Source organism: Amblyomma mixtum, chromosome 1, assembly GCF_055824585.1.
Source record: "Amblyomma mixtum isolate Tamu chromosome 1, ASM5582458v1, whole genome shotgun sequence".
Lineage (NCBI taxonomy): Eukaryota > Metazoa > Arthropoda > Arachnida > Ixodida > Ixodidae > Amblyomma > Amblyomma mixtum.
In genome coordinates, this window is record NC_143012.1 from 218,170,003 (window position 1) to 218,458,360 (window position 288,358).

Sequence of the window (288,358 nt, forward strand, 5' to 3'; positions counted from 1 at the left end):
GCACCGCTTAACAGATGCACCACTGCACCAGGAGTAGTATGAGGACTACCAGGGATCTGCGAATTTCAACTAGAGAAAGATCGATTTTGCATATATGGGCATCAATCCATTAACACTATCGCATCATACCCTTAAGGCAGAGCTTAAGTGTCCTCTCCAGCTTTAGTGCAATAGCACTGAGGCGCCCACTTACAGATTTCGCCAATCTTTGTCTGAAGCCTGCTTGACATAGAACACCGAGCCTCGAACCGAAACCGAAGTGAAAATCAAAGTGCTCAAGCGCACCTTATTCATGTTTGACCTAACCACACTAAACCGTCATCATTTTTTTTAAACCACTTTTTAATGCATCTGCCTTTTCAGATTCTGATCCTCTAGGAATTTTCAAAGTTGTAAGTTGGAGCGTTATAGTATCCCTGCAGGTGGTGCAATAAAAATTCAATTCAATTCAATTCAATTGGCATAAAAGTTGAGGCTAATGGAGCTGCCATAGATGCTGGTGTCTGTTTCTGTACCTGCACTCGTTGGGGTCAAATCTTCCACAAAGATACCTTCACCTACTGAAATATTAATTGGTTGTGTGAAGAACTTATTGATTCGCTCTTTGTCTGCACTCTTGACTGCCACCATTCCACATGGATAGCTTTACTTGCTAGACCGGTTACGGCAGAAATGTTACATGCTTGCTTGTAATGCGATAGCTTTAAAGGTCCCGTTGTCCAGAAAATTTGGTGTCAGCATTGTGAGCGAAAAATCACGAGCATGACTCTGGCAGGTGGTCCTCAGAGAGTAACCTAAGAGGCAGGTTGGCCAGCTAGGTCACGTGACCTTGCGGTGTCATTACAACGTGCCCACAGGATAGTGAGCAACCTGTCCACTGTGGCAGGTGGCAGCTAAATTAATGACTAGTCACTCGGGAAGAGCAACCTGGGCCGCACAAGGCCCACCGCTGGGAGCACCTGGCATTGCAGGGCAGTGGTGCATTGCTTAACCGCTGCAGCATTGCCCTGCGATGGCAGGTGCTCCCAGCAGTGGGCATTGTGAGGCCCAGGTTGCTCTTCCCGAGCGACCAGTCATCCAGGGATCTATGACTGTAAAGTAGAGAATGACCTCCTTCCGCATATATAGAATTAATCCAGTGGGCTATCACCTCATACCATTAAGATGGAACTTATGTGTCCCCTCAAATTTTTTTTTTATTCACTAGCTGAAATTTGCTCTATTTTTTAAACTGGAAGAAGTGAATAAAAGATACAATACAAGATCCATTCAAGTGTGTGAAGTGTGAAAAGTCGCAGTGACTATTTTTTTTTTTAACAGCTCATCTAGCTCATCATTTTTATGTGTGTGCTGGAGGTCTGAGAATAGGAAGCACACATTATGGACCCCGAGCAGTGCAGGGCATTGGCCCAATATTAGAATATATTGGCAAATGTTTGTCTTTTGTAGGGCCCGTCTTTGCCGATGCATTTCCAATATTGGGCCGATGCTCTGTGCTTCTTGGGACTCATACACCTTGTTATAATGTTGAAGTGTTTTACTCACAGCACCAAGCGCACCAAAGTCAGACCAACTGACTTTACTTTTTTTTATTTGCGAGTAAGCAACCCGCTGCTCATTTTGTAGTTTTCTTCAAGTTCAGCCATAATTTGCTCAGCATCCACATAAGCAGATGGTGGGAAAAGCTCAGTCTGTCGGCTAGCCATGTAACTGAAAGGCAAAAGAAGCATGTTAGTGTCAGCACAGTCCTGGGCATATTTTATTTTATTGACTATAGTGCTTACTTCAATAGGCCATTGACAAAACCTTCAAGGTACATCGCTCTCCTTTTAGTGATGGCCATTTTCTTCAGCAAATCAGGCAGCTTTACTGGAGAAAAAAATATATTTCAAGTATTACAAGAGGTCAAGAACATACATTGGCACCTTGACTGCAAATCTGTTGCACACACGGCACATTTTGTAAGAGTATGAGTAAACTTGGATTGAGGGTCAAACATTGCAGAAAGGCAGCATGGGAATCTGCTTTCTCATATCTTTATAATTTTCAACAATGCTAACAAAATCTTTGGTCATTTCATGAGATGCAACGGGAGCGAATTAAAGAGCCAAGTATATGGCTCTGGTCCCCCTAGTTTTCCGTGATTCCTTGAAAAAACTCGGATTTGAGCACTTTTTTGTGGAATTGTGTGTTAGCAGTCACATTTTCTTTTTTGATAATATTTTGTTTCTAGGCACCTTAGAATTGATAGAATGATGGGAATGCTATTAATTTATCCGCCTGGATTCTCTTAATACATAGAATCTGGTAATGAATGAAGTTCTGGAGCATGGTGCTTGGACATGATTGTTCCCCATCAGCTGCAGCAAGCCAGTGCGTCAAGCGCTTGTATGGGAAGAGTCATGACAATCACGCCTGTCAAAAGCAATATTACCCTAGTTGTACGAAAACAGAGCGAGTTTTTTCCTTAAATCTGCTTCATAAAGCACCTGGCATTGTGCTTGGAACCAAAGTATAAATATAGCCTTTTTTTTTTTTTACTGTTCTTCGAGATATGCACAGCGAGCTCACCCACCAGGCTCGTGAGATGCGAGGCAATGCCAACTTTTCGACGACCTTGGGTCATGTGTGTCATGTGTTTTCTGATACTGTATGTCTGGTAACTCACTTGAAAACTAACTATTAAGCCCATTTGTCCACAGGGACAAAAAACTGAAAACTGCTTCCAGCGTTGCATTCCTCACACATTGTAGTATCTACCCACATAATAAAATTAAATTTCTGGTGGCCCATTTTTTTTCTATTGTTTGAGCAGACAATGGCATGATATATATTAATATCTCAGGAACTAATTAGCCTAGAAATAAACAAATTGCATATTTGAAATAAGCAGAAAAAACTGAAAAAGTCTGTGCAGTTTCATTGCATTTGGTCTGTAAATAAAAAAAATGCTCTAAGACCCATGTCCCCCCTTAAAGAGACATTATAAGGACGAATTTATGTTGGCCTGTATCAATGGGGTACTTTGTTTAATCAGAACGAGACCACTCTAATCAAAAACAGTTTTACCTTCTAGAAAAGACGGAACGAAATACAGCTGTCGCCACCATTGGCTGGTTTTGCAAGTCAAATATGTGCGTCGACAAATTTTTTTGCATGGATCCCAAACGCAATATTTATGGCGCCGTTCACTTTAAAACAGTGGCAATCAGTCCTTTTTGGTAAGGATCCCACGGGTTTGAATCGACTGGCAGAAGATTTTTAACCTTTTGCAATGCCTAGTTGGGGACCCCACTGACAGCGTCTGTTCTGATCTGCTGTCGGGTACCGCCCGACAAGCTTTTTTATGGTTATGCATGATGCGCCATCTCTTAGGCCACACACTGTCCAAATATCACTGTAGGGAACGGGCACATCAACAAACACCAAAAATAACATTCCATAAGTTGTTCTTTTACAGTTGCTGATTTCGCGGTGCTCAAAACTAGCATAGTGGTTTCGGGCCAAACGGCCGCAAAGTGGGTAAAGTTTCAGACCACAAAGGGGAAAGCCAATTTTCTCAATGAGTCTCTTTGGCCATAAAAATGCCCAAAAAGAGATGAATAAATAATTTTTACGCAGAGCAATAATTTCATGAAACTGTGTCTCCAGTGTCCCTGTAAAAGGATGTGACCTTGATGTTTCTGAAGAGGTTCTAGATGTGCATCTAGCTGGAAATCATAACTTTCATGCCCTCATTGGATTGGTCTGCACTTTCTAGAATTACTAGGCCTGTCCGCAGCAGTGGCTAGGTGCTAATCAAAAACAGTTTTACCTTCTAGAAAAGACGGAACGAAATACAGCTGTCGCCACCATTGGCTGGTTTTGCAAGTCAAATATGTGCGTCGACAAATCTTTTTGCATGGATCCCAAACACAATATTTATGGCGCCGTTCACTTTAAAACAGTGGCAATCAGTCCTTTTCGGTAAGGATCCCGCGGGTTTGAATCGACTGGCAGAAGATTTTTAACCTTTTGCAGTGCCTAGTTGGGGACCCCACTGACAGCGTCTGTTCTGATCTGCTGTCGGGTACCGCCCGACAAGCTTTTTTATGGTTATGCATGATGCGCCATCTCTTAGGCCACACACTGTCCAAATATCACTGTAGGGAACGGGCACATCAACAAACACCAAAAATAACATTCCATAAGTTGTTCTTTTACAGTTGCTGATTTCGCGGTGCTCAAAACTAGCATAGTGGTTTCGGGCCAAACGGCCGCAAAGTGGGTAAAGTTTCAGACCGCAAAGGGGAAAGCCAATTTTCTCAATGAGTCTCTTTGGCCATCAAAATGCCCAAAGAGAGATGAATAAATAATTTTTACGCAGAGCAATAATTTCATGAAACTGTGTCTCCAGTGTCCCTGTAAAAGGATGCGACCTTGATGTTTCTGAAGAGGTTCTAGATGTGCATCTAGCTGGAAATCATAACTTTCATGCCCTCATTGGATTGGTCTGCACTTTCTAGAATTACTAGGCCTGTCCGCAGCAGTGGCTAGGTGCAGTGTGTCTTGATGGGCAAATGTACGTATATTCGTCTTATTCTAAACGAAGGCTGTGGATAGCATGCTTCCACTAATAAAATGTGATGTGCACTCTCACCAAAGAGCCGCAAAAGGTGGTATGCTCCATACAGCAATGCTGGAGATGATGGATTCTCTTCTAACAATTCACTTGACAGTATCGTGCAGTCAAACTTGCTGTCAGTCATGTTCTGAGCAGCTTCAGATGTGCTCACAGGTAGTGATGATGAAGGACAGGTACTCACAACAGAACAGGTACTTCTGGTTTGCCTTCTGCCTGTAAATAGGTGATTGTTCATACAAGTACAGTCAATGCTTACACTGAATTCGCAAGATGAATAGAATCGAGAAAAGCTAGCGCAAAAGAAAAACATTTATGCTTTCTTCTAGACTATATAACTGTCCTGTGCTCAGCTGTGAGTGATTTATTCCGAAAATGTGAAATTTTTATTAAAAAACCAAAACGTCACTCGATTTCCAACTCTGCCCTAGGTTTTCAAAGACACAATGTACTTCAAGGCGGATATACGACACCACTTTTAAAAGGTCCTTTCAGAGCCCTTTTAAGTTTTTGCTTGCTTGTACAGTGTTCAGTGCACGTGGCTATTTCATGGTTGGTTTGTGCTTGCATGGCTTCTTTGTTTTCTGGTTTTTTTTTTGCCCATGTGCAATGCTTTGCCACCGTGCAGTCTAAGCCCCAGAGCAAGTGAAGCTAATGAACTGCCACTTTTATTTACAGCGAAAATGCCAGCTGGTTGTGAAATTTTTCACATGGAAATTTGATAATTTTTGTATCTGCAGCACATAGTGTTTGTCAAGACGCCATCTTTGCTGAGTGGCGACCCCTAGTGGCGACCCCAAGTGGCGACCAGCAAAATCATTTTAAAAATTTGGCAGCGGTGAGTTTTCACACAAACTTAAGAAAGAGAGCTGTGCAACCGCATAGATTTTGCAAACTAGGCTTGCAAGCTTGATTAATGTTTAGTTTAGCTTGGAAAAGATTAGCGATCAGTGCAAGCACTAACAGTGCACCAGCTGCAGTGCCTGCCTTTTACTTTTTGACGAGGACCTGGTGGACAGCACTGCAGGTACGACGAATTGGTAAGAATATTCAGGAAAATAATTAATCTTTTTCAAGCTGTAAAACAATGGAGAAACAAAAAAAATGTAGCGACACATCATTCCTGCTCTTTGAACAATAAAACCAACGTTACTCTTTGTGAATGTTCTAAATCATTAATGCAACACATAAAAAAAAGGAAACAGCAAATATGTTTGCAGTACTATCGCAAAGAGCTGCACAGTGTGTCACACTGGTTTGGTTTAGTTTGGTTTATTGGAGTTTAACGTCCCAAAGCGACTCAGGCTCTGAGGGGTGCCGTAGTGAAGGGCTCCGGAAATTTCGACCACCTGGGGTTCTTTAACGTGCACTGACATCGCACAGTACACAGGCCTCTATAGAATTTCGCCTCCATTAAAATTTGGCCGCCGCGGCAGGGATTAAACCTGTATCTTTTGGGTCAGCAGCTGACCGTCGTAACCACTGAGCCATGCCGTGGCCAGTGTGTCACACTGATAAGCATTAGAATACTTAAGAATACTTGTCACAGTGATAAGTGTTCTTTTCAAGAGCTTCGTATTCTTCAAGTATTCTTTCTCAAGTGCTTTGCACTTCCTTACCGACTGCTGCCACGTCCAAAGGCACAAGGTCTCTATTGCTACTGTTCTCTGAAGGCTTTGCAGGAGACTTGAAATGCAGAATGTAGAGGTTACTGAAGCGCAGAGACTTTTCTGGTGGACTTGCTGCAATTTAAATCAAAGCAAATCAAACTAAAAACACGTACATAGATAACACACCCAACTCGTGCAATATATATATGTGTGTGTGTGTGTGTGTGTGTGTAATTTTTGGTGAGCTTTATATATATATATATATATATATATATATATATATATATATATATATATATAAAGCTCACCAAAAATTACACAGTATACATGCTGCAAAACAATGCATGCAACAAAGGCGCTGTTGCTCTCAGTAAAAGCTCAATGCGGCAGCAAATCGGTGATGGTGATAACGGAGAAATTACCAGTCTTATCTAGTTCTGTTATCACACAGTTTATAATTTATTGCAGAGAACTGCACAATGTACTGACAAGTTTTATTCTGCATGTAATTTGATGTGCACATATATTTGCATTGTGAAAGAAGCCTCTTAAGTTGCCCAGAAGTGAACTAAACTCAGTCCGGAGCACTGCTCATTTCTCAACCGGACATCAGTGATGCAGAGCACTCTTATTGCATACAAAAATAAAGCAATATTAGTATCCCAGTTGGAGACCTAGTGAACCCTACTTTTCCACTCCAGAATTGCATACTGCACAACTCACATTAAAAATTGGCTGCGGTCTGACCAATGGCCACCCCGAGTAGAATTGTGGGAGCAACAGCGCAGCAATCGCAGTGGCGGCGGCATCTCAGGGGGCACTTTGACTATCTAAAGTGCGTAGAGGCGAAAGCGTTTTTCGCATAACTTTGACTGCCTGTGTGGCACAGGTGACGCAACCATTGGGTGATGTCACACATAATTAAGTACTAATTACTAAGTAATGTCAATTTACCAATTAATGACTAAATACTAATTAACTGCTAATTAATGATGCTTATGCTTTGCCTTTAGGAGTGGAACGCGACAGTATGTTGTAGCGCTGCCAGACGAAACACCACCACCCAGTCAGCGCGATGCCTTGCCCTTTGAATGCAACACTTTTTGAGGAAAGGAAATGCTAATTCTCTATCATCTCCATGGGAGAAATGCTGATTCTCTGTCATCTCCATAGGAGAAAGTCCGAGTGAAAGAAGAAAGAGAAAGAGGGGCCATAATGAAGAAGATCCGTTTGTAGAGGAAGGGAGGAAGTGGGAGTGAAAGAGAAAGAGCGGTGGAATGAAGAAAATAAAAATAGTATTTGAGCAAAGGAAATTACGCAGCAACTGTCTCACATATCTTGGTCGTCATCTGTTTGTAGAGGAAGGGAGGAAGTGGAAGTGAAAGAAGAAAGAGAAAGAGGGGCTGTAATGAAGAAAATTAAAATTATATTTGAGGAAAGGAAATTACGCAGTAAGTGCCTCACACTTGCTCCTCGTGCATGCAGTTGGGGCTCTCCAGGGCTCCGCGAAATCGCTCTCACCTAGCGTAGTGTTGCTTCCCCAGCAATACACATCAAAAAGCCAATCGCTTACTTTGTTATCTGAGAAGGAATTTTGCCTTTGCCCCATCATCGCTTAAAAGGCAGTTTATAAGTTACATATACATTCAGCCCAACTTGTAATACGAGTCATCCATCTGGGACCCAGGTAACATGACACTAATAATCTGAAAGCTGTGTAGAACCGCTCAACCCATTTCATTCTGGCCAACTACCACTGGACCGCTATAGTAGGATACAACTTAAAAAAAAAACAGCAGTTGGTAACAATGGGCCATGGCTCACCAAAACCTGTATTACTCTCCTAACCAACTGTATTACTCTCCTATCAACTCTTTAATATTTCACGTCAAACAAGCCAGAACCACCACAATTTTTGAGCTTGTAATTTTGTCTTATGATAAGCTTCATTTTTAGGTCACAAGAAAAGCTTTAACAATGGGCTACTTTTTTGTCGCGGAGGAATTCTGCATAGCGGTCGTGAATGTGGGTGGACCTTCACTGCAGACTTAGGCTGTATCTGACTATAGCGTAACTAAAATGAAATCCATTCTTAATCTGCCCTTCCTCGCAATACACAGAAGCTATCTTGCCTCGTACTATTTCACAAAATTTATTAACATAATGACCTGCTGAAATCACAATTCATAAGGCTGGCTCGATTCACACCATGCCTTGAGCCTTGATCATGCACACACATACCTCACCAAAACACAGTTCAATGCTCTCATTCATTCTCACCAAAAACATGCCAAGAGATGAACCGCCTGCCTGCTGCATTAGTCGCCACTAACAGCAGCGACTATTTTCGCAGCTCAGTTTCAGTCTGTCTCAATTTATGCTAACCATATTTTACAGCAGTGTTCATTATTCCTTTCTTGCTTATTCAGTGCTTATTTCACATTTAAACTCATGCTGTATTTCTTTTTATTATGTATGTACATATATTCAATTAATGTGTGTCTCTTTCTGCATGCATTCCAGATGAAAAAAAGTTCCCATAACCAGCTGAACTGTCGAACTGGAAATCATGCCCTTCCAGGTGAAAAGCATTAATTCCTACCTGGGTATTGACATTCGTTTCCAGCTGCATTACTGAACTAGAAATCATGTCCAGCTGTACCAATTTTTGCTTTCAGCTGGAGAATTTCTCTACTTCCAATTAACTCCAGCTGGAAGAGCACTTTTCCAGCTGGAATGCATACCCCTGACAAGCGTCTGCCATGCCTCCACTTTCATCGTACATTCAGCTACTGGATTTGTACTTGCAATTCCTTGTGTATTTTTTTTATCATAAATAAATAAGTGTGTTTTATAAATAGAACAAACTGTGGGACTCAAATGACCAGAATGCTCCTTCTGTGAAGGACAGGAACCCTTGCGACGAGAAGTGAACCGCAGGCGTTTGGTGGGTGAGCATTTTGCTGTGGATGTCGCGTCTGATGCTCTGTTCAGAGGGCTCACTTCACTTTGACTGTTCACTTCATTTACTGCATTGCTGGCCGCCATGCTGAAAACAGGTCACAAATCAGTGCTAAGATTAGATGCACACAGGTTATCTCAGAAGCGGCTCGCAAGAGCACTGGTAAGAAAAACAACATTTTGTACAGAGGCAAGTCCGATTTTTTGTCATCTCAATCTCAATTTCCTCACCGGCAAATCCTGATGGCACGGCAAAAGGATGTCACCAACTTGTGCTGACGTATTTCCACGTTATACAATAACGAGTTAGGCAGGATGTGAGAAAATGTTACTCGTAGTCCATCCATTGCCTCTTTGCACAGAGCAAACCTGTTTAAGATGGAGAATATTTAAGAATGTTAAAGAAAGGCAATCAAAACACTGGTCACAGGAGGATAACAAAAACTTTCACAACGTCTGTTGCTAGGCAAGTTGGCTAAGAAACATGCTGAGAATCGTAGCACTGGCAGACAATGGACGAGAACAAGGGGGACCCACAACTGTACTAACAAATTTATTTTGGAAGGCAGCCAATCCTCACCTTTTATACAGATAGAAAACCAGAGGGAGTGGTACGCATGCGCAAACAAAATCAAAGTTCAAACACGGAAAGAACCAACAGATACACCACCTTTTCATTTTTGTCACCCACAAAAAAAAATGCAACCCAACCAAGCGGAAAAAAAAGGGGGGTTGGGGGAAACGAATGTGGGGGAAAAAACTCCAGAAAACAGACAGTGTAAATAAATCCAAAATGATATTGATGAAGCCAACAACAGACTCAGCTAAGCGAGTGACAATGAAAGAGAGATAAAAAACGAAGCAGCGAAAGCCATGCAAAAAAATTGACAGAGATAAACGCGCTAAAACTACAAAGAAAAAGGAAAACCCTGTGAAATAAGTTCAAGACCCACACGACTAGAAAATGACAAGATTAAAAGCGGTAAAATCGATTGAAACAAAAACCAGAAGAGCTGGTGAGAATGATAACAAGAAGCAAAGGCAGTCATGTATGTGAAATTCAACAAATAAAATAGCCTGGAACGATGCAATGAAGCATGAAAACATAATGGCAAAATAACCTATGAAGAGATAACGGAGACGCGTTGGAAAAATTAAGACAGAGAAGATCGTAAAAAGTGGGTCTCAACAACAAAACATCACAGGCAAAAACCAATATAGGATGCACATTACTTTCTCTGCTCCTCACCGTCTTTTTCGACTTTGCAGGCAGGTCAATGGTTCTGGTGAAAGAATTCCAGAATGCACAACTAAGCATGGTGGTCCCTTCGTAGCATGGTCATCGGGTGTAGTTTATTCCACCTCTTTACCTGGTGGCAGGAAGTATGTTGGCCAGACAGGCCGATGTATAAACGAACGGTTAATGGAGTATAAAGCAAATGCTGACGACAAAAACTCCAGTAATTTGGCTATCCACTGCCAAGACTGTAGTCCCTGCCGACGCCTTTCCCCAAACTTAAGGGAAACAAATTTATTTATTTATCTATTTACTTGTTTATGAATACTGACAACCCTCATTTGAGAGTCGGCCCTCATATGAGGCTGTAATGACCCTCATTTGAGAGGATTACAGGGAGAAAAAAATGAAGAAGAAAAAAATGCATATACACACGAGAATCAACAAGCCTCTTCGAGCATACAATACAAGAGAGCATGAATACGCAACACAATTCACACTGCCGTACAGCCACCTGCCATACAAAAAGAAGTATTTGACAGTCAGTTACGCGCACATCCACAGGAATCCCGTGCATAGACAGAATCACAAAGTGCATTAACGAATGCCGCTACGCCTGCAAATTCAGCAACATGAGCAGGCAGTTTATTCCAGTGCTCAATAGCATCTGGAAAGAATGAGCAGCGAAAGACGTTAGTTCGAGTCAAGTATGGTCGAATCGCTCTGTGGCGATTAAGGCGGGAGCTCAATCTACCTGGAACCTGCAGATATCTTTCTTTATTAATGTTAATTCCACCGTGAATGACTTGGTACAGCATTTTTAATCTCTTTTTACGTCTTCTTTCTAATGTCTCTAGACTGCATGAGTTTAACATCTCCATTACCGAATCTGTTTTCCTATATTTTGAAGAATTAAGTAAATTCTGGCAAAGAACAGAAATCAACTCACCCAAGAAATTACAGAAGCCACCACTATCAACAAGCTAAAAGATGAATGCAGTTGCCCTGTTAGAAAAAGTTTTCATTCCTTTCTGCCTCGATTTGGTTTTTGCCTGTGCTGTTTTGTTCACGCCCACTTTTTACTATCTTGCCCATCTTAATTTTTGCTTTTGCCAACACATCTATGTTATCTTTTCATACGTTTATAACTATCATCATGTTTTCGTGCTTCACTGCTTCGTTTTAGGCTGTTTTGTTTGGTAAATTTCACATACGTGACTACCTTTGCTTCTTGTTAACATTCTCACTGGCTCTTCCAGTCTTTGTCTTAATTGATTTTAGCGCTTTTAATCCTGTCATCTTTTAGCCGTGTCTTTAACTGACTTATTTAACAGGCTTTTTTTTTTTTTTGTAATTTTAATTGGTTTTAGCGCTTTTATCCCAGTCACTTTTTTCTTATGGCTTTCGCTGCGTTGTTTTTTATCTCTCTTTCATTGTCACTCGTTTAGCAGTGTTGCTTCTTGGCTTCATCCACATCATTTTAGATTTGTTCGATTACGCTCTCTGTTTTTTTCAGTTTTTTTTTTCCCTTGCCTCTGTTTCCCACCTCCCTCCCTTTTTTTCGCTTGTTCGGGCTACATTTCCTTTTTTTTTGTGTGCGTGGCAATAATGAAAAGGTGACACATCTGTTGGTTCTTTTGGCATTTTAACTTTGATGCTCTTTGCGCGTACGTATCACTACTTCGGGTTTTCCATCCGTATAGAAAGTGTAGATCAGCTGCCTTCCGAAACAAGCGCAGTTGTGTCCTGCTTGTTCTCGGCCCTTGTCTCAGAAAAACTTTCCGTTTTCAGAAAAATCTCGAGTGAATCATAAACAGCATGTAGCTCTTGGTACTAACAATTAACTCCTTAAAAAAAAAAGAGAGAAAAAAAAAAGCCAGAGTGGTGTTTCAGTATTGAGAATGTGTCAGTACTTTCCCTCTGCACCGGTAATTAGTATACACCATACCACCTGGCTTGATACACAATTAGTGCCAGTTTTTATTTGAAGTTGTTGCTCACCAAAAGACGTTGCAATCATTTTGGCACAAACGCCAAGGTTCTCACTTAAAGAGCTCTTGAAAAGGGTACTAGGCCATTGCATGAATTCCTCCACGTACATCACCATTTCATATTGACAACAGATAACTGCAGTCATTGGTACAGGCACCAAGAAAGCCAAAGCATCATTTCACACACATATGGCTACTGTAAAGCCAGCCAGAGCCTCATAAATTCCTAGCAGTAGTGAAGCACGTAGAAAAATACGTGCCACATCACAGTGAAGGTAGTCGGAAATCTGCTACATATGTAGTGGCAAGCTGACTCTCGCAGGCCTATTTGTGAAACAGCAATTCTAGCAACATATAGGCCAACAGCATCTATGATAATGTCATTCTATATGTGCCAGCATTAGACTGGAAGTGGTTTTACTTCAGTACTTTTAAAATAAAACCAAAAATTTCACCAAAAAGTCAGTCAGTCATGTACAGTTTAATTGCAAACATAACGAGTACAAGTACTTTAAGGTTAAAAGAAAATGCTTCTGCCTTTGTCTGTGCCTATAGGCACCTTTGGACCTATGCATAATAGGACAGCTATGTCATGCTGAGACAGCTCACATGCTGTTGGTGCCAATCATTCCTTGAAACAAAAGATTCCAGTGACATGCAGTACCCAACACAGCACATCTCCAAGTATACAAGGCAAAAGTTACATGCATCAGAGATTGTCAACACAGTAACTCCCAGAAATGCACTCGGCAAACAATTTCTACTACATTTAACTTGCAGATATATGTGCAGAATGTTAGTGACGTGCCTTGCTTCCACTTCAGAGAGATCGACAGATGGCTGCCGCAGAAAGCTGCATCTAGCAGGCTTTGTAGTTTCCGCAGTTAGTTCTGCAGCATAGTTCTTTAAATATGCCTCCAGAATGTCAACTACATCCGGTGAGCATGGCAAACGAATGAGCTGGAATAGCACAAAGGGAGGAAAAGGTTATGAACAGCCAAGTCTGACTCCGTATATGTGAACAACATAAAAAAGGAAGCAGTGTCTCCAACTACACACATATATCTATATCACACAAGCTGTGTCCTTTGGTAAAAATTAACGCTTATGAAAAGCACACACCTCCTTAAAGAAAAAACACTAGCTGTCAGTCTCGCCCATATTTATGTTCCATATATGCTTAATTAATACATTAACCAGTGGCTACACTTCAGTGAGCAATGGCTACAGCAGAGTGGATTTATAGTTGTCCACAGTATTCGCATCTTTATCACAACACTCTGAGGACAGCAAATAAAGCTTCACTCAGCTGTCGTAGTCAGGGCAAGGGACCGAACATGCTTGAAAGTGCCCACGGTGTTTAGTTACTTTAGCATTTATTAAAAAGAGAAATGATATGCACCAGGTTGAGCATAGATCAAAATCAATGGTGTAAATGAAGATTGAGGAGCGAATGAAATGACTGGACTCTGACTGTTATGCAGTATCTTGGTAGTGGCTATCGCGGAGGCTAGAGGGTACATGCATGTCTCAGTGCACCATACTGACTGCACTTTATCAGTTATGATGCAAACAAAAAACTGACAGACAATTATGATAGTCGGTAACGCGACAATTGAGCGCAGCTCTTCACATACACAGATTATGTTAGGAAAGGAGGATATTGGGCAGAAGTTCTCTCTCTGCTCATTATGTAACACTAGATAATATCCGCTTGGGAGCCGGAATCAACTTTAAAAAACTAGACATGCTGTGATGCTTTTTCACAAATACACAGCCTACACTGAGGGCAAGTACTTTTGCTGTGACATGAAACCCAGCCAGTTGGCTAAGTTTGATGGAAGTGCAGTGCTTTTCTTTCCTGTCTTGTTTTGCTCAACATACAACCGTCACATATCACTGAAGTATGATTAGCTCCCAATAATGTTTATCTGAATCTGTGAGAACATGATAAGGTGAGTACAATGCAATGACCACAGAGATGCAAAAAAATTCTCCACATCCACACTTAGGTGATAACAAATAAACTGAATGTGACTGACAAGCTTTTCCTAAACTAATTGACAGCCTTAAAAGTGGGCCTCCCAAAGTAGCCTTATAAGACAGGAGCAAGATGGTATTAAGAAGTATGGTCATTAAACCTTTGCATTAATGCAAGCCAGGTTTTCAGACACTTTATTAACGTGGCTTTCAGAAGCACTCTATTGTTTCTGCTGTGTGTAGTTTTATCTTTGTTGCAACAAGGTGGCAACAACCGCCTTGTACGTGTTACTCAATAATTTTGCACTCTGTTCTAGTCCAGAAACAGTGCTTAGTCAAGACTGATTAGCAGTTGAATGGGGAGCACATTCCTGCTGTAAATGTAATCAGACCAGTAGCTTGTGAACTTCTTCTGATGAACTTGTTAAGAATTTCTATTCTGAAAGTTTTCTTTGAAGAGCTTTGCTGTTCTTTAAACCATCACTTCTTTCTACTTGCTGTGACAGCTGACCTCATATTCAGTTCACACTTACTGTTAGGCTTTCAATTTGTATTAACACGTCTTTTGCAGGGTACCCATGAAAATGTGCCAAAGGTTTATACACTGCTCAGCATAACCAGTGTGTCCACTGTTATTTATTTATTTTCAATACTGCAGGCCCCTTTACGGGGCCCTAGCAGGTGGGCATACACAACAGTTACACTGAGGCAAGAACTACATCACACAACACAAGGAAATTTCAAAATGCGGCAAGAACACATGCAAAGATAAATCTGGTAGAACAGTGGTTCATTTGTCTACCTGCGGACAAACTATGTACAATCAGCTCCAGACAAGGTTACCATATGAAGTGATCAAACACGGCTAACAGTGAACAACATGCACGTAGAAGCGAAAACAAAAAATGAAAGAAAAAACCTTGGCGCTCAAGACAAGATACGTATATGATGGAAATAATAATAATGCTGAATGATAGCGGACAATCGAACCCAGGAAGACAAACTATGACTACGCAAGGGGTGATGCACTGATTAAGACGACAAGAAGGAACGGAAGTGAAACGGATTATCAATACCCAGAGGCCCATGTGCATCACTGAGAGCGTTACTCTGCGGCAATACTGGCCTCGAGCCTTGTAGCGAACGTTGATAAGGTCAGCGCATGAGTAATCGAGGCATCCAGTTTGTTCCATTCTCGGATGGCTACAGGAAAAAATGAATGTTTAAGTGCATCTGTGCGATAGGAATAATCAGTTAGAGTGAGTGCATGTTTGTGTCGTGTCGGTCGAGTCTGGGACGGGCAAATATATTTTGACACATTGATGTTATAATCGTTATGCAACAGTTGGTATAAAAATTTTAAACGCGCGTGCTTTGCTCTCATTGATAGCGTCGGGAGTCCTGAAATAGCTGCAAGGTTCGATGGGGAGTCAGTACGCTTATATTTATTATGGATGAACCGTAGTGCCTTTCTTTGTATTTTTTCTAGTTTCGCTTTGTTAGTGGTTGATTCCGGAAACCAAACAGTGTGGGCGTACTCTAAAATAGGTCTTATGAAAGTTTTGTATGCTAGGAGTTTAGTAGATGCTGGTGCGAGTCGGATACATCTTCTAAAAAAAAAACAGTTTTCGTAATGCTGCCGATGTTACATTAGCGATGTGTACGTCCCAGAGAGCGCCTACTACACTTCACTTTCAAGCATCTTTTTAAAAAGGTGCTGGTCATTGTCGAACCTTCTTTTCCATAGTGATGCTGTAGTAGTCATTCTCCAGTATGGTTTGCAGAACCTTGGGAATCCTAATGGTGTACTTAGTGGCAGTATCCTGCAGCTCATCACTGCTGCATTCTTCATCAGAGAAATCGTCTTGCTCCTGCAGAGTGATAAAACTGATATTAACATCGACAAACCTATTAGTGCTGTGTTTATGTGTTGTTATACTTTCTTGTCCCATTTTCCATGCCATTTTCCTTGTGTTAGTGATGAACCAACGGGTCCAGCAATCTTTTGTATCCACAAGCCTATTTGAATTAGGGAAATAGGCTATGAACTCTTGTCTAAATTAGTACACTGCTGGCTGCACTCATCAAATAATTGAAATATTTTGACATTGAAGCCTTGATGCATTGTGATGACAAAAACTATCAGCTGGAATATAACTAGGGGCTAGACTTCTGAGTTTTTCGGTTTATATTTTTGGAAAATTCAGCGAACTTTTTTTGTTTTTTATTTCTGAATGCGTTTCTTTTTTTTTCGGCGAACATTGTGTTCGACGAATGAAATACTGACTTTTCGGTGACTTAACGTAGCGATTTTGAGTGGTCAGATACAACTTAAAGTCTATTTTGGTGCTCTTAATTAACATGCAAATGGTAGTACTTGAAGCTGTGCTTGTAGAAGAAACTGCTACATCATTGAAAGAGAAAATCAAGTTAAATGAGATAGCCAGCAGGCAAAAACGGAAGTAGAAGTTTACTTCTGAGAACTAGGTTGACATGTTTTTCATAAGTTGTCCCACTGGGTTGAGTGCGAGGGTGGGGCATCACGTGGTCTGCGTGTTGATGGCAGCAGAGCCAACGTTACTAGATAGTAACATTAATCAGAGCCATATATTCCCTTTTATGGCTCTGGATGGCACCATTGGAACTGCTCCTTAGTCGTCGTGGAAACCAGAAGTACTTTTTCGTGACGCCCATGCGCGTTTCGTGTCAGTGTCCTACTTGCAGTTGATTAACCTACTTAACCGACTTATGCTTTAAGCAGGTGAAGATAATGAAGAGACAACTGCTTAGCTGCCTTAGTGCCCTGCCTTCCGTACTTAGTTAATTTTCAACTTCAACTCAGTGGAACTCGCATTCAAGAGCCAGCTAGCCATGCCTTGCATACCAAGAATACTGACCTTTTTCAGTTAAAACCAAATTTCGAAAATTGAATTCAGTGTAACTTTATCAGGTTTTTTTCAGTTTAGACCGATAAGCGCAACCCCTAGAAATAACATAGAAAAAAGTTAACCTGCCTATCGCTGCCAGGTTTTTTTACTCACATCTGCACACACCCTGCCGGGTTTTTTTTGCATGTTAGTTTCCTGGTACATCGTGGGAGGGAACAGCGCGAACAAGATGACAGACGAAGCAAGAGGACACAAAGACGAGCGCTGGAAAGTTTCCTGGAAATTTTTCCTGGAGTTTCCTGGAGTTTCCTGGAAATTTTTTCTAGTAACACACTAAAATTCTCTGTATAGACATGTTTATTCAGGATAATCTTATAGATATTAGTAGTAATGAATCAATTCTTCCAGCACCAATCTGGCCTGTCGGATTTCCTCTTCTTATGCGGATTTTTCGGTGGCAGGGAGACTTCATCGCTGTCATCACTCAACAAGGCACTTAGGTGGGCTCCTTCCTCGTTCTCATTATCATCGGACTTCGAATTCACAACCAATTTTGAATTTCTTCGTCCGTCAAAGTGCGGACGAGTGTGGCACATAGCCTCATGGCTGCTGTGCGCAGACCAAAACGAAGTGACTTGGATGTGTAGGGTGCCTCCATCGAGGCACCCTATGGATGTGGAAACATGCGCGCCATCTGTTGTTTAAAATTTACCCTACAGGATCTATGAATTTACAGAGTCTCTCCATAGATGGCGCTACATGTTTGCATAGTTTTTTTTACACGAGTATTATCGGAAGCGGCAGGGGGTGAGTTAAAAAGCCAAAACGAGTTAATTCGGGAGAGGCAGGGGGTGTGCATATGTGGTAGCCCGAGTTATCTCGGGAGTGGCAGATTAAGGGTTAATAAGCTTTTCTTTTTCTCACATATGGGGTCACGGAGGAGGCATAGCAATTCAGAGTAACTGCTGTTGCTTTGGACAGTGAAGAGAAAAAGAAAAAAACCATGGTATGTGAGCAGAAATATAGCCGGGGTGACCAGACAGACGTGAATGCTATTTCCTGTTTTTTTTTTCTAACTTTCCTTTTTCGTCCCCAAAAGAATGCATGCTGTGTATTTTGCACCTGTTTACTACTAGCTTTTCGTTTCCCTGTGTATGTGTTTAATTACATGTGGTTTTGAGAAGCAGTGCAAATCAAAAGCCCAGAGCCACAGGCAATGATGCAGCAGCACACTAACAAAACCAAATCTTGCTACAATGAAATGGTTTATAATGAACTAATGAATATAATGAAGAAATAGCCATTCCCTTTGGAAGCTGCCATAGATAGGTCATGTATTTGGTATTTCGTTTTTACAATGTAAAACTGGTCTACAATGGGATATAAAAGACCTAATATAGTATAAAGGACCTCCAATAAACCCCTGAGAGTGTCACTTTGTAACGGTGCTCTTCAAGTCTGCAGTGAAGCTAAACCCACATTCAAGACTGCTAAACAGAATTTCTGCGCGACAAAAAGTGGACCATCATTAAAACATTTCTTGCTACCTAAACAAGAAGCTAAAAACACAACAACGAACTTTGATGAATACATGCAATATAACACATCATGTCTGACACACAGCACACACAACTCGACAATCCTGGTGCCACAGAGTTGCAGAGTTGCGAAAGCTTACCGGTTTACTTTTTTTCCAAAGACAATATCCGAATGGATCGGGTTTCCCCATGACGTGGTCTGCTTGACAAATCATGAGTCTTTCATATGGGCTGTATTTATTTTACAAGCGTAATATGTGTTTATCATTTTACGCCTCTTCTTTTTGCAAACAGTGTATTAATTTGTTTATGCTCATTCTGTGCTCGCTTCTTTCTTTGCTTTGCTGCATTCCAATGTACCGTATCCCTGTACCACTCCTGCCTTGGCCTCCAATATATGGCTGGCACTATAGAATAAAATAAATAAGCTCAAAAATTTTGATGCCTCTGGCTTGTTCATTACAGTAAGCATTAAAAAATTATTTTGCTTACTGTTTTGATTGGTCAGCAGAGCAATAAAGGACACTGCAGACCGTGGCCCACCATTACCAACTGCTGTTATTTTTTTTTTCAAGTTGCGTCCTATGTGTCGAATTGAAATCATAAAGTACAACCTGCTTAATTGAGCACTGCACTGCAAAAAACTTTGTCCAGACAATTTGTCAGCTTCAGCACGTGGTCTGACGTTGGTGTGTCCTCATTCACCGAAAACTGGTACGGAGCGCTACGCTTAATTCGATAAAGGCGCGCGCCATGATCACGGCGACAACCTCCTCACTGCACACTGTCTACTGCGAGCACGGTCTGGTTCTCTAGCTGGTTCCATGTGCAATTGAGCTTCCGTTGTCGCAGCATATGGGTTCATATGGTTAAAACTGTGCGAAATTGTGCGAATTGAGTATGTTTGGCATTCGGCTCACGCTCGAATTAGAATTTCTGAAAATTCTAAAATTCCCGAGTATTCCCCCGTGTTACGTGGTATACCATGCTGACATTCATAAATTTGACCGCGGCAAAACCACAATATCTGGGCAAATTATCTGACGATCGAGTTTAAAGTGCCAGCAAAACAATATACAAATGCATCCTCTTTGCTTCCTTCTCCGGCGTTCATCTCGTGGACTGATCGCATTCAGTCGCTGCTTGACCTCATGTGAAATTCCGCAAATGGGCTTTTCCAGATGAAGAAAACAATTAAGATTTACAGCAGCGACCATCCACTTCAAACGATCACAACGAGAAAGAGTTGTTTTTTCTTTGATCCTCCATAATGTGTTACATACTTAATGCCAACACACGTGGCTTTCGACCTGTCGCCTTCATAAATCCAGCGAGAGCTCAGCAATCTAATTTTGGTCAACTATGATATGCGGGAAAGCCCACTTGCAGAACTCAGCATGAGGCTCCCGAAAGGATGAGCCGAGTGTCACAAAAGGGTAGGCGATTGTATAAAAATCTCGCCTATTGCATGACACATTGTAACCCACGCACCTCTTAAATGCACTTAACGGCAGGCGTGACGACCGTAGGAGGGCCCCTGACGCTAGGCCAAAAAAAAATTGCTGCTGGTTTAGCATTGCTAAGCACCAAATATTAGACGCTTTTAGTTGGATGTACGCAGTAAACTTGCGTACGCATCGCTTATCGCTTACTGTGGTACGTACACTGTAAATAGTGTAAACACGACACTTTTAGTTTGCCGTGCCGTAGCATCCCTCAGGGGCACGTGTAAACAGCAGCGCCATCTAGTCAGAAGACGTCGAAGCACATCAAAGCTGGGTTGAACAATTTTCATCTGTATATTACTGATAACTAAGGTGGGTGCATTGAGAGCCTTTTTTGTTTCAAGAAGAAAAACTATGTAAATAGAAGATATAACAACTGACTAAAAGCTAGAAAAGTGTTTTGCCAGGTGCTGTTGCTACAAGGAAAACATACTGCATTTAGTTGGGCATAAGGACTTGAAAATCGACAAACTATCTGAAAAACAGAGGCTAGCTACCACTTATACCTCTATGTGTGGCCGAGGGTGTGCGAAATAAAACCGAACTGCTATTATTTGAACAACCTATCGTATCAAAAAATCCAGCGGCAACATGTATTTATTCTGAAGTGGGCAAGCAGGGTGCCGCCATCTTGTCAACGCATCCCGTAACGTGCCTGTAGCGCACGCACGCTATATGAATTGTAGTGTGCGTACACCCGTAAGACGCTGATATATACGTAGTGTTCTGCGCATGCACATTCGTTGCTCACAGAGCCGCTGCATACACCCAACTAAAAGTACCTATTGAGCTAAAGCAGTTTTTTTTCTGGGGGGGGAGGGGAGGGGGGGTGCTGCAGTAGCTCAGTGGTTATGGTGCTTGGCTGTTGACCTGAAAGACGTAGATCCCGGCTGCGGTGGTCTAATTTTGAGGGAGGCGAAATTTGAGGCCCATGTACTGTGTGATGTCAGTGCCGAAATTTCCAGAGACTTTCACTATGGCGTACCTCATAGCCTGAGTTGCTTTGGGACGTTAAACCCTCATAAACCAAGTCAAACATTTTCTCCGCACATTGTCAACGCGGCATTCGACTCCACAGCTGACTCCACGTAACTTCGCAAACCTCACACGGATGCTGCGGCTGCTGTTATGTGATGAGCCGCCGGAGCCTCGGCAAGCCGCGGGACCGCTTTCTCTTATTTTTCAGTCCGCCCTACCTGCCTATCCCTATGGCACCGTTCTCAGTCTTTCCTTTCCTCCCTGTCCTCCTCAACATTTTTAGCAGCTCAAACAGGTTTGCGATGTCAGTGATCACTAGGTGGCCGAAATTATTCCGGAACTCTCCACTACGGCATCCCTTTCTCGCTTTCTCTCTCCAGCCTTCCCCCTTCCCTAATTACGGCATGGATGAGGTTTCCACCAAAAAGTGAGAAAGTTACCGCGTCATTTCCTCTCCTCAAAACAAAATAATATTAATAATTTCCTCTAGAATTAATCATTAGAAAATTTTTCTTTAAAATTTTTCCAGGAACTCTAATCTCCTCTTCAACAGCACGGTCTGCTTGGCCGGTTCCATAGCAATTGGCGGCGCTCGTTTCCAGCTTTCACTCTCTCAAGTTGGCGGAAGAGGGGGAACGCGTTATTCTTAAAGAGTTCTAGCAATACTCTAGTTTGAGCTAGTTGGTTGTAACGAGATATAAAAGCGCGATGCTACTTGGCTCTAAGACACGAGGACGTCCACACAGAGGCCGGCCTTTTTGTTCGTCTTCGCGTCTTCGCGCCAAGTAGCATTTGTGCTCTTAGTTTTTTTTCCTAGCTCGCACAATTTGCATCGTTTCGGAATCTCACTAGCTTACTTTGTCTAAGCTCAATCTAGAATTTTCATGACAATATACATTGCCGGATAGATGACTGATATGAATATAGGGCCGCAATGATAATGCATCACACACATCTTCCCTCTGTAGCTTCTGCGGAACTGGTGGGGATAGTGCCCGAACTGGAGCTGCGGCACCGCTGCTCGAATCCGGCCATAATTACGCGAACGCGATTTCGCCAGCTCCATTGCCCCCAATACGGCTCCCAGCACGACGTTGACACAGGTCCTCAATTACTTTCGACCATTTGACATCCCACACACCACACCAGAGTTTTTGCACTTCGCGTCTATAGAAATGCAGCTGCAAAGCTTCCTCTCCAGCGACCTCGTACCCATCAGCAACCGAACACCACAGCCCACAGCGGCCATCACGTAATTCTGCAAGCGCCATTACAGGCTTGGAGATGCACCCAACGTCCTTCGTTCCATATGTTCTCTTTCGTACTCTCCGGCGGCTTCATTGAAACCACGGTGTAAGAATATATTTAGGTGTTGACACTGCGCTCGGCGGCGCGACCAGGACTTGTTCGCCGCTCCCTGCGCTTCTCTCGAACACTGACAGATGGCGCTACGCACCCGGGGCCCCTAGTCGCCGAGCTTCGGCAGCCGTAATGCAGATGCCATGGGATCTTTCGGTGCCGCTGCGTGTACGCGTGCTTTGTGAAGTGCGGCAAGACAACGAAGGATTGAAACTGCTGTCGACACCAAATAATTTTGGGCTACTTCGTGTTTTTCTTGCTGAGACTGCATGAATGGGCGGAACAGCAGCGAGGACGCAGCCCTGTGCTGCTTCCGAGCTCGTTATCGAAATGCGTTCATAGCAAATTTTTTTTCGTTCATCCGCACGACTGCTGTGAGCATAGTTAACTACACTGCCTCTTAAATATAAAAGGCCGGACTCAACGCGCCCACATTTGGCCTGAAGAGCCTACGCGTACATTCAAACATTGCTTGAGCAGTGTATTGCGCCAATGCTGCGAGATGACCGCCGTGTTGAGAACATGGTTAACTTCGGCCACCTGGAGTTCTTTAATTTGCACAGAAACCTCAAGGACGTTTCCGCATTTCGCCTGCATCAGAAATACTTACTCCGCAGCCACGAATAGAACCCGCGCTCTTGTGCTGTATTGCAGAACGCCACTGCCGCTATACACGCGAACGCCGGGACCAAAACAAAAATCCAAGTGTGCATTTGCGGCTTTTTAATAGCAAGTGCAGTCCACAATTAGGTACGCGAAACGCAAATAGTTACTGGAAATGCCACTGGCGTTGTTTCTGCCAATCTTATCCCTCAGGTCGGCACCGACGATGCTGAGTGGTTGTCTCTAGCACTAGGCCCGAGAACGTAGGTGTAATGCCGGCTGCGGTGGCCGCCAAACAACGCAAAAGGTGCCCGTGTGCTGTGTGATGTGAAGAATCCCATGTGGTCTAAGTTTGGAGCCCTCCATTGCGGCATCTATTAATGCCCATATGCCCCTTCGGGGCATTAACAGCAAAATTTGCTTTTTTTTTTTGCTCAAATGCGGCCTGAATAGCCATTCTGTTGAACAAACAAATTTATTACTACAAGTAGCCTCTCTGAAAGATGTGATTTCCTGTAGTCACTAGGTTACGCACAAAACACAGTGAATCACAACCTACTGGGCTACTTTCGTGTAATCAAGAGCCAAGACCGTGACTGCAATTGTGATGATCACGGCATTCGTTTATTTGGACGATACACTGAGCGAATCATCCTCTATCATCTAGGATGAGCACAGCTTGGCCTGTTTCTTTTTTTCTTGACACTGCTTTGTCATGACTGCATTGGTGTGCTTACAATACTGCCTCATACGCATGCTGACGTAATAGTGGAGGAGCTGTGCGAGTACTTCTTCCTTGTGATCAGCACATGGGAATGTCATCGTGTATGTATCTATCACTGCGTCTATGGTGTCCCAGTACACCGTGTGGCAGTCTGCATAGTCAGCAAAAAACCGCTCCGTATGAAGGTCAAATATGTTGACGATAGGGTGGGTAAGACCCCCTCTGGTCTTCACATTTGTTAGAGCTGCTTCAGCAAAAGAACTATTTTTTACGCTGAAGGCTGACAAGCAAGCAGCGCAGCTGGTAACTCTTCGCATCTTTCTGCACAAAAAACCGGTGACATAATAAAGTATGCAGTCTGTAATTTGCCCTCCGTCTGATTTGTGTTTCCGAACGATATCTTCACATTCCCAGTCTTCTACTGAAACTAGATCGTCTAGCTTTTCTTTAATTTGATTGATGAATCCAGGGCATGATGCCACTTTTGTCGTCTGTTCTAATGAGGGCCCTGAAATATGACGCATCCAGCAATGGTTCCTCACCCTCGACGACTTTGCAATTGCCATACTTCGGAGGTTTAAGGATACTGTAGATCGACAGCGTCTGGTAAAGCTGCATAAAGGTGGGCATCGAAGGGTGATCATTCTGGCTTCCTGCCAACCGTATTTTGCCAAAGAACCGCTCGATAGGATCTTGGTTCATTTTGTTGGTTAGGACATATTTGAAGTTGTGGCAATCAAGCAGCACCTCACAAAGATCCAAAGTGGACTTCAATGTGACTCGAAGTCCCTCGCAAGTGCTCTTTGTCAAGAACATGTCTTTTATAATGTTGCCACTTTCCAGTTCTCTTTCCCAGCTGTCCAGCCAGTCAATTCCATGCTTGAGAATTGCGAGGTCTCGGCTGTTCCTTGTGATCCCTTCTGCTGGAAATCGCCTGTTCAGTGCATCAAACAAATTGTTTAAAAACAACGTGAATTCTTGAGTTTTCTCGCTGCCTATGAGTTTGCGGATACCTTGTTCCCGATAAAACTGAATACCCGCCGCCATGGAGCGGTTAAAGACTTGGGTGGCTAACTTCACACGCATCTTCTCACAGTTACTCGGGTATATGTGAGAGTGCGTTATTTTCGGGCAGACTTTTAGGCCCCCCGCGTTGGCAACGTCTTCCTTGTAGACTTCAGCATAGTACTCCCACTTGATCCACTGTCCTTCGTTTTTCAAGTATCGCTGCTGCTTAAGTCTATTTCTCACACACTTAAACAAGTGTGGAGTGTCAGAAAACGCAAAAACTTTTCTTTCAGGGTCAACTGGGTGCGTGAACGAGTTGCAGCTCTCCTTGAGGCTTCCATTAACACCTAGAATGTTCCACATGCTCCTGTTTGTTGACGCGCCATCACAGACAAACCCATGAATCTTTGCACCGGCTTCTTCGAGCATCACAATAGCTTGGAGAAGCAACTGAGCGAAAATGGAGCCTTTGGTTGCATTTTTTTGCTGCGAACACCCCTATAGGTTGAGCGTAGCTATCGCCAAAAGGACAGAACATGAAAACGAGGGCGTGATCAGCGAGCTCATCAGCGTTTCCAGCGTCTGTTGCCAGCCCTACATATGTCATCGTGCGAGAATTGACACGTTTACTTTTTCTAACCTGCATTTCATCGAACATGATAATCTCATGTCGCTTGAAGTCGTCCATTTTTTCTATTTTCCTTTTCAGAGCAGAAAAGAACTTGCTGTCAAATCCCGACTTAAATCCCACCATAGAGACATACCGGCGTATTGTTTGGACTGACGGCAATGCGAGCACTTCGTTTTCCATCAGGAACCTGTAGGCTGCTGGTGACCCGATATGAAGGAGCAAGCAAAGCAGGATCCAGCTGTCCGAGTATCGTCGTCCCTTCTTAGAACCAGTCTTGCCAGCAGCCACACATTCCTTTAACACAAGCTGCTGTGCCTCAGTAAGGTTCGCATCACGAGAAATGCGGTCAAGTGTTTCATCACTTAATTATTTAAGCTTGGCTTTGCATTTGCTCAGTTCCGCCTCAAGCTTTTTTTTTTCCTTTTAGAAGTCGCACTTTGGACCTGTAGCAGGAAATTCTTGCCTTCCGCAAAAGGTGAATGCGGGCTTTTTTTGGAAGGGCTGCTTAAAAGACAAATGTGCTTCATTTCTCCTCTCTTCTTCATACGGGAGTAATGTATCCGGAGTGTGTCTTTCAATCTTTCGCAACGGTCGCAACTTGCTTGTTCAGAAAATAACATGCAGTTTCTGTGCCGCCACACGCCACATGCGTCGATATATGCACACTCGGGTTGGATGTTGTGGTACATCTCGCCACCGGGGCCACCAGCGCATACGTGCAGGTTGTGAAACTTGTGAATCACACTCTCCAAGTCGCTTAGGCCGCATGGAACAACATCGCCGCTTATGGCGTTGACAGTTATAGGGTGACCATAAATGAAGGCACGCAGTGACAGCATTCCGCTGGATGAAACTGTAGCATCTAATGACTTCCTCAGGAAAGGTGCCTGGTCGCATTTCTTCGCCAAAGCCACTTCCGTGAAGACTACAGCCTCCACACCAAAGCTATCAACAACTTGTGTTGCCCACGAGGTTCCTGGAAGTTGAATGCTGGATACATAACTCGAGAGACATGAAAATGTGAGCGGTTCCTTTTCATCTTGGCCGCTGACAGACACTCCCTCGTGACTTTCCTCGACTAATCCGAGGCTGCTGCATGCTGCCAATCGTGCTTCAGTCTGGACGTGACACAATCCATCTGGACCACCCTGATGTGGACTCGTGCGGTTGTCCTGACGAAAAATGAGAGAAATTATATCAGTGGAAATGGATTTAAGGTATTGTTATAAAACATATGCTACTATCAAAAGCAGCCAAACCCAAAAAGCTACAGGCAAAAGTTTCGCGGACTGCTTCAAAAGCTAAGGGCTTAATCATGCTGTATGTTAACAACAGCTAAATTATTTAATGTCCTGGGCTGGGCAGTTACTATTAACCTGTATTGCAAGCAACTGTATCTCGTTATCCAGGGGCACCTATAGGTATCTATGGCATGCCGAGAGGACCGATACGGTTAGCAGAAAGTTATGTACAGGGAACACTAAGCACCTAGAATATTAAGTACCCGGAGCAGTGCAGAAGAGAACAAACCTTAACGTCATGAACGCCAAGGAAGACGGAGGTGGCACTTGAGGAGGTGCCTCCAAGTTCCATGGTGGGAGAAGGGCACGTTCCTTGATCACTCCACTCACATGTCTGCAGTTTCTTCTGAGGGCTCGATGATGGATCGGTGCCTTTTTGTTTTTCACAGACCGTCCCAACGGGCAGTGCGACAGCGGCGGGAGCGGGCCGCTTGCTTGACTGATCGCCACACGTGGCCGTAGACTGTCGTTTTCTAGGAGGCTTTCTTGACCTTGTCGGTTTTGTCAGATATTTCGGACACCCGGGAAAAATACTGGGCACAGCATTCGCCGACAGCACCGGGATCTTCTTCGGTACATTTAAAAGTACCTTGCCATTGAACTCGGCATAGTACGATTTTGATATCATATGCTCGGGAAAGTGCTTCGCGCAGACGTGGTCGCTCGGTTGCAATATCCTATCTGCTCTGGGAATTGCCCGGCGCCAAAGTTCTAAGCGAGCAGGCTCCGACGGAGCTTTAAAAAGTGAAACTTGATCCGGACAACTCCGGTAGCCCGAACTGCAGTTGGGTACGAAGCACTTCTTACCCATAATTGCGTCTAGCAGACTTCTGGACCCGGCTGAAGTTGACAGGTATGTCACAGCAACAAACAACAGATCACAGACACAATGCACATAGGCCGCGACGACCGTCCATGGCGTCGGCCCGCGCCACCACGTGCGTTTCCACAACTGTCAATCCGGCTTGTGCCAAACCGCGACACAAAAAGCTAGTTCTAGCAAAATTTGCTCGTCCACGATGGAAGCTGACGACGTGGAAGCTGAGATCGTGGTGTTCACAGCTTGTGATGCACTCTCTCAGCCCAAAACATCGACCAACGCAGCCTAAAAGGGCACCTAAAGCAGGGCACGCCGGAGAAGGGAATATACGGCTCTGGGCACGCCGCTTGCCGCACCGAAAGCGAAGGGCCTCTGCTCCGCAGCGCCCCCGCGCCGCTGCGGTCGGCGCATGTACTAGAGGGCGAACACAATCTGTGCGCGCTCTCCGCCGCGGCGGGCGGCCAGTGTCAACACCTAAATATATTCTTACACCGTGATTGAAACGCAAAAGGTGGTGTGCTGTTTGACGTTTATTTATTAATGAGAAAGCCTTACTAGGCTATGTTGGCGGTTTCGTATCCGCAAATCGAGTCGGCACCGATTGTTGTGAACGATAAAATATATCGTCTAAACAGTGGTTTAATCGAAGCAGGATGATGTGAGGATGCCGGGCAAAAAGTTTGGTTCCGATTGAATCATTAGTTAATTAGAGCCAAAAAAATGACTAGAAGTGGGCGTGGTCGGGTTGGAGCGGCGCAAAATTTAAATAGCTGGAAAAACCGTACCATGTGACGCCACCACGTGACCTTCACGTGTTGTACCACGTGACCAGAAGTGTGGGCGGAGCCAACATACGGCGCCAAATTTGAAAGTTTGAAACGAAGCGTGGTGGGAATTAAACGCACAAATTCTGTCATTCAGATGATTAAATGATCGATGAGGAATTGATATGTGTTTTATTTGTGATCCATAAGTGTCTGATAAGTGATCGATCAGGAATTTTTTAATTAATAACTGATCGATAAGGAATGATACATGGTTGACAACGACAACGAATGGTAATGGTCGATAACTGATCGATTAGCCATCAATAAGTAATAACTGATCGATAAGAATTGATAAGTCGTCAATAAGAAATTGTTAAGTGATCGATAAGAAATTGTTAAGTGATCGATGCATGTTAATGATCAATTGTGTGTGTGATATCAAATATGTGTCTGCCAAAAAAGTTACCAGCGAGTTTGAGGGTGCTGAGGGAGTAACATTCGGACGTGCCGAGGAGGCGTCAATGCTTTCGCATTACTCCAATGCGGGTTGCCGTAGTGCCCTCTCTGTGCTTACCTAGAATGCCGGCATGCGTCACACTCGCCTTACAAGAACGCCAGCATGTGTCGCACTCAGCTTACCTAGAACTTGGGGAAAAACGCGCACTCCTAAGACAAGGACGGAGAAAAACTGTATCGTCGTGTCTGTATCGTCTGTAGCGCTGTATCGTCGTCTTTCTTTGTCCTTGTCTTAGGAGTGCGCTGTGTTTTTCCCCAAGATGAACTACCAACTAGCCCGCTCTTCCACCCTTGCAAGTTACCTAGAACGCCAGCACGCGTTGCACTCGGCTTACCTAGAACCCCAGCAAGTGTTGCACTCTGCATACATAGAACGCCGGCAAGCGTCGCACTCGGCTTACTCAGAAACCAGCACGTGTCGCACTCGGCTTACCTAGAACGCAGAAAAGGAACTCGAAATGTGGGAGTGTCATTGCTTTCGCATTACTGAAATGTGGGTAACTACAGTTAGGTCTGTTCGATTCAGAACTGGTTCTCTGCACTAATTCTGAAAAGTTCCGTTGGTGCCGGCGCGGTGCAATTCCAGTTTCTTGGTGCAGGTGCAGCGCGTCAGCAGCGTCACAAATCACTGGTGCGGAGATTTTCAATCGAGCGCGTGCACGCACAGGCCTTGTCATCTGCTATCCGGTTCTCATCCGTCGTGGTGTGTTGTGTTGCGGTGCGTCGCGTCTGTTTTTCGTGCCTCGTGGAGTCATGGACTACGACATCGCCGAATCCACTTTTATGGAATTTTCTGAGTCGTCAGACAGCGAAGATGAGGAAGCCGACGTGGTGCTTTCTTTTGCAGCAGCACAGTTCGGACAGACCGCGACAGAATCCCCAACTACTACGAAAGCGTAGTAGCTAGGTATTTCAGCTTCGAATTCAAGAGGCTGTTCAGGCTGTCGCGAGAAACGAAAAAACTTCCTTTAGTTGGCCATTGATGTTAACAAACAAAACGTCGGCTGCGCGCGTCGTCTGCTTACGCCTTCAAACACGTGTACCACTATCCTGCACCTCCGTCTCTGACGGTGCCGCGGTTCTTTGCACCGAAGCGGCACCACGACTGCACCAAAATCAATCGCGGATGGTGGTGCAGGGGACGCTGTGAATAGAGCGCTTTGGTGCAGCGCACCGTGAACCGGTTCCGGCGGTGCAGAGAACCACGGCTGAATCGAATGCAGCTGTTATCTCGAATTTTATTGCGACGGCCGGTAGACACGTTTGACCTTTAGAATGACCTCTGACGTCATACCAGGGTGAGAGATGGGCTACCACATCGAGTATAGTCGCGCAGCGGCGGCCGGTAGCCACGCGTGACATTTAGAATGACCTATGACGTCATGCCATGCCTAGTGACGTCATAGCGTGACGTCATACAAGGGTGAGAGATGGGCTACCAACGCGAGTTGTCGCGCAGGGGCGGCCGGTAGCCACACGTAACATTTAGAATGACCTCTGACGTCACGCCATGCCTCACAGCGTGACGTCATACCAGGGTGAGAGGGGCTACCAAGTCGAATCGTCGCGCAGCGGCGGCCGGTAGCCACGCGTGACCTGTAGACGCGGCGCACTGCGTTCCTTCTTTAGACATGGCGCGCCGCGTTCCTTCCGTTAGAGGCGCTGCGCTCGCTTTCGCAACCTACCAGGCTTAACCAAAGCTAAGCCCCCGCTAATTTTTTTTTTATTTATTTCAAGTTCCCTCATGACCCTTGCAGAGGGCATTAGAAAGGGTAGTTGGTTGGTTGGTTTATGGGGTTTAACGTCCAAAACCGATTCAGGCTGAGAGACGCCGTAGTGAAGGGCTCCGGAAATTTCGACCACCTGGGGTGACATCGCACAGTACATGGACCTCTAGAATTTCGCCTCCCTTGAAATCCAACCACCGCTACCACCACGCGACGCTAAGCAAAGCATGCCGCCATCGCGCACGTCCCTCACCAAAAATTGGCGAGGGCTTAGCTTTGGTTAAGCATGGTAGGTTGCGAAAGCGAGCGCAGCGCCTCTAACGGAAGGAACGCGCCGCGCCGCGTCTAAAGGTCACGCGTGGCTACCGGCCGCCGCTGCGCGACGACTCCACTTGGTAGCCTATCTCTCACGTTGGTATGACGTCACGGTATGACGTCACTAGGCATGGTATGACGTCGTAGGTAATTCTAAAGGTCATGCGTGGTCACCGGCCGCCGCTGCGCGACGACTCGATCGACTTGGTAGCCGATCTCTCACCCTTGTATGGCGTCATGCTATGACGTCACTAGGCATGGCATGACGTCATAGGTCATTCTAAATGGCACGCGTGGCTACCAACCGCAGCTGCGCGAAGACTCGACTTGGTAGCCCATCTCTCACCCTGGTATGACGTCAGAGGTCATTCTAAAGGTCAAACGGGGCTACCGGCCGCCGCTACGCGAAAGGCCGTTCATGAGCATAGTATTGCTTTCGCTATAAAAACAATATTCTAGAACCCGACCGCGGCGGCCGCGTTTCGATGGAGGCGAAACGCAAAAGGCGCCTGTGTGCTGTGCGGTGTCCGCGGGCACGTTAGATTCTGGTCTAAATTATTCCGGAGCCCTCCACTACGGCACTTCTTTTTAGAGCGCAGCTCTTTGGCGTCTGTTTCTGCGTTTCGCGGCGTCGCCGTCGCCGTCACAGGTCAAAAGGCATGGGCTTAGTAGTAGTGACGAGTTGTCCAGTAACCAGCAGTGGACACCTAGAGTCGCGAAACCAGTGGAGCGGGAGCTTGGAAAGCAGGGAAGGTGCATAACTGCCCTCTTGGACTTAAAGTGACATTGCCAGAAACGCGGCGCTGAAGGATAGGAAGTGCGCATAACTGGATCCCTGGGTCAGTGGACGCCTGAATCGCGCTTATAGGTACGTTGTGTGATTAGAGAGAGACGTGGGCTGCGTGCGCCAGGGGCGTTAGCGCTGACAACGCGGTGAGCGCGCTCGCGATCAACCATTAACTGCCACCATATGATGGCAGGGTGGGTGGGGACTTTAATGTAGATATAAAGACAAACAGGAATTTCTTACCATATGCGGGAGAACATCGATCCGTTCCTCTCGTTCGTAACGCCTCCCACGGCTGCGATAACCTCGCGAAATACTTGCACAGACCTCGTCTTTGAGAACCAGGCATTGGTGCAGCAAGTCGAGCATATATCCATCTATTTCTCCGACCACAAAGCTTCCATCATGACAATCAAGAACTGTTAGTGGAGTGTTTCTTGGAGAAGGAATATGTGTGAAAAATAACGAGTCTGCATTGTACATACGTGTATTGCCCGAATTCTTTGCCTTAACCTAACGAAAAGCTGATGAGCTGCGCTCACACTTCGCATTAGGAACGTAATCGTCGGCAATTTTTGCAGCGAGAGCTCCACTACGCCAGCCGCTTCGAGAGGCCAGCGTGGCTGCGAGCTTAGCCGTGGAACCACGCTCCGCTAACGCTCCGCCAGCTGTGAGCGCCGCGCGCCCCGCCGACGGCGGAGCAGACGCCGCCCGCCTCGTCAGTTGTGCACATGCGCGGAGTGACGTCAGAGCGTGCGCGCCACGCGCCTCGCCGCTGCGCCCTCGGCGTAGCAGACACCGCCCGCCTGGTCAGTTGTGCGCGTCTCGTTGACCTACACCGGAGCGTCTTCTTTGGTATAAATAAAGTTCAAGCGGTAGTTGTTGCTCCGACGCGCGTCTTTTCTTTCCTTTTTCTCTTTCCTCTGATCTTTTAACTCTCCTCTATCTGCACGCGGCAGCGGTGGTGGCTTGGCTCGAGCCAGTAGCAGGCCCGTGCAATTTCCTCTTCATCCTTCTTTCAGTCACAACAACAACAACAACGTAAACTGTGTGTCTTACTTTCAAGTGAAACCTCTGCGTAGCCAGGGGTATATGTACCTCTCGCTACTCTACCAGGTTCAACCAGAGCTAAACCACGGCCAGTTTTTGTTTCCGTTTCTTCTCACTACCTCCTTTATGCCTTCTCTTACGGCGCGGTTCAGGTGTCCACCCAGATGTGAGACAGATACTGCGCCATTTCCTTTTTGGAGGAAATGAAAACTAGGAAAGGAAATGGCGTAGTATATCTGTCTCACATACCTCGGCGGACACATGAGCCGCGCCGTAAGGGGAGAGGAAGGTGGGAGTGAAGAAGAGAGAAAGGTGCCGTTGTGGAGGCCCCCAGAATAATTTCTACCATCTGGAGATCTTTAACGTGCACCCGTGACGTGCACTGACATCGCGCAGCACACGGGCGCCTTTTGCGTTCCGCCTCCATCGAAACGCGGCCGCCGCGGTCGGGTTCGAACCCGCATACTTCGGCTCGGTAGACGAGCGCCTTAATCACTGAAATAAATCTTGAGGAACGAAAATGGCGCAGTAACTGTGTCACATATCTCGGTGGCCACCCGAACTGTAAGGGAAGGGATAACGGAGGGAGTGAATGACAAGGAAGAAAGGTCTAAAAAAGCGTGGTTAAAATTGGTCTTTTTCAGAAAGAAACCAGCAATTGTCTCTCTTCTCAGTGGACACCCGAACCGTGCCGGAAGGGAAGGTAGGGAAGTGGGAGTGATAGAAGAAATAAAGAGGTAGTGTAGTGGAGGGCTGCGGAATAATTTGGACCACCTAGGGATCTTTAACATTGGTGGTAAAAAATTGGAAGGGTCACTCAAGCTCCACCTTGAGGGCAAGGCGCGTAACGGGTTAATTCAACTTGCTACCATTTTTTATTTATTAATCCTTCCGGAATTTTTCGCTCGCTCATGGCCAACGCCTTTCGACGCAGCGTGAGCCTGTTACTGCTGATGCTACGTATACGGTGAAACGGGCGCGCGAACCACGTAGAAGCGCTGCCAGGTGCCTTGCCGAAATGCGCGGGACTCAACGTCCCAAAGCGACTCCGGCTACGAGAAATCCCGTAGTGAAGGGCACCGGAAATTTCGACCACCTAGGATTCAACATGCACAGAAATCGCACAGGATTTCGCCTCCATTGAAATGCGACCGCCGCGGCCGGGATCGAATCCCGGTCTTAATTTCGGGTCAGCAGCCGAAACTACAACCACTGGAGGCGAAATTCGAGATAGTGCGACGTCAGTGCACGTTAAAGAACCCTAGGGGGTCGAATTTTCCGGAACCCTTCACTACGGCGTCTCGTAGCGATCGCTTTAATTGGGACGTTAAACCCCACAAACCAAACCAAACTATAACCACTTAACCACCGCGGCGGCCAATTTTCATATGCGACAGCACTGTCGGGTGAAGTGCATTTGAGCGTTCGTAGCGCATTCAAGGCAAACATCGGCTGCAGCACTGCGGAGCAAGACTGTGCGTCTGGCCCAACGCCATGCACGACGGAAAGGCTCCGCGCTACACCGCGGCTACAAGGGCACATGTGAGCAACGAATTCGACTTATGCACTCACTTGCTTTGGCGGAATGACGCTGTACGACCGCCGTTGCAAAAACCATGGGCCCTTCAAGGCTCTAGTACTACGACGTGGACAGAATTGATACTCACCATTGAAGTGCGGGGCCGCCCGTAAGTTGTCTCGTTGGACGGAATAAAACCTACGCGCACAGAAACCGTCCGGAGCACGGCACCAAACTCAATCCCGCAAACTACAACACGCATGGAAGCGCCGTTGGCGCTGTCCAACGGTAGCAGACTTCAGCTTGACGGAGAGCGCACCCTCGCATCTGTAGGCAATAGGCTCGTTTGCTTGATGTGTCAAACTTCCCTTCAATTGAAAATGAGAGCTGCACGAACGCACCTGTTTATAATTTTAATTGTTGCTCGGCGCTCCTAAACACCGATTTTGCACTCGGTGTACCACACGAGTGAAACATGGCGAGACTGTCGTAAAAAATTAGTTTCGAAATCATGCACGCGAGAAGCTGTACTACAGTCGTGGAGGAAAGTTTACGGGATGGGGAGCCAGTCATTCGTTCCGGCCATTAGAGCACCTGAGTCTATTCATACTTTATGGCTTTTATTGACCTGCTGTGCCCAACCATACAGATTTTTTTTTTTCCCCGCAAACCTGCGTCCCATAAACTTTTGTCCACTACTGTTCACAGGTGCTTCGATCCATGTTCTCTTTTGAGAGGATTTTTACCGGACTGTTTACAGTGGAATCAAATGCAAAGGTCAAATATCAGTTTGAGATTGCCCAATGTCTAGCCTTGCTCTGCTTCAAGCCTGGTTAATTTGAGAAAAGAAGGAAAAATTGGTACTGCTTACAGCTAGATATACGGGATGTTTTACTTATTAGTACTTTACAAAATAGGCCATGTCAAACTACCTCACTTTCCCCACACAAAATGGAAACATAACTCTGCCATACAAGGCACTGCTTGAAAGGTGTAGAGTTAGGTGCACTGCAGGTTCTGGTATCTAATAAAGCAGCTGTCTAGACAAAAGGTTATTGCCAAATGTTATAAAAGCTATGGAGAATACTGTAATATAGGTATTTATTTGCTCACAAGCTTTCGCTCCAAGTACACTGCTTGAGCAGGAAGGTAACTCGCTGGAGCATGCACAGAAAGTGATCCTAGCTGCTGCAACTGATGTATTTCTATTTCAATATCCTGCATTTGTACATAGTGTGTATCCCCACCCTTCCCCTATCCTTTCTTCTGTTGCTCTCCCTTTCTTTCCCTCTCCCTGTCTTTTTATTCCCGCTAGCGGCAGCTCAGGTGCTTCAGGTTTACATGGCAGATGCCATGGCTAGCAACGCCTTTTCCTTCAATTTCATTTTTATTCATAATAGCCACTAACAACAACAGCTAGACTGAAAGGCACACAGTAATTCTAAAGACTCACACCAGAACTGCTAGGAGGCACTGATCAAGCAACCATACAAAGGGTACTTTACTGAACAGTGAGTGCATCAACAAGCAGCAGTCCCTTTTTTTAGAGGTACTCTTGAAGCAATTGTTACACAGACCACCACATCCAAACTTCAGGTGACCAAATTCATAGCAGATAACAGTGCAAACGGATAACCAGCAAAAAACACCAGTCCCCATTCCATATCCCCAAGCCTTGCCCCTAAGCACAAGTAGAAAATTATTGCAGTGTTGAAAAATATGTACTATCAGTGTCAATTGAAACGCGAACAGCACAACTCGCAGATATTATACTAGGGAGGCAAAATACATGAGCAGCTGATTTTCCCATCGAAGCCGAAAAGACCGCTCTTCTGAAATGTTAATAGCCCACGCCTGTATTTCATCTCCAGCTTCTAATAAGCTTGATTTTTTGTGCTCGCGTTTCAGGTCTTTTGTTCGCATTTCATTTGATACTGATAGTACACACTTTTGTCAAGGCTTTTGCCTCAAGTTTTAGACATTGTTTTAGACATTTAGTTTTAGAAGTTGTTACTTCTGTTCGGTTGGGTTTATGGGGTTTAACGTCCCAAAGCGACTAAGGCTATGAGAGACGCCGTAGTGAAGGGCTCCAGAAATTTCGACCACCTGGGGTTCTTTAACGTGCACTGACATCGCACAGTACACGGGCCTCTAGAATTTCTCCTCCAAAGAAATTCAACCGCCGCGGCCGGGATCGAACCCACGTCTTTCGGGTCAGCAAGTTGTTACTTCTTTCTCACTAATCCAAGACATGCACAGTTTTAAGCATGAAATGCTTTTAGCTCCCATTGTCAGCAGTGTGGTGACGTCACCCTGAGACCTAGAGCAAACATCCCGCCACTGACACCAAAGCATCCCGGCACCATAGGAGATTTAACCAGACTCTAAGTCCTCCTACAGGACCAGCATACAAGCGCCTCCCTTCTGTTCCTCCCTTCTGGTACAGTGTGGTTCGGGTGTCCACCGAGATGACAGAGAATTACTGCTCCATTTCCTTTCCTCAAAAAGTGTTTGGAGACCATTTCCTTTCCTCAAAAAGCCTTGTGGTCAAAGGGCAAGGCATCCTGCCAAACATGTGGTGGTGGCGTTCCTCCCTTCCTGTACCATGCTTTTTGGATGTCCATCGAGATGATAGAGAATTACTGCTTAATTTCCTTTCCTCAAAAAGCGGTGCACTCAAAGGCAAGGCATAGCGTGGAACGGTTTTCTGTGGTCTGCCGCATTCCACGTCATTAATCAGCAGTTAATTAGTATTTAGTCATTAATCAGTATTAGTCACTAATTAGTAATTTGTCATTACTTCGTCATCAATTATGTGTGACATAATCCAGTGGTGACGCCACCAGTGTCACATAGGCAAAGTGGTACAAATAACCAGGAATGAAAACAACGATTACAAAAATGAAAGGCAAACAGAAATGGGATACAGCTGATGAGGCAGGGCGGAAGAGATTCCCCAGACACTCACAGGAAACGATTGCGTCCACATGGACCAGTGCACAGTATATGTGTGGTGTGGTGTGATGTGTTGAACACTAGACCCGTTTCAAGATTTTGGCTAGCAGCATCTACAACCAATGTGTTATGCCTGTAAACATTTCATGCTTACTCTACTCTCGGTTACAGGAGAGGCAGAGATTTTTTATTTACAAAAATGCAACCAACCAAACTCCCAAATGTTAAGAGTGCGGTGCAATTATATTTACAACGCTGACTGCGTGCTACTCATTACCAGTTCTGTTCCTCTCAAGTTCAGCCATTATCTGCTCAGCATCGCCGTAGGCAGTAGGCGGGAACAGCTCTTCATGCCGTCCAGCCAGGTATCTGTAAAGCAAGGAAGGGAGTCAACTGCCGGTACAGTGTCGACCATTATTACCATACTTACTGCAGCAGTCCATTGATAAAGTTTTCAAGATAACCGGCTTTCCTCTTTGTGATAGCCATTTTCTGCAGCAGCATAGGCAGATTTACTGAAAATAAAGGCGTCATACGGTCAACTTGCACCTTTCCCACTAAATTTGTGCTCTGCCCCCCACCCCCCCATATCCCAGTACATTTTACAACATTTCTGAACAGACTTACCTGGAGGCATCAATTTTAAGCAAGAGGAGGCATTAATTCTTAAGCTAGAATATGCCTTTGTTTAGTTCCATAACATGAAAAAGGATACATCAAAACATGCACTTGCAATCTGCCATCATCAAGTTAAGCCCTCTGAGCTAGATTACCTTGCCAAGCAGCACTGAAGCAGATAAAATGGTTGTTTATTAGGCAAACATTTTAATGCAAAGGAGAAGACAAAATGTAACCAATACACAGCACTGCAGCATAGGAAAAATGCCAGAGGCAAACTGAGGAGTAAAAAGTGGAATCAGAAAAAAATATTTGGAAACCAATGGCATAAACACGAAGAAGAAGAAAAAGAAACCGGCGAATTGTGAAACATTTGTGAAAAAGGTAACTGGCGTCAATGTGGAGAACCAGAACATGCGAACTCCACATGATGACAGGCACACTCCGTTGCTGTCAACTTTGGCTTCAAGGTCTAGCTGCCACAAGCAACCACAGCTGCTGCAACAGTGGTCAACTTTTGTCTTTTGCAATGCCACACTACAAACCATATTTCTATTGAATATTTTTGCAGATAGCAAAGTCTGTGTCTGTCACAGCTAGTTTTCCATGGCATCACAAGAATCAACATTTTCTTTGCTCTACCTTAGTCACGCTACTTCTTTGGCTTTTTGCTGGAAATCTGATAACCAACGCAAGAATGGATAACAGTGCTAAGAAGTTTTCTCTAACAATTCTGCTCCTTTCACTGCATCAATCATGGAGTTCCACACTACAATACTAAAGGGCAACCTTGTGTTGCAGTAGTTCAGCCAACCTGGGAACGGCAGGAAGAGCGTGGAGCTTAACAGAACTGCCTCTGAATATCCTTGCTCTTAGTTGTTTCTAATCAATTTCATTGTTTATTCCATAGCACTGCGCAAAGTGCCAGCTTCACATACAAGTAATTCAACTTATCACATAACTTATCATACACAATTGTTAAAAGTTATCTCCACAAGGCACTGTGTATTCACATTGTTTTACTATTACTCATGTCATTAGCCATGCGTACTGCTGCTTTTTTTTTTTTTAAAGCATGAAGCCCTGAAGAAAGTTCTCTTTTCAGCCTTACAGGCAAGAACAAAAATGTTGTGCAAAGGGTCAAGTAAATTAATTGACAAAAATTCCAGGGGTGCATTTCAGTTGAAGTTGCATTTCAGTTGAAGTTGCATTTCAGTTGAAGTTGCATTTCAGTTGCAGCTGCATTTCAGTTGCAGTGCATTTCAGTTGCATTTCAGTGCAGTAATGCAAAAGCATCTCTCTTACTGCTCCCAATTATGCTGCTGTGTGTTCGTTTCTTTATGCCTTTGCAGTTTCTAAGTCATGTTTCCGCTCTAACTTCGGTGCCACCACATCCGAGGACGTGGATCCCATTGCTAGAGTGTCTAGTAAGCACACCAAAGTACTAATTATTTGATTAAATTACTGATGGATGTGTGAAGTAGTTTACTAAGTGAACAAGTTAATTAAATTATCAATTAATTTACTCACTTAACTGATCATTTGTGACTAACTGAATGTAATTATTTAACTGTTTAATTAATTCAGTAATTAACTTATACCAATTCAATATGGGATATTCAAAATTCTGCAAGTGCGCCTTCCCACATAACTATGTTGTTCCAAACAAGATGGCCGACTTTGCTATAAAAGGACTACGTGGGCTACAGGACAGGCGCTAAAGGTGTGGATAGAATGTAAGAAACGTATTTTGGAAGTGAGCGAGACGCTCGGTCGCATTCTCAGAAAAGAAGGGGTGCTGACAACGCACAAACCGACCAGCACTATCGGTCGCCTTCTCCCCCGCCCAAAAAACCGGCAGCCCAGAGAAAAGGCCCAGGGCGTCGTGTACAAAATTCCGTGTTCCGTCTGCCCGGCGTCGTACATAGGGGAAACGAAGAACTTCGCGGAAAGGATGAACCAACACAAAGCGGACGTCCGTCACATGAATCGTCAACGCAGCGCCGTGGCCGAACACTGTGAAGGGTGTGACCACCCAATTGACTTCGACAGCACCATTGTATTGGAAACGGAAGCTAACCCACGCAGGAGGCTTCTACTCGAGTCGTGGCACATACAGCAAACACGAGAGAATGTTAATCGTTCCCTGGGGACTCTCCCCTCATCCTACGTCCATGGGCTGCGGCCATTGACCCGCAGGTCCTCCACACAGGGGCTTAAAAAAGCCAAGCTGCGCTCGCCCGTAGTCACACCGTGAAGAAGGGGCCGAGCCGGTCCCGAAACGTCGTGTTTTTCCTGTATTTTACTTGGTTGGCGTCACTTACCTTCTCCTAACAAAAAAAAAACAGTCTTACTTGCTTTGTTTCAGCTGGAAACGCATGGTCAGCCATCTTGTTTGAGACAACATTGTTATGCGGGAAAGCGCACTTGCGGAATTTTGAATATCCCCTATTAGATTACCAATTTGTGATGTAATTGACTAATGCAACTAATTATTTTGTCAAATTAATAGCCCATTTATTTAATCATTTTGGTGACCTAATTATTCATGCATGCTGACTAATTGGTAGTTAACTAAATCAGTGATTAAATTACTGATTAATATGTGAAGTAACTGGCTAATTCAACTATTAATTACCTTGTCCAATTAATTACTCATTGGGTCAGTCATTCCGGTAACTTAATTATTCATATATACTAATTACAAAACTATATAATTAATCACTCTATTAATTACTCCTACAATGGATGACAGACAGTTCATGCGGTCATGCTCTGATGACATGCTCTGCTGACAGGTCCTGTACACACCACTCATGAGAGAAGAAATGCTTTCACAATAAAAATGCACGTCACACTCACAAACTGGCTCTAAATACCCTAACACAGGAAGTTAAAAAGGCCTTTGGATACAACTTTATTAGGGTTCGCGCGCTTCCACAACTCCCACGGCAGATGAACTACCATAATGGCAGCTCCAGCACCACACCTTCCTGTCGTACTATATCATGAAAGCGCTGATCGCATGCAATTATACTTTACTCCTAAACAAGTTTCATGCACTCAGACAGGTAGGTTACAGTTAAAAAAGAAAGAAAATGCATTCACGGGCATCCGGAAGGGGGGGAAGGAGGCAGTTCCCCCCCCCCCCCCAATTTTGAATATTTTTATGCACTTGCAGAAAACAACCACACAGCTTGATTAGCGCATCTAGGTGATAACTTTTTGCATTTTGCTTATTAAGTTTAACTTTTTGTTCATTAATAAATTCCACATATGTTTTCCAAGCCTAGCACTAATTTGCTGTTTCTAATTTTGCCCTGCAAAAAGTTCTGTGGACGCCGCTGAATGCATCCTTACCAAAAAGCCGCAGGAAGTGATGTGCTCCATACAGCAGTGCCGGAGATGATGGATCTTCCTCTAAGAATTCATTGGGCAGTATTGTGCAATCAAATTTACTGCTGAGCATACTCATGGCTGCCTCGGAGGTAGTTGTGGTTGCAGACACTGATGATGTAACGGAGCATGTACTTGCAGTCCGCCGTCTTGGAGCCCTACCTTTGAACGAGAAAATAAGTAGGGTACCTTCATGAACGGCACATTCTCAGGCTAAAACACATTCGGAAGAAGGAGAGCGAGGCTGGCTTGCATAACTGAAGAGAGAATTCCTATTTTCAGCTTTGGAAGTGCCAGTCACCGCCGATAACAGAAGTTTTCAGCAATGGCTGGACAACACACTGGTCCAACAAAGCTGAAAAGTCATGCAGGACTTGAGCATTATACTGCTAGTATAGCCTCAAATGAACAAAACTTGTTGTAAAGATATTCTTGTATCCAAAAAGCAAAAAATTAAAAAAAAAACTCTAGAGTATAAAAGACCTCTGCCTATCCAATAGCAAACACTTAAAAAATCAGAGCTCTAGCTCATACAGTTTTCCGGCTAGAAAACAATCACTTTAAGGCCCTACAGATGGACATGCCATTTGACAAAACAATCGTGCAAACACTCTGCAGTGTAGGCAATAATGAATCCAGACCAAAAGGTGCTAGAACTGAAAAACAAGACAAACTGTCCATGTAAATACCCTTTTCAATACAGTCACCGAATTCAAAAACCAGGCTCAAATAAGAAACTGACCCAGGCGCTGCCACCGATGCTCTATGCTGGTTCCTCAGGTTGTCACTTATCTGAATTAATGTCACATGATGAGGGAGCATCCTCAAAGTCACTGCTACCTAGGCCGTCGACAAAATCAATTGTGAGCACAGCTAAACCACAAGATTTGCCATGTTTCAGAGCGCGTGCCACGCTGGCGGAGGCGGCCGTTCTCGCCGTCAACTTTTGTGTAAAGTTCTGCTGTTTTCACAAGTGGTTCAAAATCGCCACCACAAAAAAAAAAAAAAGGGGGGGGGGGGGACAAAATGGAGATATAACTCGACTGTGCTTTTCTAGCTTCAAGGTAGATGGCCCAGCATGTTCCAAAACAGTGCGGAAATATTTGAAATTGGCGTTCGCATCCATCGTTAGCCCGCTGCTCAAAGGGCATGGTAGGAAAAGAGTTAATGGCAGTCCGGTCAACAGTTTGTTGTGTTCACAGAGCAGTGTGAAACTCTATCGAGATTTCAGAAGAGAGGGCACTGCGTGCATTCATAGACATAAGGCATTCATGACAGCTATGCAGATTCACTGAAAAATTACAGCAATCAAAAAGAGCCTGGCTGCAAAAATGCAGTAGCAAGCAGACCATCAATGCTACAGTTATACGGCTCGCTAAAAAAAAGCACAGAAGTGGTACTACAATGTGTTTGAAAAACAACGATGATTTCAAAGAAACATGAGATGACCTTAAAAAGGTAACACCTCACTCATTAGCCCTCCAGGTTAAATCGCCAGTCGTTCGGTGCGCTGAGCGGGTTGTGAGCATCAGCACGCGGCCCGTGTATCACTGACGTCATGATCACCAGTCGTGTGGTGCCCACCACAAGCATTGCGCAACAGTGTGTGGCCCGTTCATTGCTGACGCCGTGAGCAGTCCGCACACCAACGTCGTGAGTCAGCAGTGGCGCACGGCCGTAAGTAAACCCAGTCAGCCGAAAACAGAACTGCGTAAATACTGCTTATGAATTTTGTTTAGTTTTTTTTTTTTTCACTGCCATTCTGCAGCACGGCAAATGTAAGACTGGGCCCCTTGGCACTGTAAAGCATGAATCCAAGGAAAAAAAAAATACCATCATTCAGGCATTTCCACTTTCACGCTGCCTTTTTTTTTTGGTGTCTCCCACTCAAAATGCAGGAAAGGAGTGATAAGGCTGGGCCGTTGAGGTTTTGTTTTCATCACTGTCGATAAGGGGGCTCAATGGCCTCTGTGCATATCCACCCTGTCTATTTTCTGGACAGTGAGTTTCAGTGTTTACAACACGCATATACACTGGAAAAGTGTCCATAATTTGAGTCGTCCATATTAACTGGGGTCGTAATAATGGGGCACAACTGCACAAACTTGGCTTTACATCGCAACTGTGGAAACGAGTGCTCTAAGCCACTTTGAATTTTGAAGTGGCTTGGCTCTTGCCCTGGCTTCAATCAGGCATGATGATGATTATCACAGGTAACAACCGTAGCGTACACTACAGAGGCTGCAGGTGCCTCAGGGCATATGCCAGCCATGATGAAACCCTGTGAGGCTCATCAACGCTTGACCCCCCCACCCCGCCGTGTTTGAGGGCTCCAGTGCACTCCGTAGCTCTAATGCATCAAGAGCTTACGGGCACCACAAATTTTGTTCCGGCTGCAGATGAAGTTCTATCACAGCAGCAAAGCCAGCGTACACAATTAAAACTGCGAAAACAAAACTATGCCACAAGAGGCAGCACTGGGCAAACTGCAGTTGAGCAGGCTGTCTCGGGGCTTTTGTTACGAACACCCACTTTCTTTTTCTCATCGCCTATGGCTTGAAAGGCGGAGTTCTGGGTTATAATGGCCGAGAATTGCGTAGGATTGCAGCGCGGTCACCACGAAAACAGCAATGAGCATACACGTGCTGCAGCTTCACCCAATCTCCACTGGCTCCCTTCTCTCTACTGCCTGCCTTCAGGAGATGGAGGGCCATTGAAGGACCTTCTGCGTATGCAGAGCAATTGAGTGCCCATAGAGAGTGACAACTGCAAAAGCCACAAAGTCTTGCAAATTCTAGAGAAGCATTTACACTAGCACAAAGTAAAAAGGGGGGGCTGTAGGATTTTTTTTTCTCGCAATGGAACTGAAATAAACTTGTGCTCAGTTCCCTCCTACCATTCACTTTTCAATGTGTTCGGCAACTCAATTTCATGGCTGGTAAGCTTTTATTTTCATAGGCCCCGTGAAAATCCTGCCGGAGGATCCTAATGTAAATATCAACAATGAGGTTGCCACATTGAGCATATTCAGTTGGCTGGCTTTGCAGGAAACACTACTCGCCAAAAGATACACCACTTGCTCACTTTTGATATGAGGCCCACAGGCAGCCACTCATGGTAAAACATAGAAAAGTCGATATCAGTTTGATCGAAATCCTAGTGCACTTAAAAATTTTTGGCGGTTTCAAAATGTACGACGCTAATTTCGCCAGACAATTCCAGCAGCCAATGCATGGCTGACAAGATAATTCGCTGACTTTATTTAGAGCCTCTGAGGCCTTACGCGGGCTAAAGCTACGTCAATTCATCTCCACTGCTCATCTCAACACAACTGGAATGCTTTCAGCGGTCCTAAAATTTGCCATCCAACTTTTACCAGAGCATTCGAGCTGTGACATGGTTAGGAAAACGCCACACTACACAACTCTGGCTGAAAGCAGACCAGAAGGTATGCCTAGCTGGGAAGCAACGAAGTTAATGAGCTCGAAAGCATAGCACTTTGAGCAGCACGTCAAGCAGGCGGTGACGACCTATAGTGCGAGCTGTGCCGGGAGTGCTAACAAGATTTGCTATTCACTCAGTTAACCAACATATATGCACGAATGTGTTCCGCAGATGCTTGAACCGTCATAAGCACAATTCTGGCGACCTTTTCATACAATTTAAAGGGCTTTTTAATTTGACCAAGGGCAGAGATATTAATTTTGGCGCACATTGGCACAAGTTTGGTCATTTTTATCAGGATGGCGCACCACATCCCCTTTGGTGCAGAATGGCACTGTTAGCACAGGAGTGGAAGAATTGTGTGCTTGGTTTTATTTCCTGAGGGTTACAATATCACCCTTCCAAAAAACTTCTAAAAAAGGCAGGATTTGAGTAACAATGGCGTTAAGCTGTGCTATATGCAGCAGTGCCTTCCTGGATTGATTGCACCAAATGCAAAGCTGGCATGTATACTAAAGAACACAAAAACAGTCCAGTGTCTCTTCGCATAGCAGTTTCAGAAACAAGCTGACTCAGAGAAAACATCCCTGGTTTTCAAACAATGGTGCAAAAATAAAAACATCATTGTGGACACACTCAGTTTCAATAGAATCAAAAGTAAGACATGCTACAACATGCTATTTACTATGTACTACTGACATGCAAACAAAAAACATGCTCTAGGCATTTGTAGAACAACTACAAACCATGCGATGGGCTTGTCACTCTGAAAGGACAGTCTTTCATCAACATAACAGTGCTTCCTTACCCATTATTGCCACAGCCAAAGGCAGATTGTCTGTGTCACTGTCATCCTGCGTAGACTTGGCCGGGGAACTGCTCCATAAGGAATGAGGCTCGCCAGATCGTAGGGCTCTCTTTTCTGGCGGACTCGCTGCATCCAAAGCAAAAAAAAAAGAAACAGTGTGTACAGGATACCAAACTGTGATGAAAATAAATCTACTGCACATTCAATCAGACAGGTTTCAGCAATCTACAGTGTAGAAAAGAGCAAATACATATAATTTCCAATGTGTTGAACTCATTCAAACGCACATGAACAGGCTGCAGTGCATATGCACAACAGCCAGCTTGCGCTACCATATTAACTATACCGAAACATGCTTGCTCTTTGGGACTGTCTATTTTTGTGCTCAGGTCGTGCACATATGTATCACACATTGGTCTTGGGATGGTGCAGTACAATGCAAATTAGCAAACGATGCCACCATGTAAGGCGAGTGCAACGAAACAGGCAAGTAGTGGGAGAAAATGTGAACTAGAAGCAGCCAGCAGGTGATTTTCCCACGAGTCTCTGCACTCACCCTGGAAACGCACCTCACCCATGGCCTAAAGAAGGAGCAATAAAAAAGGCCCCAAATTTGGACACTGAACAATTTCACATACTTGAAATGTTCCACAGCTAGGGAATACAAAACAGCAGTCACTGCTGAAGCATACACTCCAGCCTTAGAGAGCACGTGGTCTTAAATGCTATGTTAAGGACGCAATGACCAAGGATCTTAGTATGTCCACATCCTAGCATCAACATATCTGCCCAGTTCTCAAATGTAACGAACAGGAAAGCATAGCAAATGGGAGCAAATCAGAGGGTCTTTGTGACACCAAAACAGCACCACAAGAGATAATAATTTGAGGGAGACAGAGAACAAGAGAAGGAAAAGCAAGTGGGTTCAACAAGAATAGGATTTCAGCTGGTTATCCTGCACTGGAGGAGAATGCTGAATACAGCAAAGGTAGCACTACTTTCAATGAAAGCTCTTCAACAGCAAATACAGCGACTAAAGTTCACATAAAAGTAATTACTTCTCCAGCACGCCAACTCCAGAAAATTCACAGCACTGGCATTTGATACTGGACACAAGTTTTGTTTTATTCACAGAATCCAACATTATTATGCTACCTAACGACCTAACAAGCCCATCCCAACGGCTGTGAAAAACACCTTGCCAAGGAATGCAACATCACTGACCTGAACGCTTTCGTTGTGGAGAAGAGGTGGAACCCTTGAGGTCGGAGTTGCCCCGCAAGCTTTTACGGGAACGGCACTTCACTGTGGTTGCAACGTCCGGTGCTATGTTCAGAAGGCTCGCCTCATTATGACTGGTTGGCTCGATTGTTTGTCTACTCGCTGCCGGGCTGATAACATTTGAAAATAAGACACAAATTTTCACCAGAAGCACACATACCGACTTAAACTGCAATAAAACAGAAAGCATGAATACTTTTATACTTTTACAGAGAAAAAAAGCCATCGTCCAAAGCCACCACAAAATAATACCATAGCCAGTTCTGTAAAAAAATAAAAGAACTCGCAATAGCATGAAAACGTATACCCATGAGCATATAATAAGAGTATTAGAAAAACACTGCTAAAGCAACGGTCACATGCAATCTTAAATAGAGAATCTTCATTTCTTTTGCTTTATATACACATCACAATTTATCCACCACATTACACATGCTGTCACATCACGGAAGAAGAAAGAAATCTCTGCTATCGTGAAAACTGGAGGTAAGGAAGCTCTGCAACTGAAAGTTACAAAACTAGGGGCGTGCAAATATGGATATAAAAAAAAAAAAATGCCTTCGAATGTCTAATCGAGTATTGGTTCAGAATGAACAACTTTCAGAAGATAAAGAGGTGAACGTTCTCGTCCTTATTATTTTTCAAAATAGTGTAAGGTCTTTGACATCGAAACAAGCAAAACTGGACTGACTCACCATCATACTTTTTAAAAAACACGAAGTGTACAAATGTAATGTGGTAATGCAAAATGAGTGAAATAATGTAATCCATGAATTGACACATGACTGGAGACTACAAATAACATAATGTGTACAGTAAAACTGATTTCAAACTTTTGACTGGAAGACGTGCCGAAATACTATTATCCAGGGGTCTAGTTATAAAACAGTTATAAAGCCCCGTTTCCTATTAAAAAAACAACAACTGAAAATGCCAAAATGCAGGGAAGCCTTGTGAGAAGGCTCCATTGTATAAATAATGAAAAGCCCATCATGAGTGCACAGTTTAGCCGTGCTGGAAGAAAAACGCAGACGTAGGCTAGGGGAACACACACTGGAGTCAGAAATGGTGAGACAGCTTCTAAAAAGGTAAAGAAATGATCAACGACGTGCCAGCTAGTGCCTGAAATCGATGCGCCACTGGATTCGAATGGCTGGTGAATGCGTGACTGACAATCGCCATCGCCGCAAGGTAGCGGCGAAGCTCAGAAAGTGAAACTAGGCTATTTTTTGGTTTAAGACAGGTGTGACCCTACTGTCGTCAAGCCTGCTATTGCACGCATATCAGAGATGAGCGGATTACAATGCACCATGGAAAATGTGGGATTTTACTATTACTAGATTGCTTCCCCACTGGTGACACCTCGAATCGGCCCCCTTGTGGGAGCCTCATGCGAAATTCTGCTATATTTTCCCACATTTCACAGTTGACGAAAACAATGTGGCAGAGCTCATGCTATAACAGTTGGAAAGGTGACAGGACGATGAGTGCTATAGGTGTGGGCGTTAGGTATGCAAAACATTAAAGAAAGATCAAACAAACAAACAAACAAACAAACAAAAAACATGCTTTCGCTTCGTAGTTGGAACTGGGTGGTTGGCCATCGTGTCCTGTCCAGGTGTGCTATGTGGGAAAGCCCACTTGCGGAATCTCGCACGAGATCCAAGCCTAGCGGTGACCGAACGTTGCCTCACGCGACAAACGACGAAGAAAGTGAGGAGGACACCTTTTTACTGTTTTGCTAACATTTTACACTCAATCTGCAGATGATTCACCAAGGCATTACGGTTTCACAACTATCGGATTTATGAAAGTCGGTGTGGTGCTCGATTGCTGGCGAATATTTGAAAATTCTACAATATAAATTTCCCAAATCGAATATGAACCAATAACAAACATTCGAACAATATTCAAAACTTCGACCCCTAAGTAACATAACACAATGGTGTTTTGTTACAAAAACCCCAAAAGCTACAAAAACTCAGCTGAAGTTAATTGAAAATTGCAGTTTCCTTACTTGGAAATCCGGATAGGACGGCAAGATGCTGTCACCAACCTAAACTGGCTTTGCTCCGCATTATACAGTAACTGATTAGACAGGGTGTATGAGAAGATGATGCGCAATCCATCCATTGCTTCCTTGCACAAAGCAAACCTGCCAAAAAATCACCACAATTAACACTATAAAATTGGTGTCAGAGAGCAGTTTGCGCCACTGCAAAATCACAAGTCTGTCGCAATATTCACCAAGACCTAATGTGTTGAGGAAAGGTCTGCTCTGTTCTTATCTGCAGCTCCCAGGCATGGCACTGAACGTCCTGACTTGGCACCCCATATATGTGTGTTTCCACACTCCATTTCTTATATAAGGTGCAACACTGTGAAAGGTACGGAAGTAGTCCGCACGAAAAAGAATAAAGGAAGGCGTATTACTCGGCGCTTGTTTTGTGGCCGAGTTGTCAGAGGCACAAGAAAGCGACAGCATGTCATCAGCAACAACAGTGCATGTAGTCAAGCTCATGACGAATGTACCAAGCAAAAAGTCAGCAGGCAAACCATTTACCGTATATTGCCGCGCATAAGTCGACGTTTTTTTTTTTTAAATGTCCTTCCAAAGTTGAGGGGTCGACTTATAATCGGAGTCAACGTATATGCGGAGTCTTAGTCGGCCTATATGCGGAGTCAAAAGTAATTTCGACCAAGCCGCGGATAACACGCCCCGTGCGCGATATGCACCTTGTTATCGATAGCAACTTTTTATCGACAAACCAGCGGCAGCAGTGGCACATAAGATGATGATCGCGACTGTGTCCTCACAAGCGACGATGAGTCGAGATGTCTTGTGAACAAATAATGTTTCTTTATGACTTGGCCCTCTGGAAATTTTTTTGGGCGAGCTAGGACCACAGGGTGTGGCAGCGTTGACCTAAATTCGGAGTCTAACGTTTTTTTGCCCAAAGGGGGCCGCGAGTTGGGGGGTCGACTTATAATCGAAGTCAACTTATAATTGGCAATATACGGTATTATCCTTCGCTCACCACAAGGAATGCACTACTTTTTGATTGCGGGTGTAAGCAGCGCAAACGACTGCTAGCTTTGACAGCATTGCACTTGATGCATGAAACAGAGTATAGTTGTTGCTCATTAGGTGTTAGTATATATTAGCATACAATTTAAAACCAGCACACTTCCTTGTATTCAATCATTCAATATATAAAAGTGATTCTTATTAGCATTCTTAGTAGTACCATGTGCAGCATACTAAATTTCCTTGAGTACACAAGCAATTCAGCTGGGAGTTCATGCAACCTCTTTATACAGAAGAGTGCTGTAGGAAAACCAGTCAAACAATTTCCTAATGCACGACACACTGCTTTAAGCAAGTGATAACAGCAGTTACCAGAATCAAAAATGCCATCATGATCAACCGGAAAAAAGGCACATCGTCTTTCAGCTACCGAGACACGCTTTCTTTCTCCAGAATGCATCAAGTAAAATCTGCCTTGCATGCCACACAGTTCCTGCTCATACTGCATGTCACTTGTGAATTACCGTATTTTCCTGTGTATAAGACGCACCCTTGTACAAGACGCACCAGCCATAAATGCAGGCTGTCATTGAAAAAGTTGGTATATAAGACGCACCCGTGTATAAGACGCACCCCAATTTACCCAGTTATGCTAGCGAGGCTTAATTAAACACGCTTGCGCGACCATTGCGAAATGCACCGTACCTGTGAGAAGTTGTTAAGTAACGCTAAGTGACTGAAAACGGCAACACTCGCGCCATAGCCGCCCATGTTTTAGCAAAAAAGAAAGAAAACGAAAGAACTCTCCTTAGGTCCATAACAACATTTTATTTTTACTTAAAACCTACGAAGTCTTCATCTTCAGATGCGCTATCAAGAAGTTCGCCCGTTTCTGGAGGCAACGCGGCTGAAACATTCTCTTCGCACTACGGAGTAATGCTGCAAAGGTTGACTAAAAAAGAACGCCGGCTTGTCTTAGCTTTTTTTGACAATGGCGAGAAGCGCGATTGTCGCCATCTTTTGGCATTTCACATTACTTTTGCTTGGGGCCTCCGAAACAACCATATGTTTGTGATCCCGGAAGTCGTCATCCCCGCCGTTTCATGATAAAGTTCACCTAAAAAAGTTGCGCATGGCCGTCCCGGTATTGAAGTATTAACCGTGTTACAACCGCGTTATTGGTAGTGATATTTTTGTTGGCGGAAAAGCTTGAACATGAACGTGAGTAACTTCTGAACTCGCAAAAAAAAAAAAAAAAAATTGGCATATAAGACGCACCCTTGTATAGGACGCAGCAAAATTTTTGAAAAAAAAGCCGCGTCTTATACACCGGAAAATACGGTAGATTTTGTTGCCAAGCCATCAGTCAACAGACCAAAACGTTTCGCTACTGCAATAGCCCAAGAACCAAAACCTTTCACCACTACTGCGATTAAGGTCAAATATCTTGGCCTGACCTTCGACAGTGATCTCTCTTGGAAATCGCACCTTTCTTTTGTTTGCCAAAGGCTTCGTGCTGTATCGTGTGTCCTGTATAACATTAGATATTTTATGCCTTTTTCTGTCCGTAAATGTGTTGTACATGCTCTAGCCTATAGTGTACTTAGGTACGGAATTACTGTTTATGGTCACTGCACGGTTCGCTGGCAACATAGGGTAAATTCGCTTTTGCGTTTGCTTCTAAAGAATATTGCTTACGACCTGTCCATTGGTAATGACATTGATATTTTTAGAAGACTAAAGCTTCCAAGTTTTAACTCTTTATTAACAGAAACTATTGTGCTAAAACACTTCTGGTACAGTCAGTTCACCGTTCCATATGTCCCTGCTCGGGATTTAAGACCAAAATACCGCTACTGCATTCCTCGCTCCTCAACCCGGTACGGTAAGCGCACACGTCATTACTATGTACCTGCCTGTTTCAATAGCTTGCCTCCTACTGTACTCCGCATGAAAACTAAATACACCCTGAAAAAAACTTTGCGGTATGTCTCCGTGTTGCTTCCTGCCCCGTAGTTATTTCAGCTATTTACTGTATTAATTTCAAATCACTGTAATCTTTCTTGATGTTGTAATAGTTATATATTTGTTTCATTCTGTTTGGTGACCATTTTCTTTTTTTGCAAAGTTCATTGCAACGTCTCTATTTTCCTTTGTTTTGCCAATGTTAGCTGTCTGCCAGGCGCTGCCACTCAAGCCCTTTGAGGCTTTGGTAGGCCTGATTTATGTTGTCTGGCAATTGACGTGAATAAAAGTTCTATCTATCTATCTATCTATCTATCTATCTAAGGTAACAAGGAAGGGCGGCTGTGACGTGCCTTGCTTCTATTTCTGACGGGTCAAGGGGCGGCTGGCGCAAACTGCTGCCTTTGGCAGGCCTTGCGGTTGTCCCAGTCAACTTTGCAGCATACTGCTTCAGGAAAGCCTCCAGGATGTCCACCACATCCGGTGTGCAAGGCAGGTGAACCAGCTGGAGCAGCACAAGATGGAAGAAAGAGGTTACAGGCATGACTGTTCAGATAGATTATACTACTATAGTCGGATACAACTCCAGAACTGTTCCCCGACAAAGGACCCTCTTCCAGGCAATGATGCCAGTCGATACTTATGAGCCTGCTAGCACAAGGAGGCAGGGAGCTGCCAATAAAAGGGGATAGTCCCCTCCTTCTGTGGTCAGGGATAATCCCCCCCCCCCTGCATTGTCCACTAGCAGGTTCATGAGAATCAACCGGCGCCATTGACTGGAAGGGGGTCCTTTGTCAGGGAATAGCCACTTCTGCGCTTGAGTTGTATTCGACTATAGCACATATAAACCACCCATGCGCACACAAAGTTGGCAGCAACAACAGCCCAAAACACATTCCAACTATCAAAAGTGAACCCAAAGGCAAGGGTGGTTGGGTGGGCAGGGGGGGGGGGGAGACGGTCCTATTTGTACAATGCATTTCTGGGACCTCTTGCATCGAAAAAATGCGAGTTTCTCATTGCTTTTCCACACCAAATTTCTCGCTTGTCAAGGGTGCCGCCCAGCTGCCCCTCCCCGCCCTTCAAATGTACTACTGCTTTAAGAGTAGTTAGCTGCATTCGATTCAGCCGTGGTTCTCTGCACCACCGGAACCGGTTCACGGTGCGCTGCACCAAAGCGCTCGATTCACAGCGCCCCCTGCACCACCGTCCGCGATTGATTTTGGTGCAGTCGTGGTGCCGCTTCGGTGCAAAGAACCGCGGCACCGTCAGAGACGGAGGTGCAGGATAGTGGTGCACGCGTTTGACGGCGTAGGCAGACGACGCGTGCAGCCGACGAAATGTTTGTTAACATCAATGGACAACTAAAGGAAGTTTTCCCCGTTTCTCGCGACAGCCTGAACAGTCTCTTGAATTCGAAGCTGAAATACCTAGCTACTACGCTTTCGTAGTAGTTGGGGATTCTGTTGCGGTCTGTCCGAACTGTGTTGCTGCTAAAGAAAGCACCACGTCGGCTTCCTCATCTTCGCTGTCTGACGACTCAGAAAATTCCATAAAAGTGGATTCGGCGATGTCGTAGTCCATGACTCCACGAGGCACGAAAAACAGACGCGACGCACCGCAACACAACACACCACAACGGACGAGAACCGTATAGCAGACGACAAGGCCTGTGCGTGCACGCGCTCGATTGAAAATCTCCGCACCAGTGATTTGTGACGCTGCTTAGGCGCTGCACCTGCACCAAGAAACTGGAATTGCACCGCGCCGGCACCAACGGAACTTTTTCAGAATTAGTGCAGAGAACCAGTTCTGAATCGAATAGACCTATTGGTCAGTGTATAGTCGGATACAACTCAAGAAAGAAGCGGCAGACGTCCCTCGAAGGAGGCCCTCCAGTCAATGGCGTCAACCGATTTTCGTGACGCTGTGGTTAATTCGATTAAGCTGTGGTTATTCCCTGTTCAACTGTCACTCCATGCGATTTCGCGCTAGCCAGCACAAGGGGATCGGTCAAGGGGGAGAATCGGTCAACGCCACTGGATGGAGGGGCTCCTTTGAAGGCTATTTGTCGCTTCATTCTTGAGTTGTATCCGACTACAGTGTAGCTTAAATGCTCCATCAATATTTCCCCTTCAGTGTCCTTTTAATGGTGACATCCTTATTCTTCTTGTTTAGATTAGTGTCAGAAGAATCACAGGGCAGTGCTGTTTCATCAACGCCATCCTTGCTCTGATTATCTGCAATAACAACTTACGAGGATGACTTCATTACTACTTCATGTAATGCTTTTTGCAATAATGCTTCTTTGTGCTGTGTTGTTAACGTTCAGGCATTTCAGCCTTGTTCCCAACTTTCTCCTGCTGTAAGAGTTGTGCAGGTTCCTGTCGCAGCATAAATCAATGGCGCGTTCAATGGGGACTCGCCACAACTGATTAATACATATGCTGATCAACTTTTATGTGCCAAGACGACACTGTGGGTTATGAGGGATACCACTGTATTAGTATGGTGGGACTTATTAAAAAAGAATTAGAAACAAAGCATCCTGGCCCATGCCACTTAAGTATAACAGGCTTAGGGACACCACAGTGGAGGACTTCAGATTAATTTCTTACACCTCTGGCTCTGTAATTTGCACAAAAAACTCAATATGCGAGCGCTTTTGCATTTTTCCGCCACCGAAATATACTCACCACGGCCAGGACTGAGTCTGTGACTTTGGGTTTAGCAGGTGTATGCCACAACCACCTATTCATTAAGAGAGTCACTGACTGTTGAGCGAAACACTGCTACGGTTCTACAGATAAAGTACAAAACCATAGCAAAGAGCTGAACATTAAGCGAGTCTTTTGCATTACACCCGTGTGTCATTGTTTTGCATTTTTTGGCATGCCTGAGAAATAGGCAGTGCAACTGGAATCTAATGTAATACAACATCGAGCCCGAAGGATCAAGTAAGATTCAAACCTTCTTGTTAGTAGTGATGTTATAACAGTCATCCTCCAGTTTGGTTCGCAAAATATGGGGGATATTGAAGTTGTAATCAGTGGCAACTTCCTGAGGTTCATCGTCACTGTCCTCTTCATCAGAGAAGTCACCTTGCTTCTGCAGTGTTATAACAGGAAAAGAAAAGTCAACATACAAGAAATTAGCCAGGCTAAAAGACAGTAGTAGGCTTTTGAACACACTCATTCACCTAGCATACTGCTCACTGCAGCGACGAAAACACTGGCAGTTATGCTTGTGCAGTTCTGAACTTAAAATCTGCCAGGTAATGCTACTTACAATGTTGCTGTTTGACATTCCACAGAGCTTTTTTTTATTTTAAGTTCTTAAGAGTCGTAATGAAAAAGTAGAGGCACACGGAAGAAATCTTTTGTTTTATATTAGGCAGCTGAGAGCAGAGGGAGTATTGGGTAAGCTATCCCTTGATAGAGTAAGTTATCCCTTGAAAAGTTGTCCATTTTTTATTTTTTCTGTTTGTATACGATTCCAGTCATTTTCACAAAAATGAAACGAGGCTACATGGACAAAGCATGGACATTTGCAGTAGGCGCACAGAACTTGTCTTAGAAAAACCACGTGTTTTTATGCTCAGTTTATGCCCAGGGCTCAAGTCAACGCAATACAACTAAAGAACATCGTACAGCCTGCTTCTTATCTAGGTGTATTGCTCATTCTGATACACGGTAAGACATAACAAATATGAGAACTTAATCCTTCTCTCGACATTTTCCATAACAACAAATCTGGTCAGACTAGGACTAACCCAAGCTTTTTATTTCAAATGGCAGTGTTTTTTTGTTTGTTTTTTCATTTCCATCTCCAAACCAGGAGAAAAATGAAGGGTTAGGAAGTTGAGCGTCCATGAGGGTGCTGTTTCGGGCTAGTTGGTTGAACATTGTTAAGATGGAACAGCGCAAAAACAGGAACGTACAACGGGACACAGGAACGTACAACACAGCGCCTGTGTTGTACGTTCCTGTGTCTGCGCTGTTCCCTCTTAACAAGTTAAGCGTACGGGGGCAATAATGTGTTCCCTATCATAATGGAAGCCAACTACCTCTGAAGATTCAGACTGCGAACTGTCAGACTCTTCTCCACGGCTACTAGAACCACTTCTGCTCCGTTCTTTTCTGCTGCTACCACGCAGTTTTCTGTCCAGACTTTCTTTCAGAATAGCTGGAACTTTACGTTTCTTCGATCGACCCGTTTGAAGCCTGCAGGAGGGGGAAAGAAAAAGTGAACACTACCAAGAAGCTCTACCTCTCAGCATTTGCTGCAACTTGAATTCAGAAAAGTGCAAAACAAAACATAGCAGTTACTACTCACAGCTTCTGGGCAGCTTCGGCCTCTAGCTTTTTTTTCAGCTTTTTGTTTTCTGGTGTGTTCGGTAAAATCAACTCCTCGGCAACGCAACGGTCCCAGCTGTAATAAATTTAGTAAACATATCGAATTTGTTTGAGGTCATCCTAGTAAATGCACATCCCATAAGCAAGCATACCTGCGTTTCCAGCCACTGAAGTGGATCAGATATTCAGGCATCTTGCGGCCTCGAGTGTCCTTTCCCACCACAAGTTTCAACACCTGGGCGAGAATAGTTTCCACGTTACGTCACGGGCGCCATCTTTGGGTACTGTGGCTGACTTCCACAGTGTACGCGGGAACCGGTTTGCGATGGGCGGGTTAACAAAACGCCGAGGCTTACGCTGCGTTTTACGGACCCAGAGATAGCGGGAGCTATGACGTCAGTGAAAACTATGTATATTGAAGTCCCTTTCCACTTTTTTTTTTTTTTAAGAAAAGCATGTTTTGAGCGACCTCAATGCTAAGCGTGCAAACTCACAAAACAATCCATTTTCCTTTAATCATTGCGGTGCTGCGAAATGGCAGAGTTGCATATGCTTCGAGACTTGCAGCGGTCGATTACGCACTACAATGCCCATGTGACGGCACGCGGTTCAGCGCTTGTTCGATCGCGCATCTTTCTAATTTATTAGCTAGTTCTAGAAAGAAACGCACTTCAAGTTTCAACGAGCCAAAAGTTAGCTTCAACTTGTAGGCAGGCTGGAGAAATCACCCGTGTTAACAGGCGCATGAACCATTCTGACCCCCCCCCCTCCCCCCCCCCCCCCCCCAAAAAAAAAAAAAAATAATCGCTTTTACGAAGTAAAAGTAAGGCACTGCGTCAGCCACCTTCGAATCGTAGAGGACCTTGGCTTTTGAAGAGTCTGGTTCGTAACACAGAACTGTTTCTCCCTCGGAGAACTTGAATTTGACGCCGCTCGCCGACGCCGCAGCTGGATCCTGTGGCTGCAGTTCGTGCGACAAAAGCACGCCATCAAAAAACTAAGACGAGTACAAGTTGTTTACTTCCATTTTGTCAGACTTGCTGTAAAGCGACGGAGAAAAATATACATACCTGCGCCAGCGCATCGACCTCGAGGCCCGCAATGGTTGCGGGTGGTGTGTGTGTCAGGTATGTCGATAGAGCGGCACCTGAGTGGCGCCGAAATTGACACGGTACCTGTAAGTTACGTTACAGGTGTCGAACGCAAGCTATTATGCTCGCTGAATGGCTACAAGGTGAAGCAAGAAGCAGCGAACACCGTAAACAAACGCAAACTCAAACGGAGTACGTCAAAACCGCGTCCGCTTGCGCGACTCGCACTCGCGACATACGCTCGCGCGCGCCGTATCGCGGAAGAACCGAAGCCTAGCGGAAGTTAGATGAACAATTTTTCTTTCTTTTTTTTTTCTATTACAAAAGTCACTGCCTTTACTCCTAAAATCAAGCAATTTTAAAGAATTAGCGTACCATTTTACAATAAAAATTTACAATTACGGTCGCATCACTGTTGCGTGTCGTCTGCTACGGCGCTTTCGGTTGCCATTATGAGAGCACGGACGAAGTAGACGAAGACGCACTGCGCGCGCCGAGATCAACAACGGCTATTATTGGCGGTTATTAGCACATGGCAAGTGTCAACACGACTCCTTGCTCCAAGTTCGAACCTGAACTGAACGCACCTTTCGGTCTCTACTCACGTGTGAAGCGAACTTCATTGCCAGGTCGCACCGGAGAACTGCCTCAGAGTAAGTATAAGTGCGCTGAGAAACTGCTTTCTTTAGTCTGTTTAAACCAATTATTTGATGTACCTAAATGTGCTTGTCTCAATAGATTGCGCGAAGTTATAATAATGTCGTATTTTCGCTATCGCCACCCGGCCTATGTACCGGTGTTGAGAAACCCCACTGCTAACGCGTGCGCGCTAATCGCTTCTACCAGTGCTAAGCTGTGTGATAAAAATAACGTATAAATTTGCGCCGTTGGCACTTTTCATTCGGAAAAGCATGCACAAGAACCCTAGATGCACTGCGGCAAAACTGAAGTGCGCATTGAATGCCTCAGTGTTGATTTCCACGACGCAGTGCATACAATGTCATCGATGCGCGCTTGCAGACGAATCGGTCACGCGAAACGAACAGCGCTCCCGGTCCAAGCAACGCCTCTTTTGTATTAGCATAAATAAATGTTTTACACCACCACCATCCCGAACTTTCGGGGCGAAAGATATGCGGCTGCTGTACCTACTGCATAGCTGTTGCGAAACCGTAATTGTTGGTCCGGCATTCATCGCCGCATACGATGCAGACTTTCGATTGAGTCTCGCCAACTGAAGCAAGTATACCGACCCAAACGTGGTATGAAATAAAAATCATCTCGAAATTCCACCACGAGCGCTGTGCGAAATTTGCCAACGCGTTCAACCTGGAGAAATGTTCATTTTCTCTTACCGGTACGCAACGCTCAGTATATGCATGGTTACAAAAATTTATTGTTTCTGACACAGCACATGCCAAACAAAATTGGTTACGAATCGTTATCAACAACCCGACATCAATTTTTGGAACGTATGCAGTCCAACGCACTCGATGATATCAGCCGTGCCGCGTCGACTGTCGAAAGGCCTTTTCCACAGTGACCGCGCAGCCGACGGACAGCAGGAAGTAGCCAGAAAGGTGCAGTTCACCCTGAACTGCGAAGGCAGTTTTAATGTCAGCATCAGGAGTACATTGGGGATGGATGGAAGGGTGTGGTCGCATATACAGGGTGAACCTTAAAATTTTCCCTGGAAGTTTCCCTAGTTATACGTACGTATACTTTCTTCGGCATATGCAGCGGTGGTGAGTATCACAATTATTACAGCTTGGCTCCTCACTTATAGGTTTGCAGCCCATCGAAAATGCCATCCTCGCCGACGCTGCAGCGCAACAAAAAAAAAAAAGAAAAGGGTCACACAGGGGCAAAAGCGAAACCATGCGCTATAGCCGCGCCCACGTTCGAGCGCACATCACACAGCAGCATGACACAGCGGCGAGTCTGTATAGCTATCAGTCTGTCGATCGGATCTGTCAACGGCCGGAGTGGGGAGCGGCGGGCGTGCGCTTCTTTGCCGCTCTTCGGCCCTGTCACAGCTCTGAGCATTTTCTTCCTCCATGGCTATGAGGCTACTCTACTGACGCTGTGTTTTAAAAGAGCACGTGGCACCCGTGGATAGTGATGATGGTGTGGCTACTCCCTTAATTTGCAGCGAGTGGGCGCAAATTTTGAACCCTAACCGTTATTAAAGTGGAAAGAAGAAAAGAAAAGAATTGAGTCAGCGCACCGTAGACACGTGTAATCGCATACCACCCTGTCATCTATTACGTCCTATGAAACCAGTGCTATATGCGCAGTTCGCCTGGGCGCCAGGTACCATCAGCTGCGCGCGCGCATTGCCGCATCGGGTCCAATCAGCGCGTGCGCACTGCGGGCTCCCAGTATTCCGGTAACGGTAACACGGTACCCAACAAACACAAAACCTCCTCAGAAACTCCAAAAAAGGATGGAATGTCCCAGTCCCAGTACAACGTTTATCAAACGTTTCCAGACCATAGAGGCACGACATAGAAACACAAGCAAAAAGGCAGTGCTCCCACTAAAGGTCTAGAAACGTTTTTTCTGGAGTGTTAAGCAGCAACAAAAGCGAGTTAATGCATTTTCGTCCCAGAAATGTAACTGGGCATAACGTTTTGGGACCAATGATTTTCAACAAGAAATAAAAATCGACTGCTCGCGCTCTCTTTTCTCTCTCCTTCGCGCCACAAGCTGCGGGGAAAGAAGGTTTTGCTCTTGCACTCGTCGTTTTGAGAGATGAAACGGCAGTTTCATTAGAACAGCCGAAGGAAGCGGTTAACCCCGCATCTCTCTCGGTGCATGCGTTTCTCGCACGTGGGCCGTCGGCTCCGTGCTGCAGGCAGGCGGCGGCGGTCTGCATTTTCATCGCGCCGCCGGCAGCGGCGGTCAACATCTTTCCCGTCTTCTAGCGTTTTCCCAGCTTGCGCCCAACTTCAAAATTGTGTGGTGGTCCCTCCAGGCGTCTCCGACTATCGGCACTCCTCGCTGCGCCGCTGTCTAGCAGAAGTGCGGTAATGGCCTCCCGTCGCTCGCCCGGCTTCCTCGCTGGACGGACGCCATTTTGCGCACGCTTATTCGCGCTGCCCCAGACGTTCGAGCACAAGCCCCAGCGCGCGGCAGTTCTTGCTCTCGTCACTGCGCCAACTGGGCTGTCGTGGACTTCGTAGCTACGGATTCACGGAAGTTTTCCCGCGCACCTCGGCGTGCCCACACCATTCCTTTTGGAACTGATGCCGCGGCTGCGCATCGCAAGTCTTTTGCGCAGCTCCACGGCCCTACTGATGCCGCTGTTCGAGGCGGCGTTCGTGGCAGCGGAGTTCGTGGTAATAGGTGACTCCTCGCACGCACCCTGCATTCCTCAGCGCCTCCGACGACTGCAGCACGTTGGTGGTGGCAGCGTGGCCGTCTGCTACGGTCTGAGGCGGGAAGACCTTCCGAGACCCACCACTCTCTTTCTGCGAGTGCCCATGAATTAGCCTGCTCTACCAACTTCGCCACCGCGCAGCCATCCTGCCGCAGCGGTATAGTTTGTGCAGTGTTCGCGTGGTTATATTGACTCTCTCCCACTGGATTAATCGTGCCTTGATCTCGACTCCCACGCTGGACTGTGCCGCATGCGCGGTCTGCCGCACCATGGATGCAGCGCGCCACCGTATGTACCTGAGCACGTTCACCTTCCCGCCTGGCTCCAAGCAGTCTTATCCCCACACTTAGTCACAAAAAAATAAAACTCCCAGGATCGTTACGAGGGTGTAACGTGTAGTTTGAGCGCTCGCTGTGCTGTGAGAAGGCGCAGGACAGAAGCCTGCGTTTAATTTATGGTTTCAGCTGTTGCAGCCTTGTATTTCATCCCTGGGTTTCCGTAGGCAACGTCGTCAAGGTATGTTGGTTTATTTTAATTATTTATTTAATTTATTTATTTAAGCATACTGCAGGCCCTTTTCGCATTTTTTTTTATTTTCGCCTAGTAGAACTAATATTTTTTTTTCTGTTTTGATAAGACGTCGCTGAAGCTTGCTCCGAGTCTCTAAGCGTGAGGGGGGTTTCAACTTGAAGAAAATCCGTGACCTGAAACTGCGTGTCTGCAGCGTACGCCCATCTCGTCTTTTCTTTTGTCACCGAAGTTGCTCTTTACATACGTTTGCTTTTGCATGTGCATATCTGCTTTTGAAGCCCTTAGAATGCTCGTCTATGGTGCATCAACTTTCAGCCTGTATTCTGTTTTACTTGCTTCATATTGCAGATTTCTCAGGGCTGGAGAAAAAAGTGGCCATCATATGCATGGCGCCGTAGTGTTATGTACACTGTGTATTAAATGGTGCATACGTATGCGTCTGCTGTTTGTATTCATTCAGATTTGCGCCGTTGAACGTAAGTTTTTCGGCACGGACTTTCAATTCGGTCTGTATTGTTTTTCTTTGACTGAAACATGAATACATTTTGATTGTGGTGGTGTATGGTGCGGTCGCCGGCATGGACGACAGGATGCAATTCGTGCTAAGAGCACACCTAGTAAACTGAAATTACTTCTGTATGGCGCTGCTATTTGCTCTTATATGAGCCAAATCGGGTGACTTTTTGAGTTCATATTTCCTTTGTGTGCAAAATGCTAGGACATTTCACGTAAACGGATAAGTACAGAACGGCCGAGCCAGCACGCATTCAGACGAGTGGAAAGGTGGATTACACCACCTGTAACGTAAGTATGCACCTGAAATTTGGCACATATGTGCGCTTGGATGCCTGCAGGCTGCACGAAAAATGAGGAATATTTTTATTGAACCAGAGCCGAGAAATCGAGCATTAACCTTTTGGGGCTTTCCATGGGACGCACAACTTTTTGGACATTGCTAGTTGTGGGGACGTTTTTTAGATGTGTTCGGGAAAAATGAGCACCTCCTGGGGAGATTCCAAATGTCCCGATGGGTCATTTTTGGGAGATTTTGAGGAGGTTTTGGGTTTGTTGGGTATGCTAAAGGTGTCTATCGTATGGTGAACTGACCATCACTGGCGCAGTCCTTTCTAGGCACATCGAGGTCAGAGTGCAAAGCCCAACGCTTGAGGTGTGGTAGTGCCCTCTGGGTGTCGAGTGGATAACCCAGCGCAGTGAGCCACGTTCCGCACTTTCCAGTGTTGCTCCACATGCTCGGCAGAGGCCGCCTTGCACCGGGCTTGTGTCGAAACATTGCCGATAGAGCAAAGTCCGGATCGAGTGCTTCCGCGCGTGCCTCATATATGCCGTTATAGTGTTTCTAAGAGGAGAGAACTCCCTGCGTCATTATCATAGGACTTCTCCGGCACTTTGAGAACGGTTGCGCCATCAATATATATGTGAACTGAAGTTTTGAAAATATCTTCATAGTTCTAATTTTTACCGACAGATGCATGCCGTTACCATTCCTAGCACTGAAACTTCATTTCTTTGAAATGAATCGCTGCACACGACGTTTGATTTGCATAACTAAAAGGCAAGAATATGGCACACAGGCATGGTTTTAAACAAACAAACAAAAACCGCAGCACAATTAAGGTGCTACCTCAGTGCAAATTAAACAAGAACGCGTGACTGAGCCAATGGCTCAGACTGAAATTCCATTATTTTTAACCATTAATCTATACTCATTCTGTGAGGGTCATGACATTCTGTATGGGCTTGTTGCAGAAATGGTAAGCAAAATCCTCAATATAGTAATTCAGCGAACCAACTGTATAACTTGATTCCGTATTTATCGTGTGCGCCAACTACTCGCCTAATCGAGAGAGTCGCTCACAATGTAGCGTATTATTGTCTGCGTTCTTTGAGATGAAATTAAATATCGGTACCTGCCTGCACTTTTAATCGCGATTACTGAAACACTGGTGTCGTTCACGCGTACAGTTTTCGGGAAGGCTAGCTGAGAAACCGAAACAAAGGGATGCGCGCGCTGCCGACATAAGGGCAAGTTTGTGCGTCTCTATGAGGATACCGTGTTGTCTGCTCATTAAAATTTAAGTCAAAAGAAAGAGCCGTCGCTGCTCTGACTAAAACGCCGCAAAAATGCGACAGTAAGCTCCAAAACAAACGAGCAACACGCCCAACCACCAAACCGGGCTTTCGGTTGCTCCTTCGTCCGGCATTCGGAACAGCTTGTCGGATCAGCTGCTTGGCTCGTTTCTGCAAGAACTGTACTCGCAGTCGACAGCAGTTTGTTCTTCTAGAAAATGCAGGCAAGTTAAATTACATATCAAAGAACGTAGAATACGCTACCTTGTGACCGATGCTTGCGATCGATTAGTATTTGCGCAAAGAAAAGTTTTTAAACATTTGCACAGAGTCGCCATCTTCTGGGGAAAAAAAAAAATTCCTAGCATAACATCTCGCCTTCCCGGCAGATGGCGATACTTGTCCACGTTGGCCCGAGTCACGGTGGAAGAATCCACCGTGGTCGAAGTGGCCGAAGCGCCGGAGTCTCCCTTCCCCATCCCACTGCGAGAGTCGGGCGAGGCAGGGAGTCGGGTTCGCGAGGTGTCAGCTGGAGCCGTGTCTCGCTTACAGACACGCGACGTCCCTTTCCGTATATGAACTCGCACTTCTTCAGACGTCGAAGCACATACTGCAAAACTCAGCTCTGTACGAGCTAAAATGAAGTAAAACGATTGGGACAGCTTTGCGAAATCGTACTCGCAAGCGGCCTAGACAGACGCGAATTGACTAACAGTTATATGCAGAGCAGAATTTGTAAAACGCGTGCGCTCCCAAGTTTTTGGAACGTGGGTATGTTACATCAAGCATGCAGATCGAAATGGAACAGCGTTGTTTTACGATCGGCATAATAAGTGCAGTTGAGAATAGCACGACACAGGCACAGACTACGCTTGCGACGTATTCCAGTGTTCGCATCGATCTGTCGATCATTCAAACGAGCTACGCGGCGTGCGTATCCACACACCGCGCGCTGTGCCGTATCAACAACGAGACGTGAACTTTGCAGAAGGTGTGCTTTTGCGTGGCGTAACGAACGCGCCGGCAGTTGTGGCACACACACACTAGCTCTTCGTCGATTTTTTTTTTCTTTCCTTCCACCAACAGCAGGCCGAACAGCAACAGCAGACGCGTAGCAGCGCACACATCGCTAAGCACATAATATAAAAAAAATATAACGGGTTTCTTGCCTACTCTCGAAGCGGCGCGCACAAAGCTGTTAAGCCACAACCAAATTACTCGCTAATCTCAGCGGCACTGCGCATGGAATTCGTTCTAAAAAAAATCATACTTCGTGAATGTACGATTTCGGCCGTTTGCCTCTTTTTCTTGGTGCGCTGCAATCCTGGGTTGAGAATGTCTTCCTGTTTTGTCGTAATGGCGGACAATGATCCGTTTTGAGAGTGTATTCGAAAAAGAAAATCAGAGACGTCTTGTAAAGGGTTACGATGCTACATTTGGAGGACGCGTAGACAGGAAAAATAATTCCGCGATGGCTAATTCACGCGCCGTGGCGAAGGTGAGCCAAACTCTGCTGTCTCGATCATATGACATGGACTAGAGGTTATCCACTTCTGCTTTGGCTGGCAACCACTTTAGGCCTAAGGAGCACGTAAACATTTATACCGCCGAGTATCTTGCGTTTTTTCTCGTGTTCCGTGTTCGCGGAGAAGCCATTTCGCATTTGAAGTGCTTTCGCAGTGGTAGAGTTACACCGGGACCTACGGTTGCGCGTCTGCTGTGTCACCTTCGGCCACCGATGTCTGTCCGTGTCTAAGCCTAATACGGCACTGTGTATACGGAAACGTCGGACGGATAGACCGTTGCGCGGTGTTAAATTGTGTACTGTATGCTTCTGTGTGCCATAATCTTCCATTTAATTGTGCTACATTGTCGCGCCGCGGCTCGGAAGCGATCGGTTTGGGCTTGCTCCACTTCTCCTAGTAGCCGGACCAACGATGACGGACGGATGCACGGCGTCAAGCGTCAGTTTGGCTATCTGCTACCGATTTGCGAAGCGTGTCGTCACTGCGTGTTAGTATGGTCACGAATGCTGGCGAGTGACACGCGTCTTTCATTCCTTTCACTATTGACACGCTGCTTCTGTCACTGGCGTGGAAATAAGCCGAGTGGGAATAGTGTTTTATCGTACTTAGCTTGCCCTTTGGCGACTGGTACTACATGCAGGCAGTACTCACGTATTCCTGACTGGGACGCCAATGTTTGCGGCCTCGAACACGTGCGAATCACCTGGAACCGCTGCAGCAAGTTCTTGCTTGCTCCGTACTTATTCAAGGCGGGAATGCTGTTGAACATCGTCTCAATTGGACACTTGACATAAATGGTGCGCTGTGCAACGACGGCTCATCTTTTTCGGTGAGTTTTCCCAACACTCCGGCGGGGCTTATTTGTTTTACGGCCCATTTTTGCGACCAACGTGGTATCAGTTTTGAAAGTCGGAAGGATTTCCTTTAGCAGCACTAAAACTTGAGTTCACAGCGTCACTTTTTATTGATGTTGAACTCTCGACAAGTACCGCGGCTGCTTTATTATTGCCATCGTGCATGATGCATTGCAGGCAGTAGCAGCCGATGCGGCTACACGTTGTAGTGTCTAGAATTGTGTGCCCATGCATAGATTTTAGTGGGGGCACAAGTGTGGATGTTGTACATGTAAGTGAAGGTGGCAGTGGCAGAAAGCATCTGCCAGATGGGTTATTCTTTTATCTTTTCCCAGCTGGCTGTTTGATAGACACCGTGTCATATCTGTGCAGGAGGCCAAAGGCCCGGGGCCAAGCCTGAGCCCCGGCCCAGCGGCATGATGAATGGCGAGGGCCCCAGCGTGCCCATCACCACGCTTGCGGGCATCCAGAGCATCACTGAGCTGCTGCTGGAGCTGCCCCTGCCCTCGGCGCTGCCTGGAGCGGGTCCAGCCCGCTCTCTGCTGCCGGCTGCCCAGGCTGAGGAAGCCAGACGGGTGCTGGCCAGCGATGCCCGCCTCCTGCCTCCCCTGGTGGACGCCCTTGCCCAAGTCAACACTGACCACGTGGAGCTCAAGGATGGCGGGGACGGTGCTCTGCCGCCTCAGGGTTGCTCGCCACTGCTCCAGCTGCTGGTGGCGCGAGGACTGTTCAAGGGGCCCCCTCCCTGGCAGCAGCAGCCTCAGGGCTACAGCCCCGCACAGCTGTGCTCACCCGCAGAGGGCTTGGATGGGAGCCCGGGCTTCTTCCCACCCACCCCTTTCACGCCGCATCCGCCACTGCACGACCACTCAGTGGCTGGCATCCTGGACGGGACTCCGTTCTCGCCCCAAGTGCCCAAGCAACTGCCCAACCAAAACTTTTACCCTAACGGAAACTGTGTGACACCGTGCGACAAGCGGACAGAGTCGCCCCTTGTGCATGTCAGTGTGCAGCCACCGACACAGCAACAGCCGCCGCCACAGCCACAGCAGCCGCCACAGCCGCAGCCGCAGCCACAGCAGTGCCCAGTGCCGCCAGTTGCGTCATGTGCTGTGCCTGCGCCCAGTGGTGGTGGTAGTGGTAGTGGTGGTGGTGGTGTGGGAGTGCAAAATGCTGTGCCGCCATCGCCTGTGTGCCCGACTGTGGAACGTGCAAACAGTGTTCCTGTTGTGAGCCCACCAGCACGGGAGGTGTCTAAAGAGCCACCAAAAGAATGCGTGGTTAACAATGTGGACAGCAGACCCAAAGCCACTCGCAAGTCTGCACAACCTTCCCCAACCAAGCAGAGTGTACAGGAAGCCACAACTCCAAAGACTGCACAGGCATCAAACAAAAACAAGGTTGTGAGAAACTCTGTGCGCGAAAACAGCCGAATACAGTCTTCGTCCGATGACGACGATGGTCCGCACGTAGTGGCACGAAAGCGACCAGCACGCAAGCAGCGGGAGAGTGTTGATGGGAAGACATCAAAAGGAAATGATCGCCGTAATTGTCACCGGCCGTCACCAACAAAAGAAAGGTCAAGTATGGACATGTATGCCAGTTCTCTGAGCGAGCGAGTGAAAAACAGGCGCAGAACCCACCAGAAGGCCAAGTATGCCGAGTCACCAGTGCATTCACATCACAGCGAGAGTGAACATTCAGCATTTGAGCCCGATGAAGAACCAAGCAGAGTGGCTCCTGCACCCCAACTGGTTAAAGAAAGGTCTAAGCCAAAGCCCAAAAAAATGAAAAAAGAGCCTGTTCCCGCACCACTCTCGGCAGAGGAGTTAATGGAGAGCAATACCTACCAGCGCTTCTCGCGCACCGTTGAGGCCATCTTTGACTCGATGGAAGACCTTGACCTTACGCAAGAGTTGGACGACGAGGTTGGGTGCCCTCCGGAAGCGCTAGTGACAGCCTCACTCTTGCGCCAGTTGTGCAGCGAAGCAGCTAAGCTTAAAATCTTGCAAGCCACTAACCAGGTGCCGCCAGAGCGACTGGTTCGACTGTTGTCCATATTGGAGCGCAATGTAGTGGATGGTGCCAAGCTCTGCCCTGTGGACCAAGAAGATCAGGAGGATGAGGAAGGCCGCCTGTATGCCGAGCTGACCATGGAGCGCATCACACGCTCAGCAGATGCTTCTCTGACCGCCCTGTACATAATGACTTCAGCCAACATGCCTAAGCGGGTCTTCTTGGAGGATCTAATTGAGCGTATTGTGATCTTTGCTAAGTTTCAGATTCAAAACACCATCTACCCACTGTTTGACCCAGTCTACAAAGTGGACACTCGGGCGAAGGAAGGCTGCAATGCAAGGCAAAAGCGAGCCCATGCAACCCACAAAGTGAAGGAGCGTTCTGTGCTCCAGCTTTACAATCGGCTTCACGAGTTGGTGGGGCTGCTAGCAGAACTCTTGGGTCTGCAGACATTGACAGACACCCTGATTCTGCAAGTGTCCACCTTGGGCGTAGGGCCGTTCTTTGTTGAAGGCGTCAGCGAGCTGCAGTTGCATGCCTTGCGGCTGGTGACCACCATTTTTGCTCATTATGACAAGCACCGGCAGCTCATTTTGGAGGACATCCTAGCCTCCATTGCACGCCTGCCCACCAGCAAACGGAGCTTGCGCAACTACCGCCTCAACTCTGAAGAGCACATCCAGATGCTGACAGCGTTGGTTCTCCAGCTGATCCACAGCGTTGTCAAGCTTCCCGAAGGCACCCCCTCGCCAAGAGATTCTGCTGAGGGCAAGGACAAGACGCCAGCGGTGGACACAGATGTGCTGATTGTCACATCCTATGATGCAGCCGTGCACACTGCTGCCAATTTCCTGTCGGTGTTTCTGCGCAAATGCGGCACCAAAAATGAGGACATGGACTACAGGCCAGTGTTTGAGAACTTTGTCCAGGACCTGCTAAGCACAGTGAACAAGCCCGAGTGGCCTGCTTCGGAGCTCATCTTGAGCCTGCTGGGGCGGCTGCTTGTGCAGAACTTTAGCAACAAGTCTCTCGACATGTCTCTCCGAGTGGCCTCTCTTGATTACCTGGGCGTAGTGGCTGCTCGACTGCGCAAGGATGCTGTGAGCAGCCAGATCAAAAAGGAGACGGTGAAGGATATTCTCCGCCAGATTGAGGAGGACGAGGAAGACGACCTGCCCTTGACCAGTCTCTCCAAGGGTGCGCGTCCCATGGATGAGACCCAGCTGCTGCAGAGGGCCCTGCTTCACTACCTGGACGCCAACCGTGACAGTGACCCATCGCTGCAGTTCTCCAGGCGCTTCTACGTGGCACAGTGGTACAGAGATGCCATGGCTGAGGCCAAAGCAGACAAGAGCCATGGCGACGAGGAAAGCACCAAGACGCCCGTCAAGTCCAACAGCCGCACCAGCAAGGGCAAGGCAAGCCGTCGCAACTGTGAACCAGAGGATGTGGAGGACGAAGACGAGAAGAAGCCCGCTGCACCAAGCGAGGAGCAGCAAGCCAAGCTTGCAGCTCTGGTAGAGGAGCGGAAGAAGTTTCTCTTGCACTTGGCAAAGCCTCAGGACTCTGGCAGTGGCTTCAAATCTGAGCAAGGCACGTTAGACTATGCCACTGCAGAACTGATTTCACGTTTCTTGGCTTCTCGGCGACCTTTTTCGCAAAGTTTTGATGTCTACCTCACCCAGATTTTGCGGGTGCTGAGTGAGTCTGCAGTGGCGGTACGCACCAAGGCCATGAAGTGTCTGACGCTTGTCGTCGAGGCAGACCCGTCCATCCTGGGCCGGCCAGACATGCGGCAGGGTGTGCATGGGCGTCTCTTGGATCATTCCACGAGCGTCCGCGAAGCAGCTGTAGACTTGGTCGGGAAATTCATCCTAGTGCGGCCAGAGCTGACTCACAAATACTATGACATGCTAACGGAGCGCATATTAGACACGGGTGTCAGTGTTCGGAAGCGAGTTATCAAAATCCTCAAGGATGTGTGCCTTGAGCAGCCAGAGTTTGAGAAGATCCCCGAGATATGTGTCAAGATCATTGGGCGTGTCAACGATGAGGAAGGCATCAAAAAACTGGTTGGTGAGGTGTTCCAGAGCATGTGGTTTACACCCCAGAACAGTGAGGAACGCCTCTTGCAGAAAGTGCGCCACATCACCCACGTTGTGGCTGCATGTCGCGAGATGGGCCTGGACTGGTTCGAGCAGTTGCTGGGTGGCCTCTTGAAAGATCGGGAAGATGGCCAGCGCAGGGGTGTGCTCGAGTCCTGCCGCCAGATTGTGGACTGCCTAGTGGAGCGACTGCTGCGGCTGGAAGAAGGTGCCGCCTCGTCCCAACACCTGGTAGCTTGCCTGGGCACCCTGTACCTGTTCAGCCGCATCCGACCCCAGCTACTGGTGCGCCACGCATACACTATCCAGCCGTACCTGAGTATGCATGTGTCGGGCCCACAGGACTATCAGGTGCTCCAGCATGTCACTCGCTGTCTCGAACTAGTTGTGCCCCTCATGGAGCACCCGAGCGAATCGTTTCTGGCGCAGATTGAAGAAGACCTGGCCAAGCACCTCATACGCAACGCGATGGCTATCCTTTCGGCTAGTGTGAGCTGCCTTAGTGCTGTGGTGAATCGGGTGACGCACAACTATCCCCTGGTGCGTGACATGTTCCACAAGTTTTTCATGCTTCTCTGCTTGGTGCGACGTGAACACCAGGCAGGTCGCTCATACAATCGCCAGAGTATGCAGCGCTGCCTCTACACACTGGGGCTGCTGTGTCGGCACTTTGACTTCGAACACCTGGAGCCTGCCCCAGACGGCACTGCAGAGCCTGCTGAAGATGCTGACCAGCCTCTGAAACAGCGAGTCTTTGCAGCCATGCTGTACTTCACTGAGCATGAAGATGAGGACATTAGACAGAGAGCGCTCACGGGCCTAGGCTTCATGCTTGTCCGCCAATACGACTTGATGCTAGGTCCTGAGGTGAAGGAGCTGTACAAGCACCTACTAAGCAGCCCCCTAGCATCTCCTGCAGCTAGGGTGCAAGTGCTCAAGAATCTGACTGCCTATCTCATGGAAGAGGAGGCCAAGATGATCCGCCGTGATGCAGAATGGAGCAAGCTATCGAAAGGGGAAAACCTGAAGGAGATGGGCGATGTGTCCTCGGGAATGGCCAGCACGGTAGTGCAGGTCTACCTCAAGGACATCCTAGCAGCAGCTGCCCACCCAACACTAGCTGTGCGTCGTGCCGCACTGCAGGTATTGCAGTTGGTGCTGGGTCAGGGCCTTGTGCATCCGGTCCAGATGGTCCCACACCTGGCCTGTCTGGGCACTGACGACGACAAGCTGTTGCGCACCAAGGCGGACCAGTTGCTGCAGGACTTGGAGAAGAAGTACCCGGGCTTTGTCCAGATGAAGGCCCATGCTGGCATGCGCCTCTCGTTTGAGATGCACCGATCCGCCCAGGAGCCGGGCTCTCTCGTACGTGGCTACCGCTCTGAAGAGGCACCCGTCAGCCGCAATGGCTTCCTCTACTCCGTGCTCAGAGCGACCAGGCAGAGCCGGCGTGCCTTCCTGCTGTCTCTGCTCAAGCTCTTCGACGAACAGGCACGGGTGCCCCTCGCGGAGCTGCTCTATGTGGCCGACAACATAGTGTACTTTCCGTATCAAGTGCAAGATGAGCCGCTGTTTGTCATGCATCACATCGACGTCCTGCTGTCAGTGGCGGGTTCCAACCTGTTGCAGAGTTTCCGCGAGGCACTGTTGACCCGTGACGGAGTGACCCGGACAGAGGACGAGGACGAGGAAGATGATGATGACCTGGAAGCCCTGTTAGCGAGGCTGCCACCTGACTTGACTCCCCTCCAGGAGAGCATGCAGGCTGCGCAGGGCTGCATCTTGCTTCTGTTTGTCAAACAGACTCTCAAGGATACGTACGGTTTCACCGACAGCCGCATTCAGCAGTATTCACCCAACGAGGCCGCCAAAACGTACGAGAAGGCCCTCAACCGGCGCTCGGGGGTTCGGTTCAATCCAGAGCCCACGCTGCAGTTCTTGGCAACTGAGGATGAGGATCAACAGCCGACTGGAGAGGAGCTCTGCCGCCGCTACCTCGACTTTAAGCAGCTGATGCTGACCATCGACCCAGATGAAGACGATGATGACCAGGATGCGGGACAGCCCCGGCCCCCAGCAGCTCCCGCGACGGCCACCGCAGCCCCAGCCACAGACGACGGTGCTGCTCCAAACACTGCTGCTCCGAGCACGACAACTGCTCCTGCCGCGCCCCCCACGACAGCGCTGCCGACGGTTGCCGTGGCAACCCCGGTGCCACGGCAGCGGTTGTCAACGCCTGGCCATCGTGGACGGCCCCCGGGCCGGACTTCCAAAGGTGCTGCTGCAGTGAGTGACAAAGCAAAGAAAAAGCCCCGCAAAAAGCGAAAGCGGGTCATCTGCTCCGACGGGTCTAGTGACAATGAGGACAGTGACCCGTCGTTCTGTGGTGATTGACTGTGTGTATACATCTTTTTGTAAAATGGGGCCTTGTACAGCTTTACGGGAAGGGTCGTGGAGTCTATTTTGTAGGGTGCAAACAATGGCAGAGGCGGGAGACTAAACAAAAAGACTGTTGCTCTCGTCATCCTCTCCGGTGCATTGTTTTTTTCTCCGCGGGACCATCACCACATGCCGCGATCTCCTCTCATCTGTGTCCTTGCCTCGGGTGGTGTCTGCAGCAGTCGGTTCTTGCTCTCCTAACTTATTTATTGTAGACAGTCATTTCAAATTTGCTTTCATGTGGAGTCTGGCTGTTGAGACCTCACAGGCCAAGTTGCTTGCACACTGTCACCTCCTGATCTGTACATTGGCCGCTCATCCTTCACTGTCATCTACAAAGGCATCCCTGTACATAAGACTCGTGTGTCTCCCTCGCTTCCCTGATTTGCATACCTCTTCTTTTTGTAGAGCACAAAGAGCTGGTAATATTAATGTTTGCAAACAGAATATCATGTACAGGTTACGCAGGTGATGAAAACATCCATCTTTTCAGCAGTTTTCATTGAGCTCATTCCTTGTTTTACATTCACTTCAGTATTGAAAAGCTGTTCTAACTTTTGCTGCCGCCCCCTCGAACAGGTTTGTTCTATAAAGATGTGTATATTAATGCCTCCACTGTGGATGTCGCCACAGTCATCTGGAGTTTTAGGTGAACTGAAAAGTACAGCCTTCCTTTGCTTTCTGCAGTTAAAATGTTGAAACTTATTTATGATTTCTTTTCTATGTATATGACTTAACGTCTACCATTAAAAAGGCACTATTTGACATACACACTTGTGCAGAGTGTTTTCTGGACAGAGAAATGTGTGGGAACAGAACTAACCGAAAGCTTGCACATTTCATAACATCTAGCTGCTGCTGGGAAATTCGAATGATACCTGGGCATTTAAAAAGAAAAACGGACAGAGAATAGTGCTGCCGAGATGTTTTAAGCTGGAATAGAAATTTTGATCTGAAAGCTGAAATTGTGCTTTTGTGGGTACCTTTGTAAATAACTGCAATTCGTTTTGGCAATGTCATTTTCACATGCTCATAGCCGCAGTTTACAGGAACAGAGAACCTATGGGAAGAAAAACCATGGATGCATACTGCAACCCTACGTGTAGTTTTCCTTGTCCAAGATCAGGCGTCGCTGCTGCTTGCGACAGTATGCACTACATGCCAACGTCTACAATGACTTCTATGGCTTTGGCAGGAGTGCAGTTTGGTTTACTTCAGTTACTTGCCTTTGTCATTTTAGTTCTGCTGTGGTAAACTTACTGCAAATGGAGTTAGTAATGACGAGATCGAGCAGAGCTTCTCTCTTAAATATAGAACTGGCTGTCAGGCTTGTGTTAACACTAGGGCATTGGGTCATGCAGCCAGTGGGGCAGGCTGGGTTAATGTGCTAAAGGTAGGTTGAGTTGTACCTCCTCTGCAAGCTGCACTTAATACTTTCATGAGTAGGGACTGGATTAGTAACAGGCACGGTAAAAGCTCATCACTACTGGCACTGCACTGCGCCTTGGATGGTATGCAATGGCTAGCTAGAACAGAGTTCACATAAATACGCATCACCCTGCGTAGACCAATGCTGACTTGACTTCACCGTGTAGTGTCTGTGAATACAAGCCCACAAAGAGGACAGTGAAAAGGGTGTTTAGCATGCGTTTCACATGGGACAAAGGTCCTGTAAACTTGGCTTCATGTCCAAAGAGTTCACTGTTGAAGAAAAGTGCATCCAGAGGCAATGGCAGCTATGTACTGCACCCACAGCAGCTGCTACATGCAGCAAAATGGAAACACCAATGCGGGACCCAAACAAGTTCACAGGTAGAAATAGAACAATGTATTTGCCAGGAGATGAATCTTGGGAGTATGAAACCACTAAGCTTGACGCCTTGTCCATTTTCAATTTCTTCACGAGCCCCGGACCGAAGGTAAGAACGCATCCACTGGAGCAATGTGCCTCGCATTCTAGGGCAAGCTGTCCTGTGCAGGGCCGTACGTGTGCTTGCCAAGCAACCTACGCCTGAAGTTTTCCTGTCGCCTCTTCTGCTTTGCCTGTTGCTTCTCGGAGCGAGGCATGGTGAATGTGATGCACTGCAATGGTTTGAGCAACGGGAGTTCACTGGATCGTAACCACTGCACTGCACAATGGCTGTGCGATAAAATGCACATCGCAGTGGGGGAGGGAAATGAAATGAGTAAAAAAAAAAGCTCTTCAAAGCTAAGTAATGATCAGTGCAGGATTGGTACCTTATCAATCTGAGAAGCAATGCCATAACCCTGCTAACTGATGACACAGTGCTTGGAATTCATGCAGCAATGGAAACCAAGAGAACTTGTTAAAGGTTTGGTTTGTTGGGGTTTAACGTCCCAAAGCAACTGATGAGGCTATGAGAGACGCCGTAGTGGAGGGCTCCGGAAATTTCGACCACCTGGGGTTCTTTAGCGTGCACTTGTTAAAGGGACAGTCTACTGACTTCTATCGACCGCATTTTTTTGTGGGAATTGAAAGATCAGGGATCAAACACAAACATATGCCTGGCCTTGGCACAACAATGCCTGGCAAGATGGCAGAACGATATAAGTGCAAATGTCGGGTACAAAATGTTGCTTTCCCGTTAGCAGACCCCGACATTACTACTTGCCACCGCTTAGGAGGCGGGCATATCCAATAAGATGTGCCACATAACTGAGATGCATGTTTCATTATCATGGTAGTTGAAAGCAATAAGATGTTTTAAAGAAACTAGTATCAAAATAACACTGGTAACATCTATTTCAGAGAACAGCAACCATTTTTCGCTTCTAGAAGTTCTGTCAATGGCAGTATACTGCTGGTATAGTGGCAGTCTGCATTTTCAGGCTGCTTTAAGAGGCAATGCTAAGCAAGGTTAAGGTGTACAAGAAACAGTAAACAGTTGCAAGAGACTGCGATGTCTACAGTTCCGTTCAGCAAAAACAACCACCCTTTTGCACTCGGTCCTATTTATGAAGTGTATATCCCGGATGCTCCTAGTGACATAGCTTGACTACATGGGCGTGATCGGCTCTGGCCAAACTTCCCATTCTAATTTAAAATTAAAATTTCTTCCAAAACCGCAAGTTCTGCCCTTACTGGCATCACAGGGAACAATCCATGAGAGCATGCTCATATTTTCCTACCGGTCTCCCACAGCAGATTACTCCTTTAAAAGCGTTACCTTCTTTGTGTGTCAAGACAATGGTAACACCGTGTAAATCATTATCTTGACTGCTGAGTGAGAGGATAAGACTGATGTATCAATAATGCTCACTTGCTCATCCAGATAGTTTATGAGGCTTTTAGCTGGGATCCTGATATTGGCTTCCTTCAGATTTAGACGTAGCTTTTGGAAGTCAATGGGCTGAAATAGGCAAGAACGCAACCACAAATGTATATGTCAGAATTTCCAAAGAAGAAAGGTGCCGAAGCCGTGGCTGAGCAGAATGGGCTCACCTCGTACATTAAGATGCTTTCTGATAGCTCGGTATTTCTCTCAAAGAAGTGTCTGAGTTTTTCATTGATATTAGAGTCGCTATCATCACCGGACCTCCCATCTTCATCAGTGCTGCTAAACAATTTGAAAAATGAAAACCAAACGGAAGCACTTGAAACATTTGCTTTCTGCCTTTTAGCACAAAAAACTGGCCACTGCTACAGGAAACATTCAAAATGTTCAGGCTCTCATCTAGAAGCAAGTTCAGCCTGTGGCTAGAATCATCAATGCCACTCCTCATGCGGTTTAACCAGTTCGTATTGTAATGTTGGCCCCCGGCTAAAATTGTCCCACTGTGCCTTTCTAGTGCAGAAAATCACTTCTTTGTTACATACAGCCACTATTGCACATACCAAAAAAAGGTGTTCAAGCATAATGCATCACAAGTGATGTAAACAAACACACACTTTATTATTAATATTCCTACAGACAGGTTCTTGTAACAATTTACATGCTTATATAATGTTTACACTTAGCGTAAGCATGCCCGTAGTGCGCAATTTCAGACTTCTGTGCAGCAGTTACCTTGATGACACATTGTAGTGGTAAGGCTCTTCTCCACTAGCGGGAAACTGCTCAGACTGGCTGCCCCGAGCCAGCCGTTCATTTCTATAGTCTCTACTGTCGGCGGCGTTTGCTCCAGTCCTTTGAAGCGTGGGCCTTAAGGGTGTTTCAGGAACCACTGAAATGGACACCAGAACAGCTCTTCAATCAACCTCAACAACAAAGTACACACTCAACAGACACTAGTGGAGCTGGAAAATAAAGACCCAGCTTGGTTTGGCTTTGGCTGATGCATGTGATGCCACGTTGAGCTATTTCTCAGCTTTAACAAACATTCGCGAACTGCCACAACAAATTACATTTTCTGTTAATTTTTATTAATTTGGCGAACAATGCACGAGAAAAAATTGGAGGAGACACTAAGGCTCTGCCTTGGGGTAAGACGGAATAGCTTAAATGGGTTAATGCCTATATATGTAGAATTGGTAACTTTAAACTTTACATCCATAGGTCCCTGGGAGTCCTCGTACCACTCCTTGTGCAATGGTGCCGCAATTAAGGGACGCACCACTGCCTTGCAATGGCATGCACTGACACCAGTAGGGCTTGTGCCACCCAAGTTGCTCTTCCTGAATAACTCTCGCGAACAATCATTAATTTAACTCCCACCTGCCATGGTGGTCAGTTTGGTCACTATCTGGCGGGCAGGTTGTGATGACACCACAAGGTCACGTGACCCAGGTGGCCCGCCTAGGTTGCTTCTCCGGGCCACTTTTTGAGGGCAGGTTGCGCGAGGTAGAGCAGAATCCTGTCCTAGGCAACACTGACCACCTAACCTTCTCCTGCATGCCTCACTCCCTCACCATTACTAATGGGCTTTGTTGCAAAATAAGGGTAGGGGCACACTGTCTAAAAAGATGAAAAACGTGCAGCTCTGTAGCGCCCGACAAGCTTAGCAATGGCATCGCCACGCTTGGAGCATTGTAGCACGCCTTTGTGATTTGCAAGCATGCCAGCAATGCCAAGTGGATTGGGAAGGATTCAGAGGCAAAGAAGCAGCAGTAGCTTCGGCAAAAGCTGGTTTAGGGCCTCTTCAGTAGTTAGTACAGTACTAATCAAGTGCTGTGCTGAATGTCGGTAAGCTCTGGCACATTTAATAGCAACTGCATTTTCACGCTCCACAGGCAGTCATGCCAAGATCGATTTACTGCTCCGCCTACAGCCACGGTTACAGTGGAGTTGTTTAGAAGAGTAGATAAGCATGCAGCATGCTTAAAAAAAACTCCTCGGCTTTAAAATGCAAGCAAGTTAATACACACGGGGGTGAGTCTCATCGTAGATGTGGTGGAGGACATTGACAGCCTTCTTCCGCGGTAACTTGCGCACACCAAATCGCTGAAGCTGGTCCTGCAGCTCTGGGGTTTGCATGGCACCATAGTTGGGCAAAGGGGTCACTGATGCTGCCGATGTGCGGGCGGGCGTTCCGGGATATCGAGCCAGGGACTCGGGTGTACGATCCATACCAACAGGAGCTACTCCATCATGTCCGAAGTTCACATTCCAGAAAGCACCAGGGAAGATGGAACAAAAGAGAAGTATCAGGACAGGTGAAGTGTTAGGACAGGCAGCAAGCATAGTGCCCTTTTATGGCTTTCAAATGCTGCTCTTGAATCATACACACGGAGCTAGTTCAATGACCTACAGTTTTACTTTCTGCCACCCCACCAAGCTCACCAAGGCTTGCCCTGGTTTGGTTTGGTTTGATTTATGGGGTATAATGTCCCAAAGCTACTAAGGCTATGAGGTACGTCCTAGCGGAGGGCTTTGCATAATTTCGGCCACTTGGGGCTCCTTAACATGCACTGACATCATACAGCACACGGGTCTCCAGCATTTCACTTCCATTGAAATGTACCTGCCAAGGCAAGGATCGAACTCATGTCTTTCCAGTCAGCTGCCAAGCACCATAACCACTGAGCCATCGCAGCGGCTAAGATTTGCCCAGGGGCTACAAGAGTTTGATGTACATGTTAATGTGTATGACACACAAAACAGTGCCCGCACATGCTGATGTACAGCTTGGTGAAGACAACGGAAGCTAACTCCGAATCCGTATTCAAATTCGTATTCCAGAAGGACCAAATCACGTCATCTATGGTACCGGTACATTTCCAACGCATAAATGCTTGCTTTGAAGGAAGAAAACTTAACACTACCGAAAGGCGAAGCTTGCCGAGCATTGTTTGACAGCACCCAATAACGTACAGCACAGCGTAGTTGACGACAACGGAAATTTCCAATCTTAACGTCCGTGACGTCCCTATCAGCTTTTTTGCACTCGTCCAGTGCTGTGAGGAGAAGCCTAAATTCAATCGTCGATTCAGTCATCATCTTATATGCTAGCGAAAAAACAAAATACATTAGAATCCTTGAATATCATGGAATTCTCAAAAAGTGGTGCAGTTGCCCTTAATGCTTTATTGGAAGGTGGTGGAATAGTTTCAAATTTTGCTACTATTTATTTATTGTGTGCACAAGAGTATTTATGCAAGTCTTAATAATCTCAGATATTAAGAAAATTATCATGATTAGCTCGTTTAAATTATGCAGTAACCAAGTTTTTCTCTCTATCAGCTTTCTACATTACTACAATGTGAGGACCAGTAATGACAAATTGCTGGAACTTGATAATTTTTTTCCAATGTTCTCACCGTCCAGACACTACAGGGCTAACTGCGCAGTTAGTCAACACAAAAAAGATCTCTTGAAAAAAATATTGTAGTTATCTGCAAGTTTAAGCCAAAATATCCAAAAAATTTTCAGCGAAAATCTCAAATTATTTGGTAAAGCAAGGGGGAAACTGTGACGTTAACTTACAGCTTTGTCAGGAATGGTAACTCCAAATCTCAAATTATTCGGTAAAGCAAGGGGCAAACTGTGACGTTAACATACAGTTTTGTCAGGAATGGTAACTCCAAATCTCAAATTATTCGGTAAAGCAAGGGGGAAACTGTGACGTTAACATACAGCTTTGTCAGGAATGGTAACTCCAAATCTCAAATTATTCGGTAAAGCAAGGGGGAAACTGTGACGTTAACATACAGCTTTGTCAGGAATGGTAACTCCAAATCTCAAATTATTCGGTAAAGCAAGGGGCAAACTGTGACGTTAACATACAGTTTTGTCAGGAATGGTAACTCCAAATCTCAAATTATTCGGTAAAGCAAGGGGGAAACTGTGACGTTTACATACAGCTTTTTCAGGAATGGTAACTCCAAATCTCAAATTATTCGGTAAAGCAAGGGGCAAACTGTGACGTTAACATACAGCTTTGTCAGGAATGGTAACTCCAAATCTCAAATTATTCGGTAAAGCAAGGGGCAAACTGTGACGTTAACATACAACTTTGTCAGGAATGGTAACTCCAAATCTCAAATTATTTGGTAAAGCAAGGGGGAAACTGTGACGTTAACACACAGCTTTGTCAGGAATGGTAACTACAAATCTCAAATTATTCGGTAAAGCAAGGGGCAAACTGTGACGTTAACATACAGCTTTGTCAGGAATGGTAACTCCAAATCTCAAATTATTTGGTAAAGCAAGGGGGAAACTGTGACGTTAACACACAGCTTTGTCAGGAATGGTAACTACAAATCTCAAATTATTCGGTAAAGCAAGGGGGAAACTGTGACGTTAACGTACAGTTTGTCAGGAATGGTAACTCCAAATCTCAAATTATTCGGTAAAGCAAGGGGCAAACTGTGACGTTAACATACAGCTTTGTCAGGAATGGTAACTCCAAATCTCAAATTATTCGGTAAAGCAAGGGGCAAACTGTGACGTTAACATACAGCTTTGTCAGGAATGGTAACTCCAAATCTCAAATTATTTGGTAAAGTAAGGGGGAAACTGTGACGTTAACACACAGCTTTGTCAGGAATGGTAACTACAAATCTCAAATTATTCGGTAAAGCAAGGGGGAAACTGTGACGTTAACATACAGTTTGTCAGGAATGGTAACTCCAAATCTCAAATTATTCGGTAAAGCAAGGGGCAAACTGTGACGTTAACATACAGCTTTGTCAGGAATGGTAACTCCAAATCTCAAATTATTCGGTAAAGCAAGGGGCAAACTGTGACGTTAACACACAGCTTTGTCAGGAATGGTAACTCCAAATCTCAAATTATTTGGTAAAGCAAGGGGGAAACTGTGACGTTAACACACAGCTTTGTCAGGAATGGTAACTCCAAATCTCAAATTATTTGGTAAAGCAAGGGGGAAACTGTGACGTTAACACACAGCTTTGTCAGGAATGGTGACTCCAAGAGCACCAACATGCTTTCGAACATTCACAGTGCTGTCACTACTTCTACCTGACGAAACATGATAGCAACCCCGTGTTCCAAACCGAACAGCAAAAACACACAGCTCACCCTCCTGTTCCTCGAAGAAGAACGAGTCGAGCATCTCTCGCGGGACTTCATCGGCGTTTGGGCCTCTGACACCCGTGAAGGCCTGGCCCACAGCAGGTGAAAAACGCTGGTCCTGTCTCACAGAAACCGAAGGAGCAGGCTCGGGGGCCGCTTGGCATTGTCCCCCTGCGTCGTCAAAGCCGTCCCAGACGCAGTCCCACACATCGTCCGCATCCTTCGACCTCTCCTCGCTGTCTCGCGAATCATCGTGCAACATGGGCTCATCCTCTCTATCATCACATTTTGCTTCACGCCGTGGAGAGGCCGCTCTCTCGCAGGCTTTGACATCCTCTTCTTCGTCGTCAGAGCTGCTTCCATTGCTGGCAGGAGAGCCATTGGATCCACCAAACAGCTCCTCGGAACTGCTGTTGTCCTCGTCATGTGTTGAGCCTGTACCGCTCTCCAGGTGGTCGTCCGGCTCCCCGCTTTCGCTTTTGCGGAAATCAGGGCGCCGGCTGCTTTCACCTGGGTTGTTGATCCAAGCACACTCTTCTTCAGGCTGAATGGCATGGCTCACGGGATGGGGCGTTCCAGGCCGCTGACGAACGTGTTGCAAGGTTCCCATGTTTCCGTCAGTGCTGATCTCTTCCATCTGTGCCACCCTCGACACTGGCTGAGTGGTGGTGCGCTCTAAATTAGCCTGGGATAAAGGTGGTGCATCTTGGACAAGGCTCTTACTGGCGTGTTCACTCGCATTCCTACAGTGCTCAGCACCTACGGAAAGAAAAAGGCATTGATGAGACCCTATAGAGAAAAAGAAGAGAGACAGAGAAAGGTTGTGTAACAATCAAAGGCTTACAAAAATCACCTACATAGTCCAACTGAGTAGAGCGTGAAACAAACAGGAACATGAGATGAAAATCAACACAGGACAGGAGCTACTCGCAACTGAGAATTTTATTGGGGGGGAAAAAAAATACATACATACACACAGAGAAGAAACCACACAGCCGACTCACTACACTTCTCACACTAATTCTGCTTTGCAGTTCCACATGCTACCCATGATCTCACTTTCTTTTGCACAACACATTTTCTCATGCCCATTCAACACATATTTTTTGTACAAAATACAGTCAGCTGGGAGAGATCCAATTAAGTGAGATGATTTCAGTACAAGTTATTCTTGCTGACAATAACAGCTGCTATCAAAGTCTGCTTATATCTGCAGTTCCTCTGCTAGCATGACTGCTTATGACAAAGGCAGATGTACACAAAGCCAGCATTTTTTGTAGCCTAAAACTTGCCACGTCATCCACTAACTTGCAAATCAGAAGAGCTGCATTTTACAACATGAGATGCTGGCATCAACCGCTACTGTGAAACAAGTCCTGAAGATTGAATCATGGTAGAAAATTCTCATGACCGACTAATTAGCAGAGCAATCAATGACATCTTGACATATGTACTGCCTGGCTGTAAAGGCAGACAACAGTGCGGAACAGCTAAATGTTATCTGATGGTTTGGTTTCTGAGGTTTCATGTCCCAGAGTGACTCAGGCTATGAAGGATGCCTTAGTGGAGGGCTCCAGAAAATTTCGACCACCTGGGGTTCTTTAACGTGCACTGACATTGCACAGCACGAGGCATTTCGCCTCTATCACAATGCGACCGCTGCGGCCGGGATTGAGCCTGTCTTTCTTAGGTCAGCTGGCGAGCATCATAGCCACCAAGCCACCGTGGCAGCTGAAGAGGTTTGAGATTTGATCGACCCTCATAGCCAAAGCGACTCAGGCTATGAGGGCCGCCATAGCGGAGGGTGCTGGATAATTTCGACCACCTGGGGTTCTTTGACGTGCACTGACATTGCACAGTACACGGGCCTCTAGAATTTCGCATCCATTGAAATGCGACCACCCCAGCTGCAAATGAAACCTATTTTCAGGTCAGCAACCGAGCACCTAACCACTGACTCATCAAGGCAGCTCAGGCTCATATTCGATTTTGTGGATGCCCCCTCGAGTCACTTGATTCCGTCTTGCACCTCGCAGAGGCTTCACTGACAGTGGATGTGCAATGCCTGAGCATGTGAGTGCACGGAAAGATAGTAGTCTGAAGAGCTCTGAGGTTGTGTTTTGCAGTGAAGTGACAATACGGGGCAACCATGACCAGCGCTGTGGCAATCAACTTCAAACATTTGTTTCTTTGGTTTATGAGTTTTAAAGGCCCAAAGCGTTTAAGGCTATAAGAGACGCCATTTTTTTCATGACAAAAAAAAAAAGACCAATAAAAATTGCTCAGCAACAATAAAAGGAGCTATTAGTGGAAAAGCATTTTGCATTTCTGCAGTGAGCACGTCAGTACAATATTTTCGTCTCAATACGCAGCACAGTGCACTTTTTTGAACTTTGGCATTTTTTTTCTGAACGTGTTTCAGCTTAATTTTGTTTACATATTTTTTTTCCCCTGTAGCTTATGTTATGGCGAGCCAGTAAAAAGTCTTATATTGTTCATAAATGTAGCGTGGGCTTTTAAAGAAAGCTACAAAATGAAGCATTTTGAGCTAAGAAACGAACTCTAAAAAACATAAAAGCCTTGTGCAGGCAATGTCTTGACATATAATGAGGAAGCAGAATTGATATACATTTTCCACAAAAAATGTGGAGGGCAAGAACAGAATAAACCTTTTATTAAGAATTTTTTACAGAGACCTATTTTTGTACTAGTCTGAAAAATTCAAAGGGCTGTCACAGGACGGGAACATTTTTTCCCCCGTTAGATATTAAGGAAAATTCCTTTTGACGGCTCAATATAAAGCCACAAATTTTTTGCACGAAATCGAAGAGGGTCGTGCGCAAACATTGGTGTGTTCGGCATGCAATGACTCTATCACGTTATCATTTCAAAGGGCAGCGATCTCTGCACGCTTATCCACAACCTTCACACATCCAAACCCTTGAATAACACTAAATTCTCAAAAACCTGTTCAGTTTCAACCTCAACGACACGTCCCTGCACAAAGTGGCTGATCAGTCACTAACAAGGCAGTAAACAAGCAATGCTCTGCTGAAATGGCAGTGACCTTACGTGGAGCATACCCCATTGTAGATGCAAGGCACCGAAAAATCAGCTTCTGGAGGATTCTGCGGACTCGAATTCACCTGAGTAAAGGAAGCTCCCATCTCTACAGCACTGCATTTACATGCGTCTGGTTAGCCTCGTCCTTAATCGCATCTCACGATGCGATTACCCAACTACTCACTCCCACCGAAAGGTGCAGTCTCCTGGCACACAACACGCGAATCAGAATAAGCATCAAATTTCGCCTACTGTGCAAATACACTATTCTACAAAAGCAGTTCAATGTACCCCTCCGCCGCGGTAGCTCATTGGCTATGGCGCTCGGCTGTTGACCCTATACACGTGGGTTCGATCCCGACTGTGGCGGCCGAATTTCGGTGGAGGCGAAATTCTAGAGGCCCGTGTGCTTTGCAATGTCAGTGCATGTTAAAGAACCCCAGGTGGTTGAAATTTCCGGAGCCCTTCACTACGGCGTCCCTCACAGCCTTAGTCCCTTTGGAATGTTAAACCCCAATAAAGCAATAAACCAAACACCTTCAGTGAAATTACTACTGAAACGCTCCACGTTTTTTTTTCGACACTGCATTTTGACTATAAACCAGAAAAACATGTTTCACCTCTGTGCTGATTTTTTTTCTTCCAAAGTGCAGCACGAAGCAAAAATAAAATAATGTTTGGGAAAAGGAACTGTGTCTAAAAAGAAGAACTACAGCAAGCACTATTCAAGTGAGCAACAGCAGGAAGAACCTCACCGTCAGCCTTCAATGAAGGTTGGCTTGACAAGAAATCACAAACTTCTTCCAATGACTCAACATTATCAGCATCATCGTCAACAGGTTCCTCTCGACGAGCAACGTCCTTGTCATCCTCCCAAAATGATGACAGGAGTTCATCCAGACTAGTATCAGCTTCGCCCTCATCAGCGCCACCTTCTTTGCTTTCGTTCCTAAAGTAACGGTCCTTCAGCTCTTCGCACAGCTCTTCCATACCATACCTAGAGGAAAAGAGAAAAAACAGTTAATGAGAGCATCACTGATCGGGCAGTGAGACAAGCCAGTGCATGCATCAGAGCTACTTAAACCGGTGCAGAAAAGATGCAGTTCGCTGAAGATTCACGGCAGAATATTGCTGTCAATATCACAATGTTTCAGTTGACTGACACATTGTGAGTATACAGTAAACCACAACAACCTTCTTTGTAAGACTGTTCCATACAAGACCCACACTAATTCTACATTAATCATTTGTTACTACGTCTGTGGAATTAGCACCATATTACTCTGAACTAATTTCTTCGTAGGTGGAATATGCTGTAGCGACTTTGGTCAGGTTATGCACTTCAAATCATTTTTTAAAATACACTTCTGGGCTTTCCAATGATGCAAAGCTGAGCAGAATACAAAGGAAAGAAAAGTACAGTTGGACCTTGTTACAGCCAAAAAGTGAAAAAATCGTAAAATAATTCCATATAGCCGAAAGTCAAAATAAAAAAAATTAATAAAACATGTAAGAGCAGAGCAATGTAGTGAATGAAGGGTTGCCAACACTGGTAGACCTTATTAAAGAGCACAAAGGGACATCTTCACAAGTTCTGACCCCGTTAAGAAGGTGCTCGCGACGATTCCCGAGCCCACCAAAAACAGCGTGAAATGCGAGTTGGGTTGGCTTCCCCGCACAGCACTGCCAGCATGCAACGCAGCAGGCTAAATGCCAGCTAAGATGGCTTCCCCGCATCACAGCGGTGTTGAGTGGAAAGTGGTACATCGTATCGAAAGCTATTACAGCCTTCACGACTTCTGTAACAGCGTACTTAAGTTGGGTTGCCGTGCTTTGAGATATAGTAACTTCACGGCAAATAGAATCCAAGCTGCTGCTTCTGGGGTGCTGTGGACAGGTGCGAGAGGTGTGAACGTGCGCTCCCCCCCTGGCTGACATCCCTCCATGGTGCTACATCTTTTTAAGTGCTGTTAGTGAGTTCGAGATAAAGGCCCGAATGCTAGTAGCACCACCACCAACCACCTGTGTGATGTGGTGAGGCTCAGGCACCGCTTCGCGATGCAGAACTTGACTAGCTATTTTACGTAGTGAAATCTGCATTTGTATGTAAAGAATATTTTAGCACAGTTTGATATAGGCAATAATTTGCTATATCCATGTTCACAGCATTGAGGTTTGACTGTATGTGCTGAACAAAAATTACCGCTGAATACAAGCAATGAGAATAGTTACAAGATGGGAATACCGTAAAAACCTGCCTATAATAAGGATCCACATATAACACGAGGTGTAATTTGGGGATAGCAAAAACGGAAAAAATGTTTTCATCCACGTATAATGCAAGTAAGCAAAGGCAGTCAACTCAAATGCGCAGACTGGTTCCGGCATACGTGCTGGCGCATATGCTTCTGAAGTGCCCATAGTTGGAGCTTTACTGATGATCGTCATAGTGTCCATCTTTCTGTCTTCCGAAAGGCCCCTGTCAGATTTATCTTTCCATAGAAACACGTCTTCAGTACCGCCGAGCGCGTTCGATATCCCGTATTTCTTGAAATAACAACCGGCGAACTCCTCAGAAATGCTGGCCCAAGTGTGTCCGCGATCCCATTACACAACGTGGCTGGCCAATGTCTGGTGGCAGTAACTGCAGGGTCTCCCTACCTCATACAGATAGTGTAGCAGCGCTTGACGTGGTGTCGATGCTTTCGGCAGCTACGATTACTTTCCGTTTAAAAGCAGCCGAGTGCTGTTTTTGCGGTCCCGACGCCATGCCAGGTGTGATCATTTTGGGCATCGTGCGGTCAGGTCAGCATAGTGAAATGGCGTCGAAATCTAAACTACGGGCCTACACCACCACTAGATAGTGCCTCCTCTCGGCAGAAGCACAATGGTGATGGCATCCGATAATAACGAAACCGGACCCACGGATTTTGCTTGAAAACAGCTCGGATCTGCTTATAATAAGAGGCGGAAATTTGATGTGCTAAAATCTAAAAAAAAAAACCACGTAATATATGCAGGTTTTTACGGTACATGAGCCACGTGAGAATGAGTAACAGTGACAAAAACAATAATATCTACTCAGTGGGCTACTTCTTAAGAGGAAGCTTCTCGAGCTGGATTTTGAGGCATGGTGTGACTTTTGGGAAGATATGTTCATTTTTCAAAGACAAAATAAAGAAAAATCTGACAAACAAGACGGCCTCCAGAGCCACAAGAACACAAGTGAGTGAGTTGTATACACGGCAAGAGCAACGTAGCATTGCAAATGGCATGATTAGGAACATTCTGCTCTTTAAACAAAAATGCTTTTCAGCAAAATGGATGCTGTGAAGTCCTGTTTTCTGAGTGTTTACCAAATATTCCCCACAACATCCTTTTCATACACTTGTCTCAATCCTCGCTTCAGCAACATTTATCTGCTCTTATGCAAGCTGAAACTTTGGGCATGTAAGCTAAGCTATGCTGAACGCATTCACGTGGTCCATTGTCATGTTAACTAATGCTGACCTTAAAACAGAATCGACCATACTGCTATGACAAAAAGTTCTGTGTGAGAGGCTACAACACACACCGGATGTGCACAAACACCCGCACAAGAGTTTGTGTTTGGCTGATTCATCTATTACTTAAAAGATGGCTAGTGCAAACCGAGTGAATAGAGAAAAAAGACTGAATAGGATAGCTGCACCTTGTCCACCCTGATTCGATACTCCACCTCACAGGTAGTTAGCAGCAGTATGCAATCTGCGCTTCTGTTGCTGCTGCACACAACAGCCCCACATACTAGGTCGAATGGGCGGCATGTAAAGCAAATGACATTTTGTTTCCCTTGTATCTCAACAGAATTCATCATGCTGCTTTCCTACTTAGTGATACTTACTCCCCACCAAAATAGCACCGCAGATGAAAGGAATGTTCCAATTGCGACTAGTGAAAAATTTACTTGACCAGCTGCAGTTATCGGAATTCCTGAAGGGTGTCAACGCAGTCGCTCGTTCTCCCACAGTTTTCCGATTCATCATAGCACTGTTCTCAGTAAAAAGAAACTTTGCAATTTAGAGGTCTCGGGACACTTGTCGCTCTATGGAGATGGACCTAACAAACTACTTTAGTGTCATTTGAAATGTCCTTTTATGTACTATCGCGCTCAGTATGAGCTACACCGCACTAGTGCCTGCCCGGACGCTCGCACGATGCAGCTCATACTGCGCTGGTAGTATCTGTACACACAGCCGCCGAAGCCAGCCTACCATACGTAAGCTGTCATCTCTAATACACAAACAGTGCCGAATGGCAGGTTGATGTGGGAATGTACTTTACGAGAGAGTACCCCTATATATAACACCCAAAACGGGACTTTTGAAGTGATGTGATTAATGTCAGTGACAGGGCAGTCAGTGACTGCCACTGCGGGATCAGGCTCTTGAAACGATAAGAAAAGCATAGCAACTGAAAGCATAACAGCAACTGAGAGCACAATAAAAGGGAGGGCTCCTCGTCTAATACCCCTGCCACACGGCAAATTTAATGTCATTCCCATCGAATGACGTTCGTTCAAAATGACATTAGTTTACTGCCACACGAGAAAATATAATGTCATTCGATGGAAACAACATTAGGTACCGAATGAGTTTACAGAACTCATTAGCTAGCGATCTCCGAGCTAATGTGCTCCCTCGACACCAGACTCTTGGTGAGAATATACACTGAAGAACACGATTACAAAAACGTCACAAGCACTGTAATATTTCCGCGTCCGTATGATTGTGCGGTCGTTCATTTATGTACATAAAAATGCCAAATAGAATTGGAAAAAATAAAACTCCCTCTCGCTACCAGCCTTGCATGGTTAACATTCACAACATGGCGACGCCCAGCTCGCCCGCTTCGGACCGAATACTGCGTTGCCGCTGCATTTTTCGACGCGATAGCTTGCTCTAAACGGTTGTACAGTCGAACCCGGATATATCGAACCCGCATATTTCGAATTATTGGCTATATCGAACACACAGATTACCCCCTTGAAAATACTATGTAAAAGTATAGGACAGTTGCGTTGTATATCGAATTCCATTTTCGCCGGACATTGGATATATCGAACGCCGCGCCCCTGGAAGGTGCGCTTTCCCCAAAGACATTCCTGTCCGGTCCTCAGCCGCCTCAGCGGAGAACATTTCCGCAGTCAGCAGGCGCAGGGCCCTTTTTTTTTTTTTGTTTCCCGTTTTTGCGCCCCACCGGCGCGAGCTTTCCCGCTCCTCCTCTCCTCCTGTACCGCCGGCGTGTGCTCCGTCAAGGTCATTGGAGATCAGCGAAGAGAGAGCGCCGCATGGAGACGCGCGGCGACCACGCTTCTTGGGGAAAGAGAGAGAGAGAAAACGGTCGCTCGTGGGCACATCGTGGGTCTGGGGAAAAGAGAGAGCTCAGAAAAAAAAAAAAAAAAAAACGAAGCCCAGAGCGCCGATCTTTCTCCCTGCTCTTTCTTTTCCCTCTGTCGTTCCTTCGCAGCCGGGTTGACTGCCGCTCGCATAGGCTTCGCTCTTATCGCTCCATCTGCGCCTCGCGTGTTTTTTTTTGTGTGTGTGCCTGTGTTTCAACGCGCGACGTGAAGCAGGCCCCAGTAGCCAACTGTTCTGGCAAGGCAGGCCTTGAAGTGGCCGGAGATGAATGTCAGGAAGATTTAGATGACGATGAGTGCTTGGACGACGCGTTTCGCGACTTGTCCAATTTTCTCGGCGCCGTTCCGTCCGAAGTGACTGTTGAGGACTTTAACGCTGACAGCGAAGTTCAAGCGGTAGCTGGCGTTCAAGACGCCGACTCCAGCGACGACGAGGGCAACTGTGTTGTCGAAGAAACGCGTCCGTGCGCAGCCACTTAACTGGCGTCAGCGTTAGCCTGATTCGGCGCTGTTGCGGCGAAATGGAAGGCACTGTGCTCTCGCACCTGGACAGTCTCGAGAAGATCGAGGCCAGTGTTTTGAACTTCGTTTCCCAGGGGAAAAAGCAGCCCAAAATTAGTGATCTTTTTTTCCGCGAAATAAAGCGCTTTCACATTGCGCGCCCATACTATGTGATTCGCGGCTGTTCCAAACGGTAAGCCACAATTTGTTATGATCGGGAGTGCAGTTTTAGCCTATATCTGTATATCGAATTTTCGCTATATCGAACTATTTTCCGATCCCCTTCGAATTCGATATATCCGGGTTCGACTGTATTCGCTTTTATTTTGTGCATTCTCATCCCTCCGTAACAATATAGGTTTGAAATATTAGTCGCTTTTGAGATAAATTTCAGAATTTCTTTATGCTAGGCTTAACTATGTACGGCGTACACTGTCGTTACAGTAACGACCCCGAGCGAAGTATTTCTCCAACTTTGCACTAGAATCTACATTTTCATTTCATCCAATTCATTTACATTTCAAAAAAAAAAACAAAGCCTTCGAATGCATTCATTACTGCCATTAATAAAAGAGAAAAACGTTTCTTCGGCACTCAGTTCAGGAGGTTTGACTTGCTGTCATCTAGATGGCGCCACAGTATGTTATGCTTCTCGCGCGCTACGCGAGTCACTCAAAACCACCGTGCTCCCAACTAGAACTGTTGTGAGGACGGGCGGCAGTGCGAGCAAAGTGCGCCTCTAGCATGCGCAAAGCTTTTGCGGACACAAAGCTAATACTGTCTAATTTCACCATAGAGAGCATTTCACAAAATGACGTCCGCCATTTGCCTGCCGCCGCTGGCTGAGGTTTGGCTTGGCTTGGAATCGTGGTGGATAGCAGTGATCAGCACGTTATTGAAATGAGGATGAAGATTTTAAAATCGGTTTCCATTAGCGAAGTAATACTTTTGGCAACGTATTGAAGCATACATCGAAATTTTTGTATGCTGTACTCTCTTTCCATCGCAATCGCCATCATTTGCAAATGACATTAGTTTTTGCCGTGTAGCAGCGCGCAGAAAAAATGATATTAAGTCGAACAAATGTCATTAGATGAGAATGACATTAAATTTGCCATGTGGCAGGGGTATTAGGTGTGCTAACAGTAAATAAAAACATAAAAAGACATCACCACCTGAAAGCCATGCCCCTAAGCTCAAGATGAAGACGCCTGTCATCACAGTCCAAGTTGAGCGCACCCGAATACACGTAGTGAAGGAAGGCCAGGACGCAGGCCTTGGACCTCGATGTCCAGTCCAGCAGTGGCATTCTGTCTCCCTGACGAGTCACCTCCTGCAGCATGAACAAACATCATCAGGGCACAGCTGCACACCTTTACCGGACTTGCAAACACCTTGCAACTCCTGTTATCACTGATCAAAACAAGTTCCAACGCTTATCACAGGTAAGTTGAAATAACACACAAAAAACAACACCGGTCATGAGCACACAGCTCTAGAAATGAAAAGTAAGTTTGAAAAAAGAAGTGGGGGACACGAACGCTAGAATTACAATGTGAATGAACAGAGATACAAGAGAACATAAGCATTAAAGATTACTCAGGTCTCTGACGGGGCATGGAACAGAACCAGCTGTTTAGTAAATATATCATCATTCTGCTCCTCGAAGGAACTTGGTTGGTTGTACGGGATTTAACGTCCCAAAGCGACTCAGGCTATGAGAGATACTATAGTGAAGGGCTTCGAATAATTTCGACCACCTGGGATTCCTTAGCATGCATTGACATCGCACAGCACATGGGCCTCTAGAATTTCGCCTCCATTGAAATGCGACCGCCGCAGCCGGGATCAGACTAGCATCTTTCGGGTCAGCAGCCGAGCGCCATAACCACTGAGCCATCATGGCGGCCTGAATCATGTCAGTTGCCAATGTGGCCGAGTGCAGCAGTGTAAAAAGATTTCTCTAAACTGACAGTGTTTCACCAAGTTAAACCCACATCCTAACAGAGTAAAGTGCTCTTTAAATGAAGCAAAGAATACTGAACAGCAGCATGAATGTGCAGATCGGTAGCATTGCTGTGTAGGGCTAGATGCAAAACTGAACACTCCTAAAGGCTCTAACCTTTTCAACTGCAGGGCACCGTGTGAGTAAGACCACTCGATGTGCAGGGATCACAAAACCATCTTCTGCGATTATTCTAATGTCAGAAAACCTCCTGCAGCCAACTAGACTGTCCATATCCTGCAGAACTTTTCTTGCAGCGGGTGCCAGAGATGATCCTTCCTTTGTTGCTGCCTCATCATTATCCTGCTCAAATTAAGAAAGAGTTAGCACCACGCAGACACACATATCACGCTTCAATCTGCACTTTGCTCAAAAATGAAAAGCAGGCGGTATGGTCCAGACAGTAGCTATATTCTAATCACGCAAGTCACAGTGAAAGGTCTGCAACTCATTAACACTGTTTCAACAAATCATCCATAATCATTTGTCGACAAGACCAGTTTCTGTCTGATAAGAAGCTGCTGATGATGCACGCCTTGATGTCACCTCTTTATGACCAAAGCTAGCATGTAGCCACAGCCTAGGCTGTTTTGTATCGCCAGACTGCGCTTTCTGTGACTATGAAAGCAACATTACACAATTGCAACACACATCAATGTAGCTTTTGCAAGACTGATTGAGAATAGTTTTGGAAGGCAAGGACAGAATTTCAGACCCTGTAATATAATAACTAAAACACGAGCTCACTTGAGTGAGAAACCCTTGGCCAATGTCATTAAGCTGAGTAGCGTCGGAGTCTGCAGCCATAGGTGGCATCGTAGCACCAAGTGCACAGAGCAGCCCATCGCGATGCAGTTGAGTGTTGAGAGTCTTCTCGTCCACAGCGGCTTCCGCCTGCACAAGCAGATGCCCAATTTCCCATCACATTTCACAATCAAGAGTGCCTAAACGAACACCTCTACTCAGTGACAGAGCCATACAGTGGAGCCTCGTTAGAGTGAACAGCTAAAAAATCGTTAAATAGTTACAGCCGAAATTCGTAACATAAAATTTTGTCAAAAATGCATGCAAGAGCAGCACAATTTAGCCAGGAAAGGAAGTGAAACTAGGGCAACTCTTACTAACACTATGGTGGGACTAAGAAAAAGAAATAAAAGAAAAAGTTTCCCGGCCTATGCTACAAAGTATAACTGTAGAGCAGGGAGAGACTTCCTCTGACATGTTGCGGCCCTTTTGAACGGACTTGTGGTGATTCCAAAGGCCGTGAAAAACCGAGCGCCAAATGCCAGTTAGGTCGGTTTGCCCGAACAGTGGCACCAGAGCGCTGCGGTGGCAGAATAAATGACAGCTAGGGTGGCTTCCTGAATTACAGCAGTGCCAGGTGAAAAACGGTAAACCAGAACGAAAGTTATGGCCATTTTCACCACCTCTGTGACAATCGACGCGAGCGCAAGGTGGCTACTGCGAGGCTACAACCACCCAAGTCACTGCTTCAGGGGTGCAGCAGACGGATGCGAGAGGCGCGAAAACGTCCCGACCACCTGGCTATCAACAATCCAAGCTGCAATATCTTCCATGGCATTGTTGGTGCGTGCAAGGGAACGCCAGGTAAAGGCGTGAACCACGGCGTGAACACTTGCCACACCACCACCAGTCATTTGCGTAGTGCAGAGAAGCCTGCTGCCTCCTGTCCAGACAGGCTGGGGAGTTCGACATGTCCATTTTATGGACAGTTGCGTTGGGTGTATAAAGTAACAATTGCATGTGTATGTTAAGCGTACTTACAAAGGGTTCAATATAACCAACAATTCATAACATCCATGTTCGATATATCGAGGTTCGACTATGTAGCGCAAACATGCAAAAAATGCACTAGTATAGTATAGCCATAATTCCTACTGGCTACCCTTTTCCAGTCTATCACAGCACTGTATATCGTTTATTTCAAATTAACATGTCTGAAGGCTGTCAAGTGACGGAGCCCAGTGGCACAGAACATGACTTATACCCCTGTCACACTAGCAAATTTAATGTCATTCGAATCGAATGACATTAGCACCTAATGTCATTAATCTACTTCTACACGGGAACATGTAATGCCATTAGGTTCGAATGACATTCGCCATCGAATGAGCTAGGGGAACTCATTCGCATTCGGTCTCAAATCGAATGTGTACTCTGGACACCAGATACGCAGCAGGAACAAGCGACGTGAAAAATTAATGTGCACACTGCGAAACTTAGAAAGTGCATTTATTTAGTTCTGATGAAAAAGATTAACGCTGGTGTGAATCTGTTCACACTAGAGGCTGTCGTGGATAGCTATTACTCTCGGTCTCAGCAGCAGCCAACAGCAGCGGCCAAGCGTGAGGCAGCGTCTTTCCCGCGACCGTCGGTCATTTTGGGTTGCGTGATTCTTGTTGGTAGGCGTGCCATGTTTGTTAAGCTCGAAGGTACTTAAAGACGTAACTGAGCAGTTCACCTTTTGGAAGTCATTTCCAAGCTCCGCGCGCCGCCATGTCAGCCATTTTGTTTGTTTACATTTATCGGATTGTGGCTGACTTTGTACTTGGCTTGGCTTTCGTTGGCTAAAGTGGTGCAGAGTGGCCGGAAATAATATTTTAAGCTTATAATCCGGCACACAAATGTTCTCACCCGCTTTTGAAACACTGCACAACAATTTCAAACATCTTTTGTGCGCGCTGATGTCGTTCAGTTGGACTATTTTTGTTTCACTGATCGTCGATGCCATCATTTTCGAATGACATTATTTTTTTCCGTGTACCACTGGAAGAGACCAAATGACATTCAATGCATCGAATGCCATTAGGTTCGAATGACATTAAATTTGATAGTGTGACAGGGGTATTAGTGTGTGATGCAACTGCTTGGAAGGGGTGAACGTTCATGTGCTTTTCACACTTTTTTTTTACTTCTGAGCATGTGAACCAGATTCTTTATAACAAAAAAAAAAAAACCTGAGTCAATTACACAAAGCAATTATGACAGCACTGTCCGGTGAGAATGTTTCACTGAGCAGCCTGTTCACACAAGGCTGCTTACTGTGTGCATACACTCCAAGTAAGAGATAGCTCGCAGGAAGATGAGAACAGGTAATTCTTTATTTTAAAAAGCTAAAGAACCGAGCCTGTGAGCGTGAGACCGAGCGATGTTCAGAGGACTCACTAATGAGGGCTTTGGCTTCAGAATGGTGAAGTCGTTCACAATGCACAGCTCTCCGGAGAGGCGTCGACCAGGAACTTGGCTGAGCGACTTGAGTCGGCTCCTCACCACGGCTGTAGATGGCGTCACAATGTGGCCCAGGCAGCACACGTAGTAGTCCTCCCGCCTCTCCCTACTCTGGCCAGCGAGGCTCCAGAGGGGCGCATCCTTCACCAAAGCAAAATGTAGCATTAGACGAACAGGCTCCATAACTACTCACGTTAAAAACCACATTTTTATTGGTTTTTTACCCCTTTTCCCCTAGTACTACATGCAGCAACCTGCCTGTCGATGTGCTGGCATATCACCACACGCACATCACTAGGCCTAGCCTGCTCACATAGGAACCGCAGTGGACGGTGCTTGGAACTAGTGGCTGCCTGTGACAAGAGGCCTATTCCTGTTACGAGTACAACATAAATGGAATAATCTCTGAATAAAACTAAGATACAAATGTTTTTCGCAAAACCTTCGGTAGCGAAGTGAGTGAAGCACAATACGCGACGGCCGTGGTTAGGGTTCCGTCAGTTACGTTGGCTTTACCGCACGACAAGCTGTGCACCGAAAGCTGCCTTTTTTTGCATGACAGTGCGGAAAATGAGTACGGGAGACCGAAGGCTACCCTTGCACATCCCTGTTCACCTCGTCACGTGGTTTTACAATGCTAGCGCAGCCAGCAGATGCCCAAGGTAGCACGACTGACCCGTCTTCGCCCACAAGAAGTGACCGCGGGAACGCCGTTAAAAGAAGCACTACTTGCAGGGGCACAACACTGTTCGGTATATCGAATGTTCGACGAACAGAAGCTCGATAAATGCGAACAGCAGTGCTATACTTCTGCACGGGATTTCAGGAGGCGTTGTTCTGACTGTTCGATACAAACGATTCGACATACCTGGGATTGACTATAGGATGCTAGGTGCCCATAGTCAAAGCCTAAATGCCACAGGTATACTCAAAGGTTCGAGAAGTGCCGCACCAAAAGATTATCAGCATAGTAGTTATACAAGTCATGAACAGACACTACCTTACCTTTGTTGAAAGCTCCTTTATTCGGTTAGACAGCTTGGCGACAGTTTTCAACTTTGTGCACCATGAGAGATCACCAAGTTCCAATCCAATCATCTGAAAGTGGGCAAACAACACAGGTAAGCAAAAGGCGCTGATGATGGAACCACAGAGTTTTCTCACCCTTTGTGTGAGAAGGTGCTCTATCTTCTCTTCGATCTTCTGTGCACGCTCATCAGCTGATGTCAAGAGCAACAACGGAGTTTCTTTGCTAAATACGGAGGAAAGGAAAAACTGTGAGGAACACATCACTTTACAGTTGCACTTTTGCCATACTCAGTTTCTGATATTAATGCTAGCCAGACCAAGGGCATACACCTACACCCCGTATTGTTTGACTATCAGAAAGTTGCCGATGAACCAGCTCGTACAACAGCAGCCGGAAAATAGAGAGACAACTTGTTCATAAAAACTAAAATAGAAGCATTTTATTAAAACCCAATCTAGTAAAGGTACTGCCCAAATTATGTTATGGAGGAGAAAATCCAGGATTGATTGAATGTAGAGATTAAAGGTGCACTAAAGAGGATTCTGAACTCGTCTTTCTACCGCAGGAACTCGATCTGCACGCTCCCAGCATTCTTAGAAAATTCGTATTATTATCATGTGCGGCCGATTTCCCTATCAAATCGAATTAAATGTCCCATATCCCGCCTTTTTTTCTGAACTCACCTCCGAAAAGAGGAGGAGTCAGCCAACGCGTGGAATGCCTTTCAGCCAGACGCAGCTGGCCGCTCTGTCATTGGCGGAGCGGTATGTAGCTATCGGCGAAAGCAAAGCGTCCAAGTGTATTTTTATTTCTGTGGGCCTAATTAATGGCTATGCAGTGTGCGACCGAAACTATTTGTTCACGGAAACAGTTATTAGAATGATAACCTGACATACCTGATGTTACGTTATCACTGACACTAACTAGTTGTGAATTCATTTCTTCTTGTTCTTTTGTGCTACCTTGCTGACATGTTCCCAATATCTTTTTTTTGTGCGCGATATTATATGTCGTTAATCACCCTATAATAATGCCTCATGGATGCTGTAGGTACTTGTAATAAATAAATAAAAACAAAGCAAAAACGAAAGCGAAGACGCCACGCGATTGGCTGAAAGGAACTCCACACATTGGCCGACTCCTATTCTTTTCAGAGGCGAGGTAAAAAAAAAAATAAATAAAACGCGGGAGCCGGGACGTTTAATTTGGTTTAGTAGAGAAATCGGCTACACAGGACAATAATTCAAAGTTCCTAAGAATGATCGGAGAGTGTACATCGAGTTCCCGTGGTAAATAGACGATTTCAGATTCCTCTTTAGTGCACCTTGAATAAGGCACATATACACATCACTCAACTATTTTTGCTCTACCTACTCTTTCTGACGCTGAACACAACCAATCTAGGATTCCTAAATCAAAGTTTATCGGAGTGTCCAGTTGGTTGCCTCACATACAGAGAGCGCTTTTTTTTGGGGGGCCATCAGCAGAAATTCAAGCTCGCACAGAAAAGTCATTTATTGGGGATGAACCATAACATTTCACACTACTCTGCCCGAGGGATAAAACACTGTCGTACCGCAATCTTTCTTGTGACCAATGCAGTCAATAGAGCAACTGCTGCACAAGAGCGGGCCTATAAAGTCAAACACGCAACAAAGAAACTGAAAACATGAAAGACACGCAACCGGCCTGCGGGACCACACTGGCAGTTTGAATTATCCGGAGTTTCAAATTAATCCGCTTTTACTGCATTCCCTCTCCTGCTTGGATATGGCTGCAGTAATTCATAAATACAATAAACAAAATTTGACAACCTGCTAGGAACAGACAGACTTTTACCTTCACTGTGACGTTTGTTTCTGCTCTACGATTACCACCTTGAGACTAGCATAACCCTGCCTTTTAGAATCTCACCTCGAAACAAACCCCTCCCCTTTTGCTGTAAGAAAGTCGCCGCGGTGGCTCAGTGGCTATGGTGCTCGGCTGCTGGTCCGAAAGACGCGGGTTCGATCCCGGCCGTGGCGGTTGAATTTCTTTGGAGGAGAAATTCGAGGCCCGTGTACTGTGCGATATCAGTGCACGTTAAAGAACCCCAGGTGGTCGAAATTTCCGGAGCCCTCCACTACGGCGTCTCTCATACGCTCAGTCGCTTTGGGACGTTAAACCCCATAAACCAAATCAAACCAGTCACCAGGTAATCTTGGGTGATTATGTGGTGGTGAAAAGATTATCTGTTTGCCAGACAGTCACCAGATCTAGCCTTGCAGAGAGAACCAATGATCAGTATGCTACACACCCTGCATGCTTTCGTTTCCTCCCCAAAGGGCGGCTGCCTCCAAGGAGCTCGCAGAATCGCCGCTGGGCCTCATCCTGTTCTCTGTTAGCTGCGGCCAATGACGCCGACAACGCACGAGCCATCTGCACTTCCTCCTGGTATTTGCTGCAAACAGAGATCAGACAGAGAGTCACCTTTCATTTACGGACAGGCAAAGAGAATGCACAAATTTTCTCTGCCCAAGAGTCACCATGCATCATCACTAAATGCCCGAGATTTCGGAGCACCCTGAAGAACATGGGGTGATTAAAAAAAATTCAGGGGGCACTTTGACTGTCTTAAAGTGCGTAGAGGCGAAAGCGTTTCCCGCACCACTTTGACTGCCTCTGTGGCACTGCTGACATCACCACTGGATGATGTCACACATAATTATCGACTAATTACTAAGTAATGACAAATTATTAATTAATGGCTAATTACTGATTGATGACAGTTACAGGTACACTGAAGAGGAATCTGAACTCGTCTTTTTGCCGCGGGAACTCAATCTGCACGTTCCGAGCATTCTTAAAAACTTCGATTTATTGCCCTGTATGGCTGATTTTCCTAATTAAATCCAATTAACGTCCGGCTCCCATCTTTTTTTTTTTTTAATTCTCCCTCGTACGGGGGGCGGAGTCGACCAACGCGTGGAGTGCCTTTCCGCCAGTCCCGTGGCGGCTTGCCGCTCTGCCATCGGCGGAGTAATACGTAGTAGTCCGTAGAAGCAAATAGTCCGCGCATATTTTTATTTCTGCGGGCTTATTTTGCGACTATATTATCTGCGAATGAAACTATTTATCCACGGAAACCTAAAAAACAACATAAAGCGAAAGCAAAGCTTCCACGGAGCTAACTGAAAGGCACTCCATGCGTTAGTCGACTCTGCCCACTGTACGAGGGAGACTTCAAAAATAAAGGCAGGAGCCGGACATTAATCCCATTTAATTAGGGAAATCGGCCACACAGGGCAATAAGTCGAAGTTTCTAAGAATGCTCGGAACGTGTAGATCGAGTTCCCACGGCAGAAAGGCGAGTTCAGATTCCTCCTCAGTGCACCTTTAACTGCTAATTAATGATGCTTAAGCTACCCCTATAGGAGTGGAACGCTGTCATCTCAGGGGACACCTGAACCCCAGCACTGTAGAGAAAGGGAGGAAGTTTGAGTGAAAGAAGAAAGAGAAGGAGGGGGCTGTAATGAAGAAAATGAAAATTGCATTTCAGGAAAGGAAATTACGCAGTAACTGTCTCACATATCTTGGTGACACCCCTCAAAAGCATGACACCTCTGCTGACAACCTTCCGTGGACAACAATGAGGCATTAATAATCTGCTGCACTCCACTACAGTGTACCTCATTATAGCTCCCACTGTAGTACCCGAGTGTAAAAATCTATTCACCATTAACCAGTACCGTTAAGGAGGCCATGTTGTGAGAGTGTGAACAACAATGCAAAGGAAACTGCCCACCACTGCATCAGAATGAACAAAGGTGAATGGAATGTAGAATAAGAAGTTAGGCAAGTCGGTGCATATGTGTTATGTGGGAAACAGCGCTAGACATGGGGCAAAAGAAGGAGGCGAACAATGCCATGGCAATGGTGTTCGTTGTTCATGTTGTTCTTTTAGACTCCATGTTTAGCCCAGTTTCCCACTTTCATGAACGGAACTAGTAAACATAACGTACACACCATTGGTCAGGTCTACAATACAACACTGATGTCTGCAACAAGTGCTAACTGAATGTACACAGACATTTCAGGTCAAAACATGGACTCTGCCAGTCAACTCGGGCCATTATGAATGAAAGCACAGACAGAAAGCAACACGCGTTCCTGTTCATGCTCGGTTCACATTTTATTACGATAAAATATTTACTACTTTTTTTGAACACTGCCCATTTCTTTCGCAATGTTTGCCTTGCACTGAAAAGGTCAAATTACTGCAGCGTGTAACTTAACAGCAGCATCTGAGCTACGAGGCTTTGTAATGGACATTCTTAATTACTTTCAGGACATATCTAACTGCACTGCAAAGCAGAATTTTCAGCTAATAAAAAGAATAATACACTTATCACTACTGCAGGCTGTCTAACAGGGAACACATACAGGGAAAAGTTGTCACAGCTGTAAAATGTGGCAACGTGCAAGGAAAAAAAAAGTTTGTTCTCATTTGTCAAGTACCTTTTGGGAACCGATGCCACAGGCCGTGGTTTTTTCGCTGCCCGGGGTGCGGCTGATGCGTCCAATGGTGCATTCCTTCTACAAGAGGTTTTGTTAAAGAATAAAAAGATGGACACAACCTCTTAATACTATAACGTGTTTATGGAAAGAAAAACAATGTTCAAAGTCAGGACAGGCTGCTCAATTAGAAAACGTGCAAATCAAACAGATATGCTTTTGGCACTACAAGTGCAATAAATATGCGTGAAAGCTCCTTCAACAGACAATTCATGCCTTCTTTAGCTAAGAAAAGTAGCCCCGACCCAAAATAGCATGCTATGCAAAACGAAATGTTCTGTAGGTGCCTGCAAGGTTAAAAAGAGAGGGAAAGTCACCTCCTCCTGACGACAGGCAAACCTGCAGCCATCCTTTCTTGCACATAACGCTGCTGCAACCGAATCGCTTCTATCACTTGCTTTGGGGACATGCCCAACTTGGTGCTGCATTGTTTGATGTGGTTCTTGCATGCCTAGACAAAACAGAGAAGCAGGTACACGCTTAGGGAAGAATAAGCAAACATGAATTGCCTTAGTGACAAGGACAGTAATACAGTGTCCAGCACAGTAAACCTCGAGGTAGGCCTGCAGTGTATCAGCAGTGCCAAGCGATCACGATCTCCTGTACTTGAACATTCACAGGAACTTCTGCCACTGCTATTCCAAACCCACTGTCTAAAGAACCAAACAAATGTTCCATATGCAATGACTCTGAGCTCATTCCTCAGCACGAGTGACTGACGTGATCAGTATACACAAGGCAGCCTTCATTTCGGCGGAGTACTTGGAGAAGTTCAACACAGAATGAACAAGTCAGTCGTCTTGCCATCGCCCATTGTTTCGACAAGAGGATTTGTCTGCGATAGCTCCTTTTGTCTAAACGATGGCTAGTGGACGCTGTGTTTACTTTGTGCTGTTACGAATTCAATCTTTCCTACCCTCTCTCTACCATACGAGGGATCTTTCCTACCCTCTCTCTACCATACGAGGGGTTCAAGGGCTGTTTCAGTTAAGTGGTCCCAAAGGCCCGAAAGCATGTTTACAATATTCTGGACTCAGGTTAATTGCAACTGCAATTTTATTAACACATGAAATAGCAACGATATCTTAGATGAAATTAAGGGGAACAAATGAGCTTGGGAAGGGCAGATCAATGGTTGCCAGTGTGGAAATGGGAAGAGGAATGTAGTGGGGGAAGGGGGGGGGGGGGGGGTAGAGAGGCAAATTATGAAAATCCAAGCAAAATTTTCCAAATGTCTTTGATTTGACCACAAGTGTGAGTCACCAAGCTATAAACTCTTGCAAACTGGCCTTAATCAAAACAAGGTTCTGTGCTGGTCTCTTAACGCAGCAGAAATCTGAGCATGCAATGTGACTGCACCAGAATTCCATGCAAATTAAATGCATCCCTCAAGGCAGGCCTCGCAGATAACAGTACAGTCTTTCATTTTAGTATTTATAATTCTATCAGTAAGCACCAAATCTGATAGAAAAGCTGATCATGTGCATGCATCTGCCAGGAGGGTAGTAAGTGAAGGCAATGTAAACTCCAGGTTACCGAGCAAACTTTTTTTGGTTTACACAGGGAGGTTAGCGATGGTCGTCAGGCACAAATAAGATTCGCAATGAACTTCATGAAAAGAAAAAAAAAACATACGGCTCAGTGTAGATCAAATATGCTAGGACTGCAGGCAAGCAACAATAGAACAAAATAAGTGTCTGAGATACAACCACTGAAAATGGCAGTATAGCTTTCCTTCTATACATACACTCAACAAGCAAGGCCAAAAAAAAAAAGGACAAGAGACCTCAGAGGTCTTGAAAGAGCGCTCGCAGAGTGGGCAGTCTAAAAGGACAAAACTAGCGGCTCCATTTCGAGAAGGGGTTGAGACAACTGGCTCCTGCACAGGCTCCTCCGCCTCTCCATCAAGGCATCTGTACCAGGGGGAAAAAAAAAAGTTTTGCTAAGAAACAGCACACTTTTTCACGGCATCCATTTGACTTAACATAGCTTTTGCTGCATGTACACAACATAAACTGAGTGTAAACAGTACAAAAACAGCTCAGTTACATTCAGAAGTGCTGTTTGGACATCCAATTTCCCGCAACCCAACTACAAAATGCGCCCTGCACATGCGCAGGGCTGCAGAAAAATGCCAGTCCCAGGTATTTTTTCTCGCACACTTTCAACCTTCCTTCTTGAACAGCACCCACTTCTCTCAACGTCAGATCGCACGGTGATCATGGCAATAACAACATGCTCTATGCACTGAAGCGTCCTTTTTCTAAAAGCCCATAGAAAGTGCCACACGAAAATCACCACAAGGCACACAAGCCGCCCTAGGTTAGTGCTCACCTTAAAGGGTCACTGGCTATGCTAACGTTTGTCCGAACAGCAAAAGATGCATTTATCACACAGAAACCTGGATTTAACAATCTTCCCACCGATCGCTTCACTCCCACCTTCCTCCCTTATCTTACAGCTCGATTCTGGTGTCCACTGAGATCCAGACAATTACTGCGCCATTTCCTTTCTTCAAAAGCAATTTTAAATTTGTTATAATAGCTGAAAAAAATAGCGCCAAACCAGGCAAACCATAAGAAAGAAGTCTTCCTTCTTTCTTGCGGTTTGCATGGTTTGGTGCTATTTTTGCCAATGTTTGGTTGCCAGCACTTTGAAGTGAATTGTACTGTTGCATAGTGTCTCTGGGATCTACACACAAAAATCGGTGTTGATGCATGCATTTTATTCCCAAAATAGGATGGTGACAGCAACACCTGTATTTAGTTGTTTGGTCATCCTATTCTATTTGTCTTCCTCTATTCATCTGCTATTTGTCCTCTGCGTACCTTTAATTGCTGAGACTGAATGCTATTTGTAAACCAGAGCGCGACTTAAGCCTCATTCCACTATTATTACGCAACAACTTATATGCAGCTTGAAGCAAGAAATAGCAGCAATTATGCAACTATTTCTCACTAAATGCTGCACAATTCACCGAGACTGTTTTTCCCGCCTCTCACCTGTTAACGTGAGCCAACCTCTGGGGCTCGTCGAGAGACGTGATGTCCTTGCGGCACACAACACAGACGCACGTGTCTGCGGCTCTGGAGGGTCTGCTGAAGCGTTGGAGGCACTTTTCAACGTGGGCCTCCATGGCGCCCGCCACAAAGTCCCCACATGTGGGGCAAGAAGCTTCGGCCCGTGGCCGCACAGCACATCTGTCCATGGTGCGAACTTATTACTACAGTCACTACACACCAACAGCGGTGCAAAGTTCTGCAAAATATTTAAGTCACGGGGGACCTGGCTACATGTTGGTGCTACTGGTGCACATAGCATTGCAGCAGCATGCATCAGGCCTGCCCTTAACGAATGCAGAAACAAGCCAAGCAAGTCGAAAGCGTGAAGTTAGAGCAACTAAAAACTGCTCGCTACCTTGCTTTGTAATCAGCTACAAAGTCTCTAATAACCTCATAAAAATAGCTGCATGAAGAGAGACCTATAATGGAAAAATTCATTGAAACGATCCACCCAGAAGAGAAAGAACAGCAGTGCCTACAAGAAAAAATTCAAAAAGCAATACAAAAATATGTCTGCCATGCAAAAGCTACAGCACTACTGACAATAAGGGGCATTTTCTCAGCAACTAAAGATTCCTCGTGTCTTCGTTGACTTTTCTGATGTTGAAAGGTGCTGATTCATCCAGCGCCTTGGTAAAGCGTGTCTGCTTCGGCTCGAAAGGCTTCAGGAAAGGTTTCACAATGTCATGCGGTACCACCAAGCTGCATGAAAAAAAAAAAAAAGAATATACAGACTTTAGCAACATACAACCACAACAAATCAGAAAACCGATGAAACACCTGTGATGTGCATGCGTACAGAGTTTTCTGCTCAAAAGCTGGCATACAACTCAAACCCAAATATGACACATGTCTCCTCTTTTACCACTTGGTAATACAATATAAGGTAGTTGACAACAGTTCACGGGACATCAGTACTGACCCCAGGTAAAGGTTAAAACAGTTAAAAACGAAGTCTCCTGAATGTCATAACTGCACTAACACCAAACATGGCAACTGGCAGGGCAATTGGTGGAGCTCATATCAAGGGCACGAAACAGCGCGCACCTCTTGTGAACGCAACAATATGTTATTTTACACTGACACTACTGTAGAGGTCTATGCATCCGCATGCTGCTTGTTGTTGCGTACAGGTGCAAAAACTACCGCTAGACAACTACCCCTAAGCTGAAGTACCCATGTCAGGCAGAACCGACAATAGAAATCTACATGTACTCTACAAATTAATCGCTGCTGTCCCATAGACGTCACACCACGCGACAAAATAGTAATCACTGCCACCCACTTTACCTATCGCGAGTGAATTAACGAAATCAGATCGCGATGCACATGAGGCTACGGAATGTAAATCTTAAGTGTTATATTTTCTTTTTATTACGGTATAACCAAACACGAGAAAACAAAACGCGTTTATTTGCGACTACGTATAATCCTTCCGAGAAATACATCGCTTAGATGTTCATAACAAGGCAATTCTGGCGTCCCCGCTATAAGTGCAGTCAACTCTACGATTACCTTGCTCACTGCTTTTCTTGTGATTACGAATTGCACGCGGTTATCACTTCTAAGCACCCGGAGATGCTGTTCTAGTTTCTGCACGCTGCCACAACGCAGTACTCCGCCATGTACTACGAACGCAGTATCCGCACTTTCGAAGAAAAAGACAGAAACCCGATGTGCGCACTGGGACAACGAGTTTCGGAGATATCCTTCTTTCTTCTTTTTCCCCCACGGCTAGAATGCGAGTCTTCGCTCCATTTTCGATACAGCACACCGTTCATGCCGAGTGTCGACCCAGATGGCGGCCTCCTACTGAGCAGCGAGTCGCGAAACGAAGCGGACACCATCGCCAGTAAATAAAGGTGACCCTTCTCGTTCCTTAAAATTACGATTTCTGCCCACAAAACGAGCCGATTTACTCACAAACACAAGCCACCGACGACGGCCGTGTAGATGACTCCTGCGATCCCAACTTTCACAAGGTTCGCGCCCGCACGGGTACCGCGAAAGTGCTTATACTTGCCCGCAGATTTGTACGAAACGTTCATACTGAAGGTATCTTTACGTTCGACAACGTTACTTATTGTAAACAAAAAATTTATCGGGAAACGGAAATGCAACATCCCAGATTTGTTAGGGCCGGCCGAGTCAGCATACTTACCGATGAGGGGGCGCCACTAAGCTACCACAGCTGCTTTACGGCGTAACATCAGCCAATAGTTTTAGGGTTGGCGTCGGCTGACATACTAAGAAACATTCACAACGAGCCACTCGATAAAAACAACAGATTCATTTTATTTGTACCGGTACGGTCCTGGCATCCAAACGAATCCAAGCTCTCGACCGTAACGGACACAGCGCATGCCAGCATTGAGCAATGTCCCTTCAGAAAGTTCACTCGTGTCGCTAGAAATGATGCACCTTAAGATGCCTCTCATTAAAAAAAGGCCGTCATTCGGGCCTGTAAAGCTCTAATAGAAATGGAAGAGACGTGCACAGCTCACTATGACCACTATGGTCCTGGCACTTGTACAACACAACACTTCTGCATGGTAAAGTGGACACACGCAGTTCAGACACCCGCTAAGCGGACGTTCGGCACACCAAGGCAAAAACGAAAGTGCGAAGACAAAGTGACGCGTTTGACAAGAACGACAAAGGCACGAAAGCTTATTCGGCGCACCCGCCGCTCCATAAGGCCACACTCAAGTTACCATTCTGTTGGTTTCGAAATCAACGATTCACGCAACGCAACCCGCGCCACGGCGGGAATGTTGGAAAAGCTGTGAAAAACGGGTTGCCACATCAAGCACTGCCATACAATACGTCTTCTCAACAATTTGGCGCAGCATGGATTACTTGCTGGCAACTTGCGCAAACATGAACTGGTCACAGGATGCACCTTTCTGCAGGCTATAATATGTGGTCATCTATAAAAAATATTTATGGATCTTGTATATCACAACTAAACTTTGTTTGAGCGCCGTGCATGTTCAGATTTGCAGGTCTGCAAAGCCCTAGTAAAAATTGCATCACTTAAATTGAACTGGGCAAACCACACAGTCTTTATACGTCTTTACAAGCTTTTGTGAAGAGCTCTTATTTCCTCTGTACAGCACTGAATGTGTTCAGGATCACAGCGTCCAGCAAGGCCTTGTAAATGACCTGCCTGTAAGCATGGTCCCATGGCAGTGTAAAAACTGCACTACACCTTATACACATTTTTACGCACACCTTTTTTCGCTATGTTACAAGAAAAGTTTCGTTGCGAGCAGACGCTTCTGTAACAGGTTAAAGCACTCGCACCACAACCGTGCACATATATAAATTTACACAATATTCTATGTACAAGCCTGCTAACTTACATAGGCAATCTTACACTCTTATGTCAATCGCTGACACCTGCAGAAAAAGCACAATGCTATGAGAAGTAAGTGAACCAACCACTTCATAAACTGCCCTATGCAGCAATGACGCACATAAATGTTGCCAAAACTGCGCTCAACAAAACGCACCATAGAAATCTCCACTGCGCACTGTTTTTGCATTTTAGTCTAGAGACTAAACAAATGCCGCTACAGAAGCACCACCAAAAGGTCAAGCAAAGCTTGATTCTAAACATTTACGTGAAAGAGAACACAATCTAAAATACAGGGCAGGTGTTCATCACAAGCTTTCATGGTGGAATGGTCGAATGGACACGCTCATCCCACAACTCAATACTCAAGTGACCGACACAAAGACGAAACGGCAATGCCGCAGCTAGGTGACTAAACAAGTCAAACACCCTAAACAATTTGCACTGGCGGTAACACGCAGTGACAACAGGCATGCCGGCAACTGTGAAAAGAAGTACAGTACATTTACAAAAATAGATGGCACCGATAGTTCACCGAGCTCAGCCCACATAGACACATATTCTTCCGATAGCCTTTTTCTTAACACACTTCCTTAAAGGAATTTTCAAGCCTCAGTTAATGGCCTGGAAGCCAGATATAAATGATGTGAGCATGAACAAGAAAGTAGCAGCTTAATGGTCGACTGCACAGCAGGCATTATGATGTACGCATTCAGCCCCAAATGTAATAATAATTCTGGTTATAAATTCAAGGTGAACAGAATGCAAGTCAAGAACATGCACATTATGAGTACATGTGACTAACTTCACTTTATTTGCAAACTGTGAATACTTAAGCATGAAAGTAAAATTTTTTGCTACCTCTACCATATACCACCAAACGAAAACGCTGTTTCCATAATCAAATGCGATCATCAAAGGCCACCACTGTATGCCTATATATTTTTGCCTCGTCCCTCGTTTGGGCTCCAGTCACACACCAAAGAGTGCAGAGCTGGCCAGCATAAATTCTCGCTAATATAAACATCCCCAAGGCGTGCAGTCATGTTTACAAATGTCACAAGCACTTGTGATGACAAGAAATGGAAGTGTATTGCATGTGTCCATAAACTGTTACTTGTGGTAACACAGTTGGGTTAATAGATTTAACTGTAGTCAAAATGGATTCCACAAAGAGAGCTAGGCAAAATGAGCTCCAATGTGCTTTACTGCTTCTCTAAACACTTCCGACAATTCAACCACTTTTCAAGTTATTCGAAGACACCTGGAACCGGCCACTTTCTCTGTTTTGTTAAATGCATCACACGTCTGGTCTCTCTCTCGTACATACTTTCGCAATAAAAACTTTATGACATGCAAGTGCACGTAAAAAAAAAAAATTATTTAGGAGTAAGTTACCTGCATGCTCTATTCACCAGTAACAATACCATGCATCTGGGTCGTAAGGTGGAGCTACAATAAACTTCTTTTCCGAGAACATGCATCCTGTAAACTTTTGATCGCGGTAGTATATCACGTGTTGCGGGAATAAACGTGCCCCGTAAAGCTTCTTTCAGCTAAACGGGCGCATTGTTCGAGCTCAAATTTAGCATAGAGACGGCATTTGGTCGGCAGAATTGTTTAATATGACGTTTGCTTGGGGTACTTACCTGATTCGAACAGAATAAGTCGGATATTTACATCGTCTGCGGCGACGACGAAGGAAATTAAGCTGCTCTGTCAGCTACCGCAAAGGTGGCGCCATCTCGTTTGTTGGTCGTGAAGAATCAGCAAAGGAAGGGATTCGGGGCGTAGAGATTCGGGGCGGTTTGAAGACGCTCTTTCAACTGGTTTTTTAATGGTCACAGAAAACTTAGCTTGGCAAAACAAAGTTTTCAGCAAGTTAAGTTTTTTGTGAGGATTAAAGAAACAGTTGAAAGACCGTCTTCAAACCCTCGAGCTCCTTCCTTTGCTGATTCTTCACGACCAACAAACGAGATGGCGCCACCGGTGCGATAGCTGACAGAGCAGTTTAATTTCCTTCGTCGTCGCTGCAGACGATGTGAATATCCGACTTATTCTGTTCGAATCAGGTAAGTACCCCAAGCAAATGTGGTATTAAAAAATTCTGCCGACCAAATGCCATTTCTATGCGAAATTTGAGCTCGAACAATGCGCCCGTTTAGCTGAAATAAGCATTTTACGGGGCGCGTTTATTTCCGCAACGCTCGTTAGACTAATTCAATTCTTCACACAATGCACCGTCAAGCTCTTGCAATCATCTCAGCAGGCTAAAACTACACCGGGGAAATGGATCCTGACATAAAGGAAGCTAACTTACTATGCAGGATTAGTGAGCAAACCTCATTTCTTAACTCTATAAAATCCCTAATGCCAGCTTTGAACATGAACTCATAAACTCTAGTGACAAAACTTAATTACATACTGTTCTGAGGAGTTATACTGCGTGAAAAACAATGTACATTATCAAGACTCAGTGACTCTTCTCTACATTATAAACCATGTTTCAAGATAGTACATACGTTTGTAAATTAGCAAATGAACGAGTACTCTCAGGGTTTCTACACATTTTTTTTTCCTCTTTTTGTTCTCAAGTATAATGCCGTTACAGCGTGAAGTAATGAAAAACATTTTCGGAACTGGGGAAAAAAAAAACACACACACACACACATATCCGGCAATGCGGAAGAAGCTCTAAAGGCAAGACGAGAAAAGCGATACAAATGCGACTTCGGCACTGTGCGTTTGTAGAGAGCAGCGTCCTTGGGAGCCGTAAGCACAAAATCACAATGTTGTGGAATAGTCATGTGCAGGCACAGAGGCACGGATAAAAACATCTCTGTCTGGAGATGAGGGAGACCAGGTGCGTCAGCGGGAGCAGACCAGCGGCTGTCAGCTCTGCTGGGCTATCGTCCGGCACTCGATGTAGTTGGAATCTCCAAACATTGCAGCTCCACCCCTGGAGCGATTTCTCGTCAGCTGGCCCTTGTTTGCTGGTGCCAAAATGAGAAAAAAAAGTACGACGAACTTTAGCGGCTAAAGTGGTGAAAGGCGAAAGCCTGAGTGCTGCATTCTGCTACACGATTGTTCACTTCACATTCTGTTGGTGCATTAATTAACTGCCAATTAATGATGCTTAAGCTTCGCCTTTAGGAGTGGAAAGCGACAGCGTGTTGTAGTGCTGCCATGGAGTCCAAGGAACGCCACCCCGTTCAGCGGGATGCATTACCCTTTGAACGCAACGCTTTTTGAGGAAAGGAAATGGGGTTGTAATTCTCTGTCATCTCCATGTACACCTGAGCACGGTACAGGAAGGGAGGAAGTGTGAGTGAAAGAAGAAAGAGGGGACTTAATGAAGAAAATGAAAATTGTATTTGAGGAAAGGAAATTACACTCAGAGGAAATTACGCATTAACTGGTGAGGTCACCACAATTTGGACCAATCTGTCAGGTTGCTCACGTTGGTTTTTGAGGAAAGAAAATGTATCTGTCTCTCATATCTTGGTGGACACCTAAACCTCGCTGCAATGGGAAGGGAGGAAGATGGGAGTGAACGGGAAGGGAGGAAGATGGGAGTGAACGAAGACACCATATTCACTAGACGCACCTTTGTTCATTCTAAACCATCTAGCTGGCATGGCAGAGTGGTAGCGTGCTCGCTGTTCGATTCCCAAGCTCGGCCAATTTGTTACTCGGTTTTATTTATTTACCCGGTCTGACTAGAAAGGTTAATTAGACTAAATGGTTAAGTAAGCTATTAACTAAACTCAGTCAAACTTACTTGGAGCATAATTATACGATCCCTTTAATTGGTTGCATGGTTAGTAGCCAAAGTACAATTGGCCCCGTTTGAAATTCGCGCACTGTGACGTCACGACCGTTTTGACCAATTGAAAAGCGTGACATTTCTGTCGACAGCACCTGCTTACAACGATGAGGCATTAAAGGCTTCCGCCTTAAAAGAAGTCACAGGCACGCGATGAGCAAGTGCAAAGAATTAATCCTGCCATCTGTTTTACTGGCCCTTTCAATGCTCCGCTGAGCTAAGTGGCATTTGTTACATCCGATGATGCTTTTTACCAAGCTCTGAGCATATAAATACCTTGTAGTACACCCTTTCGTTTTTCCAATGAAATCGCCACTGCTTTAATGCCTAAATGGTGATGCAGGTACTAAATAAATAAACAAACATGGTTTGATACATATGGTTTCTGTTTAAACATAAACGACTATAATTTACTGACATACAATGGTGCCGAAGCTGTTACTGATGCTGAACTGATTTCAATTAAGTTTTTACCTCAAGCATCTTCACATATGTATTGCAATGTTTCAAGTTCTCTTCTTGTCTTATGTTTTTCTGCTAGCTAAGTTCAACAGCAGTGACAGCAGTTTTTGAAGCTGCCCAAGAATCTCAGTTGCGATTGCAATGCCGCACCCTGTCAAGCAGTATCAGCTTTGAGCACAGCTGAAACATGCCGCCGTGTAGCAGAGCTGAATAAATGAGCATCAGATGTTCAGCGAACACTGAAAATTCTCATAAGACAAGGGTACTGCAGGCTTAACTTAGAGAAGACCTCATGTTGCCATCACATTCACACAGAGGAATAAACATGCGACACACTATGCTTCACTTGAGAACACAGCAGTTGATGTGAAGGGGGGGGAGATATCCACAATAAGATATGAACAAAAAGGTCAGACTTTCAATGTTCTGGCAGCACACATAGCAAATCTAATGCACAAACTAGGATGAGAAATAGCAATGTATTAAAACCAGCAAACTAGGGGTGTGCGAATAGCAAATTTTTCGAATACGAATTGAATACGAATACTTGGTCCCGAATATCGAATCGAATATCGAATAATCAAGGACAGACGCATTTAATCACCACAAAACACTTATTTGGGCACCCAAGAACATCACAGTTCAACTGTCGATTATTAAATTAACACAAGAGGTGTGTGTGGCTGCACAAAAAGTATCGAAGTCTCGAACATTATTCTTAGAAGAGTGGAAATATCAGAGAAGATGGCTAGTACACAGCATTGATTAAGGCTAGCTTGCCATCAGCACAAAAGTGCGTTGCTGGGATGACGTGAAAGGTTGTCGTGAAGGAAAGCCAGCTGCTCCACATGGTCAGGCAGAAGTAGTTCCCTTCTAGCTGAAACGACTTCTCCAGCCACAGAAAATGCCCTCTCAATTGGCACTGAACTGGCTTGTATTGCGAGGTACTTCGTGCAAAGCTCCGACTATACTAGCTTCACAGGTATAGCCACAAAGAAGCTCACCAGCATAGTCAGCTACGGCAAGGCCCCACGTTACGCATTGCTCTGGACGCCGCCATGTTGTTATGTCTCTGTCGATAGGACTTGCGGACCGAAATGAACGCCGGTGCTCGCAATAGAATATTCGGCTAGATACAATATTCGCGCTGGGTCGAATATTCGAAACAACACGAATACTTGGATTTCGAATCGAATACGAATACTAAAAATATAATATTCAAATTATATTCGAAATTTTCGAATATTCACACACCCCTACAGCAAACGATAAGCTGGCTCACGATGACAAGGTGGGAAAACAATATAGCCAGTTCAGTAATACTATGCTGGACAACTCCCGCTTTTTACAATCCAGTTAAATTAAAGCAAATTCGAAGCTTCTCAGAACACTTCAGGACGCCTCCTTATGAGCACTCAATACAATCAAAACACCTCCTTATGAAAATTGTCTCCAGGATAAATAAAAAACACAAGCCAAAAAATAAATTACGCCTGCCCACATGTTAGCGCACAGCTGAGCGGTGCTTACCATTTCCAGCCCTCGGCGGCCGCCGCCGCTGCTTGTGTGAAAATGCGGAGCCTGTTTTCAGGGCTTCCAGCAGGCTGTCCATAACGCCTTCCTGGTCTTGACCTGGAAGCAACAACACCAAAGACAGCAAACACCTGGTGACTCAAACCCATCACCGCTATTTCATTCTTGTATTTCCTTCCTTCCTCGCTCATTTATGAAAATACATACTCCAGTTCTTCGTACCTGTGCCGTTACACAGACAGCGCTATTCTGTCCCAACATTTAGGCAGCATCACACTAACAACTGCCACAATCCTTTGATTTGCTTATTTACTAAACAATATACAACAATATACCACTTAAGGTGCGCGAGTACAATAGCCGTATAAACGTATTCAAATATAGTTTTTTCCCACGAACAGTGCATGACTGGAACTGTCTCCCTTCTCGGGTCGCTACCGCACCTCCTACATCGTTTCTGGCCGATTTGCAAAGCCACCTGTCAATATAAGTGCAATAATTCTTGTCCGAGTGTATCGTCGCTTTTTTTGAAATTTTTACAAAGTTGATTATTCCTAAAGCTTTATTCTTTAAGCAGTGCTGTATTTTAAAATGTATCTTTTTTGTGTGTGTGTGTGTGTGTGTTTAGGGTATGTTTGCCTTTCTACAATGGTTTTCTGTATTTTCTCTGTAGACCGCATCATTTGCCTAATTTATTGTGTACTAGATGTTTGTTCTTATTTATGATGTTTCCCCCCTACAATAATGCCCCAGTGAGGGCGCTGTAGGTACTGTGTATAAATAAATAAATAAATAAAATATTTCATGATGTAAAGTGTAGCCCTGCCTCGTTGCCAAGGCAGTGTACCGTGGATGAAATCGGAAACAGAGGTTATAGTAACAGCAGATGCTACTGCGAACCGCAGGTAAAGGAGGTGATGAAATTAACGAAAACAGTACAAAAAATGCAGGACCGTAAGAAGCAAACAACGGAGGGCGAGCTGCGGCTGAGGTGTGAATTACCAGAGCTGATGTCCACCAGCTGCTTCTTCTTGGCCATCCGCTCCTGCTTCTCCTTCTCCGCCTTCTCACGGGCCTCCTTGTCCCGCTGGCGCTTCTCTTCCAACTCTCGCGCCCGCACATTCTCCGCATGCGCCGCCTGAAACGCACGCAGTTCCATTAGGCTCCGTATCAAATGGCGATACCAGTGCACTGCTGCCAGCTTGCAATTATTGTGCCCGCCATCATCATCACCATCATCATCATCAGCCTGACTATGCCCACTGCAGGGCAAAGGCCTCTCACATGTCTCTCCAATTAACCCTGTCCTTTGCCAGTTGCGGCCACCGTATTCCCGCAAATTTCTTAATCTCATACGCCCACCTAACTTTTTGCCGCTCCCCTGCTAAGCTTGCCTTCTCTTGGAATCCACTCCGTTACCCTGAAGGACCAGCAGTTATCTTGCCTTCGCATTACATGCCCTGCCCAAGCCCACTTCTTCCTCTTGATTTCAACTAGGATGTCATTAACCCGCGTTTGTTCCCTCACCCACTCCGCCCTCTTCCGATCTCTTAGCGTTACACCTGTCATTTTTCTTTCTATATCTCGCAGCGCTATCCTAAACTTAAGCTGAACCCTCTTTGTTAGCCTCCACGTTTCTGCTCCATAGGTGAGTACCGGTAAGATACACCTGTTGTATACTTTTCTCTTGAGGGATATTGGTAAACTGCCATTCATGATCTGAGAGAACCTGCCAGCTATAACTGAAATGCTTTAGGAGAGCTAGACTGTCAGCTAGTGGGCACTGGGATCTCATGTCGAGGCAATCAGAGAGAGTGAGTTCTGATGGAACACCATGTCCGGTTTCCACACGCATGTGTTTTGTCCAAAAGACTAAACTGAAGCAAACCCACAAGCTGCAGTAATTTCCGAACGAAAAGCCAATATTCTGCCGTGCTGAGTGCAGTCTTTGAAGCTTTCTACAGGAAAACGAAGCCATGCTTTCTTCCTAGCGACAGGGTGACAACCCTTTGCAAGGCAAAATACCGCCTCCAATATGAAATCGAAAAAAGGTGACTGCACGCTTCAAATTATTCTGGAGTGAAAAAGAAAGTGGCACTGCTGATAACTGCACTAAACAAAACGTGTGACCTGACACCACCTGGAGCACAAACAAAGTTCCCAAAAGCACACAAACCTTCCGCTGACAGTGATAGAGCGGTTGACAGGATGGCTATGCAGAACCAAAAGTTCGTTAAAGGCCAACAAAGAGACGAAGTTTACGAGCCAATGAATTGCAAGTAGTGGTAAACACACAAAGCTCTGGAGCGCACAAGTGGTGTGTGCTGGGTTCAAACTTGTTAAACCTTTACCACGGTGGCAATTCAAAGTAATCTTTGCAAGGCAAAAGCACACGGTAAACGAAATCAAAAGTGAACACTCACAGAGAACTGCTCCTTGAAAGACTTGACATCAGTGAAAAATTCGTCCAGGGTGTACTTCTTGGGCTCGAAGACATAGAATTCTGCCAAACCTTCATAGAGCTTTTTCATTTTCGCAAACATGCCTGAAAGCAGCTCATGCTCCTGAGAAGCTTGGTCGTAGAAACCCTGTTTGTTATTTTTTAACTGTCAAGGAATAATACATTGCGTAAGCACCTTCAGACAAATGTTGAAGAGACATGAAAATCACGGAAGGATTCTGGTGCGAAATGCAACACACACTGACGACAGCACACACAGGACAAGGGCTGCTACCCACTGCTATATATTTGTCAATAAATAAAAAAGAAGAAACCATGCAATACACAATTAACCAAAAAATGACATGCAAGAAGCCTGAGCATTTCACAGAATGGTTTGCCGCAATAGGGAAGCAAGAAACAGCGAAAAACTTTTTCTACCTCATAATAGTACAATCAAGTGTTATTGATGTATCCCACCCCTTTCTCACTGATACGATAAGATATGCTTCCAAATTTTCCAAGCCAGTGTAGTTTTGTTAATGATTAAAATTTAGATCGGGCTGTGAAAAGGGTTCTCAACAAAGATGCGATATGGCTAGGATGGTAAAGGACGCAGCATCACAAATATCCTCCAGCAAAAGTTTTTTGATGCATTTTTGTCAAAATTTGAATTTCCGCGTCTTTGCGCCTTTTCCTCTGCTCTTGTCACTTTTTGAACGCTGGAAGGTCGGTCAGAATATTACTCAGCACACAAACGGAAGGATACACTCATGACTTCAGCGAACCGGTCGTTGGGACCCTGGGACTTGAATGTCTTCAGGTCAGTGCCCAGCTGGGAGAGACACTTCTTCATCTGTCCAAGGTTCTTCTCTAGCTGGTCAGGAGAAACTGTAAGAGCACAAAGTGCAAACACACACAGCACATGACAAGGCTGCCGGCATCCTGCACATACAGCGCCTCCAAAGTCACAGCCAGTTTCAGTGTGCAAAATCTTGTTTTGCAGAATTGCAGTGCAGAATTTTTGCTTAAAGGCCATACAACTCCACAAGATATTGATGCTGTCTGAAATTGTCTGCTGTCCATTTTGAATGAAAATGACCGACTTAAGTGATAGCGTGTATTGTTGCAGCAATAAAAGATGAGTTTTCAAATCTTTGAGAAAAATACTGGTGATTTTGCAACAGGCCTTAAAGCTTTTGCAAACAGTCTGTAGTGTCAACTTTCTAAGACTCTCACGGAACACTTCCAATACTGCTTGCATAAATGGTCCCTCTTAAAAGGACACTCAGTACAACTCCATCCAACCGCTGCTCTCTGTAAAAACTGAGTCTATGCTATGTCTTTTTCTGGCTATGATGGTGAGAACTGGATTGAAAAAAAATTCTCATCACTCAATTCAAACTCTGAGATCTATAATGAAAAAGAAGAACTCCGGTTTGTGTAGCATTATTGAGCTATTGTGAATGAGTACTGTTTGGGAACCATGATCAGCATTTGGAAGTGAATGGCAATGAAGCCTAGTCTATGAAATCCGCATCCAGAAAAACTGTGTCGATGCACAGCTGTTCGCTTGTGAAATTGACCAGTGGTGGCAACATCTGTACTTCATTTCTTGACCATTTCGAGATTATAAACACTCTGTTTTCAGTTAAAGTAACGTCCTTACTGTTAGAATGCGGTAATCTATTGACACAGGCCAACTTCAATTTAGCCTCTGTGTCTGTTTAAGCTAGTAATGCCAGCTTGCAGGAAATAAATGCAGAGTTCTGCAATTGTCTTCGTTCATAAAATACACGATTTTCCTTTCCCAGACTACAGAATCAGGGAATTTTTCAGCATGCTGTCGCAAACCACGAGTTGTTCGGGGCAGATGAAATGTTTCCGAGTGACATGTGCCTCGACATGCAGTGGGTGATGGAGCCTAGCCTGCCTCATGTTGCAAGATAATGGAGGTTTAGTGAGGCTAGCAGGCAGAATACAGACTTAAAATTTCTGTACATTAAGAGGCTGACCACAATCACTACTCAAGACTAATGCCTGTGTCACAGGTCTTCTTTGCGGCAAAAAAAGAAAAAAAGAAACTAACCATCCATTCCATTGCAACCGGAGGCAGGCTGGGTTTTGACACACAGTCAAGGCACATACCGCTATGAAACTTCCCCCCTTGCCCTAAACAACACTACGGTTTGCTACATCATGCTGAAAAGTTCCCTGATTCTGTCGTCTCAAAGAAAGAAAGCTGCTTTACTCAGATTAAGTAAACAGTAGACATAATGTGAGATATTGAACATGCCATACTTACTGGCATAATGAACCCACTTTTTTTCTAGAAAAGGTGACATCAATTTAGGAGAAGGGTTGATTACGTGGGGAAAAATAGGTTTCGAAAGATTTTCCTGTGAGAGTCGAAGTTTCATATCACAGACTCGCACGCCTGCCCGTCAGTCATAAATAAAAGCGTGCGGTCAACAAGTTGTGTTCTCGTGTCACCAGCATTTGTGCCACCAGTGTTTAGCCCATTAGCTTCAAACGGTGTTTGCTGTATCACAGCACGATCGGATTTTGTGACAGCTGACAGCGCCGGCAAGTCGCAGCAATCAACACTGGCCCCGAAGGTCAGGTGCGCATTTTTTACACAAGGTTAAAAAAAAAAAGCAAATTCTCAATGACAAGAGTGGCAGGTGGGTTCATAACGCAAGTAAATACAGTAGTGTACTAAGATAAGTGCACAAATACCGTGTAATTTTATCTACAAATATACCACGACTAAAGGCAATTACAGAACCTTTAAATTCCTAAAAGCAAGCAAACAGCAAGCTTTTACAAACATTGCAGCACTCTAGCTTATATACAGGAAACTGTGGTGAGATCCTAACATGCAAAACACTCGTGCTTTAAAAGCAATCTGCCACATTGTTGTATTAGCACCTGTTGAAATGCTTAAAAAATGAAACTCACATTCACGCCAGAAAAGCACGCAACACAAAGGCCCTTGCCTGAAAAGAATTTGCCTAACATGGTGTGCCTCCACCACTTGATGGTTGAACTCACCCCGTGCTGCTTTCTCTGTGTAGCCAAGTTCATCTCCGAACGACAGGATGTCGGGAAACTTCTTTTCTATCGTTTCAGCGAGAAAGTGGAGCAGGGTTGTCTTCTGGTCATGAGACTTCGTTCCTGAAAGCTGGAGACAGCACCATGCATGTACAACACATGCGGTTTGGTGCTCAGAGTTTCAAGCACCACACTACCAAGCTTATTACCATTTCTAATGAATGTCATTTACTGCAAATATCATTGGTCATTTGATGCGCGAGCAAATACAATGACGTTCTGCAGAAATAAGGTTCACGATGACTGATGCTCGGGAACTCATCTTAAGGGGGGACACTGGTCTTGAAAAGAAAATTTTACTAATTCAGTCATAGTTATGAAATTTTCAGGGCACATGTATTTTTGTGCGCTGATTCTAGATATGTCATTTAATTTCATGTAAAACAATTTCTTGAGCACTTATGCACTTTTTATGCAAGTATTTTGTGGAGAGTTTTGAAGAAAATTTGCTGCAGGAAACTCGCTGAAATGTATGCCATTGGGTTCTCTTGACACCAAGGAATACAATAAGGGTGAAATTATCATCCTGGCTCTTATAGAACTTGAGTAATAGGGTACTGAAGCTGCCACTTCAGATGCAGGAATACACACTTTCCACCTCATTTCTGAAGCGACAACTTCAAAACTCTATAACTTAAGTTCTATGAGAGCCAGGATGATAATTTTACCCTTATTGTATTCCTTGGTGTCAAGAGAACCCAGTGGCATACATTACAGCGAGTTTCCCGCAGCAAATTTTCTTCAAAACTCTCTGCAAAATACTAGCATAAAGAGTGCACAAGTGCTCAAGGAATTGTTTTACATGAAATTAAATGAGATATTTAGAATCAGCACACAAAAATACATATGCCCTGAAGATTTCGTAACTGTGACTTCATGAATAAAAATTTTTTCTTCAAGACCAGTGTCCCCCCTTAAGCCTCAATTTCAAAAGCCAACATATGCCAACTGCCTAGCCCAAGCATAATGTAAAGCTTACTGAATCAACAGCGAGTGCTAAACCCGAAAGAAATGCCTGCAACATGACCAGTGCTTAAAACATGTCTCCAATAGCCCTGACATCAGGTAGAGCCCTACTACTGCTGTCGGACACAAGCCCACACAGTTCTTTCATTTTGAGTGGTAGTAGCAGTTGCGCCTTGAAGGAGAGGGCTGTTTTTATTTTTACAGAGATGCTACTCATAAGACACTTGCTTCCAATGTTAGCCATCGTCATGACGTTGTACATGACGTTGTACATAAAACCCTTGCTTCTAATGTCTGCCATCACACATAGTAGTATTTCAGTATTACAGCGCATACAAACGAATTTTTAGAGTGCAGCTCTTTGGCGCCTGTTTGTTTGGAGCGGTGTGCCTCTACATGACTGAGCAAACAAGCGAATCGGAGGATAAAAGAGAGCGAATGCAGAGCACAGCAGAGGAAGAAATACGGGGACAGCGAAGACAGCCAGAGGAAGAAAGCGGTAGCGTGAAGGCAGGTCGCGCGGTAGCGACCCTGGGCAAAGAAGAAAGCTAGGAAAAGATTGTTCTGGAGCACCCTCGAAGGCTCGGACTCCCGCTAGTGGGATCTTGGCTCATGGCCTGGTCCTTCTTCTCCGCGACCTTGGCGAAGTGACACATGTGGACCTACGATTCGATATAGTTCAAGCACTCAGGGGGAGGGAGATGCAGCCTGACGTGAGCTGCGGCGCCTACTCCCTTACTTGGCATCACCACAGGCTTCCATAAATTTCATGCTCGGTTTTTCGACACCAGTAAATGGATCTCATGCGTCAATAGCTTGATTAATGAGCTATCCCCCCCCACACACACTTGCTATGTGGAGATTGTTCCTCCCCTTTTCCCCCCAATTTGTCTGAATGGACTCATTATTGAAATTATCACGCTGACGGCTCTGCTGGCTATTGCCCGTGGCATTATGCTGCACCATTTTAATTAGCATGTGTGGAATCACCCTTCTCCCGTTTGCGACCGTTTTTACTCAAACAGTGATGTGTGACGTTCTGTGTAAAATGGTGTAGTGCAAGAGCAAATAGTGTGTAATATGGAGTGTCACGTGAGCAGCTATGTGCATGATTGATAATCAAAGCCCAGAAATTAAGGAAGGAATTAAGGCTGCATCTTTGTCATGTGACTAAAGCTGTAATGTCATTTGCAAATTTTTCTAGCGGGGATTCCTTGAGCAGAGGCTCAGCTATAAGCTCAGTGTCGGTAGATTGCTGTGCCCGCTGCTGAAGCCTGAAACTATGTCCCCCTCTGTCTGGCACTGCATTTTCCGTCTGCGGTCACCTCTGGTTGAAATACTGCAACAGCTGCACTTAAAAATCACAATACCGAGAAGCGTAATCCTCGGCCATTTTTTTTTTAATTAGCACAGTTGTCATTGACAAAAAATGACATTAAATTTCGCTGTGGAGCAGCATGGAACAAAAAATGAGTTGTAAAAATGCAACTTGAAGTAACATCAAAACTGCCTTGAAATATAGGTGTGGCAGGTGCATAGAAGCACTGTTACACTACATGGACAGCCTTGACTGATGGAGACACACAGGATATTCAATCAACCAAAAGAGTACATCCTCTATGCAGTCCCCTCAAAGTGCTCAGAGACTGTGAAGAACTGAAGGGCCCTTTCACATTCTGAACAGCAAGACTGACATGAAATAACATTGAGTGGTGAACACTCCAACACTCGTAAAGGTCTGTCAAACGTCACAACTCGTTGCTACCAACAAGCGACACATTGCCTATTTAGAATGACTCAACATCAATATGCATCTATACGCACCGCTGTTTAAGGCACCACTTTACTGATGGTATACACCTCCACTATACAACCATTTCTGAAAACCTCTGCCCTGGAGAAGAAGAGGCTTTATGCATCCTATATCCACTATAATGCTGGCCCACTACCACTAAATCCACTACCATTCAACAGCAACACGACACATTTACAGTGATGACGAAAATTTTACAGCCCAAGCGTGACATGGTGTGTTTGATATGCAAATTTCAGGCATCCAGAAGAATGCCATGGTGATCCAACAGACAGATGCAGAACTCCACATGGTGACTACCCCACTGCCATTAAAGATAAGAATAGCAGCCAATAACTCCCGTCCATAGGTTAACGTTCAGGTGCATGAAATCCTGTCAGAACACAACTCAGCAAGAACCAGCAAATGCAGCTGTTAGTGCTGGCAGTACCTTGGGCAAGAAGCTGATGTCGAAGCCAATGGCTTGCGCATTTCTGGAACCGGTGTTCATGTAATTGCCGAGCAGCAAGACAAGCTGCAAGACCTTCGCAAACTTCTGGCTTGACTTGATTTCTTCGCAGGCTTCCGTGGCTGCCACGATACCCTAGAAGAAAACGTGAAGCACACCACAAATGTGTGCGTGTTAATACTATAACCACACCAGATAGTGCCGCAAAGGTGCACTGTTGTACTCATGGCTAGTGGGACGAACAAGTCAGCTTACAGGTTTGATGTCTTGCACCATTTCCGCAAACCGGAGCTTGAAGCTGATGGACTGAAGCCTCGAGTGAATCCTCTTGATGCTTCCAATCTGAAACCAGAGCAAAGCAACTTCAAATAGCTGCGAAGACAACAAGCCAAAACAGGAAAAAAAAGGAAATCTGGTGTCAGCACGAGCAATGAAACTCATCCGATGCACTGCGAAGGCCGGGAAAACAGCTGCAGCTAGCACAACATAAAACCTGCACTGACACTTGGACCAATTGTACCAGCCCCAAAACAAAATGTGAAACATGTAGCCTAGGTATCAAGCCCTGGCACATCAATCAGAGTGAAACTAAGCCCACGAAAAAAACATGCATGTGTTAACAATGCCAAACACTGCCAGACAAACTACAACCTGTGGCTCAGAATATGTGGCCAACAAACAGGGTTCAAACAAAGAGGGTTCAGCTTAAGTTAAGAACAACGCAGCGAGCTATGGAAAGGAAAATGATAGGTGTAACGTTAAGAGATCGGAAGAGGGCGGAGTGGGTGAGGGAACAAACGCGGGTTAATGACATCTTAGCTGAAATCAAGAGGAAGAAATGGGCTTGGGCAGGGCATGTAATGCGAAGGCAAGATAACCGCTGGTCCTTAAGGGTAACGGAGTGGATTCCAAGAGAAAGCAAACGTAGCAGGGAACGGCAGAAAGTTAGGTGGGCGGATGAGATTAAGAAGTTTGCGGGCATACAGTGGCGGCAATTGACAAAGGACAGGGTTAATTGGAGAGACATGGGAAAGGCCTTTGCCCTGCAGTGGGTGTAGTCAGGCTGATGATGATGATGTAAACTCCATTTGACCAATTACAACTGCACCCTGAAACTCTGCAATAAGAGTCTTTCTATTTGTTTTACATTAAAGTGTGTGTGCACAGCTTTCACTTCACCGAGGGTGATTGTGCCAGACTAAAAGGAACCACACACTTCAATAGTTGACCAAGTGTTCAGCTGCCACACAATGCAAGGACCTTCTGGGTGTCACACTTCAATTAAGTTTACTTGACGTCACGTGCAGATGCCTGAGGCACGGGCAAAAGACTTAAGAAAGTAGACTTGACAATGACCTGCACCCCTTCACGGAGCCTATTGACAGATGCTTAGTTTCAGTATGAAAGAATGTGGAAATGGTAACATTATGGATGCCACATTAATGAAAAAAAAAAAAAAATGAAGTGAATCCCCTACAAGCAGGGGATCACAAAGGTGCCTTTTTGTGCAGTAAATACTTATCACAGCAGAGCAGTTTTTATTATGCAGAACGCATGCAAATAAAAGAAAGCCGAGTTACTAATAACTAGTGTTCCCACGGATATCACAATCAGCAAATAGCAGTTATCTGACACCTTATAAAAAAAAAACAATGAAAAGAGGCAATATCACTGACAGTCATATTTTCAGCAAGAAAAAGTAATGTTTTGTTGCCGGTGACAGAGCTAAATACGATGAAAACCATCGTCTCACCGTGATGGCAAACTGCTCTGCCTCGGCTAAATCGTTGAGGTTGTCCTTGAGCTCGCAGAGCTTCTTAAGCTGGTCCGCCTCTGGCATGTACTTGATGAGCTGCTGCAGCATTGCCTCGGTCAGGTGCTCCTCATTCACTTCCAAGATGTAGTCACGTATTGTGGCAGCCGACATCTTCAGGGAACCCTGCAGGATCACTGGAAGCAAAATGAAGGAAAGAAAAGATGAGTGAGAGAAGAAAGAAAAGGCTCCATTTTTTTTTTCCGCACAGTTTCAATCATCCGTCAAAATTCCACTCCTACCAGACTAGAGAGAAAACAGCATGTGCTGTAGACGAAAGCTAGAACTGTACAGATAACTCCAAAATGTAAGGGAAGAATCAGGTTGCACACGAGAATGCCATTACAAAAGGGTTGAGAACTGGGCGAGTTGGTACGAATTCATACTGCTGTGGCACCACAATGACAAGGATGGAGACGGAGTGACGACAACACAAGTGCTCTCTAACAACTGACAAAATTTATTAAAAGCACAAAACATAAAGAAAAAACCAACGGTTACACATGTTATTGCCTGGCGCCTTTGTAACCTTGTTCTGAACTGCGCATGTAACCGTTGATTTTTCTATATATTTTGTGCTTTTAATAAATTCTGTCAGTTGAGCACTTATGTTGTCGTCACTTCGTCTCCGTCCTTGTCCTTGTAGTGCCAAAGCACTATGAATTCCGTTACCTGTGCAGAAAAGCCTCATAGGCATTATCCATCCAGAGGAAAGCTGTTTACAACAAAAGAGCTCTTATAATGGAACTCAAATTTGCACTGCAACCATTGGATGCACGAGGATAATGCGTTCCCTTTCATACTGGAGTTACGTGTACATGTCTGAAGCACTCTACGACCAGTGCATAATGTCTGAGTGTAAAGAATGCAAAGTGCAGAGCTCACTCAGGTTCTGCGCAGCCTTTCCATCGAGGACCTTCAGTTCTTTCGTTTTCCTAACGGTCACTTTCTCCTCCGAAGTCTTGTCCTTCTTTGCAGGTGGCTCCGATGAGAACTTGGAGACCAGTCCTTCGAAGATGTCCTCACTTTCAAGCTCCTCCTCGCGCACCTTGACCCAGAAGGCCTTTTCTGAAATCTGGAGGGCAGACAGCACAGCACGAGTTCAGTGCCACGGAGGAGTCAACAAACAAATGACACCATGAAGCCTGCAAGCAAATGTGACACTTGTAAGGTGCCCTCTTCACTCTAAAAAAAAAAATGATACAAATTTATTTTTTTATAGGGTCACCGTACAGGGTTTTGTATGGTGCAGGGCGACTTGTCATTACGACCCTGCTACAGGGGATATTCAAAATTCCGCAAGTGCGCTTTCCCGCATAACAATGTTGCCCCTAACAAGATGGCCGACTTCGCTACGAAGGAACTACATGGGCTTCAGGACAGGCGCTAAATGTGTGGATAGAATGTAAGAAACGTATTTTGGAAGAATCAAACAAAAAAACCAGTCTTTCTTGCTTTGTTTCAGCTGGAAGCGCATGATCCGCCATCTTGTTGGGGGCAACATTGTTATGCGGGAAAGCGCACTTGCGGAATTGCTGGACACACAACTGTAAACCACACCATGCTGCATACCCTGTCTCTGTTTCTGAAGTAGCACAGCTAGCTGGTTCTATGCACCCAGTTTTCATGTTTGTGAAAACAAAAAATGTAAAACTGATGCTGAAGTAGCCTTTAGTTCTGCATCAAAGCTAATGCTCATTGATAGCACCTCAAAACTGAACTAGTTGGTTATTATCACTGTCTAGCATTGTTCTTGGACTGTTCTTGAACTGTCCTGTCATTGAAAGCATTTGCGAAATAGAAAGAGCAAAATTTATTCTATAGCCTCCACCAACTTCCTTGTTTTTTTTTGTTGTTTTTTTTCGTAATTATTTCCACACATTTTATCCTTCTACTCTTTCTATTCGCACAAACACACCACCAGCATACTGACAGCCTACGAGGTGGCCCTGATGAACAAAATTTTCTTCTTGAAGCCAGTCTCATTCATTACGGAAGCAGCCAGCCTTCACAGACACTGCAGACATCGCCGCTCCTCAACAGCAGCAAGAACATCCACTGTGCTACTGATGAAAGATGGCAACAACAAACAAGAAAAGGCACAGTGGGGTTGTTGGACTTAAAGTCTCCAATGGAATACCCATTGCCAATGCAAGAAGGGTTAAGTACCATGCTGTGACTACAAAGACACTGGGCCTCTTCATAGTGTGGCTTCATTTTTTAATCAGACTGTAACATGCCTATTGTATGGCGGCTAAATTTCTGTGAGAAAAGGTTGTAGCAGTAGCAGCGGCCTCACGCGGTAGGAGCAGTACCAGCCACCGATGAAGAGGTCGCCGAAGTTCCGCCGAATGGAGCTCACCTCTTGTGCCAGTGGCACGCTCCTCTCTTCAGCACGTCATCTTACATTCTAACACTCCGGCCAGTAAATCAATCACTTCTTTCATCGTGCCGGCCACATACTTTTCGGGTGCAACAAGGTACACGTTGTAATCAGGTAAACATGGTTACTAACAGCTCATTATGCAAAAAAACAGCGCGAACAAACGGGGACGAGACGAAGAATACACAGGAACAAGCGCTGTACGCAGGAACAGCAGCGATTGTTCCTGTGCATTCTTCGTCTCGTCCCCGTTTGTTCGCGCTGTTTTTTTGCATAATGTATCACCAACTCGCCCACTTATCTATCCTGTTGAATAACAGCTTGAGCCCAACATCCTGTGTGCCTGACGGAATAGCTAGCAGAGAGAAGGGACCGACCTTCTGGGGCATGACCTTCTTCCAGTTTGCCCTCTTGAGGGTGGTCCCCACGTTGTACTTCTTCTTGGGCTTCATGCCGTGGGGCAGTGCCTCGGGCTGGGGTGGGGACATGAGCCCCCCGTTGGGCAGCTGGCCCAGCATGCCACCCAGGCCGGGGGGAGGTGGGGGTGGCGGGGGGCCCATCCCTGGCAAGGGGGGAGGAGGGGGCGGACCCGCACCAGGCAGGGGCGGGGGTGGAGGGATGCCCGAGCCAGGCAGAGGGGGTGGGGGCGGGATGCCCGAGCCAGGAGGAGGTGGGGGCGGGGGCGGGATGCCACCCCCCGGAGGTGGTGGGGGTGGTGGCGGCGGGGGAGGTGCTCCACTGCCGGGCGGAAGTAGCCCAGGGGGCACGTTCAGTTTGGCACCATTGGGACCCTGCAGAAAAGAAAGAGATTGGCTGGCCATGAGCACAGAAGTACTGAAACACACACACACACACACACACACACACACACACACACACACACACACACACACACACACACACACATAGATAGGTGATATTCATAACAAGCATATGTACCGTAAAAACCCGCGTATAATACGAGGTTTTTTCCCATAATTAGCGTCCTAAATTTCCGCCTCGTACTATTTGCGGATCCGAACAAAACTTTTCGAAGTTGCTCGATGTTTTGGTTTCGTTTTTGCGGCGTGGCTATGGCTTCGCTTCGCTATTGGCGCGTGGCTACGGCTTGGCTTCGTTACTCTCGACAAACGACGTCACGACGTCGTTTCTTTGTTGATCCGTTGGGTGCGCCGGGGGGTCGCGGTGTGCCGTGCGCCTGTTGACAACACACGTGCTAGCATGTAAGGCACGCTTCGTGAAGTGGATATTGTTTTAGAGAGCACGATGTCACGGTCTCGAAAACAGTACTCGGCTACTTTCAAGCGATTTTGGCTGCGGAGAACATCGGCAACGGTGCGGCCGGGAGGCAGTTTGGTGTCGTCGAAGGAAGCATTCGTGGATGGCCACAACAGAAAGAAGCCCTTTTCGCGTGCAGCGGAATGCGACAAAGCTTTCGCGGCCGTTTGATGGTTGTGTAAACAAACCGTTCAAGGACGCAGTCAGGCGGTGCTACGCAGAGTGGATGCGCTCAGGTGAGCCTGCAGTGACGCCAACCGGGCGGCTGAAGCGGGCTTAAGAAGTGCGGCATCTCGAACGCCCTCGATGGCACGGAAGATGAGTACATTTGGGATGATTTTTCGGACAAAGAAATGTTCGAAGAAAGCGCTACTGAAGAACAAAGTAATTGAAGTGAAGTGCGGGATGCGATTTGAATAAATGTCTTCTATGAGCTTGTGTTACTCGTATTATACGCGGGTGAAACTTTTTTTCCCATTTCGCGTCTCTAAATCTTAGCCCCGTATTATATTCGGGTTCGTATTATACGCGGGTTTTTACGGTATCTCCCACCATTTCCTAAGGACTCATAGCAATGAAATTTTGAGAAAGACACAGAGCACGAAGGCCTTGGAAGAAAATTCAAAGAATACTAACAGGCATAAGGGATGGATTAGGTCTACATGCATGTTGCCACAGCTGGTAACATAGCCAGCAGGCAGAGTGCTAATACAGGAAGCTTAAAAGGAAGAAACGAGAAAAGGAAATGCATTGCAGGTAGGGTGGGCTGAGCACCAAATCAGCTCAGCCCGGCCACTTGCCAGTCTTCTAAAACTGCCATTATTTCCTGCATCTTCACTGTTTCCCTTTTGCCACTGGTTATCAGTTAACTGGACACATCTGAAAGAATTAAAATTCCTAAATTTTAATTCTTCCAGATGCAAACTAAAACTACAGACATCAAATTTTTGCTTGGGTGTTTTATTCTTTCAAACGATGCACTAGACATTCGCATACATGGAGCACCATGTGGTATTTATGTGCAACCGCTTAATAATTTATACTTGAATTTCTTTTTGACGCCGTTTCAGTTTCACCAGTCAAACGATGACTGTGGCGTGTAGTTCATGTTCAGGTCACATGAGGCATAAAAAAATCGGCTATATAACTGCTGAAAGGACATTTTTTGTCATTCCAGGTCTTGGAATAGGCTGGATGAAACGTCATAGAGAATTATAACTACATGTAAGCAATTATATTACAGTTTTTCTAGTGGATCATGTGACCGCAACATCAACTTGATGTCACAGTTGCCGTTCGGTCGATGAAACCGAAACCAAAATAGCATGAGAGAAGAAATTGAATTATAAATTATTTATTGGTTGCAGGCAAATACCACCCGGTAATCCATGTTTACTAATGTCTAATGCATTGTTTGACAGAAGCAAACGTGCAATAAAATTAGGTGCCTTTAAGAAGCAACCAAAAAAAAAAACCAGGGACGATACACATGCGTGCAGCACCTGAAGGCCCTGCCCATCCCGCAGACGAGCTTCGTAGTTGACCAGCCTAGCCTCGTACTCCTGCTTCTGGGTGAGTGCTTCCTCCAGCTTCTTCTGCAGCTGCTCCACATTCTCCTGCTCCTCACTCCGCGAACCTTGGATGATGTGCTCTAGAAGAAGAAAAGCCAAGGCATGAAACAGAGCATGCTGATTCCAATGATAATGATGATAATGCACATTCTCAAATGCAATCACACTGCCTTCTGCTGAGACCAGCCTAGGTGCAGGCTAGTACAGTCGTCCACAGACCTGTCTAGAACGCTCGAACTCTGTGGTGTCTGTGCTCCGTAGTGTGCAGGGCGACGTCTAGCGCCAGGACCTGGTTCGAGACAGCGCGTCTCTGATGCTCAGGCCACACTAAGAGACGTGCGATCTCGAGCCAGGCACTGCGGAGTGCAGATGGCATGGAGTTCGAGCGTTCTAGACAGATCTGTGGACAACTGTACACAATGCTTTCAAGAGCAAGTGCAAATATGACTTCACACGTAACAAGGGAAGAAAAAAAGGGTTTCCAATGTGAACAACTATATGCACTGTTTTTAAGCCAGAAATAAACTAGTCACACTTTGCAATAGTAAAGTGATACTTTTAAGAGTTATCAGCAATAGGTCTTAAGGGGGAAGCTGGTCTTAGAAAAAAAAAATTTTGTTAATGTAGTCACAATGGAATCTTCAAGAAAGATGTGTTTTTGCGTGCTGATTTCAAATATGTAATTTAATTTTATGTAAAACGCGTCCTTGCACACTTACATAATATGTTATGTTACTTTTTGCCGAGAGCTTTCAATAAATTTTGCAGCAGGAAACTTGCTAGGACGCATGCCATTGGTTTGTCTTGACATCAAACTATGCAATAAGGGCAAAATTATTATCCTACTTATCGTAGAAGTTGAGTTACAGGGTTTTGAATTTGCCACTTCGCAAACGGGATGAAATTGATGATTTCAAAATCCCATAACTCACCTTCTAAAAAAAGCAGGATGATAACTTTACCCTTAATGCATAGCTTGATGTCAGGAGAAATCAGAGGCACGCAATCAAACAAGTTCCCTGCAGTAGAATTTCTTACATACTCTTGCAAAAGTTACCTAACATATTGCATAAGTGCGCAAGGACTTCTTGTACTTAAAATTAAGTTACATATTTGGAATCAGCATGCAAAAATGCATGTTCCCTGAAGATTTCATAGTTGTGACTTCATTAGTAGAAATTTACTTCTAAGACCCTCTTCCCCCCTTATAGGGCCCATGACAAGATGTGGACACACTAAACAAACCAGAGCAGTGCATGGATTGAGTGGTTACGGTCATCATTACATATAGCAGAGCCACGTGTGCCATTTAAGACAGCAAACATTCAAACCAAAGTTGCTTGCGCTTTCTCTCACCATAGCCAACCTCCTCAGCTAGACAGATGACGAAAGAGAATCGTTGAGCGACAGAAACCACCCACCGAATCTCACTGGTTAACAAAAAAAGAAAGGTTAAAGCTTGCCCCTGAACAGCCTTTCTCAGCATTGCAACCACTGAAAGTTCTCAACCTGCTGAAAAAAAGGCCCTGGGAGCTGAACTCACGGTTTTGAAACATTACAGCTGCGCCGGAAAATTCAAAGACTGAAACTACTGGTTTGGCTTGGTTTATGGGGTTTAACGTCCCAAAGCGACTGAAGCTATGAGAGACGCCGTAGTGAAGGGCTCCGGAAATTTCGACCACCTGGGGTTCTTTAACGTGCACTGACATCGCACAGCACACGGGCCTCTAGAATTTCTCCTCCAAAGAAATTCCAGCCGCCGCGGCCGGGGTCGAACCCGCGTCTTTCGGGTCAGCAGCCGAGCACCATAGCCACTGAGCCACCGCGGCGGCGACTGAAACTACTTTTCTTACTAAAAAACCATAAACTGTCTATGAATGCAGACCCCTTCCTTAAACCTAACACTATGCGCCAAACACGAAATCATCATACACAATCATTAACCCCTTACAGTGCTAGGATTAACGCCTTTAAATATTCATTTTTTCCACGCACCATTGAGGAGTGGAACAGGTGTCTGCCAGATCTCTTAACCAGAGCTGATTCTTTTGACTCAATGTTTTCTTCACAGCATTTAATTTGAGAGCCATTTATTTCTATGTTTACTTTTTGTATTTTGCATCTGAGCCTTGTATTTATTGCTGTATTTTGTGCTACAACTTGTATTTAACATTTTTCAATTTTGCTAAACCTGTTCTTTTTTGCATATATTATGTATTCGCCCCTCCTGCTTGGGCCTACTGTAGGCCTGCAGTATGTTCTAAATAAATAAATAAATAAACCACATTACACTATACTGAATCTCGCAGTGAAAGAAAGCACATTATTCAAGAGAAGATAACCTCAGATCAGGGGCTCTGACATTTTTTTTTCTCTCTCTCTTTCGCTCTCTCAGTTGTGCAGACAGTGTGGCAGGCAACATACCCATCAGCGTGTCAATATCCACCTGGAACCGAGCAAACCGCCTGAAGTCCGGATCGTAGCCGTTCTTGTGCAGGACTATCTGAGATATACAACCCTCAATGAGCTTGAAGTACGCGGGTCTGGTAAAAAACAAAACAAAAAAAACAAATAAAATCAGAGACAATGAAAGGATTGAAACAGCCACGCAAGCACTTCCCAAGAATGCAGCAAAACCCATGAAACAAAAAAAATCATTTAGTTTTCAGTTCCTGGGTCCAACCAGTAAAGACTGAAGATAAAATGTTCCATTACTGTGGTGCCAATGGTCTATCTAAAAATAAAGCTGGAGGCCACATGATCCCATGTTTCTGCTAACCGTGGTTAAAATAGTACGGATCTACAGCCAGTCCACAAACACTAACAATGTCTTGGTCAAATGTTTAGGGGAATCCCCCAAGGTGGAGTAGATTTGTAATAAGGGAGTAATTACTCATTGGCATCCACCCAAGCGCAGCCATACGGCTACAAAGGAAAGTTTCTGAGAAAGCTGTATAGCTTTCCTTTGTAGCCGTATGGCTGCGCTCGGGTGGATGCCAATGAGTAATTACTCCCTTATAACAATGTCTTGTCGACTTACTTTATCAGCATTACTGCATAACGCAACACCAGTCAACTGCAGCAATCAAGAAGAATTTCTTTCCTAGCAGCTTAGTGTTTCTGACCCTTTGTAGGGCAGCGGGATTTGTGTCCCGCTTGCTTCAAGTGCTGGCAAACAGAAAGCAGAGTACCTATACCGGGTGTTTTTTTTTAGAAGGTCCAAAATTAAAAAAAAAAAGGTAAATTGCTTTAGATTTATTTTAGCACTGGGGCTATACTGGAGGCCACGGCGGGCGCCAGGCAAGAGGAAAACTGCTTTAATTAGTTCGCTGATTAACAAAATATGTTAATTAACTTTTCTAATTTTTGTTTTAGGGGATATGTTGTATTCACAGAATTGGAGAGCGTCCTCTAAACAGTCCAACCGAGAAAAAACAATTTTAATTAAAAATTTTTCACGCACGTTACGAGGCGCGAAAAAGTCACCCTGGTAGGAATTTTCACACCGCAACGCAGTGGCGGGAGCGCCTCTGACGTAGTTCACTCCGCCCTGCGCTTTGTGTCACGCGTCCCGGCCGGACTGGCGGCCTGCGCTATCGCTGCTTATCTCGCTTCGTTCCGCGGCCTCACGGAATGCCACGCTGGAACAAAAACGCATTGACACAAAGTGCAGGGCGGAGCGAGCTACGTCCCAGGCACTCACAGACGCTGTGTTACAGTGTGAAGCTGCCTACCAGGGTGACTTTTTCTCGCTTCTTTACGCACGCAAAAAAATTTTTCATGAAAATCTTTTTTCTTGGCTGGACTGTTTGGAAGACGATCTCCAATTCTGCTAATACAACATATCCCCTAAAATAAAAATTATAAAAGTTAATTAACGTATTCAGTTAATCAGCGAACTAATTAATGTAGTTTGCCTCTTACCTGGTGTCCGCCATAGCCCTCAGTATAGCCCCAGGGTTAAAATAAATCTAAAGGAATTTACCTTTCTTTAAAAATTTTGGACCTTCTAAAAAAAAACACCCGATATACTATATATATGAGTGCTGCAGACTACCAAACTATCAAACAAACCATTCAGTTTGTTTTTACCTATCGCTAATTCTAATTGGCCTCCTTGTTGTTCTGTGTGTTTTTACAAATGTGAGTGTACAGTTTGACAAGCCCCATCTTGAAGAGAAAAAAAAATTTGAAAAATTGCTAAGCTTTTTTAAAAAAGCCTTTTCCATGAGTTAACTGCTTCATAATACTTCTTGAAGCAATTTTCAATTGCAGTGAAAGTGGTCTTATAGTTATGGCAAAGGAAAAGAATGTGTTTGCTATTTCATCGTGCTTTCTACTCAGTTTATTCATTTGGCGCATATAAATCTTGCATGTTGCATGGCCACATATAACAATTATTTATAAGGTGTCTCCATGCATTTAGCTATTCAGTGTTAGAATCCATATGAAAACAAGGTCCTGCGTACAAATATGTGTCCAAAGGACAGACATACAGATATGTACCACATTTGAGGTCCTTCTATGCAGTCGTTGGTGCAACTTTGTACCCCTTTTTTCCACAAAACCAGCCGTAGGCATGGCTTAAAAATGAAGCTGTGCAACTCGTACAGACATTCTGAGTGCAATTTTACCATCTGTATGCATTTGCACAAAACTGCCGACTCATAAAGAGGTTAAAGGTGCACTGAAGAGGAATCTGAACTCGTCTTTTTGCCGCGGGAACTCGATCTACACGTTCTGAGCATTCTTAGAAACTTTGATTTATTGCCCTGTGTGGCTGATTTTCCTAATTAAATCAAATTAACGTCCGGCTCCCACCTTTTTTTAAAATTCTGCCTCGTACGGTGGGCGGAGTCGACCAACGCGTGGAGTGCCTTTCGGCCAGCTCCGTGGAGGCTTTGCTTTCGCTTTATTTTGTTTTTTAGATTTCCGTGAATAAATAGTTTCATTCGCAGATAATATAGCCGCAAAATAAGCCTGCAGAAATAAAAATACGCGCGGACTATTTGGTTCTAATGACTACTACGTATTACTCCGCCGATGACAGAGCGGCAAGCCACCGCGGGACTGGCTGAAAGGCACTCCACGCGTTGGTTGACTCCGCTCACCGTACGAGGGATAATTAAAAAAAAAAAGGCGGGAGCCGGACGTTAATTCAATTTAATTAGGAAAATCAGCCACACAGGGCAATAAACCGTAGTTTCCAAGAATGCTCGGAACGTGTAGATTGAGTTCCCGCGGCAAAAAGACGAGTTCAGATTCCTCTTCAGTGCACCTTTAAGGTGGCTCAAAACACTGACTGAAGCCAGAATGGTCCATAAGTAAATCCTGTGGAACTCACTTGACAATGACATCATCGCGTATGCATAACAAGTGCTGCAGTATCGACAGGAAGGACATTTCGCACGGCGTGCCAGCCACTGCACTCTTGAGCAGCTGGAAACACTCGCTGACGTCAGTGGGAAGGAGTCAAGGTCTGTGCGTTTTTCATGAGGTATTGACAACATGCAGCCAACACGATGCTGAAAGCAAACTGTTTACTTGTCAGACACATGCCAACAAAAGCAAAGAAGAAGCTTGCTAACAGTGTAGACGAGGGCTTTGAACGGCTAACACTGCATCAAATATCTGTAATTTCAGTTAGCGCTATTAACAAGCATCAGAACAGAATTTTAGCTCACTTGAAGTGGCTGTGACCAAATCATTAAAAAAAAAATGCTAAGAGCGTCACAACAAACACAACCTCATATGGCACTTTTGCTGAAAAGAAAGCATTATGAGACTGCAGCTAGAAGCAAACACGCACGCACACGTGCGCGCGCGCACACACACACACACACACACACACACACACACACACAGAAGAGGAACAGTCACAATTAGCAATATCGATATACATTTTCCTGTATCCTATTTATATACTTGTATCCTCACATATTAATATAACCATAGGGATATTTTTCCTCATTGCTAACAAACGAGAATAAAATTTGAAAGAAACTGCACAATTCACACAAAAATTTCCTTTAACTACAACTAGATGCAAAAACTATCCCTGCAAACAGGTTAAATAAAGGATATTTCCACTCTTGCGTAATGCTTTCGCATCTCTGAGAAAGCTCCTCAAAGTCAAAGTCCTTCGTTTCCTTGAAGATGTTGAGCTGGAGAGCCAGCTCAGGGCTTTCGATGATTTCATTCAGAAGATTCTACAAAAAAAAAAAAGGAAAACACACTGTAATTCAGGCTCCAATGGTTGGTGCACACCAAATTCCCAGTAAACTGTGTCACCCCACTGACCTCATATATGTCCATCATACCAACACGCATAAATTCATTCCGAAGGTGCAACCTAAAGTCAAAGTCTTCCGTGCCAGAAACCAAGGCATTGATGAGCTGGATGCACGCTACCTGAAAGAAAAATACAACCATGGATCAAGGAAAGGAGAAGACACGCAGTTTTTACACTGCGTACCTTGCACTCAATTCAATGTACCATACAAATGTATTCAATGCACCTATATCCAAAACAGTCCCAAAATCTGCACACTGCACAAACCTGGGTGAAAGACTAGATCAAAAAGGATACTGTAGAATCGTGATGATATGAATTTCATGGGGTCTTAAAAAGTATTCCCATCATCCGAAATTGATATCACCAAAAACAAACAAAATCCACTCTTCACAGAACTGGTGATCACAACATCAGCGATGTATAGGTCGCTCGTCACCGCTAACGGCAATGTGTGAGTAGCGCTTAGAGCTCGAGAGCATGGTTGCAGCTCACATGTTTGTATCATCCGTACAGGTGCAGGAGAGTGTTTGGATCACCTGATATTCTACACACTGTACGCAATGCACTCAGGCCAGAAAATTTTACAATCTCGTATCATCCCGAATTTCGTACCAACCGTGGAACGCATCATCGAGATTCTAATGAATGTTTTTGAGAAAAGAGGAGCTTTTCTGGACGCACTCTGAGAGAGTCGTTGTCCCTGCAAGCCAGACCAGCCACGATGGGTGCAAACCTCTCCCGTTCCTCCAACTCCGCACATTCGGTGATAGCTTTGAGAACTTTTTCGTGTCTGCAAACAAACAAACGAAAGCTCCCATGAGCAAGACTCGATATTTTCTACCCCAGCATAAACTAACAGAAAAAGGTGCATGCTGAAATAGCACAAAAAACCATTTAAAAAAATGCGGAGTCATCTCCGTGAGCGCTGGAAAGTACTATCACATGAATGCATCTGCTTCTCCTCTCTTGAACAACCTCCTCCGTATCTATCACTACACTAAGAGAAACCAAACTCCAGCGAATAAGTGCTACTGTACCTTTCTTCTCCACACAGCCTCTGTGAATTTAGACGTGACATCCAATCCTGTATCAATAAAGGCATACATGTGCATAGGACGAGAACTGCCTTAGAGGCTAATCTGTTCTGTCAATGCTTCCTTCTTTGTCTACTACTACTACTTCTCCACTTTCTTCCAGAGAGACCCGGGCCAAAACAATTCTTGTGCTCGGACAGAAAACCATGGACATGACAGACACCAAGATCCGCGATTCAAGACATCAAATACACCCCTGCATTAAAATCATTCTTTGAAGATGCACCAATGCATTCTAGTGAGCAAGCTTCTCAATGTTCGCGCTGGTCTTCGTCGCCATCTTGTGGCTCAAAACAATACAGTAAGCTCCTTCTAAAATAAACTTTACAAGATTTTGCAAATCTAGTCAGCTGATCAGAATCTCAGCCAAATCGAAGTGCCTGAAACATCTGGTTGTATAAGTGCGGAGAGGTACTCTAAGTTAACTAATGAAGCCGACACAAATTAGTATAAGAACACCAGCTTTTTCTCAACTCAGCTTTTTCTGTCACACAGAAGGGTTTCAGCCCAAAATGTCCCAAAGACTGCTCACAACCTTGGTGCTACTCAAGAATGCCATTACTGAGTTTAAAGAGCCCAATATGATAAATTAGGCACATTCAATGCCACCCAAAATTCAGCACAGCTCTTGATGGGGCTGAGGAATGCCTGCCCATACAAACCAGCCCAATTATGCTTCCGTGATGCAGCAGGAGTTCACATCAACTAATGAGGATGGATTTAATGGTGCACTGAAGAGGAATCTGAACTTGTCTTTTTGCTGCGGGAACTCAATCTACACGTTCTGAGCATTCTTAGAAACTGCGACTTATTGCCCTGTATGGCCGATTTCCCAAATTAAATCGAATTAACGGCCGGCTCCCGCCCTTTTTTTTTAATTCTGCCTCGTACGGTGGGCGGAGTCTACCAACGCGTGGAGTGCCTTTCACCCAGTCCCGTGGCGGCTTGCCGCTCTGCCATCGGCGGAGTAATACATAGTAGTCCGTAGTAGCAAATAGTCCGCGCGTATTTTTATTTCTGCGGGCTTATTTTGCGGCTATATTATCTGCGAATGAAACTATTTATTCACGGAAACCTAAAAAACAAAATAAAGCGAAAGCAAAGCCTCCACGGAGCTGGCTGAAAGGAACTTCACGCGTTGGTCGACTCCGCCCATCGTACGAGGCAGAATTAAAAAAAAAAAAGGGCGGGAGCCGGACGTTAATTCGATTTAATTAGGGAAATCGGTCATACAGGGCAATAAGTCGCAGTTTCTAAGAATGCTAGGAGTGTGTAGATCGAGTTCCCACGGCAAAAAGACAAGTTCAGAATCCTCTTCAGTGCACCTTTAATGGTTGGTCTAAAACCACGTTGTTGTTTTTTTTTGCAGCGCGTCTATGAGAAACTAAACAATGGTCCCCAAGCTGTCTGGCATATCCGAAAATTCAGCTCAAAAAAGTCCATCGAAATGTAATTTTGCCATCAAAAGCTCCGAAAGAATGGGGCAAGAGCTAGACAGGCATACCCATTAGGCGGAACTATGGAAACAGCGGCAAGTAGTTTCACTACGTCCACCATGACGTTAGGCTTGGTGACATCCATGCTGGCAGAGACGATTGTGAGCGCCGATTCGTGCTCATAAACGTACTTCAGGCCAGGCTGCAGACACAAAAATGTTGGGTACATCAATAAAGAGCAACCATTGCTTCATTGCAAGTGAAAATGACACAACCAAAAATCAAGATCAGCCAGCGAGCCAGATATGAGAGAAACTGAATTAAAAAAAAACGCAAGATTACCTTTGAAACTACACAATGTCAAGCAGAAGAAAGGCAGAAAGAGAACACAAAAAAAGAAAGCAGTTTGAGCCAACTCGCATTAACGAATCAGCAATCCTGACGACAATTTCACACTTGGTCCTTTTCAACGCACGAAAACTAGCAGGTGATCATTAGTTCTAAATGCAAATAAACCACTGGATTTCAACACCCATAAAAAGTGTTATAACAGCTTTTTAGGCTGCGAGCTGCCAAATACAGACAAATGGCACGCTGCGTGCACGAAATCAGGTAAAAAAAAAAGTGGCACTTTTGCTAACGAAATTTGACTATTAGGTCAGCAGGTTTACAAAAAAAAAAAAGAACCTGCAATAGTTTGCACACAAGTAGGCTTCAATAAGGCATTGTGAGAAGATACCCTGACTGGATCAGTATGTAGGAGTCATTGCAACATCCGTGACAGTCCTAAAGAAGCTATAACGGTGCAAGCCACTAAACAAACAGTCAACAAGAACTACTTACCGTGTTGTTCATAAGTGCTCGAACGCAACGAATAACTTCGTGCTCAATTCGTTCATACCGGTTGTCCCTGGGGTAGCTGGAGAGTAAACAAAGCACAGACGTGACTTTAGACGTTAGTATCGGCAAAACTTTTTGTGCGCAGCCAAAACAAAGCGAACACTGCTACACATTTTTGCTGCTGCTAACAGACAGCTCAACTTGCCTTTCATACGACCAAGTCCACCTGTACGAGACAAAAGGCAATTTAACCAAACAAAGACAACAAGCTACAAGGAGTTTACCTCAATACAATTTTACAGCCGAGAACTTGCCCTTTAAATGAATACGTCCACCTGTGTAGGAAGAAAGGGATCTAGCAAAATAAAACAAGAATGCGAAATGGCTGAAGCCCGGCCCTTATGGAGCAACCTTATAGGAAGAACGTTCAGAGAACAGTGACACGCCACTGCATCTGAGTTGGCACCAGATCAACAGCGGAGGTGAATTTTCGGGCACTGAGTGTGCCATTAACCACACTGGGCAATATGTATTAACAGTCTGCCCAGTTATTTGCTCCATGAAAGCCGGGAGAATTCAAATAAAACATTTATACCTCTATAGTTAAGCTTCATTTGAACTAAAAAGTGTACATCAAGGTATAACTTGCCTTTTACGGAAGATTGCTCGGCTAAGCAAAGGAAAAACACAGAGGTACAATTCACACAATACTCTAAGAAGAAAGCCAGAATGGATATAAAAAGGCAAGATACCTGAGATCGCAAATCATCAACACAGTTTCAGCTCTATCAATAGCATGAAAATTTTAGACAGAACTTACTGTTTACACCTCTGGAGGATTTTCAGCAGCTTGTCCATTCCTTCTTTTAGGAAGTCCTTCAGCCAACTGCACAGTATACAAATATGTATGGAGTTTGCAGGAGTACTACAGTTAATGAGATTCTGCAGCCAATTTCCAAGCATTACACGAGTTTTTATGCGTGCCAGGTGGTAGTGGGTGGAATTTAGTCCTCCAAACATGTGCCCCAGTCAGCCAAAAAGTTTTCTATTTCTTTAGCACGGGGCCGGTTGGCTAAAGAAAACGTATACTTAATTTATTTTTTTTTCTTAACAGATAACAGTGCTCGATAACATGAGCAGACCGCACTCGCAGCATATAAAGACAATCACCATAAAATATCAGTATAGCACTGTGCACTTCACAAGGCAAAACTTTCAGACAAACTGAAAACACAAGACAAATGGCGTTGCCATGAGTGTCAAGGGTCAGAGTGATGTCACAGGGTAACCTGAGAGTCAGCTTTTTGGAAAAAAAAAAAATCAAACACTATAATTCAACGCAAGGACCAAATATCACAACTTGTTTATGTCACTGCTGCAGTAGTGGCATGGGCGTCATGAAACCACAGCTCACAATAATCCAATCGTTTTGCCTTTATAAACAGTTGCATAACCACTCTAGTCATGCTTAGCCCCTCATGGCCAGCACCTGGCGAACTTAATTATACCACTGTCATTTAGCACAGGGACCTCAGTTAAAGGGACCCTGAGGACGTATTGAAGTCGGCCTGTACTGATATACTACCGCATATTAAAACAAAGACCCAACTTTCATCAAAAAACAAAGCATCTATGAGCTAAAAAGGGGCAAAAAATGATCAACAGGTGTCGCCACCCTACAAATCTTGGTGCATAGATTTCAGAGGCAAGCAACATTGCGATTTGCTTCCAAACAGGGATCACAGAGGCCTTTTTAGTATGGACATCAAAAGTTTGAAAGGAAAAAAAAACTTAAATCTTAATTTTTCGGCAGTAAATGTGTCGTTTGCTGCCAGAAAAACATCAACGTACCCAGAAAGAGCCACATAATCAATTTTTATTGAGAACAGGAGTTGTGTGGAGTTGTCCTTAGAGTCCCTTAAGCAACACTGTACTGGCAGGGTTCAGAAACCCCACAGATGTGATACTCATATAGGCTAACTTAAACCTTTGCAAAATTTGCAACAGATACCACTTGAGAAGGTTTCATGCAAGCTGGTTGAAACCAAGCTCAATGGAGTCACAACAAGCAACTCACTGATGCAAATGTGATAAGGTCCAAGGAAATGCAAACAATGATCAGTCATTTAGTGTCTGCCTCCCGAAATCTAATTGTGTTCAAGAGTAACTAAGGAGCTCATGTCTCTCTGACACTTCTGGCCAGAGGTTTACTTGAACCGGAGCAAACACAAAATATGTGGGTTCATGTTGCGCAGGCCCAGGTTCGCTTAACCACTAGACCCCGAGAGAGCCACTCAAACCACGCAAAGCTTTAACTACACATGACGCTCAATGATAAAGGGACCGTCTACTGCCTGAGACGAGTATAAAAATACTCGCATATCCTTGTAGATCTTTCCCCACAATGACAATATCGAGGATAGAAATTGTGGCCTTGGCAGGAATTTATACTTTAAATTGGCAAAGATAATCAGGCCAGACCTGATAGTCGTGCTGCGCTATGTTAAAACATCGCCGCTCTTCAAATAGTTAACGGTATTTTTAAAATTTTTGCTGGAAAAAAGTTCGGATGCATTAATTTTCTTGGCTTGCGACCATTCTAAGTTTCTCCTAGAGTTTAAACGTGCTTCCCCATGATCTACTGAAATAATTTTAAAACCAGACATCCACTATGCTGGCAGTGGTCAGTGCTGCTGTTAGCACAAGAGGTTGCTGATATCCATGATAGATACCACAAGTTTTATTTCATGGATAGCATATTTAAAATCACCTTAGTGTTATAAAATGTAGTTTTAATTAAACTTATGCATCTTGGTCAACACTGTCACTTCAAATCACCTAGACAATGCGGCAGTCGGTGCCAACAGAGTTGCATAGAGTCGACCTACTGACTATGCTATTTTGGGCTCCCAATGTAGGGGTTCACTGACGCCGTGGCAGATGCTAACTACCACGAGAAAGCGAGACTATTATGTGAAAAATTAGGTTTTAAATTGTTCTGCTGTTTCGCAGCGCCACAGCCGCGTATTCGTCTATCTTGGCTAGGAGCTTTCAACTGCCAAAAAAAGATACAGCCGATAAAAGTCAGTAAACTGTCCCTTTAAGGGGGTGTGCGGCTTTCAAATCACGAAAACTCGAAAAAAACTTCATTCTAGATAACACCATATTTCGTGTCTATAAGATAGTATTTCTAATTATATCCTGAAAAAGTTTTTTCCCCAAAAAACAGCAGAGATGTGACTTAAAAAAAAATGTTCTTTGTGATCGCAGATAGCAAAAAACTGGCCGAGGTCTCCACAAAAATGCCCGTTTTCTCAAAAGTGCTTTTCTAACCTGATTGGCGTGCTTGCAGAAAGCATAGCATGACAGTGGCTTCATGGATTTTCATGCAGTTTGTTGCACTCTGTTTCTTGATAAATGCATTATGCATTGACGTTACTATATTTCTTAATTACTTTTCCATTTTTTTCACCCTCACTAATTTGTCATGATGGTAATGAGTGCATTATGCAAGCAAGGATGTAATGTTTTGTGTAGAAAAAAACACGGATTTACAAAAATATTTGGAGAATGTCACTGCATGACCCATTTCTTTGGCTAAAATTTAAAAGCTCCTATCATGTTTCGCTGTCACACCAGGATTTCTGCCAGTTTTGTATGGCAATGAAGCACATAAAAATTTATACTGCCAAAACTACTCAAGATACGTGAGTGAAATTTCGTATTTACCGTATAAACGCGTGTAAGGGCCGCACTTTTTTTTCCAGAATCGGGGGCCAATTTTCGGGGTGCGGCCCATACAAGCGATGTACGAAAAATTTGTTTTTTTAAGTAAAAACACACCAATCGGAATGAGCGGCACTTATTATACGTTCAATCGTCACTCGCAGAGTATTTCGACTCTAAGCCGGTGCTGAGCTCCGGTGCATGCTCGTCTAAAAGAAGTCGTGCAGCATGTCCGCTGTCAACACGTAGCCGTTGTTCCGCCCTTCCAACACATAGCAGAGTAGCTCTTCTTCCAGTTCGGGAAACTCGCACGGCTTGCCTCGAAAAGCGCGCTTTTTGCAGCTTATGTTTCTCAATGCACCTTTTTGGTTGCACGATCATCGGACGCGCTTCTCGGCCACATCGAATTCCCTGTCAGCCGCACGCTTGCCGTGTTCGAGAGCTAACTCCCAGCCGTGTAGCTGATAAGGTGCTTGCCCATCGTGTTAAATCTAAGTTACTCGGCGGCAGCACGCGAAAGCCACAACCACCACAACTGCGATAAACGCGCGAACACGCCACAAAAGGCTGGAGCTGGCGATACTGACGCCGATGTAGATAGCGAAAAGTCGCGGCGGAAAAAAAAATTACGATGATGATGACTGCGGCCTTGGGTGCCATCCATGGACGGTTTTTGGAAGCTCTTGTGAGCGTGCTTGGCCTCCACGATCAAGCCCTCCACGATCGAGCGCTCCGTTGTTCGCAGCCGTAGCCGATCGCGGAGGCCACGGCGCGTGCATTTAGAAGGCTATTCCAGCCTGAGTCATGGAATTGGGTGCGGCCCTTACACAGATTTATTTTTTTTTTAATATTTTCTTCGGGAAAGCAGGGTGCGGCCCATACACGGGTGCAGACCTTACACGCGTTTATAGGGTATTCATTTAGTGCACTTCCTAATAAGCATGCCAATTTTCATTGCTCTATGCCAAAAAAGCAAAAAAATTTCACTCACAAAAGTTAATCCCTCCCTTGAGCTACTGTATAGCCCAAAACACTGAACATGCGCTGGGACAGAGACTGCCTATGATGTCTAAAGAGTGATGGTGCTGGGCAAATGCAACAATACCACAAATTTTTGTCTCAAATCAAACAGTCCTTTGAAATGAAAAAAAAAAAGAAAAGCAGCACTAATCACCTGACTGGGTTGTTCGTGAGGGCTATCCGCAGGGATTCAATACCACGAAAGAGCTTGTCGGGAGACGTGGTTTCACTGCTGAGAAAGTTGACGTAGTCCGCAGCCGACTCGTATTTACTGCTCCTTTTGCCACCCTGAAGAAACAAAAGAAAAAGGTAAAGAAAAGAAAATAAGGCCACGATTCCAAGCTAAAGCATTTCTAAAGACATTTCACTAGCCCTAAGTTACAAACATGAATTGCCAGTCATTCTCTTTCATCATCATGCCTTCAAGTTTTTTTTTTACGGAACACAAATACATGGCCTTTTCTTTTAACAAACAAGGAGGAGAGTAGTACAAATACAAATACGCACACTTACAATACTGCACGAGCCTATCAACAGCCCCGCCGCGGTGGCTCAGTGGTTATGGTGCTCGGCTGCTGGCCCGAAAGACGCGGGTTCGATCCCGGCCGCGGCAGCTGAATTTCTTTGGAGGAGAAATTCGAGGCCCGTGTACAGTGCGATGTCAGTGCACGTTAAAGAACCCCGGGTGGTCGAAATTTCCGGAGCCCTTCACTACGGTGTCCCTCATAGCCTGAGTCGCTTTGGGACGTTAAACCCATAATAAACCAAACCAAACCAAACCTATCAACAAACTCTTAACATAGCAGTACGCACTCATGCCTTTGTGACATTGCAGCAGTGAGTTGTTGTGTTGCGTTGTTGCAACTAAGAGAAAGATGAAAAGGAAAGTGCACGGGCCTGCCGACTGGCTCGAGCCGAGCCACCACCGCTGCCATGTGCAAACAGAGGAGAGTTAAAAGATAAGAGGAAAGAGTGAAAGAAGAGGCGCGCATCGCAACAACACCGTCCACCGAAGAGAAGTCGCTGGCTGAAACAACAGATACCCCAAGATCTCCCCCTTGCAGCAGTGAATGTTCCGATTAAATGTAAGGACGGAAGCATGCCATTCCACCTAACTGCTGAAGGTATGTGCAAGCATAAGACGTTTCAACTTGGTGCACAAAGTAATTTTGTGACGTGTCTAACATCGCCGCTACTATTGGTAGAGTTCTCCCAACTGCATTTTTCTTACTCTCAAACCACCATGGTTGGTGGCTCAGTGGTTATGGTGCTCAGCTGCTGGTCTGAAAGACACAGGCGCAATCTCGGCCGTGGTGGTCGGATTTCGATTTCAGTGAAATGCTAGAAGCCCGTGTACAGTGCGATGTCAGTGCACGTTAAAGAACCCCAGGTAGTCGAAATTTCCGAAGCCGTCCACTACGGCTTCCCTCATAGCCTGAGTCGCTTTGGGACATTAGGCCACATAAACCAAACCGTTTTGCTTACTCTCGACCATCTGATACATTCAGATCCAGCTTCGAGGGCCACTGGTTCAGCGAAAAACCCCAGAAGCTTCAATATAGCAATGTTAGTCCCAGGGTACATCAGACCTGAGAGCTCCACTGTGAAGTTCACACAAGGTTCACAGAATTGTTTCTTTTAAAACTGGCAGAGAGCTGCCTTTAAGCCTACTACCATGCAGAATAAATACTGAAAAAGACCATATACTCACAGCAGCTGTACCCTTTAGATGCATCGACAGCATCTCTCGCTTCTCCATCAGCGTTCTATTTAGCAGTGGTTCCCGTTTTTCATCGGTCAGATTCATGTCATCCTGCAAGACAGACGGGAAGGATGGGTATCACACACTGAATGCAAACACTTGGCCAGGATGTTTGCTGAAACAAGGCAGCAAATTCCCACACACTTCATTAAAACAAAAGAAAAAAGCTGCTGGGCAGCTCCAAAGGGTCAAGTTTTTGTTGCTGCCTACACTTACTACACAAGAAGCTACGAATACTGCCGGGAGTGGCCTACAGGTGAGTACAAGGCCCAAATAAGAACTCAGAGAAGTATCAAAGACCAGTTCAGTACCACGATATCAAAACTGCATAATCTTGTGTATGTGCATGCGTATGTGTGTGCACATACACTAAAAACAAGATGACATGAGAGCAGTGTGGTATGCTGCAACATACAGATGCCATCAAAGGTAAACTAAAGACCAAATTACAAAGAAGCAAGCATTCCACATTTCTGCTCTCTGTGGTAATCTTATCAAAAAAGACATGGCTGGCGGTTTGGCATTGCTACGCACTAAATATTGTGTGAAAGAAGGTTTTTTGCAGGTGGACACCATCATCACATGACTGAGGTGTCCACTGTACCAGGGAGAAAGTTATGAGCCTTTCATTTCCTCAAAATCAAAGGAGTCTAAAACATCCCGCCGGTTTTGAGAATAAGTGGGTGCCCCCCCCCCCCCCCCCCCCCCTGCCTATTTACAGCACGACTGAGGTGACCACTGACCTAGAGAGCTACACTAGCTACTGAAGGGCTTCACACAAATAGACACACACCACTAAAACCCGAGTGCTGCTAGAAGTGCTTTCGCACTTAAATAAAAGACATTCTGCTACCAAAGAGGACTGATACAGTAGTAGCATTTTGGAAGCCATTAACAGCAAAAACAGTATTCATAAATTACTGGTGAATGTAGAAGTGAGACCCTTGTGCTCAAACAAAGCACAAACACATCAACAATGTTTATGAACCAAAATTTTAATGAAAGCATCAAGACCTCTGAGCCTCATTCCCACCATACCACTTTCAGAATGTGCAAATTTCAGTTTTGCCTTTTCAAAGCTTATTGTGAACAAAAACCGGAGGTTGTTTCCTGTTCTAGAACTTATTGAGGCAAGCTCGAAGCTTTTATATGCACTATGTAGAAATCTGGAACCTTTGAGGTTTTCAGTGGAAGTGGCTTCTGGGCTAACAAACAAACCAAAGTTGACTGTACACATCAACATAGAAAACCCAGCATTAGGAACACACGACGCAGCAATTATATATACAATAGCAGTCAGGTTAACTGCTCTTTGCAGCAACAAATGCATGCACATTTTCCGATGCTAAGATAACTTTTAACCTTTTGCACTTCACACTGGAAGGCACTTGAAATAACAGGCCAATCCTATGCATGCATCTTACAAAACTCAGAAGGCTTCACAATTTATTCAACAGAATATACCAGATAAACTACAAACTTAGTTTCTAACCAGGTAATCTCAGCAGTAGAAACTACAAGTGAGCCCTAGCGACAACAGCTGTGCTACTGTGTAAAAATCATACTATGTTTTCACTGCTGCTTACATCTCAGTAAGGCATGTTGACGGGCTAGTTGGTTTTTCATCTTAAAACTTGGGAAAAAACCCACCTAGGCGCAAATGATTTCACAACACAAAAAGAGACGAGGAGACAACGGACAGGCGCCTGTCCGTTGTCTCCTCGTCTCTTTTTGTGTCCTTGTGAAATCATTTGCGCCTAGGTGGGTTTTTTCCCATGTTTTAAGATGCTGCTTACATGATGCATACTTTTCTTTTTTGCTGGCCTTAAATCAGTCTCAAGAACACTACACTGTGTCAGGAGATGGAGACATTGCATTCAGTCTGTGGCAATTACGAAGTGGTCATGGGCTCCCGAGTATTCCCAAATATGTAATCCAGTAGCTTTTGAAGTTTGATTAAATCAGCTCATGTCATAAAAACAATCGGGGAATAGGAGTGGCAACAATTAGACCCCAAAAAATTATGGCCAACACACTGAACCAAGAAAGAGTGCTGAGAACTATGGTTGCAATGCAACAATGTGGCAACAAATGCATTCGCAAACATGTATAATTACAGTTCACATGTGAACCTCCATGTTGTGAGGGTAGCACCTCTGTCTGCTTCTGTGCTGCACTGTTCATGGTCTCCTACCCTAGCACCCACCCTAATCCTTCAAAGCTTGTACACATACAAACAATATAATGAGTACTTCTAGTGACAGGTGTTTACGACAAAATGTGACCCTCAGACTTTAAACTTTTTGATAAAAAAAAAAAACTTTCATGTAAGAAAGAAGTTATATGCCCAGAAAAAAAACAAGCCAGAAGTTGTGCACAATGTCAATTTAAGTTGGATTCTAGGCAAGACGCGAGCACACTTACAAACAAAATGAAAGCACCAACTGCTACCAGCACAAATGACACAAAATACTCTACTATGTTTCTGTGTGGCATACTGACAAAAGGCAAAGAAACAGGACCTACCAGCATCCTTTCAAACTCTCGGTTCACGTCATCTTCCATGAGGCTGTTGACGTACACCTCCACGGCAGGCTCAGCCGCCGAGTAGTTCTCCGACGTAGGTCTTGGCTGCGTCGGATAAGGCTGGCCACCGCCCGCCTTGGACGGCTTCTTTCGACCTCGACTTCCAAACATATCCAGCTAGAATGTGAAAGAGCAATGAGTTAGCCTCGGAGAAGAAATGCAGCAATCAAACGGGGAAATCGCTGTTAATTTGCCCCAACAGATATCAGTTCATTTGTTGGCAAGACCATGGGCTCAAGCAAAGCACTAGGTGTACATCATGGGGCCAAGCAATTAAGACTTGATACAACACCTGACAAATAATGCACTCATCCAAAACTTCCAGACGTGCTCGTCTATGATGGATTACGGCCACTTGTGACTAATGAGTAAGCCCGTAAAAAGAAAAGTAATTGATGTGCTCAATGCCCATTTATTTCCTTAAGCTGGCTTCGAAGACACTTTTAAGTGATAACCTATATGCGAATGCTTATTAGCCTCCAAGGACTGTGGAGAATGACTGCATTTAAGCAACAACACTAAGAAGTAAACACTCTGTGGACTTTGTTAATGTCTTTTTAATGTGTGATGATTAATTTTTCCTTGTGTGTGCTTCTTGCAACCACTTTTATCCTTAAATCAACATCATCCAAACAGGCCGTTCCCATAATGCTCACAGGAGCAACACTATCAATATTCAGCCCCAAGAAAACTAAACAAGAGCAGGGAGTTTGCTCCCACTTATGAGGTTTTAATGTGCTCTAAACAATGCACTTTGCGTAGCAGCACCTAGCACACGTCACGTCTCTGGCAATGCAACTGTCAGCATGGTGATAAAAATATATTCTGAATACAGAAGTGTTGAGCAAGATTCCTAATATTCAAGAAGATAATGGCACTGCAGTATGTAGCAATAAAACATGATGAATCTGTTTGGGTTGGCTTTCCTTCTCTTGCACGAATAGGAATTGACTGAGAGCCCAGGATACAAACACTTCTTTGTTTTTTGTTAGAAAAAGACCCCAGACATAAGATGACATAAGGCTGCATTATTATTATGCTAATGCCTCTTGTCTCAAAGCAAAAAAAAAAAAAGAAAATTATGCCGACTTCGTATCCTCGCTGTGAAATTCAGAGATAGCTACTGTCATGCTAACATGGAAAACGCAAGCCCATTACGTCAAGTGGAATGACTTAACATTAAAATAAACCCAGGCCCTTGATGCTCGAAAGAGAGACATTTTGTTAATTAATAAATTACAAAACTAGAAAGCTTCAGACAGCCAGCACAGCTTGGTAGACATCTTCATTCACAGAAACACTGCAAAATATGAAAAACAAAAGTATTGCACACTTTTTGTTGCAGCACTACGCGAGGCTAGTATGCAGTGCGAAAGTGAAAGCTGCGCGTGTCACCCGTTAGACCAAAGCCAGCGCTACAACTACAAAACGATGGCAGATAAAAATACCGCAAAGCACGTGCAAACAGCATAAGCCCATTGGTTCTGGCGCCAGCAAGCGACAACGCAACGCTCAGTGGGGCATCTATTAATAGGAAGTGTCAGGGGCACAGTTTTAACCGAAGTATGCCATTATTAGCTGAACGAAAGAGGAGGCGAGAAAAATGCCGAGCACTTTTGGATCCGCAAGATCCTTTCGCAATGAACGTGACAGGTTAGCGAAAACGCCCGATCCCGTGAAGCGACGGCGGATAGGCCGTTATCCGTATCACCGCAACCAGGATGCCGTAAGCTTCCAGTGTTAAACGTGCAGCGTCGTGTACAAATGGTAAACTTACCAGCATGACTGATGACCTTTTATTAGACATGTTAGCCAAAGCTCATGGCATCTTAGCTGGCTAAAAAAAGAGACAACAACGAGGCAGACAGTGCGTAAGCAGACGTCACGTACGGAAACACGTTTACGTTGTGTATTACGTGCACGGGAATCTGAGCTACTCCAGCTGCAGGTGTTATTCCGCGAAAAAGCCTAGCTAAGTCGCAAACAATGGTCCAATTCTCGTCCAGCCGAGAGATGCTGTGCGGCTACAGAAAGAAACGGGCCTTTTCAAACGTCACTTGAAGCACGAAAGCAAAATCCCACCTGCGCGCGCGTCACCTACAAACGACGATCCGTGGTAGCAGGTTACTGTGAAACACGCAGACACAGTGTACGCAAGTGGGGCATTTTTTAACCTTCTCAAGTGCTATTCACGGCAGTTTTCTTCCGATTCCGATCTTAAAGTGCCACATTAGAAGAGGTACCAGCACCGTTACTTCCTGTTCGCTGTTGCAACCCAATTACCGGTTACTGGAACGGCGAGTTTGTCGGCCGTCAGCAGACTCATAAACATTTTACACCTATATCAAGCTGTCCCTGTGTCATCTACCGATGCGCGAAGTTATTTGACACGCCGGCAATGAGCCAAGATTTAATCTTGCAGTCGTGGAGGTGCGTTGACGGTGGGAGACGGGTGCCCAGACCGATCGGGCCTGCCGTGCGGCTAGCGACTCAATCACAGCCCTGTCAACGCTACGGACATGCGCACGACACCTTCACACGGCTGAGAATGCATCAGTTGACACTTACTTTCACGGTGTTCAGTTTTTATCCAAGTTCAGAGTTTACCACAGGTGCCACACCGCCCAAAGCGACCACCATGACCTCCTGTCGACCAAGCGGCCCCCTTGCGGACGCCTAACGAACTTTCCACATCGGTATATGTTTCCAGGAAGACGAGCGCGGCAAGACAACCAAAAAGGAGGTCAACTCGAGCACAATACAGGCGCTGGAGACTTTATTAGGCTGCCGGCTGTTGGAAACAAGACGCTGCTCTGGCATCGCCCAGCGGGTAAGCGCAATGCGCGCATTGCGTTGGTGACGTCAGCTCACGAATGCAGCGCGCATAAGGTCTGCAACTCCCGTTAACTCCCGCCTTTTTTCTGCGCACTCAAACGGTGACTCAGATGGTTTATATTAAAGCAGTTGCCAGCTTGCGTCGCCAGACTTGCTGTCTATGTGGGGCGGCGACCGACGTGACAAAGGCACCCCGAGTTTGTTGGAACTCCGGCTGCGTCGTGGGAGCAGCTGTCGCTTCGTTCTCTTCATTTGCGGTCGCGCTACAAAGACGCTCGCCCGAGCTTTAATTACGCGAAAGCGAAAGAGAGGTAAGTACAGAGAAGCGGCAAGAAAACAGCTGCGGCAAGGAGGTTACGCACAATTTATTATGCACGCGTGCGGATCAGGTTTGTGAAGAACTCGTAATCAAGAAGAAAGCAGGCGGACACGGCTGAGCTGAGAGAAACGCAGCGGATAGAGGTGGATCATTCAGCGAAATGATCTACAGAAGCATGGGCGTCCGGAAGGGGGGGCAAGGGGGGGGCGGTTGCCCCCCCTTGGAATGACGGATATTATTTATGCCCTAGTAGAAAACAACTACAAACCAACCGCCTCCCCCACCCCCAGACATCGGGTGCACCCCCCTGGAAAAAGTTCTGCGGACGCCCTTGTACAGAAGTCATCGTGATGAAGGAGAGGGGACAAGCCCGGGTCAAGTGACGTCGCCGTTGTTTGTCGTAACGAAATATACCAGCTGCGTTCACCTGCTGGTCAATGAGTGTGCCATCCAGACAGGCTTAATTGGTCCATATATGAGCATACATGGTCTGTTCTGAAAGTAGTAGGACTGGTTTTTTCCTGGGCCAACGGGCGGACGAGAGGTGGACTGCGCGTGCAGGATCGTTGCAGGGGGATATTGGGAATGCTGGGGAAAATCGGCAGTCGGGTCTCGGCCGTTAAAGAGAGGAGGTCGCTTGTACTGTGAACCCCTGTCGAAACGTCTCGTCACGCAGAATCGTCGAGCGTTTACTGGATCAGCGATACGCGACCAAATTTTGAGTAAATCTTGGTACAACGGGCAAAGAGACTCACAACATGATTAAGGAGGCCTACGGTGACGCTTCCATGGGTAGATCAGGTGTTTTCGATAGGCACAAGCTTTTCCGAGAAGGTAAAGAAAGAGTGGAGGAAGACGACCGCTTCAGACGCCCTTCGACCAGCAAGACCAACGAAAATGTGTAGCGAGGGAAACATTTACTTAACAGTGATCGTAGAATGAGTATCAGAATGGTTGCTGATGACTTTAGCATTCCTCAAACCCAAGTTTTTGGGATCGTGACAGAAAACTTATCCATGAGGAAAGCGTGCGCGAAGTTGGTGCCGGGAGTGTTGTCAGAGGACGAAAAGGCCAACCGGTAGGATCTTCTCCGTCATCTGAATGAGGACCCAGATTTTTTGTCCAGCACAAGGCGGCAACGCTGTCTCAGCACCCCTACAGCCTCGACTTGGCCCTGCCAGACTTTTTTCTATTCCCGAGAATAAAATCTACCCTCGAGGGGAAGCATCACGGATCGGTAGAGGTGGTTCAACAGGCCGTGACGAGGGAGCTAAACAGCATTCCGGTCCAGGCGTTCCTGGAGGCGTACGAAAACTGTAAAACTCATTAGCAGCAGCGTGTAGGTGCGGAAGGGTGCTACCTTGAAAAATTGTAATCGTTTGTACTATTCTCTTGAATAAATTTTGTTTTAAAAAAATGAGTCCTACTACTTTCAGAACAGACCATGTATATGACAAGATGTTGGCCACATATGGTTCATATATGTACTTATATGGGTCATATGTGAGCCGGGAATCAGACACTATATGCCATTTGTGGTCATTTGATAGGCCTGGGCTTGTAGCATGCATGCGTGCGTGCAGTTCTGACTGGAATTGATTGGCTTTAACTAAAATTAACTAGTTCCATTTCGAGGCCCAGAGGGAGATAGCTGGTCCCATGCAGCAATTGCCACCAGGGGACTTGACGCGGACCAGGACTACGATTTCAATCCGGTTTACACCTTTAAGGAAATATGCGAATATTACAAATCCACGCACCAAACTCTCCCCACCCTGTGGAAAGGACTGGGGAAGGCCCAACGAGCGGGTACTCCTGCGCCTGTTCACTGATACGATGCTGTGCCCGGCAACTCTAAAACATTTCGATGCTCAATTCGACAGGCGGTGCTCACACTGTGGGGAGGTGTCTGACACCTACCACATGGTGTGGGCCTGCCAGCAGAACCCATCCCTGCCCCCTCCCAAGTACGGGGGCAGCGATGGGTTCTGCTGGCAGGCCCACATCATGTGGTAGGTGTCAGAGGAGACCTGTGATATCTTCCACATGGTGTGGGCATGTACTCAGATTCCCCACCTCCCCCTTCCCCTTCCAGAGAGGCATGGGAGACTGCCCTCCTCAACTGCTCCTCGCTCGAGTCCCAAAGGGCTCTGGTGAAACGGAGATATGTATCAGGTTCCATTTGGGAGCCAATTCTTTTTCCACATCAGCTTTGGCAGAAAATCGCAAAAAGGGCGTGCGTGAGAATTAGCTTGTAAAACAACACTGTCTTTTTTTATTACGCAAATAGCCACCCATGCGGTATCGCCGCGGTGCAGCTGACTCAGGTGTACTGAAGAGGAATCTGAACTCGTCTTTTTACCGCGGGAACTCGATCTACACGTTCCGAGCATTCCTAGAAATCTCGATTTATTGCCCCGTGTGGCCGATTTCCCTAATTAAGTCGAATTAACGTCCGGCCCCCACCATTTTTTTTTTAATTCTCCCCTTACGGTGGGCGGAGTCGACCAACGCGTAGAGTGCCTTTCGAAAACCCAGTCCCGTGGCGTCTTGCCGCTCTGCCATCGTCGAAGTAATACATAGCAATCCGTAGAAGCAAATAGTCCGCGCGTATTTTTTATTTCTGCGGGCTTATTTTGCGGCTATATTATCTGCGAATGAAAGTATTTATTCACGGAAACCTAAAAAACAAAATAAAGCGAAAGAAAAGCCTCCACGGAGCTGGCTGATAGGCACTCCACGCGTTGGTCGACTCCGCCCACCGTACGGGGGATAATTAAAAAAAAAGGCGGGAGCCGTACGTTAATTCGATTTAATTAGGAAAATCGGCCACACAGGGCAATAAATCGAGATTTCTAAGAATGCTCGGAACGTGCAGATCGAGTTGCCGCGGCAAAAAGACGAGTTCAGATTCCTCTTCAGTGCACCTTTTAGGCCTGTATGAGGCCCAACATAGGAACATTACAAAAGGGACCGATCGAGCTTGTCGGGGCATTAAACTAGATCGCGCTGATGGCGGTGCTCACGTCTGGTGTCTTAATAATACCCAGCTCTTATTTCTGCTGCGGCTGTTTGCTTCGTTTTCTCGACAAACTTAAAAAGGGACTTCATCGACTGAGCCCGAGGTTTCCAGCCGCTTAAACGAATCGTGGTACGGTGGATCTTTTTCACCGCACAAACTCGGAATTTTAACTCAACCCCCAAATGCCCTTGCCCCCACTTTTTAGATCATTTGCAGTTTCCCAAAAATAGCTGGAAGGGATAATCGTCGATCGTTCCACTGCGCAGCCAATATCCTGGGACCCAAGCTTCAAACTTTCACCGGCCCAGAAGGCCAGATCACTACCTTAATATTTGAAACGCATCGGCTAGAGTGGCTGCCTGCAGACAACTTTGCTTGTTTCATTTCTGTTCAGTTAGCTCCATTGATGAGTGTGTTTAACATTTACACTCTCGCCTCTTTCATTTCCTCAGTCACCCTCGACCGCAAGTCTAGGACAGCCAACCGGGCATACCATGCCCGGCTAATCTTCCGGGCTTTCCTTTCTACTCTGTGTCCTGCCTGTAGCGCAGTCACGACAGTGTCATGAACTGTCCGGCTGCAGCTCGTGCGCGGTCGACAGAGAGAGCACGGGAACATTCGCGGCCCATCAGCGCGCGTACGCGGAGCTGTTGACCCTCGCCAAGGACACACACCCTCGCCGAGCCGAGCGAGACGGTCCTCACCCGCCCACGCCTCTTCCTCCGCTCCGTGTGTGGCGAAGGGGTTTTTGCTCGGGGCCAAGCCCCTAAGTCCTTGGCGCTGTCTTCGGCAGCGTCCTTAGAGCCCGTCAAAAGCGACGAGAAATGCCCCTCAGTCCCGTCTCTTGCCGCCGCAAGCAGCTCGGAAACAGAGCAGTCGGGAAGCGATACAATAAGTATGCTGCAAACGAGCGTGGTTATTTCAGCGGTCTATGTTCCGGTTTGTTTGCGAATCGCAAGTCTCCAAGAGCCGCTTCTGCTCACAACCTGCTCCCATCAACAGAACCTGATGCCATTTCGTACTTGTCATTTATCTAATTTATAAGTGCCCGCGAAAAATGTATTTATAATATGCTTAGTTTTTTTTTATCATCTTAAAAGATTCGAAGCGCGAAACCTATGGTACGAACGCCAGAGCGCAGAATAGCGCGTTTTTGTACGCACACCATGTCCTTCTTCATTCCTATCGTGTAAGTCACAGCGGGATGTTCTACGTATCCGGTTTAAAGGTAAGCGCCTCTGTCTTGAAACGCCGTGCTCTAACAGTCGGTGACGTGATAGTTTGCGTAACAGGAGGACTCGCAGGTTCCGATTTTCACTTTTTCTTTATACCAGTGCGCGAAACGGGAGAGGTGCGTTGCAGTCGTTCACGCGCTTTGCTAGCGGCTGTGGTTACGCGGCTGCCCTGACGTCATGTCATGGGAAGCGCGGGCTATCCGAAACGCCAGCTCCTGCCGCGGGCTATTCGAATATTACGCTCTCTGTCCGCAGCTCGCGAAATACTGAGAACTCAGGTGTCACTGCGGATATGTCGCCGCTTGTATTTTTTTTTCAACGGCTGCTCTTTTTTCTAACTGAACTTTCCGGGCATAAATTCGTTAGTTTAAAAGTCTGCTAACTACACTTAGGTGTAGTTAGCAGACTTTCTAGGAGGCAGAGTTGTACGTAACGCGTTACAAGTAACTGATTGCTTGTAATCAATTGTATTGTCTTGTAATTTCGTGATTTGTCGATTACTTCTACAAACGTAAACATTTCGGGTAATTTCATTATTTTTTCCTGTCATGAAAAAGCAAAGTAAAAAAAAGTAAAATTCATTACCAGGAATCAGCTACTTTCTATCAAAAAACAAGTTGTAATCAAAGGTGCAGGCTGAGAACCTCAACCTGACGGCGAACACGGGGCTGTTCTCTTCGCGACAGAGCTGATCGGCTGCGGAGAAGCTTTATGCGTGATCATGTCCGCATCACAACCGGGTCGCCACCATCTTATAAGACAGTGGTCGACTGGATATATATATCACGTGACCGCTATGCAAGGACCCCCTGTCCTCTGATATGGCGCCGCAACTTACCTCGCCCTACACCCAACTCAGAGTCTGCACACAAAGCATGGGGCAACAACGAAGCGCGGATACACTGGCATCGAAGCAGTGCTCAGCTACGAGCTGGTGCGCAAGGTGTTCATACGTTATAATATACCGTCCTCCCCGCAAGTGCATACAATGAGAGTGTGTTCAGTGTAGCTGGCGATGTCTTCACGAGGAAATCTGGGAAAATTAGTGACGACAACTTTTAAAAACAACTGCGCTTGAAAATTAACAACGCGTAACAAAACATAGAGCAAGCCGCAGTAGTTCATTGTAGTCTTATTGAATCTATGTTACGGCAATAAAAGCTGGAAGGAAAATAACGTAATAGTAATCGATTACTTCACTGAAATTGATCAGTTACTTGTCTGGGGCCGTAGCTGACTACTGTAATCAGTTACATTTCAGACAGAGTAATTGTAACTGTAATTGTAATCGGTTACTTATCTTCTGTAACGTGTACAAGACTGCCAGGAGGTTTGTGATTTGTACGAAGTAAGCACTATCGCTACGCTGCTGTCCACGCGAACAGTGCTGCTTCAGTTTCATGCACATCATTCTTCATGTAGGCCTTGGCTCAGAGTAAGAGGCACACGAAGTGATGTGCCAGGCGCAGAATTTGTGCGTGAAGCTCCCCAGCTATTCTGCGCAGGCATTAGTTGAGAACAAGTAGTTAATTGGCACCGAAGTGGAGAGAGTTGGTGGTCAATACCCTCCGCAATGTAGTAAGTTCTCTAGTGCCCTGGATATAAACGTTGACAGTGTAAATGACGGCGCGAATATAATGGATGCCATGATTTCCAGCACACACTGCAAAAGAAACACGGAAAGTTTCGCAGTATGACGCAATTACCGATGTTCTCACGCAGTTAGTTCAAGCTCCGTGGGACAAGTTTCTTGCAAACGGATGTACGAGCGCCGAGCACCTTCCGAGCTGTGGTACAGCGAAAAGTGCATGCAATGCCACTCTTGTCAATCGGATTATCGAGCAGTTTCGCGCAACAATGTCGTTTTAGTGTTGGCCGGCGCTCGGAACAAATGGCTTCTGTGCTGGGAGTTGACTGTACTACCACACCCGAATTCAAAGTGCGAAATTTCAGATGACGTGAAAGCTTTTATGGGCTAACGCCCAAATAAGCAGGATTTGTCTTAGCATTCATAGATCCCTGCAAGTCTTCATCCTAGCGCAGTGGTGCAGCGGTTATAAGCGATGTGCCACTGCCCTGCGATGGCAGACGCTTTCAGCGGTGGGCCTTGTGCGACCCAGGTTGCTCTTTCCGAGCAAACTTTGGCGACCAATCATTAATTTAAGTGCCACCTGCCACGGTGAGCGGTTTTCTCACTACCCGCGGTGGACGACAGGTTGTGATGACGTCACAGGGCTACGTGACTTAGGTGGCCCACCTGCCTTCTAGGTTGCTTCTCAGGGGAATTTTCGTCAGTTTTTCGCTCACGGTCAGCGACGCAGACGACGACGCCGGATTTTCTGCCACACGAGCTTCTGTCGCTAGGCGATAGATGGCGCCTAGGCCCATCTGTTGCTAAAAATGGCAATAGCTCAGAGTGGTGCTTGCGACTGACATAGGGGCGGATTTATGGGTGTCTCTCGGAGCGTTCCGTATTAGTTGAGAAATGCATTTCTTGGACTTTTCTCGTCGAAGAAATGAGATCTTCCATTGCTTTTCCGCGAAAAATTTCTCGCTGACGGGGCGGCCTCACTCCCCTGTTTGTTAAATCACCACTGGGCTGACAGACATGTGATTTATTATAGCCAAATGGAAGGCGTATGGGAATTCCGGCACTGGCTATTCAAACCCTTCCTGTTACCTCTTGGCTTCCACAGCCAATCTCACGGCACCGCGACATTCTCAGGAAGTTTGAAAGGTAGCACATCTCGCGATGTCGCTTGCAGCAGGTAATGGCTGCACGTGATGTCACACGCGGCACGGTGGAGACCAGAGCATAACTTCCACAATGCAACATGGAGCAGGTGGCGATAAGCAGGTTATAAAAAAGCGCTGCCGTTCGCCCTTCCGAAGATTCTATAGTCAGATACAACATAACTCTGCTGTGAAGCTCCGCCCACGTTCAGGACCGCCATATAGAATCGCTCCGGGGCAAAAAAGTAGTCCGTTGTTAACGTTTTTCTTGTTAGCTAAAAAAGAAGCTGACCACAAGACGAACTTAAAGCTAAAAAAGTGTTATGTCTCTGCCTTGTTTGATGCAGTCAAATATTAAATAAGCTTATTTCGATTACTGTTGTGATGGTCAGCGGAGTAATACAGGATGCCATGGTCCATGGCCCATTGTTACCAACTGCTGTTTTTTAAAGTTGTGTACTACTGCAATATACATTTATGGACTGTCTATTCCAACTTCTGTAAGGGCACTGAACTTGTGGTCCCAAACGTGGAGGTACAAGCCGTGTGTAACAAGCCTGGTCCTTTCCCAGGGAGATCTAAGAGCGCTGCCACATTCGGCAATGGACTGTGGGAGACACCTGGCAACTCCTCCGCGTAGACGGGGAGAGAGTTTAGCTAAAGAGTACCCGCACGCTCTCCCCACGTATCGAAAGATAGCGGCCCCGAGAATCGTGAAGAGATCGATATACTATGTCGCAAGATCATCGCAAGATCGTCTGCGTGTTTGAGAATGAACGCGCGCTCCGTTCGTGCGAAGTTCACCATATGCAGGGTGTTTCACCTAAGATTTTACGCAATTTTTAAAAATGGGATTTTTGAGTTAGAAGACCGTTTCTTTTTTTCGCCATAGCTTAGTCAGCGGTGTAGTAGGTCATGAGAATACAGCTGAGACGTGCTAACTAGCAGGCTGGTTAAGTAGTATTGAATAGTTAACTTCTTAAATATTAGCGTTAGGCTATGTAACTATTGTTAGTCGTGTTGCACACCGCAAGTAATACCCATATCAGTGTTTAGAATTTCGAAAACGCGGTTACCCTCGGCGCTGCGTCCCAACGAATTTTGGCTATTTCGACGAGTTGCGTGCACTAGAGTGGTTGCTTTGCCTGCAAGCTTCTCGAAAGCGCATGTATTTTGGCGCAATGTAGACAAAATTTGTTGGGTCACAGCGCCGAGGGTAACCGCGTTTTCGAAATTCTAAAAGCTGATACTGACACAGCTATTACTTACGGTGGGCTACATGCCTCTCAGTAATTAATGGAGCCTAACAGTGATAGTTAAAAAGTTAACTATTCAATACTAGTCTAACATCCTACTAGTTTGCACGTCTTAGTTGTATTCTGATGTACTCCAGTCAGTAAGCTGCCTAGTTCTGGCGCTATAAATCACACCCACATATTTTGCGAGGCATTTCTCACTTGTGAATGGTAAGATGATATGTGTCTTAGCAGTTTCTTGTAAGCATTTAGAATGCTGCTCTCAAATTTGCATCACTCCTCCTGTACTCAGTGTCACGATGCACTGTTTTGCAGTGTTTCTACTTAGTTGAAAAGTTATTGGTTTTGTACAGCTGGTGCTTCGTTGGCTTTGTCATAGGAGCAGACTGTTGACAGTGCTATGCTGAAAAAAAAAAGATCGCTGTTAAGCCTTTTTTTTTTTTTTAAATGTGTGAAGTATTAAGTGGAACACTCTGTATATGCAAAGAAAAAAAAAATGTAGACCGCCTTTTCCAACGTCAGCGCCACCTTAGAGTAGCAGCGGAGTTTAGACGAGTCCGTGGCGCTGGAAGTACGGGACACGGCAACAGCGGAGTGGAAGTGCCAGGAAAAGTACTTGCCTGCCAAGAGTTGTCAAACTCTCGAAAGAATCCATGCACGCTCGAAGGTCGGCCCGCTCGGGGTTTCTCGGCCATGACAGCGCGCCCGCGGACACGGCGGCTCCGCGAAGTCTCCGCCGATTGTGCGTTGAGTAGTGTATTGGGCTGCAGACGGCGCTGTGTGCGGCATCGTGCTGTTTATCGTGGGAGGCTGAGAGGGCGTCGGTTTTACGACGAAGGAGCGGAGCTACAGGTATGCACGCGCCCAGCTCCCTGGGGAAACGCGGAAGAGTTGCTACGCGATGGCTGCTGTTCAGGACGACGCAGAAATCCACTAAGTGCAGTGGAAAGTATCGTGACAGATTAAAAATCAGGGCACAAAGGCACATTCCTCTCTGGAGCCTTTCTAGGTTCTGGTTTATTTACTCATTCAAAGAAATACAGAGAAGAAAGATATAGACAAAGAAAGAAAGAAAGAAAGAAAGAAAGAAAGAAAGAAAGAAAGAAAGAAAGAAAGAAAGAAAGAAAGAAATAAAGAAAGAGGCGACATTTATCTCGGATAACCACACGAGCATTTCCTTTTACTCTTGTGTAAAGCAAGAAAGAACGAAAGAAAGTGGAGACATCTATCTCGGATAACCACACGGGCATTTCCTTTTCCTTTTCCTCTTGTGTACTGTTCTTGTGCAACCCGCCGCGGTGGCTCAGTGGTTCGGGCGCTCGAAGATATGTACTCTTACAACCTGTTAAGTAAGTACAAGAATGCAATACAAGGAAAATCTGAGACATTTCTGACCTTAGCTAGACTGCAAAAAAACAACAAATACGTATTCACTTCGCTGTCAGTCACCATGGCTCATTCCATTTTCCCGTACAATGTACGGAAAACAACGACTAAAACACGCCATATCGCATGCGCTCAATGAACTGAATGAAAAACAAATAGACATTCTGCAAATGTCGCACAAGGGAATTTTTAAAATTTTTGTTTAACCTGTACCGCAGATTTCTTTTTTTCTTTTAATCTTGTTTCAAGCGTCTATTTTGTTCATTGTTCGGCACGTGACAATTGACAATTGACTGCTCTTTTCAGAGGACTGTTTTATCAATTTTTGTAAAACTATGTGCTGTGCAAGTGCTTGCTGTCTGGGTGGCGGGAGCTTTGTCAAGCTGCAACTAAGCAGCTTTTTCTTCCGTCACCTTTTTTGCTCAAGCAAAATAAAGAAACTTCTTCTTCTTCTTCTACCTTCTATAACGGCGCGGTTCAAGTGTCTACACCATTTCCTCTCCGGAAAAACCAATTTACCAATTTTTCTTGTGCCTTCAGCAGCTCGCTCAAAAAGCTCGCTTTTTCGTGGAAACAAGAATCAACAAAGCGGACAGAAAGAGGAACGGAAGGAATGAGCAAGATAGAGAAAGAGAGATAAAAAAAAAGAAAGAAAAGACGGCGATCACGGCGTACGTCGCTGTCGTATAAACGGGGCGCGGGCGATTGCGCTCGTTTCGATCGCGTGAGCGCACCCTTCGCGCTGCTTGTGGCGCGCGAGGTATACTGGATGAGGAACAACGCGGCACAGAATTTCGTGCTGCGATGAAACGAGCAACACCGGGTTGAGTACACAGACACTGCGGCAAGGCGCCGAGCTGTGGAAATAAAGTGATAACGGTTAGAGGTCACTCACTTCGGGCTAAAGCACTTCCGTTGTGCGAGGAGAAAAGGGGGGGGGGGGGGGGTGTTTAACGATCAATGAGCTAGGGATATGCTCTGTGTTTTGGTTTCTTGTTGCATACATAGAAGCTTCTGAATAAAAATTCTTGCAGTTGCGAGTAAGCGCTGTGTCCCCTCTGTGTGGTTGTTTGTTAGCGCCTGAATTTTTCATAACAAACAGGATGTCCCTAGCCTCCTCAATAATCCTCTTTTTACGTCAGAACACGTCGGTAGCCCACCGAGTCCGTATGAAGCCAAGTACTCCAGTAGGAATGGGGAGGACTTAATAGGTAATGGAACCTTTACAAGGGCGTAGAATGTGGTCTGCATTCTGCGAGGCTGCTATGCGCTTATCAGTCAGCAAGGAAAGCCTCGCGACGCTTGCATGTTTGTTTGTTTGTTTGTCTGTCTGTTTGTTTGTGGATGGGCTCTTGCCGCTCCGGCAAAGCTCTGGCGTCAACGCACGCTCCCGAAACTCTTGTCAACTGCGCCTTGGAGGTCAGCCCTCTGTATACGGGTCACAGTGAGGTATAATCGGCGACGATCTACAAATCCTTGGCAATAAAGTTCTCTCTCTCTCTCTCTATGTCTCCGTCCACGTGATACTTCCGTTCTTCTTCCAGCGCGCTGAAGTTCCGCGCTGTAGCCACGTGCTGTTTGCCGTTTGTGCGTCCAAACCTTCTCCCGTGCGGCGCCCCGTGTGAAGAAGCTGCGGCACTGTCGCCTCACACACTGAAAGGAGCGACGCAAAGCGACATTCTTCTTTTCGATAAAACAAAAAAGCATGCTGGCTACCACTATCCAATGCGACCGCTGCGGCCGAGAGTCGATCCTGCACCCTTGGGGTCAACACTCGAACGCCAAACCCAGTGAACCAACATCGCTTTTCTTTTCTTTATTTTCTGTTCACGGTCAAACAAAGGTTACAGCAGCAGCAAAGCAAAATGACAGTGACTATACAATTAAAATAGCAGCCGCAAGTGTGGCTGCGCCGTGATTCAAAACCGTTTCAAGTTTGCCTGATCACTTCACACTGGCATCCATTCAGGTTGCTCGCTCTGAGCATTGTAAAGTTGTTTTTGATGAGCCACACTTTAGATGAAATGCTCTTTCGATGAACGAGCATCGACATCAGCGTGTCTTACAGCCATTCTCGTTTTCCGTACACTGGGGAGGCAGAACAACATTAATAAGTAGTATGGCACGCCCCCTTCATTATCGACAAGTATACAACCCTTATACAATATGGTGTGACTGGCAGGTCCTTTTTTGAAGTCCGCTGCAAGATGTCGCAGAGAAGTACTGCGTCCCAGCAATCAAGACAAATGTGATCTATGGTTTCCGGTTTACGGCATATTAGGCAGTCAACCGACTATGGGACAAACAAGCTTTTTTCTCCCAACCATGTTTTAACAGACAATGCATCGCTGTGTAAAAGGAAGAAGAAACTTCTTGCTGTCGACCGGACTGGGACGAGTGTGAACGTGTACGGTCGAGAACAGCGAAATGGGGTGGTCTTGATTTGTCAATGTTTGCGCGGTATATGCAGTTTGTTCATTGTAGCAGAAGTGTGGTATTTATTGCAAGCGCTATCCATGTCATGAGTTGGTGTGCAGGAAATGCACAGAATGCTTGCGCTTTTTGAGTGGGGTTCACTTTGGGAGAGGGCCAGTCGAACTAATTTTTTTTTAGCTGAGTGAAGAGTGGAGTACTCGGTTTATCCCATTTATTTCTGCTAAAAAAAAAAAGTGTCCAGGTTCATGTTCTTACGAGATAAAAGTAATTCTTTACTTCGTGCGGTTCTCCAAAATCGTCTGCGTTATGACTTACCTTATCTTTTGGTGTCGACTAGAAGCATCAAACGCAGAAGGCTGAGCTGGTTTTTGCCCGAAATTGTGGCGGCTTTTAATATATTAAAGGCTAGGTCCTCACTGGAATACCAAAGTTCTGTGAGCCGAAAACAACTCATGAAAGACTTGCTTGATGTCATGTTACCGGTTCCTGTTTATCGTTCCTTTATACTGTGAAGGGGAAGGTAAGGACGTCTTAAAAAAACTGAAAGCCGCGGGTTTGCTGCTCGTGTTGTGTCTTCTGTTTGCTCTCTGTAGGGGAGGGCGAAGGCTGGGCCTGAGGATCGGCCCAGCCCGGATGTTAATTTAGCGCGCAATATGGCGACATTTTTGCCGTGAGAGGGCGCGCCACAAGTAATGCATTATGGCGGCGTTATTGGCGATCTTTAATGAAATCAACGCCATGCTGTGGCGACGCCGTGAACTAGTCTAGGAAGGACTAGAGATGTGAGGGCCTGAAAAAAACACTGCAATTTTGAAAAAAAAAAAACGTTTTTTTTCGTTTTTCTCAGACGAGACAAAATGGAAAGAAACATCGAAAATTTCACAATGCAATTTCAAAGTTTTATGATGATTGCTTGCTTTTATTTAGGTTGTTGTTTTTGCTTTGAAAACTATTACAGCATGCATCGTTGAACGACTGGAGAGCAGTCGTCATCGTCGGTGCCAGGTAGTGCTTTTGAAACGTTCGTGCTGCGAGTACGCGGGTTGAAGGCCAGGTGACATATAAAATCCAGGCTTGACTTAAAAACACACTAATACTTGAACTCACGGCTCAAGTAGAACAAAATTTCTGCAAAGACTACAGCGCTACACACATGGCATAAATAACATAAGCTGCAGTGCACGTTAGCGGTTTTAGCCGAATACAAGCCTAGCTTCTTGATTTCCAACGTAGCAGAGTACAGGACATCTGCAGGAATTTGGTCCAGGACAGGGGTCTTCAGCGATGGAAGTGGCCCCATCTACCTGGTTTCAAGACCTTTGCACCAACCAGCCTCTAACTCGTCTGGCTTGCCGACTGCTGCAGATACCACCATCATCCGCCAGCTACGAACGAAACTGGTCCCATTTCGGAAACGTCCTTACAAAGATTCGCCGCAACAGGCTTTCAGGGGAACGCGTTCGAAAGCTTGTGTATGTGCAGTCGAACCTAGCTGTGGACACAGATTCAATCCATGCTGCTGTGCGTAGTGCCGCATCCAGCGACAGTGACTCTGAGTCCGATATGGAGTTACTTATAGTTTTCATGTTCCCTTTATCGGTGCAATAGAACAAGGAGTTCGTTCCACCAATTTGATATTTATATCTCCATATTCGCCTGAAGTGCAAATCATTATTTATCTTCTCGGTGCAATAGAACAAGAAGCTCGTTTCACAATATGACATCTATAACTAGATATCCGACTGAACTTCGGAGCATTATTATTGATCGTTGTGCTGTTGAAAATAAATCTGTTTTTGTCGCGTTTTGCAAAATTTACAATTTTTCATGAAAAAAAAACCCTGAAAAGAACGGTTTTTTTCATGTCATTCAAAATTTCTTGAAATTTTACATCTCTAGGAAGGACCGGCGTCGCGGAACCGAGTGGTTTGCTCCGTTACCTGAGTGCTTCGCTGGCACACTCAGATGTAGGAGTTTTGTTGTAACAATATTTCTTGGGAGTGACGTAACATGGATGCCTGTAAGCTAACGAGGTAGATAAGCTGCGTATAGGGTCATTGCGTGACTGTTCTGGTGCCACCAGTACAGAGAGAGAGAGAGGAGACGAACAGGAGGTTTCCCTGCTGCAATGAAGCCCTCGCAGGATCATGACAACCCAGTTCTTATAAGCACCCAGTCTATATATCTAAAAAAGTTGATTTGCTTTTACTAGAATGGCCTGTGTAGATACGAGATGCCATATGTTAAAAAGAAAACATCGCTGAACATACATGATTAACACATTTCAAGCGCGCAGAATTTTCTTCGAGACTGCCTAGGTACTGCATGCCTTATTGAGGCCTTCGTACATGGTGACAGGATGCTTTCATATCCACAGAGGGGAGTGATATGAGATCATTCAACTTCCATATCGTTCTTATCATTTTTGCACTTCATTTGCCCAGTCCGCTCACTACCGCTGCACTCAGTAAGACAGACGTACAGATGACAAGAATCGAATAGAATTGAATATCATTCTTATAATTTTTGCAGTTCAATTGCCCAGTGCACTCGCTGCCGCTGCAATCAGACATACGGGCGGATCATGAGGATCGAGTAGAATTGAATAAAAACAATGGTATCATAGTGGTCTTACATTCATTACATGTATGCCTCCCATCCGTTGCACTCTTAGTCTATAGTCCCACCTATACGGGTCCGCTTAGTAGCTGGAACTTTTTGCAAAAAGTTCCACCTGTATAGTTGGAACTGTGGTCCGCATATTTCTAAAATAGGTGGAACTACATTTTTCAGGGTTTAGCTGGAACGGTACCCCATATTATATTACGAGAACTGCGTTCCGGATATTTCAAGTGGAACGCCGTTGCGGTTAACTTTCTCGGCTATGAAGAATTGACGGTTCCTGGAATACAGCCTGCGGGAAACGGCGACCTTGTTGGTCTCGCATTCTACCTGTTCAGACGATTAAACATATATATTTGTTTGATGTAGCACATGGTTAAAACTTACTGGTTAATCAAAACCACCCAAAATGCGCACCTTTACCAGTTAAAACCCAAGCGACAGGGACTCCCACACATTTCCAGCTCGTTTTGTGCGAAGTAGCTTGGCAAAGTGGCAATCGCTAGGCGTTGCTTAGCTGACCTCCTGTTTTTTGTTATTATTCGCCCGCGGTAAAAAAATTGCCCGTGGTTTAGCTCTGGTTGAACCTGGTAGAGTAGCGAGAGTCTAGCTTCTTTCAGAGACGCAGAAATCGATTCATCGTCATCTGTAGTCGTGGATGCACCCTTCTAGCCGCGTCGTCCTTACGTCGCTTATCGAGACGCTTAGCGCGCTCTTCCTCGGTCTCCTCGGCCCGCCGCCTCCTCTTGCCTTCGTTCATACGACGAGCCCCAACTTCCTCCGAGCTGTCCATTTCTACCACAGGTTCCGTATCGTTGTGATATACAGGGTGTTTCACGTAACTTGAATCAAGGATTTAAAAAAAAGAGGTAAACCGCAGCCCACTGAAACCAACGATACATTGTTTGCCATCATGTGGCGCTCCTCAGAATATTTTTTATTGCGCTTAATTAGTTAATTAACTAAGATGAATTATGCAAATTTTCAAATATTCATTTCAGTGCCGAGACCGTCACGTCAGGTTGTAGAGCAGGTTTATAAACAACCGATCCAGTTTATTGTAGCATCGTGTCTCCTACGGGGTCCTTCTTTCCGGCATCTAAAGAAAGCCCACGAAATATGAAAAAAAAAAATCACGTGACTGCACTCGTGCGCTACCATATTGCAGCGCTCTCAACGGCGCTTCGAGCAAACGGAGCGTGCCCGCTGATCGTGGTGAAGTGAACGGCCGCCGCTCTTAGCAGCGGCTTGACAGTGCGGCCGTTCACTTCACCACGGCATAGGGATTTGACGGCGTCATAAATGCGAGTACCCGGAGGTCTTGAGGTTGGCAGACAGAGGAAGTTGAAACCTCGACTAAAATCCTAGTAACAGGTAGAGATGTTTTTAAGAGGGAATTTGTTTCCATTGCCAACCGTAAGTATTCCGCATTTATAGTGATGAAAATCTACCCAAAGGCTGGGCAAAATACCCTGCCCCTGTAAGGGTGTGCGCTAGAGGAGAGCTTACTGCTTTTTTACTCGCATACATGTATGCTAATTCTTATTAGCTTGCGGAGTGTACGTAGGCTGTGAAAACCGCCAATACGGAAAACTCCTGCTGAGGGCAGCCTAGGTAGAACCACGCCTGTTTTAAAACTTCGCCACATAATCGCGCTCATTTCGTGATGACGGCAATCTCGTGTGAAGCAGCTTCTCGTTCCTCGGGATTGCGTAGAGGAATAAGCAAGAAAAAGGGAAGAAATCGGTGTGTGGCGTTTGAAAGCGGCCGGCGTGAAAGCGAAGCGATAAACGGTCGACACGCACCTTGTAAAGGATGTACTATAAATGAAATCTTAGATAAGGACTTTTGTGCAACAGTTAATAAAAGAACTATGAGCGTAATTTTCAGCATTTTAGCACTACAGGTAAGCAACACCCACCTACTTGCGTGCAGCTTGCGCAGAAACGAAGGTAGAAATGTTTGCCAGTCATTGTAACTTGAGATTTAACTGCAGGTCCTCCCTTTTGTGTTTCAAAAATTTCATTAACAGCGTGCTACTTACAATATTAATATAGATTTCAATTGCATGCACATGTGGAAAGCGAGAGCAATGAGGTCCCCTTTTCCGTGCACTGTTTTATAGGAGCAATTAACCCTTCTATATGCTCTCAGTTTGCTTGTAAGGGGTGGGCGAAAGGTATGTAAGGAATGTAAGGACGCTATGGTGCAATTCGTTTCCTTCAATTATATTTGATTCTTATCATTCACCCTTCTGAATGAATGATTCCAGTCACAGCCAGATCACGGGAGCAATAAAGAAGTGCAATTATAATCAGAATGAAACTGAACTCGAATGAAATCAGTGTATCAAAAACCCTACCCACCCCCTCTTTTTTTTTTGCTCCATGGATAACGAAGCACCATATTACCACTCACGCATGATGCCATTAGGCCTATCACTGCAGAGACAAACACAAAACTCTTCGCTCTTGAAATGTGCCCGTTAGTGATGTGTGCTCAAGATGTTAACAAGGAGCGCCTCTTATTTGCACAGATCGTTCTATCCAGACAGATGATGCTTCTAAGAAATATAAAGCATTCCGCTACAGCAGGAAAGCTTCCCGTTCCCATGCTATATGTTTCGCAGAAAAATTGCGCTACGACACTTAGTGGCTCTTCTATTTCGTTGGTGCGCAACTATAGATGTAACAGCGCTCCGAATATATATTTTTACAGTAAAACTATGCCAACAATGTCTGAATGTGCTGGCGAAGCACTCGCAACAGAGCAGACGACACGGACCAACGCGTGCCGATCTTTTTAAGAATAGTTCGCGGCGTCGCCGCAGTGTGGCGTCGATTTCGTGAAAATCATCACCACCGTGATCACCACTATACCTCAACCTCACAAGAAGTTGCACTAGTCGTTCGCTGGGTCCGTTTTCTGTAGACTCCCGGGTCTACAGCTACAGACTACAGCGCCATGGGGTTGCCGACAAATACCGGTGTACTGCTCCTACACGTCTATGTGCGTATAATTAAAGGTGAAAGCTGCATTTGGGCTCCGGGGCTGAAGGATGGGTAAGAATAGGATAAAAAGAGAGGGGAGGAAGACGCAACAGATGACGTCATCATGCATCCAGAATTCGCAGGCGTCGACGCAGAGCGCCCACTTGCGGCTGCGCGGGGCGATAGCAGCTGCGCCGCCCGTTGCCTGCACGTGAGGGGTGTGAGTCAACGCGCTCAACCTCAGGGTAAAAGCTGCAGGGGCAATGAGCTGCACTTCGGACCTCTTATTTTTACGGCACCAGCTGCGCGGACGACTTTCTCCGTGCTGAACGGAGTCGCCGCGCGGTCTTTTTTACGTCGCGATCGAACGCCCCAGCATTCACCACCCGGATGCTGCCTGAAGATCACGTGACTACCCAGACAACACAACTGCATCCTCAGGACGTCCTCAGGATTAACTTTTGAGGACACTGTTTTGTCCTGAGGATGTCCTCTACTGGTTCTTAACAAATCCTTACTTAGTCTTGTAGTCTTGCCTCAGTACATCCTCAGGACATCCTCAGATTTCCTCTGCAGGACCTTCTCAGTGTTTTCAGGACGTCAGATGATGATGTAGCCCAGAGAATGTAGGTCATTATTTGCTTAATTATTGTAGGCAGTGTGCGCAGGGGTTATGAAACGGCATTATCTTTGCTTTTTGTCTTCGATTCTAGCGAAAAAACATTTGCAAAAGTTTCGCCATGCTCAACAACTGACTGGTTCGTTCACTGAGTTTGTTGGTACCTACAGTCTGTTCTTCATGCACTTTTTTCATACAGCGATGACTATAAGTCGCTCAGGAGTTCAATTCTGCTGCCTCAATGGAAAATCTACTCAGACCAGTGCCCTAAAGATCTAAACAGCCCAGCACCATCAGAAGCATGCAGTGCATAAGAACAGGTTTAAAAGCCAAAATATCTTGAGGTATCTACTCAAGACACATAATTTTTTTAGCCACAACGGTTTCCTACATTACATCGCTATTGTACACGAGTATCTTTTATTAAACCTGCAGTTTTTTTACTAATGAAAGCCGAGTGCGAGAAATAAAGCTGTTTTTTTTTTATCAGTTCAGTTCCACAATATTGTTTTGCGATAGGACGCTTAGGATTGGTTGGTTTATTGGGGTTAAACATCCCAAAGCGTATAAGAGACACCACTGTGAAGGGCTTCGGAAATTTCGACCAACTGGAGCTCTTTAACGTGCACTGACATCGCACAGTACACGGGCCTCTAGAATTTCGCCTCCATCGAAATTCGACTGCTGCGGCCGGGCCCACAACTTCTTGTCACACTGCACGAACGGCAGGGAAACGAGACAGGTTTCTGGGGTGTTCCCTCGGTATGACAGCTTCCGGGAACCGGAACAACAAACAAACAGCGTTCGTGGACACGGTTGGCGCTGTTCGCCGGCCGGGCGAATTTCCTGGCGACACCGCACGAACAAACCAAGCCCTTTGCGGTGATTCACCGCTTTTGTGCCTTTCGTGCTTGGAAACTTCGTTTGCAAAGTGCAAAAAAGAGCGCTTCCTTTCGTGGTAATGCTGTCTGCTGCGGTACGGCGTCTTGCAGGCGGGTGCATACAGACGGGAAGGCTGCCCTGGCCACCGTCGGCTGGCAGGTGCGGCCGCCGTGGAGAAGCACGTTCTCTCCCCGTCGCATTCTTGTGAGCAAGCGTACACTTCTGACGAACGCGGTTCTGTAGGGAGCCAAAAGGAATGTCCTGTTCCAGGGACTGCCTCGGCTGCGGGTTCCAGAAGTTTCTTGACGGGTTTGTGCGCTAGAACCACCCGAGCAGGAGCCGGCATACGAGCGTGCCAGTTGCTCGCGTGAACATGCTGCCGTCGTACTCGTGCCGCCAGGAAAGTGACCTGATCGGGATGATTGAAGAGAGGCGTTTTCCATGGGATATAACAGACCCAAAATATCAACGGTGTGATCTGAAGGAATCTGTGTTTCAAGAGATTGCTAGTTGGGACTGTATTTCACAGGTGAGCGCGAGTTACCAGTTACCTCCTGCTATTTTTGAACTTGAGATGAAGAAGAAAGCAGTGCTGCATTTTTTTCTTTGAGATAGCAATCAGAATAACTTTACTGGGTTCCCATTTGATTGCAAGAATGATGCGTACAATTATATCTTTTTTTTAGTACTATCAGAGCCTGGAACAAACTCGATGAATCTGCCGAAATTGTGGCGTGATTTGTAGTGACCGGCCGGGTTGATAATGCATTGTGGAACAGCAGCGCAAAACACAAAATGTGTAGAAGTAGACACAGGGCACATAAAGTAGACGCATGTAGTCCGTGTTTAATTCTTTCGCATGAAGTTTTCGAAAACGCCTTTCTCAGGCGCCCTTCTCAGCCAGTCGATCATCCAGCGCGGTTTCTCTGCGGTGGCGGCTGGTCGTCCGAGTCAGAATCGAGCAAGGCTGCACCTCAGCCGCCGCGCACGATCATAGTTCATCCGATATTCTGCAAAACCGCCAGTAGCTACGACAGCGCAAGGTGTCTCCAGTTTCCGCGGTTGTGCACACGCACGGAGGAGAGCGCGCGAGCAAAGGCAGAGAAGCGCCGGGGAACGCGATTGAGGTGGTTTTTCCGGTGTGACAGAGAGTTTGTGAACAAGCGGCGCACATGTGGCCAACACAGGCTGGTGGGAGACAGCGACATGTTTACCCTCTGTTCGTGTTGACGCGGTGTGACAGGATCGCCAACCCGACGAAAACACTGTTTTGTCGGACGGGTTGGCGGACTGTTTCCTCAGTGTGACTCGGCCATAACAGTTTGAGAGATTGGGGCGCGACCAAAATATCACATCACATCACATCACAAATACGCATTAGGGTACGTCTCTGCATTGACTCGGCCAGTATATAACTGGTAGTAACGAGGACGCAAGCTACATCAAGGAAGGAAGGAACGGGAGATGGAATGATTTACTTAAGTGACAATTACGACCTGGCTCTCTTCAGGAGATCCTACGGACGAGTCATACTTTCCCTCTAGACTAGCTTGTGCTCTTTAGCATATTGTCACGTTGTAGTGACGGCAGTCCAGCGGTCAAGAAGACACCAGAAATACTTTCAAAGGAAGCTCTTTATTTGGGCTGACTTGCGCCCTCAAAAGAACTGAATCACTCAGTGGCGGCGTAAGCAACAAGCGTGCTCGTCAATCGTCGAACTACGAATGCCCGCTGCTCGCGGCATCGTTCAATTTAAAGCCGGCAAGGAAACTTCGAGATAACAGGTCGAGATCATCTAGAGTAATCTAGAAACACGTAGATGCAGCTGTTCATGGCTGTGAACAATCGAGATAAGTCCGGTCGCTCCTCGCGTCACGAACAAAAATGATAACAGCCATTTCCTGCAGCCTTGAGCGTGAACGAACAAACAATACAATGATACGTGGCATTACCCCCCTTCCAAAGAAGCATCGTCTCGATGCTTTAAAATGAAAATAAACACGGAAAATGAAACTTCGAGTGCTTTAGCGTTCATAATATGGCTTCAGGCGTACGACAGTGAACGGCTAGCGTACGCGATAACTTTCTCCTGTCTGCCATTTTTCTGAACGAGGACCGCTCCTAAGCCCACGCTGCTTGCATCGGTATGAACTTCGGTTTCGGCGTTTTCATCAAAGTGCCCGAGCACAGGAGGGGACTGTAAGCGGCGCTTCAGCTCGTTGAAAGCTTCCTCTTGTGGCCTTTCCCATTTAAAAGGCACGTCAGCCTTGGTAAGTTGAGTCAAAGGTTCAGCGATGCGCGAAAAGTTCTTGACGAATCGTCGGTAATAAGCGCACAATCCAAGAAATCTGCGTATAGCCTTCTTGTCATTAGGCTGTGGAAACTCTGCGATCGCAACCGTCTTCTGGGGGTCTGGGCGAACTCCATCCTTGCTTACAACGTGACCAAGGAACAGCAGCTCCTCGTAGGCGAAGTGGCACTTCTCTGGTTTCAGTGTCAGGCCTGAAGACTTGATCGTTTCCAGCACTATCCGAAGCCTTCTGAGGTGGTCTTCAAAGCTTGAGGAGAAGACAACAACGTCATCTAAGTAGACTAGGCAAATCTGCCACTTCAAGCCTGCGAGCACCGTATCCATTACTCGCTGGAACGTCGCTGGGGCAGAGCAGAGGCCGAATGGCATCACCTTGAACTCGAAGAGTCCGTCTGGCGTGATGAACGCAGTCTTCTCGCGATCTCTTTCGTCGACTTCAATTTGCCAGTAGCCGCTCTTCAGGTCCATCGATGAGAAGTACTTAGCGTTGCACAGCCGGTCCAGTGTATCGTCGATGCGGGGGAGGGGGTAGACATCCTTCTTCGTAATGTTGTTCAGGCGGCGGTAATCGACGCAAAAGCGAAGGGTGCCGTCTTTCTTTTTCACTAGGACGACCGGTGCTGCCCAGGGGCTCCTCGATGGCTTTATGACGTCGTCACGAAGCATTTCCTCAACTTGCTTGCGGATAGCTTGGCGTTCTAGCGGCGATACGCGGTAGGGGCTCTGTCGCAGTGGTCGCGCGTGTTCGTCTGTGACAATGCGGTGCTTGGCAAGCCGGGTTCGTCGCACATTCGATGCTGATGAGAAGCAATCGGTGTACCTTTGAAGAAGACTGCGTATTTGGTCTTGTCTGCTCCGGGGTAATGCCGGGTTGATGTCGAACGTGGGTTGATGGCCTTGGTCAGATAGTTCTGCGGGTTGGTCGGGTAGGGCAAATACGTCTCTGATGTCTGCCAGCTCGTCGAGGAAAGCGATCGTCGTACCTTTGTTTAGATGCCGGTATTCTTCGGTGAAGTTGGTTAGTAACACCTGGGCTTGGCCATTTCGGATTTCGGCGACTCCCCTCGCGACGCCCAATCCTCGATCCAGGAGTAACTGGGTGTTCCCCTCGATAACGCCTTCGGCATTTTCGATGTCTCCAGTACCTATGCAGGCGAAGACACTTGATCGGGGCGGCACGCTCAGTACTTCGTCAAGGACGTTTAAGGCAACGCGATGAGTCGCTGTCGCTGCAGATATGGCTTTGTCCGTGGAAAGCTTGATCGACTTGGATCGAAGGTCGATGATCGCCCGATGTTCATTCAGGAAGTCCATTCCTAAAATCACGTCTCGCGAGCATTGCTGTAGGATCAGGAAGGTTGTCGCGTAGGTTCTCCCATTTACAGTAACTCTCGCGGTGCAGCGTCCTGACGGCGTAATCAGGTTACCACCTGCGGTGCGGATCAGCGGGCCATCCCAAGTTGTTGTTACCTTCCTGAGTCGGACAGCGAGTGGCCCACTCATGACGGAGTAGTCAGCTCCGGTGTCCACCAAGGCAGTAACCGCGTGATCGTCGATCATAACTTCAAGGTCACTTGTTCGCGTTTTCGCATTGCACGTTGTCTTCGGTGTACGATCTCGGCTTCGTCGAGTAGTGAGGCTGCGGTGGGCGTACTGCGACGGTATATACTTCACTGGGCAACGGTAAAAGCTTCAAGTCTGGCCGCGTCATCATCGTCGTCGTCGGTGTCGTCGTCGTCGGTGTCGTCGTCGTCGGAGCTGTCGTCGTCGGTGTTGTCGTCGTCGGTGTCGTCGTCGTCGGTGTCGTCGGAGGTGTCGTCGGAGGTGTCGTCGGAGTTATCGTCGGTGGAGGATCTTTGTCCTTGCGCTTAGAAGCAACCTCACCTCCAGAGGCTGCTTTATTCAGTTTAACCTTCGGGGGCTGGGGGAGCGTCCACGCACAGCGTAGCCTCGGCTCGGAGATACGAAGCGCGGAGACGAAGGCGACGGGGAGCGTGATAGGTGGCTGGGTGGTGAGCATTCTTCCCGACGCAAAAATTCCTCAATTTCGGCTGGTCGCTGGCCGGGTCGGGGTCGTGGAGCGTCGTAAGAGAACTCTCGGATGCCCAGTCTTCTGTATGGGCAGTGCCGGAGGACGTGACCGGCTTCGCCACAGTGGAAGCATAGTGGGCGGCGCTGGTCGGGAGTTCTCCACTCGTCGCATTTCCTCGGCTGCGCGCGTCGCTCGTAGGACGGGCGGGTTGGGGCGAGTGGGCGGCGGTCCAACGCAGCTGGCTGAGGGCGATAGGGGCTTGGGTCCCGTCGTCGAGGGGCAGGACGGCGCACAGCTGCGGCGTAAGTCATGGCTGGGGGCTGCAGAGGCTGCGTGGGTGTCGGCGTCACACCCAAGGCCTGTTGAACTTCGTCCCGGATTACGTCAGTAAGTGGTGAAACCTGCGGCTGCGTTCCATTTGGCAGCAATCGTCGGAGCTCTTCTCGTACTACTTGGCGTATAACCTCCCGCAGGTTATCGTTGTTAGCGGCGTCCAGGCAGTTTGCTGAAAAAACGCGCTGCTGGCGCTCATATTGGCGGGCTCGGGCGTCAAGTGTTTTTTCCATCGTGGAGGCCTCTTCTATGAATTCCGCCACGGTTTTCGGTGGGTTCCGTACGAGGCCGGCAAAGAGTTGTTCTTTAACTCCTCGCATAAGCAGCTTGACCTTTTCTTCTTCCTTCATGTTCGAGTCGGCACGCCGGAAGAGACGCTTCATCTCCTCAGTGTACACTGCAACGGTCTCGTTTGGGTGTTGTATGCGAGACTGTAGCAGCTGCTGGGCTCTCTCCTTTCTCACGACGTTTGTGAAAGTCTTTAGAAGCTGCTCTTTGAAGGTTGCCCAATTCGCGAGGCTGGCTTCCTCATTCTCAAACCAGACTCTTGCTGGTCCCTCCAGGGCAAAGAAGACGTACCTAAATTTCATGGCATCGTCCCAGTTGTTAAAGACAGCCACTCGGTCGAACTGCTCCAGCCATTCTTCGGGGTCGGCGCCAGGCGAAGCGTCGAAGGTTGGTGGCACCCGGGGCTGCTGCAGAATGATTGGAGTCGTCGTCAGGGGCAAGCTCATGGTGGACGTTGCTGCTGGCTTTCGCTTCCGGGTAGGGTCCGGCAGATTCCCGAACTCTGGTGCGTCCCCTTGCAGGCGTCGGCTAGCGCGGTGGACTGGACTCAGGTCCTGCGGTTGATGACTCAGAGGGCTGGCGTCACGGCTTGTAGGGGGTGTCCGGAACATGAAAGGCTACCCAGCACCTCCACCAGATGTCACGTTGTAGTGACGGCAGTCCAGCGGTCAAGAAGACACCAGAAATACTTTCAAAGGAAGCTCTTTATTTGGGCTGACTTGCGCCCTCAAAAGAACTGAATCACTCAGTGGCGGCGTAAGCAACAAGCGTGCTCGTCAATCGTCGAACTACGAATGCCCGCTGCTCGCGGCATCGTTCAAAGAGGTACAGACCATGAGAATACTGGGGTTGTATTTACAAACAAATGGAAAGAATACTGACACACTCACTAAGCTAAAACGCACGGTAGAAGCGACGGCGCGATTAATCCGCCGCATAGCTAACCGCAGACAAGGGGTGAGGGAAAGAGATTTATGCCGCCTAGTGCAGGCCTTTGTGCTAAGCAGGATACTCTATGCCACCCCTTATCTCAAATTTTCGAAAGCAGAAAGGGACAAATTGGATAGTATGATACGGCAGGCCTATAAGGCTGCGTTAGGACTCCCACTAAATGCCTCAACCGAAAGGCTTATGAGGTTAGGAATACATAACACCTACAATGAACTGAAAGAAGCCCATTTAATGGCTCAAACAGCGCGATTGGCCAATTCCAGAACTGGCAGGAGTATTCTTACCAGGCTCGGAATTAACTTTCAACCTACGAATAACGATGCTAAAGTAGACCTACCCCGCGACTATAGGACGGCCCTACTAATCAAACCACTCCCCAAAAACATGCACCCCTTACACCATGAGGGTAGAAGACAAGCACGCGCCAAAGCCTTACATAAGAAATACAGACAGTGCGCTGCAACACTTTATGTAGATGCGGCAGAATACAAAAATACCAATGCCTTTGCAATTGTGGTTGTGAACGAGAATGGCGACCAAATCGTCTCGGCGACAATCAAAACGAAATCCTCTGAAACGGCAGAAGAGGCGGCTATAGCCCTCGCCCTAGCACATACCCAAGGGAGCATCATCCTCAGCGATTCCAAAATGGGTATCAATAATTTCGCTAAAGGGCGAATTACAAACACCTCCCTTAGAATCCTTAACGCAACCAAATTCTCACCAAATTATTCCGAATTGATATGGGTCCCAGCCCATTCGGGGAATCCGGGGAACGAGGCAGCCCACAATAAAGCCCGAGGTTTCGTCGACCGGGCAGTGGATGAGTCTGGCTCCCTGAATTTCACGAAGGACTCCATGATCACATATCATGATCTCACCAATCATTTTAAATTAGAGAGGAGAATTTTCCCCCCTCCAGACAAAAGACTTACTAAAGAACAAGAGGTTACGTGGCGTCGTCTACAGACGAGATCGTTACGCACCCCATCACTCCTCGCGCACATTTATCCAGATCTTTACAGCCAAAACTGCAAACACTGTGGCCAACGTGCTACCTACGATCACATCCTGTGGGACTGCAAAATAGAGCCACCTCCGGGTGATCTAGTTACAGCTCCTTCTCTCGAGCGGTGGGAGACCGTGCTGGCTAGCTCTGACCCCAGAACGCAAGTTTTGGCGGTGGAGTGGGCTGACAAAGTCGTCGAGGGCTATGTACTCTCGACCACTTAACGCGACCTCTTGCCAAGCTCTTCCCGGCGAATAAAATGTTTTACAATCAATCGAGATGACAGGTCGAGATCATCTAGAGTAATCTAGAAACACGTAGATGCAGCTGTTCATGGCTGTGAACAATCGAGATAAGTCCGGTCGCTCCTCGCGTCACGAACAAAAATGATAACAGCCATTTCCTGCAGCCTTGAGCGTGAACGAACAAACAATACAATGATACGTGGCAATATGAAGGCAGTTCACGGTACTGGCAGGGCGACACGAGCAGAGGTCGCAGTACACGGCTGGCTCATGCTGCACCGATATGACTCTCCCGTGTTACGCCGGCTGAAATGAATGAAATACCGAAAATCACTCCGCGCCAGCAGCCTGAGATAGGCAACAGGTCTTCGGTGTCGTACTATCTGTGCTGTTACTTTTCTTATCATTGCGCTGGCTGAAGTACACACTGCGCACATAATCAGCGCAGCCAACGACACATCCACTCCTGCTGTTTGCTCGCGAGCAGTATACGCAATAAAGGCTTCAGCGAGCACAACGCCCAGGGTATACCATTCATGGCCACTGTACAGTTATGCCTTCTTCTAGACCGGACGCCACTTATATTCAATTGGACGCCCAGACTCCCCGGACTGTTCCTCTTTTGGCATACCTGAGAGTGTGGAGCATGTACTGCCCAGTACATGCGCGCCAAAGACTGATGTTGGCTGCTTCCTTGAAGCGTTTAGACAGCAGGCCACTCTCCGAGGACTTACTGCTAGGCGCCTGGCCGCAGAGTTGGATAGCTGTCTATAGGCGGGCGTTTTCAGGCTTTTTGAGCGACACGGGCCTCGACTCACGATTGTGCTGCCATCAAATGTGCGTGTACATATTCTCATCTCTCTTCTAACCACATGGTCACCAATCACCCCTTCTTTCTTCTCCCCTTCCCCAGTTTAGAAAATAGCAGGCCAGATATTCACCTTTCCGGCCGGCCCTTTCCAATCAATAAATTGATCCGTCTACACTTACCGTATATGTATACACGTATACAAAGGCTAAGAGATGCGATGAGCGACATTTCTCTTTTATTCTGCAGAACAAAGTGTACAAAAAAAATTCACATCCGCGGTTTCAATAAAGTCAATAATAAAACACAACACTCAATGCACTTCAGTGGTGAAACGAACGGTTGTAGAAGTGGCGCACGAAGTGTTGCTCACGACGCGATGGTCCGTGTATTATTACATAAAAGCATCCTATATATTGAACGTCACTCGGTTAATTAATGAAACGTGCGAAGGCGGCAAGTCAAAAGGCATGGTAAAAGGCATGTGGCGTGGTGTGCACATATATGGCATTGCAACGCGGCTTCCATTTATCGATGGCAAAATGGGGGGCAAACGAAAGGCAAGGGAGTTGACCAGAATAACATTCGACCGGCTGCACCACACGAACGTTGAAATGAAGGCCGTATCTGTTGGTATACGCTAGGTTGTCCGACCTCTGTTAGCGTTAACATCGCAAAAAGTAATGAAGACAGGTCGTCAGTAAGATCAAACGCTTATGATCCTAGAATCTTATCCAAGGTGGAATATGCGGTCATGTACCAGAAATGAAGGGCCATACGCGGTCGTGAAGATAGGCGGGTGTGATTTAAGGTGATGGAGATATAAACGAGGGATAGACAACGCTCTCTGTCGATTTGCTATTGGTAAAAGTGAAGCTGCGCTTTGTTGGACGATACGCGTCCTTGGCACTCACGCACAACACACACGGTTAAAAAAAAAAAGCTAAAAATTTCCCAGCTGTCCGTCGATCGCGTCATGAACGAAGCGTGACTTGCGACTGTGTTATATGTACAGGAGCGCGGAATATCTACAGAAGACAAACTCGCCTTTTGTCCTTTTGTGCTAAGTGGCGTACGTTTCTGCAAGGTGCAGCCGCTGCATGGCAGTATAACCGCGAAGCTATGAAGTGGCACGCTTACACTGATGCTTTTCGGGAAATAAGACTGCGTGACACATGCACCGGTTGTTTTCTTTGGATACGTACGCGTCACTTAGAGTTCTTGTCAAGGCCCCATCGCCCAATGCATTGTCTCATTGGATAGCCCCTCCATGCAAACATTGATAAAGCCATCTTTATTGCTCGGATGGGGACGGAATGTCGACGTCATTGCGGAACACATTAGCGAGTTAAAACGCGAAATAAGTTACGAAGACGCATTGGAAAATAAAAATTGGACAGCCTCACCTCTAAGCCTATTCTCGGGTAACACTGAATGGGCAGTTGTTACCTCGTTTTCCATCACGCGCATTTCGCAAACGAATTCATGAATCGGTAACTTCTACGTCGGCTGACTGTAGACTTCAATGCATAGCTCAACTGTGTTAAAAACTATCTCGCCTAGATTTGCCCTTTGTTATTGGCCGTAATGGTCCAATGTATACGTTCAACACGTCTGAGAGTCACATGTCCCAGACGACTTGTAAAGGCTGAAAATGTTCTATGTTCAAATGATCAAGCATTTACATTTGCTTCTGCATTAACTTATAGCTGCCGTAACAACTAACAATAATTGCCAGTATAGTACTCCTGGAGAGCTCCGTCTTAGATCTAGTCGAGCCGAGAACGTAAACCAAGTTTGGCAAGGTCGCATTTGTACCATCGATACGCCTACATAGAGACTTCACTTTGACGTGCAATCACGGCCTGCTGGCGTTTGCACACTGACCTCGCCTATCGTTCGGCCAGGAAATAAAGAGCTGCATGGGAACTCGAACCCTCGCAGTCGTCGCTCCGAGCGCGTCCCAATGGGGCCCTCGGGCATGTCTGAAGCCGGCCACGGTCTCGTGCAAGAGAAGCGGGAATGGCAGGCCGGTCGGACGGTGGCAAGAAACTGTCGGGGCGACATCTGTCTACGTCGTCACCCGAAGCGCATCTCTGCCCGCGTGGCGCACTGCGAATACCACATTCCGAGAAAGAGGCAAGCTGCTTTATCGTGCGTAGTTCAGATCTTTCGCAATGACTGGAATAAGATGTCAAATATATTCCGATGCATCACTGCTGTCGCTGCATGTCTATTTCTCTTGAGCACGAACGCACGGTTCGCGATTCACAATTGGGGACGTCGGTATAGAACGCGTTTGGTCATGAAATTGCATAGGAAGGGGCGAACGCGAAAGGCGATGAGTCTGACACAGTCACGGAACCACCAGTCGTCGTCACACTCAAGCGGACGATGCACCGTCAAGCACGACCGGCGCCGCAACGCTTCGGATCACACCGACACGTCTCTGCGTCAGCTCAGAGCGCGATGTCCCTGATGCTGTGACTGGAGCTGGTGTCCGAGTCATTGCCTCGCACCACGGAGCCCGGCCTGTTGAGGTACTGGAAGGGCCTCTCGGGGAGCCTCTCCAGGGTGACGTCACCGAATCCGCGCACGTCCAGCACCTCCCAGCGGTTGCGGCCGCCGCCCTGCCGCCGGAACTTGGGTCTGTCCAGGCTCTGCGTCGCATAGTCCACGGGGCCCGCGCTGGGCAGCGGCGACGGCGACGCCGCCACGGCGCTGTGCGCCGTCGTCCACGGTTCGCCCCGGTTCAACTCCGACGTGGAGCGGGACATGCTGCGGTAGCCGTTGAGGAGGCCTCCCCCACCGACGGGGCCTCCGCGGGCCACCAGGTCGGCGAAGGAGGAGGCGTCGAACTCCGACCGTGGGCTGGGGCCGGGCCAGAGGGCCGGGTTGGGCGCGTAGAAGTCGACGCCCGAAGGGCCCAGCACGCAGCCGTTGAGGCTCCCGTTGAAGGCGGCGTTGTAGACGCCCCCTCCGGGCTGCGGCCCCCCGCCCACGGCGCGCACCATGAGTCCCGAGACGGACGAGGTGCTCCTCTTGAGGGCCGAGTTGTGCGCCATGATGTAGGTGGGCTCGCTGTCGGCGGCCGTCACGAACCGCGGCCTGGACGCCGACGACAGGGAGCCGCCGGCGCTGCCGTTGGCGCGGTGCGCGCCGGGGCTGGCACTTCCCACGCCGTTGCTCGAGGAACTGGGGCCCGCCGAGCCGTTGCTCTTGCTGGGCGCCAGGTCCCGGTACGAGGTGACCTGCAAAGAAACCCCCGGGGTCAAGAAATAAACAACACTATATAGAGCAGGGAGGATATGCGTGTCACGCTTTACTGTCTACTGCTTTAACGGTACTCTACTATGTCTACGCGGCTTCACAATCAAGGCGACGTGCACGATAAGCCTGGGTGCACAAATTTTTCCGGAAGACAGAGCTAAGGTCATGCACGAAATTGCAGCGTACTCAGGGCAAGTGCATGTTTCAAAAGCGCCTGTTGTATGTATATATTTTTACCACGAAGACACAAGTAGAATAGAAATACAAAGAGTATCCGAAGAAGGTTTGCTACCGCCGTGTTTACATGAATGCGACAGGAGTCGACTCCAGTCCACATTTTCAGGGAAAGAGCTGGTTTTGAGAAGGAAAGGCGTCACTCGTCCTCTACTCCCTTCCTCGATGTTTTTGCACTTTCCCTGAAAAAGTGAACTGGAGTCGACTTCTTTCGCATTCATGTAAGCGTGGCTTATGAATGCATGGTACATATGTGTACTATGCAACGACACAATGCGCCTATAGTATCGCGGATCGTACGGAGCAATGTGGTACACAACGCGAAGATCCCCCCCCCCCCCCAAAAAAAAAAAAAAAAAGGAAAGTATCTGGCACTCTGCTTTCAATTACGCTAATTTATACCCCCCCCCCCCCTCCTCTTCCCGGCACTGGTCATCACACCTGTGGCTACGAAGGTACCGCGACATATAGGTATGCACACTGACGAAGACGCATGCAAAACACAATGAGCGCGGGGGAAAAGAAGGAAGTGTTCCGACCACGTTCAGGTTCTGCAGTCGGCGCATGACGGCTTTCTCCTGCTTCCACTGCGTGTACAGCGACTGGACGCATACGATGCACACCACCTGCGTCAACCACCGCCACCATCATAAGTGGGATAAGTACCAACAGGCCGAGCAGAAAGGCAAAAACCAATCAGCACTTTCATTTGGTACATACTCTCACACGCTTCCACGGCGAGAACAGCGAGCACGACAATTCGCACCGCGACCATGCGACACTTATACAACATATCCTGCAATTTTGTAGCGACACATTATTATATCACTCTTAATTTATAGTGGCTGAGATCTTCTTCGACTTTTACGGCGTAGACATCGTACGTAGTATCTCGCGAACAGAAACTAGTATACCGCGTTCAATAGCTGGCCAACGTTGTTCCCAGTTTACAAGTGTTGACAGGAAAAGATGATTATGCAGGACTGGGGAAATGGAAATTCTCGAAAATGCACCATTCGTCAAAGTGGGTATGCGAGAGGCCGCTGTTGGCAAGGGGGAAAGGGGGGGGGGGGGAGGTGAGGAATAGTGCGCATGCAAACACTTGGATGCTAAAGAGCACTTTAAAGAACGGCGCTAAACTATACAAGTCAACAGCTTATAAATCACTAACCATAAGCACTCTCCAGTATGCGTCTTTAGACCTCACTACATTAGCAGCATCTCCAAATTAGAATGCTTTCAAAGAAAAGCTATCAGATTTATCTACAGCCGTTACGATCGTAGCTTTACTGCACCGTCGTCGTGCGCGCGCTTTATCAATGGGGCCACAGTCGCATCGACGCAAGTGTGATCGTTTAATCAAGCTGTATAAAATTATACACGGATTAACTAGCGGTCTCGCGCCTATCTCACTGGTCACCCCTACTGCCCGAGTTTCCCGGTTGGCTGGAGCACTGAACATTCCAGTCTTTGCACCCATGAACTGTTTTTATTTTTTCTTTCTTTTTCTTCCCACAGACTTTCGAATAATGAAATAACTTAGATGGTTCCGTGTGTTCACTGGAGACCAATCAATTTCAGAAGGAACTTTATAACCAAGTTACTTAATGTTGGTGCTGTATTAGTATGAACTGTAGCCAGCCCTGCTATGTGTTTAACAAAAGAGACAACAGTATTCGTAAACAAATTAATTAATTAAAACAGTCCGCTCCGAGGCAGCGGGCGAAAGGCATGGGAGTTTTCTGAGTTTTCTGGCGACTGTTTGACAGGAAAAAAGAAGATGAAGGAGACAACCAACTTTCGAATTAAGCAACCCCCTACCCTAAAAAACAAAAACAAAAAAACAAACAGGACAACACCAAATGAAGTATGCATACTCTAAGCCGCAAATTACTAAATGTGCTAATGTAGATTATACGTTGGGGACTGGTTGCCATTAGTTGGGGTGCTAGTGGTTGCCACAACCACTGTTTCCTAAAAGAGCGCCCAATACGGACCGCAAAGGGAGATCAGCAACATTTCGCACTCTGGACGGACTAACCGTTGGTTGCGAGGTCAGATTGGTGCGATTAGTCCCCTTTTACATAATTTGGGGTGTACTAATGTGAATATATTTATTTGGGAAAAGAAACTTGATATGGAATATAAACTATATAACGAATACCAGTAGAGCGCTGGCAGTTTTCCAGATCGATCCACGCAGCGCCTATGGAGAGCGCTTTGCCAGCTGTTTCTGGGAAGATGAATTTCACGCTTTGCTGCGCCAATGAGGTCGCGCGCGGCCGCCGCGCACAAGGACGCGGCTGAGTGTGAAACGGCCGCGCAGTGCGGAGCACACGAACGCTCTCTCCGAAGAGAAGAATGGAGAAGAGGCGAAAGAACTTCTGAGCAACCCCCCTCCTCACCGTGAGGGCCGCAAATTACGCGCTGGAACCTCGTCCGCGCGCTAAGGGGTCGTTATTCGGTGCCCGCTCCCCAGGGGCGCTGTCGTCGCAGCCAAGAAGTGTTATTTTGGAGAAGGCGCTTGAACGCGCGCTGGTAGCGTCGCACGGTCACTTTTGACGACGGCCATATACTCCCTCAACTCCGTGCAGTATAATACACGGGTGTATACGCTCCTGCCGAGACGCATCCAGCGAGGGTCTTCCGAGAAAAGGTGTTTGAAGACTGTACTGGGCCTGGAACAATGCGACACGCAACACATACCACAGCCACCGTTCAAGATCCTAAGCTGCAGTCCCTTATCTCCGTGCAATCAGGTCCAAAGCCTTCAGCAGAAAATCAGGCGTGCTATGTTTTTTTTTTCGCTCGTCGAAAAGTGGTGACCGAACTCAAGGAGTAACTGTTGTTTGTACACTGCCCAGCCCTTTGCTGTCTGTTATGCTAGACGGGACTCAAACACTGTACTCGGTATATATAATTTAAAAAAAAAAGTGACGGCATCCACGGCTTCGCATTTAGCTTCAGACACTTTCAGAGCGCACGGTTCTCTTAGCGCGTCACGCCTGCAACGACATAATGCCTCGGGCAGTTGTAGCTCGAGGTGAGGACGGCAGTCAGTCATGCAACTTGACGAGCTAACTGATGGGTTTTGCCGTAGAGAACGGCGCTAGGCACACTTGAGAAGCGAGATGGACACTTAGGGAGAGAGAGAGCGTGAAAGTGGTGCTTCTCTTACGTTCATCACCGCCCGGGCAATGTAGAAGGCCAGCTCCGCGATGCCCTTGCTGTCGAGTTTCTGCGCAGACGGCACACAAAGGAAGGATGCTGAGATTAGGGTCACTGCACGGTAAAGTAAAACTGAACGCCACAAGATGAGCGTGCTTGTTATGCGCGGCGATGGAAAATTCGGTGGAAAGAGGCAAGAAAAAAATTCGCTGTGGCTTAGCTTGGTTAAGCCCGGTAATTGCGAAAGCAATATCCGTACCTACGCCATGGTTCAGCTGGTAGTGCAGCTGGTGGTGGTGCTTGTGGTTAGACTTGTGGCGATGCATCGGTTATACAATCCAATCCAATCCAATCCAATCTAATCTAATCTAATCTAATCTATTCTAATCCAATCCAATCCAGTCCAGTCAGGCCGCCGTTCATGTGCACCGCCGTCGCACACGGACGGCACGAGATCGCGAAGCAATGTTAAGCCGCTGGTGGTTGGCACAGCTACTGCTTTCTAGCGACGTGAGTCGAGCCTAATCTCTTCAGCGTAACGCCACAATCGCGCTCCTAGCGGAGAGCGCAGAAGTTGGGCGCCGGTGGTGGCACCGCCGCGGTAGCCACCATAGCCGCGGCTTGCGACGGCGCGAGTCGGTCGCCCCTCTCTTCGGCGTGACGTCACAAAGCACCTATTGCGCTCCTAGCGGAGAGCGCAGGAGTTAGGCGCCGGTGGTGGCACCGCCGCGGCTTGCGACGGCGCGAGTCGGTCGCCCTTCTCTTCGGCGTGATAGCACACATGACGTCACACAGACGTCAACTAAAGGTCAATGGTGGCACCGCCGCGCCACGGCAAAGGCTGAAAGTGCAAGTAGTAAAGCTTTCGCTTTAAAAATAACAAATCAGTTTGGAGCGTGGTGTCAGTTTTTGGCGTTGCTAGGACAGTGGGAAGCATTGAGAATCCCGAAAGCAAACCGAATAGCCCGCGTTGATATGAACAAGCTTTAGATGCATGAGCAGCTGAAGTTTAGCGAACAAAACGTTTGCATTGTATGCAAATCACACCGCATGTCGCATAGTGGGAGAAACATTCGGGGCAGTGAAAGCACCCTCTCACACGGCCAGCACCATCTTTCCTTCTTTCCTCCCTATCAGCTTCGATAAGTGCGACCTCCAGATACTATAGCTGTCGCCGTGAAACGTTTTGTTGTCTTTGTTTTCTTCAACATCTAGTTTATCGCCAACGGCATCCAGCCTTATCGCTTTGTTTGCTTCTCCTGATTTTGTACGGCGGATGTGCTACATGCACTGCAATACCTGAAGCGCAGTTAATGCGGAACCTTCATGCACACAGACACAAGACCCCCCCCCCCCCCCCCCCGCTTTTTACAAGAGGTTGCCCATCCCCCCCCCCCCCTCTGTCCCCCCCCCCCAAAAAAAAACATAATCCTGCCTACATGCCTGTGCAGAAGCAACGGTACAATGGGTGTTTTCACAGCAGTGCGAGAGTATGTCCGTCAGTAACTGCTTCAGTTCTTCCTAGCTCTTTTTTAAAAACATTCTCAGAGACAGCTTGACAGAAGATATCGTATGACATTTTTTGCTCAGTAATTCACCACTGTATAGCTTATAGCAAGCGCAGTACTCGAGAAGAAACACGAACCAAAAAAAAAGAAGATCGAAACTTTAGTACAGTACAACTACGCGCACGTTAAAACGATGCTCTGAATACTCTGTTCATCAAACGACACCATGCTGGCGTTGACACTCGACAGGTGCACACACAAGGGCACAAGCAGGAGCACATAATGGTATACTACACAGCAGCGGAGGCCTGTAGAGTGCATGCAGACAGGGAAGGTTATTTACGGGACTCACCCAGTACTGGAGGCTCATGAAGAGTGCCAGGCCGCATTCCGGAAAGAAGAAGAGCACCGACACGAACAGCCAGCCCAGAAGATAGTTGGACTTCCTCTGCGACCACACACCACAGCAGCACGTGATTTGTATGGCACGTAGCAACGCACTTTTTTTTTACATAGATTTGTATCACCCGTAACTTGCGCCTGACTGGCGGCATGTAGTTCACTCCATAGGAGAGACATCAACAATGACTTTCAACAAAACGGAGCCCACAGATTTCGCAGGTTTCCAGCACCTCTGATGATTACATAATTACGAGCTAAGGAGGTTGAGAGGTGTCATTTAGGACGATAGCAGTGCGCGTGAGTGCAGAAGGCGGTATCTATCTATCTGCTACGCACTGGTGGAAACACACTGACGTCTCGATATACAGTCAGACAGATTTAAGTGGGGTAGCGACGCCCGCTCCTCCATCCAGGGAGAAATTCATAACGAAAAATAGCTGCACTGGCCCCTATTTTTGCTAAGAAATTCATCATGCAAATCTACTGCTACCGGCCACTGAGCCACCGCCGCAAGTGACGATCCGTATAATGAGTACAAACAGCGTCACTTAATTGTCACCACATTGCAAACTGCGTCGAGCTCGCCGTATGTCCACTGAACGACGTTGTGCTACGCTCTTGCAGCACAGGAGTGGGGCAGGAAGAGGCTGTACTTTTCAATGCGAAAGCACTACATCACGGGGTCAAAGCCAACCAAGATTTTTGTGACTTGCATGACCTTGAGGGCGTAGAAATAAATATTGCCGCGACTGGGTTTCGAACCCGCGGCGGAGCGAACAGATCAGCTTCGCTGGCCACTGCACGACAGCACTAAGCTATCGCCGCGGCCGATCACGCCTCGTGTTAAACTTATGATGATGATGATGATGTCCTCAGGCTTAACCTGAGTCTATTATCGTCGCCAGATGTGCCGACGACCCAGCAAAGCAAAACCATGAGCCAGCCAAGCCACAGCACATGCTTTCACACATCTACTCGGTTGAACGATGTTAAAAGCCTACCACTTTTTTATCTACTAGCCTCACCGTGTGGATTCCGTCTCTTTGTGCATGCCTGTGCAAGATCAAATTCCACCTTTGCACTCCGGTCTTCGTGCAAACGCGGCCTCCATTACAGTTTTCGCCACCTTTTGTCTTCGCACGAACCCATTCACCAATTCTCGTCAGCAAGCGGAGACAGAAATAACTATGGCTTCCTGAACTCGAGTCATTTCGCTTTCAGAAGCACGCACGCATTCTTTTTTTCCTCGGTAATGCGCCGTGCGAACCGGCGCACGCAAGAGCGATAGACAGCCGAGGACGTCGTGATGCGCCGCACAAAGTCGACCAGCGCGCGGAAGCGTTGCCCTCGAGGCACTGACCACGACCCGCACGTCCGCACGCAGAATTTGCAAATGACCCGCTGAAAAGCGTCGGGTCCGTTCGCGCTGTTGACCCCCCTTCCCACTCCCACTCTCTCCTTCGGCATTCTTCTTAGAGTACGCCAGCCTGCCTTCCTCGTATCCTCTTCCCGACGCGAGTGGAGTTGGGGTGCCCACAACAACACGTAGTAGCTGAGCGCACGCAAACGAAGGGACCGTGAGAATTATGACCAGCCAACGGGCAACACATTCATGCTGGCCTCTGCAAAGTGCGCACGTGCACACATGTGCTCTCTCTCTCTCTCTCTGACACACACACACACACACACCACAAAGTATGCACCACATGTGCACACACGCACTCTTATGCATTCCCTCACGCATGCATACATTCACACGCAGTCCCACAAACATTCACACATGCGTACTAACGCACATACATTCACAGGCACGGAACAGCGCACACTGCGCACACTCCAATGCACTGGCACACACACGCCCTCCCTCTCAAGAAACCCCGCGAATGCAGGCGCACAATTTCTCCCTCTCCGCCCGACAGGCGGTCGGTCCACCGGAAGCATTGCAATAAACGTTTTCACCGCCACCACCACCACCGGAAAAACAGACCGCCGCGCCGAGCGCGAGGGAGGCATGGCGGCTCCTTTCCGATGCGCACAGATCGCTTGAAGCGCGTCCGAGTGAAGCTCGACGGACGTTGCGCGCAGCTCGTTTCACGCATACTCTTCCTCGCGCCATTCCGCCGCGCTGAGCAACGGACACGGCGCTGCTCTCCTTCTTTCGCTGTGACTCTCCTCTACCTCTGCTTATTTCTTTCTTGCTTCGCGTCCTCTTCTCACGTTCCCTTCTTTCTCCATACCGCAGTAGAAGGGAAATTGGCGCAGCGGAGCCTCAAGAAACGCGCCTGCCGATAGGATTACACGCGCGTCGGCAACTTCGACGTCTTTCTTTCTTTCTTTCTTTCTTTCTTTCTTTCTTTCTTTCTTTCTTTCTTTCTTTCTTTCTTTTCCGCGGAATTTGCGTTCCGCACGCGTGTCTGCGCATACGTGCTTTCCGCCTCGAGCCTTTACGCGTGTGACCGGTTCCCTTTCGCGCTTACCCCTCTTTGTTTTTCACCGTCTGCCACTTTTTTTCTGACCGTCTAATGCAGAAAGAAGGCGATTAGCTGCTGTCAGAATTATTCGAGCCAGACGCTCGCGGTATCGCGAAGTCTCGTTTCCGTCGCTGTGGCAAGCGACGGGAGGAACAACTTCCCTTCACTATCTCCACGACCTTTCACCGCCACATTCAATTCGCGATGTGAAAGCGACCCACTCTCCCTTAGCGCTACCGGTAGACAGCGGCTACTCGATCGAGTAACCGAAGTGCTAGCAGCCTAGTTTTATTCACCTCACTAGTGATGCATCAAAATACAAACAAGCATTCAATACCATAAGTTCTATAGAATTAATGACAAATTAAGTTCTTTGTCTTCCGTCATTTCAAGTATGTTCAAAGCGGTGGACGGAATTTCGCAGTCGAAAGCGCACACGCAGCTCACAAGCAGGTGTCAAATAGGGTTGAAATTCCTTCAATTCACAGCCGCGCACTGCTCCTACCAGCACCCTAAATTCTTGGCTAGACTTTCTCCTGGTGAAGTCCTGGCGCAATAAGTGACAGTGAACCGCATTCACTGCGACCAAGGAATGCCACATCTACCAGTCCCGCGCCAAATTCAATTTCATTTCTTGCACACGCACACACACGAACGCACACGCACACACGGTGGCGCTGCTCGAATCCAGTTCCGCGCGGCCTTTCCTCGTATATCAATAGATTTCTAACGGAGCTTCTGAAGTCGGTTTCGGAAAAAAGTTCCAGCCTTGTTTTCGGTGCCAACTTCGCCGCGATTTCGGGAAGATGTCCGACGGAGATTTTCGAGAATGGGGGCCGAAAGCATTTGACTTCAAAAAAAAAAAAAGCAGTATCTATTTCTCGAACTCCTGTCAAACCAAGCGAAGAGTTAAGAACACTTCGAAAACTGGAATACTGTTTAAAATAGAAAAAGAGAAAACAATAAACCGCATCGCAGGCTACACAAGGGACACCTGGAACTCTCTCTCTGCATGCGTTATCGAAGTTGTTGAGCAAGGCGCGCTCCGTAACCCGTCGCGTGGCGACAGGTGATACTGCGCCGACGTGCGTCCGATAGTTCGCCGCACACTCGACGGCTGCGACAATCGCCCACAGCCGGTGCACCTGTATGGGAGGCGTCGTGTTCTGCTTACCAGGAAGAGACCCGCCAGCAGGAACAGGGAGACCAGGAAGATGGAGAAGTAGCCGGCGGCCAGCACGTACGCCGGAACGGGCAGTTGCACTGAGCGCCACCATGCGAGAAGAAGGAGAGACCGGAACGCGGTTAGCACAACTTTACGATTAAGTATGACAGACCAGCTGACGTTATTGCGCGCAACACCCGGACACAGACCGAAGAATTACCCTGACTGCGTGTTTTGACGTACCGTACTCCATCTAAAGATTCCCCTGCAGCTTAGCTGCTTGGTAGCGTAGGAAAGCTTTAGTAGCACCACCAACAGTACAAAGCTCCTGAAGGGGCAAGGAGAAAAAGTCCTCCTCACCCTCCAGACATCTGGAGCGCTGGGGATACCACATGCGACGCAGTGCGGAGTCCATATGAAAACCAGTGAATGTACGTAAACGTACAGCCTTTGTCGAAAGTATAGGGGCCAAGTGGTTTGCTTGTATGCCATGCCAGCGTTCCAAATGAGAAACTCAACTCCTCGCTCCTCCAAAAGTAAGGGCTTTCACGGATGCTAAACAAGACCCCCCCCCTACACGGCTCGAAAGCGAACCGCTTGGCCTTTTGACTTTTGACAAAGGCTGTACGTACACAGCCGTATACGTGTGTCCACTGTGCCAGGTTCGTTCGCAGATTAGCACACATTCTTGACCGCCAATAAGCGGCGACCGTTTTTCGAAGGAATAGCTGAACACTAACGCAGCAGCTCCTCGTGCACTTCCTTACTCACGCGACGTTCTACGAGCAGCGAACGGCACGGTGGCCCGCGGCCTGACGAACGCGCACGCCTTCAGAAGGGCACTCACTGACTCCTACACGAAGCGCCCGCAGCGCCAGCTATGCGCCCGCAGGTTGCAAGGTGCCGTTCAAGGCCGCTAACACGACAATCAATGCAATGAGCAGCCAATCCAAGTCAAACCAACAAAGCAGGAAGGGGAACAAACTTTTGCTTGTCAGAAGACAAAGAGGGCAGGGTTTAGGTATAAGGTTTAGACAGATTGTGGGCCCTCTCGACAGCGCTAGGTGGCTTGAAGTCCACGCTTCATTGCGACCTCTAGGGCCCAGTCCACTATCCGGAGTAGTACCTCCGGGTTAGGGCTGAGCAACGCAGTCTCCCGCTGACGTTTGTTCGAGATTTGGAAGCTCGGAGGTGGCTGGTACTCTGTGCATTCGAATAGGATGCGATTGAATGACTGCCAGAGAGCAGCGGGAACTGTATTCCGCAGGATACATATATAAGATATAAGGTAAGATATAAGGATATAAGGACAGAATATAGTGTGAGGTTGAAAAGACAACCTCTCCCGCTCCACTAATGTACCGCGGGGGAGGATATAAGGACAATCAGACAACAATCAATTCAAGAGTTAAATCAAGGAAAGCTCATATACTACACTGTCGATGGATGTTTCCGTATGAAGCGATCCAGCTGCAGCGTGGGAAGCGGACGAACTTGAGTGCTGCACTTACGTAATACAGCTGCACTGCATGCGTGTCTTCTTATACCTTGAAATAAACTTGGACAGGAGTGATTTATTCTGTACGCGTCTGTGTCGGATGGGGCTGGGGGCCCCTTGATGTCTTTCTGACAGAGTACCAGCGCGTTCTGCTCGCGATACGAGCCCTGTACCTATAGGGTGTCTTCATGCCTGTGCCTCGGTTTAGCGCGGTGACAACCCAGCTGCTCGGTCGAGTTCAATCATTTTATTTATTTATTTTTTATTTATTCACAATACCTTACAGGGCCCAGAAGGGCATTGAGTAAGGGGGGCAAAGAACGACAAATGTGCAAAAGAAACTAATTAATATAACATGAGATACAAAAGATTAAGTAAAAAGAAACTAATGTACAAAGCAAAACTTAAAGGCGAAATTATACATAGGACACAAGGTACTCATTAGTAGCATGAATGCCGGACATACGGCCAAAACAAAACGCAATGGCAACGAAGGAACAAAAGTACACAGCGACAAAGAAAATCAAAGATAGGAGAAAAAGCGATGTCATGTGAGATATCTACGTAGCTGATCCTGGAATGGTTGATGGTTGCCGATGGATGCGATATTGTCAAAATCGATGGATGCGATATTTTATTGACAAAAGTTGCGTCGAATTCCGGTATGGGTATACGAAGCTTCTGAATTCTTACACGAAATAAGAGTTCTGCTCCTGCCAGCCGTATCACAGTACCTTGGGCCCGGACAGCCGCAAATGCGGCCTCTCGGAACAACATTTTGCCGTGGCAAAATTGAGCCGGTGAAACAACGTGGCGCAGTTATCAACCTAAACCCCGCAGCGCAACATCGAGGGCCCCTATATACCTGCATTCTTAGAAGACTGCCATCGTACTACGTTCGTTCGAGGCGCCGCGAAGCAGCCGAGCGGCTTCCGGCGCTTTCCGCCTTCGCGCTGGTGGTGCACGAAACAGCTGCCCGTATACGCGGAATTATAGCGGAATGCTCCGATGGGCGCGCGCTCCATCGCGTCGCTCTGCTTTGCGCTCCGGGCAGCAACAGGTTCCCCGCTCCGCCGCAGCGGCCAACGTCGTGACGGAGGCGCGGGGAAAGCCGCCAGCCACGTCGCACACGCTCGACCTCTTGTGAGCTTCTAACATCACGGATGAGCTCATTTGGGAGTTATTATTTTTTCCACACTGAGGCCACTTCGACATCGATTTTTTACTCGAAAGCTTGGAACGAAGCCGTTGCAAACTCGTTTTTTTCGACTATCATGCAAGTATAAAAAAAAGAAAGTTAAACGCACCTCCGAAAGGTTAATTATAATAATTATATATATATATAATTATATATATATATATATATATATATATATATATATTTATATATATAATTATTTATTCACAAAGGAAAATTGGGTCACTGACCAAGTCAAAAAATGAAAAATGACGTTTCGGGTCCCATACGGGGCCCTTGTTCACAATCTATATATATATATATATATATATATGCACACACACAACATCAATATGACATTTTACACGTGCCACGTTTATAAGTACATTGAATGATAGGGCACTTCGTGTGTGTTTAGAAAACACGTGCATCCTTACCCTTTTCTAAGCGGCATCTGCGCCCTGCTGCGGTGTAGGTGAACTCTACCATGCTCACCTACCCGGTTATAAAAAACACTATCCGCGTTTAGACCCCAAGGACCTCGATAGCTGGGGAAAGGGGGCTCCCGAGAGTGTAACACGTGAGCCAGGGAGGTGGTGGTGAGGGGTGATGGCACTGGGCGTGCGCGCTCCCCAGAGAGGCGGATGTGGTATCCTTTTATCGCCGAGATTTATTCGCGTAGAAATGGGGCCAAAAACAAAAACAAAAAATCGGTGAGTTCTCAGCCAACAGCGCTGCTCACAAACCCCTGTACATATATACTGTAGTCTGCTTGGCTTTAGGACTGCATACTTTCTTTTTATGTATCTCTTTTTAATGCACGAAATGCATTAAGTGGTTAAAATTTCACTTTTCCGTCGCCGATATCCCGCTGCCCACCCATTTTTTACCGCCCCTCCGTTCCACTCAGATGCACAGGTGCGTGTGAAGCCACCGCTGCCCTGCTCCTGTGCTTATCCCCTCTGCACAAGGGCCCCTGTACGGAGGACACCGACTCTCGCGAAACGGGCAAACGCATCCCTTACACAGCTGACTCTGAAACAGTGTTGTAGGCGTTACCGAAAAAAAGTAACTAAATACGTTACTCGTTACACTAACAAAAAAAGAACTCGTTACCGCCCTACTTTACCTACAAAAAAGGTAACGCATTACCGTTACCGTTACCGAAAAAAAAGTATCGCACGTTAATTTGCCGTTACTCCATGGCCATAAATTTTAATCAGTGCGTCCTCGCTGTAAAAACTCAAGATAACAATTTTATAAAGCTCATACTTCATATAATTCTAACTTCACAAAGAAAACATAGCTGAACTCAACAAATTTACAGTAATTCTGGTGTGCTTCTGCTTACGAAATTAAGCGGAAATTGTGTAGCAATAAAGAAATGCTTAAATGTCATAGTTCCGAAAAAAATATATTTGCGCACATAAACATTTTTTTTTACTTGAACCTGCATAATTATTACAAAAATGCGAGTGTTTACGTCAAGGTGTTCAAGGTCAGCTTCGCTCGCTTAGTAACTCAATAACCAGAAACGTAGCCGCAGTTGCATATAGAAACAGCCGGTTGACTGCAATCCCCTTTTCTGTGCTGTACCATTGTACTCTTTCGAAGGCTCTATTTTATTTATTTATTTATTTATTTATCATCATACCCACAGCGCCATTGGCTGGCATTACAGTGGCATTACAGTGGCTGGCATTGGGGCCATCTTGAAGTAAACTGGCGACATTCATTAGTTTGCTCAGAAGAGGGAACTGCTTCCACCAAGAATGCGAGAGTGTCGCCTGGGAACGAGATTTTTTGGTTGGAAAACAGGCTTACGCAGAAACTGACTTAGAGATTTCTCCAAATGGTCCATTGGTGGCTCAGCATGCGTCCACTCTTTAGAGAGTTGTCTGTGTGGGTGGTTTGGGGGTGAAGACAAGTGTGTGACTGCGTGTTCGTGCTTTTTTTTTTTAGTTGAGTGCGTCGTCAAGGGCAGGTGTTTTTTGGCATGTATGTGAGCTGCATCAAGGGTCGTCGAGAACACCGGTAGATTTTACCGGTAGATTTTGTTTATTTGTAACATCATTTTCGGCGTTTTTTTTTCTTTGGAAAAGAGGCGGAGGGGGACAATTGAAATAAAAAGTAACTACTAGTAACGTGACACGTCACGTTACCGAAAAATGTTAACGTAAGTGCGTTACCCGTTACAGTTCCGAAATGGTAACGAGTACGTTACTAAGTTACCGAAAAAAGTAACGCGTTACCGACAACACTGCTCTGAAATACATATGTTTCAGTGGCAGTCAGCCTCACCAGTACACGTGTAAGCTCACCGAGATTACAGCGGAGGATCTGTGTACACCCTATACAGAAAGGAGCAGAAAGGGAGTAAGCACTCCTCGAGGGCACTCCCCTTTATAAAAGGCTAGAGGAGTGCTTACTCCCTTTCTGCTCCCTTATGGGAATATGCTTGTTTAGAATATATATTCACAAGCGGAGGAGATAGCCCCGAAAAATACATGCGCCTCCATGGGAGCTCTGTTAAGAGAAGCGCAACGAGAAGTATGCCTACATGACGTTTGGTGCAGTAGGGTCATCCAAGCGTAGCATGGGTTAGTCTGCAACCTTTAGTGTTTGTTTCTCGAAACAGAGTATTACACGAACAAGGAGTGCGAAGGAGGGCTTGCCGAGAATCACAGTGCTCCCGCATTAGCGAGTTTTAGAATAGAAGAACCCTATCGGTTAGGGGACAGGGGAGCTTCGGGGGATCATTGCGCATGCGCAGAACAATAACGGTCATCTGGTTATCGATCCGCGCATGCGCAATGGAACTGCGATATATTCCCCTGTCCTCCTAACCAACCCCCCCGTTCCAAAACTCTATTGTCGTTGGTATGACCCCCCCCCCCCCCCTTTTTTTTCCAGCCTAATAGAACCGCTAAAGTGGCAAAAAACCTGGTGCTTTAGCAACCTAACGAGCCGCCTACGCTTTGAGAGCGGCTTTAGAAAGACACGGAAGAATGGATAAACCAGCCTCGGCACGCGTAGCAATACGCAACGTGTGAAAGGACCGTGTGGGCGGTTTCAGCACACAGTGCGAATGGATGCGAAAAGTGAGAGCTACTGCGTGTGTAAGATAGCTAGCCTTTGTACGCTTTGAAGTTCTGGTTAGCTTCATGTTTCGGGTGCCTCCTCGCTTTTACAGACCACGCTGCCACGACCACGCAAAATAAAACCGCCAAGAAAGTGTAAGTTCACCAGTACAGCTTGGTTGGTTTGGTTTATGGGGTTTAACGTCCCAAAGCGACTGAGGCTATGAGAGACGCCGTAGTGAAGGGCTCCGGAAATTTCGACCACCTGGGGTTCTTTAACGTGCACTGACATCGCACAGCACACGGGCCTCTAGAATTTCTCCTCTAAAGAAATTCAACCGCCGCGGCCGGGATCGAACCCGCGTCTTTCGGGTCAGCAGCCGAGCACCATAACCACTCAGCCACCGCGGCGGCAGTACACTTTACCGCATACAGTAAGAAAATTCCGAAGAAAATTCGCCTACCGCCAATAATCTATAATGAGATAATGAGGTAACAGCTGTAATGAGGTAACAGCTGTATGTAGCTGTAACGAGGTAACAGTGCTTGACATATCTATATGAGCGCTTTTACTGTATACAGTACAGTTTACCGCATACAGTAACAGCGCTCATATAGATATGTCAAGCACTGTTACCTCATTACCTCATTTAAGCTACATACAGCTGTTACCTCATTACCTCATCATAGATTACTGGCGATAGGCGAATTTTCTTCCTTAACTGGAAGTTTTATCCGGCATCACAACTACCACCAACTACATAAATATTTTATCACCGCGAAATACTTCTACTGAGTCGTGAAGCAGCCTAATGGCATGAATCAATGAGTTGAGTAACCTGGAATCCGCATAGCTATCTGTGGCGCGCCCAATGAGAAGCAGCCGCAGTCACATAACATATGCTTCACCTGCCGCTGGCGGGGACTTTACAGATGAAGAAGCCCAACAGTTTAATTCCGGAAACTGTGCGCTCAGCTCTTTATTTTGACGTCCTAAAAAATAGCTAGCACTATCTATAGCATATCAGGAATCTGGGAGTATCTTAAAGGCAGATTAGACAGCTTTGGAATGACATATATGAGCAGACAGCAACAATACCTTGCTCGGGGGGATTCTGCTGATGTAATCGTCACACTACGATAGTCTTTTACGAAGCTCGACTCATCCGATGTGGGGCACGCAGCCTGGTGCTCGAGATGTTAACTTCGATACCTTGGATTAGTGGTAAACCCTGCCGCATATCAAATAGCGGCACGCACACGTCCAGCGTTACAACAGACCGACGCAGCGACAATGATCAGCCAGCACCATGCACATGTGCTCCCGAATACAGCTGAAACGAGAAACACGCCTATACGATTGATGACGGGCGCATCCTTTCTGCCTTCCCCCCTCCTCACACAAAGAGCGTGCGGAAAGAACGACCTCTCTGAGCGCACATAAATAAGCATAAGCTGCATCGACCCTCGACCCACAAACGACAAGCGTATCGCCTAAAGTCGACCGTGTGTACGTGATGGACGACACGGCAGCTATATAGCTCCTGTGCCGCCAGCAGCATTATGCACTATAGCGCTGTCTTATCCCAGTGCTGCTTTGTTGCAGTATACTGCCAAGTCGCTATCCTTTGCATAGTTTTCTTTTTTAGCTGTGACAGTCTGCCGCTATACAGTTTACCCGGACGTTGTGACGCATGACTGCGTATATTTTGACCCGATCCCCAGTCACATTCATGCACGTGCGTCTGAAATAAAACAGAATACTATCAAAAGCAACATGACAGAGAAGAATGTCAAGCTCACCATTGTTTTCTATGATCCACCACAGTTCCATTATGAAAGCACCCAGGTAGACAATCTGGAAAAGAAGACAGCACAATAGAAAACTTGACACGCGCGCTGTTATCGAAATGAAGAGAGTAACCTCATAGATACAAAGCAAGTAAGTGCATGAAAACAACTCGTGCATACAAAAATCCATCACTCACTGTTCTAAACAAACAAAAAACAAAACGGAACAACATCGCAGTATTTATGTACGTATACGGTCTTGACAAAACCTGCAACTTAATAAGCTTGCTTCAGTGGCGAGATTAAAGAGATACAGAAAGTACGTACAACACTTGTATCACAAGAACCTCAGTTCCCATTCCCCACACAAGCTCCGTAATCTTAAAAAAAAAATACTTTGCGAATGCAGTGTGTTCCTCTACTGATCCCAAAGTTCCAAAATCGAATCCTGGCCGCATTCGAGCGAAATACATTAAACCCCAAATGCCAATCATGACTACAGTGGACGTCAGGGGCTCTGTCGTCGACACCATCATCGTAACTTATTACACCGTTAAACGCTCCAGTTAGGGTACTGCATAAAGGGAAGAAAGTAGCGCGCACACGCACACACAAAAATAAATAAATAACACGGAAATAGATAGCCAGAGCAGAAGCAGTACTCAGTCAAAAGCACTCAACCTGGAAGATACAGTTCGCATAAAGAAGGCGCTGTGCCTACTAGAGCTGGTTATGCACTTTGTGCGCGGAGAGGCAATAAATTATTCCAATTCATGCAATGTCTGCTACTAGAGTCACAGGAAATTTCAAAACTTCAGGATACCGCATCCCTTCTCTCCACGCCACCTGATTCGGAAGGTTTATGGCTGCTGATGCTTCAGAGTTCTCAGCACAAGAACCAGCCTAATGGTCACATAGTGTCTGTGGTGCCCTTTGTATCTGCCTTCGCGACGTCATAACAATTTCTGTGACAATTTCGCATACCGTACCGTAAGCTGACGCTCAGAAGGAACAGCTATAGGGAAAATAAAAATTTCGCAACTCGTTTAAGCAGCACTTTCTGCATGTATGCTGCTAATATATTTCCTAAGTTGGCGCTCGCTGTTCTGGCAACATTGGACTCCGGCAGCGATGTATACCTTTCACATGTCTAACAGAGCGAAGAGGAAATAATATGGTATTCCGAAAGCTTTTTCAGTGACTCTACCTGCTGTTTAAAACGCCACTCGCACCTCCAGAGCCCCATCTAACTACCCCACTTAGTCGCCGAGCGATTTTTCGGACTCCCAAGGGGACGTCAAAACGTACGAAAAACCGAGCAGTCAGAAAAACAAAACTTCGCCAGAAAAGTTACTTTAATTCAACCCCTAATAGTAAATATTGTGGAAGAAGAGTATTACGCACATTCTGAAGCTTCGCAAGACTCAAAATCTCGCCGCGCGTCGTGTGCACCACGAGCGGTGACTGCTTTCATGAACTCAGCGTTCGATGGCTGTACTACCAACGTACCGTGCAGTTATAAACGACGCTTTTTTGCGTGCGTGTATGCGAACTACTTGAGCACAAAAAAAAAAATATAGTACATCCAGAATGCGGCAGGCAAACAGAATGAGCGAGGATAGCCGCCCAGCTCGGCGAATTCCTTCGTTGCCGCCGCCGCGACATACGTGTTTGCCCACGCAAATACGGACGGCCGTAGCAGGAGCGACGGTTATGCGCGCGATATGCAAGAACACCGATATCACGTCCGCCCGCCGGGCGGGCGGATCGCGTATGTAGCTATGCGTTCTCGGCATCGCACAGCGCCGATTCAGCACCGGATATCCTGCTCACCTGGTCTGTAACTGTTTGCTTGTTCGCCGAAGCAGCGAATGGGCATCTATTCTGCAAGGCATATACGAGGGTCTCCGTATCTGAGCCAACACAGACACCACGGTACATCGACGTTATAGAAACACGTAACCTCGGGTCCCACTGATCTGCCCTCGCACTATGGCGAAGGTATGCGAGCTCAACTTTTTTTAGTACGATGTACAGCAACCACATATGTCCTCATGGCTGCGTTTTCATGTTTTCTCCGCAATGCTGTTGCGGATCCACTGACACTCTCGCTGCTTTCAGCGAAGAGTAAAAAACAAAAAAAAAAGTACAAGAGAGGTAGACATATACTGGCGCTTCGGAGCAATTGGTGAAGGCTTTGCAAGTAATTTTCCCCACAAACTGAGCAAAGAGAAGATCGTCGTCGAAAGCTCCTCACCGAGCACACTTACTCCCAAATCATATGCGGTCTCACGATTCCAGACAGCTAATTATCCGGAGCATTCACGCTCAAGGACCACATATTCCTAATGCTGCGACCCGCATTGACAACTTTGTCCTGTGCGTAAACGCTGGAATTTCTGGTTGCGACGTACGACGAGGGCGATGCTGATCTTTTAAGCAGCGTCACCATCATTATCATCATCACCAGCCTAAGGTCACTGCTGGATAAATAAAGGCCCCTCCCGCTGACCCACAATTACACGTGTCCTGGCCAGCAGCCATTATCCCGGCAAACTGCCTAGCTTCACCTCATAGCTTAAAAGCGAAGGTAAACGTCGCTTCAGCAGCTACTTAACCACGTTAGGAAAGAGCGCAATGATATAAGCAAGGTAAGGTTGGTTGGTTTATGGGGTTTAATGTCCCAAAGAGACTCAGGCTACGAGGGACGCCGTAGTGGAGGGATCCGGATAATTTCGACCAGGTAAGACTGCAGGTCTCCAGTACGTACCCATTACGACGGTTCATATCGGTTAGTTCCAACAGATGATTTATGGGGTTTAAAGTCCCAAAGTGACTCAGGACAAGAATTAGGTATTAAGTTGTTTCAAAAGACGTGACGGATACCGAAGAAGCGTGTTTGGTTAGGTTGGTTCCTTCGTGATCTAAAAGGTGGGAAGCAGCGATGAGAATGCGGACGCTGTAGACGATGGCAAAGCACACCGTTGTTACCTCTATCTGCGCAGATGATCTGACTGTTTCAGCCGGCTTTAACTTCAACTTCTAAGCGCTGTTTGCCGCCATTCGCGAAGCCACAGTTACCGTTCGCTCCGCTACATCGCTGACTCGGGACAGAGAGCGCCATCTGGGATCAAGGGCACTAAACAAAGGCGCCCGCCGTTCAGCGGAGCGAACGGCTAAGCGGAGTGAGGCAACAGGTGGAGGAGTGGGGCGGGGCGACGATGCGAGAAAGGCGGAGGGATGGGGGAGGAAAGAAGAGGGGGAGGCGGCGCGCGCTGGGGCTGCGCAATCCCCCATACCCTGAAACAAAAAGCAAATCGCCCCAGGCGAGATGGCACAATCCGCGCGTTCGCGTAGAGCGATGGGGGAAGCGGGAAAAAGAAACCACGCGAAAAATGAGAGAGGCGCAACCGTTTTCCTGTTCCGCCGACAGATGGGCGCTAGGGTCGGCCCCGTTTATTTGAAGGCAGCAGCGTTGCCGCCGCCGGCACTAGCACCGCGGAGAGAGACTTTCCGCGTAAACCTGCTACGCCCGCGCGTGTGCGTTGCGCCATTAAAAATGTGCAGCGTACAGGACGCCGCAGGGCACGCAGGGGTTGTCGCTCACTAATTTAGTAGTTGCGCGCAGAAGAAAATAGAGCAGAATGTCTACGTTCAGCGTCGTCTGCGTCGTTAGTGTCCCTGCGCCGAGCATGGACACTTGAGGACAGGTTGGTCACCGCATTCTAATGATAAAGTAAAGCGGAGTTTTGAAAAGTTAGAAAAGACCGAAAAATGAAATCCACGCCGCACAAGCCGTTTTCACAAGCAAACCGCAATGACGTCAAGCCCTGCGTCATGCAATCTCTGAGGCTAGGCCACACGGTCATTCGCATTGTAACTGCCCGGATCACGGAGTCCCTGAGACACTGCAGGACAACATCGACACGTCCCGAGCTTGAATAATCATACGCGTAGCCCGCCCCCAACGATCAGGTAGAGATGTTCCATTTTTAACTCCAACTTTCGCAGTCAATGAATACGCCTTTGCTGCCGAACGAACGTCGATGGAGCCAAAAACAAACAAAAAAACAAACAAACAAACAAATTTTCCTAAGCGGAGGAACACTGCTGCTACGCCTTCCAGAATCCAGTTGGCTGTCGCCGCCCCGATTTCCTGCAGCACTGCATGGTATTCCAAACACTGAGTGTATGTATGTAACCTCCGCCGCTACCGTAGCCGACCCTGCGGCGACGCGTTCCACCGGCTGCACCCTATCGGGCGACCTCGACTTATCGTTCCGCCATCTAAACCGTTCCGTCCACCTTCGGCTGCGGCGGAAAAGCTAAATACAAAAACAACAACAAAACAGGTGGAAAAATGCGCACTGTAAGGGGAAATTCTCCGACTTCAGAAGCGGTCGACCGCGAGGAAGTTGGCCCCCAAAAGCACGCGTAGTTGTGTTTTGTACCCCCCCACCCCACCCCCTTACCCCCTTCCTACGACTAGCACGTGCATTCGGTGCACAGGCAAGCGCTTACGTCACGATTCATTGTCATGAGGAACGAATACACGTCACTTGCGTCAATGTACCGTTTGTTGCGCTTGGAATTGTCTCCCGTTCAGTGGCGCGCGGGAGAGGTGTTGAGGAATCGTTGGTTCTGCAAGCGGGCGATCGACAAGGCTTCTTTTTGTATACGTGTATATGTGTGTGTGTTCTTGCGTGCGTGCTTGCGAGACAAACGTGCGATTGACCGCGCAGCGTGCACGTGCTAGGTGTGAGTGAGGAACGTAGGTAGGCCAAGGGCGCGGAGCTGGGACTCACGCAAGAAGAGCGTGCGTTGAAAATGCGCGCACGAACAGATACAGAAAACGGCGGTCGTTCAAGGGTTGGCAAGTTCGAAGAATGCGCACGCGAGCTTGCGTGTCCGGAGTGGGCCTATCGGGATGCCTGTGCTTTGGCTCGAAGAAACGCATGCGCCGTGAAAATACCCGCTATGTGTGCAGCGTCGAATGTGACCGAGACCTGTCAGCACGTACGCTTTTACCTCTTTTTTTCTTCTTCCTTTTTTTATACGCTCGCAGAATTTGTCACGGGCGCTGGCAAGAAGACCAATGCATTTTTTCCCCTTCACTTCGAAGTGTATATATCTTGTTCCTGCGTGCATTTACAGTGCCGACATCGAAGCTTTGACCCAGAGGCAGTCCAAGGTTACAAGTTGAACCTGGTTTTAACGAAGTTGAAGGAGCCCGGCGATTACTTCGTTATAGCCGTAGTTTCGTTATAGCCCGTGTTGACCGAGCTTCCGAGGGGAATCGTCATTTCTTCGTTATATCCAGTATTTCGTTATAAACCGCTTCGTTATAACGAGGTTAATTGGGCGCTGCGTTACTGTTAAAAGCATTCGTTGATGCATACCGTGTGCGCGCATTAGAGAATCACCGATCAGAGCACACAAACTGTAAAGAACTGAGCCATCAACACGAAGTTTTCAACAAGAAATCGTTTCACAACGGCTTTCGAGCAGTATGTCCCGTGTCGTCCTTGTTCGAAGCAAGTTATCAGCACCGTCACCAGAGAAACGAAAAACTTTGCTGATGTGCGACATTCTGGAACAGGGCCATTTCGACAGAGAACTGAAGCAAGGTACTGAAATCGATGCAACGCGGTTGTTGTTGTCGTCGTTGTTGTGGTTGCCTTTGAAGCAATGACACATGCCCGCGGTGGAGGACTGGCCAGAGTTTGGAGCAGATGCAAGGAGGAAAAAATCAGCCAAAACTTATCGCAAACGGTTCGTGAATAAAAATTAAGGAATCTGGGAAAGCGAATAACCAATTTTTAAAGATTTTGAGCAGATCGGAATGAAATTTGAGGAAACAAAGAGGCGAAGTTTAAAATAAATATTTCAAAATAGTAATAATAACTTATTCATGAAAAAAATAAACTGAAATAATAAAAGACAGCGCGCATAGCTTAAGCAATGCCTCTATTATAACTCTGTACTAGATTTCACAGAGCATTCCTGATACAAAAACTCACGTACAGTCTTTGTCAAAAGTATACAGCCCAAGGTTTTGGTTTGGTTTATTGGGGTTTGACGTCCCAAAGCAACTCAGGCTATGAGGGACGCCGTAGGTTAGGGCACCGGAGTAATTTCGACCACCTGGGGTTCTTTAACGTGCACTGACATCGCACAGTACACGGGCCTCTAGAATTTCGCCTTCATCGAAATTCGGCCACCGCGGCCGGGATCGAACCCCCGTCTTTCGGGCCAGCAGCCGAGCGCCGTAACCACTGAGCCACCGCGGCGGGGCTATACAGCCCAAGGGGTCTGCCTCTGAGCCCTGAAGCACAGCTCCTCTTGCATACTCAAGGACCCTAATATCCAGAAGGCTGGAGGAACTTAAGTACTTAACCCTCCCAAGCTTAGGACTGTCAAATGTGCTTAAGAGCCGCGCAGCAGGGCTCAGAAGCAGACCCCTTTGGCTGTATATTTTTGACAAAGACTACGTCCTGTCGTCTCCGCCCGAATCCACAGTGCCGGGCGGCGCGCTACGCACGTGGTCTAACAAAAGAAAGCCTCGATGTGACGAAGCACAACCTAAAAGGTCATTTAGACTTCACCTCGCTTTCGAGACGACGCGAACTCACTCCGTCTTCATCCAGTTACGGCAAGAACAAAAGATATAATTATTTCCCGCTCCGCGCTCCGACACGCTAGAAGGTCGTTGACCACACGCCAGCAGACACCCAGGCGCCACTGCCACAGTTCGAGTCAATCCACAGCTGCCCTCACGAAGCGGAGCAGTGCACGCATCGTGCATTGAACACAGAAGCCCAAGAAGGGACCACTCGTCGTGTTTGTCCTTTTGTTTTTGTTTATTTTTAGTCGAAGCAGGTGGAGTTCAGCGTGCCATTTGTCAACGTACGAGAGCAGCTGAGTGGTGTCTTAGGCGGTCGCTTGAGCTCGTCTTGCTGAACGCTGTCCATCACGCTATGCAGTCGCGGCAAGGCGAGACAATGGAGTGGCGTCGGCAGCATGAATGAAAAAAAAAAATACCCGAGCACCGGCTGCCTTTCTTCTCGCCGCCTCTGAAATGTGCAGCTGGTCTTACACATAGCCTCGGTCATGAATGAACTCGAGGCGCAATTATAAGCTCGTCCCGTTCTTCTTCCAGAAACCCGCGCTGCTCGCTGCTGGAAATTCAGGCCATCGTAGTTATTTTTGTAGACAATTTGCTAGCGCGCCACTTACCTCCGCGTATGAATTAGAGCAGAATTTTATCTTACTGCTAACTTTTCCACTACCTCCAATGAATAGTACGCACAAAACAAATTGTGTGACCCGTAGTTTCGCAGGCATTAGCAGAGAGAGTTGTGTATAACCACCTGGACAAATTATCAGCGGATGGTTAGCGCCACGAATTTGCGCTGTATACGCTATTACTGCAAAGGATGCTACGCGGGAGGCATGTAGCGAATTGCCACCACCAAGAGGTTTTCCTGACTATAGTGCTGAAAAATAGTATAGGTAGCGGCTTTTGTATTTATATATCCTGCATCTAATTTCGGCCGCATAGGAAAGGTATCGAACCTCTGACCTCATACTCAACAACCGAGCTCCCTGGCTATTGAGCCATGTGCTGTTTAGAATACCGCGCGTATGAACTGACCGGAGTAATCTTTTGGCGGTGTCGTGACCGTACGTCTGGCCACGTGGGCCCGATCAAGCAGCTACCGTGAACAGTTGACAAGGCCGACGACCTCGCGACGGCGGTGGTGCAGTGGGGTGTTTGGAATGCCCCCCTCCGAGCCTAAGCGGATTAGTGCAGCGGAGTGCAGGTGACCGTGGCAGCAGCGACGAAGGCAGGAGATGCGCAGGAGGTATTGTCAGCGCAATCACAGCGGAAGCAGAGGCGACGTGGCGGCGCCAGTCACGCTGGTTGTTAATTGAAGACTGCTCTGTTCCCGACTCGTGTTCTGGACAACCGGCGGGGAAGCACGTTCATTCACCTGCTGGAAGACTGCGGGAGATTCCTTTCCAGCCGGGCTGGATTAGTCAGCATCTCCCCCTTCCCATCGACCCAGCTGCGAGAGAGTGGAACAGCCCGCACCGCCTCTGCCGTGGGTGGTAACACCAGCGTCTACTTCGGTCCATCCGATTGGACAGTGCTCTTCGAACTTCATTCCCCAGCCAGGGATCTGGGGAATCCGAACACTATTTAACTCGGCTGTGAGTGTGGCCGAGAGAAGCCTGCTAGCTCCAGTCGACTACAGTTGACGAAGACGTTCCCCTTCCACTGAGAGTCATTCTCAGGCCCGCTTTGTAAATAATGTAAATAAGTGTATAAAGTTTTTCGTTACCTCCCTCTAAACTCAGTCTCCCATCCTCCTCGTCCCATCACCGGTCTCCGGCCATGCTACCCGGATCGCAACAGCGGTTTGAGAATATCTGCAGTGCCTGTCTTAGCGCCTCGAAGTTAGAGCTATAGTTTATAGATTCTGCAGCTACATACGTGTTCGAAATCGCAGGCGTACCTCCTCAAAACGCACTGTTCTGCGGGTATGGCAGCGTACTCTGTGAAAACAGAGCGCGAAGAATGTTAGCAAGGCGATCCGCAGTCTCCGTCCGGCCCATCCCGCGTTTTCCCACACGCTTCCGGTGCGGATGACGGCGTGGAGTTTCGCCTCCCGTAAGGACGCTAGACGCGCCGCATGACGTGAGAATAGACGGAAAAACGGAGCTTTGTCACAGATTCGGCCCCTGAAGAAATAAAATGACCCCAGTGACGAAAAATAGCACAAAAGTTTAGTTTTTCTTTGTTTACGGGACTTTGAGTAGGCACCAGAAAAGAGGACGCGCGTTTGCAAATTATGGTCGTGTCTGGAACAACAGAGATTTCCAAAGAACGCGAGATGACATGCAGCATGTTGTTCGTCGTTTCTCTACACTCCTGTGTGAGTGCCTCGAACCCTGAGTGTCACGGTTGCTTATGGGAACACGGCCCACACACAGAGATACACACTTGGGTTTGAGTAAAAGAACCGCGGTGAAAATAGACAGGCGAACGCTTGCATCTCAGGGAATATTGCACAGCCGTTCCTGCATATATGCTGGCGTCGACACTGATACAGTTCAACTATAACAACCTTTCAAACCGTCGTGGAACTCTCACTCTGAACAAAATGAGCGTTGTCAAACGAGGTTTTGAACCTTGGATGCCGAGAAAAAAAAAAGCATAAAGCGTTCATTTGTTCTCTGTGCCTCCCCTCTTCCCCTCCACACATGCTTCATAAAGTTCTATAGGCTGAGTATACCGACGGGGCCAATTGCACTCAGCGAGCAGTCCTTTCGCCCTTTGACTGCTCTTCTCAGATACCTCTTTCCCCGCATCGACGTCGTATACGAACTACAATCGGGCACAGAATTGTCCAGGACGCCCGAAAAGTGATCTAGCCACATAGATGTCGTGCTTGTCAACAATCCTCTTATTTCTCCATCACGCAATACAGCATGTGAGTTCGACTTACACCTCACGAGTGTGGTCTCTAAGCATTGCCTAACAAAGAGCCATCGACTTCGCTTGCCGCACACACGCGTTGGAGGATTCTGTTCCTCATTATCAGCACATCCTCGTAACTTTTTCGTGATGTACTGCTGTAGACGTCTGATTAACTTAATTAGACGCACTTCGTTTCTTAACTATTACTCACACGAAACACTTCACTCGCATTTAGGAACACACACCGTAAAACAGCGCGCTTACACGGGACGAAGAAAGAAGACACGCACACACACAGCGCTGAACTTACAACTGCATGGTTTATTGCATTGCTCGCAATAAATACCGGAAAGGAATACAAAAAACAAAAAAAAACAAAGGAAGGCGAGGAAGATATCCTCCTGTCGCATCATGTCGTCAATGGTTATTCAAGATATTTAATCTCTTTTCTTGTCAGTGCCATCGATGGAGTGCTAACGCATGACGCGCCTTTCCTATCTATGATGAATGCTTCATATAGTTCACGTTTGTGTTGATGATTATTCTTCGTCCCGTGTAAGCGCGCTGTTTTACGGTGTGATCACGTACCAACTGGCCCGGCAACTTTCCTTAATTTAGAAACACGTACGTCAAAAACTGATAATAATCGGTACTTAAGAAAATATGAAGGGCGTACTCAACGAAGAGGAAGCGCCTGGACGCCACTCTACGACGAGCACTGGAGTTCGAAGCACAGGGCAAGCCTCGTCAAGAACTGTGCGTATGGAAAAACACCGCTTTAGTCACAACGCGCCGAGGTTTGTGCACACATTTCCCCAGACGTCCCCGCTCCAACTCCTATACTTCGCGGGAAAGTTAGGCGTCTTCGGAGTACACATTACACTAAGATATCCGGAACACTGGGAATCCCGATCGAGGAGCATGGGATACATATGACTAGCAGAGAGATGAAGGAGTTAGCGAGCACGGTTAACTCAAAAACAACTAAAACAACAAAAGTTCATACATGTACGCGCTGCCCGCGTGAGCTAGCCTTCAACACAATTCGCGGTCAAGGAAATGCGAGGAACGATGCCCGCGCCAGGTCGCCTAATACTCCATTTATCCTCACCTCGCCAGTAGGCTTAATTTTCTCACGGGAACGCAAGATCGCACGATACGGAAAGTCACGTAAGAAAAGACCACAGGGAAATTAGCACGTAGTACACGAGGCACGGAACGGAACGGCAACAGTCGGCCGACGCCACACGGAAAAGAGTGGAGGAACTTAGAGTAAGAAAAAAAGACTCGACCACAAAGACGCAGCCATTCATGAAGGCCCGGCTCGCTCAACGAACCGGTACACACGGCCGCTTACGGTAATGTGGTCACGCCTCCTCGGAGCCGCTGCTGCTGCTGCTTTTCTCTGCTCGCGCGGACGGAGTCGCTTCTTCCATCGTGCATAACACTGCCAAGGATGCCAAGGCCCACACGCGGAGACCACACGAGGCGTTCGCGGGCGGCCCGAAGGAGAATCCCGCCCCTCGTTTGCAGCGCGGACAATGAATGCACCCGGTGCTCAGTGACGTAACTCGTGACAGCCCACGATGAGCCTCCGCGGTATATATGGGCACAACCATTACAGGGGTAGCGGTGCAACTACTGCGTTGCAGAGCTCCAGCCAGAAGTCGTTTGTGGCAACGCGTAGGGCGTGAAAATCGAGGTATTTGGTCCAGACTGTGTGTGTGTGTGTGGTGGGGGGGTCAATTGGTTTTTACTTGCAAGGAACACAATATACATCAAAGCTTGGCGACAGATACCACAAAGCGGTAACAAGGCAGCACAACGCACTGCTCTAGTCCCTGCATAACGCAGAACTCGCAGCATGAATGCTTTATAATGACTTGTGTCGCGCATTTTGAAAAAGAAAAAGTCTACCAATTAAAGGCACCAGAGTGGACCTTGAGGACAGCGAGACATGTATGTGTTTTTCAAAACAATTTACATGAACACCTAATTACCTTATGTGTTATCAACGCGATAGCATTAGAACCGTTGATGCCTTTACTGGAAGTAACGTCACTTTCCTTCAGTCAGTGGGAGAATTTTATGACAGACATTTTTTTTTTCTTCGATTAGGCTATATTCTATTAGACTCGATGGCCGCCAGGTGCCAATACCTTCTGGCCGTCGTTTAGGCGAGGTGCCTGGAGTCTCTGAAACAGTTGGAAATAAAAGTTTTATAATCCAATCCAATCGATTAGGCTTTAATTGCTATCGCATAAAGTGGGTTGATTGACATTGTGGGTTGTAGAGGGTTAACAATCGATGATTCTACGGACGAGCAGGTGTAAACGTGAGTGTGACGAACCACTTTGGCATCGACAACGATCTTCTTCTGCAGTGAACACTACGTTTAGTATTGCTTCGCTATCCTCTCATTATTGCCTCCCCCCCCCCCCCCCCCCCCCCAGCAAAACAGACCAACCTTGCTGTCGTCATCGTCGTTGCCCAACACAACAGTGTTAACGCTGTCGCATTGCAAAGTGAGTTGGATTCGAGCTGTGCCACGGTCCGCGCACATGGCTCACGCTATTATCACGCTATATAGCATCCAACGAACAACAAGACATCTCAGGAAAGGCAAGGCAAGGCAAGACTTTAGGGAAAACGCATAAAGACATGAATGCACCCGTAGAAACTAGATAACATAAAATGCCGCAGATACTTAAGTACAGCGACCCGGGGCTACTTTCAAATATACGCATCGAACGAAGTGCAGTCCAGCTAACGTCGATGTACTGCTGCTGAGAAAGAAAATAGAAAGAAACAAAGAAAGAAGATTTGGTTTGGTTTATGGGGTTTAACGTCCCAAAGCGACTAAGGCTATGAGGGATGCCGTACTGAAGGGCTCCGAAAATTTCGACCACCTGGGGTTCTTTAACGTGCACTGACATCGCACAGCACACGGGCCTCTAGAATTTCTTTCGCCTCCAAAGAAATTCAGCCGCCGCGGCCGGGATCGAACCCGCGTCTTTCGGATCAGCAGCCGAGCACCATAACCACTGAGCCACCGAGGCGGCCAAAGAAAAAAGAGAGAAAGAAGAGAGAAATAAAGAAAGAGAAATAAAGAAAGAACAAAGACAATAGAAAGAAAGAAAGAAAGAAAGAAAGAAAGAAAGAAAGAAAGAAAGAAAGAAAGAAAGAAAGAAAGAAAGAAAGGAAGAAAGAAAGAAAGAAAGAAAGAAAGAAAGAAAGAAAGAAAGAAAGAAATGAGAAGTCCGCCAACAATGACAAAGACCGCAAAGCCCACCTGTGTGCGCGCACCATAGCTTTGCGAGGCAAGGTTAAAGAAACGAAACTACGGGGGGAAGGGCACAAAGAGCGTAGGAGAGCTTCGAATATTTCACAACTGGCAGAACGCGACGCCCGCGCCGCATAGCATACAGCTGTTTGCTGCAGACGCCTGCGTGCATGTATACGTCTACCGTCGCCGCCACCAGGTTCATGTAACCGGGCTTGTGTAACCGGTCGCATACTCGACTAGCCCACACAGACATTCGCGCGGCGTGACACATCCGTGCGGTGCGACAACCGATGGCGTCCGTTCGATGACGTCGCTCCAATAACCGCTGTTGCCGTCGACTGCACGGCTACATTTACGTACATATAATGCATACGTAACACGCCGGCGTACAGGTTCACGTACACGGTCCCGCGCGGTGGGAGATGTTTGCGGCAGAGGCGCACGAGACGGCGCTGACCTTGCCGACATCCGCCCCTGAACGCCACGGCAGAGTGCCGTGGGTGTCTCGATGCAAATGCGGAGGGTCGCTCCGCGAGTTATGGGTCGTCCCTCGACTACGCGTATACAGGCGAGGGAACTGAAGGTCCTGGGAACCTCCGGAGACGATGAGGCAGAAGAAAGGCTTCGGTGGAGGATGCGTCAGATGCATGCATGCCTGTGCCAACTTGGTACTTTGGGTGGGAGGAAGGCCGCCTTGAAACAGAGAGGATCATTGATAAAGAAGCGTCGGTGCCACTCCGTGAACGGCGACGCGTGCGCTGCTCGCCGTATGTGAATGCCTCACTCTGATCTCGCAGTTGATAGGCAGATAAGAGACAAGGAAAAGATATACAGTCTAGCCCGTTTATAACGAAGCCACTTATAGCGAAATAGCGGTTGTAACGAAGTTATTTCAATTTCCCATTCCCATTTTTGCATTTTCAATACATTTGGGTCAGGTTTTAACGAAGTAAATAAGAGCGCGTCAGCGGATATAACGAAGACATATAACACCAACCGAAAAATAATCTGCCAATCAACACATTTTTGCGTCCTTGAGGCGATTTTTTCAGCGAAAATAAGAGCAAAATTCGGCTGACGGCGTCCTTTCGTGGCGTCGTCTGCTCTCCTGCGGAGCGAAAGGTTGCTTCACTGCATCGCATGGCACGCCGTCCTTGAACGGCGTCACGGCGTAGAGCGGCAGAGCACGCCGCGCAGGGGAAACATGTAAAAAAGAAGAGATGATTTTTTTTTTTCGATGACGTCGCAGAGAGCGGCCGTCTTGGCCAATCGCGGTTCTCTATTTCTCCCAGGCAGTCGGCGCCACGGCTGGACTGCAGTCTGCAGGAGGTGTGGCAGCGAGCGCTTTGTTTTATGTCGGTGCCGCGGTGCGCAAGGCAGGGAGAAAGCGCGGCAGCATTGTGCATGTTGGAAGCGTGGCTCATTTTTATCGTTATCGCGGATCGTTGTATGCTGTTTATAAGGCCAGAGTTATTCGACTTGATCTACCTTGATCGACTTCTTTCAGCGGCAATAAATCGGTATGCCGATGTTTGCATTTTTTTTCGTAGTCCGCATATTACGAAATAGCTGATATAGCGAAGTGATTTCCGATTCCCGCCGACTTCGTTATAACCGGGCTAGACTGTACATGTACAGTCGAGGACAAAAGTATCTGGACAACGTGCTCCGCTAAGCTTATAGCTATATTATTAGCTGGAGGCCACGCTTGTGGAGGTGAAAGCCAAAATTCTGTTCTTTCAGCTTTACAAGTGTGGTCTCCAGTCGGTGGCTAATAACACAGCTATGGGGTTCGTTAGTGGAGCATGTGGTCCACAGGCTTTTGTTCCTGACTGTACTTTAATACTTCCCAGGTAGTCACAAATTTTCTGCGTGTAGACCTTTCCACTGTCCACAGCCTGATTGAGAGCGCGAGCGTGTTGGACTGTGCTGCGCATGCTCAGTAGATGCCTGTATGAAATCCGCCAATCAGAACGCTTCTGCCGCAGCCCAGTGGTAATATTGCTCTGCTCAAAAACGCAAATCTCAAAAGGTCTGTAGTACCACGGGAGAACTTTGAGCGCCGCCTATAGGCTGCTTTCAACAACGTCAAAATGGCCGCCATTTTACTGCACATGGAGCGCATGGCTTAGCTCCACCTTCTCTGGCCTGCGCAGCTGAAGCTAAGCTCTTTACAACAAAATGGCACCCGTGACGTCACGTGAACACCTCGGACGGAAATTAGCTCGCTGCGGCGACTTCTATTAAAAGACAGTACGTTCCGCGTCATTCACAGACACGTAGCGTCAGACAGCGCCAGGACAGCACAGAATTTTATGTTGCCTTGTGGAGAACGGCCAAACGCAGCAGGAAAGTACGGGTGTTTCTAAATTAGCTTTTTTTCCTCTCAAAAAGAAAAAAATTAATACCCGTACTGTAAAACACAGGTGTTACTATCACCTAGTGTTTACGCAAGCAGAACTGACGTGCGTCAAGACTATTTCGCGCGGATCCCTGAGGCTAGGCTACATCATCATTCACTTCTGAACAGCGATCACGGATTACTTTTCGGTTTTGGCGAGACGAGTTTGAATCGAGCGGCGGAAAAATTCTTAAGGCCAATTTTCTCAACAATGCACGCTTCACCGCTGCTGGACAAATATCAACATCGCGTATCGTGCAAAATGTGGAGGTTGTCTGCAAGGTGAGATGTAGTGACCATCTAGAATGGTGAGCTCTCGAATTTGCAAAGACTGGAGCAGGGAACAGAAGAAACCAGTGAGACAGAAGCCCGTAAACGAATTAACTGTAAGAGGGAAATTAGAGGAATTCAGGATCTAGCTGCAGAACAGATATTCGGCTCTTAACGAGGACGACGACCGTCATGTTCAAGCAATGAACGATAATCTCAGAGGTGTCATTAAGAGATGCGCAATAGAAGTAGGCGGTACCATAGTTAGACAGGACACCAGTACGCTCTACCAGGAAACGAAATAATGAAAGCCTCAAACTCAGAGTCAGAATAGAACTGGCGCTATCAAAGTTAATCAGTAAGCGTAAGATAACCGACACAAGGATGTATAAATTTGGCAGAGTCAAACATAAGCTCTCAAAAACGGAGGTAGACTGCAGCAGCCAAGAGGACAAGCGCATTTTTCGACGGGAAGTTGCTTACAAACGCAATCTTTTTCACATATCGTAAGATTCCACTGTAACGATCAATATATCCGCATATAACAGCACATCTTTTGAAGGAAGGTGGACAGATTGTGCTAGAAAGACTGGATACCCTGTATACGCAACGCCTCATGACCTCGAGCGTACTGGACACTTGAAAGAGCGCTACCACTATATAAAAAAGTATATAAGAAAGGGGACGTCAAGGACCTAAAAAATTACGGACCGATCAGCTTACTCCGTGTTCCCTAGAAGGTATTTAGTAAAGTAATCGCTAACAGAGTCAGGGCTACCTTAGACTTCAATCAACCAAATGATCAGGCAGGCTTTGGTAAAGGATACTCGACAATACACCATATTCACGCTATCAGTCAGGTGATAGAAAACTGCGCTGAATAAAACCAGCCCCAATATAAAGCCTTCATTGATTACGAGAAAGCATTTGACTCAGTGGAAACCTCGGCAGTCATGCAGGCATTGTAGAATAAGGGTATAGAAGAGACACATGTAAAAAAAAAAACTGGAAGATATCCATAAAGGATTCCTCTCTGTTTCCTACAAGGAATTTATGAGGTGATCGCTAATAGTATCAGGACCTTAGGTGTCAATCAACCAAAGGACCTGGCAGGCTTTCGTAAATGGCACTCGACAATAGACCGTTTTCACACTATACGCGAAGAAATGAGCAGAATATAACCACTTCTATATATAGCCTTCATGCATTAGAAGAAAGCATTTGACTGAGTCAAAACACCGGCAGTCATGCAGGCATTGTAGAAAAGAGTGTAGAAGAGCCGCATGTAAAAAAAAAAATTGGAAGATATCTACAAAGCATGCACAGCTACTATAGTCCTTCATATACTATAGCCAGAAGGCTGTGGCTAGAGTTCCGTCCAGACGGAACTACAATTTGCGCTAAAGTTCCGTCCAGACGGAACTGCATGTAGCGATGGGGTTCCGTCTAGACGGAACTGTATCTGACACCATACAGTTCTGTCCACCATTATCTGCCACAAGAGTTATGTCAAGACGGAATTAAAGCTGGCGTTAGGGATTGGGAAACCACCTTGCTTGCAGACTTTTGCATGTCCATTTAAAAAAGTGGCAATCCTATTCCGCCTAATGTGTGACAGGATATCCTGCTGCATTATTCTATTTTCCAAGCAGTCAGTGAGAAATGGCAACAGAACGAGCTTTGGCTTGGGTTTGTTGGTGCGTTTGCAAAATGCTTGTTGACCGTTTGTGTACGTCTTAGTCTTTTTCGCGCTACGTCATCGTGCAGCGCAAATAGCGACAGGGCTTCACATCACTTCGCGGAGAGTTTCTGCACTCTGCTTCTAAAAGTGTGATTTTCCCGATCCTGCACGCATGCACGGAAGTTATACCTTCGAGGATGTAACTAAACGCAATTCGCGGACAGATATTTTGGTGCCGTATAAATGCACAGAGAGAACATCTGGATGCAGCTTTGTCAACTGGTTATTCCAGAGGCAAAGAAATGCTTTATGTGGGTAGAAATCACCCATTTTGTATAGTATAGACAATACGGACATTAGACAGTACTAGTTTTACGTACGTAGAACCTTCACGCATGTAAACGTGAGCGTACGCTCGTGTCGCTTCGTACAGTTTTAGCTACACGTACGGGACGCAAACTGTGTATATCTGCTATAGAACCTAAAAAATACACTAGCATGTTGCGCCGCGCCATCTAGTACAGATAAAGAAAACTAATTTTGTTTAGTCGAGCTGCTTGGAACGTAGCCAGGCCAAGCCACAGTGCAGGCGGTCAATACTTTCCCCCTTTCTTCTGACAAACGTTGAGCAATTTCAGTCCACCGAACCGTGTGTTGCTTGTTATCTTCAAAGGGGTTGCATTCCTTCACGTTCCGCAGCATAATTAAATCATCGCTTTTCGAGAAGCGAAGGCGCGCTGGTGTCCCACTCATGTTGACTACGTGCGCGTATGGAGCCAAAACGTGTACCTTTTTGCTTTTCCCGCTGACCGTGCCGAGGGTCTCGCGATATCCGCGAGGTTTTGAGCTTCGCGTCGTCTCGCGAGACCGTCGGCACACTCATTGCTATGACGACCACAAACGCTTCTACGTCAGGCTTAAGAGCTGCTGAAACGGATTTCTATCTGGAAAACAAAAGCTAGTTCTCACCTCAAACTTCATGCGAGAGCAAGAATAGACCAACTGAAGGCAAATACAGCAGTTTACAGCACGATACCACGTCGAGGGATTAGCGACGAAGCTGTTATCGTTGTGAAGCGGGCGGGCAGGGCGCCGCCATCTTGCCAACGCCACGCACGCAAGCAAGCAACGTGAAGGCCGCAACGCAAAGATCCGAATCTCACGTACGTCCGTGCGACCAACGCAGACACTTCAAGTTCTGCGCATGCGCACTGGTGACCCGTAAGCGCTCTACTTACGTGAAGCTTCTACGTACGTGAAGCTAAAACTGTATATTGTATGGACGGAACTCTAGCTGCAGTAAATATTCCGTCTGGACGGAACTGCAGCAGCAGCAAATGTTCCGTCTGGACGGAACGCTAGACACTCCGTAGCCAGAAATAAAATACCAATAAGGTAGGGTGTCAGGCAGGGAGACACGATCTTTCCGGTGCTAGTCACCGATTGTTTACACGAGGTATTTGGAAACCCGGATTGGGAAGATTTAAGAATAATATTTATTGGAGAACAACTTTGCAATGTGCGATTCGCTGATGACATTGCCTCGCTAAGTAACTTAGGGGATGAACTGCAAAGCATGATAAATGACCTAGACAGGCAAAGCAGAACGGTGGCCCGAAAGTTAATACGCACAAAACAAAAGCAATGTTCAGCAGAGTCAGGAGGGAACAGAAGTTAACGATTGGCAGCGAGGGGCTGAAAGTAATAAAGGAATGCATATACTAAAGGCAGGTTGCGACCGCAGATCCGGGCCACGAGAGTGCAATAATTCGAAGAATAATAATGGGTTAATAATGAGTGAAGTCCATATGGCAGGTTCTCTCAGATCATGAATGGTAGCTTACCAATATCCCTCAAGAGAAAAGTATACAACAGCTGTATCTTCCCGCTACTCACCTATGGGGCAGAAACGTAGAGGCTAACAAAGAGGGTTCAGCTTAAGTTAAGAACAACGCAGCGAGCCATGTAGATAAAAATGTTAGGTGTAACGTTAAGGGACCGTAAGCGGGCAGAGTGGGTGAGGGAAGAAACGCGGGTTTATGACATCCTAGTCGAAATCAAGGGGAAGAAATGGGCTTGGGCAGGGCATGTAATGCGAAGGCAAGATAACCGCTGGTCCTTAAGGGTAACGGAGCGGATTCCAAAAGGAGGCAAGCGTAGCAGGGGGCGGCAGAAAGTTAGGTGGGCGGATGAGATTAAGTTCGCGGGGATACGGCGGCCGCATCTGGCAAAGGACATGGTCAATTGTAGAGACATGGGAGAGGCCTTTGCCTTGCGGTGAGCATAGTCAGGCTGATGATGATGATGACGATTACGAAATATCATCATACCCAGAGAGAGCTGTAGGATCGATTTTTACTAAGAACAAAAATTGTATGTGTTTGTCGACCCGCCGCGGTGACTATGTGGTTAGAGAGCCCGGCTGCTGAGCCGGAGTACCCGGGTTCGAACCCGACCGCGGCAGCCGCGTTTCGATGCAGGCGTTTCGATGGAGGCGGAACGCAAAAGGCGCCCGTGTGCTGTGCGATGTTGGTGCAGGTTAAAGATCCCCAGGTGGTCGAAATTATTGCGGAGCTCTCCACTACGGCATCTCTTTCTTCCTTTCTTCTTTCACTCCCTCCTCTATCCCTTACCTTACAGCGCGGTTCAAGTGTCCACCGAGATGTGACTAATACTGCGCCATTTCCTATCATCAAAACCCAATTTTCATTTTCATACAGTTATCGTCCCTTATAATTGACGCTGGCATCTCGTAGAGGCTTGTTCTTCTGGCGAAGTTCTGTGACCAGTAAAAAAAAAAAAAACTAAGATGGGGGATTCGCGTCGACGATGAGGCACTGTAACCGGGTTCGAACTTTAAGGCGCTGTACCTCTTGGTGGATAGTGCTCCGGCACACACGCACATTTCACCATGGGCGCGTTTTGGCGCAAATTGCATATCAGCAGCTCCGGTATATATAAACAGATATCTAACGCAATGACAATAACCGACAACGCAGATACACCGGTCTCAAGCATTTATAGGGCAAGCCGTGTACTTTTCACGGGTGTTTGTGCGATACATGTTCATCGATCGAGTCGCAGACATGATTTCGTGTGATTTGTGAACACCATAATCATCAGCTGGGTAATGCCCACTGCAGGACACACGCAAATTTGTGCAAATTTCTTAGCTCTAAATCGACTGACGCTTGAGCCCGTTATAAGACTCGATCGATTAAATTCAATCAGCATGAAAGCATAGTAAACACGTCCTTGCATGTAGTTGAATCGCGTCTTGCGGGTTTTCATGCTGACAGAGTTGCATTGCTAACCCCGTCACTTCGCCTGGTCCTCTGCCGCTCCTGTTTGCCTTCACTTAGTATGGATCCCATTCAGTCCTTCCACCAGACCAACGCTAATGTCCTTGCATAAAGTTTAGCTATAGGTGGCTGTCGCTCATGACGTTGCATTCATTATTTTCCTTATAGCCCGCTGCGCCCCTCACGTGAGTATACTGTCAGAGTAAACTTTAAAGTAGCTGGTTGCCTACTCATATTTAGAGAGATATTGGTATACGTTGCATTTGATCGACTGGGGATGCCAACCAAATGAAATGTCCTATTCAGTTAGATTTACATCTATAGGACCTCCATCATGTATTTTCTCCGTCTTTCCCAGAGAGCATGGATGCTCCGACTTGCAACTGGAAGTCTTGCTGGTGCGCGATTAGAATATATGCTTCTTCAAGGCGTGATGTGAACTGCTCCAAATAGCACGAATCTATCAGACCCTTTTTGTCTCCCTTCGTTCATGCATTCCATTTTTCTGTGTTCCAAGCAGAATTCTCCGTTCTCATAAATTATCTGGTCCTGACACTCCGGTCATAGCCGGCGCCCAGAGTTTTTTCGGCGCTTTAATCAACCCCAAAGTATTTCACTTCTACACTGTACAGCTTCTTGTTTACAAATCTTTTTCTTTTCTCGGTTGCTTTCCCAACACAGCTTCACCCTGCTTTAGGCCAACTGCGCACACAGTGAAGGATGTAAAACTTTATTCTTTGTTCTCCAGCTCGCCCTGCATGTCTTGTACTGCACACAGCAGTCTGCATCGTGAACGAGGCGCTCGAAAACTGGAACGGGCAAAGTCGTCAGATCGCGGCGCACTGCGAGAGACACGCGAAGGCCCGAAGGAAAGCCTACACATGTCAGCCCACGGTGATGCGGCGCGGCGGGATCGTGGGTTGCCTTCAGGGCTCGCGACTGCTTCTTGGTTTGCTTCTCCCTAGAAACGCCACGACAGAACAAACAAAATGAAAGAACAAAGAGTGAATGCAGGGGCTTTCGCACTGTCCCGTTTAAACCTCAATCATTAAGTCAGCAAGTGAAAATTCATCTAACGGAAGATAGTTTCAAGCCATCACTAGAAACGTCACGAAAGAACAAACAAAATGAAAGAACAAAGAGTGAATGCAGGGGCTTTCGCACTGTCCCGTTTAAACCTCAATCATTAAGTCAGCAAGTGAAAATTCATCTAACGGAAGATAGTTTCAAGCCATCACTAGAAACGTCACGACAGAACAAACAAAATGAAAGAACAAAGAGTGAATGCAGGGGCTTTCGCACTGTCCCGTTTAAACCTCAATCATTAAGTCAGCAAGTGAAAATTCATCTAACGGAAGATAGTTTCAAGCCATCACTAGAAACGTCACGACAGAACAAACAAAATGAAAGAACAAAGAGTGAATGCAGGGGCTTTCGCACTGTCCCGTTTAAACCTCAATCATTAAGTCAGCAAGTGAAAATTCATCTAACGGAAGATAGTTTCAAGCCATCACTAGAAACGTCACGACAGAACAAACAAAATGAAAGAACAAAGAGTGAATGCAGGGGCTTTCGCACTGTCCCGTTTAAACCTCAATCATTAAGTCAGCAAGTGAAAATTCATCTAACGGAAGATAGTTTCAAGCCATCACTAGAAACGTCACGAAAGAACAAACAAAATGAAAGAACAAAGAGTGAATGCAGGGGCTTTCGCACTGTCCCGTTTAAACCTCAATCATTAAGTCAGCAAGTGAAAATTCATCTAACGGAAGATAGTTTCAAGCCATCACTAGAAACGTCACGACAGAACAAACAAAATGAAAGAACAAAGAGTGAATGCAGGGGCTTTCGCACTGTCCCGTTTAAACCTCAATCATTAAGTCAGCAAGTGAAAATTCATCTAACGGAAGATAGTTTCAAGCCATCACTAGAAACGTCACGAAAGAACAAACAAAATGAAAGAACAAAGAGTGAATGCAGGGGCTTTCGCACTGTCCCGTTTAAACCTCAATCATTAAGTCAGCAAGTGAAATATCATCTAACGGAAGATAGTTTCAAGCCATCACTAGAAACGTCACGACAGAACAAACAAAATGAAAGAACAAAGAGTGAATGCAGGGGCTTTCGCACTGTCCCGTTTAAACCTCAATCATTAAGTCAGCAAGTGAAAATTCATCTAACGGAAGATAGTTTCAAGCCATCACTAGAAACGTCACGACAGAACAAACAAAATGAAAGAACAAAGAGTGAATGCAGGGGCTTTCGCACTGTCCCGTTTAAACCTCAATCATTAAGTCAGCAAGTGAAAATTCATCTAACGGAAGATAGTTTCAAGCCATCACTAGAAACGTCACGACAGAACAAACAAAATGAAAGAACAAAGAGTGAATGCAGGGGCTTTCGCACTGTCCCGTTTAAACCTCAATCATTAAGTCAGCAAGTGAAAATTCATCTAACGGAAGATAGTTTCAAGCCATCACTAGAAACGTCACGACAGAACAAACAAAATGAAAGAACAAAGAGTGAATGCAGGGGCTTTCGCACTGTCCCGTTTAAACCTCAATCATTAAGTCAGCAAGTGAAAATTCATCTAACGGAAGATAGTTTCAAGCCATCACTAGAAACGTCACGAAAGAACAAACAAAATGAAAGAACAAAGAGTGAATGCAGGGGCTTTCGCACTGTCCCGTTTAAACCTCAATCATTAAGTCAGCAAGTGAAATATCATCTAACGGAAGATAGTTTCAAGCCATCACTAGAAACGTCACGACAGAACAAACAAAATGAAAGAACAAAGAGTGAATGCAGGGGCTTTCGCACTGTCCCGTTTAAACCTCAATCATTAAGTCAGCAAGTGAAAATTCATCTAACGGAAGATAGTTTCAAGCCATCACTAGAAACGTCACGACAGAACAAACAAAATGAAAGAACAAAGAGTGAATGCAGGGGCTTTCGCACTGTCCCGTTTAAACCTCAATCATTAAGTCAGCAAGTGAAAATTCATCTAACGGAAGATAGTTTCAAGCCATCACTAGAAACGTCACGACAGAACAAACAAAATGAAAGAACAAAGAGTGAATGCAGGGGCTTTCGCACTGTCCCGTTTAAACCTCAATCATTAAGTCAGCAAGTGAAAATTCATCTAACGGAAGATAGTTTCAAGCCATCACTAGAAACGTCACGACAGAACAAACAAAATGAAAGAACAAAGAGTGAATGCAGGGGCTTTCGCACTGTCCCGTTTAAACCTCAATCATTAAGTCAGCAAGTGAAAATTCATCTAACGGAAGATAGTTTCAAGCCATCCCTAGAAACGTCACGACAGAACAAACAAAATGAAAGAACAAAGAGTGAATTCAGGTGCTTTCGCACTGTCCCGTTTAAACCTCAATCATTAAGTCAGCAAGTGAAAATTCATCTAACGGAAGATAGTTTCAAGCCATCACTAGAAACGTCACGACAGAACAAACAAAATGAAAGAACAAAGAGTGAATTCAGGGGCTTTCGTACTGTCCCGTTTAAACCTCAATCATTAAGTCAGCAAGTGAAAATTCATCTAACGGAAGATAGTTTCAAGCCATCCCTAGAAACGTCACGACAGAACAAACAAAATGAAAGAACAAAGAGTGAATCCAGGGGCTTTCGTACTGTCCCGTTTGAACCTCAATCAGTAAGTCAACACCGTCGACTTAAATTTCTTCACTTGCGCGGCGCTCCGCCATCGACAGCATGGAACAGACGAAACGGAACCACGGCATAAGTGGACGGTTGAAGCAGCGCTCCAAACAGACAGCGAACGACTAAGCAAGCACCGAAGCAACGCCCGACGTCCAGGTTCTTGGCGATCAACAGCATCAGCAAGCTCCGGGTTGCCACGGAGCAGGGGGTGAAGACCTCCAGCTGCGCAGAAGGACATGTGCGGCTTCCCCGCACGACAGGCAGCTTTCTCGAGAAGCGCAGCTCGCGGGGGCGCGTAGGCACGCACGCACGCACGCGCGTCGGCTGTCGCACAGCCCCACGCGTCGCCGCAACATCTGCGCTTTCCAGACACAGTCGTGCGCCAACGTATGCGCCACACACGTCACGCGCGCGGAGAAGCGAGCGAGAGAGAGACAACGCTCCGATTCTCAAACAGCAGAGGCGAGAGAGAAAGGGAGAAAGCAGCCGTTCTTTTTTTCGCCCGCGCAGAATAGAGCGCGCAGCGATAAAGAAGAGAAAAGAGGTAAGCAAAGAAGGGAGCGGCGGCACAGACAGCGCTGAATCGGCTCAGAGGAGCGAACCGACCGGCTGCGGGCAGGCGGTGTCGTCGGCGTCGAAGACGATAGCTATAGCTGCAGAGGCAGGGGGGGGGGGGGGGGGGGGGGGGGGGGTATGTGTGTGCTTCGGGGACAAAAGGCGTCACCTCCGCATTCCGCGGACCGGCTCCCCGCCGCTGCTTCTTTCGCGAGAACCACGCGCGCGGCTTCTGCTCGCTCGCCTCGTGCTGAGGGGCGAACTCCTCCGTTGCTGCTCTCGCAACAACGAGCGTGGCGGAGCGACCTTTCTTCGCGCGCCGACAGACCAACAAACAGCGCTCTGGCGACTCGCACATGGGACGCGGCTGGCGTACCGCGATCGCTGCGTTGGGATAGAAATAAAAGACTGAGCGGGGGAGGGGGAAGAGAGAGGAGGATAAGATTTGTTGAACGAAGAGTGAACGGTGCACCCTTCCCCGCCTTCCTCCTTTCATTTCGGAGCACCTAGCACTTGTGCTCTCGGGTAATTTCGACACAAACGGCGCGAACCGCTACGGCGCTACGCCTAGCCCACTGCTTTAGAGAGGTACAGAGTGCTTGGCAAGGGCGTCCGCAGAACTTTTTCCAGGGGGGTGCACCCGGTGGCCGGTTATGGGGGAGGCGGCAGCTATGTAGTTGTTTTCTACTAGTGCATAAATAATATCCGTAATTCCAAGGGGGGGCAACCGCCCCCCCTTGCCCCCCCTTCCGGACGCCCATGGTGCTTGGGGTCATTCGGTCTCGGTAGGTCCCGGCGGATCACCAACGGACCCTAGCGGAGAAACGCTCCATTTCACACAGCCGTATTACTGGCTTCTAGCAGTTTCTCCTCCTCATCCGCCACGTGTGCTTGTGGGAAAAGAATTACGCGAAGGCAATAGCAGTTGATAATAGGGGTGTGCGAATATGGTAGGTACTTTTTTCAAAACCGAATCGAATACAAATAGTGTAGCCGTGCTACCGTATCGAATAAGAAAAATGTAATTAAAAACAAAATCGAATACGAAACGAATATTCGTATTCGATACATTTGGCGAATATCGGCACTTTTTGCGAATATTAGCACAATACGAATAATAGCGCGTAACCATTAAGCATTAGCGGTGGCGCTGCAGTACTGTGCAATAACTTATGGAGCTATAGGTAGTAGCTGCAAAATACATCACTCATCTTCATTATACTGTAACGAAGCGTACGTCGGGACGGAACGGTGGCTCCGCCGCATCGAAGAAGGGGACCAGCAGGCGTCGATTAGATGCATTGGTCAACTTAATTTATTAAAGGTAGATGCGAATCACTGGTTAAACTTGGAAACTGAGACAAAAATATAAGAGGTCACATAGTAAAACAGTCAGTCATACCCCGGGGCGTGCAGCATCTTTGGAGCGGAGGTCCCGAGCAGCAGCCGGGAGGCCGCCGTTCCTCTCTCCCGAGTCTCCTCTTCGCGCCAAAAACCCGCTCTTAAATGCGTTTGCCCAGGATTCTGGGGACACTTTTAGTGGCCAATCGGAATTGCTGTTGTCGGAGCCAATGACAAGGATTTCTTTAAAACAGAAGCAGCCAATAGCAAGCCGGTGCCCACGAGGCTGTTTACTCGAGAGCACCGCGTAAATTCCACGAAAGCGAGCGCATTTCCACTCGGCACACAGATACAAACACACAAAACGACACCCGAAACACAGGGAACGCAAACCTCGCAGTCGGTGCACCACGCGACCCGCCGTCCGCGCCTTCAGCCCTCGCGGCTCGTCTCCGGCATATCTGGTCCGCTGGGCAGTGTGCCGCCCGAGGCAATCACTTCGCGCGACTCTCCTGCAAACCACAGGGGGTCCGCGCGCCCACTCTGGTGGCCCGGACGCGGCCTTGGGCGACCTCGCCCCCTCGCAGTTTACTGCGTTTTACTCTAACTAAACATTCACACAAGGCCGGGGAGGAGACGCACAATGCCTGCTTACAAAGAGCCCCAGAGAAAACGGCTCTGCCAAATGTCGGAGTGTGAGCCCCTCTAATGGCTCTCCGCACAGCAGGGAGCACACGGACAGCAACAGTCGCACGGCGGGGAGAACACATTCAGCTTGTAGAGAAACTGGCGCGCGAAATCTGCGAAGCTCGCTACGCGACACCTCCCTCCTACGAAAAAGAGTGTCCCACTCGTTTACAAGAATCGAATACAAAGGAAAGGCGTGCACACTTGATACAAGGCAATAAAATAAGAAAATCCACTAGACAGTAACGCACAACAAGACTAAACTGAATACAATAAATACATCTGCTGTACTATACAAGGCATGGAAAAACGAACGCGTAAATTACTTAGATAAGCATGATACAGGCAGGACGCAGAAACATACAGATTTAACAATGCAATCGAAAACTTTACATTGCACTCTCAAAATGTCCGTATGTACAGATTGGCACAAAACACAAGTTGTCTGTGGGAAGGGGCAGTCCAACAGTTACTTCAGTTTGTTCCTTCATCTGCACTGTAGTACTCCTCGGTGTCACTTTCATACCCATGCGTCTTGACCACTTTGGGCTCGGTGTGAGCCCCCGCACGGCCATAATCAGGTGACGACCTGCTGTAAGAGTACGTCTCAGTCGCACTGCCATCCGACTTTTCGTGATCGCTGGGTTGCACGGTAGGGGACACAGCAGGTATTGATTTTGCATACACACTAGCACTGTGCGCGGACTCACGACCACCATCACCACCGCAATCGCTGTCTGGTGACTCGTCGTCGGCGTCCTCTTCTGAATCCAGACGAGTGTGGCAGCGCTTCAGACGGCTGACGTTGACGACATCTCGCTTGCGACCGGTGCGATTGACGACTTCCCAGTTGTTCTCTGCCACTTGCCGAAGTAGACGGAACGGCCCGTGGTACCTGTGGAGCAGTTTGTAGGTCTTCCCTTTCGACCGAGAAGGTGTCCACACGTACACGAGGTCTCCCGGATAGAAAACAGCATTACGTCGCCTCGAGTCGTATGCCTTTTTGTTTTTCTGCTGCCGCTGCTTCTCGCGCTGAGCGACTACTTCGCGCGCCTGTTGAAGCCGCTCTGTCGGGGGAATAGGCTGGAGAAACTCGACTGGCCTGTCAGGTGGGGCTTTCCGCGTGTGGCAGTTAGGGCAAGAAAGCACATAGTTTGTCGCCTGGGCGAACATCTTAGGCCAGAAGTAGCGCCTCCGCACCTTCTCCCATGTGCGCTTGACTCCGAGGTGGCCTGCCGTTAAATCGTCGTGGCAGCTTCTTAATATTTCAGCTCGCAAGCCTTTTGGTACGACCAGTGCGTCGCAGTCTTCCTCGAATCCTTTCGCCCTCCTGTGCAACACACCATCGATTATTCGAAAACACCGTGCCGTTCTTCTCAGCGTTCTGACAACGGGTGAATCCGGGTTCTCGAGGTGTTGGATCATCTCCTTCATCCAAGGGTCTTCTCTCTGCTTCCTACCTATATCCACGCGACCCAGCACAAGCAGCGGTGCAATGTTTTCTTCACTGACCGGTGCCGGTTCATGTGGCAGGCGAGAAAGAGTGTCGGCATTTGCATTCTTCACACCAGGGCGGTGTTTCAGCGTCATGTCGAACTCTTGTAATAGCAGGGACCATCTCATGAGGCGTTCGTTCGGATTCTTGACATTCATCAGCCATGCGAGGCTGGCTTGATCGGTGACCACGGTGAATTGGCTTCCCAAAATGTACGGGCGGAACTGCTTGCAGGCATACACGACAGCCAGGCATTTCTTTTCTGTTGTGCTGTAGTTGGTCTCCGCCTTGTTAAGATGACGGCTGGCGTACGCGACGACATGCTCTCGACCGTCTTCCCTCTGTACCAGCACGGCACCAATGCAGTAGTCGCAGGCATCGGTCTGAATTTCGACTGGCTTGCCGGGCTCAAATTGACGTAAAACTGGTGACGAAGTCAGTTTTTCTTTGAGCGCTTGCATTGCCGCCTCGCAGGCCACATCCCACTCAAAAGGAACATTCTTTCTGGTTAAGTGAGTCAAAGGCCGGCAAATTAGAGAAAAGTCTTTGATGAAGCGTCGATAATAATTGCAGATTCCCAGGAAACTCTGAACTCCTTTCTTGTTTTTCGGGGCTGGGAGCTTTTCGATCGCGGCTATCTTCTCCGGATCTGGTCTAATGTTGTCGCCAGTCAGCACATGGCCAATATATCTAATTTCTTGTTGTGCGAAGCTGCATTTTTCAGGTTTCAGACGCAGGTTGGCTTCATCAAGAGCGCCTAACACCTTCTCCAAGTCCTCGAGGTGCGCTTTCATTGTTTTCGAGAAGATGACAATGTCATCTAAGTAGGCCAGGCACACCTTCCAAAGGAGACCGCTCAGAACCTTGTTGATCATTCTCTGGAATGTCGCGGGGGCGTTACAAAGTCCGAAAGGAACGACGTTGAACTCATATAGACCGGATCCGCATGCAAATGCTGTCTTCGGTTTGTCCTCTTCACGGATTCCTACCTGCCAATAGCCTGAGGTGAGGTCGAGTGTGGTGAAATACCTGGCCCCTTGAAGCACATCTAGAATGTCATCAATCCGCGGCAGTGGATGCACGTCCTTCTTCGTGACTGAGTTCACTCTCCGGAAGTCAACACAGAAACGCCAACCGCCCTGCGGCTTTTTTACGAGAACAACGGGCGATGACCATGGGCTATGCGACTCTCTGATAACTTCGTCCCGCAGCATCTCTTCGACTTGTGTCTTAATAACTTCCCTTTCGAAAGGTGAGTGGCGGTACTGATGCTGACGAATGGGGCCAGAGCTACCCGTATCTATAGCATGCTCCGTTACGTGGGTGCGCTGGATCGGATTGTCTTGGCTTGTAAATAGATGACGAAATTTGTGAATCAGGGACGAGAGCTCACCCCTTTCAGATGGCGTCAGGTGTGGCCCAGTCTGGATGTCGAGGTGCTCCATTGCCAAGGGGTCTTGTGGCACGGCGAGTCCAAGTTGCGCTTGATGAAGGGAGGAGGCTGAGCCGATCTTCGTGCCGCGGTGCACCACTATGGGCGATAAGGTGGGATTAGCGACACGCACAATTCCTATTCCGCCGACCACGGTCATGACGGTCCGTGCTACTTGCAATCCATTCTTCAGGGTAGAGTTTGGCTCAACGAGCTGAATTCCGTCTCTCGGTATTTGAACCTTGAGCACGGCCTCCGTACGCGGCTCGATGCGGACTTGGTCTTCGCTACGCGCCGTAACCACGTTGGCCTCCGACTGCACACTAGCCTCCAGGTGCAAGTGGTAGACTTCGCTCCCAATTTTTAGTTCTTGTCGGCAAAAATCAATCAGCAAGTTGGTCTGCCGACAAAAGGGGAGCCCTCCCAACAATTCATAAGGGCAGTCGTTGAGGACGATGAATTTTACGCTGACTTTGAATGATCCGAACTGAAGAAGTACTTCGGTTTCTCCCACAGGTGAGAGCAAATCCCGGCCGATTCCCTTGATAAAGGTGGTGTGCTCAGTTGGTCTGACTTTGGATGAAATTTTGGCCGCCAAGCTAGAAGAAATTATGTTTACGGATGCACCGGTGTCAATCAAGAGGGCGGTCTTCGAGTCGTTAGCCTCGACTGGGACTGTTAGGAGCTGGTCCTCGCTCATCACACATACTGACCGGCCGGGCTGACCACCTAGACCCGGCCGTTCCCGTTTCCCGAGATGGGAGCTTGATCGGCGCACGCACTTCTTTGCTCGCGGTCTTCGTCTCTCCATCGCTGGCGACAGTTACGAGCTATGTGGCCGCTTCGGTTGCAGTAGTTGCACCGTGGTCGTCCGTCGTCGGCACGCGACGTATTTGGGGGCCACGGGGCATGGGCACGAGAGAGTTCTTCCTCGATCCTCGTTAACCGCGCGGATAACGACTCAAGGGAGGTGGCAATTGACTCAAATCTCCTCTCACCTGCGTCCGCTTGTTGTTGCCCGTGGGATGTTGCGGAGAAGGTGGGCAGCACGTGAGGCTCTCCGGAGACGGCGTGTGCTGCAGGTGTGGCCAATCCCCAAGCGTTATGCTCGGTTGTCAGGTAGGCGGCGTTGGCTTGGGTCGGCAGACCTCGAACAGTGAGTCCCATCAGCGCAGCTTGGCTGAGGCGCTGCAGTGTCTGCAAAAAATCTGCGCATGTGCTCGGGTTGGCGATTATCATCTTCTCCATGGTCGCCGGTTGGAGGCCCCGCAGCAAATGACGCAGTCGATCCCCTTCCGGCATCTTGGCGTCCACCCTCGCACACAGCTGCATAACGTCATAAAAATACTGCTCCGGAGACTCTGACGGCAGTTGCACTCTATTTTGAAGGCGTAAGTAGGCGATTTCTGCAGCGTGGCGATTGCTGAAGCAAGTTTTGAGCTTTGCCGACCATTCGATCCATGAACTTGGCGCACCAATCAGTAATTGCGTCGTATGCCATTTTTTCGCATCGCCGTCCAAAGAAAGATAAAGGCATTTCACCTTTGTGGTGTCGTCCCATGAGTTGAGCGAAGCTACGTGCTCGTAGCAGGTCAGCCACTCCGCCACGGATTCCTCCGGGGTTCCCCTGAACACAGGCGGGGCGATAGATGGTCTCGGTTCGTGGCTTGTCATCGTAGTGAAGTCTGCGGCTTCCGGCTTTTCTCACTTCTCAGATTGGGGCGCATTTCGAGTAGAGCGGGGTCTTCGATACCACGCAACCTCCACCACTTGTAACGAAGCGTACGTCGGGACGGAACGGTGGCTCCGCCGCATCGAAGAAGGGGACCAGCAGGCGTCGATTAGATGCATTGGTCAACTTAATTTATTAAAGGTAGATGCGAATCACTGGTTAAACTTGGAAACTGAGACAAAAATATAAGAGGTCACATAGTAAAACAGTCAGTCATACCCCGGGGCGTGCAGCATCTTTGGAGCGGAGGTCCCGAGCAGCAGCCGGGAGGCCGCCGTTCCTCTCTCCCGAGTCTCCTCTTCGCGCCAAAAACCCGCTCTTAAATGCGTTTGCCCAGGATTCTGGGGACACTTTTAGTGGCCAATCGGAATTGCTGTTGTCGGAGCCAATGACAAGGATTTCTTTAAAACAGAAGCAGCCAATAGCAAGCCGGTGCCCACGAGGCTGTTTACTCGAGAGCACCGCGTAAATTCCACGAAAGCGAGCGCATTTCCACTCGGCACACAGATACAAACACACAAAACGACACCCGAAACACAGGGAACGCAAACCTCGCAGTCGGTGCACCACGCGACCCGCCGTCCGCGCCTTCAGCCCTCGCGGCTCGTCTCCGGCATATCTGGTCCGCTGGGCAGTGTGCCGCCCGAGGCAATCACTTCGCGCGACTCTCCTGCAAACCACAGGGGGTCCGCGCGCCCACTCTGGTGGCCCGGACGCGGCCTTGGGCGACCTCGCCCCCTCGCAGTTTACTGCGTTTTACTCTAACTAAACATTCACACAAGGCCGGGGAGGAGACGCACAATGCCTGCTTACAAAGAGCCCCAGAGAAAACGGCTCTGCCAAATGTCGGAGTGTGAGCCCCTCTAATGGCTCTCCGCACAGCAGGGAGCACACGGACAGCAACAGTCGCACGGCGGGGAGAACACATTCAGCTTGTAGAGAAACTGGCGCGCGAAATCTGCGAAGCTCGCTACGCGACAATACGTAAAGCGAAAGTTAGTGTATTAACTCTAACCTCGATGCCATAAACATAAGAAAAAAAACTTTTGCTACTGGTGACGAAAGCGAATAAAGTACCTCGGTATATGAGATCAGGAACCAAACCAAGGTTTGCTAATCCCGCCTTGCCTTGCCGCATCGCACAATACTGGAGGCCATGTATACGTGGATTCCAAGATTATTCGAGAACATGAGAACATATTCGATTCTTGGTTCAGCGCAAAAGACGAACACAGAATGTACTACCAACTAGCCCAGCACGAAGTTTTGTTAAAGTATATTCGATTCGCTTCGAATAATTTCGAACATGCACTATTCGATTCGCTCAGCGAACCGACTGTCGAATTGGTTGCTATCCGAATATTTCGAACATTCGCACACCCCTAGTAGGTGCTTTTTCCACAGGATGTCTTTTGCAAGCAGGAAAACGTTCAACCCGTTCGCCAAAAGACGAGCAGGTTCGGATAACAGTATTTATTCAGGCTCCATCTCTAATATTACCCCGTGTGGGGTCGACTTTGCTAACACATCCCAAAGTTGTCGCAATATCTTCATCCGCTCACCCACCTATCAGCTCCGAAATCGAAATCGTAGACGAACCTCTGTCTGAATAGCGTGTCATAAAAGGCGAGGTACTGACTTCATTACGAAGGGGCTGGCCGAAGCCGCGAACGTGATGTCGCGTTCGTTAAATTTAGACAACTTCGTTCAGCGGGTGCAAACGACATCCGTTTATTTCAGGTTACATGACACGACTGGCGCCCTAAGGGGCGCTCCTTTGTTTCCCTTTCCCAACTTGCTTGGCTTGTCTCGCCTTCCGACTCGGGACGGTCTTGTTTCGGTTTCGGTTTCGCAACACATTCCCCCCGAAAATGACTTGAGTCATTTTTTCCTTTTACGTTAACTCAAGAGGATACACGAGTTGGATTGGTCTCTTGAGGGTTGATCCTCCAGGTAGTCTCAGAAGGCACGATCGCACCTTCCCGTCTCTTCCAGGGAACAGTTCATCAATCCTTGCGGTTTTCCACTGCTGCCGTGGTTGAAGACTGTCACGAAGAAGAATCAAGTCACCTTCCTTGATCGCTTTTCCTTGACGTTCGTTCTGACTCTGCACATTTCGCAGTTCCTCAAGATACTCTCTGGTCCACCTACGCCAGAAAGCTTCTGTGGTCTGTTGGCGTCGGGTCCACAGTCTCTGAAGGGATATGTTGATTTGGTCATCTTCGTTTTTCCCCACGCTAGGCAGCGACGTGAGGCGTCCTCCTGTCAAGAAGCAGGAAGGGCAAAGAGGTTCCGGTTCTTCCGGTCCGTCGTATACATGAGTTAGAGGTCTTGAGTTCAAGACAGCTTCAATTTCGGCCAAGGTCGTTGCTAGCTCGTCGAAGGACAGAAACTTGGCAGCGATAACTTTCTTGAGCGCAAGTTTGGTTGATCCGACGAGTCGCTCATAAAAGCCACCCCACCAGGGGGCGCGCTCTACTATGAACTTCCATTCGATTCGTGTCTTTGCAAAGTAGTCAAGAACCTCCGGTTTCCGGATAGAGTTCCAGAGGTATAAAAGATCTCTGTTGGCTTTCTTGAAGGAAAGCGCGTTGTCACTGTAGATGACTCTGCGTACACCTCTTCTTGAGATGAAACGTCTGAAGGTCATCAAGAACGACTCCGCTGTCATGTCCCTCGCAAGCTCTAAGTGAACTGCCCGTGTCACGGCACAGGTGAACAGCGTGATATAGGACTTGTACAGCGAGTTTTCTCCTTTTACTAGAAGTGGCCCTGCAAAGTCCACCCCTGTGACCTCAAAGGGTCGAGCCTGGGTCACTCGACCATGTGGAAGCGGTGCAGTCACTTCCGATGCTGGACGTGCATTGTAGCGTTGACAGGTTATGCACCCTTTGATGATTCTTTTTACCAGCTGGCGGGCTCGTACAACATGGTACTTCTCTCTCAACTGTACCAAAGTATCCCGTGCTCCCCCGTGAAGTACTTGGAGATGAGCTTGACGCACGAGCAATTCGGCTAGGTGATGTCGCCTCGACAGTACAATTGGATGGCGTTCGTTGTACGGCTTGCCACTCTGTTGAAGTCTGCCGCTTATACGTAGAATACCGTCGTTGTCAACAAACACTGGAGTGTCCCTCAAGGGCGAGTCCGCTGGAAAGCGATCTCCTTTTTTCGCGCACTCAATTTCCCTCTTCAGGTCTTCTCGTTGAGCTTGTCGTATCCAGTATTTCTCGGCATCATCCAGTTCAACTGCCGTCAGTGATCCTTTGTTAGTGCTCAGATGTCGCAGCTTGTTGACATATCGTAATATCCAAGCTGTCACTCGGAAGAGTTTTGTTGCATTGCTGTATCGATCTGGGTCTAACAGCTTCGGAACTTCAGTGGAGCTTGTTGTATGAAGGACTTCCACAATTCGCTTTTCTTCGTCCACTGTCGGAATGTTCCTTGGTTGAGAGAAGCGTGGCCAATTGTTTTCAGTCGCCTTCATCCAGGGCGTTCCTTCCCACCAGGTGGAACTCTCAACAAGCTGATCTGCTGTCACTCCCCTGGTCATGAGATCCGCCGGATTCTCGGATCCGGGACAATGTCTCCATGCTGAGGTGTCGGTAAGACGCTGAATTTCTGTTACGCGATTCCTCACGAACTGTTTCCATTGCGAGGGCTCTCCCGTGATCCAATGCAATGCGATTGCCGAGTCGGTCCAGAAATGTGTCACTTGTGGTGGTTCCTTTAGGCTTTTCAGGATATATCGACTCAGTCTGGCCGCTAAGAGACACGCCATCAATTCGAGTCTCGGAAGAGTGAGTTGCTTGATCGGGGCGACCCTCGACTTGCTAATGAGGATGCTCGAAGTTGCGATGCCATCCGCATCTGTTACGCAGATGTAGGCCACCGCCCCGTATGCCACTGGGCTGGCGTCAGCAAATACGTGGAGGACTGTTTTGATGGCAGGTTCAACTGTGCCTGCTTTGTAGCAGCGTTGCACTTGAACTCTTTTCAATTCGGTTAGTTCCTCGCACCACCGCATCCATTTTGCGTCCAGATCCTCTGGTAGGATGTCATCCCATTCCACGTTTCTTTGCCACAGCTCTTGGAATAAAGCCTTTGCCCGGACTGTGAATGGAGCTAGCCATCCAAGTGGGTTATACAGTCTTGCTGTTGTCTTCAGAACAGACCTTTTAGTACTTGTTCCTGGCTCAGGTAGCTCGATAGACTGTGGGGTGAAGGTGAGGTTATCTGTGCTGGGATTCCACGTCAGTCCTAACACCTTAAGGACCCCTGGGAGGTATCCTAAGTGTCTTGCTTGACAATCATCCGTCGCAAACCGTTCGTTCAATGCCTGGTTGTTGGACGCCCACTTGTGGAGTGTCATAGAGGCCGCGCTGAAGATGGTCCTAGCTTCTTCGTAGATCTTCAGGGCTCCCTCTTCGTTTTCGGCTCCCGTTAAGAGGTCATCCACATACAAGGAATGCGCCAGCAGTGATGCTGTGTCCGGATACTCTTCTTCCATATTCTTCAAGTGATGCTGAAGAGTTGCTGTCAACAAGAAAGGACTCGCTGTGGTTCCGAAAGGAACTCGCTTCATTCGCAAAGTCTGCACCTCGCCTGCTGGTCCACTCGTACCTGGCTTCGTATGGTACCACAGAAAGCGCAATGCATCTCTGTCGTTCTCTCTTATCTCTATTTGTAAGAATGCCTTTTCGATATCCGCGACCAAGGCTATTCTGTTGCTCCTGAAATTCAGTGGCAGTGCGACAAGGTCGGCTGTCAAATTCGGACCACTCTCGAGGTTTTGATTCAATGACTTTAACTTCTGTCCATGCGAAGAAGCATCGAAAACAACTCGCAGTCTTGTGGTATTGCTCGTTTCTCGGAACACCGGCTGATGAGGCATGTAGTAGATCAGTTTTCCTTGTTCTTCTTTTTCTACTACTGGCTCAGCTATGTCTTCCATGCAATACTGTCTGATGACTGCGTCGTAGGCTTCCAGTAATTCGGGATTTCTTTGAAGGCGGTTTGTCAGTTGGGACAGGCGTTTTTCCGCAGTCCCCTTGTTGTCGCTTAGATCTATGTTTTGCTTCCAGGGAAGGGCTACCTCGTATCGAAATCCACTACGCCTGATAATGTCTTCGAAAGATTCGAGTAGCTGTCGCCCAATACAGTCGTCGTTATCCGTGACTCCGATAGACTCCAAGGTCCAGAAACGTTCCAAGCAGTTCGTGGTCTCACTCTCGGCCAATGATATGCGAAGGGCGATGGTTTGCATTTGCTGTGAGTCAACCATGTTTATCCCTACAGGTCCTTGAATGCACCACCCAAAGGCAGTCTCGACTGCTCGGAGTTTTCCGTCTAGCTGTTTGCTTCTTCCAGTTACAAATTCCCAGTAATGCTCTGCTCCGATGAGGAGGTCGATGTCACCTCTTTCGTTATCGCAGGTCCTGTCGGCCGCAGCCAAAGGTCCAAGTAGTTCCTTGGTCCTGTGTTCAGGAATCGGGATTCGTTGTTCGCATATGATGTCCGTCTCAAGAACTTCGATCGGTTGAATCTTCTTGTTTTGTGCGGTTAGCGACACCAGCACTCTGTTAAAGTCTCGTTCCGACTGGTGTCCACCGAACACGCCAACTTTCAACGTTTCTGTTCCGAGAACTCGACACCCGAGTTTTTCTGAGGCTCGATTCGTGATGAATGAACGTTGGCTTCCGCCGTCAAAGAGCGCTCGTAAGTATACCGCTTTCGTTTCACCGGCACACATCGCCGTTGCCGTTAGTAGCAGTACTTCTCGTTTGCGAGTTTCTTTCACGGTAGATTGCAGATTCACTGGGACTGTTGTCACCTCGGTTGCATTTGCCTTGACTTTCGGATGAGTAAATTCTGGGTCGCACATTGTTGTCGCATGCCGCCCTGCACAGTCACCGCATTTAATGCTGCTTCTGCACTCGTTAGAACGGTGATTTGGTTTCATGCAGCGGAAGCAGCGTCTTCCCAAACGTAGCATTTTCTTCTTTTCTTCTAGCGAAATGCCAGCACGGCAGGCAGCGGATTCGTGGTTATTCTTCTTGCAAAGAAAACAATTATCTGCTCTTGCTGACTGCTGCAGTACAGCAGCTGATGATTTAAATTTCGTTCCAATGCTCTTCTTGTAACTCCCAGTTGGGTTTAACGTCTTCAGCATTGACACCTGGTGCTTCTTGCCAGTACCTTGCTGAGCAACCAGATTCTCGCGGCTTTGCACTTCAATCCTCAAAAAATCAAGTAACTTCGTGAATAAAGACGGAGTACCTTTTGTAGCTGTTTCTTTTGGCTGCCCCGGTGCGTCGTCGCTCCGCAGCGCAGATCCAGTTCGTTCCGTGTTCTGTGTTGACGTTTCGGAGGGTTCCTCCCTCGCCACGGCTCGGTGAAACTCGAGCAATATTTCTTTCGGCAGGGCGCGCTGTACCACGGGGTAGAGGAGCGTGCCGTAGGTCTCCTGTTTCTGGCCGAGCGCCTCCAGCCCGCGGAGGTGAGAGACGAGGGCATCGTACAACCGTCGGAGGGACCGTATGTCTTCGGCGTTTCGCACAGGCTCAAGGTCCAAGAGCTTTCGCATGTGCGCTTGCACGATGGCGTCCTCACCGCCGAAGCGTCTTTTCAGCAGCAAGATGGCGTCGTCATAGCACTGGGATGTGGGGGGAAGGCCCTTGATCGTTCTTGCTGCTTCGCCAGTCACAACCGATTTTAGGTACCCGAACTTGTCCACGGTCGTCAGCCGATCGTTTTTGTGAATCATTTGCTCGTACTGTTCCCAAAATTCTTGCCAGGACATATCTTTGCCGTCAAATTTTACGAGCTCTAATTTTGGAAGCTTCACCTGGCAGGTCGTGGTTGCCGCGCCTGCGTCGTTGCTTGGTGATGGCTTTTCTTTCGGCTGCCTTTTTCCTTGGATTTCTTGAATCTCCGCTTGGAGCTTCGCAATGTATGTAACGATCTTGTCGTCATACTCGATGGTTTCGATATAGTCCTGCTCCGCTTCTTCCGCTGGCAATAGGGTCTCGACAGCGGCGTTAGCTTCGTTTAGACGGGTCTGCAGAGAGCTCATTCTTGCCAAAAAGACACTGAGTTCTTTTTCGTTACCCGTGCGGCTTTTCATGCAGGAGTCAATTTCCGTAATGAGTCGAGTCACCTGTGATTGGAGAGCTGATCTCTTCGCTTTGTGTCTGTCCATGTCGCTGCACTCGGTAGCACTGGACGGCGGCTTTGGAGTAGAAATGAGCTTTTTCTTCGTTATTCGTCGCCGTCGCATCCAGGTAGTCGTCTTCGTTAGGTCTCGGGGAATATCCCGGGTTTCGGCACCAGCTTATTATTATGTCGCGTTCGTTAAATTTAGACAACTTCGTTCAGCGGGTGCAAACGACATCCGTTTATTTCAGGTTACATGACACGACTGGCGCCCTAAGGGGCGCTCCTTTGTTTCCCTTTCCCAACTTGCTTGGCTTGTCTCGCCTTCCGACTCGGGACGGTCTTGTTTCGGTTTCGGTTTCGCAACACGTGACTCATATGGCCCGCCAACCGGAACGAGCAAGCGCAGTGGGCGGCGTTGATCTCAAAGTTTAACGCTTGAATTAATGCTGCCCCAGAAAGGGCACCACCCAGAGGGGGTTGCTATCGCAATGTTCGAGACATGAAGCTGGTTCATCACTTCTCGCCTCTTCGCGAGCGGAGCGCCACCACGCGTCCCGTTTGTCGTGAAAAAAGAATTTTTCACAAATACAGGTCGTTGATACTTGATCAACGCAAAACTTCTTACAGGAACCAGTCCATTCCACCGAGAGAAGAAGACAGCTATCTTCTTCTCTTTCCTTTCTCTTCTGCCAAGCTCACTTCGATAATATGGATAACCTACCCTTCTAACTACGCGGCCAGGTATGCACTCTACGTTGCACGTGGTAATGTATAGTCGTGCTCATGAAGACATCGGTGTTCTTTAGTGGAAACCGAACCCTGCAGTGCAGCTTTAAAAATAATTGGCCCTGCAATCTGGAGTGCGAGACCCTTACAGAATGCATTTCTACATCAAAAAGTGCGATGGATGACACATCCGCAAGCACACGGCTCCTACTCAATCAAGGCGCACGAATAGAGAGAGACAAAAAAAAAACTGCAAAGAGCGGGACAAGAACATACTCGACGCAAAGATTGAGAGTGCCGGCTTATTAATCACACAGACACCCGCCTCTAGCTGCCGTTAGAATCCGAAATATTTACCTGCACGCACGCAGCCTTGTATCGAAAACTCTTCTGTCATAATTACCAAAGCGTTTCTCACGCTCTCGGGTATGTCTCCTTCACCGCTAAAGCTCTCAGGCTGAAACGACGGCGTGCAAAAACGTTAAAAACGCATTCCACCGCCGTCGCCGTCCACCCTGGATACTCGCTTCCCTCCGGCTCAGGGCAGCACTGCGTAATCGGACCGGTTTTTTGTCCGCATAACGGTCGCGCAAGCTCGGTAATGCGTTGTCACTAACTGCACAGACATGTTGTCCTCGTTCGCGGAGACCTTTTTGTTCTTTGTTCGTTTGCTTCCGCTCCGAAACAGCGCCGAGCGCGCTCGGGCAGAATCAAAACCGATTACCAACAGAATGGCCATCTTTCGCAAATGGTTTTTAACGAGACATTAAAGAGAGCTACAGTAAGAGTAAAAACAAAAACGACACTTGTTCCTGGTTCGCGTGCAGCTATATAGTTCTGCAGGGCGGGCTAGCGAAAACGAGAACAAACAAATAAGGAAGAGCGCTGTCTGGCTCTCAACAAAGGGTCAAACAAAAAGCAGGAGCTTCCCTTTCTTTCGAACGCGCTCTGTACCGGGTCCGTTCCTACAAACCCCCTCTCCACTCCGCTTCGTGGATCTCGCGACTCAAAAGCCTGCCGTCGCGAGTCCCTTTGTGGAACCGCGAGTCTCCAGCGCAAACAGAGGATGGACAACTAGCGGTGCCCAGCAAGATACGAGAGGCGCAAGCGCTTAATTGGCCAGACACTGCTAGCTCGCCGCTACCGTGAGCGCAGAAGAGACCGAGGAGGAGGGCGAAGGGTACGACGATACCGGAGCTATACCGGAGCGGTGGAGAGAGAGAGAGGGGAAAAGAGAGGTCGTGCCCACAATGGACGGGCTTCGCTTTTCGCTGCCAGGAAGGCACCACAACGGGTGGAGGCATCCAACACTCTCTCTCTCTACCCCCCTCACCCTTTTCTTTGTCTTCTTATGGACATCGGCGACGGCTGCAGAGGCTGGTGACCCAGTTTCGGGCAGTCTCCCCCTCGCTCTTCACTTTCCCCACGCACCGAGAGAGTCAACACTGTCGCCGTAGCTCCGACAGACGCGAGTGTCCACTCTTGATGCGCACCGGCCGGGTGCAGGCAGCCGTTCACGAGTCAGCCGGCTAGTATAGCGAACATAAGACACTACACATGCTCGTTTTAGCGAAACGACTTGATCTGAATGAGCCCTTCATTCCAGTGCAGCCGTAATGGGATCCAAACCACTTTAGCGTAACCTCAACGCGCTGCCACTAATGTTACGCGTTCCAAGTTTGGTGTTAGCATTTGTATACAGCGAGCAACCGCAGTGCTGCGTTGTATTGATTAAATGTTGCATTGCCAGTGCGCTTTAACAACACAACACATATCCAGAAAGTTTCTTCTCTCCCTTCCAGCTCCCTAAACTCTTAACAGTGGAACCACTGCGTCTACGAGACGCAAATGCGGAGAATAAATAAAATACGACGTTTGCGTAAATCCTTTCGACACACTGCTGGAGAACGAAATATGTAAGTACACTCTCTGCACAAAGGCACACCGGTCACAGTTTGCTTTTCCGGGCCGTGGAACGAGGTTCTTTCTAAACCGGCAGACCTTTCAACTGCTTCAAGCCGAAGGGAACTTTTGTTCAACAACTCCGGAGGAGTTGTAGGCCCGCTACAAGAGCCCCAACACGTGATCAGCAGAAATTCCGCTAATCCGTATGTTTCGACAAAGGCAGGAGCATATACCGTATTTACTAAAAATACACAGGCCACCACGTTTGCTTCTCAGTCATGCTGTGTGGGTCGTTTTCCGTAGTCAGAGTCCCAAATCTCTCGAATATGACAGGAGGTCTGTTCCTCAACCCTGACGAGCAAGAGACAGTTAGACAGCCCCTCACCACGCGGTGTACAAGCAAACCATTTGGGATGCATATTTTTTTACAAAGGCTGTATGTGTAATAACTCGTATGAAGGGGAGAATTCTTGGCCGAAGATTAAAATCAATCTCAGCGTCGCAGGCTGCAATTATTTTCGTGATGGATGCCTCAGAGGTCTCCGAGTGCCTGATACTACATGCGCCCACAAAGTTCATACACACAGACGCTCTGTAGCACGCGTGCTCCTGTATCCTAGAGCAGACCCATCGATATGAGCATTTACGGCGCCCTCCTCAGCATATCCTCAAACGCCCGAGAACGTGCCCTTCGTTACACGCACGCGCATACACTACTCTGCGCGATCACGATCGTGTGTCAGCTGAAATGCCAGCATGTACGCCTATGGGCACCAATTACTCGGAAAAACAGCCGGTTCCTCGTGTTCACAAAAGAATTAGCTGGCTCCGTGAAAGATCGTCGTGCCCTTGTCGTGTCGTCAATCATTTTTCTATAGCGGCTCACGAACAATCAGCCCCTGCTCGATACCGAGTCAAGAACCGTTCGAAGCAAAGTTATCGACCCACAGAGCGGCTGCGTGTGAAAATGACGTCAAAATATCCCGCGCGTGTGCTTGTTATCCCGTTCCCATAAGCAGCCGTACAGCGTCATAGCCAACGGCACGGAGAACCGTTCATTATAGTGCATAGTTCCGATATAACTCCTAAGCGATAAGTCTTTTGATGGACTCTTCTCATAGGCTCGGCTTATAGACGACGAAGGATTTCCTTTTCTTTTGAAAAACTACGGCCTCAGACGCTGAAGTAATTATGTCTTATTTTTATTTGCTTCATTCCAGCCTGCAGAACGAATGCAAACTAAGGAGTCACAGACGAAAGAGCTACAAAGCACCAGACTCAAAGTCGTGCCCTAAGGATCTTCGATATTGAATTCTATGTACATCAAGCCAATGAGCCTTTCGGACCCCAGACGCCTATCCCGGACTGCCAAAGTGGGTCGTTTTATCACGCAAAGCCGGTAAATATACAAACGTCGAAAAACATGTCAGTAACACTAATGCATTTCTCAGGCCCGATGACTTGTAATTGCGAACATAATTCAGGAGGGCTATACAGGTAGCCGTTGTCCCAGAAAATACTCGCAACACCGTACGGGTTTTTCACCTCACTACTGGGTGGCACACAAAGCTCTTTGGGTATACCAGACGAAAAATTCTGCGGAGGATCTGTAAGTCGAAATTCGCCACTCTCATAGTTGCGATACAATCACTGTCAGCTCACTTGCGGCAATGGGTGGATTTATGGGTGTCTCTTGAAGGGGCGCTCCTATATTCCCGCAGTGCATTGCTTGGCTTTTCTTTGTTGTGGAAGGGGATTTTTATGGATTTTATGAGTTTTCCACTGAAAATTTCTCTGAACTTTTCCCTTGTCGATATTCAACACACTGGCCTCCATGACCAAACATTATAATATGTGCCACCACCTGATATGTATGCATCGTAATTCCGTGACCCCAATTGTTATTCCCTTTCTGTATTTTTGTTTTACTATTCCCTACTGCCTTCTACCATTTTTTTTCCTCTGTCAGACTCCGGCCTCTACGCTAGACCTCCAAACCATCTCAACCATTCAACTGGCAAATCCTTCCTTCCTTCATTTCTCTCTCTCTCCTTCTTTCTCTCTCCCCCTCTCTCTCTACCTTTCTTCCTCCCCCCCTCTCTCTCATATATATATGCATCTTTCTTCCTTCCCTTCTCTCTCTATCTTTCTTTCTTCCTTCCCTTCTCTCTCTTGCTTCCTTCCCTCCCTTCTCCCTCCTTCCTTCATTCCCTCCCTTCTCCCCTACTTCCCTTCTTGCTTCCTTCCCTTCTTTTTTCCTTCCTTCCTTCCTTACATCCTTCCTTCCTTCCTTCCTTCCTTCCTTCCTTCCTTCCTTACATCCTTCCTTCCTTCCTTCCTTCCTTCCTTCCTTCCTTCCTTCCTTCCTTCCTTCCTTCCTTCCTTCCTTCCTTCCTTCCTCTTCTATCTGGCTGGACGCCAACAATAGTTCACTGCCCAGCTCAAAGGTCGCGCTTCCGTCTGCCAGCGCCTCATCAATGTGCGCGCCCACGCGATCGTCCCAGGCGTTGAATTTTTTTTTTTCATTGGCAGCTACCAACGGAGAGATTTTGACACACAGTATATACACGCCAATGGCGTCAACTCCAAAAGTGAAAGGATGGATCATTTAACGAGACAAAGAGCAGGAGCGACAGAGGGCGACATCAAGTGCACTTAACACGAGCAGAGCAATTAACATTAAAGCATGTGGACGCAATTCTACTTCTTTCAATTCCTGCAGCGTACTCCCGATTTGCCTTTATGACAGCAGCCGAGATGGGGCTTCTTTTTTTACTCTCTCTTTGACGCGAAATTAATTGAGGGAATGGCAAGTAAGGTTAACCCTCTTTTTGCCTCCGTACTATGGCGGTAATACTTTTACGTCCGCAGAGCTCACCTCGGTAACTTAACTCGGTAACTGGCAGTGCCCTTGCCCGGCATGTACCCCCTTCGGTACAAGAAGTTACCTTGGGTTCCTCCAGAAAAAAATCCTGGCTACGCGCCTGGCACATTGTGTGCAGTATGAGCCAGACTCAGACGTAACGCGATAAACGGTTAAACCGGCTCTTAACGCCGAAAAAAAAAATTGGTTTCTCGGCGAAGAGAAAAAGAGGCGCAGAGGGCTTGATAGGAGGAGCCTGGATCCTCGCTCCTGCTTCGCTATATGAAACCTACTTTTCTCCGCGTTAGGAGCCGGTTTAAGCACTTCTCCTGTTGCATCTAAGCACGACGCATCCGCGTGGGCAGGACGATACTTCACACATATAATCTAGGTAATCTTGAAAGATCGGGAAGATGATGAACAGGAAGACGCTGCAGACGATGAGGAATACGGTAGGCCCAACAGGAGATACTACGGACAGTTGATGGAGTGTGTTTTTACAGCAGCTGCAGCCAGCGCTCCGAGAGTCTATTTGCAGATTTTTTTTTTTCAAAGTTTTTACTTCAAGGGACAAATAGCAGCGCGCACCTTATTTCGCCCATTGCAGTAGACACCGAGACCGCATACGAAGATTAAGATTTCACGCTCTCGCTTTTGTCGCCAATCGCTTTTTATTTTTTTTTCCCTCGTAATCACGTTTGCGCGGTCGGGCCACCGCCGAACGCCGTTCCCGGTGTAAATAATCGCGGAAATCTCCTAATGAGCCTCGGCGCGGTATGCGGGTCGCCAAGCGATCGTGGGCGCATATGAAACCGCAGTATCTCTCTCTCTCTCTCGATGTCGGCCGCGTTACTACACAGGCAGGAGAGAACGGAATGCCCCAGAGCTCCTCCTACTTATTGGTGGTCATGCGTTGTATATGCGTGCGTCTGTGTGGGTGGGTCCGTGCCACGGGTGAAGATATATGCTCGGTATTGTGCCTCGCAAGGCGTTACAGCTGCGAACAAAAGCGAATTAAGGAAGTCACAGCTACGGCCCTCTCGTTTTAATCTTCCCTTGCCCGGCTGAAGGTGCTTTTGTAGTTTACTTTCTTTTAACAGACCTGACTATTTGGTACAAGCGAGTCTGGGAGTGCTACGTATGTGCGCTCATGGGTGGTAGTAGTGGTTACAGGAAAGAAGCAGAAAGGGCGGGGGGTAGAGCGTTATCACTTGGCGGTCGAGAAATGTCTGCCAGCTCGTCTGGCCTCGAATGGCGTGTAGTTACCTCCCTGCAGGCAACATATACTATCAATAAACAACGATAAAAGCGCGCTGCCACTTGGAGCGTAAATGCGTCGTCCCAAGACTGTTCGAATCTTGCGAGAGAGATGCGGAAGGGGTGAAAGAGAGCGCCGTTACTTTTGCTCGGGGCTGAGCATTTCACGTCCAGCGGCTCACCGCTCCTGGTGGTTGGCCCACTTTTTCCGAGCGCAGGGAAACCTGTCCGAGCGACGTCGATCGGCAGAGGCGGCCGCGGCAACGTAATTTCGATTACAACGCGCTCCCCGGCGCGCGCGCGGTTTCTTACGGCTGATTAGGCCTCCGCGTCTGTGCCGCCGAACAAATTAGAGAGAGAAAAAGTAAAAAAAAAAGAGAGAGAGAGAGAGAGAGAAGGAGCGCGTTTGCGTCCATAATGACTTCTCTCTCTATCATTCCGTTTTCATTTTCGCGCGCTTGATACTTTCCGAGGATTACAAGAACTGGCCAGAAGGAAAACGGCGGGGAAGGTGTAATGCAGCGGTGCCTCGCAACCGTTGCATATCTCGGTACATGTGGTGAGCGAGCACAGCTTGTGTGTACACGGCTGTGGTATGCGGAAAGGAAAAGAAGCAGGAATGACGTCGACCCCTTTGATTTTCATTCATATTTTTTTCTTTTTTTTTTGTTAGCGAACGCCAACTTTACCTCGACTAAGCAGCTGGCGCTCACTTGGATGCACTGCTTGTACTGGGACAACACGAAACGGTAATGCGTGTGCTGGATATGATGGCGCGAAACCTCGCGCAATAAAGGCAGCAAGGAAAGAACTATGCTCCCAGATTTGCTGGCTTTCTTAAACGCGGCGGACATGTAGACTGAATTAAGACTGTAACATACTCTGTTATATGTACGGTGGTGTACGTATTACAGCCAGCCTTGTAATGCATATGCTGGATAGATGACGCGAAACCTCGTGCAATGAAGAAGTAAGGAAAGAATTATGCTCCCAGAGTTGCTGGCTTTCTTAAATGCGGCGGATATGTAGACTGAATCAAGACTGTTACACACTCTGTTATATGCACGGTGGTGTACGTATTACTGCAGCTAACCTTATACGTGCGAATAGAAACAAAAAGGAATGAAGCAAACGAAGGAATTTGAGACAGTCTGGTAGGCACGCCACTTCGCCAGCAACGCGATGCATGCGTACAAAGCGCCCATCTTTTTACACGCGCGACAACAAGCGATTAAGAGGAGGACGGTGATGCACCGCCGAGACGAACACAGATATGTCCACCAAAGCGGTTGCATTGATTGTTTTTTTTTCACGCGATAGCATTAGAAGCCGAAAACGGAGAAAAAAAAAAAAAAGAGGCCTGATGTGTTTTACAAATCGTTGATTTGATCCAGGATGTATGACGTCACAACGGCGTCGTCAGGCCACGCGACGAGACAATGTGACGTCATAATCACGCCATCAGACCTGAAAAGACGTCACTTCCGGTAGAGGCATCAACAGCTTCTAATGCTATCGCACTGCCAACACATAAGGTAATTATGTGTCCCTGAGGTTTTTGTGTGTGCGCACTTGTGAGTTACGCCCAAGAGCTAAAAGTAATGTGCATGGTGGGCGTTCGGGTTCTCTTTTGTCTATGAACTTCAGCATCCACGCCTCGCGGCTTTTGCTTAACTCACTTCTCTGCACGCACATCTTCAGGCACAACAAATGAAAAAAAAAAATAAAAACGCCCAGACTGACTGGGCTAGAGGAAGCGCCTAACGGGTTCTTATATCGCCATTCGTTCGTGCGCCGTTACAGTTCTCTCTCTTGTTCTTCGCAGAGCCGATTCTTGATCACCTTCGCACAGAAGGCGATTCCTGGCTGCGCATGCAATTGTTTGTAGGCACAAAGTCCGATTCCTGCTATGCCCAGAACTCAGTCCCCGGAACGGACTACGGGGAGTATTCGCGCATGCGCAAAGCCGCCTCCTACGCTTAAGCACGATTGCAGTGGCTCCGAATCTAGCTCCAGGCGCCATATACCGGTGATCCATGATATGTAGCGCTAATAGGACGAAGAGCAAAGAAAGAGGTACACAACACAAGCGTTTGTGTTGTGTACCTCTTTCATTGTCCTTCGTCCTGTTCGCGCTACATTTCATGGATCATCGTTACCGACTCGCCCAACTTTCCTCTCTTGTAAGCCATATACTGCGGCCTGATTGCAGAACCTTACTGTCTCTTAGGAGCCTCTCTGAAGATACTCCCCAGTAAGTCTCTATAGGGACTTATACGCCTATAAGCCGTATGCGATGTGCTTTGCCTTCCTAAACAAAGTGGCATAAATGCTACACTATCACGTCCGAAGAAGACCGTTAGTGAGCCAGCGCTATGCCCCTCGTACCTTCAGCCGTCCTCGCGAGAGTACATTGTATCGACCCACGAGCCTCGGAGTCGGGTATCCGGTGCCTCCGTCCACTGCGTGGTCGGTGTCGACAGCCGTGACCTCAGCACGCGCTGTGCTTTGTTTTGGCTTCGCCGGCGCACGGAATGCGAGTCCCCGCACCGCGGCGTGTTTCCGTCCGCGGCAGCACACGCAGATGACACGTTAGCCCCTGGCGGCGCATGCAGCCTTTGCGCACCGGCATCCAGTGTGGCGGGACAACCTTGACTGATGCGTATGTGACAGGTGGCCTCGCGTCGGAGCTGTTGCCGAAGGGAAGCTATTTGCTGCCGCTTGCGTCGGCTCTCGCAAGAAGAGGGCCGACTGGCTGGCTATTCCGCCTACACACACACACACTCAATGCTTCCGCAAATCCGAGCCTTTACCGACCGCTGCGGCCGCGTTTCGACGGAGGCGAAACGCAAAAGTCGCCCGTGTTCTGTGCGATGTCAGTGCACGTTAAAGATCCCCGGTCGAAATTATTCCGGAGACCTCCACTACGGTACCTCTTTCTCCTTTCACTTCCACCTTTACCCTTCCTGTACGGCGCGTTTGAGGTGTCCACCTGGAAGTGAGACAGTTACTGCGCCACTTGCATTCCTCAAAAAACAGTTATCGTTTTATCGATAACCAGTTCTAATAATCTCTTCAACGAAACCTAAATGCGACGTTAGTAACTGCTCTCGCGTAATCATCGTCATCATCAGCCCGACCACGCCCACTGCAGGGCAAAGGCCTCTCCCATGTCCCTCCAATTAACCCTGTCATTTGCCAGCTGAGACCACCCGCAAACTTCTTAATCTCATCCCCTCACCTAACTTTCTGCCGTCCCCTGCTACGCTTGCCTTCTCTTGGAATCCACTCCGCTACCCTTAAAGACCAGCGGTTATCTTGCCTTTTGCCCAAGCCCACTTCTTCCTCTTGATTTCAACTAGGATGTCATTAACCAGCGTTTGCTCCCTCACCCACTCTGCCCTCTTCCGATCTCTTGACGTTACACCTATCATTTTTATTTCCATAGCTCGCAGCGTTGTCCTTAACTTAAGCTGAACCCTCTTTGTTCAGAAAAGGCCACGGTACCGGCGTACAAAAAAGTCTCCACCGTGCATACGTGTCGCCGCAGCAATGCCGCTGTTCTGTAGTCGACTGCAACTCAAGATCAAAGCGGCTTTTCCCCGTCTAAAGATCCCCTTCCAGCCAATGGCACTGGCCGAGTCTCATGACCCTGCTATAGCGTGACAATGCAGGGACAGGACTACCGCTGACTATGGAGAAAGGGAACTATATCCCCTTTCACCTGCCACTACCTGCATTTTCACGCAAGCAGGGTCATGAGAATCGGTCGATGCCATTTCCTGGAGGGGAGTCCTTTGACGGGGAAAAGCCGCTCCATTCTTGAGTTGGATCCAACTATACAGCGTATCCTTGTATCAATACTGGTGTAGCAAAGTTGGAGAATATTACTTGGGTACAAATGTAGCGGTAAACTTCAAGCTTTCTCTGAGTGCTTGTGCGTGATCTCGAATGAAGTGGGTTTTCTTTTTCAGTCGATTTTTCAGTCGATTGCGCGATTTGTCACAAAAACGTGACTTTGAAAAAACTTCAGTCACTGCTGCACTCCACCTGCACTGGGGTCTTTATTTATTCTTCGAATAATGCGCTACGTTTAGGCACGAGCGTCCTGATAGGGCATTGGCGATCCTGTAGCTGCTATCGCATTTCAACCTAAAAAAAAAAGTGGCTGACAACTGCGGAGAAAAGGGGCAGCCCCAATCGTTGCCTTCTTTCTCACTGAATCTAACAGCGACAACAGTGCATGTAAACCCTCGTGCGTCACTACAAAGGCGGCCGAGTGCGACAGTGAATGTCAGGCCTTTGCCCACCAATAAGCAGCATCTCGTCACTATTTTAAAGCCTACTGTCCAACGAATACAGGCAAAGTTTAGACAGTAACTCTCCCTCCACTGCATTTGTACAGTAGCATGTGCAGCAATTCCGGATAAGTCGTTAGTCAACGTGTTTCACATCAGGTGTCGCACAATACATCGAGTACCAACTTTTTTAAACGCCAACTGTAAAGGCAATTTTACTTTTCCATCGCACGGTTTAGCAACAAACTGACAATGAAGACTGAAGACGGTCAATTGTTATCCACTGCACTGCGGATGTATGAATACATTAATAAAAATTAAAAAAATGAACGGTGCCTGCGTATGCCGGCTACTTTTTGCACAGAGAAAGCTGGAATGAGACCCTTAATTCATGAGACCCTTCTAATTATGTGTTTCCTATACGCCGTCGTCAAACATCAGGAGTTACGCAGGAACCGCCACCGAAGGCAGCACAACGATGGTGGCATATAGAAGAAGAAGAAGAAGAAGAAGAAGAAGAAGAAGAAGAAGAAGAAGAAGTTTATTCACATCACATTACATGATGCAGGAAGCCTGCAGAAAAAGCTGCCAGAAGCCAGCTTGACAGGGCCGCAGGCCCCCTTTCATTGGCAGTTGGCGGAATGTCGTAAAAAAAAGTTTATATACAGCATATTTTATCACAACATGTAAAGAAAAAAGTGAAAAAACAACATATTACAAGAAAAATGCTAAAACATATATACTGTTACCACATTTCAGTGTAACACGTACTCACATTTTTAATACATTCATGGGGAAATATTTTAGCAACAAAGTCTCGTTTTACTTCGTTTTGAAAAGATCGCGCAGTGCTTTGAATGTTATATTGTCGAGTTGGATATCTTTAGCTTGCAAACTGTTTAGTAATCGGGGTAACTTGTTTTGCAGCATTTGTAGACCGCATGTAGTTCTACTTGTGTTAACCTTCCATAGGTCACACATTTACCCACTAATTTTGGTGATGAATTCGTAAGCTGGCCAGAACCGTACACTTAGAGACTACAAATGCGTATACGGTGTCAGCCTGGTTGGTCCAATGTTTAGGGGAATCCCCCAAGGTGGAGTAGATTTGTAATAAGGGAGTAAATACTCATTGACATCCACCCGAGCGCAGCCATACGGCTACAAAGGAAAGCTATACAGCTTTCTCAGAAACTTCAGAAGTGCGAAGTTTCTGAGAAAGCTGTATAGCTTTCCTTAGTAGCCGTATGGCTGCGCTTGGGTGGATGTCAATGAGTAATTACTCCCCTATTACGCTGTCAGCCTGTAGACTGATTAGAGCTTTGTTAAGAAGTTGCAGTAAATGGAAAGCACCTCTGGCGACTTGCCACACGCTGTTAATTTCCGCACCATAAGCAATTATAATTACGTGATCGATGCACCCACAGCACACCGAACCGGAAGTGCAGTTTAAGCACGGAATTCCGCGTGTCTACTGGAAAGGCAAAAGAAAAAAAAGGTCCTCCTACGCTAAGATTAAAATCTAAACCACAGTTCAACAGTACCTGCAGTGTAAACACCCTTCTTCCATAGTCACGGCCACGGCTGTAATCATCGGCTCACAAAGCTTGGAACGGACCATCAAAAACGTCGGGGTCATGAATTTTTCCTCCTACTTTATTCTGACTACTTCCTGTTTGTACTCAGTTCAGTATTCGCGCCGTATAACAATGTAAACAAATAGACAAACAAAACATAACAGCGCGCCATGGAATTCCATCGTTGTTTACGCGCATTCCTGCGCCTCGACTCGCGCTTCGATGTGCGCGTCTTCCGCCTCGGCTGTTAACAGACGACCGCCCTTCGCGTGCTTCAGAAGGCTGCATGCAACGAGCGGTGTCAGAACAATGCCGCGCATGCACCCGAGCCGTGCAGGCTGCAAACAACCGCGTGTTTATCCCGGGCGAAAAGTGACGCCTCGTCCGCCGTCGCGCGGCGCACGGATGCAGCCCGCTGCGAGAGCGATGCGCGCGCGCCCTATCGGCCTCGTGTCATCGCTCGAGAAGCACCACTGCGACGCCCGCTGTGTAATTAAGACCCGCGCTCGAGTGTCCCAGCGGTGACGGAGGCTACACTTATATCAAGGCCTCATAGATCGCACGCGTAGTTCCGCGCAGTGGCTAGGGCAGCTACAAGCCGGAGCAGACGAACAGTTTTTGTTAGGAACAGACGAAAAATTAACCATCTACGAGTAGAAGAGACTTTAGCGCTCAAATAAAAATTTCTGGAACTCATAACAAGAGCTAGAAGAGAATTCAACAATGCGATACGGCATTAGAAGCGTCACTGGAAAAAACAAAAAAAAGATGTGTCGACGGAATCTAAATTCGTTGATCGCCAGGGGGAAGTGACGTCAAGAGACCGAAGCTTCCCCATTGGCTGGAGGGAAGTGACGTCACATTCGCTGAAGGAATCAAGAGCTTCTGATGCTATCGCATTGCCAGTACACAACGTAGTTACGTGTCTGAGTGAATTTTTAGTGCGACAGCAGTAATTCACGAGGTCTAACCGGCTCACTGAGTTGGTGTGAAGCTTGACCTTGATGGTGACCTTGACCACAGCATGAATAGATGAATATTGCTGAGAGTGGGATTCGAACCCGCGACGGCGCGAACAGATCAGCTCCACTGGCCACTGCACGAGAGCATATACTATCGCCGCAGCCGATCACGCCTCGTATTAAACTTCAGCACTCTCTCGCGCTCTGCACTGCGAATGGTCGTCTCCATTAACTGATACTGCTATCGAACTAATATAGTCGTCAGATGTGCCGACGACCCAGCAAAGCAAAAACATGAGCCAACCATACTAAACACGTGCTTTCGCACGTCTGCTTGTTTAACTACGTTAAAACATTACAACTTTTTTTGTAGTTTGCATAAGTCGCCATTTTTTCTTGCTCGAACATTGTGTGATAACACTGCCTAGCGCAAACTCAGGTTCTGTACCTTGAATCTGCCCCTGTATAGTTTTAGATGAGCGGAACTTTTGCCACTGAGGCATCCAATTCGCGACTCGATCTGCCAACTCAAAAATAGTAACTTTCTTGTATTGGCTCATTTTATCCGCGCGAGCTCGTTAAATTTTTCAGACGTTCATACCCTCAGATTGTCATATCCTCAGATGTTCGCCGTCAGTACAGCGAAGTGGAATTTTCCTAAGCGTGTGACATGGCGGTCACAAAATTAATGCATCTTGCGAGCCCCCTAGTGGGGATCAGTTCGGCGCCCTTCTACAGCTAGAACTCTAACTCCATGAGTTATATAACACCGCCGCTAGTGCTTCAGTGTTTCATATGAATAATCATTTCATGCGAATAATCGTACAAGTAGCGAACGGCGAATATTCTTAGAGGTAGCGAATGGCGAATATTCGTACAAGTAGCGAATAGCGAATAAAGACTATTCGTATTCCACTGGGTTTCGAAAAAGTGATATTCACATACTCCTGCAAACTAATTCGAGCAAACTAGCTAGGACGGTATTTAAACGTGTTGCTGAATTAGACGAATAACCTTACCAAATATGTTCGAACGAGGCAACCCGCCTGGCCTGATCAACCAATCTAGGAAAAAAAAAAATGCTCTGCGCATAGCATTTTTATAATAAGGGAGTAATTACTCATTGGCATCCACCCGAGCGCAGCCATACGGCTACAAAGGAAAGCTAAACAGCTTTCTCAGAAACTTCGCAGTTAAAGAAAAATTCGTCCTGGTCCGGGGTTCGAACCCAGGACCACCGCTTCACCGGAGCAGTCGCTCTACCAATTTAGCTAACCAGGACGGCAAGCTTATGGTAGGGCGAGAGCGAATTGATCAATAACTCGAAGTGGGAACTGTGTTGGTCAAATGTTTAGGGGAATCCCCCAAGGTGGAGTAGATTTGTAATAAGGGAGTAATTACTCATTGGCATCCACCCGAGCGCAGCCATACGACTACAAAGGAAAGAGAGTAATTACTCATTGGCATCCACCCGAGCGCAGCCATACGGCTACAAAGGAAAGCTATAGCTTTCCTTTGTAGCCGTATGGCTGCGCTTGGGTGGATGCCAATGAGTAATTATTCCCTTATTACAAATCTACTCCACCTTGGGGGATTCCCCTAAACATTTGACCAATAGCATTTTTATTTTTTAAAAAATCTGTAGTAAACAAAACGAAACGCCCTCTATACTACAGCAGAGTACTATTAGCAGGAAACTCGAACGGCAATGTGTCCTCACGCAGCATACATTATAGGCCGCACCTCTGTCCACTCCATAACCACTATCCCGTTGCGGGAGCACTGTTCTACTTCAGCATTCAGCCGCACCTTCGAAAGCACGTGCACTCTCCCCCACCGCTTCGGCAGTGGTGCGGGCAACTGACGGGACGACGAGGGTGCACGTGCACCTATTATAAGTGGCGCAGGGCGCAAGTGTGCACAGGCAGAAGCAAGCGCTATTTTGGCGCCACCGAGCTACCGTACAGCCTGTAGACAACGCCGCAATAATAACGGGGGCGGGAACGAATTTCCACGGGGTAGGGCCCGCCCCAGTGGAAGCGACGAGACGGGGGCGACGGGGGCGCGAAATATGCAGGACACGCGCGCCAACAGAGGGCGTTGATGCTGCGACCATGCGAGCAAAGTCCGATCGGTCTCGGCAGGGCCAGGACGCAGGTAGGTTTAGGCGTGCGCAAATTGAAGCGTTTCGTCGTGATTACCCGCATCTCCTCCGGGTTAATGCGAGCGCGTTTATCTTATACAGGGTGTAGTACATAGTTTCGCCTGTGTAGGTATACTAAGCTCAACAGTAGATAGATTTATGACCGGCTTCAGAGGGACGTGCGTAAGCGTAGAAAACTGCGTGCATCCTGCGGTCGCAGTTCTATATACAGGGAGCTGTACGGGGACGGCTTCCTCAAAAGGAAAAAAAAAAAAAAACTGGGCCGAAACTGATGTTCCGTGAGAACGGGGCCTTACACGCACGAACTCGGCAGTGCTCTACGCGTGTTATTGTTTATTTGGTTTTCTCTTTTTCGTTGACGCACGGCAGTCGTGCACTGTTGAAAGTTTCGCGTGCACGCTTCAAGCAGACCTCGGCTCCGCAGAGTTCAGCGCGCGAAGTTTTCCTCGAGAAAATGCAGAGGTCGCACGTGTAGAGAACGAATAAACAAACAAAAAAAAAGAAGCGCAGAGAGCTATAGGAAAGGAAGATAAAGCGGCAATCAGCAGTAGACACACGTTAGGCAAAATCTGGCCCGTAACCACTGCGGCGGTCGTGAGGGCGTGCCAACTATGACCCGTGTGCACCTCGCGCTTCTTAAATTAGATCGGCCGCATGCAGCGCACGCGAGCGCGCACAAAGAAGGATAATGAGGAGCCGCGCATAAATGAAGGGCTACTCTAAGGTTACTCTTTGTACACCACCGTGCCAGACTGGACACGCGACGGAGCTGAGAAAAGGGGGACACACGCTGAGCGTCCGTGCACGCAACGTCAAGGAGGAACAGAGGTGTGATCTTGAGCTAGTAATCTGGAGAGTCCTCAACAAACAGCTGCAGCTCGACTCTTCGTGACCACGATCTGACCGCTCGACGCTGAGTCTGTTCCAACGCTTCCTGGCACTTTCACCGGCGATTAATTCTACCAAGAAAAGAGAAAGAGACGGAAAAAAACTCCCTTACTTCCCGACTTTCACAGAAACAATGGCGCCTGTATAGTGCGCAAACTCCCGTACTTCCATCCTTTCGCCGAAGAAGTGGCGCCTGTAAAGTGCGCAAGGGTATGGCTAGCTGCGACACCAAGGTTCTGTTCACATGTGTATTGGACCCGACGTGAGGCCTACAGAGTGCTCTAGAGGCAGCGTTCCTCGGCACAAACATGGCGAAATCTTAGCGCAGCTATAGCCTGCCAGTGCTTTTGTCGTTTGATATGTCAATCGGGCTAGGCTCCAGCGGTAGCAGATAGCAGCGGACCCTGGCACTTGCGGTAAAATTTCGCTTTATTTCGCTCCGCAGACGACCGCTTGGGCGCTCTAGACAGGCGTGCTAATGTCTGAGTGTACCACCTCGTTCTCCTACTACCCACATTTCACCTCTTTCATCTCTTCCCTTGTAGCAGCCTGGCATGCTTCAAGTGTCCACTCAGAGTGAGACAGTTACCATATATATTTCGTCCCTTCATAACCTAACCTTATCTAATTCAGCGCCCCTTTTATTTCAACCAATGTGACAGAACTTACGAAAATAAATATTTTGACGCGCGCAGCTTGCAGCGTCGTTTTAATGACATTATTAGTTGAGCCTATTTTCTGTACTGCTAGATCAATTTCAGACTGTGAATTTTACCTCTGTCAGTGCGTTTTGGCGTTCGGTTGCTGAAACCGAGGTCTCGGAACCGAAACCTGACCGCGGCAGCCGCATTTCCATAGAGACGAAATGAAAAAAATGCTCATCGGCTGTGCAATGTCATAAAGAATCAATCCTAGGTGGTAGAAATTGATGGGCAGCCCGCCAGCACTCGGCCCCTGCAAAGGGGCTGAGTAAAACGGAGGAGCGAACTTTAAGGCGCCTGAAGACAGGTACTCTACTCTGTCCTGCAATCTTAAAACATTACGATCGTAACACGGATGGGCGCTGCCCGCACTGTGGGGAGACCTGTGATATCTTCCACATGGTGTGGGCATGTACTCAAAATCCCCACCTCCCCACTTCCCCTAACCCTTCCAGAGAGGCATGGGAGACTGCCCTCCTCAACTGCTCCTCGCTTGAGTCCCAAAGGGCTCTGGTGAAACGGGCGAGAGACGGGGCCTCGTCATGCGGTGACCCGGACTAGGGACGCCGACCATGTAGCGGGGCCACTCTGTGGCTCCCAAACTCTATTTCACAAAATAAAAGTTTTCACTACCACCACCACCAGCACGGCGTCCAATAGAGTATATGCAGATTCGAGGCGCCCCACATATTAATTTGCTTCCTTTCCACTCTTTTCTCCCGCCGGCGCACAAAATTCAATTTGCCCTCCCTCGGAGCCCTTGCATTTTGTATGAAGATTCAGTCTAGCCTGTTATGCGTCACTGGTGCAGACAGAAGTGCTTCATTTCTCTTACGTCTTTCAGACCAGCACACACTCAACTCTCATTCTGCCGATCACAAAATATTCGCTTCGATTCGAATACCCACGAGCCCTATCCACTGCGAAGAGATCCACTATTCGCACGTGCCCAGTCGCATAATAAATCGGTTAAGGGCGAGCCGTGGTTCCCGCATGCAGCCTTCAATGAAGCGCGGCTCGAGACGTTGCGAGCTCTCTCGCACGACAGCCAGCGGCATTCGCTTCGGCGTTTTCGTTCCGAAAGGACCTGCCACACTTCCTGTTCGGAAATAGTGAGCGCAGCGGCTATTTCCGACCGAGTGAGCGTTTGTGTGTGCGTACCGCCGGCTGAGATAGCGGAGAGGTGCGGCCGCCCGAGAGGCGACGACGGTCAAGCTTGCGAGCGACGGCGCACAGGCCCACCATGACCAATGTTCGCGGCGGTGCCCTTTCCCTCTCTTTTCCCTTACCCTCGGGGAGGCAGCCAATTAACCTGCTTCCTCCTTCCGTCCGGCTGCTCTCAGCCCGGGCGGGAAAAACGTTTCTTCTCCGCGATGCTGCCACAAGGGACGTAGCGAGGACCGCAGCATCCTCGTCCACGTAGCTGCGGCTGTCCCCACGCTGCATGCGATGGGAACGGATAGAGGAACTTCATCGAAGCGCGGTAGTCGCGGAGACCGCCTCTGGCTTTCGTCTGCTCCTCGCTCCGATGATGATTCGTCCTTCCTTTCCGAACGCGTTTTCTTTTCTGCATTATTTCTGTCCCCCTTCGGTTTCTTTTTTTCTTTTTGTTCCAGGTCAAGCTCGACGGCCACGTTTCGCCCTAATGGCTTCCTCCGCTGGGCGCCCCCTCTGGATGTACAGCGGCGGACGCTTAATTGGGACGGGAAAATCGTACATCTCGCCTGTCGCTGCTCGCGTGATGCCGCCGAAAGTTGAGACGTTCAGTGCGGCGGTATCGGGAAAACGTGACTATGCAGCTCAGCTTCATTGAGCCGAAACAATCATGCAGAGGCACAACTATGAACACTACATGCAACCATGCGGGATACCCACGGACCCACCACTGAATAACACGGCCTGAGGCCACGGCTCAAGCGCGAGTCAGTCGAATAATTTTTCTCACATTCTCTGAGACGTGTGAAAAGCAGTGTGCGAGTGGCAGTAGGAGGTCTTGACACAGCCGGCAGACCATGCGATAGCTTGTCGTCGTTAACGATCCGCTGCCTCGAAGGGTCACGAGAGGGCGCGCAAATGCCACTGCGCATGTGCAGAGCGGACTCTGTTGTTTCGGTATACTTGCCCCTTAATGGACCACAACTATGCTAGAACGCTGCTCTCTGGGGTACTTTGCAGAAATTGAGGGTTCTAATGGGGCGAAGCATCGCGGGTGTGCCTCATTTCAGTGTTTCAAAAGCATTATTCATTTTTGAAATCATCCCAAGAAAACAGAAATGAGATCATCGCACCATTTCTCGTACTCAGCAGAGCTCGTATTGAGCACAGGCGGCAGGGACGCTGACCACCGTCTGTCCAGCTGCGGCGAACTAACTGGCCCCAGCAATTCAGTACTCCAGTACGGCTTATTTCTAACAGCGCTCGTTCAGTATTGTTACCGTCCCTGTCTTATACACTGCTTTCAGCCAAGCAATTTCTTGTTCCTTGTCTCTCGTCAAGTGATTATTGCTGCTAAGTGGCAACCTCGGCATAGAGCGAAAACACGTTTGATTTCACTGTTGTCCAGCAATCGATTTCGTGTAGACAGTAGTAATAACTCTAGGCATAAAAAAATGAACACAACTTCCCTAGATCTCCCACGCCGAATTAGCACAGAACGGTAAACAAACGACGCTGAAAAACTTAGGCCTGTGCAGCTTGTGGATTTCGCCTATTCATATTTACGCGCGTCCAGGAGAATCATCAAAGTGATGCAATCTTTGGACACGAAAGTTGATATCGCTATAAGAAACACAGCGTATAAATAAAAAAAAAATCTGCGTATACTCGTTCAGGTAAGGAAGAAAGTATCTTGCTGCAATTCAGCACCGCAGCTGGTATATCTGCTCAGAACATCAGATGGCTTCCTCGCAAAGCGCTTCTTTAGAGAAAACCCTGAACTACTCTGCTACTTGGCACGACCGAGAAAAACAACCCTGCCAAGGACATCGAGTTCCGCTTCTTTATTTTTTTTTTTTCAACGAAAGATGCATATGGGACTTCCTCAAGGGTAAGACGCGTCTGCGTCACTGCCGCTGTCGTAGTAAATGTTAGCTTGAGACATAAGCTAACATAAGCGCGCTGGAGGGACATGTGCGCTGAGGGGACATGAATGCTGGGGGACGTGTACGCTGGAAATCAACCTGCTCTGGAGAGTGGGCTCTCACGTTCGGATGCAGTGGATGTATAGCTATCGCTATACTTCCTCCTCTCGTAGGGGCTGCGTAAAGCTTCACCCATATCTGTACACTATACGATGTCCCTCTGTAAAACGGCATCGTTCAAGGGGTCAGTGTCGATCTGCGTCGTGCAGTTTCTAATAATTCGGGAAAATATTTTAACTGGCAAAGGACAAGGCTAATTGGAGAGACATGGGAGAGGCCTTTGCGCTTCAGTGGGCGTAGTCAGGCTGATGATGATGGTTATTTTAACTGGTGTGCACAAGATAGCTGAACCTTGCAAGCCGCATATCGTGGAGTAAGAAACCTGCAACTACTATGCCGAAATGACCTGATATACATAATGAACACGAAGTTGCAAGTAAATGATTGAAAATTTCTTTTTGCAAAATAGAGCAGAAGACCTATTCGGGAGCCAGAAGCTTCACTAAGCATCAACTTGACGATCATGCACTTTCACCCAAGTCCACGGTGCGCATATTGTTTCCTGCCTTCGTAAGTTCAATATCCGGTTTTTTTCTTTCTGCCCGGACATGCAGTTTCAGCTCTTCCGAACGCATTGCTAGCGCACACAGCATCATACGTCCGGGACATGTGTAATGCAGTAATAAAAACAATGACTTTTCCTTTGCTGCACACGGCATCCGGTTGGCGGCAGACGAGGCAGGATGGTTTGTGGATATATGTATTTTTTTGCTTGCCTCCATCGTATATGGTTCGGTCTCAAAACTGTCAGACACTGAGCTGATGACTTGCGGCCTGTGCGCGCGTATTTTACGACGCTGTGAAAAGTTTTAGAAATTTGTGTATCATGATAACCTAGGGAAACGTAAGCACGACCCCCTGAAAATAAAATGTTCAAAGCAGAAGATGTCTGTATACAAGCGCCCACATTTGGATGTGTGCTTTTTTTTTCTCCTTATAACGACTGTCATGAAAAATAAACAAAACCGTATCGTGCCTCAGTCAGTTGCAAGGCGGTTTTGGAGTCTAGAAGTGGTTATAACTGGCTTATACCTTAATGAATGAATAAAAAATAAGAGAAACGAAGTAGCAAGACAAAAAAATTGATTGATTCATTGATTGATTGAATGAATGAATGAATGAATGAATGAATGAATGAATGAATGAATGAATGAATGAATGAATGAATGAATGAATGTGACTGGAAGTGAAGGCGACGGCTGTTGCTGCCGTTTCTACATTGTTGAATTCTGTCATGATAAACGAGAAATAAGTCATGTTCAAACGGCGCCCTTCAAGAAGTCAAGATTGCGCCGGCTTTACCTGACAACTACAAAAAGGAGGCGCTGTGGCGAGCCTTTGCCGGCATGAGACGACTGCTAACCCTTCGCGATCTTGGCTTAGGTCAAGTTAACCCCGCCGATAAACGTTTCATGTGCGCAGAAAGAAGGCGTTATAGCTGACGCTATTAATTATACGCACATCAGCTCCATCCAAATTTCCGAGGAAATGGCTTAGCAAACTTCGGTTAGGCAATGAGTCGTCCGCACGGATCCATCTTTGGCAGAGGTGCAAGTGATGTGGTGCAGTACGGAAACATGGGCATCGTAAAAAAATTGCGAGGACACTTTGGCAACTTAAGTGTTGAGAGGCGAAAGCCGAGGACACTATGCCGTGACGACTTACGGTGGATGTGACGTCGCACCGTACCCGTGGCTATATCGATACCAAAATTATACATATTTCCGGCACCTTATGTGTTAATTACGTTTAATTACACTTTTTCCCATCTAATTTGACACAAATCCGGCGTTTTTCCGACCATTCTGCGACAATTCTCACTATGCCGTGACGACTTCCGGTGGATGTGACGTCACACTGTTCCAGTGGCTATATCGACGTCGGCGTTATTTCAACGCAATTTTGACGTTTTCGTCTATAATTAATTAATTACTCTACAGTCATTAAACGTGGCTTCAAGGTTAATTTTTTCTCCTCTACCTGAAGCAACCATTCGTTTTCTCCTATCTTTTTTAGTTCCCGAGTTACCACGCTGCCAAAGGTATGTCACCCTCTGCTAACGGACGACAGTATGAGCCACTAAAGGCTTTCGCCTTAAAAAATCGCAGTGGGCAGTGACTAAGCTTTGGTCAAGAGCGTCATATCGACAGTACTACGCTGGGTTCAGAGCAGCGTCTACGCCCACTCTGCTGCCGCGACACACGGTGCGACCGTCCCGGCGGTGCAGGAAGCCCATGGCCCGAAGACCTCGTCCCCAGGGAGACAATGCGCGCATTCCCCCTCGCCGCTCTTTCTTTTTTGGACCGACCCAGTGATGGCGCGCTCGCACAGCGACCACCGCCGGCGGGGAGACCTTCGCAGCGTGGACGTCGAGCACGCAACGGGCCGCCGACGCCGCCTCGGGTCAAGGAACTGCGCGCACTTTCGCCCGACTTCCTGCAGCAGCAGCAGCAGCGGCCGGAGGAGGGAGACTGAAACCCTCTCCCGGGCACCCGCCGTACTCCTCGCGGCAGCCGATTCGGACGACACGGGGAGGGTCTGCTGCTGCTGTGTGCGTCGCGCTCTCTCGGCGGCGTCCGCACGTTCGGCCGGAAGAAGAGTGGCCGCACGTGCGGCTCTGCGACGACCGAGGCGCCCTTACCATCGCTTGGCTGCGTCTGTGTATTAGCAGTAGCAGCGCACAGACTGACGGATGGGCTTGTTGGTACTACACTGTCGCGATCAAAATGCTCGATAGCGCTGTGGTCGCAACTGAGAAGAACAGCCGGAAGTGCAGAACTTCGTAGAAGGTCAGGCCAGCAGCCTTGCAGAGGTGGAATCAGCAGTGCGACTGACGCAGAGCATCTCTCAATTCCGGGCTGCGCTGAAGACCCTGTACTATCACATAACACACGCCAACCCAACTTCGCCGCAAAACAACAACAATAATAATAATAATAATAATAATAATTAGTTTTAACCCAACCTATACCATGGTAATATTGATACAGCTCAGAAGTTGAGGAGGAAGAAGTGCTTCGCCATCTCGCTTGTGACGAGGAAGTGCTTCGCCCTCTTGCTGGTGACCGCTCGACAGTCTGGAACAGTTCTTGTGTCTCTAACTGTGGGCCGTGTAATATTCGTGATAAATCTGGTGGAGGTGTGGGGTGCGCTTCCAGACCAGCGTGGGCTACCGACCAATACGGATCTCACCCCAGTTCACCAGCGCCGCGGCCGCCGCCTCCGTGGAGCGTCCCCTGAATTCGGACTCCTTCCGGCTGCAACCAGGGCGACGCAACCTCGGTCTTCGGAGGCACCAGCTGCCATGGCAACTGAGACCAGGCTCCCGGCGCACATCCTCTGTCACCAGCCACGAACACCCCCGTCGTTCCATGGCGACGTGTTCGAGGACGCCGAGGACTGGCTCGAGATCTTCGAACGTGTTGCCCGTTACAACGGCTGGAGCGACGACCGTAAGCTCCACAATGTCTATTTTGAGCTTGAAGAGTCGGCTCGGACATGGTTCGAAAACCATGAAGCTTCGTTTACGTCCTGGGATGCCTTCTACCTCAATCTCATAGCCACTTTCCCGAATGCAGACCGTCGAGAGCGAGCAGAAGCTGCGTTACACTCGCGCAACCAGCGCCACAACGAGAGAGTACGCATGTACTACGAGGACATGACCCGCCTTTTTAAACGCGCGGATCCCAACATGACGCAAGACAAGAAGCTTCGCTACCTCATGCGGGGTGTCAAGCAAGAGCTCTTCGCAGGACTCGTGCGCAGCCCACCGCGCACTGCGGCAGAGTTCCTCATCGAGGCGGCCACTATGGAGAAGACGCTGGAACAGTGAGCCCGCCAGTACAATCGCGACGTCAACACCTTCGGGCCTGATCCCATCTCCATGCTTCCCGGTATCGACGCGACCTTTCTACGCGACCTGGTCCGATCTGTCGTCAGCGAGGAACTACAGGCCTTCCGTACGCCGTCCGAGACGCCGTCTTTCACGCCACTGAGTGAAGTCGTCCGGGACGAGGTGCGCCTGGCAGCACAACAGCACCAAATTTCCGAAATTCCTCGCCAGCCTGATGCAAGGCCCACAGTTAGAGACACAAGAACTGTTCCAGACTGCCGAGTGGTGACCAGCAAGAGGGCGAAGCACTTCCTCTTCCTCATCACAAGCGAGATGGCGAAACACTTCTTCTCTCTCCCCTCACCCCTTACCCTAGCCCACTATCATCCATCCTTCCCCACTCCGGCATGTACCCTATGCCCAGAACCCATCGCCTCTTCCCTCCACATCCTTTCCCTCTGCCCGGCGGACCCTCCCCCGCGGGACCTAGAGAGCCTCAAGACCTGGGAGGACTGGGAGCCCCTGCTGCGCTCGGAGGACCCGGACGTGCAGACCATCGCTACCGGCCGGGCTGCCAGTGTTATGGGCCCTAGGAACATAAACACTTGAGTGCAGTGGGGTCGTGCCCCGAAATCCTGTTGTAATAAAGTTTTTCTCTCTCTCTCTTCCTCCTCCACTTCTGAGCTGTATCAATATAGCCACCAGTAGAAGAGAAACACAAAGTTCGAGTTACTGATCAATTTGCACTCGCCTTAACATAAGCTTGTCGTCCCGGTTAGCTCAGTTGGTAGAGCGACTGCTCAGGTGAAGCAGTGGTCCCGGGCTCGAACCCCGGACCTGGACGAATTTTTCTGTAACTGCGAAGTTTCTGAGAAAGCTGTATAGCTTTCCTTTGTAGCCTTATGGCTGCACTCGGGTGGATGTCAGTGAGTAATTACTCCCTTATTGCAAATGTACTCCAACTGAGGGTTTCCCCTAAACATTTGACCAAACACAAAGTTTATAGTTATCACCTCAGCTAATTAGGTTAGTCTCAAGAGTCAAGATGTGAAGATATGCAGGAAAGGTTGGCATCGCGGCCCCAGCATCTAAGGGACCCAGCGTCGTTCGGTTCTGTCTCCTGCTGACAATTGGCTACTATCACATGCTTGCTTGTTTCTTTGTTTGTGCGCTTATGAAAGAGACTGCATCAAAGACTTCTCTTACTTTGTTTCCCTCTTGCATTTCTGGCTTGTGCGCGGGAAAAGAAAAAAAAAAAAGACAGCGGTACTTTGCATGCGTTACCGGTGCACACTTAAATATTGTCCGGCGTTTCCTCTCCGTCCTTGTGCAGCGAAACACGCGTGTTCGCCCCTTCCGTTATCTTCGTCTCCTCCCGTTGACCCCTTCTTTACGGAGTTCGCTGTACGCGGCCTCCGCTTCGCATTTGGTGCGACTGCGCCCTCAGTGCGCGGGTCGGTATCCGGAAGTGGAGAAGAAGGCGAAAAGAAGAAGAAAAAGAAAAAAAAAAGAGGAAAGAGCGAGGATGCAAGTGCGTGCTGGCCGACGCAGTGATAGCGCGGCAGGAGTCGTAGTTTACAGCTGTAATCTCTTTTACTGCCCACCGTGTATGGTGTGTATAGTATGCGATACGGACAAAGCGACTCAGCGGGAGTGCATGGAGCACGGCGAATACGTGGGACGCACTACGCACGCCAGAATTCTGGGAGTGCAACGGTGAAGAGCTTTTCCCAAACGCAGAGCTGGGTTGGTCACCTTGGTTCAGTATCCTCACCGAGGACTGCGCGTGCCTAGTTTCGATCGACGAAAGCCGCTGTTTTGGACACAATACGGTGGGTTTGGCAGTGGCCCTCTCCATTTACTGTTCTTTTTCTTTTTTTTTTTGTTAGGAAGAAGTTACCGGTTGCAGGTAACAAAGGTGCCCAAAATGACTATTTGGTCTCCTTGAACGCGCCCTTCGTTAGCACAGACAACTGCAGGGATGTGATTCCTCCCCTGGTGTCTACAATACCTTCGTAATACCTTCGTCTTGAAACGGCTGAGGCGATCATTTCAAAGCATGCGAACATGAGGCAGTAAAGGCGGTCATAAAGGTTGAATTGTGCACTCCCACGAACAAAAAAAAAGTCCAAGAGACTACTTTCTTATTTATTTATTTATTTTATTTCAATTATTTATGCCTTCAAGGCATAACACCGCACCATGTAATTTGGTATGTGTGAACATTCATCAGAGTTTATATTTGCAGTTCACAATTCTGTGCGTGTGACTAAAGAATGATTTAACACTCGCAGTATGCCATGCTGCCAAGTAATAGAGTCTATAGTCAAGCCCATTCAGAGAGTTCCTCCGCCTTCAGAACGCATTCCTGTCACGAGAAATCTAAACAGGTGAATGTCTGGAATGGCCGTCGGCACGCAATCAAAATAGCAAACAACGCATATAAAATGGAACTCTGCTTGATTTGCTGCAGCTTTTGTGTTTTATTCGACCAGTAAGCAACTAACCGTAAGCGTAAGCAACTAAACCGCACACCTGGGCATGAGAAACAACCTCTAGACGCTCGCAAGCTCGTTGTATGCAGGCGTTGTAAGGCTGGGATAGAAAAACGCGGAAAACAAAATCGAGCAGGTGCTAAAGTGAAGGTCTACATGCGCGCCAAACCACGGAGTTCGATTTGTTTGAAACCTTTCGGCTGCAAAAGCGTATACGGCGTCCAGATAGACTTCGGCCCCTTCAAGTGACCGATCAGCGGCCGCATTCCAACACCGGTGAATGCAGTCTGTCTGTAAAGAAATGGCAGTTCGCGCTTTACAATTGGCGCGAAGCCTGACAGAAAACTGTTCGTCTTGCCGGACCACGAAGGTTTCGCAATAGTACTGTGAAACGTATACAGCCCCCCCCCCCCCTTTCCTTCCCCCCCCCCCCCCCCCCCTCCCGGCAGTCGGAACACAATATCGCACTCATTCTGTCGCATCCGGTGCATATTTATGCCCGAATCAAGGGTGCGCCGAAAAATAAAAAGAGAAAAGAACCACTCGACGCGATACTGCACGATATATATATATATATAGTATACAGCGTCGCGAACAGCGAAAAACGACCAGAATAATTATTTCTCGCATAATTTTGCTCGAGGTCATAACATTCCAGACAGAACAGATGTGTAGGGTTAAGTGCAGACGCCGTGTCGTACAGTAATGACCACCAACGCAAAATGAGGCAAGCAAGAAAATTGAGTGAGAAGAGTAACAAAAAAAAAAAGCAACATGCATTTTCAAGCCATTACACTCTAAACACAAGTACACCTATATGGGAGTAAAGCGGGAGTGAGCTGCCCTCTATCGAACTCCCTTATATGTAAAGGGAGTTCGATAGAGGGCAGCTCACTCCCGTTTCACTCCTTTCTGCTTATAGTGTACGTACCCGCTCGGACAGACTGTAATCAAAAGTATGTGAATACAAATAAATGCAGAACAACCGCTTTGAGCCACACTTTCATCCTGAAAACTATCCATCATTGGAACCGACTGCATTCAGCAGTTGTAGCTATTTCACCGAATGACTCATTCTATTCCTCTTTGAGCCTTTTCACGTCGTTTCTCTTGTAGATTCCGAATGCTCCCATTTATCTATATGCGAATCTCCAGCGCATCTTCAGTGCTGTGTACAACGGTGCCAAAGTGGCCCTCAACTGTGCACTCTACGCTTTTTTCTTGAGTATTTTCACTGTGTGAAATGTACCTTTGTAACCGTATTGTGTGATCAGCTTCTCCTGCAATTTTCACCTCTACTGCGTTTATGTTATTGACTGTTTTAGTATTAAAACAACTGTGCCGCATGTTTTATTTTGCAGCATATACCAGTATTTTATACATGTTGTGTTAAATGCATTATCCCCCCCCCCCCCCCCCCCCCTTCAACTGCAAACTGGCGCTGTCGGTACAATATATATGTATATTGTGTGATGCTGCACTGATTAGTGTTTCACGATGTCAAATAAATTTAGGTTCGCGTCTACAAAGAAAGGAACAGGAACACTAAGTAAACCTCCACCCCAAACATCTATGTAACTTCGAAGCACCACTTCTAATTAGTTCTTAATGACGCAAGGAGAGCGTTTTCTGGGAGCACGAGCTGTCTGACGGGGCGTGGTAGCCATTGGCCTTTTTTTTTTCGACCCACAGTATTGCATAGCACCAGCGGGCAGCTTTGAAGGACAAACGAGCAGAACTTACACGTCTGTGTGCCCTATAAATCTGATGTGTGCATTTATTTCATTCCCTGCAAGCTTTCATCCTACAAGAAAAATTCGCCGAATTCGCAGTTACAACCATGAACCACCGGCTGCATTAAGTGAGCCGCTTTATGACCAATTAACTGAATCTGGATATTGACAAATAGCACCGCGAAGCTGATTTTGATAAGCAGCGCAAAGCAGGGCCGGTATGACGGTACCGAACTCCCATCAAATTCCCCCGGATCTCCCAAGGAACACTATGACAGCCTGCCTATACAGACTTGTGTCAGGTTAGTCACCTGGTTCTGCTTGATACAGACCCGTGGGACCAGGTTCAACGCTGCCTCCGAGACATCTGCACATGAAAGCGCAGCGCCCTGCACCCGGAGTTTCACTTATTCATATAACGTACTACATACACGTATTCTGCGAAGCGATGCAGACGACACGCAGCGCTGACAAGACATGCGCGTGCTTTCCATTCCTTGCATCAGATGCCACGACGCGGTCTATTCTCCGCAAGAGTTGCGCGCGCTTTTTTGTCTCAGGGGCGTATTCCGCGCCATCCCGGATTCGGCGCGTCTCCCGCTGCTGTGGCCCAGTGAACTACCGGCGTGGCGACCGCTTTCACTCGGCGCGCGATGAATAAGCGACGCGGACCGTGCTCTGCATGGAAAGGGGGCACATCACACGACGACGCATAACGACGTGGGCGCCTCCGCTCGTTCCGCCCCCTCCCCCCCCCCCTTTCGTTCCCGGCGTTCTTTTGCGCGCACAAAGCAAGGGGAGGGAAGGGGGAGGAGAAGGAGGCAGCCTGGCGAGACGGACACATTACGCGCCCTTAGAATGTGCGCCAAGACCCGCACGTTAGTGGCGAGCGGAAGGTCACGCGTGGGTGTCTCTGCAGAACTATCTTCCCTCCTCCGATTACCCTCTGCCATAGCACGCACTTTGGTAGTATCGCACTCTCTTTACCTGTTCGTCGTTTTGTTTAATTTGTTGCAGATGTAGCAGTACGTAGTGCGAAGTAATTTCTTCCGGGTAAACAGCGATCTGTAACTGGTCGCTCCTGACACAAGCTTACAGCTGCAGTCAAACGCGTGTGCCGTCTAACTAAAACACGCAAAAACGCAAAGGACTGTGCTAAAAGAAGCTGTGATACCTTGATCGTCATCCAAGAGCTGAAAATCGCTGCGCGAAGCGCACGCATATCTCACGGGTGAAACCCACTCACTGCCCATAGCTAGCCAGGTGCGTAGTGTGGGTAAGCATCCAGTACCCACCGGTTTCCCAATGGGTACAATGTTTCTCTTGGCCTGGTACACGCGTTTCTCTCTGGGGTGAAATGCTTGGAAACATGGCCCTCAAGCGCAATCTTGTCCAGACAAAAAAAAGTTAGTTATATGACACTTTGCGCCGAAGCTGCCCTCGTGCCATTCAAAATCGAATAATCATCAAAAGTACCAGTGGCCGTAGACAGAGAGGAGATTATGAAGAAAGGAAAGGCGCGGCAACTGCCTCATTCTGCGCAGGCACCTGAAACCGAGCCATGACACAAGGCATGAAAAGGCTGAAAGACTGCCCTCTTCGACCCATACAACCATAGCCTTCGCGGTACGTGAGCAAACGTTAGCCAACGCCACCACGCAGAACACGACCCCTACTCCCACGCGCGCATTCGTCTCATCTGACCCCCGTGCGCGCATTCCGCCTAACATAATACACGCTTCCGCCTCGGATGATCTGCTTAGCCGCAGGCAAAGGAAGGAGGCGGTTCTGCGTCGTCGGTGCGTTGACCGCGGCAGCGGAAGTAGCACCGACGCCGCTCTCGCTTTCTTGACCGGCGCGTTTCCTTTCGCGCAGCAGCCGCCAGCGTTTTTCTTTCCTCCCGCTGTCTTCCGTTCACCCTTTAATGACGTATCCGTCCTTTTTTCCTTCCTTCTCTCGTATCCGCGAGCCTGCCGATAAAGATCTTCCCTCAGAAAGTAAGCATTCTTTTCAGCGAGCAGAACGAAAGAGCCGAGCTCCTCCTCTTTCGAGTCGCCGCGCTTTTCAATGAACTCAGACCACAGTGCGGTTCACATTCATAGTTCGCACAGCGCAGCGAAACCGCCCAGCCCTTACTGTGGCTATTGCGCGTCGTTAAACGCTGCCTCCGGGGGTGGCTTGGTTGGAGTGGCTTCGTCGCGTTTCTTTTCCGAGTTGCGTCGCAGGGACCGGTGGCTGTGGGCTCAGATGTGGCGATAGTGAGCCGCTCCCGCCTTGAAGTGGTCACCGCTGTGCACTGCTGACCGGCCCAGATTGGGCTTCGACGAACTGAGCGAAACGCCGCACCGCTGTTCGCTTTTGAACGAGGCTATAGCGAAACGGAGTCGCGCGCAAAGTGAGGGCGCATTAAATGCGACCAGGACGGTGAGTACATAACGGCATGAGCGAAGGGAAATTGCGTGTTCACAGTGCAGGCTGTATACGTAACGAGCGAAATAGCAACGAACGCGCTAATTACAGAGCGTAACCATTGGTACATAGGGTTGTGCAGGCTCAGGGGTACGGATAAGAAATGAAGAGACAAACAGAGAAAGAACAAAGAAAGTATATATTCTACATCACTGTGTGCGACGCTGTTTAACCGCTTACCGGCCGCCTGTACTCCAGCATTGATTTCCGTGATTTTAGAGGAAAACAGAGAGCTAAACACCACTCCACCACCCAAACAAGCCCGATGGGTGCTATTAACGTCGTGGTTCCGGCTCGTGCTATCGCGCTTTCCTGAGTAATGCCCGAGTAGGCCTGAGAAGGGAAAAGGAAACGGAAAGGGGGGGTTGCGCAACGCGTTATCAGTTTGTGGGCGCAGAACATAAAACGGGCGGTTGGACAAAGAAAAATAAAAAGTAAAAACAAAAGAGATAATTGCGGCAAACAAGTTTCTCCCCAGAGTCAACCGACCACTCTGTGTCGACATGTCGGCCACGTGTCCTGAAAAAAGATAGTCTAGCGGTGTGACATCACCGCGAGGCGCATACGCCCACGTGCACCTCGTTGCTTGGAAAGTACGAATAGCTCTAAGCACCGACAAACAGGGAGTTAAAGAAACAAAGGAAGGAAGGAGGGACAAAGAAGAAAGATATCGATAGCCTGAGAGCCATGACTAGAGCGAACGGCGGTTGCGACATGCCGCGGGCGTCCTCCCTCCGCCCCTTCTTTTTCGACGTCTTTGGAGGAGCGTTTCCGCGGTCCGGGCGAAGATTTGGCGCGGGTTCCCCCACGCAGACGCCATCGTACGGTTGTGGGCCGCGCCCATCAGCTCTCCCCACCGCGGGGGGGCATCGCCAACACACACGTACACACACACGAGGCGTCGGGCAGCACACAGGTGCGAAGTGTGCCGTCGAAAAAAAGAAAGCGAATAAATACATAAAATGTCGTCTTAGCAATAAAGGAAATGCGCTGGGGCAGCCCCGCCTTGGGTTTCGCCCCCTCGCTGGGAGAAGCCGCCGAACGCACACGCTAACCCACACGAGGGTGAACGTGAAGTCCCTCCACCACAGAGCCCACGCTACCCACAAGATAGCTGCAAGATAGAAAGGCTATTTGACGCCATTCTTCAGGCTCGCTTGCACTCGTCAGCTGTGCTAGTCATTCGTGATGAGAAAACAAAAAAAGGCTATACTCAGCCGCACTACCTCCGCAGTGCTGCTCACTCCCGAGTTCACAAGTTCACCTTCATCTCTGGAACAATTCACTGCTAGGGGCGCCGACCACACTGCGCTCCTTTTTCACTCCTTTCTTCCTTCATTCTAGGCTGGTACCGTCGTTGTTTTAGCTTTGCTGCATGGGAAACTGGTGGTCATTCTGTTGTGATTTTTTTTCCTCAATGTTGCTCGCAAACGTTAGGGCTTTTGACTGTTGCCCTTTCTGGCCATTCGCCTCCGTTCACCAAGCAACGCCGAAACATTACAAAAATGCTACTATTTGTTTCTGTCAAACTTTAATCCAACGTTTTTAAGGTCCTTTTCTTTTGTTAATATTCCTTGATGTTACGCATGCACATAAAAATAACTGCACTCTAACATTAATTAAACATTTACGCAACATAAATGCGACATTGACGAAAATGGCAAAGCAACCCGGCACGAGTGAGCAGGGCAGCCACTTCTGACGACCAACAAATAGGGCGACGCTTAAGCTCCACAATTTAGCACAGCATACAACTAGCGCACTCAGCTCCGAACGGATACCATGGAGTAAAACTTGTGTAGTCATTATTACTGAGGGGTGTTCCACGATAGATAGTGTCGTAGGGCAATAAAAAAAGCTCTGTGAGAAAATAATGGGGGTGTGCGTGCAATGTATTGCAGACACAATATAAGAGATTTAGTTGCAAAGAACTGGAAGAACCATTTTACTTTAAGAACAGTGGGAAAAGTTCTGGGACTCAGTGGTTGAATTATATATTTTAATGCCGTTTTATATTTACGATTTGCGCATTACAATAACGTTTGGTTGACTATATTAAAGCAGTGTTAATTTGAACTTTAAATTATTTTTCGATAAAACGAGCAACGTTATTTGTTAAACACTAACGTGAAGAGCCAAAGCAACGTATAACGTTACTGCAAATTACATAGCATTTATATGACATTATTGTAATGTTGGGTGCTACCTCGGTTGTATGTGCCATTTTCCGAGGGCACAATAACATCAATACCAACAACGCCAACGGCGACCACGTAAAAGTATAATAAAAGAAGCCGAGTACTTCAGAACCACTCCAACCGATATCCGAGTGCATGCTGATCGTTGGACCTCGCCCGCCTGGCCGCTCATACGGATTAGGACGCCGCTATACTCTGAGCTGCTGCTGTGCAGGTTTCGACGCGCCCGATCACTCACTGCAAGCAATGGACTCTCTCCGTGCGCCGACAGCAGCCTCTATGCGTGGGCAGGCGGATGGGTGCAGCTCGAGAGCTCCCCAGTAGCACGACCATCTGCAAGGGTACGGCCACTGGAAGTCGCCCGTCCCATCAGTGGTTCATTTTCTTCTGCCTCGCAGAAATTCTGTTCGCAGAGAGACCGACCGTTCCACTTCAGAACAGGCGGGAGCCAGAGAGCGCTTACAGTCGGATGCAACCATAGAGTTTCTTACTACTACCTAGAGGGAAAGCTGGCGGCGCTGCACTTCAGCCACCATGGACGCCCAAAGCATCATGGGGCGGTGAGCTACTTGTTGCGGAACAGTCGTAGTTTTTTGGGAACATGGAGTGGCACTACTAAGACGTTTCATTCCGAAAACTTTGTTCCTGTGTGCGCAGACGACTTTCGCGCGAACGCAGTGGGCAAAACCCATAGTAGTGAAACCGCGACGACACACGACGCCAATAAAAGGTTTCACTCTTCCGAAATGCCATTAAAAAACCTCTTATAGTATTTAAGCAACAACATCTTTTTTGAAAACATATTTACTTTTAAAAGTGCGCCTGTTAATTACGAAATATTAGTTTTTATAGTGTTCACTACTTGGCCAATAGGAGAGCGAGTCGTCTCTAATTTTGGGCAAACTTTGCACTTAAATGCTTTTCTGCTCGTTTGTTGTAATCTTTAGACAAGATATTGAATTTTAGGAGGTTTGTAGTTATCAAACAGCTTTATTTTTCTATTATTTTTTGGCCAAAAGTTGCAGTTCCGCAACAAGTAGCTCACCGCCCCATGATGCTTTGAGCGCCCATGGTGGCTGAGGTGGTCACGTGGGGTCTCCATGCAAACTCCCATAGACGGCCTGCCAGCTTTCCCTCTAGGTAATAGTAAGAAACTCTATGGATGCAACTAAGTCTACGATGACCGCATCACACAGAATTCTTCCGTGGCTAAAAGCAGTCAGCTATTAAAGCTTTTCTTATTGCCTGAACAATAAGCTCAAGAATTTTAACGCGATCTAGGGTTAAAGGCCTCGTTGTCCAGAAAAACGAGTGTCGGTGTCGCCGTTGTGAGCGAAAATTCACGGGTATATGGCTCCGGCAGGTGGTCCCCACAGAGCACCCTAGGAGGCATTCGGGCCACCTAGGTCACGTGACCTTGTGACGTCATCCCAACCTGCCCACCGGATAGTGAGCAAACTGCCCACCGTGGCAGGTGGCAGTTAAATAATGATTGGTCGCTCGGGAAGAACAACCTAGGCCGCACAAGGACCACTGTTGGGAGCACCTGCCATTGCAGGGCAATGGCGCACCGCTTAACCGCTGCACCAGGAGGGGTATGAGGACTCCCAGGGATGTATGAACGTAAAGTATAGGTCAGTTTAGTTTATGGGTTTAAAGTCCCCAGGCGACTGAGGCTGTGAGGGACGCAGACTCAGTAGTGGAGGGCTCCGGATAATTTCGACCACCTGGAGTTCTTTTACGTGCACTGACATCGCACAGTACACGGACCTCCAGAATTTCGCCTCCATCGAAATGCCACCGTCGTGGCCGGGATCGAACCAATATAGAGAATGACCTTCTGCATGTACGGGAATCAATCCATTACGCTATCTGTCATACCCTTACGGCGGAGCTCAAATGTACATTCCAATTTTTCATGCCACTGGCTTGTTTGATGCAGCCAAGCATCAAAGAGCTGATTCGTTTGTTGATGCGATTGGTCAACGTATTAATACAGAACGCTGCGAACCACCGCCTATTGTTACCAACTGCTGTCTTTTTTTTTTTTAAGCTGCATCCTACTGCAATACACGGCGGCTGACGGGAGTACTACGTGCGGGGACTCGCTCGAAACAAATCGGTCCTCCGTCCCTTTGTCCATGCATTTAACTTTACCATTTCCTCCTTGCCGCTCGATAGTTGCAGGTGTCATCCCGAACGCCCGAAAGTTCGGTGCTGGCAATGGACTTTTCATTCTATTACAACCATTCACAAAAACATGTTGCGTGAACGGTTGGTTTTCGGCATGTTTTTTCAACATGCTGCTCAGGAGCGTCTGCTATGTGTAGGCATTGGGTGAGCAGCTCCAACAACGGTTCCCAGAACAAAGGAGTTGGACCCATGTACGTGTACCCTGGACCGTACGTCGAATACGTACTATCTTAATCAGAGTTAGCGGGAACACGAGATCACGTCCTTCACGTACTACCAGCGCATTCTAACAGGGCTGCGTTCAACCAGCGTACATGTACCACTACATGTCTTAGTGCTCAACAATGCGTCTCAAAATGACTCAGTGCGGCCCACAGACTTTTGACCAAGGCTTGTTTCTCTCTACAGTCTTTCACCAGCTTTCGTACCTTCCTTCCTGGCCCTATTCTAGCCCACCCGAGTAGGACAATTAACGCTCCTTTCGTTTCTTCGTAACTTAACGGCTGCTGTCCAAGAAGTGAATTCGCGCTTTTGATGTATGCAAAGTGGTGCCGATTTGCAGTTTTTTTGAACAACTGAACAGAGGTAAGTACGTGTTGTCACTCAGCCTGTAGTCGTCGTGCAGTTAAATGTACCAGCGCTAATGGCGAACCTGCAGTTGAACAGCAGGAGAACGACAAAGACTGCTGGTCGGCTCGACAGCCACTCATTAAACTCAGCTTGCCCCTTATCACCAAAGTGAGTTCTGACTCCACGATAATCTCTTCGCTGAGCCAAAACCTTAAAAGCTTGGAGGCCGCTTTTTAAAATCGAAAACGCCACTAAAACCATTGTTCGTATGTTTGAAGGCTCACCGCCACTGGTTGCAAAATCTCGTGGCAGCAAAATCATCAAGTATTGCTCTAAATAGCAATAGTTTTGATAAAGATGCGAACGACTGACCTCAGCAACATGCGTTCCGTGTATACGCTCAGACTGGAGGTTGTATAGTTTCCTGCAGTCTGGGCGCCTAAAGTCAGGTGCACGCCCGGTGCTTAAATCAAAGGTCATCGGTTTATATTCTCGTAAAACCATGTTTGTTCATTTCTATTTCATTTGTTGTCATATGTGCAGCCGCTGTTAGTAACTATACAGCACTGAACTGCGCAGGGAATCCAACTTCGGTTGAGTTTTCTCCTTTCAGCGGCTGCTTATAGTGTCTGAGTATTACACACCTTTACAAGAGGATGAACGGTTATAAACTATTTCCAGTTAGTCCCGAAGAGTGACTAAGGGTTGGGGCAAATCCGTTCGCCCACAAAGGGATTAATCTCTTTCCTCTTTTTTAGTCAAGGCAGCATCATTGTATGTGCATGCACATACAATGATGCTGCCCTGTTATCGATCAGCTTATACCTGCAATGCAAGTCCAGCTACCACAGAAGCCTATGTATTAACACCGCTACAACTGTCAAAGGGACGTCGTCCTGTTTCACGACTTTCGGCACCCGCGCAGGAACACCTGTGCTGAGGATAACAGGTGCAGAGCAGGAGTAGATTGGCTTTTGAACAGGTGGAGCTGTGTGGACGGACAAAACTGAGTGGGCAAGGTTACGTGTTGTCATTACGTGTTATGTTTGCGTTTCAAGCCCCTCCTGCCTAGGCTTATGTACGTGGCGTGCAGAAGTGTGAAATAAATAAAATTAATAAACAAATACCGGACATGGGGGAAGTCAAAATGTGACCTTATATATAATGCAGTTTATGCATTAGAACTGAGGTAATGATATCACTGCAAAGAAAGGAAAATTTAGGGGATGCACGACTGTTGAGTAGCATCGTGGCGGTGCTGCCTGCCACGCAACACGCATACGCCCTCTGGCAAAAACGCAAGACCTCTTGCCGCTGACAGAGAATTCACAGTATACTTGACACTCTGAATCCTTTTCACGCACTTGCAAACACGCAGCTTCGTGTGACACGCAGTCCTAAACAGTCATTATTGTCAATAATTCTTCAACAAACCTCGACGGCTTTGAGTCATCCGTGAATAGCTGCTCTCAGCTCCGTAGTTTCAACTGCGTAGGAAAGCTCGATTAGGCCGTCCGTGTTTACACTCTCCCACACAATGACCTCACTGGCGGCACGCGAGCAACTACCAATCAAGGTATACGCCGTATAGTACGAGCCTAATCGGTTTCACCATTCGTTTCGTTTAAATCTACAGCAGATATCGGCTACTTTTTAGCTGCCCATTGCAGCAGACGTATTTCGACATGTATTTTATGTAAGTGAGGGTGCCAGCAGCCACCGGCATGTATGGCTTTTAGTAGCTGGGTTTGGTTAATAAGGAAGGTGGAAAGATTGGGGGTACGCTCCACTATAATAAGGATGGGAAAGGAAAATACATAGGGAAATAAGCTATAGTGCGACAGCCAATGTGATGACCAAATAAACTCAAAGCATAACGACATAGACAGCGACTCCAAGCATGCAAGGGTTCTCGTTGGCTTCTCTTTTTTGCCGCATAGTGACTCACGGCGCCGGTCGCATTTAAGTGAAGGAAAAAAGTGTGGACACGCATGCCTACTTGGTCCCAGACAACACTATACTACGGCTACTCAGGACATCATGCTACCTGGAAGTACTGATAGGACAATGTCGCGCCGGTTTCACCAGTTGCACTTCTTTAGAACGTCAATACGTGGTGAATGGCATAGGTACAGCTTTATGTGACACCGACTGCGTCGTTTATGTATACTACGTCGGCGACAAATGAAGCGGCTGATGCTCAAGACATTGTCGTGATTATTATTACCGCCGCTGTTGCGGCGGTGGGTATGATGCTGACATCGTGTGGCCAAACATTTACCTCAACGATGGTTAGAAACGAAAGGTTTAGCACCGAAATTTTTTGAGCAACGAAGCTCGCAAGCTACCACGATCGCGTCTCACTCACTAAACCCACTAAAGCCGTGCGCCAGCTGCGAAACATTGCTTCGCACAGACAGGGATCAATGCGCGGGAAATTTCAGCCGCCGTATCGTTTCATCCCCTACAGTGTTGCTCTAACGCGTATACAGAATTTCAACTCGTATTCTTGGGAATCACATTCTTGGAGTGAAGAGACTTATTAAAATTCGAACGCTGTGTAATATCGCCGGTGGGGCGGCATTTCAGTTGGCCCTCCGATCTCTGATGACCCCCCCCCCCCCCCCCCTCTTTCTGCCAAGTGCGCATGAAGGAAATGTGTTTTTTATTGTTATTAGCATTCCCATCGATTTCTGGACGACGCAGAACGCTTGGCACACCCATTTATATAGTACGAGCATTCCAAAGAGCCTTATACGTCAAATTCTCGGTATAAAGAACTGCTTTTTAAAACACAGCTTTGGCACAGCGCGCGATGCCTCTATTAGAGGAATTGGGAAACCCAAGTCGAAGAAGAGCGGTGCGACCGAGGCGAATGGGAGAGAGTGATATGGGGGTCTCCATGAGCTATCGCTTGGCCGCAAGCTACTTAGGATTCCCAGCGTGTGCGACGCATCCGCGGAGACGGCCTTCGCAGGGACGGTCAAAGCCGGCACGGGCCACTTTTATCCGAAACCGGCTGCGAATCAAACATCGGGCAGTTCCTCCAAGTGCTGTTTTTGGTGGCGCTGTTGACCACGCTGTCGAAAAAAAAAAAAAGCTACGAAAGAAAAAGAAAACAGCCGAAGATGCTGCCCTGTGCGAGAGGGTTCGGGCCAGCACAGGTAATTACCTTGGGTCGAGTCCTTCACGGCACCGTGAAAAGAATACAGCCGTATATTTTTTTCCAGATCCGATGATTACGTCTCTTTGAGAACAGTATTAATATAATACCTTTCAGTGAGTGAAAGAAAACATAACATAGTGTTGCGTAACATACGATAGTTAAACATAAAAAAAAACGAATGCACGCGAAATTGAGAAGCTACTGGAATGTGCTTACGCTTCAGAGGCCACTGTTAACTAAAGAGGCTACGGTTGGTGTAGCATGCTAATTACCATTGTAGTATTGCGCCAAGTTTTGACCAAATACACAATACGGAAAAAAAGAACGAAACGAATTATTTTCATAGGATGAACGACTATCAACACTGTTGAACATTCGTCGAGATATATCCATATAGAGAGCGAGTTTAACTGCTTAGGATAGACCATTTGGTAGGGTGTCATAGGGTTGTCATTTATCCTTGGTCTGTAGCGTTTTTCATCAAAACAGAAAGTCCACTGCTTCAAAACAAAAAAATAAAAAAATATGGCGCAGCTTTGCGTTCACAGTTTTATCTCGTTATCTTACTTATCGTGTACATGCCGTAGTTTCATGACGTCATATTCCGCGCCGTTGGCTAAAGGTGTCCTCTTTTTTCCCATCGAAGGCATCGCGACTAATGTCATGGAAACTGATATATCAGCACCGCGTGGCTTGTTAGCGGCCACGAACCGTCAACGTTCAGACGGCGAATAATGCTCTACGAGGCAGACGACAGTAATCGTGATACTATCTGAGTCGCGCATTTCCAGGCAGCGAAACCAGCGCGCAAGATTGTGGAAACACTTCCTTTTTGAGATGTGAATCAGTCTCCTAAAAGGAAAGAGAGACACGGGAATGAACGGGAACGTAACCTATGTGCACTCTCGCGCCTGCTATAGCAGACAGATGCAGGTGTCTGCGTCACAGATGACGTCAGCACGGGGAACACCTGGTCTCGTATACATAGCTTGCACCGACGTCACATCCGGTGGCAGTCGGTTGCGAGTCGGCCATGCTGCCGAACCACTGCCAGGCCGCCTCTAGCTTTCCGCTGCCTATGTTAGCTCGCAACGTGTCGGCTCTCGTCCATCCGTAGATTCGGTATGGTTTTTTTTTGTGTGCCACCCTTGGCTGCTACGACTGTAGCGGCAGCTCCGGGCGAAAGAAGAAGCCGTTTAACACGAACTTCATCTGATTCGTAAGATAATCGCAGGCATGCAAGTGCGAGCGCTCCATGACACAGTACGAATCTGCGCGAGCTGTGGCTGGCTCGCATTAAGCGCGATGATTTGGACCCCGACAACCCAAATTTAGTTGTGTGCGGAGTGCACTTTGTGACAGGTAAGAGGCTTGTGTCGTCAACTTAATGTTTACGATGTAGCGAACCACGACGGCCGCGCCTGATACCGCCTAGGCCGATCGCTGCCGGAGCGCCGACGACGACGAAGCGTCGCTGAAATACGAAGTGCCGCCGCGCTGCACGAGATCACTTGGGTTGGACTGGCCGTCTTCTGCGCTGCCCGCCGTTCTGCTCGCCGTTTTGTGTCGCCCGCTGTCAACACCACGCCCTGTACCATTGGTGCAGAAACCCCCTTTCAACGAAAACGTGGGAAGCATGGCTTTGAATGTTGTTGTTTTGATTGACGCCATCCAATTTGTCTGAAAACACAAACCCAGACTGGGCCCCGTGTCGCTGCATCCTAGCTACAGCACTAGACAAGCCTTTTCGGATCGCCACGACCGCAGCGAGCAATGACGGCAGAGAAAGCGGCGTGCCGAGGCCGAGCTTTTCGTCTCGTTGCTTGCGCATCGCAGACAAGCTTCACACCCACCTGCTGTAGAAATCATTGTGTGGTCCCATTGATTCGAAGGCTTTCATTTCTTCCAACTTCACAAAGCTGGAAGGAGTACACGATATTCCCCGTGGGCCACTTCGAGGAACACATCAACGCCCATCGTCGCGTCGACTCCCGGTCGCAGCGTGTACGGATCTGTATCGTCGCAAATTTTCACTTTGTCTGCGTAGCGTACACGCGCCGATCGAATAAATTCAGACCAGTAGCCTTCACTGAATGGTTCATTCGTCTGTGGAGTAGGCATCGCACTCGAAAGGTAAGAAAATAATCCAAAGTGTCCGAGGAGTGGTCCGGCATCGCAGGGCGGACGGGCGGAGACGGCCGAATGGTTCGGCAGCATGGCCGCAAGCTTCTGATGGGGGCGGAAGTGACGACACGTGCAACCTATGTATTGACGCAGATTGATTTCGGCTGCCCCGGACACTCGCATAAACGTTCAGTTTTAACCACAACTCACAACACATATATTCAAAATCTGCAGTTTCATGGTGGTCGTCACCGCATGTCAGGGCGAAACCAACTGCTTTTTGCATACGGGCAGGTTTCCTGACAGCCACAAAACGACTCCTTATAGTTTTCTGGTGCAACTGGCATGTGAAGCTGAGGCTTTTAAGACCGACGAATTTAACTGAACCCTCCAGTTCACGATTCAGACGACAATGTCAGTTCTTTGGGATGGAGTATAGGCGGGAAAATTGTTTGTTAAGAGAACTAGAGCCCCGCGAAAAAAAAAAAAAAGCGCTTGCCTCTGTCTTTAGCGTACTACATGGAAGCATAATGGGACGTGGCAAACATCAGTGCAAATTTCCGTGCAGAAACCACGCTCTCGAACAGGCGTGCCCGGTTCCATCGAAGCCAAAGTACGCGTGAGTCATCCTTCTTACCCGAAGCCGCGTACACTCCGCACATGTGCGCGCTTCCTTGTAAAGCTTGTTTCGACCGTGAGAATGTATGCACATAAAGATGCGCAGATGTAAATACCATTCAGCCAGCCGGTTGCACGCATTCGCGCCGCCGGCAACCTGGCGCCGCGAAGCACGTCTCCCTTTTATTCTTTTTAGTTTTCACTCTTCATTCTCGTTTCGCGCCCCAGTCGTCTGGCGGGCGGTGTGAGCCTCGGATTTCGTGACTACGCAAAGCTGTGCTCTCAAGAGCGACGGAGCGCGGAGGAAGAGAAGGCGAGATCACTGGTGCGTGCGTGTGTGTGCCGAGCGTCGCTCTGAATCTGGCCTCGATGTGCGACACTATCGCTTTCCAGAGTGACAACTGCACCCGACGCGAAAAGTGTCAAGAGCGCGAGTACTTCGCCACGCGACGTCGGTTTCTGTAGTGAAAGTAAACTGAGCTGCCCATGTGCTCATCCAGCTTCCAGTTAGGCCTAAGATACTTTAGCTTTAACCTGACAAACGATCTGTCCGTATGAGCAGTGAAATCGGCGGCCGCTGTACAGGCAGTAAGATCGTTCGGGGAGTCCTGGCCATCGCACAACACACACACACAGAGCGGAGTCGCGGGAAAGTTGAGAGAGCGGAGTGCTTACCATGGTGTAAACACCGATGCAGACGCCGGCAGCGAAGAGCTCGCAGCATCCGGCGGAATTCACAAGGGCCATACTTAGTTGCTACGACCTACACTGCAGGCGGAATCATCAACAGTGAACACGGGGCTCAAAGCACAGACGGTTGTCGATACTTGCTGTGGAGGTGGGCAGGGGCACCGTGTCTCGGTGGCCTACATATCTCCCGTCCTCGCGCTGACGTTTCGCCAACATCACGCACGACAACACCACAAACAGATCGCCGCTGGCCGGCTGATACTGCTGCTGTGGCTGATGCCGCTTTCCGGCACATCCTTCGACGAGGAAGGTTCACGGCCTTCACGGCCCCACGGCTGCTGTTGCATCGCTCCCACCACCGCCGCCGCCGCGACCGACGGACCGGTGCGCGCCGTTCAGGAAGAGCTGCGCTCCTCGATCACAGCCGCCGTTTCGATGAACCCGACGGCGCTGGGGACCCGGCACGTCACCGCCGGTAGTCGCTCTATCATTTGGACGCCGACGACACAGCGCGAAAGAGACGGAGCGTTCGGCAGCGGCGAAAACGAAGCCACAGGTCGCGGCAACTGGCTCGCGTTTCGAAGAGGAAGTCCGCAGGTGTGCGGCACCTTTCCAGTTCGCAACGAACGCCGACGGCAGGCAGGGGGAGCGGCGAGAGAGAGTGGCGGGAAAGCGAACCACACACGCCCCCCCTCTCTCTCTTCTTCCAACCTGACCCCCCCTCCCCCCGTCCCCCTTCCCGACATCGCGCTTCCCATGTTTGGCCAAGAGTGAGAGGAAGCAGTAGTGGAAAGAGGCACAGAGCCCTCACAAGAGGGCCACCGAGCCACGTAGTCAACAGGTGGAGGAGGAAATGAAGGCAATTGCGGCCGCATAGCTTCCGAGAGTGCAAACCCGGGGAGAAAATCTCGGAGGCTAGCAAAGCCCGTCAGTGATGCAACTGTTCGAGCACAGATGGCGCTTTCTAATACACCGTTTCCAGGCTGCTCTTTGTTTCCAAAGGCAAATAACTTTAATCTCTCTTCCACTCTTTGCTTTGAATCTGCAGCTTAAAAGTACATTGTAAAGCATACTGCCGCGCCATTTAGAATGTGACGCTGAATCGTGTGGGGTTAGTACAGTCTTCCAATCAAACGATGCTTCAATCTTCATGTTTGTCTATCGTCGGTCCATATGTACGAAAAGAGCGCCAAAGTCGAATACAAAAATGCCCTGGCGAGATTTTTTCTTTCTGAAAATGAAGTTATTTCTCTCATTACCCAGCCTTGTTTTTGAAAATAACAGTGTATGAGATAAAATCAAGGACTGCCAACAAAATATAATAAACAACAGCGCCGTTGTATGAATATATTCAGATTTCCTAACACTGAGTATACCGGGTGTTTAAGGCAAGACTAAGTAATTTTCAAAAATGAGATTTTTGAGGTAAGAATATGGCTTTCGCGGCATGGTATTGCCAGGGTTGGCGGACACTACAAAAGCGGTGCATCATCTTAACTAGTGAGCTGGTTAACTAATTTCCAATAATTAATTTATCTATTACAGCTGGGCGCCTGGTTGCAATCAGAGATTTGTAGCCGGTGATTAGTAACCGCCATACCAGTTTATAGAATTGCGAAAACGCGATCTCCCTCGGCGCTGTGCCTCGACAAAATTTGGCTATTTTGACTAGTTATGTGCACTGTAGAGGTTGCTTTGCCTGCATGCTCTTCGCGTGTATTTTGTCACGATGTAGCCAAACTGTGTTGGGCCACAGCGCCAAGGGTAATCGCGCTTTAGAAATTCTAAAAACTGATATGACAATTACTAACGGCCGGCCACAAATCTCCAATTGCAATCACGTACCTATCGGTATTAGTTAAAAATGAATTATTGGAAATCAGTTGACTAGCTTACTAGGTAAGATGATTCACCGGTTTTGCTGGCGTCCGCCAACCCTGACAATACCATGCCGCGAAAACAATATTTTCACCTCAAAAATCCTATTTTTGAAAATTACTTAGTCTTCCCTAAAGCACCCGGTAAACGTCCTTGAAACTTTCATCATGGCGTCTGAGGAAAGACGAGAAGGTTTGCTGGCTTTACGTGTACGAGTAGAAGGAACCCTGCTTCAGATTAAGGCAGCGTAAGTGCAGAATGTTCCATGCGCCAAGCCAAACTGTGGGAGGAGGGATGAATAAATTATCTTATCCCTCACAGTTCTTGAATCCGTCTTGTGAAACATTTTAGGAAGCAAAGCTACGTGCATTGCTTGCAAACAAAAAAAAATCGCAAAATAAATTCAACTACATCTTGAGGTCTACATAATTACCGAAATTCGAGTAGTAGTAGTAAAAACATTTATTTATGAAGAGAAGAGTTAGGACATGCGGGCGGGGGGAGGGGGGGGGGAGATAGATTTGCTATTTCAGTGGTCGGTCATCCCTATTCTAGGATTCCACTGACTTTGACCCGAGCACATAGCTTATGCTGGCACCGGAATTTGAGCAGTCCTATATTTATCTTCTGGAGGCGCCTTTTGAAGCGCTTTTATTTTAAAGAGCGAAATGGACTTGGGTGGAGAACGGGGGGGGGGGGAGGGGGGGATTTTGTATCTATTTAGAAAACAACGTCGAAAGCGCTTGAAACTGTGCCTGCTGGCAAGGGCGTCCGCAGAATTTTTTGCAGGGGGGGGCCCCATTGGTTGTTGGCGCCGGAGGGGGGGGGATCTATGTTCGTTGCAAAAAGGCCCTATTTGCGGAGTAAATTTATTTATTTATATATAAATAAAAATAAATAAGTAAAATACAGACATGAAAGAAAAATTACAAACAGCAAATTAAAGCGTGGCTAGGAGAGATGCATTGGAGTTTATCGACGAAGAAGCAATTACAATTAATAAAAAGTGCAAAAAGATACTATCACTTCGTGGAGAAGAGTGCTCAGTCTTGCTGCATACGAGTTCTCGACTCACCCGGATTGATGACCAGCACACAGCACAATATGTTCACAAACACGCAACTACAGTCACTTAGTCAGTCTTCCTTGAACAGCAACTGTAGACGCCTCGGATTTTTCTGGGCGAATTGCGCAATTACACGGGTGATAATTCATTTCTGTGCTTCATTACACGCTCTCGGTGCACACTCATCATACACATTGATTGGAAAAACGGTTTAACGCGTACTTTGAAAACAAAAGATGACTATATATACAACAAAAACTTCTTTACAAGATAAATGCACGCTCGCAGCTTCATACACCTCGCTCCATCTTGCTCGCGCATCCGCACAGTCGAGCAACCGCACACACACTGCTCGCCGCGCGTCGTTTTCTCGTCCACTGTCTTGGTTGTTCTCACCTTCGTTGACAACTGGCCACTAAAAACACCGAAGCACAAACACAGAGGCGCGCGCACACGTGCAAGGGCTTACTTGCCGCAGTATCCCCGAATGCGCACTTTGGGGGTGAAAGGAACGCCGCGCAACTTCCGAGGGGAAGGGACACTCGCCACTCCGGTCGGAAAATTAGTTTTTGTGTTTTTATGGGGTTCAGAGCCCCAAAACGACTCGGGCTATGAGGGACGGAGTAGTACAGAGTTCCGGATGATGTAGACCACCTGGGTCTCTTTACCATGCACTGACATCGCACAGTACATGGGCGCTGTTGTGATTTCAGGCCCAGCCAGAGGTGACAGGCGAGCCAGGCAGGCGCCATCGGGCTGCGTTGGCCAAAGGCGCTGGTTTTCGGAGAAGACGCAAGGAACGCTGGTGTGGGGGCGCCTCTGGAGACTGCGTCGCCGTGAACAAAAGCAGCTAATCCCCTTTGCCGAAGATTCTGAAAGCGGTGCTTCTACCGAACTGCGCTCTCCCGTGGATCGGAGGAGACAGCGAGCGGCCGCGGCGGCGCCAACTCATCGCCCGCTTGACCCTGAGCAGCCCGACAAAGCGGGGGTGGACACGGCTGATTTGTCCTTCCCTCCTGAAGAATTCATCGGTGGCCGGCGTACGAACGTATCCTGATTATAGCGAGCGACGAAGGCCAAAACAAGGTGCCCTGTGCACTGTCTGCCTCCGTCTCGCTATCTCTCTAGAGATCAAAGAAACAGACACCGATCTCAAGACGGCTCGAAACACATGCTCGCCGGTGCCGCTGTATGTCTGCAACAGGTCGCCCTTCAGCAGAGCTGACGGTGGCGTGGTTTGAAAACGGCGGAACGACGCGCGCCCGGACGCGGCATTTCGCAGATGTGACCCAAAGCGTGGAAGCGGGGCTGCTTTTACCCTTTTGGCTGAGCGCACCACCGCCCCTGGCGTGCGGCCATCACTCCCAGTTCGAGTGAGGGATTTTCCAGGGGGGTGCAGCCGCCCCCCCTTGCCCCCCCCCTCCGGACGCCCATGCCTGCTGGTATGAGTGTATGGTGTGTTAAGGTGCTGCGCTGGCTTGGAACGCTACAGACTAAAAGAAGACGAAGTACACACGCACTTTGCTGCGCCTCAACTGTGTGTGCTTCGCCTTTTAGCTTGCTATTGTGTTACGAAGCCAGTGCACCCGAAAACAAAGCTGACACTTTATGAGCGCACCGGAGTAGGGATATAGGGACTCTTAACATACGAGGGGATACGTGTATTGTAACGAATCAACCATATCCCCAAGACTGAAGAGTTTGTTTCGGAAGGCGTTGACGTGCTTTTGCGTCGCCGTGGTCACGCAAGGAACTTCTCGTTTGATAAGGTTGTTGCATGCCTAAAGGACAGATCTCAGAACTTCTTATCGGCCGACAAAGAGGGTTTGTTGTTATGTCAAGGGAAGCTTATAAATCGCGAACAAATGAAGCAGTAGCTTCGGTGTACGACAGGCACAACGATGTGTCGCTGCGCAAAGTTAGACAACAGGCCATAAGGATGTGCGAAAGTTGGAACCTGTACAAGCTTGCTCGGGCCATTCAAAATGACGATAAGCTGTGCTTATATTTACTTTTTTAAGTGCAAAAACCCATAAACCTGACTGCCCGCTAAGGGTTATTGTCTCCGAGAACGGAGCATGGCAGAAAGACATTGCAAAATTTCTACAAACTAATCTGAATGTGCTCACTATTGACGACCCTTTTCAGGTGAAAGGTTCCGAGCAGGTAACTGAAGTAACTGAAGAAGAGCGAGAAGTTCTCGGCCATATCCGTAGATATAAAAGACTTATATTATTCGATTCCGCATGACGACCTGCTGAACAGCGTCAGAGAATGTATTGAGGCCCATGGCGCTGTTCGCTTTCAAAACGCGTCAGGTGTGGCAGTCGGCAGTTTCTTGGAATTGCTTTCGACCTACCTAAACTCCACCTTTGCACAGTTCGACGGCCACATCGTCTAGCAAAGGAATGGAATTTGTATCGGATCTTGCGTCGCACCAATCCTGAGCGATATATATATCTTGCTTCCCGTGACCTTAAGTTACGGGATCGATGTGCCGAGCTGGGGGTCTCCGCTGTGTTTAGGTTTGTAGACAATTTTCTAATAATTTTTAAAGACGACAAAGGACATTTGCAGACACAAGTGTCCCAAGTTGGGACCATGTTCACTGACTGCCATCAGCCTCTGACAATAACTCATGAGTGCCCGAACAATGGACACATTAGATTCCTGTATTTGTGCCTATATTTCCTCTCTGAACACGTCTGCTGGGCCTGTGAGCCAAGGGGAAATAAGCCTGTCCTTCCGCACTCCTCGGCACACTATAAACTATATAGTAAAGAGAGCCATCGTAAAGTCTTGTTTCAGGAGCGCCCTTGTAAAATAGTGCAAGCACAGGAAGACTTTTCTGAAGAAAGCGGATCGCCTTCGGCAAGCCGGTTACCTAGCGCATCTTCTGATTGCTGTTGCTGAAAGCATGCTTAAATCAAAGACGAAACCCAGTGAAAATGACTATCGAAGGAAGGCATCGGTGATACCTTACCCACATACTGCGTCCCATAACCTCAAAGAGATTGGCAACAGAGCAGGAGTTCATGTTGTTTTTTTCGCCCCCCCCCCCCAAAAAAAAAAAAATTGCATCAGTTGAGTAGAAGGGTTAATTCTGACGTAACTAGAAAGCCAGACTGCGTGACGAACCACCGACCGCGTCTTGTGAGCTGTGAAAAAGATGTTTATTCAATCCCGTTCTCATGTGATAATATCTATATCGGCCAGAGGGGGAGATGCCTGAGTACAAGGCTACAAGAACATCGTAGAAATTCAAGAGATGTTAACTCAGGTGAGCTAAGCAAGCTCAAACACTGCAGGCAATGTAAGAACTGCACACCTGCCTTTGAAAAAACGACCGTTCTACGCAAGTGCCGCGACACCACTACAAGGGTGATAGTAGAAGCTCAAGCAATATCACGATTCTCTGATAAATGTGTCAGCAAGCCATCTGTACACCTTAGCAAAAAATAGCTGATCTTTCTAAGCGCCCATGAGCATGCCAATAACTGGAGGGAAGGTTACGTACCAACGAGATGACTGTGCCACGGAAAATGAGTTGTTTTTCTGTGTTGTCATGGGACTGGGCCTATATAAGCCAATTCAAGACATTAAACCATGTTGTCAGTCAGCGCCTGTGTTTGTGTCAGTCTTTCTTGTCCGTGTTCCGACCGCACTGTTGTTGTCAAGATGTGTAACCAACAAGCTAGCTACTGTATATTAAGCAATAGTACGATATAAGTCATCTTGCTGTGAGCCGCCATCACGTGTCTCATCGACCACTAGGCGAATCAAACTGCGCCATATTAGTTAAAAAATAGAAGACTAGGATAATGAACTTAGAGCGTTGAAGCTTCCAAGAATCAGTTCAGAATCAGTTCAGAATCAGTTTAGAATCAGTTAAAAAAAAAGCAATATGATTCATCTTCGGCCGATACGATCGCAACTTTTCACCTTCTGCAGATGCGCACACTTTATCCTTCTTATTTGTGTCCTCAAGCGCACGTGCAACCCGACGGAACCACCCATTTAACATTGTTCCTTTCAAACCACATATAGACTGCTTTAAGTTCTTTTTTCCCTTTAAATGTTGAAATTTGAAATCGAATGGATGGCTCACTTCGCTCATTGCCAACTGAAGAGTTCGTTGTTCAGTTGCCTAACAATTTGACCTGTTGATCTGTTTTTAATACTTCTATCTTATCTATTTCTATGCTACCCATGTTATTTGTTTTTACTAATGTATGTGCCCACTCCTGCGATGTCTCTCCTCCGAGACAGCAGTATTTGTAAGTAAATAAATAAAAGTTTTTGTCGAATTTCCACTTAGCTGCCCACGTAGCACCGAACATTGGAATAATGTTATAAAAATGTCATTTAAATTACAGTAATGCTATGTGTTGTGTTGGAACGTTTCGTTGACGTCAAAATTTACATGTAACGTTATGCTACATGCAGATGTACATGTAGATGTACATGTAACGTTACATGTAACATCAATTTAAAATTAAAAGCAAACATCACACAATGCTGAATATTATATGTTATTACAATGTTAAAGCAGAACAAATAGCCTTATATGTTGTATCATAAACATTAGTTTCACTACAAATAAGCACGGTTTAATATACAGTTCTAAACGTCACTATAATGTTTGAATCATAACTTCGCGGCGGCTTCACGAAAAGTGACGTCACGGCCTCTCCTTAGTTTTTCCTTCCTCCATGATTACAAATATATTTCCAGCGCTGGGTACCAAAACGTTTCCCACTGTTCTTACAGTGAAGATGTTTTTCAAGTAGCAGTATTTTGATATTGAATCTTTTACATTGTACTCGCCGTAGATTGTATGCACAGCTCTATTATTTGGTTAGAAAACTTTGCTTCTCATTCGCCACTATCACTTATGAGACGAACCTCAGTAATGGCTATGTAAGCATGATTCCGTGGTTTCAGTTCAGAGGTGAGTGTGTACGAGTTACATGTTGTGCTGCATTATGGAGCTAAAAAGTAGCCCTCGTTGTTGGTTCTTGCAAAGCGTTGCAAGTTGTGTACCGTCACAACTGGTGGGCCTGGATGCTCGTGCAGGGTTGCTTCACCATTTTCGAGGATGTTGCATTTATGCTGTGTAAATGTCTAATTTATGTCAGGGAAATATGTTTTCACGCTTATTTGTAACATTTCAAAAATCTTATAAAAGTGATTAAGAACAATGAATTAGTATTTGAGCAAAACAAAGATGGAACATTGTTATAATATTACATTGCAGACTTACTCATCCATACGACTGGAAGGTGGGAAAGGTGGTTCTGGTGCACAAATATGGCGACGTCCATAGCTCCTACAACTACAGACTAATCTCATTAACATTACTTCCATGCAAGCTGCTTGAACACATATAGTATTCTAGTCTAATGTCTCATCTTGAATCAAAGTTTCTTCATACCTAATCAGCACACTTTTCGCAAACACCCGGGTTTGAACCCGACCGTAGCGGCAGCGTTTCGATGGAGGCGAAACGCAAAAGGCGCCCGTGTGCTGTGCGATGACAGCGCACGTTAAAGATCCCCAGGTGGTCCAAAATATTCCGGAGACCTCCACTACGGCACCCCTTTCTTCCTTTCTTCTTTCAATCCCACCTTTATTCATTTTCTTACGGCGCGGTTCGAGTGTCCACCGAGATAAGTGAGACAGTTACTGTGTCATTTCCTTTTCTCAAAACCAATTCTCATTTTTATTCCGGCGAAACTCAACTGATCTTTTATCAACGATTCTGTTTTCCATTCCGGATGCTTCATCTGAATCAGTTTATTGAATCAAAATTAGTTTATTGTAATGAAAAGGAAATTAAGGTGGGCAAATTTGTACAGAAGGAGGTCCCGTAGTCATTGATTGTACTGGGACCTGGGAAAATATGTGGATTGCATTTTTATCGATTTTGCGAAGGCATTTGATACTGCGTCACATGAACTACTACTGTTCAAGCTTAGCAAACTAAACCTTGATACTAACCTAATGAAATGGATTGAGTGTTCTTTGCAGGACCATACCCAGTACGTTACAATTGATGAGACTCATCTGCATGTCCTGTAGCATCCGGGGTTCCACAGGACTTCGTACCAAGCCTTCTGCTTTTCCTAATTCATATTAACGACTTCTCTGATTCCACTAGTCACAAATTAGACTTTATGGTGTTGATTGTGTACTATATCGAAAAATATCTACTCTTCTGATACTGTCAAGTTTCAACCACATCTTGATAACATCTTTACTTGGTGCCACGCCTGGTTATGAGACTGAATGTTTGTAAGGGCAAAGAAATGAGAATACCGCGAGTACTGTTAACCGGTCTTCATGCACGTATTTCCTGAATAGCTCTCCTTTAACTTCTGTCTTTGATTATAAGTATCTTGGCGTATATATATTACCGCCAACCTATAATGGCAAACGCACGATGAACATATTACTAATAATACTAACGGAACACTTGGTTTTCTTCGAGGTAATTTTTACCTATCTCCTCTGTCCCTAAAAATATTTCTATACAAGTTTCTTGTCCACCCGAAACCATAGTATGCCTTTTATATCTGGGATCCCCACACCAAATCACTCATACAAGCCCTCGAATGTATTCAAGATCGCTCTGCTCGCTTTATACTTTCTAATTACTCACGTCCAGCCAGCGTAACGATTATGAAGAACACATTGAATCTTTACTTATGCTGACGTATTTTTATTGTTTGTCTTTTTCAGAAATTTTTTTCAGCAATGAATACCTAAAACAATGACATTTTTCTTATCCCATCCCTACGTACTTTTCGTCCCGCATGGGCCACT

General features: G+C 47.1%; 5 protein-coding genes across 18 annotated transcripts; 1 reads left to right on the forward strand and 4 right to left on the reverse strand.

The window, feature by feature from the left end:
- Positions 1–1,574: 1,574 nt before the first annotated feature.
- On the reverse strand, positions 1,575–37,760 carry LOC149370912 (MSL complex subunit 3B-like). Of its 9 annotated transcripts, none has more exons than XM_089563668.1 (9): positions 37,669–37,760; positions 16,134–16,271; positions 13,229–13,380; positions 9,424–9,561; positions 9,117–9,280; positions 6,241–6,363; positions 4,640–4,837; positions 1,785–1,869; positions 1,575–1,710 (listed from the first exon to the last, which is right to left on the reverse strand). In XM_089563668.1, exons 2-9 carry the CDS (start codon positions 16,143–16,145, stop codon positions 1,590–1,592), a joined length of 993 nt encoding a protein of 330 aa, XP_089419794.1. In that variant the 5' UTR covers positions 16,146–16,271; positions 37,669–37,760; the 3' UTR covers positions 1,575–1,589. The 9 variants fall into 9 exon arrangements, with proteins under 9 accessions (XP_089419794.1, XP_089419775.1, XP_089419807.1 ...); XM_089563649.1 differs by lacking the exon at positions 37,669–37,760 and adding an exon at positions 34,585–37,422; XM_089563681.1 differs by lacking the exon at positions 37,669–37,760 and adding an exon at positions 29,374–29,482.
- On the reverse strand, positions 37,557–105,749 carry LOC149370913 (uncharacterized). Its single transcript, XM_089563688.1, has 30 exons — positions 105,542–105,749; positions 103,559–104,320; positions 102,343–102,469; positions 100,874–101,007; positions 100,500–100,577; positions 98,299–98,442; positions 96,137–96,224; positions 95,978–96,070; positions 94,910–95,113; positions 92,471–92,617; positions 91,841–92,026; positions 90,894–91,051; positions 84,575–84,816; positions 80,763–81,515; positions 77,648–77,860; positions 76,350–76,506; positions 75,785–75,899; positions 75,603–75,692; positions 57,131–57,247; positions 56,439–56,521; positions 56,267–56,362; positions 55,998–56,154; positions 54,902–55,039; positions 52,285–52,436; positions 48,956–49,093; positions 46,882–47,048; positions 45,658–45,783; positions 41,370–41,567; positions 37,822–37,906; positions 37,557–37,760 (listed from the first exon to the last, which is right to left on the reverse strand). The coding sequence occupies exons 2-30, from the start codon at positions 103,762–103,764 to the stop codon at positions 37,658–37,660; spliced, it is 4,695 nt and encodes a 1,564-aa protein (XP_089419814.1). The 5' UTR covers positions 103,765–104,320; positions 105,542–105,749; the 3' UTR covers positions 37,557–37,657.
- Positions 64,708–73,090, forward strand: Nipped-B (Nipped-B cohesin loading factor). Of its 2 annotated transcripts, XM_089563613.1 has the most exons (3): positions 64,709–64,876; positions 65,545–65,733; positions 66,131–73,090. In XM_089563613.1, the coding sequence occupies exon 3, from the start codon at positions 66,175–66,177 to the stop codon at positions 72,274–72,276; it is 6,102 nt and encodes a 2,033-aa protein (XP_089419739.1). In that variant the 5' UTR covers positions 64,709–64,876; positions 65,545–65,733; positions 66,131–66,174; the 3' UTR covers positions 72,277–73,090. The 2 variants fall into 2 exon arrangements, with proteins under 2 accessions (XP_089419746.1, XP_089419739.1); XM_089563620.1 differs by lacking the exon at positions 65,545–65,733 and having other exon boundaries at positions 64,708–64,876.
- A 3,339-nt stretch (positions 105,750–109,088) lies between the features above and the next one.
- On the reverse strand, positions 109,089–159,522 carry dia (diaphanous related formin 1). 3 transcript variants are annotated; one of them, XM_089563701.1, is made up of 25 exons: positions 149,951–150,049; positions 149,160–149,219; positions 147,323–147,499; positions 144,746–144,847; positions 143,189–143,322; positions 139,109–139,174; positions 138,292–138,367; positions 137,517–137,650; positions 135,600–135,708; positions 134,924–135,034; positions 134,708–134,832; positions 133,968–134,084; positions 131,048–131,166; positions 128,555–128,703; positions 126,152–126,565; positions 124,277–124,466; positions 123,332–123,528; positions 121,834–121,920; positions 121,561–121,713; positions 118,292–118,421; positions 116,007–116,128; positions 115,221–115,385; positions 113,800–113,935; positions 112,795–112,896; positions 109,089–109,969 (listed from the first exon to the last, which is right to left on the reverse strand). In XM_089563701.1, the coding sequence occupies exons 2-25, from the start codon at positions 149,187–149,189 to the stop codon at positions 109,869–109,871; spliced, it is 3,246 nt and encodes a 1,081-aa protein (XP_089419827.1). In that variant the 5' UTR covers positions 149,190–149,219; positions 149,951–150,049; the 3' UTR covers positions 109,089–109,868. The 3 variants fall into 3 exon arrangements, with proteins under 3 accessions (XP_089419827.1, XP_089419823.1, XP_089419832.1); XM_089563697.1 differs by lacking the exons at positions 149,160–149,219; positions 149,951–150,049 and adding an exon at positions 159,403–159,522; XM_089563706.1 differs by lacking the exon at positions 149,160–149,219 and having other exon boundaries at positions 149,951–150,063.
- Positions 159,523–177,910: 18,388 nt separating this feature from the next.
- On the reverse strand, positions 177,911–279,251 carry Rcd6 (Reduction in Cnn dots 6). Of its 3 annotated transcripts, none has more exons than XM_089563718.1 (7): positions 278,575–279,251; positions 197,471–197,525; positions 189,922–190,010; positions 186,227–186,322; positions 184,377–184,436; positions 181,741–181,824; positions 177,911–180,945 (listed from the first exon to the last, which is right to left on the reverse strand). In XM_089563718.1, the coding sequence occupies exons 1-7, from the start codon at positions 278,644–278,646 to the stop codon at positions 180,154–180,156; spliced, it is 1,248 nt and encodes a 415-aa protein (XP_089419844.1). In that variant the 5' UTR covers positions 278,647–279,251; the 3' UTR covers positions 177,911–180,153. The 3 variants fall into 3 exon arrangements, with proteins under 3 accessions (XP_089419844.1, XP_089419839.1, XP_089419850.1); XM_089563713.1 differs by having other exon boundaries at positions 181,738–181,824; positions 278,575–279,250; XM_089563724.1 differs by lacking the exon at positions 278,575–279,251 and adding an exon at positions 245,100–245,503 and having other exon boundaries at positions 181,738–181,824.
- Between the last annotated feature and the right edge of the window lie 9,107 nt (positions 279,252–288,358).

What these genes read in the sequence shown, in the direction of transcription:
- Rcd6 (XM_089563713.1), bottom strand. Translation starts at nt 278,646, where the DNA reads ATGGCCCTTGTGAATTCCGCCGGATGCTGCGAGCTCTTCGCTGCCGGC. An exon ending in TTGCCCGGGCGGTGATGAAC is followed by an intron (nt 181,825 to 184,376) that starts GTAAGAGAAGCA and finishes TGGTTGACGCAG; the next exon opens with GTGGTGTGCATCGTATGCGT. An exon ending in GACTGCAGAACCTGAACGTG is followed by an intron (nt 180,946 to 181,737) that starts GTCGGAACACTT and finishes GTTTCTTTGCAG; the next exon opens with GTCACCTCGTACCGGGACCT.
- dia (XM_089563697.1), bottom strand. Translation starts at nt 159,477, where the DNA reads ATGGCCGAGAAACCCCGAGCGGGCCGACCTTCGAGCGTGCATGGATTC. An exon ending in CTCACGAACAACCCAGTCAG is followed by an intron (nt 139,175 to 143,188) that starts GTGATTAGTGCT and finishes TATACTGTGCAG; the next exon opens with TTGGCTGAAGGACTTCCTAA. An exon ending in TCCATAGTTCCGCCTAATGG is followed by an intron (nt 135,709 to 137,516) that starts GTATGCCTGTCT and finishes GTTTGTTTGCAG; the next exon opens with ACACGAAAAAGTTCTCAAAG.
- LOC149370913 (XM_089563688.1), bottom strand. Translation starts at nt 103,764, where the DNA reads ATGGACAGATGTGCTGTGCGGCCACGGGCCGAAGCTTCTTGCCCCACA. An exon ending in TGAAGCCAAAGCCCTCATTA is followed by an intron (nt 92,618 to 94,909) that starts GTGAGTCCTCTG and finishes CTGCTTGTGCAG; the next exon opens with GCGGAAGCCGCTGTGGACGA. An exon ending in GGTGCCCTGCAGTTGAAAAG is followed by an intron (nt 91,052 to 91,840) that starts GTTAGAGCCTTT and finishes TTCATGCTGCAG; the next exon opens with GAGGTGACTCGTCAGGGAGA.
- Nipped-B (XM_089563620.1), top strand. Translation starts at nt 66,175, where the DNA reads ATGATGAATGGCGAGGGCCCCAGCGTGCCCATCACCACGCTTGCGGGC.
- LOC149370912 (XM_089563635.1), bottom strand. Translation starts at nt 27,746, where the DNA reads ATGGGTAAGAAGTGCTTCGTACCCAACTGCAGTTCGGGCTACCGGAGT. An exon ending in GCATCACTATGGAAAAGAAG is followed by an intron (nt 13,381 to 16,133) that starts GTTCGACAATGA and finishes GTGCTATTCCAG; the next exon opens with CTCATTCGTTTGCCATGCTC. An exon ending in TTTGTCAATGGCCTATTGAA is followed by an intron (nt 1,711 to 1,784) that starts GTAAGCACTATA and finishes TTTGCCTTTCAG; the next exon opens with TTACATGGCTAGCCGACAGA.